The 254,811-nt window shown below is 37.4% G+C and overlaps 10 protein-coding genes and 2 long non-coding RNA genes across 26 annotated transcripts; 6 read left to right on the forward strand and 6 right to left on the reverse strand.

Moving 5' to 3' along the window:
* Nucleotides 1-4,744: 4,744 nt before the first annotated feature.
* LOC113043147 (activating transcription factor 7-interacting protein 2-like) lies at nt 4,745-13,649 on the forward strand. 6 transcript variants are annotated; one of them, XR_003275674.1, is made up of 14 exons: nt 5,509-5,656; nt 5,763-5,854; nt 6,480-6,611; nt 6,827-6,913; nt 7,062-7,141; nt 8,722-8,774; nt 8,865-8,923; nt 9,133-9,175; nt 9,271-9,317; nt 9,410-9,473; nt 9,574-9,632; nt 9,720-10,259; nt 13,021-13,142; nt 13,520-13,649. XR_003275674.1 is itself a non-coding variant. In XM_026202377.1 (12 exons), the coding sequence occupies exons 2-12, from the start codon at nt 5,765-5,767 to the stop codon at nt 10,119-10,121; spliced, it is 1,116 nt and encodes a 371-aa protein (XP_026058162.1). In that variant the 5' UTR covers nt 4,745-5,127; nt 5,763-5,764; the 3' UTR covers nt 10,122-13,458. The 6 variants fall into 6 exon arrangements, 4 of the variants coding, with proteins under 4 accessions (XP_026058162.1, XP_026058172.1, XP_026058156.1 ...); XR_003275673.1 differs by having other exon boundaries at nt 13,021-13,649; XM_026202377.1 differs by lacking the exons at nt 5,509-5,656; nt 13,520-13,649 and adding an exon at nt 4,745-5,127 and having other exon boundaries at nt 9,720-13,458.
* Nucleotides 13,650-13,753: 104 nt separating this feature from the next.
* LOC113043171 (epithelial membrane protein 2) lies at nt 13,754-28,101 on the reverse strand. 2 transcript variants are annotated; one of them, XM_026202398.1, is made up of 6 exons: nt 27,943-28,101; nt 19,093-19,255; nt 16,593-16,707; nt 16,362-16,458; nt 15,913-16,053; nt 13,754-15,033 (listed from the first exon to the last, which is right to left on the reverse strand). In XM_026202398.1, exons 3-6 carry the CDS (start codon nt 16,668-16,670, stop codon nt 14,864-14,866), a joined length of 486 nt encoding a protein of 161 aa, XP_026058183.1. In that variant the 5' UTR covers nt 16,671-16,707; nt 19,093-19,255; nt 27,943-28,101; the 3' UTR covers nt 13,754-14,863. The 2 variants fall into 2 exon arrangements, with proteins under 2 accessions (XP_026058183.1, XP_026058179.1); XM_026202394.1 differs by lacking the exon at nt 19,093-19,255 and having other exon boundaries at nt 27,943-28,100.
* A 9,445-nt stretch (nt 28,102-37,546) lies between these two features.
* Nucleotides 37,547-41,394, reverse strand: LOC113043182 (uncharacterized). The gene is made up of 4 exons (XR_003275705.1): nt 41,260-41,394; nt 40,796-40,894; nt 39,130-39,276; nt 37,547-38,966 (listed from the first exon to the last, which is right to left on the reverse strand). It is a non-coding gene; the product is annotated as an uncharacterized LOC113043182 (long non-coding RNA).
* Nucleotides 41,395-42,698: 1,304 nt separating this feature from the next.
* On the forward strand, nt 42,699-62,212 carry nubp1 (nucleotide binding protein 1 (MinD homolog, E. coli)). The gene is made up of 11 exons (XM_026202430.1): nt 42,699-42,811; nt 43,424-43,528; nt 43,791-43,924; nt 52,083-52,151; nt 52,263-52,295; nt 52,393-52,483; nt 57,834-57,988; nt 58,837-58,947; nt 59,783-59,885; nt 60,194-60,277; nt 61,528-62,212. Exons 1-11 carry the CDS (start codon nt 42,781-42,783, stop codon nt 61,575-61,577), a joined length of 966 nt encoding a protein of 321 aa, XP_026058215.1. The 5' UTR covers nt 42,699-42,780; the 3' UTR covers nt 61,578-62,212.
* A 1,659-nt stretch (nt 62,213-63,871) lies between these two features.
* LOC113043187 (MHC class II transactivator-like) lies at nt 63,872-87,776 on the forward strand. 2 transcript variants are annotated; one of them, XM_026202414.1, is made up of 20 exons: nt 63,872-64,355; nt 70,551-70,601; nt 70,710-70,763; nt 70,852-70,878; nt 71,053-71,130; nt 71,218-71,256; nt 71,595-71,729; nt 71,817-71,909; nt 72,000-72,059; nt 72,152-72,271; nt 75,060-75,131; nt 75,218-76,901; nt 77,634-77,813; nt 77,948-78,013; nt 78,117-78,197; nt 78,315-78,398; nt 78,528-78,611; nt 79,404-79,487; nt 79,693-79,776; nt 87,282-87,776. In XM_026202414.1, exons 1-20 carry the CDS (start codon nt 64,067-64,069, stop codon nt 87,355-87,357), a joined length of 3,441 nt encoding a protein of 1,146 aa, XP_026058199.1. In that variant the 5' UTR covers nt 63,872-64,066; the 3' UTR covers nt 87,358-87,776. The 2 variants fall into 2 exon arrangements, with proteins under 2 accessions (XP_026058199.1, XP_026058205.1); XM_026202420.1 differs by lacking the exon at nt 63,872-64,355 and adding an exon at nt 69,997-70,201.
* Nucleotides 87,777-90,441: 2,665 nt separating this feature from the next.
* dexi (Dexi homolog (mouse)) lies at nt 90,442-91,801 on the reverse strand. The gene is made up of 2 exons (XM_026202487.1): nt 90,958-91,801; nt 90,442-90,890 (listed from the first exon to the last, which is right to left on the reverse strand). The coding sequence occupies exon 1, from the start codon at nt 91,381-91,383 to the stop codon at nt 91,126-91,128; it is 258 nt and encodes an 85-aa protein (XP_026058272.1). The 5' UTR covers nt 91,384-91,801; the 3' UTR covers nt 90,442-90,890; nt 90,958-91,125.
* Nucleotides 91,802-91,919: 118 nt separating this feature from the next.
* LOC113043209 (protein CLEC16A-like) lies at nt 91,920-147,967 on the forward strand. 5 transcript variants are annotated; one of them, XM_026202474.1, is made up of 25 exons: nt 91,920-92,119; nt 92,688-92,816; nt 92,937-93,070; nt 93,148-93,296; nt 94,861-94,966; nt 96,424-96,429; nt 97,175-97,298; nt 97,651-97,825; nt 98,512-98,562; nt 98,686-98,799; nt 114,233-114,464; nt 116,413-116,533; nt 118,319-118,419; nt 118,761-118,880; nt 121,812-121,921; nt 124,183-124,227; nt 126,248-126,298; nt 126,979-127,107; nt 128,010-128,130; nt 133,292-133,443; nt 134,482-134,686; nt 135,053-135,187; nt 142,913-143,056; nt 145,210-145,307; nt 146,532-146,651. In XM_026202474.1, exons 1-24 carry the CDS (start codon nt 92,046-92,048, stop codon nt 145,284-145,286), a joined length of 2,805 nt encoding a protein of 934 aa, XP_026058259.1. In that variant the 5' UTR covers nt 91,920-92,045; the 3' UTR covers nt 145,287-145,307; nt 146,532-146,651. The 5 variants fall into 5 exon arrangements, with proteins under 5 accessions (XP_026058259.1, XP_026058244.1, XP_026058236.1 ...); XM_026202459.1 differs by lacking the exon at nt 145,210-145,307 and having other exon boundaries at nt 114,233-114,416; nt 146,532-147,967; XM_026202444.1 differs by lacking the exon at nt 145,210-145,307 and having other exon boundaries at nt 91,921-92,119; nt 146,532-147,967.
* On the reverse strand, nt 147,781-151,431 carry LOC113043249 (uncharacterized). Its single transcript, XR_003275709.1, has 2 exons — nt 148,365-151,431; nt 147,781-148,210 (listed from the first exon to the last, which is right to left on the reverse strand). It is a non-coding gene; the product is annotated as an uncharacterized LOC113043249 (long non-coding RNA).
* Nucleotides 151,432-151,647: 216 nt separating this feature from the next.
* LOC113043253 (suppressor of cytokine signaling 1-like) lies at nt 151,648-155,391 on the reverse strand. Of its 2 annotated transcripts, none has more exons than XM_026202511.1 (2): nt 155,307-155,391; nt 151,648-152,600 (listed from the first exon to the last, which is right to left on the reverse strand). In XM_026202511.1, the coding sequence occupies exon 2, from the start codon at nt 152,524-152,526 to the stop codon at nt 151,921-151,923; it is 606 nt and encodes a 201-aa protein (XP_026058296.1). In that variant the 5' UTR covers nt 152,527-152,600; nt 155,307-155,391; the 3' UTR covers nt 151,648-151,920. The 2 variants fall into 2 exon arrangements, with proteins under 2 accessions (XP_026058296.1, XP_026058289.1); XM_026202504.1 differs by lacking the exon at nt 155,307-155,391 and adding an exon at nt 153,029-153,455.
* Nucleotides 155,392-158,513: 3,122 nt separating this feature from the next.
* LOC113043270 (phosphatidylinositol N-acetylglucosaminyltransferase subunit Q-like) lies at nt 158,514-164,874 on the forward strand. Of its 3 annotated transcripts, none has more exons than XM_026202530.1 (11): nt 158,514-158,648; nt 159,660-160,384; nt 160,464-160,595; nt 161,286-161,406; nt 161,795-161,921; nt 162,007-162,160; nt 162,876-162,987; nt 163,066-163,146; nt 163,657-163,771; nt 163,974-164,035; nt 164,268-164,874. In XM_026202530.1, the coding sequence occupies exons 2-11, from the start codon at nt 159,702-159,704 to the stop codon at nt 164,418-164,420; spliced, it is 1,740 nt and encodes a 579-aa protein (XP_026058315.1). In that variant the 5' UTR covers nt 158,514-158,648; nt 159,660-159,701; the 3' UTR covers nt 164,421-164,874. The 3 variants fall into 3 exon arrangements, with proteins under 3 accessions (XP_026058315.1, XP_026058308.1, XP_026058320.1); XM_026202523.1 differs by lacking the exon at nt 158,514-158,648 and adding an exon at nt 159,056-159,322; XM_026202535.1 differs by lacking the exon at nt 158,514-158,648 and adding an exon at nt 159,492-159,579.
* A 1,851-nt stretch (nt 164,875-166,725) lies between these two features.
* Nucleotides 166,726-184,774, forward strand: rab40c (RAB40c, member RAS oncogene family). The gene is made up of 6 exons (XM_026202563.1): nt 166,726-167,988; nt 176,293-176,353; nt 178,440-178,500; nt 178,797-178,874; nt 180,874-181,096; nt 182,279-184,774. Exons 1-6 carry the CDS (start codon nt 167,847-167,849, stop codon nt 182,551-182,553), a joined length of 840 nt encoding a protein of 279 aa, XP_026058348.1. The 5' UTR covers nt 166,726-167,846; the 3' UTR covers nt 182,554-184,774.
* Nucleotides 184,775-185,297: 523 nt separating this feature from the next.
* On the reverse strand, nt 185,298-193,162 carry tmc5 (transmembrane channel like 5). Its single transcript, XM_026202549.1, has 18 exons — nt 193,064-193,162; nt 192,501-192,706; nt 191,720-191,822; nt 191,562-191,631; nt 191,202-191,456; nt 189,923-190,065; nt 189,444-189,591; nt 189,215-189,370; nt 188,970-189,139; nt 188,791-188,866; nt 188,604-188,701; nt 187,567-187,662; nt 187,398-187,473; nt 187,184-187,317; nt 186,396-186,569; nt 186,193-186,271; nt 185,996-186,079; nt 185,298-185,541 (listed from the first exon to the last, which is right to left on the reverse strand). The coding sequence occupies exons 2-18, from the start codon at nt 192,589-192,591 to the stop codon at nt 185,479-185,481; spliced, it is 2,016 nt and encodes a 671-aa protein (XP_026058334.1). The 5' UTR covers nt 192,592-192,706; nt 193,064-193,162; the 3' UTR covers nt 185,298-185,478.
* Nucleotides 193,163-254,811: the final 61,649 nt, after the last annotated feature.

Here is a 254,811-nt window from a genome sequence, read left to right on the forward strand (position 1 = left end):
CATCATCACTTATCTGAGGAACCATCTTCAAGTGACGTTTCGATTACGATTCACTGTCCATGGTAGGCTACTGAAGTCATCAGAGAACTTGACATCATAGAGGAGGTTTATTTGTTCAAAAAGTACATTAAAAACATTTTAAACAATATTAAATGTCAGTGTATTTTGTAAATTTGTAATGAACATTTTTCAATTATCAATTCTAACTGTAGTTAGAACAGTCTGGAGTGTTTATGAGTATGTGATGTGCATTTATGATGTCAGGAGTGTTTCATATGAGTATGTGTTTGCGCTCTCCCCTCCCAGCTCCTTGTCTTTTCCCTTCTCCCTTCTGTGCTCTCCCTCTCTTTTCTCTTGTCTTAACTCTCTCTCTAAATATATGAGTTTGAGTTTGGTCTGCCCTGTCTACGGTACAGAATGCATTTGGGAGAAGTTATACTTCTGCAAGATGCACTCCTAATATGTACAGAACTTCCTAACTATATTCCCATTTTATATAACACACATATGTAATTAAAGATCCCATTTTACGCACTTTTTTGAAGCTTTGGTTGTGTTTACAATGTGCAATATAACATGTGTTCATGTTTCGCGTGAAAAAAAAACAGTATTTTTCACACAATTCACCTATCTGTATAGAGCTGTTTTTACTGTCATAAAAACGGGCTGATGACTTCCCATAGACAGTAAAAGAAATGGACACAGCGACCCCATTGGAACTCAATTGAGACAAGTGAAGCCCATTTTTAGCGTTTTTTAGCACTTCCGTTTCTGACGCGCAGACTCAAACGAAGCTTGACGACGTCAGCAACCTGTCTGACAGATGTAAATCTTCTAGTAGCTGTGCGTGCAAACTGCCATCGTTAATCTTGCAGAGACGGCGAGCTTGAGCGGGGAGTTCTTTGTCGTGAGTGAGCAGGAGTAAGTATTCTGATTAATTATTGTGTATAGTATTTTAAAATGTAACGCCAGTACGCCATATTAAGTTAATTGCCTGCGAGCTTATCATCCTGTCTGTACGGTAATGCAACAGAGAGTCGAGTGGTTATGACGCAATCGTTAGCCTATTTTTTACAAAAACTCTTTATACGGGGCCATAATGTAACATAGAAGGTAATGGAGCCCTTTATACATTGTCGTGTATCTTTAGAAATAAATAATGGACAAACGGAGTCTTTAAACGCCTCAGATGTAAAGTTATTTGCTGTCAAAGTGACGCCAAAATGAATGGGAGTCAATGGGAATGCTAACGCAAGTGAAGTTCTGCTAAAAGATGGCAGCCCCCACCCGACTTCAACTTCCGGTCGAGTTCCTTGCCGCCTGTGACTTCCTTGGTCTATACAGCCTCTCCTTCAGAAATACGTAACAGGTTCTGATTGGGCCAGCGGTACCTGTGTTGTGATTCGACAGCAGCTGAGAGCAGGCTGCCCTCCTGGTAACGTGATTGGGCTTGAACGTACGTGTTGGAGATTTATTTATAGTCACAGGAGCGTTTTTACTGACGAGATCCGCATGAAAATCACATTCGTTTTTTTGCACAGCCCTAACATCTAGTTAACAAAGCTAAACGGCGTTGCCCTTTGTGTAATAAGTGACAGAAACTATTAAACACACGAACTTACATAATAAACTACACTTACCAGTTGTGGTCCATAAACAACGCCTTCTCCAGACAAAGAGGGAACTGCTCCATCTTTCAAGAATAATCTTTGTGCGAAACCGGCATTAAAGTTGGCATGAAATCAAATTTGACAAATCTTCTTTTTATATGTAATATTGTAGTGTTTATTATAAATTATTTATCTGTGCACTTCATAATTTTTTAAAAATTCATGTAACCTTATAATCTTTAATCAAATACATTACCCTACCATCCCCCCTCGAAACGACCTCTCTTCTCTTTCGGTCACGTGCCATGGCGAAAGGGTGCGGCCAGAGCCGATGAGGGTGCGGCTATAGGTGTCTGTCTCGTTTCTGCACCACCTCTCAGAGAAACTCTCGAGGGTGAACTTGACCAACAACTTCACTCGACTTGCGGGAGGCTCGTATAAATATGGGCTGATTCCTGCCTGAAAATTTAGCTCCTCGTTCTCGTCGCAGGGATCCTCAATAAAAAATCCTTCATGGGAGGGTAACAGTGGAGAGCCCGATGGAGAGAAATCCTCCACAACTGAATGTAAACCGAGGGGCAACCTCTCGCTCTCTCTCGTGAAGCCAATAAGGAAGTGACTAAAACTGCAATTCATCGACTTGCCGCTTGAGGCTGGCTGCTAAAGGGAGTCAGTCCCATAGACTCCCCATGTTAAAATGCCCAACTTTACAGCAGAAAAAAACATGTTTACTGCCTGGTTCAAAAAATGATTTTGGTCTATATTGCTAATTTTGCCCTGTGTTAATTTTTAACTGTGAGGGGGGTGATTTTTTTTTATAACTCATCCGTTTAAATTATATTAATCCCTAAAGTTCTGCATAATTAAGGGCGTGGCCACTTGAGTGACAGGTGGATTGCCGCTGCTGACAATGCCGTCGCGTTAGGTGGGCGTGGCTTCAGCAATCAGCTCCCGCCTTTTTGCCCATTTTCGATTATCCGGGAGAGTCGCGTGATGACCTGCTGCCAAGATGGCGACAGCCCGCTCTGCACACTTTAGGCTTCAAAACCGCTATTGAGGAGTCTATGGGTGACGTCACGGAAACTACGTCCATATTTTTTTACAGTCTATGATGTAAACTAGCATTCAAATCTGCCTCCATTTTGTTTGCAACGCCCAACCTCCAACGATCCAATCAATTCCCCGATGGACGAAACCAAGCCCCGCCCTACATTTTTTTCTAATTTCAGAAGCCATTTAACTCGGATATACGTCACAGCAAGGAAAAAATTGAAAAAGTTGTCCTCAGCAAGCTGTCCTCAGCAAAATGAGCTGCACATAGTTTTACATGTGGATTATAATTTTCGGGAAACGAGTTAAACATAAATTGTAACCATTAATCTCCAAGTACAGCGTTCCTGGGAAGCCCAAACAAAGATGATTGGACTCCAAGATAAAAAATAAAAAAAACAGCGTTTCAACGACATGGTGACAAAAACAAACAGCTCTTCCTTCTTCTCCGTCGGAGCGCAACAAGGCCACGCCCCCCTGTTTGTGAATTCATGTGGGCGGTGGTTAGTCAAAAAAACTGTTTTAGTGACGTCATTACTACAGGAACTAGAGGGCTGTAGCTAGTCCAAACGGGTCGTTTTTTGTAGGCGAATTCTGTTAAATTAAATATCTTGCTTGGCATTGAACTTTGAGCTTTAGAATTTTACAGATATTATTCATACTCTAACAACAACATTACACACTAACTAAAGTTTAAAACATGGGATCACGAAGAAGGGGACCTTTAATATATTATTGGTTGAAAGGATACACACAATAACCCCTGACTCTTCTGGCAAAACCAAATACTGTATATAAAACATATAAAACATTTCACCTGAAGTCAAAATCAAACAAGACTTTCAAATCATACACATATTAGTCAATATTATATGCAGTAAAGATCACTAATTAAAAACTACAACAAAAAAATCTGAACACATTGTCCAGTGCATGTATTTACAAAAAAATGTTTTATTGTATACAGTATATAAATATTTTTAAATAAAACACACACACTAACAAAAGATATCAAACATAAGTTTGATGAATATATCAAAAATGCATATCTATATATATATATATATATATATATATATATATATATATATATATATGCAAGAGACGAAGTGATGATAAAAAAGGAGCATTATTTATGTAGTAGTCTTAGCTGTGTATGTCTCAATGCTCAGACTTCATGAATACAGTATTCTGACTCAAGAAGGGTGTCTTTTCTTGGAATCACTGGTAAAACGATCCATACTGACAGAACAATAAGTGCACATATCATAGCTCTCACGCCACAGAGTCCAGGATGTTTCATAAGATGCCATGATCGTCTCTGTGGCTCCATTTCGCTGTCGTTGATCTGCTTACTCAAGTCCAGCTTGTGCTGCTACATGTTCAGCTCTCACTCAGTCTGTGCCTGTCTTTCCCAGGACACATTTATTTGTCAATCCTCTCGTCAAATCAAGTTTGCAAAACAATGGAAAGTTACAACAGGCCTGAGATAAGAGCCATGTTAACCTTCATATTCACATTCTTACAATAAACCAATGTTTTATTTGCTGTGTTTGCTGAGTTCACCATTTTTAGTAGAAAAAAATAAAACTTAATATGAATGTCACTATTTGTTATTGGCCAGTTTCAGCACATAATCCTTTACCAGTTAATAGATGGACAAAATCCACCCTAAGTGAGTCGTTACTGAATTAGCCACACTTCACAGCCACATTCTGTATAAGTTATTTTTAGGTTATTTAAAAATAACCACCCTGCAATGGTCTGGGAATGTTATTTTATGGTTGCAAAAAAAAATGTATATATATATCACACACACACACACACACACACACACAAACGTGAACTTTCTCTATAAGTTATATTTAGGTTATTTTAAAAATAAACAACCTGCAACATTCTGGGAGCATTATTTTATGGTTACAATTTTATTTTATTTTTTTACATACAAATAAAATTTCCCTAACGTTAGTACTATTTGGTTCCCAAAAAATAACCAAACGGGAACCAAAAACATTTAGGGGAACATTCTGTGTTTGCAGGGGAGCCCCTCACTTCAGAACACAAGATCCAGGAGGCCAAACCATAGACAGTAAAAGAAACACCCCCCCAGGATCTTGTGTTCTGCAGTGAGGACCATCTCGCTCCATCAGGGAAATCCTCGATTACTCCTTTTGTTCCCCACTATCTACTCACTTTGGTTTTCAGTTAATTACGATTGGATGACCGCTCTGACCGAATCGTTTAGACCAGATTTGTGAACCATAGCAACTAATTCACTAAAACGATTCGACTCAAAAGAACCATCCATTCACAATGCGGGCATTGATAATGTTACCCACTACCTTTCGTAGCGGGACTTATATTATTTAAAGAAACAGGAAATCCCCTGTAGGGACCATACACACTAAGCTTATCAGTAGCTAGGACGCGTTCGACACTCTGTTTAAGTTGGAAAGCAGTGCAGGTAGGTTGGTTTTGAAAATGTCTTTCGTTTTGTTGAGAGGACGCAGAGCAAACGACGTCATACATTAGAATTCGCGGGCTCCGTTTGGAATTTGTTACGCGCGTTGTATGGCAAGCCCAGAGTCAGTGGGTTTTCAAAACGCGTTATACTTAATGTTATTTGTGGTGATAGAAAACGTACCGATTTAGTAAGCAATATGGATTGTACATTTCAGTGTTTAAAGTATTAGTGGCGTCGAATGGAGATACGTTTCTGAACAAACGCCGTTTATCATAAGTGAGGCTAGAGATGTCGTAACTCTTGTACACAAGAGAGCTTGTTGTTTCCGAAAACTGTTAAAGAACGCCACTTCCGGGTTTGTCTGATTCATTGTGTATATGTGTTTATGTATAAAAAGCACAAGATTGTCATCGATGACATGATTTGAGCCAGTTGTCTGTATTAGTAAAGATAAATACAATGGCTACGAATGAATCTAGTTTTCTGTTTTATCTGAAACAAAGTACAAAATGTAATGTTTACATTGAAGGTGGTAATAGAACTAATGCTTTATTCCATCTCATATTTGTTTGGTTTTCATCATGAAATGTAATGATCATTCGAAATGAAATGAGCTTTGCATCTGTACTGCTTAGGTATGAAAAGGTCCAGATATGAAGACGACTCTGGCACAATACACTTGGTTCAGGAAAGTGGGCAGAAGGCGAACAAGCTCCCTCGATCCGAGGCAAGTTGTCTTTCAGTTCATGAGCTGTTACTGTAAAAGTGTATTTACTTTCTGAAACAAGGCGTTTTCTCAAATGATTGGACGTTCTTTTGAATTAAATTATATTCTGTCAAAACAATTAGCAACCAAAAAGATTTAAAATGCAATACAGCATCACAAAATGTGCATCACCCTTTTTCAGGCAACTAATATAAAATAAACATGGACATCTAGGGTAAAAAGCATGTACATCATGTGCATAAAATGAAAGCTTATTTATTTACAGTATGTCGTTTGATATAAGTATGGTCAGGTCTTTTACTGACTGTATTCTGTTCTAATTATTACATAGTTACTTTTGAAACTGCGTTATTGTACTGTTTTTTGAGGTTTTTACTTTTTTGTTGTTGTTGAAATATTGTACGGTCTTCAAAACAGTTCATTCAAAAAAGAACATTCTGTCATCATTTACTCACCCACAAGCTGTTCAAAACCTGTATCAGTTAATTTCTTTTCTTTATAACAAGGAAAATGGTACCCATTGACTTTAAATTCAATATTGATCATACAAACCAGCTGTACACTTGTGTGCATGTTTCCAGAACTGCGTATGATCTCACCCTATTCATAACCTGTTTATTCATAGGTTGAAAAGATGATTTCAGATAAGGTTGTGTCTGCAGTCGAGCAGTCAGACTACAAGATGAAGAATCTGATGGAGAGAATCAATGAGGTGAATGGTGAACCCAAATACGATGTCAGAATCAAGAAACTGGAAGTAAGTGACCAGCTTTCCCATTTCTGTGGACTTCAGAAGTTCATTTGCATTTTTAGCTCTCTCTGATGATTTCAATATTGAAATACATTGAAATATATGTTTGTATTAATTCACTTACTAATCCATATTACTGTAGTGCCCTGTCAGTATGGTCAGTAACCACAATACATATTGTCCATGTTATCAATTGGTGTTAATTTTTTTTTTTTTTGCAGGCCCATGTAATGAAGATAAAACGAAGGGGAGATGCCATATTTGCATATATTAGAAAGTTCAGATCCTTGGGGATTTCTCACAGTCCGGTATGAACTAGATTATTAGATTTATTTGTAGAACAAAAGTTTGAAAATAATAATAATACCAAAACATTTATGAATCTGACTTTTATTGTTGTAATTATAACTCATCACTGTTGCATTTTTTTTTCTTTCTTTTCTTTTCTTTTAACAGTCTCCTCCTTCTTTAAGTCCTCCTCCCATGCAGCCACAGCAATGCATCTCTCCAGCTGAACTAATAAACAATATATCCAGGTATTCTGGACATATAATAAACTTCATTCATAATATATCAGTGGCACCAATAAAGTAAAATATGGAGTCTGTAGGCCTTTTGGTGTGGGTCCGTACATGCTTTAATGCTGCAGACTGATGCCTTCCAACCTGAAAATGATGCAGAAGCAGCAAGTCTGCAGATTGAATGACAGTCACTAAAATATTCCATTTACTGTTTAATCAGAAGATATTCTATTAGAATGGTCAAAGGGAATCATCTCAGTTGTCCCCTGTTGTCCTTTTTCTTTTCGGTGAGTTGTTTTTAAAGTTAGTAATGATTCAAGGCTGGAGTCTTGGCACCTTTCCATTTCTTTTCTTTCTCTGAGGTGCTGTATGCCAAATAGCATTTCTTCACTTTCATATGTGAGGCTGTTGCAGTCTTATAAACTAGTGTGATTCACTGGAGAAGCATTCATTGCTGCTTAATATTTGTGTTCCAGGGCCAACAAAGCATATTCATTCAAACCACAGATTACAGCTATTTGTTTTCTTAGCGTCTGTTTAATTGTTGAATCACCACAATCACGATTCACTGTAAGAACTCCAGTGCAATGGACAGAAACCGGAGGTGCTTGGCTTTTCTGTCCCCAGATTTTTCTGTGATGTGAAAATGCTTAAAACAAGAAAATTGCCTTATAGTGATTTAAATGTAATAGTAATAACAAAGAGTTAATAAATATGGTACTAATCAAATCGGCCCAAATGCAGCTCTGTTTGATTGATCTGCTAGAGATGCTGCAATATTAAAGGAGTCCTATCAAGGTTTTTTTGTTTTTTGTTTTTTTACACATTTTAAATTTCCTTTATTGTGTGTAATGTTGTTGTTTAGACATCACAATATCCTTAATTTTAAATTTCCACCCAAGGCATACAGCAAAAGATAAGAGGGAGCAAGGCATGGTTGATTTGCGTTAGTAGTGTATCACCACCATAACCAAAAGACACTGTTTCACAGATCTATTATACTGGTACACATGCAACCTGTTCAACATGTTCACGGACGTAAGCGACTATGTTTATGTGAACTTTGTGTGTTTTTAGCTTAACCTTGAGTACATTTGACAGTTGATGTGAAGTTGACTTCTGGGGACACCTGAGATTTGTATTACTTCTTGTTAGAAGGGGCGTAATAGGACCCCTTAAAATTATGACCTATATCATTAAGCCAATATTAAAATTGAATCTTTATGAAAAAAAAAAAACTTTAGGGATCATAAAGTTATCTACATTATGAAAAAATGGATGTAATTGTATTTTTTATTAATATTATTATTGTTTTTTATTTTTTTTGCTAACGATTTCTTTTATCTGTCCTATTAAATAAGTGTTTTTAATTTTAAATGAGCATTGGGCAATCAAGTTGTGAAAAGATTGGGGATTTGTGAATGGACAATTAATGTATATTTGTGCATTATTATTAATATTATTTGATTATTAATATTATATATTACTATATAAATGTGTTGTTTGAGTGCAGAATTCAGATTTCAGGACTTATTATATATATATATATATAATTTAATATTTCTATTATTTTTTTTTATTATTTTTTTTTACAGAAGTTCAGTCAATGGAGGGTGTTTCAGTAACAGCGCGTCAGTGTCATCCGCAGGTCTTGTTGCTATTATAATTGTTTATTCTGACCTCAAAAATGTTAAACATTTATATTGCACCATTAAAATGATCGTTTTTGCACCAATAGACAATGATTGTGAGATGACCACATTGAGAAGACCAAAGATGGGGTTCTGGCAGAGTTTGGTAACTGTTTCTTTCAATGTCTTATCATTAATCATTACTTGGCTTTTGTTTTTGTTCTTGGAGGATTTGTATTTTTATAGTATTGTAATATGTGGTTCATGTGATTCATGATGACATGTTGAGAATGTGCTGGGGACTATAGATTACCGTTGTTTATCTATGCACATCAAAATGGAAAAAAAAAAAACTCCTAATTTCTTTATTTTCAGAAGTCTAAGAATCAGATTGTTGACCTTACAGAAGAAGACCAAGGTATCTGATCTTAAATAAAAATCCAATGAGGTTATAAATAATGCTCTGTTGTACTGACTGTATAGTGGGCATGATGTGTTTTTGTTCTGGTACAGCAGACAGACTGAATGAAGAGAGCCTGGTTACCCAACTATCGGATCCGGTACACCATCATTCTCTCACTCAGTGTATCTCTAATTCTAGCTGTGCATTTTCAGACTGTTCCATAGTAGTTTCCACATTTGTGCCTTGCAGATATTGGTACCTTCGAAACCAGAACAATCAAAACCCTCAAGCACACCACCTATAGCCATTAAAGGTATGTCTTTGTCATGTGTCTTCTTTCTAAAATTATGGTTAATTGAAGACACAAAAAATTATTTAGGCCTTGTTTTAATGTCATTTTCGTTAATTAACAGAAGAAAATCTAAGTGGTATGGAGGAAGACTGTGTCAGTTCTTCAGTACAGTTGGAAGAGGTATGCTAATGCTTTCTATGTGCTATTATTATCAGTAAGTTTATATCATAACATCCACAACATTCAGTTTCTACCTTTCATTCATAGGAGGACTGGCACTCAAAACTCCATCCATTCCCAGACACTCCATTTCCCAATGAGCTTCCAGTTATTGCTGCCTCTTATAACTTGCCCCAGAAGCCAGTGGTGAAACTAGCTCGGATTGGAACCGCACAAGAACTAGGCATCGCGTGGAACGTTGATCAGAAAGATCCACATGTTGCAGAGATGGATTGCTACTTCATTTATGTTTCCCATGAACAAAAAAATGGCACTTTTTCAGGATGGAAGTGCCTTGGAGAGATCAAAGCCATGCCTCTTCCTATGGCCTGCAAGTTGTCAGACTGTAAAGGAGATAAACGACTGTGCTTTATCGTGGTGGGGAAAGATATATTTGCCCGTTATGGGCCATACAGTGAAATACACACGGTTACACCAGGACAAATGTGATTCTGAAAAATATTTGGAATATTTAATGTTTCAGTTTCTTATAAGATATTGAGTTGGGTACAAATAAAGTTAAAGCTGCTGTTTTTTTTTTTTTCCACTGCAGAAAATCCAAGTTTCAAAAAAGTATCAGAGAGCCATGTAAGTCATTCTTCTTATTTGAATCTCACTAAAACAACAGCATTAAGAAAGAAGCTGCTGTCTTGTATTGTTTAACAAAGCAGACATCATCCATAATAGGCTGCAGTGAAATCTTTAGTACATAAAGCTCAAAAGGGAAATGTATGTAAATGATTAATTACAATTATTTATATAAGCTGGCACTAGTAACTGTAGCAGAATTATATTGCCAACTAATCTGTGCATCCAGCAAACATTGTCGTGGCCACAGACAATACTTTCATACAGTATTAATGCATTAGAGCATGTAGCAAAATCGGAATCGTAAAGGGTCATCGAGTTGTAATTTGTGCACAAGAGTTTTATTAACTACACACTAATGCAAACTAGTCTAACAAACAAACATACAATCACTCATACAGGGGAAAGGGCATTTGGAGATTTGATGGATGATATCATCAGGAAAACCCAAGAATGGAGCTATTGAAAAAAAGAGTCAGTTAACGCCTGAGTAAAACCATCAGTTTATAACGCGGTCTATAGCTTATACTAAACCTCTGTTTCGTTTATTTTAAAGTATGATAACGTGCATTTCCTTGGTCTGGAATGAGCGTCTGGATGAAAAGTCTTGATGGTTTGGAGGTTCAGTGGTGTAGGAGTCGTGATCATGTTTTTCCGGTTTTGAAGGGTGATGAATTCCAAAGGTGTCTTGACTCGATGGTGATTGGGAGTTTCTTCCTAGTGGAAAGTGACAAAAGCAAAAAGAGACATCAGATGAGATCCTAATATCTTTGGTGAATAGAAAGTCAAGGCACGAGGCCTGGGGCAGACTTAGGGGTCCAAGAGATTTCTAGCTCACATACTCTTAACAGGAGAAAGGAAAGCAGATCAAGAGAGGAGATGGAACTGTGTATGGGCTTTTTAAAGTATTTTTAAAGAGACAGTTCACACCTCTCAGGATGGGCTTGTTCAATGAGAAAGGCTGAAATTCCAAGCCGGAGGAAATTACAACCCTTTGTGAAAACATGGCAATTTGGAAAATGGAATTCAAGTGGGGGTTCAAAAGAAGAATCTTCAAGATTCTTAGAATATTAATGTATTGCTTATGTAACAACTTATAATATACACTCTCATTCATAGATACTAAACTTGGTAGGATTACATGTACAAGTAGTTCTATCACAAGCATGCATAAAACAGTATACAAGACAAAAGGACAATATACAAAAACAGTAACAACATACACAATGACCTGAAGTATATGTGTGTTCATTCAAAGAAAGTTTTTTTTTTTTTTGCCATTTTTATAGCAGTATGTCAGACATGTTTACATGTCTTGCTGAGGTGTCGTGGTTGCCATGGCATCCTCCATCTAGTATATTTATTGGCTGAGGGGTCTGTGATCATTTGTTGATTTACTGAATAATTGATTTGTTAAATCGAACGAAAAATGGTGTGTCTGGTCCAGATGCTACAAAACTGATTGTTATAGTTTAACGTACATGGCAGAAATCCATTTCTGAGACAAGATTTGTTTTCTGTAATGACCACATTTGAGGATTCTACTTCATTCTGCTATAGAAATCAATATAACACTATACCAGTCATTCTCAAAAATGTCGACTTCTGACTTACAGATGTTAAAGTTATGAATTCTGTTGAGTTCTATTCTCTGCCTTAAAAGGTGATGACATTATAATGCGGTCAATCGCAAAAAAAAAAAAAAAAATCCCAACTATTAAAGGAGTCATGAACTGAAAAACAAAATTTCCTTTAATCTTTTGACATATGACAGGTCAAGACTATGGCTGAGTTCGATATCGCATACTCAATGAGCAGGTACTTAATTACCTAACTTAAGTACTTAATTATCGAGTGCTAAAAGAGTATACGTACTCCAAAGCCAAATCTCGTTCAGTATGAATGCAAACTTCATCCGCCATTGTAGTGTTATTAATATTTAGGGTTGATTAAAATTGTTACATTTTAACTCTTCTAATATGACCCACAGTTTTATCCTTAAAGATATTCTATTTTATTATGAAAACCCCAATATTGTTGTTTTTTAATATGTTGTTAATTTCTTTTTTATGTGCAAACATTTTTTATATACAAGCAAAACTGGCTTATTCCCTGTTTTTCTTGTTGAATTTAAATCCCTTTGTTTCACCCCTCAGCTTATCAATAACAAAAACAACAAATGTAATTTTTCGATTCATTATGGTTATATGAATATTACGATTATGCAGTGTTGCCTTTTTTCTGTTTCCTATTATGGTTGCTCGTTGTTAAAGATAACCATCTTTCCCTGAGCTTGTATGTATTTATAAATTCTGCAGTAATAAGATAAGAGGGACTCCACAACCATATAGTATGGTTTTCCTCAGCGTTTGCAATGTCTGCACAAAAAAAGACATCGATCAGCTGCTTGAAGATTTTTTCCTTTGGAAAAGACTGTTTATATTATACTCAAAAATGCAAGAATTACTACTTAAAATAAGATTTCCCCAAAAGTGCATTGCTAGCCCATCCAACTCCTACAATAATAATGATAAATGCTGACAAATAATTAATACATTTTATATATAATGTTTGTAAAACAAGAAAAATGCCACCGCTATGAATACACAATGGACAAATGCAGCAAAGGATGCAGGACAATCTCGTTGGACGACCTGTAAAACAATTAAAAAGAGTAAAGTGTTTTACATCTCTTGATGTCAGTTTTACATTTCTTGCTAAATTTCATGCAGATTTTTGCTTCATTAATTATGTGGTGTAGAGGCTAAACCACTGAACTGGTCAGCAGAAGGATGCTGGTTCTTCACCACCGGTGTGTCCTTCAGCAAGGCTCTTTACTCCAGGTTGCTGCAGGAGGATTGAGGTCCTTGTGATAAGAGCACTGTGAGTCACTTCTGATAAAACTGTCTGCCACATGCAGAAATCTAAATGTGATTTTTGTAAATCCTTTTTTGTGTCTCAGGCACAGTCGCACAATAAAGCTGCTTATTTCTTAACATTTATTTCCTACTACTACTACAATATAAATGCTTACATATATTTCATACAATTTCTATTTTAGGGGTTTTGCCTCTTGTGGTAAAAAGTGAGTGCGTGTGTGTGTTTGAGTGAGTGTGTTTGTCATTGCTGTGTACTTTTTTCTGCATTGTGTCAGATTTGTTTTGTACAATATCATATAAAATCAGTCATTTTAACATCACATTGTCATTTGATTTCTGTATTAGAAGTTACAAAATGTTATTACTTTATTTTTGTTTCAGGTTCTCCCCTTTTTCAGGCACTTCTGCATGTTTGTTTTTACATAAGAAAACAAATGCAAAACAGTAAAGTCAAACCATTGCTTTGATGACAAAATGTTATGTATATTATGTAATAAATAGTTTGACTAGCTTTTCTTTATCATATGAAATCTTTTGCATGACAAATTTCTAGTGGCATATTTACTGCCATATTTTGTATACATTGTATACATCACAAAAGAAAGAGTCTCCATCTGGTTGTTATTGTAAAATGCATTTATTTGATTTAAAAAAAAAAAGAACAATATTGAGCCCTTGGTGGGGATCAATCTCCAGAAACAGACCTGACCTGAACAACTAAGCAGACATTTTAAAAAAAAGCTGCCATTGTGGTTTCATTCCCATTACAAAAGCCTTCACTAATATTCATTAACACCTTCTGAAAATTGAGCATTAAAAAACATGTTCACACCTGTTGATATAATACTTCATTACAAAATATATAAACAGCAACAATGCAGTTAGTCTTAATAAATACAGCTTAACACTTTTGCCTAAATAATATATAGCTAATTGCTTTTTATTCCATAGCAGATTTGAGGACGAAATGATTATATATTAGACATTAAAACTGAAACCATCGGTGTGCTTCACCAACACCATTATCTTAAAGTTATTCGCATGAATATGAATTAAATCCCAAGTGCCCTAATCAAACACAATGCCTAAAAAACTACAGATCGGTACTTATGTTAACAGTGATTTCAAATTAAATGCTGAAAAAAAAAAACATGCAATGTAATTAGTCAACACTAAAAGACTATTTTACAAAAACAAAACAACAACAAAAAAACACACACTAAATACAGGAACACATCATGCCACTAATATTGATAATTTGTTCAGCTTCAAGTATGATATAGTGCTCAGCAAACTGGCAGCCCCATATTTTCAGATTTTATGTTTAATTGCTTTTCCACAGGCACATGTAATGACCAGGAAACATCACACTAGCATGTTATTTTCTACACACTAAGTGTTACATCATGCATTATGTATGAATACATGTTGAGCCCATAGTGGTTCCATGTGTAAAATATGTCGTATTATATCCCACTCTTGTATTTTTTTCCATTCCCTATTTTATGTCTCTAAGTCACAGCACTTTTTCATTTTTAACTAAATTATGCAACAGGGGTTAAAAAAAAAGTGACATACACTATGCATAAATTTTAATTAAGTTTCCAGTATGCAGTGATTAATAAGATGATCTACTTCATTCAAACAAAAACAAGTATCATTCCAAATAAAGTCTCTTGGCTAAGACTGTAGCTGGTGGCAGCTAGTGAGGTGGTGTGTTGTGCTTTATTTGCGTTTTCTTAGCACTAGATACATAAAGCCACTCAGCAGCGTCATGGGGAATGCGACCCAGGCCACAACAAAGGAGTATCCGTAGTCTCCTTCCTTAAAAATCTCGTCTTGGAAGTTTAAGTGCTCTGCAGTGTAGATGGATGCACCGGTCATCACACAGAAAGCTGTGGGAGGGAAAAAAAGGGGCAATTTACAGTTGGTTGGTTGTATTTATGATACACAGACAATTACATGACACATAAAAAAATCAAATTCAACAATACAATATAATAAATACAAACATTTTATAAAATTAAACATTTGTATACAAAAAAAAAAAAAAAGAATAAAAAAGTTCACCCAAAAATTCTAATCTGAGACCATCCAAGATGTAGATGAGTTTGTTTCCTCATTGGAACAGATTTGGAGAAATTTGTTGTTACACTGCTTGCTCATCAATGGATTCTCTGCAGTGAATGGGTGCCGTCAGAATGAGAGTGTAAACAGCTGATAAAAACTTCACAGTAATCCACAAGTTATCCACATGACTCCTGTGCATCAGTTAACATCATTTAATCGTAATCCACTTTAACACTTCCTCAAGTAAAAAAATCCATTCCCTGTTGTCCTCTACCACCACAACATTCACTTAACAAGTGTGGATTACTTATGGATTATTGTGATGTTTTTATCAGCTGTTTGGACTCTCATTCTGATGGCACCCATTCACTGCAGAGGATCCATTAGTGAGCAAGTGATGCAAAGTTACATTTCTCCAAATTGGTTCTCAATTTGTACTTGTCACAAAAATGTAAAACGTTTTCCTGTGTCCATCTTACAAAATAAGTGTTTCAAAGCTGGGACAATTTACAGATTAAAAACATGACATGAACATTACAGTACAGATACTTCAAGGTGATTCAAGACCCCTCTTGACCTAAGATTTTGTGTAATGAATGGCTGATTGTAACTTTTCTTTGTATAGTACATAGAGAGTAACTAAGAAATCGCAATCATACTGCTAACTATGATTTGAAATATATGCTGCGTGGGCAGGAACTCACCAGACAAGAGCTGGATGATGGCTGTGAAGACAAATCTCTCTCCCTGCTTCAGACGGAAGAGCTGAAGGATGAAAACAAAGAAACCCACACAGCACAAGATCGTAGCAAGTATCATGGTGGCCTGGATAATCTGAAGATAGGCTAATAAAGAGGAAGAGAACATGACAGGTTTATTTGTCAAAATTTTGAGCAAGAAATGGCTGGATATTATATACAGTATATGGTGGAGTCCTAAATTCACTGTCAGAAAATACTTCTATTTAGCATTTTCCTGTATTGAACACATCCAAATACATTCATATACAAATGCAAACAAGGTTTAATCAATAAACAACTTTAAACAATACCATTAACACAAGCATTCATACTGTACACCATTTTGTTCAGACCAAAGTAAATAGTAGTTATATTTGATTTAGATTTTATGACAATCAAGGCTCAAGGCTTACCTGCCTTATCCGTTGCACTGTTCGGTATATCATAACAATTTGTGGAGTTGCAGTAATACCAGAGATCTAAGGTGTAACCCTTCGAAACCCACCATACCTTGAAAAGATGGAGAATATATTGTATATATGTGAATTTCTTAAATAAAACGAATACAGTTGTTATAGCAGTACATTTTACAGTTGATTAAAGCGGACTAATTAAAAAAAAAAGACTAATGAAGATCAACTTACATTTCTGATGGTTGCTATGAAGAGTAGTATTGCAGAGGTGATGTGGAAGAGGATGATGAAGGCCAAAATAATCAACATGGCTGATGGTGGAACTGAAAATCAAAAGCTGGAGTATCTGAGGGGGGAAGAAGATACAGAAATATAATAATCCTGTTAAATGAACACGAAGCTTAGACTGAGAAGTGGAACTGTTGGTTTCTGCTTCTCTAGATTCAGTGGCAAAACCTATACTCTTATTCTGCACTTTGACCTTGGAAGAATTTGTATTTGTATTTTTACACCAATGACAATAAATTAAAAGATAAATATTATTTTTTAATTATTTGGTAACACTTTACATTAAGGTTTCATTTGTTAATATTAATTATTAAGTACATTTCATAAATTAACAATGACAAATGCATCTAAAGCATGTTATAATCTTAGTTAATGTAAATGTGAAATTATTACCAATACATTATTAAAAGCAAATGTTGTAGCCTATCTGTTAATATTAAGTAATGGACCCAAGGAAACATAAATTAACAACAATCAAATGTATTTTTTAGTAATCTTAACAAAGATTAATAAATACTTATGCATTGCTCATTTTAAATAATATGATCTTATAGTGTCACCAATTAATTATATTATTAGGAACCATTTCTGATTTGCACACTTACTAGACATTGCACCAATGATACAAACTGAAATATGATCAAATAAATGTCATACATATTTAAACACGCAAAAACAATACATAGCCAAACAATTTCATTTTATTTAAGAAAATGTTTTTAGCATCGAGTTTAAGAAGCTACATTAATTTTGTTTGATTTCATCGATCATTCAAGTAGAAAGGAGCCAAATCTAAAATGCTAATTTAGCTTCCCATGATTCACTGCACTACAGCCACATACAGACAGCCTATACATCTCAGCCTGTATACACCGAGTCATTTATAAATGGCTTTTTCCCTCTTCACCTTGTATAGTATGTGTGAGTTTATACTGGAGATAAGAAACTCGTTTTTTGGACTGAATTGCTTTCATGTTCAGTTCTTGAGGATACAATAAAAAAGACACTACAAAAAAGACACTACAAAGGATGATATCACCTCAGCACTATGTCGAGTATCAAAGACAATGTTTTCCTCCTTTAAAACATGCACATCTTCCTAATTTCCTTGTTATGCCGCTTATACACAACCAGACCATCAATAACTACCTTTTAATTAAGTTAAGTATGAAGTTGTTTTGCTCCAGGTGTATGAATCTGATCTGAGGTGGTGCTACTGAGACGGTGTACAAAATAACCTGGACATCCTGCTCAACTTCTCCTTTGGTGTTGAAGACAGAAAGTCAATACAGGTTTGGAACAAAAAGTAGAAACGTACATATAATGGCTTTCATTTGTGGGTAAACTGTCTTTTTAAGAAGGGATGTGGGAAACTGGGCGTGGCATTTGGGCAATGCAGAGTTTAGGCGGGAAAATGGTTAAAGAATGGAGCTCAGCTTAAAGAAAGCAAAGAAACATTCCCAACTACAGCACACAACTGAGCCAGAACGATTCAGCCAACACAGTCATATTAAAGGAAAGCCAGGAAGCCAGCCTCAGTTCACAAGGGAGACACAATAATTTGGGAGGATACATGATGATGCTCGTCTAGTACAAGTTTCTCAGAGCAAAACACAGGTCTGAAAACCTTTTTTTTTTTTTTTTTTTACTTTCACAATTTCTTCTAAGGTCAGGGACGGTACTGGGAACAAAATTGAGCATAGGCATTAAGTGTGAGAATGTTGGTCATTTATTCAGAGCCTGTAGTGGAAATCCTCTAGAGCCCTTCCCTACATTAGCTGTCTGTCTCTGTAGAGTTTAAAGTGGGAGGCTGGTCTCATTAAATCATGTGTACCGTGTACTCGGTCCACACATGGTCTTAATTTTCTCTTCAGCTGCCTTCCTCTGTTGTACTGAGAGGCGTAGAAGAGGAGAAAGACCGTGAGACCAAAAACTCAAAACATGCTGTCCAAAAATCTGTGATCTGAACTAGGACATGTGTTGAGCAGATGATTCTATTAAAAACAAAAATAAGAAATGAATAATAATAATAAAACTTGAATATTTTAATCATGCATTTTTGGAGACTGAAGCTCTCAAGCTTGAAAAAGGATGCAAAGACAAAATAAATTAAGTAGCTAGTTATAATGAATCCAGATTACTTAACTTCCTTAATAAAGGTCTTAAAGTTAATGCTTTTTTTCATCATCTTTTTTTTTCATCTGAGATCAGTTTGGATATCTGCATTTCTAAGAGCTGTTGGGAGGCGCCTGTTAATGCTGAAATCCATGATGGCACAAATGTGGCATTTAACACAGAGAACCCGTGTTTTGTTACTAGAGGCTCTGTGAATGGTGAGAAATTGAGGATGAAAATTCCTGTCGATGGTTAAGAAGTGAGGAAAATGGAACCCTTTGACTAGACAGAGGCCCACCAAACACAGAATACACGAGGAAGAACATACTGGAAATTGTATGTTGGCTGCACAGAAGGATAATCCTCTGTACACAGTCCCCTCAGGCCTTTTCCGGAACAAAAGATCTGCTGTAGAGGTTCACCGAGGCAAACAGCAAGCGTGGAATCAGCTTCACGGGTGAACCACTTCAGCCTTCACAGGAACTGTGTACCTGTAATCATCAGAAGAGGCGATAACACAATCACAAGGGTCTTAAAGGAATACTTCCAGGTTCAGTACAATCTAAGGTCTATCGGCAGCATTTTGATTATCATACATTTTTGTAAAACGTTGATGCAATGTATGTGAAAAGTGCCAATCCATAAACTTTAAAATATTAAAGGCACAACCTGTAAGATTTTTTTTAAAGAAAGTTTGAATCCAGAGAAATAAACAATTTTACCTAGTGACACTGACAGTGTCCATAGTGTCATTGTTTCACCTGCCAATGACGTCATAAGCCCTCGATATCCGGTTTTGTATTGTAGAAAACATATGGAAACACCAAAGACGCTTTAATATGATGTGCATTTTAAAGGGGTCATATGATGCGATTTCAATGTTTCCTGTCTCTTTGGAGTGTTACAAGCTCATGGTGCATGAAGAAGATCTGTAAAGTCTCATATCCAAAGAGATATTCTTTATGAAATTTAAGACTGCCACGCCCTCCTAAAGTGGCTCATTCAAACACGCCCCCACATGTCTACATCACTATGTGGTAATATTTGTGTAATGCCGCCCAAATGTTCACGCAAAGAAAGAAGGCGTGATTTCAGTAACCACAGTTAGTGTTGAAGCAGCCATGTCAGGGAGACGCTGTGTGTATCTAGGCGAAAACAAAAGCACTTAATTTGGCCTTCCGAAAGTAGAAGCATTTAGGAATCTTTAAGATTATTAACAACAGAACAGCAACACATTTTATGGACGACCGTTTCATGACCGTCACATAGTGGAGTCAGCTGTCTAAACCATCCGTGGCATGTGTAGTGCAAACACATACAAGCTTCATAACTGTGTCTGTCATGCGACTCTGTTTCCCTTTCAGGCTTGAACTGATGGTAAAACTAAGCACATTATCAACTGCCTTTACAATTATTTTAAAAGATGAAGCTCGCGATTAAAGGGGCATTATAATTCCGACAAGTGCTTGCAGTGTTCGGCCAATAACAATGTACTGGGTCAGTTGGCCAATCAGAACAGACTGCTCTTGTCGGAAGGAGGGACTTTGTAGAAAACGACTCGTTTGAGAGAGGCAGGGCATTGAGGACCTACAATAATGTACAGTATTTGAATTATTTTTTTTTTACATTAAAGCATCAACATATTCTGTTACACCAAATACACAAAATAATGATCTTTAAAAAAGCATCATATGACCCCTTTAATAGAACGATGATGACCGCATAGAGTAGCATTATAACAGAACTTTAAAACGTATCTATTAGATAAAACAGTGCTGCTTTTTTCCCCCACAAACGCATGACTGTAAGGAATGGGAGCGGTCGACTGACGGAATTAAAAGAGCACTTCGGAGTGAAACAATCATGGCCGCCATATTGAAGGGTCGTTCCAAACCAAAGTGCTCAAAACCAGCCACTTCAAATGGCCCTTCGGAATGAAGGATTTCGAAGGGTACAACTGATAGACACTTCGGGTTCCCATGATCCTTTGCGCAGATTCTTTGCATGATGACGGCGCCTCCATGTGGGCACATGATGATGACGCAGAAGGGCACTTCAGAAACATTTGTTTGGTCACCTACACCCTTAAACCCTTGAAAAGGGTAGACCCTTTGAAGGGATAAGGGCATAGGGATGAGCCCTTCCAAATGGAACGCAGGGAAAAAAGGCTCTGCTGCTTTTGAGTCATGTGTCGTGCTCGTTCAGATGCCTCATTTCGCTCATCCTTCTTCATTCTACTACGTTAATAAAACATTGGCTTATCCATGAACATGAGTCCCATCGGATATATACACACATACACATTTATAAAAAAATACATATACAATTTATGTTTTTTACATTATAAGAGTTAAACAAATGTTACTTTTATAGCTTTTGCTGATTTATTTTGATTCATTTTGTGGCAATTTAGTTCCCCAAGTCCTCTGATGAACTGCCACTGACCACAAAAACAATTACAAAGCTCTTCACTATAGTGACTATCCTGAGTTGTGACATCAAAGGCAACAGATACTGCACAGACAACCCAACAATTAATCCCATTTTAACTGTGCGTCATTGTTTCATCTACAGCATTTAAACAGAAGCAGCATGACCTCACAGAAAGGAATGTTCCTCAGTAACATGACGCAGTCAAATATCCATAACAGATCATTGGCGGAATCCAAAAGATAAAGTGTTTTATGAATTAGGTTTTGTGCAAATGTTTTGCTCATGAACTTCAGATAATCCAACATTTAAATGAACCAATAAATGATGACAAAAACATGCAAATGGGAACTGCAGAACACATAACCACCCAGTTTGACCTAACCTGACCTTAACTATCAATGCTGAGCTAGAGGGAACACCTCAAAGTAAATGAGGGATACAAGGGGGAATGTTTTTGTGTGTACGTTTGACATGGCCTGCAGTTTCAAATGTCAGCAACAAACTATTTATGGGTTGTTTCGGAGTCCCAAGACCAACTCACACTCTGAGATCTGAGACAATGCAGATAAAAGGGAAGAAAAACATGCAAAGGATCAGAAACGTGAAGAAATTATAATGCACAGAAGTTAGTGTGGAGTCAATCCATGCACGCCTTTTATTGTAGACATCCTTCACTGCCAGGATGAAAAGAAAGGGGCTAAAAAGAACCCTTTTCTGAAACAGCTGTGAAGCTGTGAAGGTTAACAGCCATGGATAAACAACATGTTCATCTCTCAGCAAGTGCTAGGCTTTCTCATAGCTATAAACAATGATCTAATTAAGATCAATGCATTCTCACAGACTCATTTTCATTGAAGCACTCGTGTTTATCCTGTCAGGGACAAGTGTTTGTTCTAAAATACAGCCATAAATTAAATGCAGCCCTGTTCTTGCTCAATAAAGTTAAAATTAGGCATGAGCAGCTGAAATGTGCCTGCTGGGCCCCATCTAACTGATTACCTAACAGGCCTCTTAACGTTCGATGGCTGCAGTTCACACAAAGACATCACGATAAGCATTTTCACACATCCCACCATACAGCATATTTGATCTGTAATCTGGTTTAGGTTTGCAATTCACTAGAATGATTTAAAGTCAATTAAATGTGAAGACCTCCATCACATGTCTTTGGCATGTCTGCGGTGCTTCCTTCATGTGATCAGAATACTGGTCCCCCTTTTTTTTATACCCACAAATCTCCATTTTTTCCATGAATAACATCACACATTTTATAACATATACAATGTTAAATCTTAGGTGTGTTAAATAGTTCACCGAAAAAGTTAAATTCTGTCAACATTTACTTACTCTCATTCTGTTCAAACCTTTTCAGCGGAACACACACACACAAAAATAATAATAAATATAGTACATATTCTGAAGAACATATGGGTCCAATTTTTTTTAATATAATTTAATATAAGTACGAAATAATTGACTCTGGGCCATTGAATTATTAGAAAAATAATGCACACCAGAGGAGTTGACACTTGGTGATGTGCCCGTTACACCTCGGGTGTGCATTATTTTTCTAATTCAATGGCCCGGAGTCAATTATTCCACTTATACTATGGTTACCACATGGATTCGTCTGGTTTTTGTTCTTAAATGGCTATTATTTCTTCTGCATCTCATCCAATGCCATTTTTGCTAGCTCCAAAATGTCATTAAGCTGGTAACAGAGGCTTGAGCCGTTGATAGCATTCTGATGCAATTATTAATTAAGTTACACAGAGAAAATGAGAGAAAGAGAGAGAGAGAGAGAGCAGTCAATTTTAAGAAAGGGATGAAGTTTATACGGACTAAATGTTTGGAGAAATCCAGATTCCAGCATACATCATCAGAGAGAAGTCTGTAATTTCACTGGAAGAGCCAATAATTAAAATTGTATATAAAAGAATGAACAAGAATATGTCTGAATCAAATTCATTTACACCAAACTACACTTACACCAGTGAGTCATGTTTGAGTCAGTTCAGATAGAAATAGCTCTCCAAATTAACAAATTCACCTTACATTTACAGTGTCCCAGGAAATGAAATTATACAACTCTGAACACACACTGACAATCAAATCTATCATTGACATCTCTGATTATATTTTACTCACTGTTCAGCCACTCTAGTACCATTGGTGCATGTGAACTAGAATGGGAACACACAAGCTGCTAACTTTGGCTCTAGAAAACTTTGGTATACAAAGGTGTTCATGGTTGATTCAATGAAGTTTAATGTACAGGAAAAACAAAGCTTTATTTTGGGTATCATCTATAAGCCACACCCAGTAAAGCAAAAAGTAAACAAACTCCCAGCGAGAATGAAGTATACAGTGTAAGAGCTACTTCTACAAAGCCTTAAGGTCCCTTTACACAACCCTGAGGTTCTCCACAGATATTTCAACACCATACTGGACAGTTTTGGCACAAGGGACTCCTCGTTTTGTAAAAGGAGTGTATTTTGGCAAGGCACATGTGTTACTGCTGCAGCTGATCTCAGGAGGAGCCTCATTCACACACTGTAGGGTCCCGCTCGGCTCTCGGTGTGGCCTGCTGGGTTGAAAGTGTGAAATGGGTTCTTATAGGCTTTCATCTCATTGCTATGATTCTACCGCAGAGCAACTGTGCTCAGGTGCCACAAGCACTGTTTTCACATCACATTCCACTGATGACATGCCGCAAGCATGAGAAATGACGCCCACATGGATCTGTCAAAAGACACGCTGCTGAACCCCCGCAGCCACATCCAGACAACCCCTCTCTCTGAGAATCAGGACAGCTGTGTTTAATGCATTAACACACAGTCCGGATTCTCAGTAGCTCCTTTGATCTTTCAGCAGGGATGAAGAGAGAACTATTGTTACTCCAAAGGAGTTTCTTGTTGCATCCAGTGCACTTAGCAGCCAGTTTTAAATCTCAACTGTGCTAAAGCCACAGACAAGACAAGGGTTTGTTTTCTGTGTTAACTGCATTTATTTGATTAAAAATACAGTAAAAACAGTAATTTGTAAAAACATTAAACATTTATTTAATGTCATTTTTTTGTCATGTCAATGTTTTGATCAAGTTGCACTGTTGCCAAATGAAGGTTTACATTTATTTTAAAAATGGAAAGCCTCTGTTATTGTAGGAGACTCTTCTCATGCCATGTATAGTTCTTTCCAGTTACTTCCCTCTGGCAGATGGTATAAAGTGCCTTTAATATAAGAAGGCCTTTATCCCAACTGTGATTAACATTTTAAATAGGATATAAAAATATTTTTTTGGTTTTTAAGTGTTTTATGATGATTATTTATATTGGTAGTGTGTTTAGCCTTTCGTTTAAAAACTATTTTCTACCTAGAAGATAAAGGTTTTTTTTTTTTGTTATGTTTTTTTTTCTTTTTTTTTGTTCTTTTTTTTTTTTTTTTTTTTTTTTTTTTTGATTGTACACTATTTCTAGGTCGTTATTTTCACAGTTACTCCCTCCTGTTATGAGGATTTATTTTCTTTTGCATATTAGTTACATAATTTTTTATAATAATTTGCACTACACTTTTCAATACTTCAGTTCATAAAGTATAAGACTGTAAGTTTTAATATGAATTATCAGTAATAAACATCAACATGAATATGATCGCTTTAGTCAAGCACCCTCCCACTAATTCTCCAAATGACTACAAAATGCAGTTTATGTTTGAAAATTGACCATTGAAATGCCACCTTAAGGCATGACATACATTCACATGAGCACATCCCCCTCTTGCCTCTTAGTGCATGTCTGTCAAGGAGACCCTGTTGTTTTCTTCCTCTCTTATATTAGTAAGGAATGTGACTGTTTATTGCTAAACATGGTGCTGTGTTTGTGTTTGAAGCTGGTGTGGGTTTCTGGTAAGACTGGTAGCGTGAATAAGAGTGTTTTTCATAAGCTAATGGGACTTCAGCAATGTCACCCTTGTGCACACTTGGTTATCAAAATCCACAGCAACATGTGCAATTCATTGTCTCAATCTGAAAAACATGAAAACATGCAAACACCCAGACTCAAAGACTCAAATTGGTTTTACATTTCACACATTTGCCAAGCCACTGCGTCTGTGACTATAGATAGTCAACCTGTCAGTGGAGATGAATGAGTTTCAGTGTTATTCTTTGTGTAACTGGTGAAAACAAAAAAAGATTACCAAGCCTCGTATCAATGGAAATCATTTTTTAATCTTATTTGACAATTATTATGTTGCTGAGAACACTCCAATGATCTGATACTATCTTCTGAATGCTCACCTCACATTAGTAGTTCATGGCAAGATTAAAGTATCTGTAATGTTTTGTCACCATTTTGCTGAAGCAATAATAGAGTTTGGACACAGCTCCCTGTCCCTTACCATCACCCTGCAACTACAGTTCAGAATCCAGTGGTCTAAGTTTCTTTTTGAATATGAACTGACGAGTTAAAGATGAGTAGCACGTGTTTGCATGTGGACTGTGTACAACACATGTTGCCCACGTTACAAATGAGTTTGCAGTGTTTAATATGATGCAATAAAAAGACTGGGGCTGCAAAATAATGACAGAAAAAGGCTATTGATGCACAGAAAAACAATCATTCAGCTAGACCAATCTAGTTTGACTATGAATCAACAAATAACTTTTATGAGACGGTACTTTTAAGTGAATCAAAGCCATACAACGTAACCAATTTTGCATGATTCATCAATAAATGACTCCTATGAGACAGTTCTTTTCAGTAAATATAAAAAAGATTGACCAATGTACCATAATTGCCAAAAAGAATGACTCATGAGTTTCTTTCAAATAATCAAGTTATCCATTTGACTCAGTCTGAAACTTTTTTTAATATAATTTACTGCATTAGAAGAGCAACAACGTCTTTCATTCACAAGCAAGCAAAATAGAAATGATAAACTAAAATATACCTAAATGATTCAGAATCAAATCAAATGGGATCCAAACCTAATCAAATCAGAAGAGTATGTATGGAAACAGTCCAATGGTTTTATTTTGCTTTGAAATATTGTGAATATCAAGTGGATGTTTATTCACATGCTGTTCTGAGTCATTTAGTTTAGTTTACTGATTCAAACTTTTTCCTAATTTACTGACATTTCATAAAAGAGAGAGAGAGAGAGAGAGAGAGAGAGAGAGAGAGAGAGAGAGAGAGAGAGAGAGAGAGAGAGAGAGAGACATGATTTTGGAGTGCAGTCTCTTACAAACACTGAGGGGAACACAACGCCGCCTGTAGCTTAGTCACTCTGAGCTGGATGTGAGGGTTAAAAAAAGCATCCAGAGCTTTGGCTCAGCCAAAAGGAGAGGCATTTCCTGATCCAAATGTTGACAGCATAGTTTCTAATGAAACAACCCATCCGCAAACAAAACCCACCACCTATTCTCTGGAAAGCCCTGCAAGCTGCACATTTCTGAGTGGCATCAGTTCTGCTAGATCAATCAGTGACCCAAAACAAAAGAGAGAGAGAGAAACTGAGGCTGGAAACAACTTGGTCAGTAAGCAACTGGCGGTTTGGCTTTTGATAGGTCGGTTTGAATTATGGCACTCACTGTGGCTGTGTTTGTGTTGTAAAAGCAGAGCAGACGGGCCTCCGGAAATCCAGTGCAGTGAAAACGCCTGCACCTCATGAACACACTTCACACTCCCCACCCCCAAAACTGTCCCATGAGCAATACGTTGGAATGTGCCACTGAGAAATCACTGTGACTGTCTGTCTCACACACACTCAGCTGAGTGAGATAAAAAGCCACACATGCAAAATTAATCAAATATACAAAAAACAAGTTGTAGGAGCGATGCTTGGCCTTGCACAAACTATCACATCCACTATACCCATTATGCATCTTTTTTGTAACGCCTACATACATTTTTCATCTACAACTTTGAACATGATTATTTCATAAAAAAAAGAAAAAGAAAAAAAAAACATAAAATATGTACCACGTAACATTTACTTATTCACTACAGTTAGGAAAGTTAGGAATATATAAACTTTTTTTTTAAAAGTTATATTATGTTACACATTCAACATTTACACAGGGTAGTTTATATAATATATACTCATTTTTTTCTCATATACAATTATAAATCACATAAAAAAGTAAGATTTATGAAGTATATATATATATATATATATATATGAGAACTTAAAAAAAAATACTTCAGCCTATATTGACAGATGAGATGCTTTCACTAGGGGGCGATATGGGAGACAAAGTTGGTGGTACTTCATTCCTAATGATTTTAAAATGCAAAAGCGCCAAACATTTGAGATTTAAATACAGCTATATTGTGTTGTTTTCAAAACTTTTATTTTTCTATTGTAAAAAAAAAAAAAAAAACCTGAAGCCAAACTGGATTCTCCCACTAGCTTTAAAGTAGATTGAAAAATATAACAAGTAAGCAAAACGTATATTAAGAATAATAAGTCTAGTAATAAGTATACGCTAGTGATTCATCAGTGAAGCATTATCGCCAACGCCCCTTTCCTGACAAACTCTCTCCTCTTCAGTTTATGTTTTCAGGCAATAAACGCTCGAACACATTAAAAACTAACGCTTGTTAGCCAGCAATAAATCAACTGCCTTACCCCAGCCAGTCTTTTCTAGACATCAAAGATGCTGTGATCCTCTCGAAGAGTTTTATGGCTCACTTAATAACTGTCTGCATGCATGTAGAAAAAGTAACTTATGATTCACACTCACCGCTGTAGAGAAGCCTAAAGGGTCAAATATTGTAGAGTTTGGAGAGGGCAGCCAGATGTGGAGATGAAGTGATGCAAGTGTGAACGTGACTGCAGGGTAAACGTAGTAGTAGTGAAATGAGGAAAAAGTGCGCGCTCCTCCTCTCCAAAATCCTAAACAGCCCAGAACTCTGGTTGGGTGTGGTCTGGAACTCAATATGTGCTGTGCTGAGGAAGGGAGGGAGGGGAAGCTTTCTGGAAGCATGAGGTGTTATGACAAAATGCACAGAATTCATTGTGGATACATTCTTTTAAATCATGACAAGGTTTTCTTTGACTACAATAGTCAAAAACATCATGTCATGTCTCTACTTTTCCTCTTATTCTCAAGTGATTTCGAAGGAGAGTGTGAAAGATTTAGTTGGTGGTTTCTGTGTGTCTGTCTATATGTGGTTCTCTGTGGTGTTGAAGAAGACCAAGAGTGCAGAGGAAAGTCTTAGCCTGTTCCTGGCGGGAACTGAGAATGAGGCCAGCGGCAGGAAGACTGGAGCAAGAAGATTTACTCACAAAGGAAACGGCTTTGTCCCCCAAATTCAGCCTCTGAATGCTCAGCTACCCCTCTCTTATTCTTCTAAACAGCTGCTTCTGTGAAAGTCCAGATATAAAATATCTGCAATATTTGTAGTTAAGTACATACACACATAGATAGGCACTATGTATCTATGCATTTGTAACTCCACTATGCATATTTATTATGTAACAGAGCTATATTGATATACACCACTGTTTTATGCCATCTGCAAATATTTGTCTATTAATTTCCTGTGTGCTCCTCCCTTTTGCATTACATCCTCAGGATTCTGGCTCCCTGGGTTTCCTGAGTGTGTGTATGTGCGTGTGTGTGTGTGTGTGTGTGTGTGTGTGTGTGTTTATGAGATCTAAGCTAGTTGACTTTATGACTGGATTGATTGTACTTTCCTTTCAGTAAACAGCTGTTAATGTTACAGGACATGAAGAAGTTACATGACCAAATATATATATATTTATATATATAAACCTTCATTTTATAGGAAAATCAGATATCCAACACTATTAAATCCTAAAAATGTACAGTGAGATTCTACATTAAAAGTAAGTGATTTAAAGTTTGTGAAATGTTGAAAATTAAATAACCCCCATTAAAAAATAAAGATATGAAGTAGAGAGGAAATATTTAAGATTCTTCACTTTTTGTCTAAGTCGTTTACACAAATATGCAACACTAACCTTGTAAACACTTTCTAGATTTCTCTTTTTGCACTAAAAGTCCTCATTCTAACCCCTGACATGCCTTTATCATCTATGGGGGCGGGGGTCAGAAAATTCTTTGCATGCCTGTCCAAAGGACTGTATAAGGTTTGTCATAGGAAAGCAAATCTTGTCACGTTCTCAATCAATGATTGTGCTTATTTACAACTTGAAGCATCAGGCATGTATTTTATGCGATTAACCCGGTGCCAAAATTCTGTGTAAAACACCATTCTAGAAAAAAGAGTGAGTTTCCAAGCATGCAAACTCAATGCATTCTTCTTTTGTCATTCAGCTGTCATTTTGTGTATTCTGCAGTGATTACAGAGCTATGCTCATGCTATATTGCTCATGCTATATTTACATCCACAGTGGCTTTTGATGTGCCATTGTTCAATTAAAGACGGCAGAAATACAACTAATAACCTTTGGAAAGCATTGCCAAAAGAAATTCCTATGAGCCGTTTTTACCCACAGCCCACATTTTGTTGCACAATCCACACAAAAACAAACAATCCCTATGATCACATCAAGCAGATGAAAACTTTTTTTTTTTTGCCTGCCTTGCAAAAATTCAGCTGTGTATGCTTTTGTTGACAAAATTGTTCAATCACAGAAGAATGTTAAAGGTTCTGTTTTACGCGCTTTTTTGAAGCTTTGATTGTGTTTACAATGTGCAATATAACGTATTCATGTTTCGCGTGTTAAAAAACAGTATTTTTCACACAGTTCACCTATCTGTATACTGCTGTTTTCACTGTCACAAAAACGGGCTGAGGACTTCCTTGGTCTATACAGCCTCTCCTTCAGAAATACGTAACAGGTTCTGATTGGGCCAGCGGTACCTGTGTTGTGATTCGACAGCAGCTGAGAGCAGGCTGCCCTCCTGGTAACGTGATTGGGCTAGAACACACGTGCTGGAGATGTATTTATAGTCACAGGAGCGTTTTTACTGACGAGATGCGCATGAAAACCGCATTTGTTTTTTTGCACAGCCCTAACATCTAGTTAACAAAGCTAAAGAGCGTTGCCCTTTGTGTAATAAGTTACAGAAACTGTTAAACACACCAACTTAAATAATAAATACACTTACTCGTTGTGGTCCATAAACAACGCCTTCTCCAGACAAAGAGGGAACTGCTCCATCTTTCAAGAATAATCTTTGTGCAAATCCAGCATTAAACTGATTGAGACTGAGGAAGCTGTCCTCAGCAAAATGAACTGCACATAGTTTTACATGTGGATTATAATTTTCAGGAACCAAGTTAAACATAAATTTGTTAAACACAAAGGTGATTGGACTCTTAGATGAAAAAAAAAAACAGTGTTTCAACAACATGGCGACAAACACAAACACAGCTCTTCCTTCTCCGTCGGAGCGCAACAAGGCCACGCCCCCTCTGTTTGTGAAATCATGTGGGCGGTGGTTAGTCAAAAAAACTGTTTTAGTGATGTCATTACTACAGGAACTAGAGGGCTGTAGTCCAAACGGGTCGTTTTTTGTAGGCGAATTCTGTTAAATCAAATATCTCGCTTGGCATTGAACTTTGAGCTTTAGAATTTTACAGATATTATTTATACTCTAACAACAACATTACACACTAACTAAAGTTTAAAACATGGAATCACGAAGAAGGGGACCTTTAAACAATTTAATGCAGTAAAATCAGTATTTATCAGACTTTAAACAGCAAAAAATTTGGAGTAAAAGTTACAACTGCTAGGACATTGCTAGATGCCATAAATGTTATAATAAAATACTTAAATAATAAATAAAATAGTATTGCAGTGCATTAAAAGTTAAGTGTGTAATTTCTGCACAACTAGCATTGCCAAATCCAAGTAAAATCACAACACTGATTAAGCCGATGTTGCTGTTCTGGGCAGCTCATATGTTTCGCCAAATCAACCTATCAATGGCACATCAAAACGTTACAGACATCACATCTATGCCTTGTTTACATTTAAAAAAGGTTCTGGTTTGGATCAGAAATAGCAGGTTTTTGTGCTCAGACTTTGTGCTGGATGCCTGGATGCTTCAGGCTCAGTCAGTGCAGTGATGTGGAAATTCAGGAGATCCAGACAGCAGTGAAACAGCAGACTGACTGCCAAACAGTGCAGAATAAGGTTGAGCCAAAGACTGGGGAGGCCCCACCGTGGCCTCTCTACACCCTCTGCACCAGTCTAAAATTGTACTTCAGATCTCTGCCTAATGAAACAGGGAAAATGGAACAAGTATTCATGCATTTGGAATGCTGTGTGCATTTATGCAGTCTCTGAGTCAATTATGTTGAATCAATTTTGTTTAACGATCCATTGTACTTCCAGGTCACATGTTCCTCCCAGCTTATCACTATTCTCGAATATTATTTTTGATGAACTAGTGAAACTGTCTCTGAGTTAAAGCTGAAGTGTGTTATTTTTCAAATTACAAAAACAATGACATATATATTAACATACTGTCCTTCCCCCAGTGTGATACCATTGGTTAAACCAGTGTTGCTACCAGTGGGATGGTTGGAATGTTCCAACAGCAATGTTTTGATAGTACAACATGATAGTGCCACAGTGATCATTCAAACCTCTAATGAAGACCAAATCTATATGTTCTTAGGTGGTTGTTTTCTTCACTTTGAGAGTGAAAAAAAAACTTAACAGCCTGCGTTATCAGGATTCTTGAGCAGCTGGGGTGAAAAAGTGCAGAGGAGGAAGGTCAGAAGCTGCAGGCTGTTTTGGAAAGAATGCTGAGGGTGATGGCCAGATCACAGGTGGAGAAATATGGTAGTAAAAAAAGTCTTATAGCTAAATGTTGTGCAGGCATGTGCTGCCACTTATTTGAAATGGCAAAAAGAATATACACAATTCTTATATTAATTCATACTTTATTACAATAGTTACAGTTCATTTTAAAAGAGAAAATAGATGCATGTTTCCATTTTGTATTCCAGTTTTAAAAAGTAATAAAAAAATATCAAGAGAAAAAGTTGTAAAATCAAGTTTTTTAAAGCAATTAAAATGTTATATTATTATTATTATTGCTGAGAAGCTAAGTTGGTCTTAAACTCTAAGCATGGAGACACTGCCCAATTGCTCGGGGGAAATGGTGTCGGTGGGGGGGGGGTGTTTTCCATACAGTCTGCATTTCCTCTTTCGTTCATTTGTTTAAAATGTGTGACCCACAGTAGAGCATTTAAGCAGAGGAGTCAAGAGCTCTCCAGACTCATGACAGGGGCTCCTGTTCACACTGACATAAGCAGACTGAATTGCTTTCTCCCTGTTCTGATTAAGCTCAAGTGCTCTCATAGCCCTGCAGAAGTGGAAGGGAATTAAGACAAAAGTGGCCTTTGTGATGAATTTGAATGAAAGGTCTATAAAAGATCTCTAATTGTGCCCAATATTCTCGACGAAGTCTACGTAGCTTCTGTCTGTTGTTGGAGCAGTTTTCCTTGAGCCAGCCCAACTGATGATGTGGGCCTCAGGTCAATGATGCCAGACCACACCTTCTGAATCGACAGACCTCAATAACCTCAATAAATAATGAAATATACTGTGGGTCAATAATTCCACAGTGAATTGGAGTAAATTGGTCTTATCTTAAATGGATGACTACCTGGCTTGAGCAACATTCAAAATGTAAGAACTTGCTTCTCAATAGACAGGTGGAATTCACATAAAGTTGAAGTGGAATTTCATGTGGAAAGACAGAAAGAGGAATTTAATGAATTGCAATTCAAACGAACTAAATGGCCACACAATTGGTAGATTTCAATAGTCCAACACAACAACAAATTAGCCAAGAACTTCAATCCTGCTCGTTTGGCATCGCTGTTGGAAGCTGTTGCTGTTTAATATAAGAAATCCACAACGATATGCATTCAGACAAAATGTAATTATATAACAAAGTTAAATCTTCATCGTTACACTGTAATATAAATGTGAATTAACTGTTAAGCAAAATCTACATTGTTATAGTGTAGGTTCAAATGTGTTCTTTTTTGCCAGAACATATTTTCACAACTTGCATGAACAGTCTTTTTTATTTCATTTTTTTGTGTGCGTGTTTGTTTTTTGTCGCCAAGGCTAATGTGAGAACCAGCAGATTTGAATTAATATTTAAATTCCACATCCTGTTTGCTTGCTTAAATGATTTAAAATGTCATACTGTAACTGAACTGGACTTAAGAGGTAAACTGCACACACTCCTGACTGACTTACGACAGGAAGCTACAGAACCTCTTTATCTTCGTGTTGTCTCTGACGGTGGTCAGAATATTCCAGGGTTGAATTAAACTGCAAGCAATCTTCTAACACACCTTCATTTATTCAGCATTCAGCTACCACTGACTCTGTAAAGAATGTCTTTCACACTCATCAACTGTCACAATAAAAATCCATCGGCAGTGATCTTTCATTGTTGATGTGATTTGTATGATGGCAGTGTGTTTGCACAGCTGTTTGAGGTCAATCCAGGCAATTCTCCCCTGAGACGAACATCTCATACTGCCTCCTTAAAGTGACTGATGATCTAGTACCCTAGTATACACCCCGTAAGATCCTACAAGACACCCTGCCCTGCAATATTCTCAGAGGGAAAACTGGTATTGTAAGGAAATGCATTTCTAGATCTCTCCTTAGGAATGGATTAAAATTATACCAGTCAGAGTGCAGCCAAAATAGACAGCTCTCTTCCTTCCTGGAGCAACTGTGTCATAAATGGTGGTTGCAGTGTCTCAAGGCCAATTGGCTTGTTGGGAATGGTGACTGGCCATACATGGCCAGTTTGACCTCACATACCTGACCTGTAGGGTTTACTGTGTTAAATTTCATCTAACCATATGATTTACATATAAAAGAGGGACAAAAGTGTTAGGGATCACATACACAGCATTTTCCATCCTGGCACCCACACATTATTACATGCCAAATTTGGTTCAGCCTCATAAAACTGCTTGGGATTTCATGTATTTCACAATATAATACCGAGAAATGAGCTTTTCTTTTTGTAACATATTCAAAACCAAATCAAACTCCAAATGGTGAAGGCTGATGTTCCAGAGCTAAATCAAATGGATGTATTTTTCTTTCTGAAAACCAAGATTGAATTTTCACCTTGCTATTGATGGAGGTTCAGTACAGGTTCTTGGACAAGGTTCAATGGACTGCTTTCTGCTGGCACAAGAGACGTTAAACAAACTGGATGAAAACACATTTATCTTCTCCAAACAGAAACTAGCTTTACTCTCAAGTGTATTCTGGTTAACAAAACAAGCTATAACAAAGCAGTAGCAGTGTGCGATAACTTGCCGTTCCTCTGAAACAACTTTTCCACTGATGTCACTTAGGCCACGTATTAGCAAATGTTAGCCAACAGGTAAAAACAAATATTTAGACAGTGTTAATCTCAAATTGAGTCTGGCTTTACTCTTTTAAGTAACTCCCATTTCCAAGATCGAATCAATTCCAGATTAATAAAGTCCCTTAGATGTTTTTTTTTTTTTTTTCTCATTGAATTTCCATTTTCTTTTGGAAGTAGCTACGTCACAGAAATAAAAATCCTGTTCATTTTCCAATTCTGCATAAACCTTCTTACTTTATATTTTACTCACTTCCTGCCTATTTTATTGACATGAAAATGTTTTATTGACATTTTCCTTTCTATTTAATGTGACGTCTTTATTGAGCAATTCTTTTCTATGGAGAAAAAATAGAGGAAAATGCCTCAGGAGCCGACGCTGCTGGAAAAGTGGGTGGTAACAGTTGCAGTCTATCCTATTGACTTTAATCAAAGGACTAGACTCCAATCACTCATGACAACTTTGCATTGAAAGGAGTGTGAGTACACTGCAAACTGAGTGCTGTTGACTATAAATCCACCCAATAACAAAAACTGCAGCAAGGTGAAGACAGGGAACTAAATGACAAGTAATGCCTTTGATGCTCCAAAGCAGGACAAAATTTGCATGCATGAGATGTGAAATGGTTGTGAAGAGCTGGCACTCTTTAGAGGTGGTTTGCATGTCACACGTGCTGCTTTTTGCATCATTGTTTAAAAAAAAATATCACCTTCATAAGAAAACTGGCTGAGACAACCTAACAGTGGTTGAAAAAACTGATCCAGATGGACAGAGCACTTAGAAAGATTTTGCTAAGATATCCTCTCTGTAAAACTTCTATCACAATCCTGATGATGAAATGTGCAAAAATCTGAACTCTACTGAGAATTTCTTTCTTTAAAACGCTATGTGGAAAGTCAAACATCAAAACAGCCACATCATCTAAAAAGAGAATAAGACAAAATATTGTTTTGCACCAATATTGATTAGAAGGTTTGACTACTCTCGACTTGACTACCTTAGAAATTATTGTTTCATTGTATTAAAAGTTACTGTGGTAAATTTTGTGGAACTTAATACTAAATAATCTGTTAAGAAAATAAGTCACTATTAGATTGATATTACAATTGTGGTATGTTGTAGCTAGAGTTTCTAAATTTATAGGCTACTTAAAAAAAAAAAAGTCTACATTGGACCATGCATGGCAATGAGAGCCATCAGTGCTGTTACCTATGATAAAAGCTCAACGGTAACGATGCAACAGTTACAAGAACTACAGCTGATTTTCATAAGGGAAAGTACAACACAATATCAATAGCTTTAAAGTCAGGAACTACATGAATTATTGACAAAGCAATCAATTTTCCTCATGTATAAAATGTATAAGGACTGAATGGACTGATATTATGAAAACCTGGCTTTGGGTATTCAAAGAGATGACGTGAACAAGAGCCTGATGAAATTATAACAACATCTGTTATGGAGCAGGAAACAAACATTTCAATAGAAAAATTTTAAATAAAGCTAGTGAGATGGCACTTCCCAAGTAGAAAATTCTGTCAAACTGATAAGGTGCTTAAATAATACAAATAACCTCACATATTCGATGCAAACAACTAAGTAATTGTTAACTACTTAACTGCAGTTGTGTTATTAACCAGATTTGTTTGTGTGGATGATAGGTAAACTACCACAAAAGACCATTCTGTATACATAAATAAATCAAGGAAGCATGCACCAGGAAATTAAATGCTTTCCTCTTTGGGTCCCCCGATGCTCAGACCAAACCTACTGTACACCATTGCACATGCGTTTGTTGTGCTTCGAAATTTGAATGAATCTCACACCTGGCGAGGTGCACAGGGAAATCTCTAGTGCAAGCCCGTGCAGTGCTCCAGGTCTATAAACAATGAATTGTTCTCCTGCTCTAATGCGGCCTTGAAGTCGGCCAGCCAGCTGCCGCATTGTGTCACGTGCATCACCGAGGCACTGCTCCAGCATGTTCATTCTCCCGTAGATATCCCAGCCCTCAGTGCCACACACACATCATTCTATATCAGAGAGGTCTAATATTACATTCAATTGTTGTGTCACTGGCTCTACTCGTTTTATCTTAACAGACATGTCAGTTTCTCATAATGCACAAAGACAAATCTCCAAGCTGGCACAGATCTGCTGTGGGCTCCTGTCTGACAAAATAAGTGAGAACTGTAGTATTACCATGAGAGGCATGCAGGGCTCTGACACAGCCGAAAGATTTCATAACAATGAGCAGACAGCATAAACAAAGGCTGAGATATGGGCCAAGCAATAATCGACTCAAAGGAATGTGAGTCTTTAAAGATAATGACAGCTGAGTATGTGAATGAACACAGCCTGAACTGAGGGATTTGAGAGCAATACTACACAACAATGGGGTCTGTGCCTGCAGTCTTTATTATTACCAACACAATCATCTAAAATCTCATTTTAAAAACAATGCATGCTTTGAGTATAATGAACAGGTATGAAAAGACAAAAGCTGAAAAAAAAGGAGTTGTTCTAAATGTTTGGAACATCCTTCTTAAAAGTAACAGTTCCGTTTGTTTTAATTTTTTTTTAATCACCTATTTTAGTTTTTTTAGTTTGTTTTTTTTGACTCAGACCGAATTCTCTTTTTCCGACCCTCAATCGTCATTTAAAAAAAAATAATAATAAAATACGAAACTTAGGCTAGATAAAATGTTGATTAATGTTGGTTAAGATCCGAGATTGCAGTCTAAATTGAATGTGATAAAATGGGTCAAATACATGTATTTCTTACGTGTCGTCATTATTACATTTGTCCTCGAGGGGAAGGCAAGACTTATTCTATTCACAAAGAAACATGTAAGCTAAAGTTCTTTATTGTGAATCAGCAACACACCACGCCGCTCAGTTTGATTGACGAGCATGACTCTTATGAACTGGTTCTTGTAATGAATCGTTCGTTCGAAAAGATTAAACAAGAGCTCTAAAGAATCTAAAGAAGTTATCACAAATTGTTTTTAATATGTACAGTATACATACATTTTTAGATTTTATAGTGGGTTGGTTTGCAGTCCTCCTATAGTCTGCACTGCTTTCAGGGTTTTTTGTTTTGATATTTTTTTATTTATTTTTCAGCAATGGCCAGTTCCAGCTCACTGGCAGTCCTCTCAATCTAACAAATCTCCTGCAGGGTCTGCGGATGGAGCACAAGAACAAATTGTGGCAGGTACTGTATGCTGTCATATTCTGACACTGCAGTGTTTTAGTGCGACTCGGGCTCTCCAGTATGACTATGTGTGCTGATGTTTCTGTCCGACTCTCTTATTTCCTTTACAGTGCTATATGGAGACAAATTAGAAATGGCAAGATTAGCACATTTCTAGTGAGTGAATCCTATCACTGTGATGGCTTGTGATGCCAGTGAGCCTCTCCCCATGGGCAGCACGCTGGCACTCTGAGTCACTGCAGCAATGCACATTTGCATTCTCTCCTCTCTCTTTGCTTGGCCAGCACTTTATAACTCGGAGGGCTCAAGATTTGTTTGATCTTGTTGATATTTGTTTCCACAGAGCAACATTCAGCCAATCTTCTCTGGTTAATTTAGCATCTTCTTGGTTATTAATAAAATATAAATATAGTTGATAAAATACAGTGTTCTTTTTCAACCAGCGATGGCAGTTTTCACTGGATGTTCACATACATCCTTTATTGGGAGGAATGTGAGGTCAGAATAACACTACAGTGTGTATTCTATCTATACCGCTATGGTGATTACTGTAATTAACTTCCAAAGAAAAATGAGCACCCTCGCTTAATAGCCTTCTGAGCACTGAATTTGCATTAGATGAATCATAGACACAGAAAAGCCTGAGTTCTCTCAAGCATTCCTCCAAATATATTGGATTAAATGAAGGCTTGGCAGAAATCCCGGATCATCCGTGACACATCTACTGTTCCTCTTTGAATCACCAAGACACTTCATTGAACAGAAGTCGTGTTGTTCTAGTATATCAAGTGAGGGCTGTGTATGATGAAAATCCACCGCAGTCTATATCGTTCTCTGGAATAGACGGCTGAAAGTATAAGAGATCAACTCTCAATGATCCACAGGGCCGTCATAAGAGAATACTTGTTAACAAGTGTTGAACATGAGCAAGTGTCTCTGGCCCTTCAGGGTGAGGGCGTCCATGGATATTGGTTGCACATTCTCCGCTCTCCTGGAGTGCTTACTGATAAACCTTGTGTCGGTTCAAGTGCCTATGTCCAGTCGTTCCTGTATGTGGTATAGCCAAGCTTCGAAGAGCAAAATCTAATCCTGTAGACATGACTGCCCGCACTAGCCCTGCAGGCTAATCTGCGCAGGAGAGCGAACGGGCCTGAGGGAAGTGGAGCAGATTTAAGTCTTTGTCCTTAAGGCCTGGAAGAAAGACCCATCAAATGGAAGTTTAGCTCAGTTTCTCCATCATAGATTCCCCTTCTCAAAGAGTTTGGGTTGAATAAATGTGTGCTAAAATAATAATAAAAATAATAATAGTTAAATAAAATAAATAAATAAATAAAATAATAATAGTAATACTTACCTGAGAAGCAGGATAATCATATCCAAATGTGTCATTTAAACTTTTTTAATTTGGTCGGGCAGGCAGCCCTAAAGTCACTTTTTCTTCACCAACCAGTTGAACAAGCCTCATTGGCTTCTCAAAGGTTTTGGGGGAAAATATGCTCTGCTTAAAAAAAAAATATATCTATATAAAAAAAAAAAAATTACAAGAGAAAAAAAGACAGTTTACCTTATCTTACCTAACATAGGAAGCAGGGTAATCATGTCCAAATGTGTATTTTGAAGATTTTTTTTTAAAAAAGCTGAAGAAGCCTCATTGACTTCTCAAAGGATTTGGTTGAAAAGTATGCATGAATTAATTCAGGAATAAATGCATGAATAACAGGCAGCCATGATGTCACTCATTCTCAATAAGCAATTGAGATACAAGAGATACTAGACTCATTGACTTCTCAAAGGACTTGGGTTAAAAGTATGCTCTGCTTAAAAAAATCACTTTTCAATCAATCTTTTCTCAATTAACTGAGATACAAGCATCAGTCTTAAACAGACTTACGGTTGCTGTTTGTAAATGCTAATGGAATGTTGTGTTTTGAATGCAGGTGTGCTTCTTAACTAGATTAACCAGCAAATAAATGTTGTCCTATGAGAACTTAACATCAAAAACACCTTCTATATACCTCAGTTGTGTGGAAAAACTTGGCTGTGCTCAAAACAACAACAACACATATTTGACATCTCAGATCAGTTAAGATGCAAACATTCTTCATTCATTGTCATTCATCCATGAGATAAGCCTATACTGTGTATGATTCATGATAAAGGAGAATATATATATATATATATATATATATATATATATATATATATTTTTATATATATTTTTTAGTTCAAGAAAATTATTCATTCCCAACATTGCACAAGATAACGGTGATGCACATGACAAAAAGACTTGATCCATCAAATTCGGTGTTCATCTACAGTACAAGACATTATCTATACAGTATATATATACTGTGCCTTTAACGCTCAAAGCAAAAACTTAGTTCCCTGTCTTGCCTTTTTATAACATTCTAAAACCAATTTCTGCTCTCTGGCTCTAACATAAAGAAGATAACCATAAGAACTGGCTTAAACTAGCCAGGTGGAATAGTTTCCTTGGCAACAAACTGACATTTATCTGTGCACTTGCCCTGAGGTATTGAGGTTACAGAGACACATTTATGTGTAGTCAGTTACTTTCTACCATTAAGACTGATAATATACAATAATGGCGTGGTTATTCAAAATGTTGCAGTTTTGTGTTAGTATTTTTGATTAAAATATAGTTTGAGGTTATAGATATTTCTCAGTTATTATAAATTAATTAATTCAAATGATGATAAATTAAATTAAAAAAAATTAATTACATAAAAATGTTAAAATAAATTCAGATTTACCAATCCCCCTTCTCTTAAGTGATTCCTTTGTCTCCCTCTACAGAACAGAATGAAGTATTGCTCTGCTGTTTGCCTGCACTAAAATGACTTCTTATAACGCTGCACATTTGACTCTTTTTCTGTCAAAGCTAAAATGCATTTTACAAATTTACTACAGTAATATTTTGTATTGCCTTTATGAGGAAATATAGCTTCTGTACAAAGTTTTCTGATCAAATCAGCAAAATAGAAAATTCCACAGCATACCTGAGGGATTCATGAAAGAGGTTTAATATGAACGGGGGAAGAGAGCTCTCGTCCCATAATGTCTGTCCATAGGCGTGTCTCTTCATGGCTGGCTGCACTCTATAAGCATTTGTGAAGGGTGTAAAAACAGAGGACATCTCATATTACATTCCCTGTCCATGGTAAAAGATCAGGGGTGCAAAATGTACAAGTTAAAAGACTAATCAACTGGAGCTAACCATCAAGAAACAAACCAACCTCTGGACTATAGGATAATTTATTTATTTATTTTTTTCAGAAGAAATCCTAATAAAACTGTTTTCTTATGGATAAATGAACTTACAGAATGGAAAATCCATCATAACTCGTGTTTAATTAGTTTGAGGTTTAATTTGCCGCCTTTACCCCACAGCATTATGGTAAAAATTGAGTCGCGCCTCAAATGTTCAAAGAGTCAATCCCAAAGTCAGAAGTCAGCCAATCACCTTTTGCCTTTAATGTCGCTCTCACATCCGTAACTGGGTAATTCAAGCACCAAGCCATCCTGTATATAGTGACATGGCCCTAGGGAGGGTCTAGGAAACTAACTCCATTGTTACCAGAAACTAATGTCTGCTTCCTCAAAAGCCCTGCACAAACACTTGAGTTAACCCTTTGGTGGCCGAGATTTGCAATTGCATTTTAATCATTGTTGAAATAAAAACAGCTGAGTGAGTGTGAAGAACTTGTGGCTTGGGCAATATGTTTGGAATTTGTAGCCACAGAGTGACATTCCTTTTGATTTGCACAAGAGTTATTACAGCTGACCTCTCATACACTTTGCTCAAGTAAGCAAAAATTCCAAATTGTTTAGTTTTTTTTTTTTTTTTACAACTTCCAAAACCATGTTTTTGCTATTCTTCTACTTCTTCTTCTTCACTTGGAAATGAGTAATTCAGAGAGAAAGTTCTTCCTCGTAAAAGGCATTCCAGAACCACCTGTCAATAAAAGAGTTTTGAAATTCCTTAAATGAGCAATCCCGCAGTTATATTTCATTCATGAATTCCTCCAAAATACACTGACACTTTGTTCTAAACCATAAATTAACACAATGATACCTGAGACATTAGTTTTAAAGCTGCTCTATTTTTATTTTTTTATATTATAATTAAAAAAATATATAATATTCATTATTCTTCTTATTATTATTATTATATAAATATAATGTTGATGCTTGTTAAGAAACACACTTTTGATGCACTTTTTAAAAGTTGCTAAATTCATGGTTGAGGTATTACTGTATTTATGTAGAACAAAACATTAAGTTTTATTATTCATATTTTATATATATATATATATATATATATATATATATATATATATATATATATATATATATATATAGCCTATATACATACATACATACATACATACTGTTTTTAAAATCCCATTTCAACTTAAACAAATTTTGTGTGGAAATTACTGAAGTGGCCCACAGTGTTATTTGAGAACACAGTCAAAAGGTTCTTTTTTAGCATCTGAAGTTAATTTTATCATTACAAATGCATCTAAAATAGTAAAATAGTTCCAGGTTTATAGTAGTAATATAGTAATAGTTTAGGGGGAAACAAACAGACATAACAGGCACACATAGACACACATAACAAACAATAAAAGAAGAAATAAAAATATATTCAAAAAGCAATAAATAAAGATGGTTGATTAGTTTACTCAATAAGCGTTTAAATAATCAATATATTCAAATATACTCATCAATCAGATAATTGCCAGTATTAAACGAAGTGTATTAAATGTATATTTCTATATAGCCTACAGTATATATTCACATTTCACTTCTTACCGCCACAGTGTGTGTAAAAATGGATTATCATTAATTATCTATATCACCCATCCAAATTTACCGCAATGCACTTACGAGTGACCATGCGGAACCTTCGACACACAGCATTATTCGAGGAAGTTCATTGTCATTGCACCAGTGGCAGGAAGTGCGCATGTTTTGAAAGATGGCGGACGTTCCTAGTGACGCACCAGAACGTAAGTCCAATGAATGTTAATGCGGAACGTTTTCACATTAAGCCCATATAATCCTCGCTTTCTAAATATGACATCGGTTTACAGTTTAAATGAAACTTTCGCCAACTGCACACATATCAGACACGTTTCGCTGTACCTCTTTGATGTTTAATAATGTATTGGAAACTGACATCAGTTATGTCAGAGAGTCTGTCTGCCTGCGTCAGCTGCCTACAGCTTTACATTACAGTTTACATTCACATCCATAAATACAGTTACTGACATGCTGTCAAACTAAGTGTGGAAGCTGAGTTCTGGGGCCGGCTACATAAACTGCTTAGACTAGTCTTAAAAAGTCATCTAGTTTTTTCTTCTTCTTCTTATTCTTCTACTGGCCATAAGATTTTTTTTATTCCATTACTAAAAGGTAGATTGGTATACCCGAATCTCTGAAGTACGACAAATTACCAATCGTCTACTGCTAGTTGGTGAAACTAAACTAGTGCTATTTATATGCAGCTGGTGCCTGGTCTTTCTTTGAATTAAATAGTGAACGTATGTCTAAGTAAGTCTGTCATTGTGTGTATTATTAATAATGTCTGTACATCAATGTGTTGTTGTCATTCTCTCTAGACTGTCCGGGCACAAGCAGTGATCAGGCTGGTAAATCATCAGCATGTCAAGGATGCCCAAACCAAAACATATGTGCATCTGGGGCTGCCAAAGCCCCTGATCCAGGTATACATACATACATACATAAGTATAGTGCTGCTAAAACTGGTAAGCTTTGTGTGTGAGCTGTGAATGTTCATAAAGAAAGAACACATAAAAAGAAAAAAAGGTTTTGAAATTGATTAAATCAAGGTTGATGGCATTTTATACTTTGTCTTTTTAGATTTATCCTTCAGACATGTTAACTGGTGATGATCTTTTTTTATTATAATAGCTTGTTGGCTCCATCCAAATCTGAAGTGTGTGACTTTGTTTTCTCTCATTGCAGCCATAGAGGAAATCAGACAGAAATTGACCACTGTAAAGCACAAGATTCTGGTTTTGTCTGGAAAAGGGGGTGTTGGGAAGAGCACGTTCAGCGCACATTTGTCTCATGCATTAGCAAGTGATGACTCCAAAGAGGTAAGACCAAAGAATGCCTCATCTCTGTACTATGCTACAGAATTATTTATTTTTTTTACGCTGAGCAATGCTGAACTACAGAAGTTTTATACAGTTAACTGATTCAGTGACTGTATGTCTGAAATATGAAAATGGAAAATTAAAATAAAATCTACTGTTTATTTGTTTGTTTATGGGACCCAATGCCCTCATTTCTGCCTGGCCTCATGAGTTGTAGATATGGTGTATGTTATATATAATAATTAGAGAGTCGACTTGTAACATGCAGGTTGCAGGCTCAAGTGTCAGTATCAGCAGGGACTGTAGGTTGGGGGAGTGAATGAACATATTAAATTAAATTAAGTTAAATTAAATTAATTTTATGCATTTCCTATTAAATCTAATTAAATCTATGCATTATCCAAAGCGACCTACAGTGCATTCAGGCTATCAATTTTTACCCATCCTGTGTTCCCAATCAACCTTGTGCTTGAGATATATATATATATATATATATATTTATGTATGTATATATATATTTATGTATGTATATATTAGTGGTGGGCCATTATCAGCGTTAACGTGCTGTGTTAACGCTAAACTCTTATCAGGCGATAAAAAGAAATATCGCCGTTAATCTATTCTCAAAGTTGGGTTGGGAGCTGGGTCTATACTAAGCGAGCTAAGATGACTTTCACCTTGATATTTTATATAACTGACTCGCTGAGGACAGCCTAAAAAGATGCTCAGGACAGTTGATGGGCCACTGCTGCGCATCGTCATGAAAGCTGATCTTTTTCACATGTTTTTAAGCCTTACCGCTTGTCGATTTAAACATTAAAGCATCCAAACACAAGACTCAAGACACAAACCTGAACAGAATAACTGGTCACTCGCGCACTGTGTTCGGTCCGGAGAGAGAGAGAGAGACACACGTATCACGGACAGCAACACTGAACCGAGCTCTCTTCTGCAAGTTCTCCTCGATGAAGTCCATCCTGCACCGGAACGAACAAATACATATCGCAGTTTGAACAAACAAAAAGATGTGAAAGAGCCCAATTCAGTACTCGCGGTGTTCTGGTGTTCAGGGCTCGTGCAGAGAAAGGCGTCTCAAAATACTTGAACTTGAATTTGCTTATTTTTGCTCTTGTGCCAACAAATACATACAAAATATGTCAAAATATCCACCTTGGAAATTATGCTCTAAAAAACTGTCAGTTATTTCTTAAGTGAAAGTAAACAGTTGAGACAAAAAATGGGATGTGTATTATATTAGATGCATTCATCTTCTCTTAAAGTGACCATGAAAAAGTGAATTTAGATACTGGCTGCTGTAATGTTAATCCAACAAAATGAATAGGGGTGCTCTCTTCGTTAATGCGCATTTCGTCAGTAAAGCCGGTTCTCTAATCAGCGGTTAATTCCATCAGGTGCGTGATTTCACATAGAGCAGCTGTTACTACACAGAGCCGTTGTTAACTGAGAAGATTCACCAATAAACGCTGAAAATTAACGTGATTTGCGCATCTTCTCTATTAACAACGGCTCTGTGTAGTAACAGCTACTCCATGTGAAATCACGCACCTGATGGAATTAACCGCATTATATATATAGCAAAACAGTAATAATGTGAGAAATGTTGAAGGTGTCTGAATAAATGTAGGTTTGATTGTATATTTCATTTTTACATTGAAGACTATCCAGTGCTATTTTACATTTAATTATTTGGTTTCTGTACCTTGACACCTACAAACTTGAAAAAAACTTAAACATTGGTGTGAAACAGGAGTAATGTTGTTTTAATGTTGTTTTTTGTTTTTCAATGTGGAATTAGTTTTCAGCTTTTTCAAGCACTTTGTGATGCATTTTGGAAACAGGAGATGAGCCCCTTTTCTAATGCACCACCTAGCTTGATAAACCCCTTCTCAAAGACTTACTGTTTGTCAATTTTATTTGTGTAACACACATATTCTGAATGCCTTAGGCAGAATTTGAATGAGCCATTTTAATCTAGATTAATCTAGATTAATTTCAAGATCACAGTGAGATGAATCTAGATTTAAAAAATTAATCTATGCCCACCACTAATATATATAAGCTATAAGCTCACAGGAAAGTTTGAGTTCTGAAACTTAAAGGATGTTTTTATTGTACATTTAACCCTTTATATGTCATAAGATCAAGGGGATTTTGATTTCTCAGTTTAAGACCCCTTTTAAATGGTTAAACCAGAAATACAAATACGATTGGATAAATTTGTTAATATTGTCTTGTAGCAGATGAGTTTGTCATGTGTTGTTGGTTGGTTTATCCATAAATTCTTGGAAGCATATACAGGAGGAAAACATTTGTGTTGGTGCTCACTTTAAAGAGGTCCAGTAGTTTTATTTAAAGGGCTGACTGAGTACAGTACAACTGTAAGTTAATACAACTGCTACACATAGGACTGTGGCATGTCAGATGTTATGTTTACACTGTCTTTGACTAAACTGACCAAGTGATAGCATCTTAGTAGAAGCCTTGATAATTCTGGCATACCTTGATGTCTTCCTTCCTTTGTATACTGCCTGAAAATTTTGCATTGTTTGGATTTCAGATACAGCTATTTTTTGACCAATATTTGTCTCACTATTAATGTGATACCAGTCAAAAAATATATATATATCAAGACTCCATCATGACCTGCTCTTTTTGATTAAAAATGTTTGGTTTTTCTTGCACTCATTGGAATATGAAAAGCCACAACTAATTTAGATGTGCTTCAAGCTTGGCTCATATTGATTTTATTTTTTATTTTTTTCAATGTAGCTTATTGTTCAAGTGGATTGTCATGCCTTACAGCACTATGAATGTTAACTCACATTTGCGAACTCGCCAAAGAAATCAGACATTTTAAGTGTGGCGCCTTTAGTAAAACATTATCGTATTAATCAAAATAGGAAAACCAACCAACTGCTGAGGAAAGCACAACATTTCTGCTTTCAAACTTGAATGTATCATTTCGAAAGAGCAGTGAGCAGGAAAATCTTCTGTTTGCATATCGGCGTCCTAGCCAAGCACTTTACAATAATTTTTCACCATCTGAGACTGCTGGCTATTTTTAGTTCATTGTAGAGCTCTGCGGCAGAAAGAGCCGTGTTTACGGGGTTCATTGAGAAGAGCACGCCTCTGACTGGGTCTCTTTCTGAGCCAGTGCATTGGGAGCTGTATTGATCTCGTCTCAACAAACTGCGGCCACAATAGTGCAGTCAGCATGCAGACTGCGGCCGCTGTTTACCCTTTGGCAGCTCACTGACTGAAATAATCTTCAATCCCTCAAACAATTTAAATCGCACAGCTTGGGGACATTCACAATGTGCAGCGCTCCATTGTTGGCAGACATCTAAAAAGCCGTGAGCAATCGAGTCCCACGCTCTCTGCTTCCAGTATTCAGAAGTTTTTAAAAGGTCTCACTGTGGAATTATGGGTCATGTCTTTTCTCTCTTACATCTCACTCTCTATGCAGTTTGTGTGTTTTTCTCTTTATAGATTTAATACTATTTTTCAAGCACATATTGTATTCAGTAATGGGACCCTGTAGCCTGCAGAGGAAAATTGAAGTGGTCTTTTTTTGTGCTCATTTTGGGTGAGAGTGAGATTATGGTCACCCCGGCTGACGCTGTTGACAGTTGAAACCCTGTGTGTGTGTCAGTCTGATCTCTGATCTGCCTCTTCCACTCAGTCCTGTGTACTGTTAGCTCCCTCTTATCTGCTGTCAAAAGTCCCTTTTCTGATTCTCGAGGTGCCGTGAGTAAGAACATCCTGTTGAATGCCTTGTGTTGTGGACACACTTCCTGAGAACAGAAAGAGTAGTGAGGAAAGCATTGAGAGACTCCACTAGTGCAACCTTCAGCAGATAAGAGAGTCATCCACCCCAACACACACGCAGGGTCAGTCATAAGGAGTTTTTTTCACATGGAGGGAACTGGATATGGAACAGAAAGAGAAATCTTGCAGATACACTGCCTGGCCAAAAAAATTAATTAAAAATAAATCAAACAAAATATTTAAAAAATCGCCATCTGGATTTAAATAAGCAAATACCTAAGATTTTGGGACTGAATCGTTGTTGCAGTTATTCATATGTTTCAGGCATGTTGTATGCCAGGGGACTTTAACCCTAAATGATGCATTTTATTTTAGCTTTTTATCAAACACCCATGTCGGAAGATGTACCCTTTTCCATATTCCAGGATGACATGCCAAGATTCATCAGGCTCAAATTGTGAAAAACTGGCCACCACAGAGTCCTGACTTTAACCCCATAAAAAGTTTTAGGGATGTGTTGGAGTCGACTTTACTCTGCTTCTCCAAAACAGAGTCGTACAATGTTTTTTGGATTGCCTTTAGCTTTGAAAAGATTGTGCATTCGTTGTGCTATTGTTTTGACAATGTAATGCAATGTCACAACATTTTCTGTTGCAGTCATTTTTGGCCAGGATCTTGTATTGACAATGGGAGAGTCAAACCACTCTGTTAAGTTAATTCCAGCACATTCCAAAGGTTTTGAGTGGGGTTAAGGCCATGACTCTGTGGTGACCAATTCATTTGTGAAAACAATTCCTCATGCTCCCTAAATTACTCTTCGAGTCAGATGAATCTTGGAATTGTCATCCTGGAATATGTTCATGGATACGTATTCCAACAGGTTGTTTGAGGAATAAAAAGTTACACACTGTTAAAAAAAAGAAAAAAAGAACTGATTCTAAACATACAACATGGCATATTTTAGCTTTAAGCAGGAAGCAGAGAAATCAGTTATCAAGTGGCAGATCCTGACTTCCTGTGGTATGGTTCATAGAAGCATCTCTATACTCTCATGAAACTCTTATCTGTATGTAATGTTAATATGTTTTCAGTGTTCCTAGTAAATGAGGCGGCATTCTTTATTGCCTATGATTATCCTCACTGTTTTTCTAGCATGTCGTCTGGAGTGAGTTCTTCAGCAGACCCAACCACCTACTCTTGTCATTTTGGTTTTCTACAGTAATCACTAAAGGTCATAATGTTAAACTTTGTTGACTGCCATCATGAATTACAAAAATGCTTCCCAGTATTGAATATAATGGTAAACTCATTGTTTGCCCTGAGACCCATTTCTTGCTAATAAGCATCTATCTAATGAGTTTACTCAATTTACATTTTAATGTAGGTTAAATGCTTCAGGCTTGGACTGAAGGTGCAAGTGAGGTGGAAAGTAGATTAATTTACAGGTGCGGCGTTCACTCACAGTAACTGGAGCAGTTAGGGGATGAGGTCATCACTACAGCATAATGAAAAGCATCATGTAGCCGTTAATGAGAAAGTTTGTGTGCTAATGGTGATAACTGGATAAACTTGCTGTAGTGTAATCAGAAGTGTTCACACGTTTTGCTGAAATTCCCACTGTTCAGTTTTATGTTTATACTTCATGCTGAAGCTGAATTAAACTGTGATGCAACATAATTTAAATATCGAATTACTGTATGTTAGAACATGTTTGTACCAACAACAACAAAAAAGGGTGTACCTTTTATTTTATTTATTTTTTTTACAGTTGTGAGGTTTCTTGTTTCCAGTTGTAGTCGGTTTCATAGTTTTGATTACAGGGGAATACTCCACCTAACTGAAACTGGGAAGAGACTATGTTTGACTCAAGAATGTCTGTCTTGTTCTTCTGCCATTATTAAGAGCTTTAGGCTGTTGCAAACAACCTTTTTTGGTTCTCAATTCTTAGAGTAGAAGCCACACACTTTTTTCTCAGACATTTCTATTAAAATCTCTTTCTGTTGGTGGCATATTTTCCTAACTGGCCTCTAGACGTGTGAAGAAGTAAGATACAGTACAAGAAAGAATTTCCCTTTGGATGAACTCTGTCCTCCTCCTCCTCCTTGGCGGACAATAAATACCTTTTATGAGAGAGCTGTGCCTATCTTAAACCTTTTCTCCTTTTTCTTGTGTGACCCAAGCTACTTTCTAAGGAAATGCTGGTGGTTAAGTAGCTGTCTGCAGAAGAGTGATGAATATAGCAGATACTTATTTTGATGGTTGTGAATTTGGTTTAGGAATCCCTCCTTTTGGGCCTCGAACCAACAACCTTTGGTTTATCAGTCCAGTAAAAGAAAAAGTCAAATATTCAGCATTCGTTAGCTAGGTTTCCATCCAAATATTGTTTTGCAAATGTTTATCCTTTATAGGTGGGAAACGTTGTAAATTTGTAAACTGCTGTAACCATTTTTTGTTGTTTGTTTTTCTTCTGATTCCCTTGTTTTCTGCATAGTCAAGTTTTTTTTATTTATTCAGGTAAATTACGAAAATGTTGTATGTAGTATTACTTAACGTGCGAGTTAATCTGGAGAAATGTATAATAAAATGTGATATTGCCTCTAAAAACATCTGTATGGATAACATTTTGAAAATGTGCGTAAAAATTAAATGTACTCACTTAAAGTGGATAATATTTTTGGTATATTCAGTTGGAAGGCATGTATAACCTATTTCATTTTGCACCAGCTTCCTCAGAAGTGGATTTTGTTCTTTTAAACACATGGGAAGTAAACACCGTTTTAATCACAGATAAGTATTTTTTTATTTTTTACATAAATTACAGTAAATTCACAATTTGGATGAAGCAACAGCTAATACCTCTTTGCTTTTCTAGGAAGTGCATATAGGCTACAGTAGCCAAATCTGCATCTGGTCCCAAACAGGCCCTTTTGTGGACGTTCCATATTCTCTCAAGGGGTCTGTGGGATTATTAGCATTTTTGATAGGTTAAGATGTGCTTTTCCACTCCTCGCTCTTCATATATTTGATGAGCCCTGAGGGTTTCAGACATTGTTTTATAAGACACAGATGCAAGCACATTTGTGTTTCTACCCCAAGAAAGAGGGAAGTACTGGAATAGAAGAGTGGTTGCCAGAAAAAAAAGTATTCAGACTCTGGGAGGAAGTGGTGTTATTTCCCCTTTAGCTCGCTGGAAGAATCCCTGAGTTTTGCCACTATGGTCTTAGCCTCCCTTACATCCCTGTTCACTGAGCGTCCATTTCCTGAGAGAGAGCTGCACTCCTCCTCGTTTGCTGCTTTCACTCCAAAGTTTGCTTTCAGTAAATTTCCTTCAGGAAGCAAAAGAACAGGGAAGGAGAAATAAACAGCGTGACCCTTCCGAGAGTGTGTTTTAAGGGCGTGCTGCTTAATTCAGCCGTTGACAAATAACATTTAACACAAGCCCGGGGCAAGAAGGTCATGCATTTAATTAGACTCTCCCTATTTATTTTTTAACCAAATGCATTTCACATTTTAAATAAATGCTTTAAGAACTTGAAATAACTTCATCGTTCATATTTCTGATCCATTTAGGTGCACATCATGTTTTTGATGCATGAAAAGAGCTTTCATGGATCCAAAAAGTAAAATCATCAGCACTTCTGGAATTTCTATCAGTTCGTATCATGTCTACAGATCAGTCACATGCACAAACTCGAACTCTGAATCTGGTGTGATCATTAAACCCATTTAAATCCTTTGCCTGCTCCGTAGTTTTAGGGGTATTTGTTGAAGTGTTCTGGATCTGTTGTCACACACGCTGACTCACATTGAGCACTTTTCTTATGTCACAGTTCTGCTGCCACATCTGACCCAGGGTTCAAATAGAACTATTAGGTCTGGTATACACTCAGCTCACTCCTTATCAAGGCAGTAGACTCAGACATGAGGCCACACAGACCTGATCTTTTCATTCATACCGCATAGACAGTGGAAAAGGTTATGTTTTCCGGTCATGGCAGGGTAGAGGTGGCATTCAGCCTAAACGTGTGTGTTAGAGGTGGTTGTGGTCTGTGTGTACAGAGCTGGAACTGAAGTGATGGCCTTTTGTAATGAGTTAGTGCTGGTCAGACTGAAGCTGTATGTGTGTCTGTGTGAGTTGCTGACGCACCAAGCTATACCACGCTGACATCTTGTGTTAACCTCGTTGTACTGCGGTGCAGCAATGTTCATTTGTCAATGGGAAATCTGTGCTCAAACTTTTTTTTTTTTTTGCTTTGTTTAACACAGTAAATAATATGAGCATGGTGTTTAAAGGCAAGGCACAACCTCATTAATTCATATCCTTATTAAATAGTTTTTGTAAATGATTTTTTCTTCTTTCCTCTTCCAGGTTGCACTGCTAGATGTGGACATCTGTGGGCCATCTATACCAAAGATAATGGGGATAGAAGGGGAGCAGGTATGTCGTATATCTCTAGCTTCATTGTGCTTCTTAACTTGTGTCAGAATGCTGAGATATCTGACTGATTTATAGACAGGGAATCTCATTCTCTGCTTGTTTTCTCTGTAGGTTCATCAGAGCGGCTCTGGATGGTCCCCAGTGGTAAGATCTTTCAAATCTCTATTCTTTTGACTTGTGTTCTCAAGCATTTACTACATTCTCAAGCATTCTTACAAATGCATCTATTCTCTCTGTGTAGTATGTTGAGGACAACTTGGCTGTCATGTCCATTGGCTTCCTGCTCAGTAGTCCAGATGATGCTGTTATCTGGAGAGGACCCAAAAAGAATGGTTGGTATTTTCATTTAGCCCTGTCTTCGGTTATACACATCAGGAATATAAAAGTGTTCATTTTATTGAGTAGTTTAAATTGCATTCCTTAAAGACAAACAGTCTTATTTAGCTGAGAGTTTTATTGGAAGCCAAACATAGCAAAGGTGTGACAATATGTGGTATCTGACTGCAGAACAGTTCTTTTTTAATCTATGGATATGTTCACTTGCTCTATACCCCTGAAGTGCAGGTGAAAGCAACAGAGCGGCCTGCACAATACCACAAAACCACATGACCTATTTGAATTCTACCCAGAATGCTCTGCTTCAAAGTTCATGTGGTAATTCAAGCACCTAATCAATAGGCACTTGTTACATTAAACAGCCCCGATGATCTAAACCGCAGTAACATGGGCTTGGAAATAAAAAAAAGTAATGCTTAAGTGCAAACTGGAGGGGGGAGGGTCGGGGGGGGGTGTTATGCAAATAAATTAAAACAGTTATAATCCTTTTATTTTTATGTGCTTTCATAATTAAAATGAATGAATATATATGTATATATATATATATATATATATATATATATATATATATATATATATATATATATATATATATATGTATATGTCAAACATGGCAGCTAGGGTACAAGTGATGTTTTTATGTGGGCAGCAGTCATGAGATTGTTGGTTTAATGGTTAGGGTTGTCTTAGTGATGCATGTTTGGTTTCATGCAGCTGTCTTTAAGTGACATGTTTCCACTTGGTTAATCTTGGAGTTTTCATTTCAGTAAACAGGTTTTTGTGCTAATCTCTGCCAAGCCGTGTACAATAACTGGTGTTTCTTAACAATCACATTATGATTAAAGGTGCAAGTTGTAGGAAGTCATTGCCTAATGGTTAGAGAGTCGGACTCGTAACCCAAAGGTTGTGGGTTCGAGTCTCATACCGGCAGGGATTGTAGGTGGGGGGAGTGAATGTACACTGCTCTCTCCCACCTTCAATACCATGACTACGTTGCCCTTGAGCAAGGAAACCCAACCGAACCCCGACTGCTCCCCGGGTGCCACAGAAAAAAATGGCTGCCCACTGCTCGGGGAGTGTTCACACTGTGTGTGTTCACTGCTGTGTGTGTGCACTTTGGATGGGTTAAATGCAGAGCACTAATTGTGAGTATGGGTCATCATACTTGGCCACATGTCACGTCACTTTCACTTTTTCACTTGCACAATAGGTGATTGTCTTCAGAAACACAGGCAGAAGTACTCCTTGCAAAATTAAAAAAAAGGTTCTATTCTGACAAGACAACACAATACACATTTAACTATCACTGGATCTTGTATCAAATGCATTGCATGTTGAAAAGCAGATGCATTTGATATTCATCTTTCTTTCTGCACCAGACCCGTTTTATACATTGTGCTACACAGGAACAGAAAACTGGGTGTCATTTTCAAAGCTGTTTGATGAGAGCACGTGGCTCTGTTTATCTGAAGCAAAGTTAAGTTTAGGCCGGATGGGTTTCACTTCCTTGACTTCTGTATATTAACCTCTCATTGGAGTTGAGATGCAGTATTTAACAAGCTGTTGCTGTTGAGCACAGAGATTTATATGGCATATATAGCTTGCCATAGAAGTTTTCGAGCACATTTATATGATAAACTTAATAAATCAAGGGGGAGAAGCTATTGTTGTTGCTTTTGTTTTTCATTTCAGGAAGTAGCATTGTGTGATTCAGGGGAAGTTGACGTGACGTCTAACGAGTTGACGGTGATGTAAACAAGTGCAAAATAATATCGCCTATTATATAACATTTGAAGTTGAATGGTTGAATTAAGTGGAAGTAAAGGGACATTTTTAAGCACTTTTGAATGACAGTCTTTCCCTTAGACACCTCAGAAATGTCAACAAAAATGGAATTTGGCTCCAAATGTGTCAATGGATTAGAGGAAGTAAATCATTTGATATTTTCATGATTACAGCCTATTTATGTATTATGGCATTTCAGATGCAAACATATTGGATCAGATTTCAGTGTGGTGCGCATCAAGCATCAAAACACTACAGAAGGATTTTGTTTTCAGAGTTGTCTGGAGTAGCAAATCTGCATCTCACACTGTAGTACTAAACACTGCAGTTTTTGGAACATCACAAAGGTCACTCTGATAACATCTTTTTCCACACCAGCAATCAGCTTATGGCTCTGAGTTCAAAGTATTGTTTTATGTCAATGGTGGGAGCTTTCGATTTTATTTCTTTGACGCTATGCTCTTTTTGTTTATTCATAGCGTATGCCTATTTTTCTGTTTTGTGCTCTTTACTGTTGTTGTGTGTACTGTACTTGATGGTTGTTCTATGGCTCTGTCTCAAATGGAACACTTCATGTGCACTTGTGGTCTTGCGGTCACGGTGCCGAGGGCCGCAATTCTTCTGCTGTTTTTGTTTGTCATTCTTCTATATGCTTTACCAGAGAACTCCTTAACATTAAGCAACACATCCCAGGCAATATTTTTCCAGTTTTCGATTATTCAGACATTTTGTTGGACATTCTAGTCGGAGGTACAGTGGTAGTGTTCAAACGCGCAAAGCAAACAGATGCAAAAGAGGAAAGCACGCCGGTTGTGCTCCGTGATCCTGGTTTTGAACTCACTCCCAACCATTCATCTTGCAAAATTCCATTCCCCTCCTAACAAAATGGATAAACTACTACTTCTCACCCACATCAACAAGGACTTTTTTGGAATCTGCTGCACTGTGCTTCACTGAAATAAGTCAATCCATTCCGGCTAATGTGCTCCATCTGCTGTGCTTCTAGTTATTCAGAGTACATTGCGGAGTTAACGGGAAATAAAAGGTGGTGGACTATGTTTCTACATAAATGTAGGTTAGTTTTCAGATATAATAACTCTGAAAAAGATGTGTTTAATTTAGAGGCACTCTTCATAAACTGTAAACCTTTCTACTCGCTGCAGGAATTTTCAACAGATGGCTGAACAAATAACTGAAATGGAGCAACCATACCCAGACTCTCTTTTAATAATTCTGGGAGATTTTAACAAATCAAATCTCCTGTGAACTGCCAAAATACAAATAGCACAGAACATGTCCCACCAGAGACAGTTATATATTGGATCACTGTTACACCACAATAAAGGATGCATGTCACCCTGTCCCACGGGCAACTTTGGGGCTCTCTGATCACTGTTTGGTTCATCTTATACTGACCTACATGCAGAAGCTGAAATCAACTAAACCTGTACTAAGAACTGTTAAAAGATGAACTAATGAAACAGAGCGGGATTTACGAGCCTCTTTTTACAAGCAACTTCATATATCAGTTTCTGTGAGGAAATGTGGATCCCCACACCAGGACGTTCTTATCATTTAATAATGATAAACCATGGTTTACAGGGAAACTCGAAACAGTTTTGCCATGCCAAAGAGGATGCTTACTGAAGTATGGATTAAATATTGTACAACCAGGCCAGAAACAAAAACTACTCTGAAAAGCTGATAAAACAGTTTTCAGCCAATGAACCAGCATCAGTTTGGACTGGTCTGAGGAACATTACTAAGTACAAGACACCCCCCCCCCCCCCATTCTTTGGAGACTCAACAACTGGCTGACAAACTGAATGTGTTTTACAAATTCGAAAAGCCCAGTTTCTCACCCCACATCCACTTTGATCTTTACTTCACACTTCATGCAGACATGCACTGCACATGTCTACCTACCTTACATGTACTGTAAGATCCACGCACTTGGCCCAAGGAAGGTATCCAGTGCTGGCTGAAGGTTTCTTGTGTGTTCGGTCTTTTCAGTGCACAAAGTTATTCAATTTAAATAAAATTCTAATCTGACTCCAGTTTAGTATGACCTTTAATTATTACAATTATTCTGACATTTGATTATTCTAGTTACCTTTTAACTTTATACTTATTCGTTCATTAGGAATCTGTCACACAGGGTGCCTCACGTCGGCTGTTTTACATGTGCCCCACAATCACAAACTCGCCAGTTTGATCATTAGCCAGAGGTTATGACTAATACTATTTAATGGGTTGCCCATGCTTACCATTCTTTAAATAGAAGATCTGTTTAGCCCCCTACAGTTACCCATGTACAACTTAGTTAAAGCTCAAAACAATCAGCGGTTATGCTAGTACTATTTGTCTAGCCCCTGATAATTAATATAACTATGTACAACATAATTAAAGCTGAGACAATAACCAGCGGTTATGACCAGAACTATGACTAGCCCCCCATAGTTAATGCAACGGAGTACAAATTAAATAAAGTCAAGCAGTTAGTCCAGAAATCTCTGGTCACAGATTTGTGGAAACATACCTTGTACCACATGCTCAATCCAACAACAGAAGTCCTTGATCCTCTTGCAACATTTCCTTAAGTACCTCAGATCAAGACAAACATCCCCCGAGACAGGAACTAATAATTGGATAATAATAATTTGCATTGTTCGTCTAGAATCACCTCTTGTGACAAAAGGCACACCCTCTACAGTGAGCGAAATATCTCTTAACTCTTAGGATCTTTATCACCCTTTAGTCTAATTCTTGTAAAATTGAGACCATTGAGACAAGTCGCCCTGAGACAACTGTCTACAAACATGACTGTAAATATCACTTGCCTTCAAGAAGAATATTATATTCTGCCATTGACCATTCTGAGTGGGCTGGGTGAAGGGAAGGAAGGAGATGAGGAAGAACCAATGCATATGTGAACAGATGTCTGTATGTTAATGCACTGTGTGTCTATTGTATTTATCAGAAGATCAGCGGTTCTGTAATTCTTCCACGTACAATGCATGACGTCACCATTTTTAAAGATTCCCATTTTGGGTGTTTACATGTAAACAACAAATGTGCCGTTTCCAAAAATATATGCGTTTTCAGTCCCCAAAACACTGTTGTCGTGTAAACGAACAGGCAAAAACGCATAAAAAGTTTCCTGTTTTTGGCTAAAAAAGTTGTCGTGTAAACAGCCCCTGAGAAAGCTACAGGCCCAGACACTCTGCTCTGACCAACTGGCCTCATCTTTACACAGATTTTCAACCGATCACTGGAGCTGTGTGTAGTCCCCTCCCATTTCAAACCTCCACTATCATTCTGGTCCCCGGAACAACCAAACTTTGTTTAATGTTAAACACCCCTAACAAATGAAAATCAAAACTCCAAGGGATGTAACACAGATCATATTCTATATTTGTAATACAGAGCATTCATTTCCTATGAAGCTGCTTTGAATGATAAGTGTTGTCATAAGGGCTATACAAACAAATGGAAAAATAATTGAATTTAAATGTTTGTTGTGGTGCATTGTCACACTTTTAGTATTTTGCTAATGTTTAGGCATGATAAAACAGTTTCTGAGGGATGTGGACTGGGGAGAAGTGGACTATCTGATCGTAGACACGCCTCCGGGAACATCTGATGAGCATTTGTCCATTGTGCAGTATCTCAGCGGCGCTGGCATCGATGGAGCCGTCATCATCACCACCCCGCAGGTGAACAACAGTACCCATTCGTGTGAAACACTGTGTATGTTCCAGGAAATTGCTTTTGCATGTTGTGATCTAGTGTGCATTATATATAAAATGCATGCATGAAAAAAAAAGTTTTGATTGTGTATTGACGTGTGAGGAACAAGGCTTTCACGCTTAACTGAGAGTTAAAAAAATATATATATATATTTCCTGCACGCTAACAGTGTAGTGGAAATCTGTGTGAACAATATATCTTGCACACATGCCATCAGCCATTTCTCAAAACAAAGCATTTGAGTTTTGCATCTAATTATTAATCCAAGATACTGGACTACTGTTTAGAGAGGCTTTCACTGCAACTCTGTCATAGCACACAGAAATTAACTTACACTTCTTTAAATAAATAGCCAAAGGTCATTGTCTTTGGTTTTGGTAGACTGTAGTATTTTGCGACACCAAAATGTGTTGCAGCAAAACACTTTAAGTTGAGTGTTTGTTTTTGTAAGTGTTAGGTTCACCCTTGTTGTGGCACTTTGCTGCACATGAGAAGAAAAGTAGCAGCCAACAGAAACAATTTTGGGTAACACGTTATTTTAAGGTGTCCTTAATACGTTACTTGTACTTACTATTAAAATAAGGATAAACTATGCATAATTACATGCAAGTCAAACCCTAACCATATAATAAGTACATATAGTTAATTAATATTACTCAGTGCTTAAATGAATAATTACATTGTAACAAGGACACCTTAAAATAAATTTGTTGTATTTGTAACGTGTTTATAGGAATAACGTGATAATCCTTAAGTATGTTTTGATTGCTGTATATTTTTTATTTAATTTTTTTATTGTTCCCTTCTCAAATAGGAAGTATCTTTGCAGGATGTGAGAAAAGAGATCCGATTCTGTCAAAAGGTCAAGATACCGATCATTGGTGTAATTGAAAACATGAGTGGCTTTGTGTGTCCTAAATGCAAGGTATAGTATTTGTCTTTAAACGCAGTATCTTAAAACAAAACACAGCACACATCACCTTGACGTTTTCTGTATGTTAACAGTGTTGCATATCATTTTTCTGTAATGAAGTTTGATATTGTCTTCTTTTTGTTATTTATTTTTATTGGCATTATTTACTCACCCTTGTGTCATTCCAACCCGTATGGCTTCCTTTCTTACATGGAACACAATAGGCACAATTTGAAAGGATTTTTTATTTACAGGCAATTACAATTAATGGCGTCTAGATCTTTCAAGCTTCAAAGAGGATGCGAAAGCACCATTTAGTATCAGGAGAGAAGTCAATAGATGATGATTTATGACTGAATTACACTACTGTTTATTAGTTTGGAGTCAGTAAGGTATTATATTGAAAGCAATTGATACTTTAATTCATCAAGGATGCATTAAATTGATTCAAAAATGACAGTAAAGACATTTATAATCCAAATGCTGTTCGTTTGAATGAATACTGAAAAAAAATCATGGTTTCCACAAAAATATTAAGCGGCACAAAGGTTTCATAAATATAAGAAATGTTTCTTGAGCATATACTGGAGATTAGAATGATTTCTAAAGGATCATGTGACACTGAAGACTGGAATAGACTTGGGTTGTGTTGGACTACTTTGATGGTCCCTTTGCATTATTTTTGAAGCTAGTGTGTTCCATTGTTCTCGCATGGGAAAGAGCGATTAGTGTGTTGTATAGAAGAAAAAAGTCATTCATGGTTGGAACAATGCAAGAGTGAGTAATAAAATATTGCATTGTGGAATCACCTGCCACATTATATCTTGGTTTTTCTTTCTGTTGACAGAATACATCACAGATATTTCCTCCGACCACAGGAGGAGCTCAGAGAATGTGTGAAGAACTAAATCTCCCTCTTTTGGGCAGTGTACCCTTGGATCCACGAATAGGTACAAAAAACTTTTACCATTCACAAGGAGGGAGAATGTTTTAAACCAGATTAAATGCAACAGACTTGAAATATCTTTCTACAGTTGTTCCGCATTAAGTGGTAAGGATATGAGGAAGTTTAACAATTTACATAGTAGCACTGCGGTGCGAACTATTTGTGAGAGTGTTTCCTTGTTTTTAAATTTACACTGTGTAGTCAAGTGAATCGAGTACCAAAAAACTCCCTACAGTGATTATTTTAAAGTGTCTGAAGAAAAGTCAGCAGTTTCTAGTTCTCTAAATGCACTTCTGCGTTTTTGCCTTCAAGGGAGAAGCTGTGATGAAGGAAAGTCTTTCCTAACTGAAGTTCCAGACTCTCCTGCTGCAGTGGCCTATCAGAATATTGTCCAGAGTAAGTCATCCAGCCCAAGCAAGCACCTCTTTACTAACCTTCCTCAAACGTAAGATGATAAACTGCCATTACTAACCATTCTGGTAATGCTGCTTTAGTGTGTTACCTAATGACAGGTATTCATAAAAAAAGAATGGCAAGCTTTTTTTAGAAGTGAAAAGAGTGCACTAAATACAGGTTAGGTTTCACCTGACACTGAAGGAAATCAACTGCAAAGACAGTGCATCTGTTAACACTCTGATTGAGTTCATTGATTTCCCCATTCCTTTTATTCCTGCACTTGGTGTATTTCTCTTTATCCATATACACTCATCTGCAACTAAGTATACTGGCTTTTATTTTTTAATAAAAGATTAATGACATCTTCAGATATTGCTGTAGAAACTCAGTTCTTACATATAGCTGCTTAAAGCGAAAACCAGAAAGGAGATCTGTGTGATTGAGATCTGTGTGATCTCAGTGATCTGAGAGATTGTGGCTAAAGAAACGATTGGAGTATCTCTGAAACAACTGTAAAAACTGTCAGAGAATTTACAGAGAATTCAAATAAATAATTACATTTAAAAATGTGTTCTTGCATACATTTTATAATTAAATTCAATCCTACAATTTCTGTATTTGTGCTTTTCAGAAAATTGATTGTCATAATGTTAATTGTCAACCTTGGAATTCCATAACAGATTCATAACCGTTTAAAAACCCACCTGATCTGTTGTTGTTTTCTAGAATAATATTTGTTGAACATTTGGAATGCAGCAACATAAAACTTTGTGTAAACAAAACAAAAATGACAATAATTGGATTAATAATACTTCATTTTATTACACATTTTATATGAAACAAAATCTCAAAGTGCTACAAATTTGAAAAAGAAAAAAAACTACAACAACATTTAGTGTCACCAGATGTAAGTCAGATCTGATGTTGAGAAGAATCCTGCTAAATGTGTTCTGAAGAACTTGCAGATTTCTTCACAGACATATTCAGCGCATCCTTCAATTAAGCCACTAAGTGTATAGATCATAATATTAAAGAGCACAAGTTAAATCTGATCTCAAGGGAAATCAAGTTTAACTTGTGAAAATGAGGAAATATTCGCCCCTTGTTTTTGACTAACAGCAGATTACAGAAGTGAGTATTCTTTAGAATCCGGACATCTTGTTATTTTGACTCCGTGTTATTACATACAAAGGAGTGTGGCCTTCGTTTGTGCTGAGAGTAACAAAAATATATTTTTTTTATTTTCACAGAAATCCGAGATTATTGTTCTTCCCACACTACATCGGACCATCCCTTTTGACACAGAAAATGTGCATCAGATCTTTATCCAGCCAGCTGGGATGTCCTATGAAGAGGGAAAAGAAACATCATGATGAATTGTGCTTTGTTCAACACACTTGTTCACCTCTTATAAGTGAAACAATAATAGAATTATTGCTGTAATGTCAATGGGCATATTTCAGCAGGCCAGGAGAAGTTATGTTGTATTTTATTCTCAGAAATGTCAAATGTAGGCCACACAATGGCTTTCCCAGTCAATGAGATGTAATGGCTATAATGTTAATTTTGCTATTAAATTTCTTAAGATGAAAATGTCTAAATCCACTCAGCACTAAATCTCTGTATTTGTAATGTTTTATGATAAATAAGCAAAACCACCTGTTATAGTGCACACACACTCACTTTTTTTGTACAGTTTCTTGTTAAATTGTATGCCAAACCAAAGAAATGCTGCACCCTTTCAGATATACTTCAGAGTCTTAATATTATTCTTCAGATAATATTCATAGTGCTACTATTACTTAATCAAAGGTTCAGGGGAATTCCATTTTCACAAAGGCGTTGTCTGCCAGAGCAAAGATTTATTGAGTCACTGGGAAGTATTTTAGGATCTTTATACAAGAACAAATAAATGTTTCTGGGCTGCAACCGAAAGCAAAGTCTGCTGCATTAAGAACATTGTAGTAGTGTTTCAGTTTTCTCTTGGCAGCAAAACACACTTTCATTATCAGACGAGCCGTTGGCACAGCTTACCCCGAAGCATCTGAAACACTGATAACAGTTGCCATTTGGGACTAAATAATTGACATTTATGAATTAAATACTCCTTACAGCTGCTTCATCACATCACATTTCATTTATGGTATTGGTGGTAGGGGTTGGGATTTGTTCATTGTATTTATACAGGGCCGTCGCTAGTGGGCTGAAAGGTGTTGACGATTAGGGGCCCACGTCTGAGGGGGTCCCAGGTGATCTCAACCGACAGTCTGAGGGCCATCCTAAAAAGAGCTTAAGACAGTTGACAGGCCACTGCTGCGCATAGCCACAAAAGCTTATCATTTGCACGTGTTTTGACAGACTGGCCAATTTAAACCTTTAAAAGTGTTTAAAGCATTCAAACACAAGATGCATAAAAACTGAGTAACGTACACGCGCGCACAGATATATATGCACAGAAATTATGTCAAAAATACCCGTCTCGGAGATTATCCTCTAGAGAGGGGGAAAAAAACCTGTCGGTTATGTCTTAAAGAGTGGAGAAAAAAATCGCCAATGTTTCATTATATTGTGGATGCACTGTCTCTTAAAGTGACCGCGCTTGTGGATGCACTGTCTCTTAAAGTGACCGCGCTTAATTTACTAGCTGCTGTCGAAAATCACTCACTGCTCTTGACCTGAATTAATTTGTAGATTTAACAAGAATTATTCCACAGTCAAACCAAAAATTCAGACACCAGATATAATCTTTTAAGTTTTTTTTTGTTTGTTTTTTTTACTAGTGGGTGAATGGCTCTATAGTTTATGTAGTATATAAAAATAAAGTAAACTGTGACGTATATTATACCTAAAATTCTTCATAGTTGACCACCAGTAAAATTGATTACAAAATTTAATTAATAATAAAAAAAAATGGGATCAAAAATTATTCAGACACTTTGACCTCACCATGTTTTGCCTAAGTGTTTTTTCTTTAATTGCTAATGCAACCTTTTCACAACACAGACTGAACAAAATTAAGCATTGCTTGATAACTGGTCAACAAAGTGTCGATAGTTGTGTAAAGATTTTCATACTAACAGTGGTCTGAATTTTTGGTTGATTGTAATTCATTACATAACTTTCTATCAAAGTTATCTGACATTATCAAGATAAATCTGTTAACTCTTGTCATATTTTGTTACCATTATCTAAACTATAGCAAATCAACTGTGATAATGTAAAAAATGTTGAAGGTGTCTGAATACATTTTGGTTTGACTACATTTAATTTTTACAGTGAAGACTATGCAGTGCTATTTTACATTTGATTATTCAGTTTCTGTACCTGGACACCTACAAACTTGAAAAAACTTAAACATTGTGTAAATAGCACAAATACATATATAGAATTAACATACAGTTAAACAAAAAAGTTTCAAACATGGCCCACTGGTACAACTTGCACTGGGCCCCTGCAGACCCCAGCTATAGCCCTGTATTTATATCTAATCTCTTCCATATTAATTCGTAGTAACAAAGGAGAAGTGAGATGGAGATGTGGTCTCTTGATTTGTCCATGCACAGCACATTAGCGCCTTTAGTTTTCTTCTGGAAAAAGTACATGCGAAACTGTCCTCACCTGACCTGGGTCAAACTGGCTGTCCTTAAACACAGCATAGTATAAAGCAGACATAGGAATCTGAGAGGGGATTTTTTTTTCATCCAGGAACAAACGCATAGATAATTGGCTTTAGTTTGACAATGAGGAAATGAAGTATTGAAATAAGTGTCTCGCGGCTGCTGTGCAGTCATGGTTCCGTTTGAGTACGTACTGTCTCAGGTGAGAAAAGCTCTACAGGCCAGCCCTAGCCTTCTGCACGAGCTTCTGAGAGAGCTGCACGAGGCCAACGTCTTCTCCACCCAGTATTACCAGTCTCTCTACAAGGATGGTGAAGATGGAGAGTGTTTGCGTGACCTTTTTTATAATGATCCAGAAGATCTGGCCAGAAGACTCACTTTACCTATCTGGCAAAACTGGGGCATTAGTCAAGGCATCCTGGATTCAGTACTCTCCAAAGAGAAGGATATGGTTCCTTCTGGTAAGTTAAATAGTTATCTTTAAATATTTGTATCTACACTTTCTATGTCTACTCAATGTTTATTTTTTATATTTCGTCCCCGTGGAATTATAAGGTTCTATCTGACATTTCTGTCAAAATTGAGTTAGTCACATATTCTTATTCTGTGTCAGTTTATTTACATTGGGATAGATTTTTTAACGTTGTGTGCATTATGGGACTTTTTATTTAAAAACAATAAGGTTCTATCTACACAGTCGAATGGAACACAAAAACTCTCAAAACTACTCGGAATGCAGATAGAACCTTATAATTCCAAGGGGACGATTTCGCACTACATTTAAAAAAAATAATAATAAAGGTTCTTTATTGGCATTTATTGTACTGTGAAGAACCTTAGTCAGTCATTGAAGCTTTCCATTAAAAAAATATATATATAAATATATATATATATATATATATATATATATATAGTGACAAAAGCTTCTTAAGATTGTTAAATTGTTTTCACTCTAAGAAAAATGGTTCTTCTAAGAATTCTTCACTGAAAGGTTCTTTCGCTACTAAACCTCACCATAGAATGGCATAGAATGAATAAGTAATAATAATAAATTATAAAAAATAGTGGTTAAGTGACAATGTATAGTGCTGCTTTAGTGAGAAATAAATTAACATTTAGCTTTTAAAATAACAATATGAGGATATGAGTTATTTAATAGTATATATATATATTGTGTGGTCGATTTGTTTGGTTGGGCAGGCGGGGTCCTGTAGCTAATTTTACACAATGATTTGAAATTTTTCTAATTTTTAAACATTGACGTTTAATGAAAAAGCTTTATTAAATGAACTATAATTTAGGCTGTTTTCCTTCTGGGGGAATTTTGGTCAATACTGATAAATGATATTTTGCTGAATGTGTTAGTACTGGCACCTTGGCTGGTTTAAGCTTGGAATGGATAAATAAATATGACAATGTGGTGAGTGGGGCTGGGCCGAGAGCCGTGGGAACGGAGCGAGGCCGGTGGAGTGATTGGAAATGAGTGACAACTGCTTGACCCACAGTCACAGACAATAAAACACTCAGTAGGTGGCAGCAAGTCCCTGTTTTAATAAGTAACTAATTGAATCATTCAAATCAAACGATTCGTTCAAAATGTCGATGATTCAAAATGATTCAATTAGAAACAAAAGAGTCCATGGGCTGTGGTCGAAATGCAACATCATACTATTACTATTTCTGCAGTATGCAGTAGGCTATGTATTCTGTGCATAGTATGCACATTTTCTGTATGCATGGAATACCTTGATTACCTATATTTGACAGAATCTGCTAAATATAACTCTGAAACACTGAAATTAGTACAAAAACTGTGTTAGGAATGGCATACTACAACTCTTACTATGTATGCTAGGAATAGAATGTGAATTTTCTGTATGAATGGAATGCCAAGATTACCTCCTACATTTGCTGAAATTTGATGATTGCATCTGAAAACACTGCATGGAATACTGTTTCCCAGAATGCTGCGTGCTTCATGTGGTCTTGTTTATCTTCAGTGTCATCTTCAAAAGCATGAGTTACTTTAGTGGAGGCTGGGAATAGTAATTATAAATGTAACACTAGCTACATATTATATACACATACATGTAAACTACAAATTATGTATCTAAAAATAAAATCGTTTGTAGAACATAAATTCTACTTTTAATGCACGACGTCACCTTTAACTCTACAGTAGGCTACTGAATTATTTAATGATATATTAATTAATAATATTGATGTATATATATGTATATATATATATATATATATATATAGGCTATATAGGTGTATATATATATATATATATATATATATATATATATATATATATATATATATATATATATATATATATATATATAAATATTTCAATTACACAAACAGAATTCAATTTCGCTGTAAAGCAACTCTTAAAAGAAACGGAGTGTATAAGGAAGAATAGACCAGTTGGCACAGATTTTAACTCCGCCCACCGATGCCAGCCTGTGGTAAACGGCACTGCAAAGAACGCACGTGTATCTGTATCAGTGGCGCAGTAAGAAAAAGATGCATGTGAGGTGTGTGAGAACCGATCGACCCGAAACTCGTGCTTCTCCTTTTCCCATCACACACCAGATCAGAAGGGCATTTGTTTTCAATAGAAATAAAGTAAATATTTCAAAAGTGAAAGTAAAACGCCTCATTAATAATAGGCTACAGTGTTATTAGGTATAGCCTAGGCTTAGCTGGTGTAGGGGAGGAGGTTTTTGTTCCAATAAAGTGGCATGACACTCATCTGATAAAATGTATGTTTATGATAATCTACACTCAATATGATATTGCATAGGCTACTGTTTTATAATGTACTACAGTACTGAAGTATAAATATCTGCCCCCTAACTATAGACTATTTACACACCTGTTGATAAAGAAAATGCTGATATTTTTATGTAAACAGAATTTATCATTATTAGCAAATGTAACTCAAATATATCGCTTTTTCCGACAGCTTAGTGTTGATTTAGTTTTGTCCAAATGTAAGGTCTACCAATTATGAATTGAGTTAACTTGGGCGATGTAACATTGTTGTTTACTATTATGAAGCTTTATTTAAAAGACTTTAAGACTTTATTTATTAATATCTGCACATTATTCACAGCGTATCCTGAAGTGTTTGACACAATATGCCCCACAGTTGCCATTTTGGCAAAAAAATTACATGCCTTTATAAATGAAGAATTTGCCAACTTGCACTCTAAAAAAATCTGTAAAAGTAGAGCTCAATGTAGTACTGTATTAATATGAAGAAATTTTCAGTATTAATTAAACCGTATTTACTGTGTCTTTTACATTTTGATTTGGTCCTTTACAATTTGTAACTGCAATCACAAATCACAAAGCTATCGAGAGAATGTGTCACATATAAGGAACTTTCTCTGAATTACTTGTATTTATTTATTTTTACAGGTGTTTTTCCTGTATTTTTAATTTTGCTCTGTGTTGTGTTTTAGGGTTAACAGAATTGTCTGTAAAATAAATGCATAATGTCCTGACAGAAAATTATCATTTACATATTTTTTGTGTGTTTATATTACATAGTGTAACGTGGTCATCTTCTGCCATTTAAAATGTACTTAGCACAACATTTTTAGGATTAAAATTCTGATCACTTTCTCATGCATATTTCTCAGTCACAGACAGCAGCACATTATTGACATTATTCAAGATGTTCATTCTCACAGACCCCGGTCTCAGCACAGATTGCCAGTGTAAAGTAGTTAAAATTTCTTAGTTATGATAAACTGAGAAAAATGCTTGATCATTTTCAATGAATAATAATTCAGTTAAAGAAATAGGTAAACCATATGAAAGATATAACAACAACATAAATATATATATATATTTTCTCTGCTCCGGTCACTTGTCAGAGCAGAAGGAAAAATGAATGGGGCAAAATAAAGTCACATTCTTGAAGAAAATCTGCTGCCCTCTGCCAGAAAGTTGTCAATGAGAAGAAGGTTTACCCTCCAACAAGACAAAGACCCAAAGCACACAGCAAAACTGAGCACACAGTGGTTGAAGGAGAAAAAGGTGATTTGCCTTTCTTGGCCTGATCTAAACCTAGACTTTAAAAACTGTGTCCAACTTCATATCAGGCTGCAAAGCAATGAAATGTGATAATTTTAAAGAGGCTGGGGGGAGGTGATTAATTCTTTTCTATACCCACTGTAGATTAGTTTATTTCTTCATGGGAACAGATTTTGAGAAATTTAGCATTACATAATTTGTTCACCAATGGATCATATACAGTGAAGTGTGAACAGGTGACAATAAACAATAATCCACACATAGGTAATCTCCATTCCATCAATTTACTGTTCAATGAAATTGAAAAGGCATTTAACTTTTAAACGTTTACTTTTGGCCAAAATGCCAGACAATAATCCATAAAAATCCATAATAATAATCTTGAGTTCCTCCTATTGCCCTCTAACATCAAAATGTTCCTACATATTTGTTTAGGACTGATTTGAATTGTTGTAACTTGTAAACAGTGCTTGAGATGTGCATATGTCTCTCCTGAATCAGACGAGACGACTTCTTCAATGGAGATGCAATAATGTTATGGATAGAGAAGTCATAATTTAGCCTGTAACAATGTCTGTTAGTTAAGAACATCTTAATGATGGATTAATTTATTAAGATCACACGGCTATCTGCTTCATTTTTTGGCGAACTATTCATTTAACCCTTTGCACAAAGAATGAATGACATCACTGCACAGCAAGAGGGTGTGAATTAACGTTTAAAACAACCTTGCAGCTTCCTAGGCCTGATGTGAAACTCTCAAATGTAAATGTAAAAACTGTCCACATTTACTTTAAATGCTTAATATTGCTATGTGTTGCAGCTCTCAGCCCACAAGGCAGTAGCACTGCCTGACAGGATGCACCTGTAATTAGATCTCTCACAGATACTAGATTCTGAAGGTTTTTTCTTCCAAGGGGACTGTTGATCAACAAAGAGAACACTGAAAGATGTCAGGGTCAAACCCAAAAGCAGTCACTAAGACTTTTAATGGTAGACACCCTCCCCCAGTATAACATATGACTTGACTTTGAGATATTGGCAAATTACAAATCCCAAATGACACACTATACACTATAGGTTTATACATTACTTACACTACATACACTTATACATTAGTCTGCACTATGTACTCAACCATATAGGCTAGTACATTAATTATATATGGTTATTTTGTCATTCAGCATTAGAGTCTGATAGCCCCTCCCCCTTTTGTATGTAAATAAAGCTGTTGCAGTTGAGTGCATGAAGAGTCCAACATTTCACAAAGGGGGAATTTTTGTGTTTGTTTGTTTGTTTTGGCAGTGCGTCAGCCGGTTATTTAAAGAGCACTTTTTATTTTTTGAATTTTCAGTGTGAACGCACCGCGACTTGGGACACACTTATTGTATGGTAAATAAACATAAATGTGATGTCACCTGCAAACCAGGCCAGTTGGCAAGGCAATGTATTGTATGGGCAGTGTTAAAACAAAACTCAAATATTACAAAGTACTTGTCATACCATTCTAGAACAATATATATTTTTTTAATTTTAGAAGGAGGACAGCATGTTTCTGGAGCTGGGAACTTCACTGTAAATGACTTGTTTTAGGATTTGCAGATTGTTGTTTACTTTTTGGCTGGTTTGTTTTGAAAAAAGTTAGACATTACATTACAGAAGCATAACTAACGTATTACATAAAACCAGTATGTTGAAAAAAATGGACACAATAGACATGGAAAATACCTGCCACTCCGGGGCAGTGCACAGGAGTGCCAAGCTTGTAAAATATGGGTCAACATTAATTGCTTTGTTTCACCTTCTTAAAAAAAATACTACAGTAAGAGTTCCTTATATTATAATATATCAATATATATCAATATATATATATATATATATATATATATATATAATAAAATAAAAATGAATAATATATTTGCAAATAAAGGCTGAGTCATTTCATTATCTCCATCATCTCAGAAAATTCAAAATGATCAACAGGACGCAGAATGTATGTCCTGAGAGAAAGGGTTTGCCTAACGACCTCGGCTGGTTTGGTATTCACCGAGCAAACCAACTCCCTTCAATACTGAAAGTAAAAGCAAGCAGTGAAGGTCTAGCCAGTTTTGGTGATTACCAGACAGTGCCTGAGCCTGTGTAATCTGAGGACACGTCGAGCGATTATTACAGTAAAAAGCTTTTTTTTGCTTCACAACTTTATTGTAATGGAGTAATAATACTTCAGTAAACATGGACCATTTCTCTGAAACAGGTAATATACAAAGATATTTTAATTTATTCGCAAGTTTTATATTTGTTGTGCGTTTTGCGTCATAACCCAAAACTATTTTACTTTGATGGTGCAAAAAAACTAGCAATTTATATAAAATCTGCAAAATAAAAATATAATTTGAAAAGTCAGACATGCGTTTTTATATCAGAAACGGACTTTTCCCGTCGTGTTGTTTTATCTTTTCACAGAAAGAGCGCGCGCGTGCTCCACAGCATCTTGCGCGTCCACGCTATAAGCGGTTATTAATAGCCTACTACACGATTTCCCTGTGGCACATTTATGTCTTGAATAAAATTAATACAATATAATGTGTAAATGTGTTTAACAGATGCTGAAATGCAAGACATTGTCGTAGACCTGATGTCTGATCTTTTACCTGGTGAGTGTGCAGTAGCCTACTTGTTTAAACGTGGTAAACAAGTGTAGGACTGTATTTGGCATTTGAGTTTTCAAATGAGAGATTTACATTTTGTTATTATTTTCACAGACAGTGTCTTCTTTGAATGTCTCAACTCACTTGAGTCTATTGAAGAAGATTTCGGTGAGTATCATCCATTGCCCTAATTATTGCATAACAGTGTCATGTAAATGCCATGAAGGCTGTGAATAATTTCCTTGTGTCTTGGCAGATCCCAAATGCTTTGATAACTTTTCAGGTAAGACTTAGTAAAATAATATAATTTGAATAGAATCGATTCTCGAATAATGTTATGATATTAACATTTGTGAAGTTGAAGGGAAACCAGTGCATTTGCATATCACACTGTTTTTTCAAAATATAAAGTGTATTTAATTTAGTAAATCTTTCACATCTGCACTGCTAACAACAGTTGACACGGACAGAACCTCCACGCCAATACCAGAAAAGGCTTCTTTTCCAGGTGAAGTGCAAAGCAGAAAGCGAAAAGGTAATGCAGTTTTCTCTTAGATGTTCTCTAATAAAATATCTGCATTGAATTCAGTAAGTAAGAGGTGTGTTTTCTGTCTGTCAACAGTTGATGCAACTTCAGACAGTTACTGCAGCAACAAAAAAGGTAATTTAAAAATCGCAATGTAACACTGACAACATTATTGTAGGTGGTTTAGTGGTGGAAACCCTAAGTACCACGGTGTATTATTTGCTTCCCAAAAAGTAGTTTTAAACAATATCATTTTTGTTTGACTTCTCTTTGTAAGTAACTCATTTCTGAAAGAAAAAAAAATGTTTTATAGAACTCTCTACTTATTTAAAAAAGGAAAGAAACATATTTGTTATAACTGAGACTCTCAAAAAAATAAAAAAATAAAAAAAATAACTGAGACTCTCAGTCTAATAAAACTAAAACAGATCAAGTAATAAAGTAAAACAGAAAGCCAAATGTCTGTATTGCAGCAACTGCGTGGCCTGAAAGTCCCTCAAACGGAAGGCCAGCCACCATTACCCCTGAGAGTAGCTTCCATCTGAGCTCAAACCAGCTCCAGCATGTGTTACCCTTCCCTTTCAGTCCCACTCTTCTGCCCCCTAGTGGTAAGTAGCTGTTTTCATGTAGTATTTGCATTTCAAGAAACTAGGTCTTGGCTTTGAGCTCTGACTATGAGTCTCTGAATTTCTCAGGAGGTTCACCACTACAATTCATCCAGCCCATCGGCCCTTATACTGCGCCTCTAATTGGCACTGTGGTTCCATCAGGGACTACGTATGTGATTGGTGAGGTCACTGTAAAAGCATCATTAAACATTTGCATGTACCTGCATCTTCTTTTAATGTTGTGCACTGTATCTCTAATTTCACATTCAGTATCTGCAGTGTCGCCCCAGTGTGTGAGTCCAGGCACTCAAATAATTCCTCTTTCACCTGGTAAGTTAAAAAGAACATGGTCACAGATGTTATTATGCATTTTAGGATTAGCAGTATTGTAGTGTGTGTTAACTGAAATCTTCCTCTTCCAGCCGATGGTGCAGTTGCCCCGAAAGAGCTCACTGTTTCCGAACTTCCAGTTGGCTCATTTTCAGACAGTGCATGCCAGGGTTTGCCACCAGTATCTGTAGACACACTGTCCCCTACAAAAGGTGAGCTCAGGGTTTGATGACAGTAAATACGTGTCTGTGCTAGATTTGATCACAATGTACATATGTATAAAGGATACAAGGTCTACAAACTTTAGAATCTGTTTAAAAAAAAAAAAAATTATTTTCAGTGTCTAAATTGTTAGAGTATGTCATTTCTGCAGCACTAGCATTATTAGACAGAATAGTAAAGATAATGGCAGATTTGTACAGAGCCCTTAATGAGACAAAAGTATGAGATCAGAAAAATTATATTTGGAATAAATACTATTCATATTTCAATGCTTTTCAGTTTGCTTGCAAAACATTTGTGTTTTCTGGCAAAACTATTGTGTTCCTATAATATATAAATATTAAATCAGTTATGACTCTACTTAATTGAGAATAATATACTGGATCCTGTTAAGTCTGGTTTCAGATCTTAGCGTAGCTTTTAAAAGTAGTAAATTACTTTTTACTGTTTGTGGATCCTGGAAATTGTGCCATTTTGGTTTTCTTGGACTTAAGTGCAGCTTTCAGTAGAGGGGATCACTGCGTTCTTTTAAACAGTTTAAAAACTGAGGTTGGTATCTGTAATTCAGCCTTAGAGAGGTTTGTGTCCTGTTTTACTAAGAGAAGTTTCTCTGGAGATAGGTCAGTTTAATTAATTGCCTGCTTATGTTATGTGTGGTGGTGCCTCACGGCTCCATTTTGGGACAGATTTTATTCGTCTTATACATGCTCCCTCTCTGCTACATTTATGAAACTCACAAGGTTCCACATCACATCACATCACAACCGATTACTGTAATCATGCCGATAAAACCTGGGTCAAAGTCCTTATCTGATTTACTAGCTTGTGTAAATGAGATCAAAATTTCGGTGGGTGATAATTTTCTTAAGTTAAATGAAAATAAGACTGTAGTCAATTTATTTGGCTTCCCTCATTTGTTAGATGGCCTGACCTCTAATTTAGGACCGTTGCAAGGAAATATCTGCACTCATGTAACGAACTCAGGTGTTATTTTTGATTCAAACTTAAAATTCAACAAGGAAATAAGTTCTGTTGTTAGAGACAATTTTTTTATTCCAGCTTAAGGGTTCACACAAATTTAAATCTTTCTTATCTTTTCTTATCTAGAGACAATCATTCATGCCTTCATTTCAATGATGCTTTATTACTGTAAGCTTTATATGCACGTATCAAACAGTTTTCCTTCTCATGCTTGCAACTGGTTCAAAACGCTGCAGTTTGTTTTTTAATGGGGAAGAAATGAGTGAGCATATTGCCGCCATTTTAGCACATTTACACTATCTTAAATTTAGAATTGATAACAAGGTTTTAACTTTTGTATTTAAAGCACTGCACATAGGGGTGGGCGATATGACCAAAATCTTATAAAATGATGTGGGTAATTTTATTTCACAGTAACAATAATATTATTAGCCTAAATTAAAAAAAATTAAAACAAATCAAGCTCACTGAAGACAAGGAAACTAATTATAGGTAATAGGACAAGAAACTACAGTAGAACAAATAAATAAGGAACACTACATACATTGTATAAATTAATCAAATGTATGAAAACGCAGCACATTTCTCACTCTGTAAATTAAATATAAATAATTTCTTTCATATAGTGAAATGAGTTCTCTTTCGCTGCTGATTGCATTTCAATTGCTTAAAGTTACTTGTTCTTAAACCGCAATGCTTAAAATCGCTTGTAAACAATACGTTTTCCCAGCACAGCTACGTCACATGGACATGTAATAGCGATAGAGACGATCTCTAGAGACCAAAATCTCTACCGGCTGACAAATTTGTCCTCGTGTCTCGTGTCTCCCGGTATATCGCTCACCGTTACCTGCACTGTGGGCTCCAGCTTACCTTTGAGACCTTACTTATCCCTACTTCCCCCAGAGATCTCTTAGATCATCCTCTGATAAACTATTAACTGTCCAATTGTCCCGCTTGAAAACTAAGGGTGACAGAGTCTTTTCTGTATTAGCCCCAATGCTGTGGAATGTGTTGCCTCAATCTGTTAGATTAGCTGCGTCTTTATCTGTGTTCAGAACATCTCTGAAAATGTATCTCTTTTCTCAACCCTGTTTTTAACTTAGCTATGTTAGTCTCAGTGAGTTAAATTCGTAGTTTTAATTTTTATTTGGTTTCATGATTTAAAGGGATAGTTCACCCAGAAATGAAAATTCTGTCGTTTTTTACTCACCCTCACGTCGTTCCAAACCTGTATGATCATATCATAAAACCATATAAAAAAATAAAATTGCGAAACCTCTCGTCTTGTAAAGGTTTGATTTGAATTCTTTAATATTGTATGACTTTTATCGCTGCACCTTGGTCAGCATTTATTTTAAGGCGCTATATAGATAAAAATGACCTAGACCTTGTCCTTCTTATTCAGTTATTTGATCTTAATATGACACATGCGGTGACTAAAGTTTAATTATTTTGTTTTGTTTTTTAAATTCTGAATTATCTAATTATTTAAGACATTACATAAGAGAGATAACACATTATCAGTTAAGTGAGCATGATCTCAAAATGGCTGTCAGCCTAATAAGCCTTCCATGTGTACAGATTCAATCTGGGATTGTTTTACTCCAAGCCTGTTTTGTTTTTGTTTGTTTTTTTTAGGAAAATGAATATTCTTTGTAAACAGAGAAACTGTGTCATTTTACAATTTACCAAGTGTTATCATATTACATTTTTATGGTAGTTCTGTACATATATATTCAATTCTGAACACAAGTTAATCGTCACATGACTGCTTGTTTGTTTTTCAAATTACAGAAGGAAACGCACAGAAAAACTATGATTCCACACCTCCAAAAACTGAAAGGAAAATCCGCCCAGAAGCACCAGGTGAGAAACCAATTTAATCATTTAGCTTGTTAAGCTTGAATTACTTCATTAGACTATGTGAAACATGATAAATGTTTCCTTTACAGAATGTGTTAAGGAGTACATACATCACATCAAATCATACATGAGAGATGTCTGCTGCTCTATGCGTGAGGGAATGGAAATGGAGTCACACTATGTGGACGCGCATCCGGTCCAGAGGAAACTCCTTATAAAATCCGGCAAGAATGCAAATAAGTGTTTGGAGAAAGAACTGGTCGTCCTTAGTAATTCAGAGCGAAAGAAAGCGAAGCTAGACCGAAGCCAGTTGTTTCATAACAGTGATTCCAAACTAAAACAGTCAGTCGCTCTCCTGGGAAAAGCCGGAGTGGGGAAAACCACATTCATTCAGCGTTTATGCCTGGACTGGGCAAGCGGCAGCATGCCTCAATTTCAGTTTGTTTTTTTGTTGAACTGTCAACTTTTAGACCTCACGCAATCTAACTACAGCTTGAAAAGTTTACTGTTGGATTTGTCTATGTCTCCTCGCTGCGAGGACTCAGACTCTGTGTTCAAACACGTTCTGTCCTGCCCTGATGAAGTTCTCATTATCTTCGACAGCTTCGATCGCATTAAAGACTTTGAGGGGCTTCTCCAATCCCCTGCTAAATCACACACAAACACTAAATACACCATCAAACAGCTTTTTTCAGGTTTGTTCCAAAAGGAAATCCTCTCGGGCTGCACGCTCCTCATTGCCACGAGGCCTAAAGATGTTTTAAATCAGGTGCTGCGAAAAATGGACAGCCTTTTGGAGCTTTGTGGCTTCTCTCCTCAGGACATTGAGTTGTATACGTCAAAATATTTTGGGGATTCCTCCCTCCAAGAAAGTGCACTTAAACAGATTAAGAATCACAGATACATATCCAGTTTATGCTCCAACCCGTTACTTTGTTCGACTATCTGCTTCCTTCTCGAGCACCAAGACAGCTGCAATGATGATTTGCCTTCAACCCTCACAGACTTGTACCAAAGAGCGACCTCAAAGCATCTGCAACTAGCTAGCCTTGAAAATAACTCACTGTGTAAAAATAGAAGACAGCTGGACATCCCACAGTTGTGCAAAATGGCATGGGAGGGACTCGAGAATCATGATTCACGTGTAAACCCTGCCAGTTCCACAGAGCTGCTGAACTGCGCTCTTAAAAGTGGCATACTTGCATCCTACAAAACATCTGAGTGCCAGGAAAACCACTTTGTGGACCTTTTCACTCAGAACCTCCTGAGCGCTGTGCACCTGGTACAGTCTGAACAGGTGAGCGAAAAAATGGTGGTGGCAAACAGCGTAGTCCTTCAGAAAAAACGAAAGGTTCAGGGAGAGTCGCAGGACGTGCTGCACAGGTTTGTCACGGGCTTGGTCTTCCGGAAGGCTGCTGATGGAGTCAGCATTCTGGACGGCAGTGTCAACATAAAAGCCAAAAGAAAGGCTATCGAAACCCATCTGGAGAGCATGAAGCCTAATGATTTGGTTCCTGCCAGGTTACTAGAACTGTTTCATTGTGTTTACGAGACCAGCAGTGCCAAATTTGCCAAACTGCTGTTGAAGAACCTGCCTGACAATCTGTCATTCTATGGGACGCAGCTTTGCCCGTCGGACGTGTATGTTATATGCCATCTCCTTCAATATGCCAGTGCATTGAAGCGGACCTTCTCCATTAACCTGCAAGATACATGCATTCCCATCTGTGGCCTGAAAGAGCTTGTGGGACTCGAGTGTATCAAATCATTCTGGTGAGAAGTTGTCAAAAGACATTGCTCAGTGAAAAGTTGAACTAAAAATGAAAATTCTGTCATCATTTAATCACCCTAACATATTTTAAATGCAAAATGCTATAATTTAAAAAAAATTAATTCCCATGCAGTTACAGTGAATGGAAACTGAAGCTTCAAAAAGATGTAAAGGCATAAAAGTACCATGAAAGTAGTGTGATGAACGGTTAAATATTTTAAGTTATTCACTGAACAAACGATTAATTTTAAAAGATTTGACTCAAAAGACTGATTAATTAACGAACCAGATCAAATGATTCAAAATAATGATTCATTCATGAATCATACATTGATGAATGAATCATCCATTTGAATATTTTTTTCTGATTAACAAAACACACAGATTAATTGGATTCACTATTTCACTGCTTTTTTCATGAACATGTCAAGATGTCAAGAATGTCAGTGAATAACGCCAAACGAATACTGATGATTTTGTAAATTGGGCACAAGTTGTATTTACTACTTTTATGATAATTTGTGTCCTTTAGAAACCCCTTTTTGAAATATAACTGCATGGAATAAGCGTGGAAAACATTTCTGAGAAGCAGAGAAGCAAGGTAGTTTGGAACAACATGAGGATGAATAAATAACAGAATTTTCATTTTTGAATGAACTGTTGCTTTAAACATAAGGTTTTCATTTATATTTCACGATGTGTATTTACCATATTATTATTCGTTTTCCCATTAGGGCACACACAGCAGACACCATTGGCTTATGGGAGGACTTGCATCAAAACAATGATGAACTGAACCTGAAAAGTGCCATTGAGAAATTCACCTTGCACCCATTCAAGGCAACACAAGGATATCACATAGAGAGCCTGCCTGTACTTGTCCAAATTCACAGACAGAAGAAGTTACCGATGAGGTACAGCATCAATTTTGTCTTTGATTGGAAGACTGATGAATTTTAACTGAATGATGCCATTCCCATTCATGCTTTTCACTTCAAATTGTAGCATAAAATGATGCTGTTGATAAGATATATGATTGTACTTTCAGTGAATTTGTGTCTGCACTGGATGAAGGTGTACCAGCTCTCCGACATCTTCAGAGACTGGAGTTTGAGTGAGTAAATCTCACTCTTATCTTCTCCTAATTTCGTTTCCTGTTTCCGTTTCCTCTGTATGCTCGTTGTATTTATTATATGTGGTGGTGTTCTGCATTGCAGGCTCGGAGTCCAGAACGGTCCTGAACTTTTCCCTAAACTCATAGAGGTCCTGCCTTCTCTGCAGTCTCTCCAACATCTGGAGTGAGTTTTCTGTGGTGGATATCATATGTTTTCATGACTATGTTTAGACTGGGGGAAAAAAAAAACTTAAATATTTTAAGATTTACAATTGTTCTTGATTCTTTGTTTGTCTTTCAGCCTTGAGAAAAACCAAATAGGAGACTCTGGCACTGAGAAACTTGCTGGCGTTTTACATTTTTTGGAATGTCTGAAATTGCTAAAGTAAGTTTTGAAACATTTATGCGTTTAAATATCACACTTAATAGCCTCTGGAAAACTTTCCAAGGTAATTACAACTTGTAAAGGAACAACTGTGTCACAACTGAACTGTCCAATGTTCCCACTTTACAGTCTGTCTCAAAACCACATTGGAGATGTTGGAGTGGAGAAACTGGCTAAAGCTTTGGCATCAGTCCCTTCTCTACAGAGTCTCAGGTACAGACACCCCGTTATATATATATATATATATATATATATATATATATATATATATATATATATATATATATATACTAAATATATAATGAACAAAATTATAGACGCAACACTTCTGTTTTTGCCCCATTTTTCATGAGCTGAACTCAAAGATCTAATACTTTTTCTATGTACACAAAAGGGCTGTTTCTCTCAAATATTGTTCACAAATCTGTCTAAATCTGTGTTAGTGAGCACTTCTCCTTTGAGGAGATAGTCCATCCACCTCACAGGTGTGGCATCTCTGTGCATTCAAAATGTCATCAATAAAATGCACCTATGATGCCACCATGGGACACTCGATCCACAATGTTGATATCAGCAAACCGCTCACCCACACATACACGCTGCCTGTCATCTGCCCTGTACAGTGAAAACTGGGATTCATCTGTGAAGAGAACACCTCTCAAAAGTGCATTTTTCAGTGTCATTTTATTGTGGCCAGCCTAAGGCACACCTGTGCAATAATCATGCTGTCTAACCAGCATCTTGATATGCCACACCTTGGAAGGGGATGGACTATCTCCGCAAAGGAGAAGTGCTCACTAACACTGATTTAGAGTTTAGAGATTAGAGATTTGTGAACAATATTTGAGAGAAATAGGCCTTTTGTGTACATAGAAAAAGTATTAGAGTTTAGCTCATGAAAAATGGGGGCGAAAACAAAAGTATTCAGTCTATTTACCATCACTAAGAAAATGTGATTTTTGAAAGTGTTCATAAGACTTTTTTTTACAATTTCCTAACTTCTAGCCTCTATGGAAATGCAATTGCTGACAGTGGAGCTGAAAATCTGGCCTCGGTTTTACCAAACATGAACTTACTGCAGGACTTGGAGTAAGTATTTATTGTCTTGGGTAAAGTATTTATGTTCTTGTTATATACATTAAAGATGTATATAACAAGAACATTATTTTATTCCATTTTAGTATCTTAGTCATTTTGACAAAAAGTTTCTGTTCAATTCTCTTTTAATGGTTGTTTTTGTTATATTTTTTAATGTGAGAAATATATCTTTGCATTTCTTGTAATTTACTTTCAGTGTAAAGTTCAACAAGTTCACAGACATTGGAGCTACAAAGCTCAGTGCTGCTCTGAAAAACTGCACAGGAATGAAGTCTCTGGAGTGAGTATCTAATATTTAAAAAAGCATTTACCATCTGTTGCATGTTCAAAGATGTTAAACGGGATGATTGCGCAACACTTGCGTGAGTTACTGTTGCTATGAAAGCAAGCAGAAAAAACAACCAGAAAGACCAGACTTCAATAATACAAGACGTTTAATCTTTAGTGGATGCAGTTACCAGGACCAAAACAAAATATAAAAGGTGAAAATATTAATAAAGAATAGAATACAAGAGTGTCGCCAAATTAATTAAACAATCAAAACATAAATACCATAGCTAGTTTACCCAACCTCTAAACTAACTAGCAAAGTAAAATGTAGAAATAAACCCCAAAATCTTCAGCGGATTCGCCGCCTTAGATAAACTATTCTAACTAACAAACATAAATACAACAGTGGCGATCACTCTCCGCCTAGCTAACAATACCAACAAACTGCCTACCGTTGGTTCACGCTGTACATTCCACAATCGGCAGAATAAACTCGGTAGCAACACATTAAATGCACTAAACAGATTATGTTACACGCACAAGCAAATACAACGTCAGAGTTAACAAACACGAAGGAGTATTACTCACATCACAGAGACTAGGCATAACTCAAACATTAATAACGGTTCATGACTTTGGAGCGAAGGAACAGATCAATTCACATGAGCTGGCTGAAATCTGGCGAAAAAAATCTCTCGTGCTCCTTGTGAATGGGCCTTTTAAATCCGGCAGCGCGCCATCGGATTGGTCCACCAGCTTCTATGACATGTGTGATAGTAACGACACACCTGCCGACCAACCAATGAGCACCACCTGAAAGTAATGAACACACACACACACAAAGACAAAGAGACAAAAGTCCACATGGAACGTAACACTTCCCCCCTAAAAAAATAAATACATTTTTTCATCCTATAAGATGTACAAGGGCACTTTAGCCTAAGCTCTGGATAAAGCATCCGCAATTATATTATCCGAACCTTTCTTGTGTTCAATTACTAAATTGTACCCTTGTACCATCAAAGACCAACGCATCAGCCTCTGATTCTGGTTATACATGAGACCTAAAAACACTAGAGGATTGTGATCCGTGAAAACGATTACAGGCAAAATGGTTGAACTCACATATACATCAAAATACTGTAACGCCAATAGTAAGGCCAATGTTTCCTTTTCAATCGTAGAGTAGTTCAATTGATGTTTATTGAACTTACGTTAGAAGTAACATACTGGATACCCTGAGCGTCTTCTTGCACCAGCACTGCCCCCGCACCAACAGAACTTGCGTCGATTTCAAGTTTGAAAGCTCGTTCAACATCAGGAGCTGATAAAACAGGTGTGCTACATAATAAAGCTTTGACATTATCAAAGGCATTCTGACACTCATCGTTCCACAGAAAAGTGCATGAAGGGCTTAGGAGTGACGTCAGAGGATTGGCCACAGTAGAAAAATTCTTGCAGAAACTCCGGTAATAACCGGCCATCCCAAGGAATCTACGAAGTTCCTTGCGCGTAGCAGGAAAGGGAAACTCTGCAATTGCAGTCACTTTTGCCTCTATTGGTCTTACTTGTCCTTGACCCACTTCTTTGCCCAAATACGTAACTGTAGCTTGACCCAATTCACATTTGGCCAAATTTAATGTCAGTGAAGCTTTATCCAGGCGGTCAAATACCTCTCTCAACGTTGAGACATGTGCGGACTAATTAGGTGAATAAATTACAAGATCACCCAAATACGCACTACAGTTTCGGACACCCGCAAGCACAATATTAATAAGCCTTTGAAATGTGGCTGGGGCATTGCGCATGCCAAACGCCATAACGCAATATTGCAGGAAATCATCTTGGGTCACAAAAGCAGAAATTTCAGATGCACGTGACGTTAAAGGCACCTGCCAGTAACCTTTCAGTAAATCTAATTTACTGACAAATTTAGCGGACCCCAGATTGTCCACACAGTCCTCCATACGAGGTAGCGGAAAACAATCAGGAACAGTTACTGCGTTTACCTTTCAATAATCCGTGCAAAATCTAGCGGATCCATCACTCTTAGTCACAAGCAAACACGGAGAACTCCATGGGCTAAAACTCTGCTTAGCTAGACCATTTTCACACAAATACTCAACTTCAGATCTCATCACAGAACGTTTAAAAACATTCATTCTATAAGCATGTTGCTTGATAGGGGCAGCATTACCCACGTCAATGTCATGTTGCAGAATAGTAGTACGAGAAGGAACATCATGAATTAATGAAGGAAAGTCATGAATTACTTTTTTCATGTCATTTCTATGGGACTCGGACAGATGAGACAAATGAGAATCTAAATCAGCCAGCACCTCAGAGTTCTTCAACCTGGCGCACTGCTGATATGTGTGTCGTACCAAAACTCCATCCTCCTTGTCCTGCATAGCAGTGAAATTCAATGTCTTGCACGCAAGCGCAGCAGCACAAGATGTACTCGACTCATTAACTTTCAGAACATCTTGCGATGACTCTCTAACATGATATGCCTTCAGCATATTTACATGACACACGCGAGATTTCTTTCTGTGATCTGGAGTACAAATCATGTAATCAGTGTCACTCATTTTTCTAATCACTTCATACGGACCTGAAAATCGTGCCGACAAGGCAGAACCAACTACAGGCAATAAAACAAGCACCTGATCACCCTCCTTAAAATGCTGTGGAACAGTTTTACGGTCAAATTTATTCTTCATTGCCACCTGAGCTTTTAGTAATGATTCTCGTGCCATTGTACAAGCCTTGTGCAGTCGCTCACGAAATTTACTCATGTAATCCAGCACCGTGGTTGTAGCACTCGACTGGCTAGCTAGAATATCTTCTTTAAGCATCTTTAAAGGACCCCTCACAGTATGACCGAAAACAAGGTCAGCAGGACTAAATCCCAAACTATCTTGTACTGCTTCTCTAGCAGCAAACAAAACTAAAGGTATCCCCTCGTCCCAGTCTTTACTCGTATCCATACAATACCGGCGCAACACCGCTTTCATGGTCTGATGAAACCATTCCAAAGCTCCTTGGCTCTCTGGATGGTAGGCACTCGAAATTCTGTGAGAAATGTTCAAAGTCTTTAACACTTGTGTAAAAATCTTTGACAAAAAATTTCTACCTTGATCAGACTGCACAATCTTCGGTAATCCAAACATTGAAAAGAATTTTACAAGCGCGTTGCTAATCACCGGCGCCGTAATTTTCCTCAGTGGTATCGCTTCGGGAAAACGCGTCGCTGTACACATTATTGTTAACAAGTATTGATTACCAGATCTTGATTTAGGTAGGGGGCCAACACAGTCCACAATAACATGCTCAAAGGTTCTCCCATTACTGGTATAGGAACAAGCAGTGCGCGCGGAATCACCTGGTTTGGCTTACCTGAAAATTGACATGTCACACATGTTCTACAAAATTTGGCCACATCAGCCTTCATTCTGGGCCAAAAAAAAGTGTCTCAGAATTCGATGGTACGTTTTCTTAATACCTAAATGCCCAGACAAATCATTGATCATGAGCCAGCGATAGTACTAAATGTCTATAACACGTAGGAATGACGATTTGGACCACAGAAGTCCAATCCGAATCACCCCCAACATCCGCACATCACCAACGCATCAGCAACCCATTCTGCATATAGTAAGCATTTCTCCTCTTCCGTGCCGCTTCCACAGAAACGACAGAGGAAAAACACTTTTGCAGAGAAAAATCATCCTTTTGAGCTGTGATAATTTTCCCACTAGTGACTTGTAATTCTAAATCATTTGGCTTCAAAACAATGATTTTGTCATCGGGCTTACCGATCTCAGCCAACAGAACATCGTTCCCAACCATAGGTACCATGAAAGTGGAGGATAAATCGTCTGCATCAGCGAATTTACGAGCTTGTGCTCGTATCACAGCACAAACAGAAAAAACCTCATGGAAGTTCTCTAACAATTCATCAGTGTTATCCGACAAAACAGGTTTATCACAGACTTCCAGCAGAGGAAAAATTTTACCTCCTGCTATATCATTACCAAGAATGAAGTTCACTCCATGCACTGGTAAACCATCACGCACTCCAACTTTCACAAGTCCTGAAAACAAATCGGACTTCAAATAAAGTTGATGCAAAGGAACCTTCATAGTACTCATTTCGAGACCGCGTACTAGCACGTGACTTCTGCAAAAAGTAAGCTCAGAGAATGGTAATGTATCAGTCACTATAAACGACTGCATCGCCCCTGTATCCCGCAACATAGTCACCTTGACTTGATCCAGAGGTTGTTCACTATCAGACACAAATCCTTCCATCAGGAAAGGCTGATAACTAACACCCAAGTCATCACGACTCTCAAAGTCCGTGCGCTCAACAGTCTTAACAAAGGCAACACTTTTAGTACTGGCACCCTGCTCCCTGCGTTTTAAAATCAAACAGTCAGCAATAAGGTGTCCCGACTTATGACAGTAAAAACATTCCCTCCTTTCCTTAACTTTTGGAATATTTTTCGAACGCCATTGATCTTTCGAAACAGCAGGAACAGACAAAACCTTTTCAGTGCGAGCAGTAGTAAAAACACCCTTGTGAGTCAGCACAAACTCATCAGCACAAACAGACGCCTGGGACAATGATGTCACCTTTTGCTCATTAAGATATACCACAATACGCTCAGGAGTACAATTTTTAAATTCCTCTAACAAAACCAACTCACGTAAAGCATGAAAATCTGACACTTTATTCGATGTGCACCACCTATCAAACAGCATACTCTTTTCTTGTGCAAATTCAACGAACGTTTAATCTGAAACTTTCCTTTGATTCCTAAATCGCTGCCTGTATGCCTCCGGTACGAGCTCATAAGCCCTCAAAATTTCTGTTTTAATAACATCATAGTCTAAATTATCTTCCAAAGATAGTGCAGCACATACTTCTTGAGCTTTTCCCGTTAACTTACATTGGAGCAGCAACGGCCACACATCCCTAGACCAATGAAGCATGGAGGCAACTCTCTCAAATACATTAAAGTATGAGTCAACTTCAGCCTCTCGGAATTGTGGAACAAGAGAAATGTGTTTACTCAAGACAAATGTACTTGAACTCGCACCTGACGCAACAGCAGCCGACTGCACAGGTTGATCAGATGACACAGAGAGCAGACAGGGAACCGGTGTGTCTCGGGCTACTCTTAACTCCAACTCACGCAACCTGACTTGTGTGTCCGCCTCTATTTCCAGACGGTGGACTTGAAGTTGCAAATCCAACTATGCTCTACGATCTTCTGCCCTCTCGCGCTCTTCCCGTTGGGCTCTTGCCAAACGTACTCCGAGGCGCGCCTCATCTCCAGACCCAGTCAGAGTCGGAGAAAAAGGTTCGAAGGGCGGCAAGACTGCCTTGGCTTCGGCACCCTCCGCCTCCCCAGTCTCATTCTCATCCTCTTTACTTGAGGGGCAAACTTCAGAGCTCAAAGGATGCATCTCAGATCCATCAGCTAGCTTCAACACACCTAAATTCCTCAACTCCTGTACTACTACGTTTTTAATTTCACGCTTAAGCTGCTGTTTAGAAACTTTAATGTTGCTCCACCTGCACACAGCAACAGCACTCACAAAACTCATCCCAAGAGAGAGAGAAAATATCCCATTAAAGGAATATTCCACCGCTGCCACCACCAAATGTTACATGTTCAAAGATGTTAAACGGGATGATTGCGCAACACTTGCATCAATTACTGTTGCTATGAAAGCAAGCAGAAAAAACAACCAGAAAGACCAGACTTCAATAATACAAGACGTTTAATCTTTAGTGGATGAGTTACCAGGACCAAAACAAAATATAAAAGGTGAAAATATTAATAAAGAATAGAATACAAGAGTGTCGCCAAATTAATTAAACAATCAAAACATAAATACCATAGCTAGTTTACCCAACCTCTAAACTAACTAGCAAAGTAAAATGTAAAAATAAACCCCGAAATCTTCAGCGGATTCGCCGCCTTAGATAAACTATTTAACTAACAAACATAAATACAACAGTGGCGATCACTCTCCGCCTAGCTAACAATACCAACAAACTGCCTACCGTTGGTTCACGCTGTACATTCCACAATCGGCAGAATAAACTCAGTAGCAACACATTAAATGCGCTAAACAGATTATGTTACACGCACAAGCAAATACAATGTCAGAGTTAACAAACACGAAGGAGTATTACTCACATCACAGAGACTAGGCATAACTCAAACATTAACAACAGTTCATGACTTTGGAGCGGAGGAACAGATCAATTCACATGAGCTGGCTGAAATCTGGCGAAAAAACAATCTCTTGTGCTCCTTGTGAATGGGCCTTTTAAATCCGGCAGCGTGCCATCGGATTAGTCCACCAGCTTCTATGATTTGTGTGATAGTAACGACACACCTGCCGACCAACCAATGAGCACCACCTGAAAGTAATGAACACACACACACAAAGACAAATACTACGACCTAAAAGTATGTACTTTTTTTGTGAGGAAAAAGTACATACTTTTGAGTGTGTAGCAAAAGAGTATGCACAATCTGGGACATACTTCGATTACATCATGCAACGTGAACGCTTAGTACGCACCCCACAACTGTTAACGTTTCATTCATTCTTTATGTCCAATAAAATTGTATTTACTATTCCCATCTTTTTTTCTCATCGTTTTTTTTCACGATACATTTTACAATGTGTTCTTCTACCAAGTTGAGGAGTGAAGAAGCAGGGCGGCGGCGTCGTAGAACCAAACGCAGGTCGTTTGTGAGGCGGCTGGTTCTGACGTTCATGTGCAATGTGTGTAACGAAATAAAATACAACTTTAATTTGTTATTAAACCTTTAATAACATTTGAATTCTTACACTTAAAAGCTGAGGGCGCATCTCCGCTGCTGCACCCGGCTGCCATGTTTACATCACCGCAAAGCCATCGCAAAGCTCCTCCCTCCCGCACGCAATGGGTTGTGGGCAATATTAGCACTTAGAGTGTGCATTGATCTGCACTTCAAATTCTAACCGGAAATAGTAGACCATCCGGGTATCTTTGGAATACTCTTTTCAACATACTACGATTTGGAACGTACTAATTCTAGTTTTGCATACTATTTAGCTCGGATGGTATGCGAATTGGGACTCAGCACAAGAGACACAAGTCCACGTGGAACGTAACACATCCTTTTGGACTTCATGTAATGTAGTGTTCTGAGCCTAGCACATTAGCTTTTACTTGGATAACTTTTTCTTGTAATTAGGTATTAGATACTAGCATTCCAAGACTGAGACAACATTTGAGCTAGTTTAAACAGAAAATAAGAGATCTAAATCTACTGTTTGCTGATACAGATTATTAGTTAACATTATAAGTAAATTAAATTATAAGTTATGTTTATTATTAGATTATGCATTAAGTCCGTTATTATTGCTGCATTTAATATCATTAGATAATTTGTCAACTTTTCCTGATATGCAAATGTTCTTGTTTTCCTTCTTCCTCGTTAGGCTGTGGAACGACTGCATTCCATACGGAGTTTTTGAACACCTCCATCTTCAAGATCCACGGATAAGATCACTTTAATGCATTTTGACATTTAAAAACATTTGGTTTTATATATATAAAATCATATTTCATATAGTTAATCAACATTTGTCAACGAAGACACTAAACTGCTTTGAAATGTTGTTTCACTCTCATTGAAATGACTTTACATTTGAATGACATTTTGATTGACTTGCACTTTCTGACACTTTTGTGAATATTCTCTGCAGTACAAAATTTATTTTTTTACGATTTTATACTGTATTTTGCTATAAATACAAGTTCTATGAGTCTGCTTTGCAGATTGTGACAGTTTCAGATGTTAGATACATCAAAAATTTAGCTGCTTCTGTAACTCCTGTTAGTTAATACTGCTGTTTTGAGTTTCTGTTCAGTTGTGGTTTTCTGGGGCTGAATAAATACATGTATGTACAATAAAATCAAATGCATATAATATATTATATTGTAGGCTTTCTGACCCCAAGACTCAACTCATCTCTGCTGTTCTCCAGATATGATCCTTGGAGAGTCTTTGGCCACTCAAACTCTCTTCCTCAATGTGCATTAGTTAGATAAAAGACGTTTCTCAACCAGAAGGCTGCATCCTCCAGAAGTAACATTTGTAGGCTGCACACGTCATAAAGATCTTATTTTAGAATATTAACTGTTATAAATTGGACCAATGTTCTTTGTTAATCATACATTTTTGTAATATGATTATGACATGCGAATGAAATGCTCAGTGAAATAAATAAACCAGGCTTATTTATGCTGCTTTCAAATGCGACTTCCGGAGGATGTAGCCTTCCGTTTGAGGATCATCCATTAACACACATCCTCTTCCAGGCAGATTTGTCACATATTTAGGGCCCAAGCACCGGTGGAGCAAGGACCCTCTTGGAGTTGCTCCATTTATTAATTGGAACTAATAAAAATAAAACAGCGATGGTGGAAATGGGGATTTTCAATGCTTAATCTATTTTCTTATAGCCACTTACTATTTTGTGTTGCTCGACAATCTTGTTCTGCACATCAGAACTATGTTCTTCGGTTTTACTCCTTGTGATGGATGATTACGGAAATTTAACCTTTGTGTTCCTCATATTTATTATACAGTGAAACACAGGAAGTCATGGCTGGACAATCTTGTGTTCCTAGTCCTAAAAATTGTTTAAATATGAATGAGAAAATACTTTAGAGATATTTTACTCATAAGAATGTCTAGGGGTGCCAATAATTGTGGCCAACATGCATTGGAGAGAAACATTTATTTCATAATGTGATTTCCCCTCACTTTCCTTCGTTTTACTTCAAGAAAGGTTAGGAATTATGTGATTTTATTTTTTAATTATAGATAAAAAAATTAATAAAATAAAAAACAATGCACATTTATTTTCACATCTGCCTTTGAACATATTTTCCAAGGGGGCCAAAATTAGTGGAGGGCACTGTATGTATAATTCATGTGGAGTGGAGCAAATCCCAAATTCAGTAGCTCAGAAAATTAGAATATAACTTAAGACCAATACAAAGAAAGGATTTTTAGAAATCTTGGCCAACTAAAAAGTATGAACATGAAAAGTATAAGCATGTACAGCACTCAATACTTATTTGGGGCTCCTTTTTCCTGAATTACTGCAGAAATGCGGTGTGGCATGGAGTCGATCAGTCTGTGGCACTGCTCAGGTGTTATGAGAGCCCAGGTTGGTCTGATAGTGGCCTTCGGCTCTTCTGCATTCTTGGGTCTGGCATATTGGATCTTCCTCTTCACAATACCCCATTGATTTTCTATGGGGTTAAGGTCAGGCAAGTTTGCTGGCCAATTAAGAACAGGGATACCATGGTCCTTAAACCAGGAACTAGTAGCTTTGGCACTGTGCGCAGATGCCAAGTCCTGTTGGAAAATTAAATCTGCATCTCCATAAAGTTGGTCAGCAGCAGAAAGCATTAAGTGCTCTAAAACTTCTTGATATAGGGCTGCATTAGCCTTGGACCTCAGAAAACACAGTGGACCAACACCAGCAGATGACATGGCACCCCAAACCATCACTGACTGTGGAAACTTAACACTGGACCTCAAGCAACGTGGATTGTGTGCCTCTCCTCTCTTCCTCCAGACTCTGGGACCCTGATTTAGAAAGGAAATGCAAAATTGACTTTCATCAGAGAGCATAACTTTGGACCACTCTTCAGCAGTCCGGCCTTTTTGAAGCAAGACACTTCTGACACTGTCTGTTGTTCAAGAGTGGCTTGACACAATGAATGCGACGGCTGAAATTCATGTCTTGCATACGTCTGTGCGTAGTGGTTCGTGAAGCACTGACTCTAGCTATAGTCCACTCTTTGTGAATCTCCCTCACATTTTTGAATGGGTTTTGTTTCACAGTCCTCTCCAGGTTGCAGTTATCCCTATTGCATGGACACAGAGCTCTGTGAACAGCCATCCTCTTTTGCAATGATCTTTTGTGTCTTGCCCTCCTTGCGCAAAGTGTAAATGGTCATCTTTGGACAACTTTGCAGGTGTTTTGAGTTAATTAGCTGATTAGAGTGTGGCACCAGCTGTCTTCAATACTGAACCTTTTCACAATGTTCTAATTTTTAGAGATATTAAATTTGGGATTTTCCTTAGTTGTTCGTTTTAAACATCAAAATTAAAAGAAATAAACATTTGAAATATATCAGTATGTGTGTAATGAATGAATATAATATACACGTTTCACTTTTTGAATGGAGTTGAAGTTAAATAAATCAACTTTTTGATGGTATTTTAATTATATGACCAGCACCTGTATATATGCTAAAATAAGCTAGAATATATAATATGTTAATATTTGTGCATTACTTTTTATTTGATGAACACACCACACGAGTCACTAAACTGAAACCTTTCTTGAAAGTAGCATAAAAGTTTTTCAAAACCATATAAAACAAACAAATAAAAACAGCCCATTTCTTAGAAACTGACATGTGTTTAAAACTAGATCTTGTTTGATGACCTTTATCTTTTAGCAAACAATTGTATAGGATCTCATTTAGACAAGAGAAGTCAGATGTTACACACAAAGTTTCTAAAATAAGGCACCAGATTTTTGAAAGTCAAATATGACACCATGACAACACAAAGTGAAAGTAATAATTTATATTGAGTGGATAAACAAACCTCAGACAAATATATATAATTCTCAGGCTGTCACAAATATGCTGTTCCTAAGAGAGACTTTAAGAAAAAACTCAGAACACTGATTCAGACACTCTGTTGTCTCATGACATATTGCTCATTTAAATAGCATTAAAGGGAACGAAAACATGCCGTGGCTGACCACGTGTAAGGGTTCTGCCTACAAAGTAACAACAAGCCCCTGCATGAGTACTGAATGCCAAACTAAAAATAAATAGGCTTATGTAATATTTATATCCACAGTAGTGGTTCGAGTCTGAATTTGATCTCTGCAGAGATGCTGACTGGCTAAGCCATGGAAAACTACAAAGGCCATTCTGCTTATATGTTCCAGGTAAATATTCCATGTGGCACGATGGCTTGCTTGCAGGTCAGTCCTCTGAACCTGGAAGTCCTGTGGAGACACAACACTCAATGCACATATTCTTGGAGCATGAATCATCATTTAACTGACTACTTACTTATTCATGAAAGTCACTTTTTTATAGGCTGACCACTGCAGCATCCTTTTATGTCTGCAGAGATCATATGTAGTTCCCTTTGACAATGGTTGTCCAGAAACCAAATGAACCAGCCCAGTGATATCTTCCCCACAAAGGCTTCGGCTTGAAGTGTCAATCATGGTTTGTTTATTCCAGATAACCCTCAAAAACATCCAGCTCAGCGTCTGTGTCATATGGAATTGAGGCTGGGTCAGAAAGTACACCCAAATCCACCAGTGCCTGGTCCATATCCTCTGGCAAGAACACTATCCCTACATTAAGGACTATGTATTCCATTAAGAAGGTATAGTAGAGAATTAAGACATTAACAAAAAACAGGCCGAGATAAAACATATATGGAAGCGATTCCACTGAATCTAACCGAGAGTAAATTGAGTGTGTCATAGAATCCAAAACATATGTTTCAGTCTCATTGAGCAGACTGAGAGAATTAGAAACATTTACCACCCTTTATATAAAACAGGTCAGTTTGGAAGTGTGAATCCATCCATTTCACTAAAAAAACGAAGCGATGCAACTCCCTTTTCAGCAGTAACGTGATTTCCCTTCAAGCCGTTCAACGAAAGTATGTTTTCGCTACACAGCAAATAACTTAGTGAAGAAAGCCATGTTTGAATGTTCCAAGGCTATGCGCTGCTCTTTGAGATTATGACTATACCGTATCCCTCTTTAAAAAAAAACTGGCGGTGTGAAAAATGCTTTAATAAAAATCACCAGAATGCTAGACGGAGCTTTATAACGCGTGAAAAACAAAAACAAACGGCGCTTTCTCATGACTTCACCAACACCCATTGCATTCGCACGGAACTCTGGGAAATGGAGTCCGTAACGGTGGGGTGACTTGGTGCGTACTCACGTCAACAACTTCCATAATAAACTACAAATCCCATAATGACTTAGAGCTGAGGTTTGAGCCGTCATGAGTGGTAGGACGACAGGTATGTTTTCATGTGAATATCCTAGGCCTTCACTGCAGCGGATATGGGTCAATTCGCTTAGCAAATTGTGTTAAGAACATACATTTTGCGAAACAGAACACCCGAAAAATGTTCGGCCGTTCAAGGAGCTGGGTCGGAGGACAGGGGAAGTCCAAAAACATTCATTCTTTGGACCATCTGAAGTAAGCCTTTCTAGAACTTTTGCAGCTAATTCGCTAGCTAGCTCAGTTCGTGCAGTTAAATCGTTTTAAATCCAGTCGGTGTTTGTCATTAATGTGGAAAGCCACCAGTAGTCACTTTAGAAATGTAAACATTAATGCTACTCATGACGGGATATATTTGTAATGTAAAACAGAGAACGTAAGAGCAAAACTGTATATGAAGCATTGGGCTGGGTGTCAAAACCTAGTCAGGTGCCTACCAAGACAGCACTTTGTTTGTGACACTCGGACATATGATGCTCAAAAAAATTGTGCCTAGGTAGTCAGCTTACTATTTTTTGAGAATCTGCCGTAGTTAACATAGGGTTGCATGAATTGCTGGCTAAGTATCTTAAAAGTATCTTATTAAATATGTCAGTTACATTATTTTCTCATATGCAGAAAGCGTTTACTATACGTTATTAAAGGATTAAATATATATATACACCTTGTGCTCATAGTATGCATTTTATACATTTTACCAGTATAGTATTATATTATAGTATGAAATGTGTAATTTAAGTAATTTTTAATTATTTTTTAAACTAAGGTACATGTACCAAGTCCTAACAAAGAACACAACAGTGACTGATCACAACAGAAATCTGCTGGTGGAAACTATTCGCACCATTACTGAGATTCTCATCTGGGGTGATCAGAACGACAGCTCTGTCTTCGAGTGAGTTTCACCTTCAGTTTTTACGGTGTTTCCACGTGTTAGATCTGCAATAAAGTGACAGCATATCTAAAATGCCAAACCATGTTTTTAATGACCGAAAGCATTGTTCTTTCTGGGTAGCTTCTTTTTGGAGAAGAACATGCTTGCATTTTTCCTCAACATACTACGGCAGAAATCCGGACGGTATGTGTGTGTCCAGCTTCTGCAAACGCTCAACATCCTTTTTGAGAACATCAGTCATGAAACTTCTCTCTGTAAGTAAAACCATGGATAAAGTTCAAATGTTATGCTTTTTCATTTGTATGTTTATAGAGTTCCTCTCCTTTTCTAGATTATTTGCTGTCCAATAATCAAGTTAATTCCATCATTGTACATAAGTTTGACTTCTCTGATGAGGAAATTATGGCCTACTATATCTCCTTTTTGAAAACGTTGTCTCTGAAACTCAACAACCACACAGTGCACTTCTTCTACAACGAGGTAAGGTACATTTACTGGTGCAACTGTCATTTATCAAATCATGGTTTATAGACCGAAAGCAGAAGGGGGCTTTTATCTGTGGGCTCAGATGCATTCTGCATGTAACAGATCATAGAGCGCTTCCAGGAAGAGCTAACAGCTCACAGTGACTGTGTAAAACCAAGTTTCCTGTTTGTTCTTGCAAATTGAGCAGTTATGTTCTTTCATTTTGGACAAGTGCAGTCCAGCTGTAAATTTACCACTGTTTTATGAGGATTGGAAGGTGACAGAGATGTCTGGGGTCTCCTTTCTGTATAGGGGGAAGTTATTGGTGTACTGTAAATGGTTGTATTTAACCGTCATGTGTTCTTTATTCTGTGGCACCTCTGATGCTGTTAATCTTTGGTGTCAGGAATAGAGAGGGCCTGCATGGAAGGATTTGCTCTATGAGAGATCTGATGCTGCACTGATTGATGTTGTCTTAATGTAAAGTGTAAACCAGTGTATATTTAGACAAGCCATTTACAGAAATATACTAAAACTACAGTTTAATCTGTTAAAGGTTTTTGAAGCTTATGATATCAGCCTTTTCCTTTAGAATAAATGAGTTTTATTGACACAGCAACAAAGCGAGATTTGGGGAGTGACAACAGCATTGCTTGAGGAGTCACATGAACTCTGGCAAACTCATTACGGTTGTTACAGTGATAACCATAGCAACATTTTGGCATCTTGTGGTAAACAAAAAACACTGTGGGCGTTTAACGAGTATTCCTGCCCAAACGAATGTTAGCAAATGTAGACATATAATTAGTTAAAGAATGATTTTTAATCTTCTATCACAGCATAAATGATTTGAGTGAAATGCATGAAAAGTCTGGCAACAGTATTAAACATTATGTAACACTTAGGTTAAAAGCAGTAAACATTATAAAATAAAATGTAAATATATTAGTAAAAATGAAAGAAATGAAATATGAATCAAAGAACCCTAAAGAAAATGATTCATGGTTTTCACAAAAATATTAATTGATGATATTAATTAATGTTTCTTGAGCACCAAATTAGCATGGAAGAATGATTTCGGAAGGACTTTGATGACTGAAGGAATATATTTAATTTTCAAATGTATTTAAATAAATAATAGCTGTTTCAATAATGCAATAATATTACACTATTACTGTATCTTTGATCAAATACAGAGGCAGCCATGATGAGCATAAGAAACTTAAAAGTACCTACTCTAAACTTTTGAATGGTGATGAATATACAAATATGTTTGTCAATACCTACATTTTTCTATACAGGAAAAAAGAGGAGAGGATGTCTCTATTGATGTGCTGTGTTTGTATGAAAAATAACAAGAATTTTAATTTGACCCATTTTAAGCCAGTTTAATACCTGGTAGCATTGCAGTTTCAGTGTCAGTGGTGTTATGTGCCCATTTCTTCTCCTCTGTAGACAATCCTGAATAAACAAGTGAATAATCGTACAAATTGAGTTTAATGTCACCAGATGCAGCTCTCCTCTCTCTGAGCTAATCCTCCTCGCTGACGGCCTCACTCTCTGTCTCCCATGCTTCTAGCACACTAATGATTTTGCCCTGTACACGGAGGCCATTAAGTTTTTCAACCACCCAGAAAGCATGGTCAGGATCGCTGTCAGGACTATCACACTCAATGTGTACAAAGGTGAGTAGAGTCCTGACTCAGCTGCTGCTGCCGCCTGTTCCTCCTCTCTCCTGTCAATCACTCTGTCATGCCTCTGATGCATGGGCATGCTGACGCTGCTCTCTGCCATCTGTGAGTAACTCACACTTACATTTAGTGACCGCTGCTGTCTCTACACACATGCACGGGCACACTGGTGTTTCGCTTGGGTATGGTCACGTGCTCGAGACAAAGGGGCTTTTGCTGATCTGTTTCTCTGGCTTAAGCTTGTATAGAAATCCTTCTTCCCTTCTTGAATAACTGACTTAACATTTCTTACTATCTGCTTGGCACTTGCCCTTGAATTGTTGTTTGTCTTCCAGTAATCAGTTGTTTCCTATGGAGATTGTTGTAGTTTAGGTCAAACCGCCATCGGTGCATGTTTCTCATGTTAATGTGCAAACAATGGTCCAGAATAAGATTTGGAGATATAAACAACACTTAAGTGTTAAAATGTCATTGCATTGAATAAGCAACCTTATATAATAAAAGCTAGTTGGTTTAATATTTTATTGGGTTGGCTATTATTAGATATCAATCTACATTTTGTCAGACTGATTACAAAAAAAAAAGCACTCCTCTTATAAGTTCAGATCTCTGTGCTTCAGTGGGAAACTGCATCATTTCACTAATTTAAACAGAAGATACACATCCCTACAATACAACAGTACAGTACAAATTTTATTTCTGTAGCACATATTAAGTGCTTTCCAGTGTAAAGTCATTATAGATAGTTACATGCAATCACACAAACACAAATAAATCTTGATCATTTACAGCTAAATGTCTTGTATCAATTTGATTATAATGTTCCATTGATTTAAAAAAATAATAATCTTCCAAACAGTTTATTTTATATTATTTTATTTTTAATCATATGTAAGCCAAATAGAAATAGCGTGGTCAACCTTGTCTGAAAGATATTGTCTTAAATATCAGCCTTATTCTAATTTATTGGATCAATACTCATGACATACAAAATAACATCTAAGTCTGCTGATACATTTATGACTGCAGTGCACCACGTATTTGTAAGATTTTATGTAATGCAATAACATTCATAAACATTTAAGCAATACTTCAATATGTAAGGACAAGCTGTGGCTTTCTTGATATGGCAGATCACATGCATAATTACCATATAAATGCACTGAATTATCTGCAATAATGCTATTAAAATCCCAGATTGTCAGAATAAGTAGTTGGGTTGTGTGCTTTGCTTTTTAGCATGTTCTGGCAGCTTCATGGATCTGGTTGATATATTTGGTGTTTTAGGCTGTTTTTGGTTCCAGATGCTCTATTATGCAGGTTTAATACCTGCCACTAGGTGGTGTGATGGTTCCATCTTTTGGCCTCTAGCTCAGTCCCTTCATCCTGTTTAACCCTTTGTCTGTTCTTCCCCTCTCCCTCTATGGTGACTCCTGTGTGCCTTATTCCAGTGTCATGTAAGTTGATCAAATTCAGAACTCTCTTGTGCCACTTGTACTGCATGTTCACTTGAATTGTTTTATTTTTTTTTAAAAATGCAGTTGCTTCTTTTGTCTGTGTGTGCAGAGGTTTACAATTCACACACTGATAATAGTTCAAAAACACACTTGTTTGCACTGTCCCATATTGGTGCCCTTATTTAAACCCTCTTGTTTGGCTTTTATGGTGTTTCTGGCTGTGTCAGTTGTATGTGTGTGTTTAAAAAAAAAATAATAATACATTAAAAAAAAAGATGCTTCAGGTTCATTAACCATCTGATCATTATAGCATCCATAATCCTAGATAGAGATCAACCTACTTTATGATCCATCCATCAACTCCCAAATTACTCTTTACCTGAGAACCCTATTAATGTTACTATTTATTGCACAGTGAGCCTTTAAAAGTTTAGATATATTTCACAACTTCTTGTACTCTCAGCATGCTTTGACTTTTCTACTGCCTAGGATCTAGCGCAGTCTAGTTTCATTTAGTGACTCTGTTTAGGGAATGTCATTTAACATATACCTTTAACATCTGACCAATCACTTTACACATTGCTCTGTAATTAACCTCAATCGCTTTTTAACGACCAACCGTCAGTATGTGTTGTTAGGGGTATTATTTATACTAAACCTAACAGTTCCATTTCCACATCCCTGTAAATGTTTCCTGTTCCTCTGTTTGTGAGTAACCCTGTTTACGTTTGGTCCTGCCCCCCAGTGGACAACCAGCAAATGCTACACTACATCCGGGACAAAACGGCCGTGCCGTACTTCTCCAATTTGGTCTGGTTCATCGGCAGCCATGTCATCGAGTTGGACAAGTGTGTGCAGACCGATGAACAGTAAGGTTTTCATGACACCTTTTTATGTGCAGTTCACCTCCACGCCACTAGGTGTCACTACAGACCATAGTTGATCACTCTGAAATTCATTTATTAAACCAGTGCTTCCCAAACCTGTCCTGGAGGCCACCCTGCCCTGCACCTTTTGTATGTCTCCCTTATCTAACACACCCGATTCCACTCATCAGCTCGTTAGTAGAGACTGCAAGAACTAAATTGGGTGTGTCTGATTAGGGAGACATACAAAATGTGCAGGGCAGGGGGTCGTCCAGGACATGTTTGGCAACCACTGTACTAAATTATTTGATTTCACAAAATTGCATTTTTCCCCATCTCCACCCATTTTCATCAGACATAAAAACCGAGGAAAACTCAGCGATCTGGTAGCTGAGCACCTGGACCATCTTCACTATCTGAACGACATCCTCATCATCAACTGTGAGTTTCTCAATGACGTGCTGACCGACCACCTGCTCAACCGCCTCTTCCTTCCCCTATATGTGTACTCTCTGGTCAGTCAAGAGCAGGTGAGGACAACTGCACATGTCTGAAAAACAACTAGCATACATCTGGTAGGCTAGTGTTTATTCCAGGCTAGTTTTGCATAACCATAATTAATGCACATCTCATCATTAAAACGAATGTGGATTTGCGCATCTTATCAGTTAAAAAATTTAACCGTGTAGTAACAGCTGCTCTATGTGACATCACTCACCTGATGGAATTTACCGCTGATTAGAGAACCGGCTTTACTGACGACATGCGCATTAATTATCGGCAAATATTTATCATGCACCCCTAGTATTGGTATACTGATCTTTATGTGTTGTATAACTTTTTGAATGCAAAAAAAGAGAGAAAGATTACTGCAGCCTTCAGTGTCACATGATCCTTCAGAAAACCTTCTAATAAGCTGATTTGCTGCTCAAGAAACATTTCTCGTTATCATTGTTTAATAAAAAGAAAGTATCATTAATTTGAAATAGACATTTTAGTTAAAACCTAAATCTTTACTCTGACTTTCGGTTGATGTATCTTTGCTGAATAAAATATTAATTTCTTAATTTTATTTCTTAGAACAAAAAAAAGTCTTACTGACTGCACATTTTTTTAATCGAAGTGTAATGTATATAAGGCATGAGTATGATGTCATTTTCACCCCAATTAATTATCTAGTTTTCATGCCACATGATACCAATCTGTTTTTTTCCAGTCTGAAGAACGCAAGATCAACCCTCAGGTGTCTCTCTACCTGCTGTCACAGGTAAAGTAACTTGCTTCAGTTTTGTTGAGACTTGCAATGAGAAGAATAGCCACCATACATACAGGCAGTGTGAGCTGTACACATGTGGTCAAGCGCTAACATATGACGTCCTGCTGTCTCTAGGTGTTCTTGATCATCCACTACCAGCCGCTTGTCCACTCCCTTGCTGATGTCATTCTGAACGGAGACCTGTCAGTGTTTATTCTGCAGACTGAGCAGAGCGCTCACAAAACTTCAGTGAGTACATTTGCCAATTGGCATCTTCATTTGGATTTGCATTCAAGTGTTAACCAGAAGGATGCCAGATTGATCCCAATAAGGAGACATGAGACATTTAGTAGGTTTTATGGGAACAAGTGGCTCCTTGTTTAAGGCCACAAGAGGGCGCATCGAGCATAAAATAACATGACTACCTATGAAAAAAGTGCATAATGTTTAAAATAATGTTTCTAAACCAATTATAATTAAGTTGCTTAAACAACTATAAAAAAAAATCATGTATGCATTCATAGTTTAATACAAAAGGACTAAATATTTTTTTGTTTAAAGGTGCCATAGAATGCAAAAATCACTTTCATAAGGTTTTTGAACACAGTTGTGTGGCCGCAGTGTGTGAAAACAACCAGCCTATAATGGTAAAAATCCACTCACTCATTGTTTTTTTAATTCAGAAAAATCATAAACCGTCTCTCCACATAAGCAGTTCCAGACTATGACAACATTAGTGACATTAGTATCAGTATTATTAACATTAGTATTAGTGATACTCTCTGCCCTATTAGCATATTCACAGCCCTGAGTGGGAAGCAGCAGTCTGCCATTACTGCTTTCTTGCTGTAGCTGCTGGAGGTACAAGGTCAGTACCAAAGAGCCATTAAAAGTGTCGTGTGTTGGGATGCACCAACAAACATAGGAGTCTCCATAGACCGCTGAGGACACCGTGGTTGAATTTCATTTTTGAAGGAAATGTCCCGGAAAAAAACGAAAAGTCCTATACTTTGTGTTGACATTTTAGACTCGACTGCCTAACAAACGAGGGTCAGTTCAGTGCTTGAGTTGTGCAAAAATGTCTTCTGAAAAGAGGGATCGATACCAACACTTTGTGTGCAAACTTCCTGACAAAGTTAGCATCAAGCATCATATTTTGTTTTTTGAGAGCAAACTTTTTGGCTCTCTGTAAGGCTAACATTGCTAAAGCTTATATTGTCTCTGCCTGTTTTCACTGCTGCCTTCATGTGCTACCAGAATGAACATGAATAGGAATGTGGTAGTTAAAAATTCAGTTTGAAAGCAATGTGTGAGGTCAGTAACACGGTCACTGTAACACCGATCTGCCACGAGCATGAGCTCTTGAAGCTCTACACTATTCTGAGAAGGGAGCAGGGTTTTCAAAAGTCCTGTTGCGATAGTCGATAAATCATTTAATTGCATGATAAAAATAATTTAAGAATTTTTTTGCCCGCTATAATTTCTTTTTTCAATTTTTATCTAAAAACTGTAACATGTCATGATGTGGTGTTAGTCTGGAGTGCAGCCTGTGGACAGCCCGTGGCAGAAAACACCCTCTCCGATGGCACAGATGTCCCAGGAATAAAGAGATAATGTCTCGCTAGAGTGGCCAGCTTTGGGAAGCACCTTTCTTTTGCTTGTGGATGTTTGTGTCTCAAGTGATATTGCTTTTTACTTGCACAACTGCTTTATTTTAATACCGCTTAGCATATTTTGCAAGTAACTTCGTTGCCCTTTCTGTCGAAATGGGCCTAATTTTTGCTTGCTTCATTTGGCTTGCTCAGCTGTCTGTAGGCCCAGTGAGTTAACACACACTCACACACACATATATTATTATTATTATTATTATTATTATTATTACCATGCAGAAAAATAAAAAGTAGTATAAGGGGCCATTCACGTCGCGCCTAAAAACGCGTGGAAAATGCTAGGTGCTCGCTCCGTCTTTCGCTCCTGAGTCGGCTGTTATTGCTATGCATCCATCAGCTGCAATATCCATTACAACAAGGAAATTTCAGTTTGGGTGCACCCCATTTTTCAAAAACAATGAAGGATTTTACCCCGAGGGAAGCTGATTGAGTTGGTTCTTTTCACATGACCTGGTGCGCTTTCGTCTTTCTGAAAAGTTGAGATGTTTTTAACTAGATGTGTTACAAAGGGGCCTGGAAAAAATGAGCGCATCGCTTCCATAATGAGCGCGCATACCACATTTGAAAAAACAAACTTGAGCGCCCAAAAGACGCGATATGTGAACTAGGGCTGAAACGATTACTCGATTAACTGATTATAAAAGCTCCTCGAGGCAAAAACTATGCCTCGAAGCCTCGTTAAATTCCTGTGACGCACACTATACATGCAGGGATCTGATTCACACGGACCGTTGTTCAATTTTCAGGAAGCACTAATGCGTGATACATTTTGAATTTAGTTGGCACGATGGCGGAGAGTAAAGATGTCCATAAACGGCAGAGAATGTCTAAAGTTTGGGATCATTACATTCTTAAAAAAATAGAAGAGAACAAGGTGCAATGTGTCTACTGCAAAGTAGACCTGGCATTCCACAGCAGTACGATTTCTATGATTCAGCATCTGAACCGAAAACATCCACTCCATGCTGTTTCACCAAGCATCGCTGAAACAAGGCAACGTAGCCTAAGCCTATACATTTATGTTCGCTGATTTTACTCCCATACTGCATTTGTAGCGATGTCGTGATGCGGTTTGACTAGATATTATATTTAGCTTTGATGTTTTTAAGTAGTAAACGTATTCACGTTCAATTACAAGAGAGTATAGCCTAAAATAAAAGAACCCCTTCTCTCACACACACACACACACACACACACGCATGCATGCACCCTCGTCTCTCTCACGCGCTAGTTAGACCAATCGAGGCAATGCATCACATATGTTTAAACTTATGTAGCCATGCAACAATAATTTCAGCATGCATTCACTGTATACACTAGGACGTGATGTTGTGATGCGATATTTCGAACAGATGCTTCACCTAAAATGCACCACAATGCAAGTTATGCAAGCCAAATTCAGCGTTTAATTGAAAATGAATGTCTATATTTCTGCCGTACCAAACTGAAATGAAGCAACTGGTCTGACTGGGACGTCACTCTGCCTCACGCATGGCATGCGTGCACACACACACACACACACACACACACATACAGGTTGCTAGACTTAACTGTATTGTTGGCACTGCCACTTATAAACACTAAATGTGTAAAAAATGCGATAAATAGGCTTAGTTTTGGAGCCAAATGTTCAATCAATACCTCTGTTTTTAATTTATTTTTTTATATAATAAAAGCCAAATGCTTGACCATTTTACAGCCACATCATTTTCGTTATGCATTATTTGTTTTGGTTGTTTAAAAACACACAAATGTATCCTATTAATCAATCGATTAAGTGCTAGATTAATCGATTACAAAAAGAATCGATAGCTGCAGCCCTAATGTGAACGGCACTTTCATCAGTCAAAATGTTTACTTTCGGTTAACGGTTCAACGGTCAATATGAGCATTCCTAACTGGCATATAAACATAATAAAACATACAAACATACAAAACTAATACATTTTAAGCCACACAAAGTCAACGTGTTAGTATTTCTTGCTCGGAATCTGCCATAAATTAAAAGTTTATTGATCTTTGAAAAGGTGTACCCGCGTTATTATGGCATTATCATTCTATTAGTTGAAACTGGTCTTAGAACGACAATATTATCGTTTATCGTGATAATTTCTTGGACAATTTATCGTCCAGTAAAATTTTTCGTAACAGGCCTACCAAGGAGGATAATGCTTTCGTCCCATATGCAGCCTGGCAAAGAAACATCCTGCTATGGTCTCAGAGCAGATTTCTGTCGATCCGAGCGGTACACATCGCCGGACACTTGAACTTCGGAGCGGATTTGCTCTGGAGAAAGGGGAATGGAGATTGCACCCCCCAAAAAGGTCAGATATATATGGTGACCATTTGGACAGGCGGAAGTGGACTTATTCATGTTGAGCACGACTGCTCATTGCCCGCTATGTTTCTCCCTACCCCTCCCATCACCCCATCAGACTGGACGCTCTAGCCCACAAATGGCCCACAACCACTTTGTATGCTTTTTTTCCTTCGATTCGGCTAATTCCAGTTGTGTTTTTCAGAATATGGTTAGACAGAGTTTAACAACTATTGTTGGTATCTCCGTGGTGGCTCACTCAGCTGTGGTTTGCAGAATTTTTAGTCTGAATGTTTAGTCTGTTAGTGGGTTCTCCGTGGGAGATTCCCCTCAGACAAGACTTGCTGTCGCAAGCCCAAGGAAGGATCTAGCACCCAAGGCTAGATCTGTGGAAGCTGTGGGCGTGGCCTTTGAGCAGAGCGTTTACTACCTGGTGTAGACTTTGTAATGTTGATCCAATTTACTGCCCTGTCACTTCAGTACTGGAGTTTCTTTAAAACCTTTTTTTAAGGGGAGTAACACCAGCTACTCTTAAGTGTATGTGGCAGCCATATCAGCTAATCACATGTACGTAGACCGCGTCTCAGTGGTCTCTCGATTTATGCAGGGTTCTTCAACCCTGTGGCGGGGTTAGGAGATCTAAGCCTTTGTCCTGTAGGACACTGAAGATCTATGTTGATAGTACAACCCGATGGCGTGAGTCCGACCCGCTGTTATTTGTTTTGGGAGTAAAATACGTATGTAACCACAGTTTCCTGAATAGGGAACGAGATGCTGTGGTTCGGGCCGTTCCGTACGTTGATAGCCTTTACTTAGTATCATGAAATCTGAGTGAAATAGCGTGCGGCATGCATAAGACAGTGCCAAATACTATTTGGCCAGTAAGATTGGCGGGATGGTATAGGGCTTCAGACATTCATCACATCAATAGGTGTTCCCATACGAAAAAAAAAGTTATGACATTTGCCAAGTATGGTAACCCATACTCAGAATTGGTGCTCTCCATTTAACCCATCCAAGTGCACACACACAACAGTGAGAAGTGAACACACCATGGTAAACTTACACTTAGCCTCCAACTAACACACTAGCAAGTAAAAAAAAAAAGTGATTTACTCACAATTTAGAGGGTTGTTAGACCTCAGTTATAGTGAAAAAAGACAGGAAATTTAAGTTTTGACAATATGGGACCTTTAAGTTTAGTTATTGAAGTTGTAGCAGCTGCCCGTTTTTTGCAAAAACAGTTTCATGGCAAGGAAAAATATTTATGGCCGGTAAATTTTCTGAAGTCACCAGCCACTGGCAGATGTGAAAGTTAGTTTTAGGCCCTGCTTGCAAGTGTAGAAATTAGGGCAAAATTATTGCAGTTTCCCTAGAGTAAGGTAAAATTTATTATGAATATGAATATGAATATAAAATTATTATTATTATTATTGTATGCTAATTAGCTTGGCTTCCAAATTCACCAGTCAGACTGATACACTACATCACAACTAAAAAGAGGGTTGAGTCCCCTTTAAATTTCAAGAACATTTACCAGATTTTTTATTTTTAGTTTGCACACTGAACCTATGTTGGTCCTCTTCATTTTGAACTCTCAAAGTCACCAGCTTTATGAATTAACTTTAACATGTACAAAATTCTTTAAGGGGCTCTTGCTTTCAAAGCTAGCTTGCTATTGCTAGCCTTTCCGAAATCACCTACCATAAACCTTTAAAGGGCATTTATTTCTGTTTCACAATTACATGCATTTGGTAGATCTCTCTGTCTTTCTGGTTTATCGGCCTCGGTTTGATATTTACTGGGTGTCAAAGGAGTTGTCTTGGTTACATCAAGCTGGCCAAACTTTCCTGTACCTCAAGGAAAATGCAATCAATGTGTCAGTTTTACAGTGACGCATGTGTCTAATTAGCTTGTTAAATGTTATCTCTTCTGTTGGTTACCTTAAAGATGTGAGTCGAGTGCTATTGCCTCACTTGTGTCCTTTATTAATATAAGATGTCTCGGTCACAAATAAACTTCTCAGAAAACTGGTAGTTACAAAACAACACTTCTCCAGTCTGTGGATGAGATGGTTGAAGAGGAGAAGAGAATTCTTCTTTGCGGTTTTGCCTCTGCCCTTGTTATTTTCATGAGGGTATTTACACTGAGGTAAGGCAGGCAGATAAGAGCGCTGCGATATCAGTGGTGTTAATGGGCTGCTTTGATGTCTTCTCCACAGCAGACATCACTGCAGCGTGTAGGTGGATGTGAGACTGATTGTGTAGTGCAGCTTGTAGCACATAACTTGTTTTTGCTTTTTTTATTGTCTGGATATCAGAATCCGGGCCAGGCCGTGCATATGCACATATGCAAATATTTGCAGTGAAAGCGTCCCGAATGTTTGGCTGGTTGAGTCGTTAGCATGCACCAGGCAAAAACAAAATCACTTAAATGTCAGATTTGTTTCTGAGAGAGTAGAATGTCATGCTTTCTTGAACTGTAGGTTTCGATTCTTTTGAGACTGTTATCAAGTGAGTAGTGTCTCAGTACTGTTTGAATATACGTTTTTGCAATGATATTAGTTATTTAAAAATGTATATATATATATATATATATATATATATATATATATATATATATATATATATATATATATATATATATATATATAGGCAATGCTAGCGGATAGTTATACATTTTTGCCATTACTCATACTTTGATATGTAATTCAACACTCTAGCAGCCTATCAACAGACTAAAATGCACTATGAACATCTTAGCAACACCCTGGCAACAATCTATGATGTCATTTCCTGTGTAAAAATAAGCAGAGTATTTTATCATTTAATTTTGCTAGTTCTGAAAGCTAACAAATATTTAATATTGTTTGCTTTAGTTTAAATATAAGTGTGCATTCCTCTGCTTGTAAACAGGGTGCAGTGTATTTGTGTTCTGAGGGAGAGAAATTAATGACAGAATAATATTTTTTTGTTGTTGACTATCTAAACCTTTAAAAAGAAATCCAAGTTTGACTGATAATGTTGTGGTCAAAGATATATTCCTAGAATGGTTATTAAAAAGTGCTCTGGTAGACAAGCTTCAGTACACCACTCTGTATTTTTCTGATAAATGTATGCTTATCATCAGCAAAAAAAGAAAAAATAATGAAAGTGGCAGTCAGGCGGCCTCTTCAGGGAAATGGTCTCTCTTCTCATTTGTGTCAGTATTATCAAAAGCCATTTCCTCTTTCCCATTCTCTGGCTCTTTCTGTGGTCTGTTTCTGTGTCTCACCTCTCAGACTTAACCACAGCTTGCTCTACTAGACCCTTTTTTACAAGCTGACGGTAACCTGTCAAACCTGACTTCCCTAAACCAGTGCTGCATGTGTGACTGCAATTTTAAACCATTTCAAGAAAAGGGGACATTTAAGCAAACATGCTTTGCAGGATTTGTTTAATACAACAAACTGAACAAATTGTAAATGTTAAATTGCAAAGTTCTAAATGAAACGGCTGAAGATATAAACACGTACTGTAGATCATATAAACTGCACTGTGTTGAAGGTAAATAGACCACAATCGCGACATTAAGTTTGCGTTAAGTGCTGTGATATGAAGTAATTTGCTGACTGCTACATTTGTTTTGGTTTGCACGAAACTGTTGATCGCATGCATATCCGTGCTGCCATGTACTGTAAACAAAACTCTGTATGCATCTGCAAAACTCAACAAATCATTATGATTTAATATCCTGGTTTGTATTGCATTTCATATGAGAAAATGTTGTTTATAGCATATAGCAAATATAATGAGAATATGTGTGTTTATACGTGTGTGTGTGTGTGTGTGTGTGTGCGTGTGTGTGTGTGTGTGTGTAAAGGGATGCACAGAAGTTTTTGGTCTGGTTCTCATGAGCACTTGTAGATTTGGTTTTGTGCTCACAGAGCACAGTGTTACTTTTTAACTATTACTATAACAATAAAATAGTTATTAATAGTGATAAAAGTATTATTGCATTTATTTATTTTGTATTTTAATAAAATAAACAAGTTTGAATAGATAACTATAAAAAATATTAATACTGATACTAGTATTATTATTATAACAAAAATATTTAAAATAATCAGTTTGAAAATACTATTATATTTAAAAATAATTTGAGTATAGAAAAAAAATACAGTTAGTTTATAGTACACTTAAAAATGCAATGCTAATGTTAACTTTTATAAATGAATTTTCATTATTTTCAAATCTAAAATCAGCAAGCTTTTATTTTGGCGGGTTTCTAGTAAGTATATGTGCTGCCGGGTTTAGCGCTGCAGAGTGAAGAGCGTAAGTGAAAGAAATGTCTCAGTTTTGCATTTTGCTCTGAAAGTGGCAGTGCATTGCCTAGATTTATGCTTTCAGTTTGAGTGGAAATCTTTTACAATATTACAGTTAGTCGATCTAAAACAGTGATTGTGCATGGAGAGCTGTCAACAATGTTGGTACGCAAATGAGCGGTCTGAGCATATTTTTACTAGGGTTGGGCGCTGTACCAGTATGAAAGTGACTACCAGTATTATGTTTTTCCATGATATGGATTTTTCTACACCGTGGATACCGTTATATATTCATGAATTCAAATTTAGCATTTATATAGTTTTGTAGCTTCGCAAATTTTAACACAAATGACAATAAAGAGATAAGGCTTAATGTTTTTGTCCTCTGTGTGCAATGCCTACCTACACAGACATCAGATATCAAATACATAGAGCATCGAAACAGCGTGATTGTTTAATGGCGTGATTTATGAATCAGAGTTATATTGTTGGAAGTCATATAGAAATACAAATGAACAATGCATGGTTCTGCTCTTACACCAGACTGCTACATATGCATATGCAACTAAATCTTCACTCTGGCGACTGAATTATGTCTAATTCTCAGATTTTACTAGCCAGTGTGAAAGTTATAAATATAAATTTAGCACACATATATTTTCACTCGCAGAACTGCCAGGTTTTTCGGTAGTGGGCGGAGCTAATACGCAATAGACAATCTCATTGGCTGGCGCTCACCTATTATCGTCCCTGTTTTGATTTCAGCAAATCAGTTCGAGCGAACGCACACAACCTGATTAATGTTCAAGAATCCAGCAGCTCATTAATCCTTAGTGCTTATTATAGTGTTCTTATTAGTATAATTTGTATCATTATTATCGTATAGGTATTTTTGTTAGTTTTTTCCCAATTTTTTTCCCCAATAACACAGAATGACCAAAAAGCACCACCACCAGTCATTTCAGTTAAAATGTCTAATATGCATTAATACATGGTTATCAAGTTTTAATTCTAAGTTCTATCATTAAGTAATATTTGATTATCATATAATAATGCTTGACTGACTGTTAAGAGAGTACTTTCAGATATCTCTCAGTCTGGCGCGTAAACTAAAATATTTACTAGCCAATGGCGATTCAATTGCCAAGGTGTCCTTAGAGGGTTGTGCGAAGTAATTTACACTGTCAAGGTCCAGAAAAGTATGAAAGACATCATCAGAATGGTCCATCTGCCTTCAGTGGTTGACTGTAACATTAGGAAGCAACGAGAAGTATGTGAAGAAAGTGACTTTATTCTACAATTCATCTCATCTGTTTCTCTCTGCATCACTGAAGCACCATTTTGGAGAATAGGAGCTGAACACAAGCAGCTTTCACTTTTCTGTGTCAGCCGCAATACAAAGATACGTTTTCTGTGTGTATTTACGTGTAGATTTGAACAAAAACAGTGCATCCATGCAGCACAGCTGACAGAGAAGAGTGTACCCTGTTAGTAAAATAATATTTTTTGGCCATTTTTGAGACTTGAATCAGACATGCATTTTTTACTGTACAAATAAAGGCAGTCTTGCGGAGCGAAGAGAATTATATTACTGATCCCAATTTGAACACTGTGAATTTTATAATACATTTATTTATAGAGATGTTGTAGGGTAATTATTTTTACCATTTATTGTTTTGCTTTTTTTTATTTTACAGAACAACAGTAAAATTATAATACAAACATTTATGATTGTCGATGGAGTTTTCTCTGCTTTTTCTCTGCTTTTATTGTGGCATAAACCCACAGGAAGTCCTCAGTGATTCTTTTTGTTGACAATAAAATGCAGATGTCTAAATGATTCTCATTACGAATTTGGGAAGATGGTTGTCGCGCACATCACATTGTCATATGCCTTCAAAAACATTCACAAAAATGTTACTGAGCAACTGACAAGTAACAGTTCCAGCGCAGATTTTCCTTGGACTTTTAACCCTGGCGTCACAAGCTTGTGCAGCACTGTCAGAATACATGCAATTTTGTGCATGCATTAGAAAATATGACATTCTGCACTTTATTTACTTATCATTTGATGCCACTTCAGTCATCATACAGTAGCTTAACCATTGGGTTGGGCAATATGGTCATTTTTCAAATCGTCATACCGTCAGCCCGTGAGATCAACGATACACTATATTATCGTGCATGGGTGGAGCAAGAGCTATGTTCTTGTCATAGCATAACTATTTGCTGTTTTAAACCGTAAAGTTTGGAGTAAAGTTGAATTGAACTGATGCATCAGTCATACAGTGCTCCGGACCACGCGCCTCATGACGAGGTCGACGCACCGCCACAGAAACAAGAATGAGATGCATTCTAACATAACTGTGGCATTAAACTGTTAGAGAGGGCTCGTTTAAAATATTGCACACATATAATATAGGCCGTTCAGATTACTTGTTAAAGTGCAATGAAATACCTTATATAAGCAGATGATGTACGTCTGTTTGTTGGAGTCTTTGTAACGGCCAAAACTCTGTATTTAGCATGCATCACATTATAGTGCCGAGTGCATGAAAATAATAACAAGAGGCATAGTGAACTTCTCACTTCGCGGTGTGTGTGAGAGTGAGTGAAATGCGGTGCAGAAGTAAAATAGCTGGGCAGTTTGATTATAATAGGCCGCCTAATAAAGAAATAATAGCTATTATTATCTAATACATTAATAGGAGGATGAGCCAAATATAGTCTTGATTATCGACAAAGAAATCTGCTCATGTCGATATCTCTGACTATTATCAATATACGATTCTATCATCTATCGGCACAACCCTACTAACCACCAGCATCAGCCACCTCTTCTTCTCATCGGAGACATCACTAAACAGTCTCTCTCTCTGTCGGTGCTTCATGCTTTCTGCATCTTTTTCTGATAGTTTTAAATACTTCCACACTGCCGACATGTTTGCTGCATTAGTGCGTGCTTTTATTTAAACACGTTAGTCATTGTTTGGTAAATATTATTCGGCCGAGCACCGAATGTTCGAAAATTGGTGTATCACGTATACTAACTTATATATGGATATGGAAAAACATGTGGATTTAGTAGTTTGCTTCAGTTGGTTAAATGTAGGGTTATGTGTTTAAACGCATTACATTTGCTATTTTTATTGATTAATATTGTAATTTATTATTAAAGCTGAACAATAATGAATCATGGTGTTTTGTAAAAACAATGAAACCATCAGATAACAGTGGTAAAACAACTGACAAAATCTCTCCCACTGCAAAAACGGCATTGTTTAGGAAACACTGATATGCAATATCAAGATTTGAAATGTAAGCTCTTTATTGACTTTATACTGGTGTGGTTTTTGCACTCCACAACGCACATATTTCGTTATGTAAGCCGACAGCATTTTTCCCTTTATGAACGGAATGGATTGGCTACAAAATAGTTTTACGATTAATTTCAAATTATACATATTAATTTATGAAACTGCAGAAGTTTCATATTTATCTCTCCAAGTTCTGAATTTATTCCAAAACTGAGATAAACCAACATTCGGTAATTTAAAAAACCATCAACATTAACATTTTTAGTAAGCACGTGGTCTGTTGTAGGACTGTGTTGTGAAGCGCTCGGTTGAGGAAGCCGGTGGGAATCCTTATGTAAATGCAAAGTTCTGGTCTATCTTTTGTTGTGGCTCTCGTTGCTCTGATGTACATCGATTTGCCTTACCCCATCACCGCACCGCCTCTAACCTACTTTCCTTTTCCCGTAAAGCCTGTGAAATAGAAGCTAGTACCTGTGTGTTACCAGCAAGTCTTTGCCACACAAACGCACACATACACGCACATCACATGACCTTCCTTCACCACAAGCCACAGGTGGAGGATGAGCACAGAAGGGACCAGGTCGGGTGTGTAGATCAGGATTTCAAACAGGTCCTTGTGCAGATGACAGGAAGTATGAAGTTTATGTAGTGCAGAGATGAAGGGCGAAACCGCCACCGTATTAGAAGCTTCCTCTGTTTTCTCATTATACGATTTACATACTGCACAACAATCAGGGTGCATGAGTTAGCACAGGCACACCTGCTGCGTAGTTTGCTGGAAGCACACCTGTAGCCTGGTGGCATACTTAAGCGACCCCATTTCGGGAGTTTAAAAAAGCACAGTTCAGCGTTTCTGCAAATGCTGCTAGGTCATTTGGGTGGGCTGAGCTGACGGATACGTTCACATCAGTGCAACATACATCAGTCTGATGTCACAGATCTGTTGTTTTGATTAAAATGATGTCACACATATAAGAAGGCATGCAACACGTTATACGACCACGCATTAGCCTTTAGTAAACCCCTAGATGTGTTTTATATATATATTTGACTGATCTTGATAGCAGAGGCATAAAGTGTGAGGTCATCACAAAGGCTGATCAGCTGCCTTGTATCTATTCAGTCATTTCTCGTAAATAGCTAGTCTTGACGATATACTTTGCACTTTGAATAGAATTCACTCATTAAGTCTGTGACCACAAGCAGACCACAGATGGCTCTTTTTTCTTTTTTTTTTTGCAAGTGTGGTGTCCTACTGAGTGCTCCACTTCTCAGCTGCGAGCACATGTTCTTCGAACCGTCTCACTGTGACCTGTTGTGGTCCTGTTGTTTTTTTTTTCGAGAGTTGTTTTTAACTCTTGCGCTGCCAGACACCTTATGATCCTTAAAGCTGTTTTCTGAACATGAAGAGAAACTGTAGATCGAGAACATCATTTCACACATCGAAACAGTAGAGGTGGGTTCTTTGAATCCTCGCAGGCGTTCTTTGAAAAGCAGACCGAGTGGTTCAGATAGCAATAGTGCAACTGTGAGACCACGAGCAGGTGATTGTTCACAGTGTTTTCCTGCTGTTCTGAGAATGAACAGCTTATCTCTTGTGCTGTTGTCGTAAATGAGGTTGGGGGTCCTTTTGTGTTATGCCCAGCAGCACTGCCTAGTGCTTGTAATGTGTGAGTTATTGGAGCTCCTCGGAAACGTTTCTGCTGTCCATGCTGCACTTACTATGCGTGTCCTTGACTGTTTAGCAGCTGTTTCCGGTCTTAGCGGGTTCTTGTTTCTGAGAAGCCAGAGACTGTTTTCCTTTCACTGCTTCTTTAAGTTCTGCAGACGTTGTAAAAGCAGCTATTGCTGTTATGGTTTAAGTGTGTGTATGTTGTGCCAAGACCAAGCAGGAATAAGTTTATTATATGTATTTGTTTTATAGGAAAATATTAGAAAAATGTGCAGAGTTTTTATAATATGTATATATGTATAGAAAAATGTATGGGTTGTTTATATATTGAAATATCATATTTAAATATTCACATTTGCATATATAAATACCTAATAAACTTATTTATGTTTTAAGACAAAGTTTCTGTTTCCTCTAAACTGTACATTTGAAATAAATGTTTAACATAATAAAAAATAAATAAATGAATATATATATATATATATATATATATATATATATATATATATATATATATATATAATGTAATGTGTATATACACACATACAGACATATCCCTTCCTTTTTTATGTTTTGTTGTTAATGTTTGATGTTTTGTCTAATTAATTACATGATGTGGTGATTAATCTAATTAATCGCACATCAAATTTGGAGAAATTACTCATATAAAGTATATAAAGTCATTCTTGTACAAAGCATCAAACAGAGATTACAAAATGAAGGTTCAGCAAGAAATATTTTGTTTGATAAAATGTATTACATATGCTCTTTTGGACCATGTGAGTAAATGATGACAGAACTGTCATTTTTGCTTGGGTGAACTATAACTTTAATAATTTATTTTATTTTATTTTATTATTATTACTATGAAAATATTTAATAATTCCTTTAATGAAATGATACTCTAAATAATAAACTAAAACTGCCAGTAGGTGCTGGTAAATGTCTTATTGATTAAGTCATCGAGTTATTTATTCATTCATTTGATTCGTTCAAATGGCTGATTCATTCAGGAGTGAAGTAAATGGTTCTTTATGAATGGTTCATTGAATCATTAAGCTTTTTTTTTTTTTTTTTTAAATAACACAATATTAACTTCTTAATGAACTGCTGTTAAAGATGAGTATCACATTTGCACTCGTGTGATAGTGCATTTTCTTAACTATGTGATGATATGAGACAAAATTTCAAACGTGCATTTTGCCCCATATCTTGAATTTTAGGGATATTCTCTAGGCTCTATCACGCAGTAAGTTGTTGCCCTGCCTCATATTAGTCATCAGTCGACTGTATGAAATGGCAGATGATCCATACAGGTCTGGGGCGGGACAAGTGCGTTAAATGCGTTAATAATTTTAACGCATTATTTTTCTCCATAATCTAATTAACGCATTAAATCACCAGCCCTATATATATATATATATATATATATATATATATATATATATATATATATATATATATATATATATATATATATATATATATATATATCAGAGTTTCCGCTAGAAAAAAATGGTGCCGTTTCGTTTTCCGGACATTTTGATGATATGCCGGTCAAATATCGCCTCTTAGTTGAGGAAAACTGAAAGCAGTTTATGTAACTTAAAAAATGACATAATCAGGCCATATATGCAACATGTTTATTAGCCCAACTTTCAAACAGACGGAAAAAAAAACATGAACGTCCGATTGGCGTCAATCAACCAATTGTTTTTTACTATGGTTTCACATTTCATAGTTTAACAAACCAACCCCCCTTCCCCACATAAAATATCCGAATATAGCATTGTTTTTATTCAAGCAAACTTAATTATAAACTCAGTATGTCTCATTTAGCTGGTAACATTTAAATTGGGCACCGTGTGAAATGACTCGTCATTTTTGGCTACTTTTTACGCTTTTTTGCAGCGCTGAATTGTGCAGCTGCCGACTTAAAATCAAAACTTCCCAGTGTCTCTCCACAACTTGCAATGCGCATAAGCCGCGTAACCTTGTTCTCCGCAAGGCGACTTCGCTGCTTCGTCTTGATCCGATTTTGCAGCGAGAACCCCCTCTCTGCAGGAACACTCGAGACAGGGATTACACAGGCTATCTTGGCGAGCTTGGTCCACTCTGGATACATTTCGTTGAAATCACATATGAGGACCGGAGAGATTTAATTTTGTCGGACATTTAATTTTTTTCCCGGCCAATGTCCGGTAATTACCGGACAACGGAAACCCTGATATATATATATATATATATATATATATATATATATATATATATATATATATATATATATATATATATATATATATATATATATATATATATATATATCAGGGGTCCGGATTTTCATGACCATCAAACACTGTAAATATTAGTCATACGCCTCATCCATTGGTCATTTCATTTTAGAGCAATGCCGGTGTTCGTCGCTTCACCAAGCCCACGGAAAGTCTGGAGCGTTCCCTGGAAATGAGTCGTCACCGTGGGAGAAAGAGGACCCAGAAAAGACCCAACTACAAAAATGTGGGCGAGGAAGAAGAGGAAGAGCGGGGATCAGAAGAAGGGCTGGAAGAAGAGAAGGAAAAGGCTAAAGGTACAGAGGCTAGTTCAAAGGCCAGCAGGACAAGTGGGGACAAGGAAGGTGAGTAGCACTAGATGAATGTCCCAGCATTACTGATTGTCCCTCCATTCTTTGGATCACACCACACCACACTTAGGCTGTGGCTCTGCTCTCAAAACTGAATGAACTTCACGCAAATTTACGGTGAGGCTTAAATAGATACATTTTTTATCTATTTTTTTAATCTATATCAAAAAGATACATTTTATGGTGATTTACCCAAGTAGGATATAGATTGGAACAATAATCCTATCAACCGATCAGATTTTAGGTTTAAGGTCCTTGCACAGGTAATTGAGTCCAGAATTTCTGTATGAGTTGTTTCATATTTGTCATTCTAAACATTTGCCATGCACAGAAACCTCCGATGCGTATTAATTAATCCATTGTGAAAAAAAAAACACAAAACAATTTAAAATGGCATCTTCAAGCAGTGAGGATGATTTTGTTGTCCTCTCTCTTCTTAAAAAGTGAAAAAGAAACAGGAAATATTGGATCCATCCTCCAATCCAAGGAGAGTTCCATCTCCTTATCAAGGAGCTGATTCAAAGTTCACTTCACAATGTCAGAGCCACATATTAAAAAGAAGACCACCAACTTCCATGAACTCAGTGTGTACGGACATATGCAGTGTTTTGTGCAGTGAGAAGAAGTGGATCTACTTGTTTTGTTTGTTTTGCATTTGCTTGTACGGTGGCTCTGAATTGTCAAATCCCCTCTCAAAATCCTTGCATGCAAGGGCCTTTAGACTTAATTTATACTTAATGGGGTTATTGATTTGAACAATGTTCTAATTATTTCCCAATGATTTCATGGATTTGTTAGGGTTTGGTCTTTGATTGTTTCTGAGCAATGTTGTTCCAGGACCAACAATGATGACAGTGTTAATCCAGCAGTATGTCCTACTTGGCTAAATTATGTTTTGCCAGTTGCGAGAGTACTCCACCTTCTCATGTCATTTCTGTGTTTGGACACAGTCACTTTGCTCCATATTCATTTTGTGCGCCCCATTTCTCGGATTGGGCAAAACCTCACCCCCACCCTCTTCTACGTTGGTAGACATTATTGTGTCTCCTTAATCTTGTTGGGAGTTGTCAGACTTGACAGGGAAAGTGAGCTTATCCCTGTCTTCTGTCGTATTCACTCCTCTGTGTGATTCATTTCCTCAGTCGTCCTTCCCCTCGGTGGCCAACAGGTTGAATGTTTAAATTGCAGTTTCAGTTCAGCTACAAAGGACTCTACATGATCCCAACCGAGGAATAAAGGTCTTACCTTGCGAAACAATTGGTCATTTTCTTAAAAAAATAAAAATGTATGTACTGTGAGGAGTGGGACGGGCCGAGAGCCGTGGGAACGGAGCGAGGCTGAAGGAATTGAATGGTAACGCCTCTCATCGGTCTCGAGTCTCACGGAGAAGGAATTGTCATGATATATGAAGTTTTTTGTTATTAAATAGTTTAAATGTTCACCAGTTCCCACTGCCTCCTTCCTGATCTGCGAACTTTGTTACATATACCTTTTAACCACAAATGCACGTCCTGCACCAGCTCTGCGATGCGCGACCACAAATTCACGCATAAATATCTAATACATAATCTATAATCCATATATAATCTGTTCTGCGGAACTCTGCAGTTTTCCCCCTGACAATCAGTGCCAAATATGTTTAAAGAAAAATACATTACAATTACAATTCAATCTGGTGGTCACTACAATAAAATTCTAGAAAACATTCCCTTGTGGTTTGGGCTGTTAGATTCAGTTTTGAAAGTTATTAAATGCAACCAAGTGGTTTCCGTTTTTGAAATGTCTGCAGGCATATAATCTTTTCAAGGGAAATCCATTAGTGTAACTTGAGACAGCTAAGATCAGCTTTATGCGGGGATCTTCCATGACAGACATCTGACATACACAGTGCCAAAATCCATCTCTGCTGTTATACTCTCTATGTTGTGTTTGTGTTTTGCAGAAATTGAGATGGTGGTGATGGAAAAAGGTAGGATCTCTGAAGTGTCCACGTTGACGGAACAGAACATTACAGACGAGGAGAAGAGCGCGGCAGCGGCACGATCTGAGGGACAAAGGAGCAGGTACACAAGCAACCACCTCCTTAATCGCAGACCTAGAAGAAAACATAGCTCTCTTTAGACTTGGAAAACACACATATTTTAACAACTAGGGCTGTCACTTTTGTGAAAAAATCATTTTCGATTTTTAAAACATAAGTGTTCATTGAATCGATTTTAAAATCGCATTTTCCATGTCAAAAAAAAAAAGACGCTTCCCTTTTCAACGTCAAATAACGGACGAACGTAAAGAGAGCTGGAAATGCACAAGTCAGCAATATTTCTTATTTATTGGCATGAAGTTTCGTGCAGAATAATAAACAGCAACAGCAGTGCAACATTCTCGAAAAAATATATATGCAGTGGGGGCGGCTGCCATAACAAAAGAAAAACATCACTGCAGGCTTCAACCCGGCTGCATTTATGATTTAGTCAATTCAAAAATCTCCAAGATTATTTTAAATAATGATTCAATACATTTCAAACAACTGTTCAAAAAATGAAACTTTAAATGTTCCAGCAGTTGAGAAGACGTGCTCCGACCACACTGATGTCCCAGGGACACTCAGGTACAGCTGTGCAAGGTGGTGGTATTACTGCAAATTTTTCATCACAAAAGCCGGTCGCTGTCAGCTTGCAATGGTCTTTTTCATAACTCAGAATCTTCTGTAACTATATGCTCGAATGAGGCGAATTCGCGTCTACCGCACCGCGAGACCTCAACACGCGTGTAAACGTGTCTTTACATTGACTTAACATTGAAATCATTTGTGCCAGACGCTCTATTCGTGTTTGGTGTGAACGCAGCATAAGAGGTTGCTTTCGACGTCACTGGGTCTTGTAGGCGCGCATTTTCTGTCTAGCTTTTGCAACGCATTCTACACTTTCGGATTTCTTTACTTTCTTTTTCTGCTTGTTTGTGAGTTTTGTTACATTTATATTTTTTCATTGTTTAATTATTTTAAAATTAATAGTTGTACATATTTGGTTAAAATCGATTCCCTATTTTCATTTTCGAAACTTTTTTTGGTTGGTCCGATTGATTGTGCAATCGATTTTCGAACTAAAAGTGACAGCCCTATTAACAACATTATAATTTTAAGAATGTCCACAAATTTTTGTCAGATTACGCTAACCTGCTGTGACATTTTCATTAAGGATCAGATGCATTTTTTTTTGCAGCTCCGCCTTTTAGTTGAAGATAAACATGAGAAGCAGCAGTTTGGTATATCTATTAAAACTGTATTGTAGTCCAAAATTGTGCTTTATGAGTGTTAGCATTGTTAAAGGATGTTATCATTGAACCAGTGACCCTGCAACTGGCTTTTTATGCGCCGTTCATCGAATTGCAGCAAAGCTCCCCTATTTAGATTGGCGTGCTCCACAGAAAGAGGGCCAAGGACGTGTTCAGACTATTCCACCAGCCTTTCAAAAGCAATATTAATTTGTTTTCTCTATCCCAAGAAGTACATGGCATGCATGTGAAAAAGCAGGATTGTTATGAATACTCTGCATGGACATGATTTGATACTTAAGAAGAAGAGTTTACACCGCTGGGGAATATTTTTAGTTATGGAGGGAGGGAGGTAACTAGAGTTTAGTCTGGATATGAGCACTTGTTATAGCCAGTCTCAGTTTGGCCTGATTTATAGACACAAATAGCTCACCTAGTAAATGCCTTTTGCAACACTCAAAGAATACACTATGTCATCACAAACTGTGCAATGCACGTTGTACACATTGTTCTGTTTTTAATATTCCCAGCAGAGAATGAAAGAATAGCTGTGATCTTCTTACTTGTTGTTCTAGGCCCTTCTTGGACATGTTGTATAATGCACTGGACTGTGACTCAGAGGATTACCAGGCTCTGTTTGTGCTTTGTCTCCTGTATGCCATGTCTCACAGTAAAGGTATCTCATCTGTCTCTTCAGGGATAACAGTCACGAACAAAACATTCAAAAGAAATGGATAATTATGGTAATAGATATGAAAGGGTTTTTGTATCAAATATTTAACTTAATTTTTGCCATTACACAAATAAATTACTTATTTTTATAATATTTACTTACCATTTTAAAAAAAATTATCCAACCATTCAAAATGCTTACATATAAACTTGTTTGCATACTAAATACTATAATACAATGGTCATATAGTTACTTTTAAAAAGTATTAGTCCACTTTACATTGGCAACATCACATTCCAACATTCTGTTCTTTATCTCTTGTTGGTTTGTGTGTGCATGTGCAGGTATAAACCTGGAGCTCTTAGAGAGGATCCAGCTACCCGTGCCAAATCAAGAGAGGAGCTCTTACAGTCAGGTGTTGGTGGAAAGAGTGATCCGAATCATGAGCCAGGCTGCTCAGCCAGGTACACACACACACACACACACACACACACGCATGGCGTGTTCTCACTACTGTACTTTACAGACTGATTCCAAATATAATCCTTCACCTGCTTAGACACGCTAATTAAACTTTACACACTGCAAATTCCATTGGTGTGCCTGAACTTGACTGGGCAGACCAAAACACTCACTGTTTATTCAGAGTAGTCCTTTACTCGTATTTTAATGCAGTGATTGTGCAACATTTTTATGTACACAAACAGCTTAAACAAAGCTTCTTCTGTGTGTCTTGTTTGGTGAATGTCAGTTAAGGTTTCTACATCAAACTTGTTGCTTGTCAAAAACTAAAGTGGTTTCTCTTTCTAAAGCAAACCCTGTTTTTTTATACAGTTAATGATCTGTGTATGTTTAGCATGTTCTGCTCTGCAATAAAAAAATTAAATAAAAAAAACTAAAGTTGTAAATTCAAAATGGACCTGCTCTCTTTACTTGTGTACTTAAAATTATATATCTGATTTTAGTGTTTGTGATTCATCAGTGCAAATCATTCTAGACCGTTTATTTTCATACAATAACTTTCTCTGCCTTTGAACCAGTGCAATTTTTGTATTATTTATTAAATATTACAGTATTTATTCATATTTTGAATTCACTTTTGTTTTGACTTTTCATTTCAATTATAGTTTGCTTTTTTTATTTTTTTCGTAAAAAGCATACTGTTAGTAGCAGATAAGTCACATTTTATTATTTAATTCAGAAATTTTTTAAACTTTTAAAATGATAAAAAAATGTACTTATTTAAAAAGGTTTTAAAAACAGTTAGAAACAGAAAATGATTTTACATTTAAAAAACAGTGAAAATAAAGTGCAATTAGTTCGGACATTGCACAGTGCTCATTCAATAAATGCACAGCTAAACAGATGCGTTTTGAGTCTAGATTTAAATGTGACTAGTGTTTTAGCACATCTGATCTCTTCAGGAAGCTGATTCCAACTGCGGGCAGCATAGTAACTAAAGGAGGACTCCCCTTGTTTTGTGTGAACCCTTGGTATTTCTAACTGACTCGATCCTAATGATCTGAGTGCTCTGTTAGGTTTATATTCAGTGAGCATATCTGCAATATAGTTCAGTCCTAGGTCACTGAGTGATTTATAAACGAGTAAAAGTACTTTAAAATCAATCCTAAATGTAACTGGAAGCCAGTGTAAGGACCTGAGGACTGGTGTGATATGCTCAGATTTTCTGGTTCTAGTCAGAATCCTGGCAGCAGTGTTCTGGATGAGCTGCAGCTGTCTAACGGTCTTTTTGGGAAGGCCGGTGAGGAGCCCATTACAATAGTTCACCCTGCTGGTGATAAAGGCATGAACATGTTTCTCCAAGTCTTGACTGGAAACAAAACATCTAATTCTTGCCATGTTTTTTAAATGATAGCATTAACTTCCCATCAATTTTAACCATTTTTCTGAGCACATTTTACTAAAAATCAAGCTGTACAGAAATCTCCAGCTTATTTCTATGGGACATTTTGAAAAGCAACAGTTAATGTGAGCAACCATAACCAAGTGGGATAAAGCTTAGTGAAGGGTCTCTTGTTTTTTGATTTACACTTCTTTAGCTCTGTGCCCTCTACAAAAGCTTTGAGTAACAAAAGTTGCAACCAATTTCCTCTGACCTTTGATCTCTTTCACCTTTGTTAAGAGGTATTGGAGCTGAATTTTGCTTTTGGGGCTCCTGTAATTGTTGTGACATTTGAAGGTTGACTGACTTAACATACTCGCTATATTTAGGATTAAAATATAGATCTGATTGAGACCACACAATATACACGATGAGCTGTTATCCTCATGTTGTATGATTCATTCTCTTTTGACATGTCTAGCCAGTGTCCATTGTGATAAAAGCGTGACAAGAAGCAAAACTTCTCATCCACAGATTTTCCCTTTCGTTTGCTGCATTTTTGTCTGCTAACATGATTGTTTGGCTGTTGCCGTAATTACACATGACACATCTGAGCTATTTTAATACCCCACACTTAAAATACCCCCAATTGCATAATATAAACGGTCACATGTTTGGTCTGCTTTTACATAAAACCACTTTAGCCATTTTCGGACGGGACTTAGTTTCGATCCTTAACACCTGACATCTGCGATTTTCCTGTACCAATTCGGAAGGGACTAACATCTCCATGTTTATTACAGAGGTGGGAGGGCCTGTTTTGTACATCTGGGCTTTTCAGAGATCACATGCGTGCATTGCGCAGGCTATAGATTGATTACCATTAGTATAATCAGTTTTACTACAAATAGCATGGTAAAGCTAGTAGCAAAACCATGTTAATGTGTGTTTTTTTTAGTTTATTTTTTTTATTAATTTTTTTTGTAGTAAACCCATGTTTAATTTTAATAAAAGGTACATATGTAATTAAAACATTATGTAATTTAGATCAGAAATGAACGTGAGTAATCTTACTTGATGCTGATATTACAATAGCCGTTTATGTGATCTAGCTCTTGATTTTTTTTTTTTTTTTTCTTTGCTGGGAGTCAAATATATTAACCATGTTTGTGGTAATAGCATCTACTTTAATTCACGTTGGCCAAAACACACAAGGAAACGCACTGTGAAAAAAAAAAAAAGTATATATCACTGGCAATCACAGACGTTCGCATTTGGACGGGATTCTCAGAGGATCAATGAGTTTGCTGAAAAAAGTAGGTAATTTGCTCTGGAATTATCACAGAGGTTGTGTGAGAAAAACACAGACATGGCAGATTTCGGACGGGATTAAAATCACCAAGTACGTCTGTGAAACACACATTTCTCTAACGACCCCCTTTAACACTAGTCCCGTCCGAAGAGGGCTTTTGATTCAGTTTTAAAATTAGAACAGTTTCACCTAATGGGTTTGACCTACGTCATCACTAGCTTGCGTGTTTGTGTGTTTCAGAGGGAAAGGTGCGTCTTGCCACCTTGGAGTTAAGCTGTCTGCTTCTGAAACAAGCTGTACTCTCTGGCTCTCAGTGCATTATAAAGGACATTCATTTGGCCTGTTTGGAGGTAAGGGCATCAACACAGATATATATATATATATATATAAAAGAAATGAACCAAACAGGAATAAGGTGATGAAATTACGCAAATTATGATCAAAGAAATCATTTATTTGTTTAATTGAAAATATAAATGCCTTTTATATTTATATAAATATAAATACCTTTTACCATAAATGTGAATAATATTATATTATAATATTATTACAATTTCTTTCATGACATGTGAACATTCGTATATATAGTTGATATCTCATGCTTCAACCATTATATTTTAATTAATTAATTATTTTATGTATTTATTTTTTTTCCTTATTCTAAATAGATGTTGGTGACCCATTAACACAATAGATAGTTAATGGACTATCACAGAGTTTAAGTCTGTGAACACAATGACATTAAAAACACATCTTTACACAGATTTAAGTCATTCTGAATCATGTTGGTTTTATTCCCAAATACATGAAAGCATGGCATTGTGGTGACTGTATTAGCAGTGAATATACATATTGCTTACAGTGGGTATAGAAATAATCACATTTTGTTGCTTTGCAGCCTGAACTGAAAACGGACCATTTCTGTTTTATCCAGCTGTATTTTTCCGGTGCAACTTGTAGCATCCAAGTGAAAGATATTACTCCAACATATCAGAAAAAAAAAAAAATCAAATAGAATCACTGAGCTGGAAAAAATAATCACCCCCCTCCTAAAAAATGTCTTGTAAACTCAGTCATTTGTAGCTAATCACCTTCTCAATGGCACACACAGCCATTTGATTTTCATCTGTGATCAGCTGTGTTCAGTTTGATCAGCTCAGCAAAAAAAAGTGCTTTCCTGGAGTATTTCAGTCCTTGGCAGTGCAACTGAAGCAAACAATCATCTAATGATGGCAAGACACTGTCAAAAGATCTCCAGGATACAGTTGTGGACATGCACAAGTCAGGAAAAAATCTAATGTAATTTAAGTAGAAAAAAATTCCACACAGTATGCTGTATTTGTATTTTAAATACATTTTCATATATTTTATGCCCATCTCTGCATACAGTATGACACCAATATCACAAATTCTGCACAAATGTGGCTTGTATGGGAGGGTTGCAAGAAAAAAAAAAACACTCCTCAAGAAATAACACATGTAGTCACGGCTAAACTTTGCCAAAAAGCTCCTTGATTATTCTGAGGCAGATAATAAAATTGAATTATCTCAACAATATGTCTGGTGGAAATCCAATACAGCTTGCCATCCAAATAACAGCATTCTTATGGAAGTGGTAATGTCCTGTTATGTGTTTATCTGCAGCAGGGACTGGAGCACTTGACATGATACAGCAACAATTAATGGGGCAAAATACTGTCAAATTCTTGAAGAAAATCTTTTAAATCTGCCAGAAAGTTGTCAATGAGAAGAAGGTTTACCTACCAACAAGACAAAGACCCAAAGCACACAGCAAAACTGAGCACACGGTGGTTAAAGGAGAAAAAGGTGAATGTCCTTGCATGGCCTGATCTAAACCCCAATGAAAATCTGTGGAATGACTTGAAGTCTGCAGTCCACAAACAGTCACCATCAAATGTACCTGAGCTTGAGAGGTTCTGCAAAGAAGAGTGGGCTAAACCTGCAAAGGCTAGATGTGCAACGTTAGTAGAGGCATATCCCAACTGATTAAAGGCTGTAATTGAAGAAAAGGGTGGTTCTGCAAAATACTGACACAAGGTGGTGATCCTTTTTCCAACTCAGTGATTCGGTTTCTCCATTTTATTTTATTTTTTCTGACATGCTGGTGTTACATCTTTCACTTGGATGTTTTAAATTGCACTGAGTAAATAGTTTAATAAAAACAAAAAATGTGTCCATCTTAATTTCAGGCTGCAAACAAAGCAACAAAATGTAATCATTTGGGGGGGGGGGGGGGGGGGGTTCTTTTCTATACCCACTGTGTGTCCTGCTTCGTCACTTATTCAGTTACTACGTCAGTTATTTTCACAATTGAAAAGGATGGCTCTTGACATCAAGTTAAAAACACCGAAGTTGTTCATTGCAGATGAGATTATTCAAACCTAATTGCAACATATTTCTCAAAAATCTGTTTCTTAACGCATGCATGCACACTTAGGTTTTTCCTAGTAATTCTTCTCCTACATTGGGTAATGGTTCTATTCATTCTTATTTTGAAACTAGACAGGCACTTAGGAAATAAGACATTTTACTTGTTTACATTGTGCAACTCGATCATACCATTGCTATGATGATGTTTCCTTTTTTTTAGGGTGCCCGAGAAGAGAGTCTTCACCTTCTGAGGCAGTTTTATAAGGCAAGATGGTCTTTTATTTTGTATCGGATCTAATAAAAGTCACCAGTTCGTTCAGGTGCTTAGTGGAAGTTCAGGAAGCTCAACGCAACAGACCTACAAACTAATAATTCTCATAATTATCACCTAGTCATTCCACTTGTGTTCGATTTCCTTTAATGTCTGAGGAAGAATTAGGCTTAGACAGCTTATCTTAAAGACTTTGCAGTTTTGATATTTGGGAAAATCCCAACAGCTTCCTGTTGAAACTTGTTAGTACTCATTGTGGTTTATACACATTGGGACAGTTATGTGAAAGCAAACTACAATTAAACAAGACTAGATCACACTGATTCCTGCACAATAAGTGCACTAGTGGATTTTGGCCTCTCTGTTATTTGTCTCAACATTGAAGGACGTGTTTTCCAGCTTTTATTGCAGCCTATAGCAGTTATTTTCCCCAAAGTCATTTTCTTTCATGAAATTTGAGTGCTCTGCTATGACTCCATTTAACGGATGTGGGAACAACAGCCAGTTTTGCTTTCACAATTCAAAGAAAGAAATTTTTCAGAATGCGCTTTGCAGTCTTCGCATTCCGATGGATATTATCCAAATCCTCTGTTATTGCAAGTGAGGAATGTATGTAAATAATCACAGTACTGAATGTTCTGTTCTGGGGTAATGGAGGGCCCAAGGTTTGGTATCTCATCTGCATCTCGTGTGTGTGTGTGTGTGTTCATAATGGATCAGTGTGTCCCAGCTCTTCCAAGAATCTGGGCAGACACGTGAAGCAGCAGTCACGGGTTTGGACACACCTACTGTTCCTTTATCATTCCTGTTGTCTACACTATAGAATAATGGTGAAGTCAAAACTATGAAATAACAGAAGTGAAAGCATGGGAATTATGCAGTGGCCAAAAATGACTTGTACTTTATAAGTGAAAGAGTCAGACTGTTCTTAATAATTTAACTAATGCTCAGTTTCTCTTTTAATTCTCTATATTACTTTCATATTACTTTTCTCACCATGTCCCTCCCTTCATTCTTCCCATGGGGATTTTCATGGAAATGAGTGTTCAGAGTGATTCATGTTAACAGTTGATCTCTCTACACTACTGGCGTCAGATGGTAACACATATCAAATAACTTATTAATAATAATTAATTATTAAAAATGTGATATAGTATAGTAGACATTCTAGAATAAGTTGAATTGTTTAAGGAAAATGGTTATAGTTGCTTGAGAGTTTCATTAATTTTTTTTAGCTTAAAGTATTGTTTACCTTTCTCTGAGGGATTGTGGGATGTAGTTTATGTAGACTTTATATATATATATATATATATATATATATATATATATATATATATATATATATATATATATATATATATATATATATATATATATATATATATATATATATATATACATACACACACACACACACACACACACACACACATATATGGACCACATATATTATTAGCAATAGCCCAAAAATATAGATTGGGTCAAAAATATAGATTTTTCTTTATCCAAAAACCGTTCTAATGTAAATATATTAAAACGTAATTTTTGATTGGTAATATGCATTGCTAAGAACTTCATTTGGACAACTTCAAAGGCGATTTTCTCCAGTATTTAGATTTTTTCACACCCTCAGATTTCAGATTTTCAAATAGTTGTATCTCAGCCAAATATTGTCAGATCCTAATAAACCAAACAAAAAAGCTTATTTATTCAGATGTATAAATCTAAATTTTGAAAAATTGACACTTAAGACTGCTTTTGTGGTCACATATGTCTTAATATTGTTAATGTTGAAAACAGTTCAACTGCTTAATACGTTTGGTTGAATTTATTATTTTGTTTTTCAGGATTCATTGATGAATTGACAATTCTAAATTGAAATAAACTTTATATATTTATATATATATATATAACCAAATCTTACTGACTCCAACAACCTTTTCAACAGTAGTGCATCATGTATCATGTTTTCTTTTATGGTAATTCTTTCCTTGTAATGTACCTCTTTCAACAGGGGGAGGAGATTTTCCTGGACATGTTTGAGGATGAGTACAGGAGCATGATGGTAAGCTTCCTTACAAAACACATGAAAGTTATCTTTTTTGCAACCTTACTCTTACTGTGTCATAATGATGATACAGCAACACATCTTTCTGAGGTGAGAGGAAATCTGTTCTCTTTCAGACATTTACTGGATTAGGAGTGGCTAGTGCAGCCTACGTTTATACTACTTTCTCTTACAAAACATTGTTTCCTTGGAGTATAGTTTTTTCTAAATAACTATTTTAGCTAAAATGATCATGTTTACTCATCCTCCTTTCATCCTTCCATGGAACACTCATTTTTGACTCTATATTCAAAGTCTTTAGAAGTAATAAACATTTTGGAAAACAGACCACATAGAGCATAAAATAGTATGGAATATAAGCCATATAGTCCGCTTTAATTATTTTTTTACATGTTGCTGGTCTTTTAGCTTATATTGAAAGTAGTGGCAAAGATATTCTTCCAAAATTTATTTTTAGTGTTTCACAGAAAAAAAAGAAAGCCATTTGAGTTTGGAATGAAATGAAAATGAGTAAACGATTCATAGCTGTTGGATTTCAAATGTTGTGAAACATAACTGTCAAGTTCACACTGAACCAATAAATTCCAAGAGGGTTTGTGTTTGTTGGACCAGGGTCAACAAGCCCATTGAGTGATTCATATTTTTTGTTTCTTTGTTTATGTGTGCTGTGTGTATAGAGTAAGCCGCTGAATGTGGAGTATCTTATGATGGATGCATCCATTTTACTTCCTCCTACTGGCACCCCCCTTACCGGCATTGACTTTGTGAAGCGATTGCCCTGTGGAGATGTCGAGAGAACACGCAGGGTCAGTGATGAACGTACACTTATGCTAAAAGAATTCGATTGTTGGGTATTTTGGCCTTTTGTCAAATATTTTGTCTTTTTTTTTTGTGAAACGTCTACCCTGAACCTTTTCCTTTGGCCAGTGTGTGCACTCTTCGTTTTCTGGGAAACCGTCCAAAGCTTTTTAGAAATGGATTTCATGTGCTTCAGATATATAACAATGCATGGCGTTCTGCTTTATCTATAATACAGAGTATCAACTTAAATTTGGTCTGAATGAAAAGCATCTGGTTTTGAAGACTCATGTGCTTATTTGGAGATGCAGCTGTGCACATGAATGGTCAAATGCACGTCTTGGTTAAATTCAAACACATTTATTCACTTGGTTTTGTGCGCAGAGCCGATTCTCAGTATAACTTCAACAGCATTGAATCAGTACTATTAGATATATTTCAAATTCAATCAATCATTCAGACAAGACTGTAGCAGCAATTTAAATAGTTTTATTTTTAGATTTTTTATTATCATTTAACATGTACATAGAAAAGTTTATTTATCTTTCTACATTTGATAGTTTTGAAAGTGGTTCCAAGAGTTGTTAAATTTACAGTTGTCAGTACTAAAACTGATCTCAGGAAAACTCTTGATAATGTCAAAGATGAAATTAAAATCTTCATCAGACTAATGTGTTCCCTCTTTTAAGACACTCTGTTACATTGATATAATATTTTTATATTTGATATACATTTAGAATGTTTTAAAGTATATTTTAGAAGGACTTTTAGCACATGTAGGACATAAATTCCAGGAAGATTCAAATCATTTGATGCTGCATGTTTATGATTAGTTTCTTTAATTGTGTGTTTGTGTGTGTGTGTGTGTGTGTGTGTGTGTGTGTGTGTGTGTGTGTGTTTTTCCCTGCAGGCTATACGCATGTTCTTCATGCTGCGCTCGCTGTCCCTACAGCTGCAGGGAGAACCAGAAACTCAACTACCTCTCACCCGACCGGAGGATCTCATCAAGACTGATGATGTGCTTGACCTCAGTAAGGCCTTTAGAGATGCATGAAGCCGATGCTCAATGAGTTGTTTTTGCAAATTGAACATTTTGATATTGACATTTTTCCTTAAATGTTATATATATTTTTATTTGTAATAATACCTGGGAATTATAAAGCTGTAATGAAACTTGATTTTGTTTTTGGGATATACTAAAATAGTTTACCTTATTGCAGCACCTCTCTTCCCAGTCCGTCTCAAACATGCTGCTTTAGTCCCTGCTTCGATGAAACCCCTCCTTTCCGAAATCCCAAATGTGCTTTGATTGGTTGGCTGGCCCATTGCTTTGTGATTGGCTAAGAGTGTGTTCCGGAAAAGTCACTCCCCTTGTTTGTTATTTTACAGTCTCTGGTTTAGCTCAACCAGGCCATTTTTGCATATTCCGTTATTTAAATGAGTAACATTGAGACTTCACAATATCTAGAAGAAGCACACTGTAGTCCGAATGAGTCGTTTGTTGTAGTGCTCAAAGGGCACACCTCTCTTTGGAGTGGACTTTGAGCTGTGTGACCTTTTTATGTTTAAACAACAACATTTTACTTTAACTAAAGTTGAAAAAGTGTAAAAGCAGAGAAGGACCACTTTAAAATACATGTACTTGACCAATAAATGTAAGATTCAGTGACCTGGTGTCATCCAGCGTGGCCCAATAATGTTGTTGTTGAGTCCTGGTTTTCTTAGCATTTATGCTCTCTCAGATCTGCTTAACAACACTTGTTTTTAGGATTTTATAGCTGAAATCTTATGAATCCTGCCTCACTCAACATCCTGCCTTATCATCAAAAACGTCACCACTCAGTTTCATGTGAATCTTGCGATAACTTGATAACAAACGTCCACAGCTGAGTGATTCACATAAACTGAATTGTGTGCTAGTTCTTGTTTCTGTGGTATCAGATAAAGTGCAGTTAGATAAAGATGAAACTTCAGCACTTCGGCTGAGTTTTAATAGAAAAAGAACGTGGAATCGATATCTTTCTCATGAACTGCGGCCATCTCCTTGGTTTTGAGTTCCATGTTAAGACCTTGCGCGCTCTATCTCACACACAGTCGCAAAGTGTTTACCACACATGATGAAATCGCTCTCTCGTCGCCTGTGCAGCTCTTTCATGCAATCTGTGGGTTTGCACTGTTAACCGATTTTCAGCCCTGATGTGTTGCATGGAGGCTCTTGGTCTCAGCACCTCCATCTCACTTCTTCTGCCCAGGTGTCTTGGTTAACTCAGGCCCTCTCACTTTGACAGGTAAGAGGGGGTTGTGTAAAAAAAAAAGTGGACTGACTCAGACCTTCCGCTGTCACAGAGGCCTTTGCAAGAGCTGGTGCAGCTGTTGTGGGCAGCAGCCTTGAGCTCTTCCAGTATATCTAACGTCTAACAGTAAGGCTGCTTGAGAAGCACCTACAGCATCGGTCAGAGAGTGGGCAGAACGAGCTCTGGAAGTGTGAGCAGGTGGGAGGAAGCTCAGATTTTGCTGCCAAAATCAACCCACTGCAGCTTTTAGTGTCTTACAGCCGTTTGTGCATTTAAGGGTTAATGCACAAAAACTGACATCTGTTAACACTCTGGGTTTGAACTGGTTTCATGTGTGAAGAGCAATATTAGGTCATGGAATTGATGATTTAAGTCTGCCATTAAACGTGGTTTTTCAAGATTACATTATACATATGGCAGGGTCCAAATTTCTAAGATTACAATCAAAATCTGGGATTTCAGAATGTAATTTAAACCTGGAATGATTAAAGTTCTTTGTTTTGATGATGTCAGAATCCTAAAAAGTTGATTCCTAATAAATCTGATGAATTGTCCAGACGAATTTCTGGAACATTTGTTCATTGAGAACGTTTCAAAAACCTTAAAATTAATAATTTAACTGAATAATTCGGCTGAATTTGTGAACCATTTCTGTGTTTTGCAAATTTCTGTATCCAAAAAAGGAGCCATTTTGATTCTGAACAAGTCCAGTGAATCATTCAGAGAAATCTGCGAACCATTTATTTCTTTTCAACTTTTCTAAATCCTAAAACTATTACATAAAATTAATTCATGCTGGATAACATGTTCAGACTACTGTCCATAAAGCAAAATGGGGACAAACTAAGTAATACAAATAATTGTTTAAAATAAAAATGATTTTCTTAATTTAACTTTTAACCCAAATTATTGTGCTCAAAATATAATGATTAATTAAAATATATATATAATAAAAATACAAAATGTATAATTTTCTCTAAAGGTTTCAGACTTTTGGACCCCGCTCTATCTCTGCAAAGCATTTTACTACATAAAATAATCTCCGATTTTCCTATCTGGAAAATCTTTTGCACATCCCCCAGCTTCACAGTAACTGCAGTTCACAACTGGTTCATCTTGCACCATCATGATTTATGAAAACATCAGCCTTTTTATGTCCTTTTTAATCTGAATCCTAGAATGGCTCATCAGTGAGTGGATGGAACAAGCACCTTGCTCTTAAATGACGAGAGAGACGGTCAGATAGACAGACAGATCGACCTGAGAAACTGATGTGCCACCACTGTTCTGTGTTATTTTTAGACGTGCAGGAAATGATGCATGCACACAACACAGTAGACGCATCACAGTGCATTGTGTGAACTTACATGAATTCTTGCTAAATATTTTCCACTCTTTGCTGTTTTTTTTTTTTTTTTTTTTTTTTTTTTTTTTAAGATCACAAACTGAAAGAGCTGCAACTACATGTTCAAATGCGTTTTGTGCCCTTCTTGTTTCCTTTTTTGCATGCATATACATAAGTATTATTACACATGACATGTGATCACTTTCTATAGAAGTTTCTCACCTTAAACACTTAAGTCACATGGAACTTTTGGATGTAACACCCCACCCCCACTTTGGTTGAGAACTTAAATCTTTTCTATTAATTAGGGTTTGTTAAAATAGACAAGCATATTACTTTTTCTCTTGAAATTGCACAGGATGTAAGTGTGTATATTGATTTAGTTGGTGGTGTCTAGGAGGTCTGATTTAATTACACTTAGCCAGGGTTATAGTGAGCAAACTGTCCTGCTGCATCACCCATTGTCCTGTTATTCTTTAGTTAACTCTTGCTTCAGGATTGATTCGAATGGTCATGGAAGGTTTGGTTACCAACCTTCTTCAAAACATCTCTTGTATTCAACAGAAAAAAAGAAATTTGTAATATAACCACATAACTGTGGTTCCTTTATGCCCCGCCTCTCTCAAGCGAGTCGTTTTCTACAAAGTCCCTCCTTCTGACAAGCACAGTCTGCTCTGATTGGCCCAGCTGACCCAGTGCATTGTGATTGGCCGAACACCACAAGCACGCATCAGAAACGTAACGCCTCTTTCCATAATCGCGAGCTTCAGCTTTCAACATAAATGTAAAGACAGTACATAATGTTCTTAGTTTTACCATCAGTTCAAGCCCAAAAGGGGAACAGAGTGGCGTGACACACAGTGATGATGCTCATATGTATTTTCAGCACGCAAGCCGCAATTAAGAAAGCTGACCTCACTGATGTGAACCTGTGTGACTCTCTCTCTCTCTCACACACACACAGATTGTCATAGCAAAGTAACTGTAGCTCTGTAACTCTGCAGATCTTATGCATGCACACATAGCTACATAACACACTAAAGAAAAGGAAAAATAGAAATCGCATCATATGCCCCCTTTAAACTATCACCATCAAGAATGTTAATTACTTAACCTTAACCAAAATCTGCAGTATGTAGTAGACATCCCAGAACATTTTTATTTATGTTCGCTTTAATTTTGTTGGCCAGACATTGCTTTGTGGTACTGATTACTAAACAAGTTCCTTAGAGAAGATCCCTTTTAATAAACTGATCGAACTTGTTCACAGTTATGAATGATTCATTTTGTTCGTTCGAAGGATTTTTAAATAAGTCACCCAGCTTCCACATAAACACTGACATTTATAGACCCTGAACTGCGTGCTTTTTTTTTCTGTTTCCTTTTTTTAAAATTCAACTTCACCATGAATCAGCCAACATTACCGCATGTAACCACCCATGAAGTGCATCCTGATTGCCCTTAGGATACAAGATTCCACAGAGCTGGTGTGCATCAGGGTATTTGTGGCTTTAAAAAAGGAGAACCGCTCTGCTCAGCTGGCTGCTTAATGAATCAGACAGCGACTACATAGAAGTGTGTATTCCTTTGTATTAGACCAGATCATTTCCCCAGAGGCGACACAATTCTCTGTCACCACGGTTAGCTGTTAAAAGGAAGAGCAGTGCTCACATTTCTAGTTCTGAAGTAATTCCTCAAACCATCAGTGTGACTTCTAAGGAAATTCAGAGCAAAGAGAGAAACTGGTACAAGTCATAGTACCTCAGCTGTGACAATGCTGTTTCTGTTATTAGTTGTTTAGTGGGTCTACCTGAAACCAACTTCAGATGTTCATGACCTACCTCTCTTACCATCCCCTCCCCTTCTTCCCCCACCCCCTTCTCCACCCACCGGAGTAGCTGCGCTGAACTGTGTAGTGCATGACTCACTGGAGTGTTTTTGAAAACTCCCGCATGTCTGAGTACAATCTGATTTCATGCCAGGTTTACACTCACTCAGTTACTGACACTTTAATGTGATTGAATTCACCCTGCGCTGACATTTTCTTAACCCTTTATTATAGCAGTGCATGACTATATTTAGTTGTGCAAGTCCTACTAGTTCTTTGGAAACAGATTAGGTGGTTGATTTGAAATTTTAATGCTACATTTCCTGTAGCATGTAATCACAGGCTACTGATGCAGTGTTGCAGTGGTCCTGTGGCTCAGTGGAAGAGCATTGCGTTAGCAGTGCAAAAGGTTGTGGGTTCAATTCCCAGAGAACACACATACTGGTAAAAAAAAAAATAAATGTATCTCCTGAATGCACTGTAAGTCCCTTTGGATAAAAGCATCTGCTAAATGTAAATGAAATGCAGTATTGTGTTAGGGGCAGATCTGAACTTGTATATTTGAATACATTTCATGTGGGCTTGTTTTGAATGTGGTTACACAGTGTTCCCATTCATAGTCTGAACTTTGACATTTATGGCTTGTTTTTTACTGATTTGTGTAAATTTGTTAAAGGACCCTTGGAATTAACTATCAATGATTATACCTTCTTCTTCTCTTATAGATAACAGTGATCTTATTGCTTGCATGGTGGTGAGTAAAGATGGGGTTCAAGCTCAGCGTTTCCTGGCTGTGGATGTGTACCAGATGAGTCTTGTGGAACCAGATTCAAAACGTCTTGGCTGGGGTGTTGTCAAGTTTGCTGGCCTTTTACAGGTCTGCTCTATTTCTGCTCCTACACTGCAAACATGACGCTCAAAAACAAAGAAGTACACTATGGCCACATTCTTGTCAGGACTGTGATGTTCAGCTCAGAAGTGAAGTCCTCTGTCAGGTTTTCAAGTTATTGCATGTAACTAAGGGGTTTCTCTCAAAAACCAATTAATGTATATTGCTTGGTAACCCTGTGTGAGCATCCTGGCAGCTTAAGGTTCATTTATCTTAAGTGATTCAGCAATTCAACATTATGACATTAGGTACAGCTATTTGATGGCAGAAATCATTATTTGCGTGAGAAATGTTTTCTCAGAAGACATTTCCCAAAAGACACTGGGAGGGTTATAGAAAACCCCAAAGAAAAACAAATTCTTATAGTGATAGTTCAACCAAAATTTATAATACCCTAGAATTTACTCAATCCATTCTAGGTGTATATGACTTTCTTCTTTCAGACGAATACAATCAAAGTTAAATAAAAAAAAAAAAAAAATCCTGGCTCTCTCAAGCTTTATAATGGCAATAAATTGGTATTGAAGTTCTATAGAAGTCCTATAAACTTCTTACATCCATCATAAAAAGTGCTCCACACGGATCCTGGGGGATAATAAAGGCCTTTTGAAGCTAATCGATGCATTTTTCTTAGTAAAGTATCCATATTTATACCTTTTATAAACTGTAATCTTTAGCTTCCACTAACTTCCACTTCCTCTAAGGCCTTTATTAACCCCTCTGAGCTGTGTATATTATAGGATGGACAGATGCACTTTAACTCAACAGCCTTTCACTACCATTATAAAGCTTGGAAGAGCCAGGCCATTTTTTAAATAACTCTGATTGTATTTGTCTGAAAAAAAAAAAGAAGTCAGATACACCTAGGATGGCTTAAATAATGTGGTAGTTTTCCTTTTTGGGTGAACTATCCCTTGAAAAAAAATGAATGAATCCTACAAAACAAACAAGTGAATAAACAAATTATTTGAAAATAATTGTTGCACTTTAAATGTTCTGATTTTAATCCAATGCATATGTTCACAGGACATGCAGGTTTCAGGAGTAGAAGATGACAGCAGGGCTCTGAACATCATCATACACAAGCCCACGTCTAACCCTCACGCCAAGCCTGTGCCCATCCTGCAGGCCAACTTCATTTTTGCGGATCATATTCGCTCCATCATCGCCAAACAGCGACTAGCCAAGGGCCGCATCCAGGCTAGACGCATGAAAATGCAGCGGATAGCAGGTCAGGTCTTGGCTGCTTACCAGATGTAAATTGCTTTAAATCCAAAGCCATAAACTCTTTACAGCAACAGTGTCATCTGTTTATAAATTATACTTCCTCAGACTTCCCAGCTTTTGTGCCACATTGTGGAGAGGGGGTTGAATGTGGACTTTAGTTATACTTTAACTGGCCATAATATAATTTCAGAGTAATGGATGCCAGGTGCAATAAATGTAATTGTACTGATTCCCCAAAACATGGAATTTCCCTTTAGCGTCCCTCTTTAGTATGTGTAGCTGGAGAAAAATAAATTCACATTTCCATTACACATTTTTTGGCTCATGTTATCTTTCTTTTCCTTTCTTTCCATAAACGTACATTGTGCAGCTCTATTGGACCTTCCTGTTCAGCGTTCCACAGAGGTGCTGGGCTTCAGCCAACCATCTGCTTCGTCTCTGCCTTTTCGCTTCTATGACCAGTCCAGACGTGGCCCGGCCTTCGCCTCTGTAGATAAAGTTCCAGGTAAATGTATGAACCATTAAGGAGGAAATCTCAGAGGATTAAGGGGACAGCTGTTATCCACAGTTACATACGTTCATTTTTATTTTGCATGTGTATATATTTTTTAATGCTTTTAGATTTTTTTAATTAATGCTCCTCAAGTTTGCATTGAATTGATTAAATAACAGCAGTCAATGACAGTAAAAGTCATTGTTACGAAAAGTTTCTGTCAAATTAATGTTGTTCTTTTGAAGTTTCTAGAGAATTATGAAACAAAAAAAAATTTCCACAAAAATATGAAGTACCACAACTATTTTCAGCATTGATAAAGATAGAAAATGTTTCTTGAGCAGTAAATTAATATATAATTTTTTAAGGATCATGTGGCACTGAAGCCCAATGGCTGTTGAAAATTTAGCTTTGCATGACATGAATAAATTACATTTTAAAATCTATTAAAATAAAAATAAAAAACATTTATTTATTTATATGGTAATATTTAATAAGATTGCCATTTTACTGTCTTTTTGATAACATAAATGCAAACTTTATTAGCATAAGAGATAAAAAAATGAATAAAAATATCTTAAAAACCCCAAACTTTTTAACATAAGTTTATTTTATAATTAAATTTATTTTGTAACTCTAATAAATACATCATTAAAAAACGAACTTTTTAACTAACTTTTTTAAGTGAATGGAAAATAAATGTCTCTGTCTGTCTTTGGTTGCTTTTTTTTTTTTTTTTTTGAGCAAGCTGCTGCATAAAGTCTTTAGGATGATTTGGTGGTAGATGAGATCTGTTGAGATCTTTGAATTTAAAATTTCTATTTTACGTGTTTTAAGTGTTCACAAAATTAGAGGTTCCTGTTTCTGTTACAGTATAAGATATATTTAATATATGTTTTGAAATATTGCCTCTTTTGCATTTTTTATTTCCAAAAGGGACTTGCTTACTCAGTTTTCTCTGTGGAGAATTTCACAAAAATTTGAATAATTCTAAACCATTGCACATCCAAATTTAGTTTTCCCCAGAATTTATCTTGTGTTTTTCTAAGTTATGTTCTGTTTTTTTGTAAAAGGTTTCTAGGTAACGCTTCCTCTCTGCCAGCTGTGTTTCTGAGCAGTCATGGTATTCAACCATTGTGTAGACTTTTGGTTCCAGACCAGTAATTCACACAGTAATGTGACTTAATCTGTATTTAAGTGTGAGATATATATATATATATATATATATATATATATATATATATATATATATATATATATATATATATATATATATATACAGTATTGTTCAAAATAATAGCAGTACAATGTGACTAACCAGAATAATCAAGGTTTTTTGTATATTTTTTTATTGCTACGTGGCAAACAAGTTACCAGTAGGTTCAGTAGATTCTCAGAAAACAAATGAGACCCAGCATTCATGATATGCACGCTCTTAAGGCTGTGCAATTGGGCAATTAGTTGAATTAGTTGAAAGGGGTGTGTTCAAAAAAATAGCAGTGTGGCATTCAATCACTGAGGTCATCAATTTTGTGAAGAAACAGGTGTGAATCAGGTGGCCCCTATTTAAGGATGAAGCCAACACTTGTTGAACATGCATTTGAAAGCTGAGGAAAATGGGTCGTTCAAGACATTTTTCAGAAGAACAGCGTACTTTGATTAAAAAGTTGATTAGAGAGGGGAAAACCTATAAAGAGGTGCAAAAAATGATAGGCTGTTCAGCTAAAATGATCTCCAATGCCTTAAAATGGAGAGCAAAACCAGAGAGACGTGGAAGAAAACGGAAGACAACCATCAAAATGGATAGAAGAATAACCAGAATGGCAAAGGCTCAGCCAATGATCACCTCCAGGATGATCAAAGACAGTCTGGAGTTACCTGTAAGTACTGTGACAGTTAGAAGACGTCTGTGTGAAGCTAATCTATTTTCAAGAATCCCCCGCAAAGTCCCTCTGTTAAAAAAAAGGCATGTGCAGAAGAGGTTACAATTTGCCAAAGAACACATCAACTGGCCTAAAGAGAAATGGAGGAACATTTTGTGGACTGATGAGAGTAAAATTGTTCTTTTTGGGTCCAAGGGCCACAGGCAGTTTGTGAGACGACCCCCAAACTCTGAATTCAAGCCACAGTACACAGTGAAGACCGTGAAGCATGGAGGTGCAAGCATCATGATATGGGCATGTTTCTCCTACTATGGTGTTGGGCCTATTTATCGCATACCAGGGATCATGGATCAGTTTGCATATGTTAAAATACTTGAAGAGGTCATGTTGCCCTATGCTGAAGAGGACATGCCCTTGAAATGGTTGTTTCAACAAGACAATGACCCAAAACACACTAGTAAACGGGCAAAGTCTTGGTTCCAAACCAACAAAATTAATGTTATGGAGTGGCCAGCCCAATCTCCAGACCTTAATCCAATTGAGAACTTGTGGGGTGATATCAAAAATGCTGTTTCTGAAGCAAAACCAAGAAATGTGAATGAATTGTGGAATGTTGTTAAAGAATCATGGAGTGGAATAACAGCTGAGAGGTGCCACAAGTTGGTTGACTCCATGCCACACAGATGTCAAGCAGTTTTAAAAAACTGTGGTCATACAACTAAATATTAGTTTAGTGATTCACAGGATTGCTAAATCCCAGAAAAAAAAAAATGTTTGTACAAAATAGTTTTGAGTTTGTACAGTCAAAGGTAGACACTGCTATTTTTTTGAACACACCCCTTTCAACTAATTGCCCAATTGCACAGCCTTAAGAGCGTGCATATCATGAATGCTGGGTCTTGTTTGTTTTCTGACAATCTACTGAACCTACTGGTAACTTGTTTGCCACGTAGCAATAAAAAATATACTAAAAACCTTGATTATTCTGGTTAGTCACATTGTACTGCTATTATTTTGAACAATACTGTATATATATACACACATACATACATACATACATACAAAAATACATATACACACACACACAGTATATATTATTTTCTATACCCACTATATATAAAGTTCTGTCATGAAACTCTAGATGGTGCAGGCCGATATGTTCTATACATTGATCTGTATATAATTGGATCGCTCATCGCGTTCTAAACTGCCAACAGGTTCGATCCACCATCTCACTATTCCCTACCGGCAGAGAGCACTATTGAGTCACAGGCAAACCACTGACCTAAGATCACACGATTTGACGCAAATCAGTCAACGGGATTCATTTTTATGTCATATGTAAATAAATATTTACTTTGGATGTTATCTGCAGTGTTTATGGTCTTTTTGGGCAGGATAAGCGATATAATGTGACATAATTGCCGACACTGGTAACTGATCCAACACAAATTATAGCCTATTTCTTTATGTACGTAATTATTCAAGAATTATTAAACATAAACATATTAAATTAAATTAAATTAAATTAAATATACAAATTTAATTTATGCATTTAGCAGACGCTTTTATCCAAAGCGACTTACAGTGCATTCAGGCTATCAATTTTTCATGTGTTCCCAGGGAATCGAAACCCCAACCTTGTGCTCGATAAGGCTATGCTCTACCAACTGAGCTAAAGGAGCACTATTAGTATCAGAAACTGATTTGAATATACAATGATTGATACAATAGCCTCTGTTAGCATAACTTACCATCTTGAAATAAAGTTTAATTTACGTATGTACTCAATTATTTTTCTGAATAAGTTAAGAGTTAAAATGTTTAATGTCCTGATTGAGCAACATAATTTCAGACTCTCCCAGGTAGCACAGATATGTTTACTAGCATTACCGTTTCCATGTAAAAAAAATAAATAATCGTTACCTGCTTCAAAATGACTGCTGTTAACAAAATCATTGTTTAAACATTTGCAGTTAGCATCTGCTGTACAAATAAAACCGCTATAACAAAATTATATTAACAATGAATAACTGTAAAAGTTGAATAAAGGTATACGTGTATACAAAGTATAAATCTTCCTTTAGATTTCAGGATGAGCACTTTGTCATTTGTTATATATATGTTGAGGTCGTGTGCATCTGATGTTTATCATGTTTATGATGTTCGCTACTGTAAAGAGTAGATTTTTAATAAGCAGGGGAAATTTCGACATTAAAAAAATAACCGTTTACATGCCCAGGGTGTTCGCACTGTAAGAATGGACAGAGATGGTTCAGATTAAAAAAGCTGACTTGATAGGTGATGTTTTCTCATTAAATTCCTATGATTCCCTTTTAATTCAATGGAAGGTATGGGAATACTTGGGAATACCAGTATGGCGGCACGTCTGCTTCACTTTCATGACATCTTGAGCGATCCAGTTCTCTATTATAGATGAGAAGATCTGTATTACTATTGGAGAAAGCATAACAGTCAACTTTGATCATGTGTGCCTTAATAACCAATCACATTACAGCCTTGAAGTCATCGAATTTCAGTCAGAGTTGTGCAACAGTCAATCGCCATTTACGGATACCATAGGAATGAATGAGAAGTGGCATAAGCTGAATCCCACCTGGCACAAACACTCACCGACTTAAAACACTCACCGACATAAAAAGCCTCTCGTCTCCTTTCACACGTACTGCCAAAGTGGAAAAATAAAACATTAGCAGTTGTTTTTTTTTTTTTGCTAAGTGTTGCAGGCTTGCCTTGTAGTGGCTTTGGTGCAGCGCACTCTCGATTTCCTCCACCTTCCCCAGCTCCACCTGTATAGATCTGCTTCAGGGTGATTTCATGTATATTTATGGGGAGGTTGTCTCATATATTTTATATGTGCATATGTTTTTTTACTTGCTCTGCAGCAGCAGCATCATAGCAGATATGTTCCCCTGAGAAAAACACATTAACAATTCCATGTTTATTACAATGCTAAACTCTCCAAAAATTTCCAACTTCATTTCAAATTTGAAGCCACACACAAAAAAAAAAAATATATATATATATATATACATATAATGTTTTGTATATATTTAGTTTTTTTTGTCTATTTACATGTTTAAATTAAAATTAATTTAACGTGCTATAATGAGTTTGCACTGAACAGTCCAGTTGCATTTTCCAAATTTTGGGTGGCAGTTGAGAGAGTAGAGATGCCGTGACAACAAACAACATTTATGTTCCTCAGACAACAAAGAGGACCTCTTGGGCAACCACTGACTCTTGTCTCTGGCTGTTTCTCAATATAAGTTCTTGTCTGTACTTGTGAAACGTCATCAGACGTTGCCCAAGTACTGTTCAAATTCGAAGTTCACATCTAGCCAAGTACAGTTCAAATCCCCGGATGTGTTCTTTCGCCACCTTTTTTTATTGAGGATGGATCAAGAGGTTATTTGTGAGAACTTGAGGGAGCAGGTATCCCACAATGCATTTCGCACCAACAAGCGAGCGTTAATGTACTTTTAATAGTTTTTCAGGTAAGAATGTAGTTGTTTAAGACCCAAATTTGCAGTTTATTTATAAAGATAGCACCTATTTGAAAATCTGTTTTGCTGATTTTGGAGATGTGAGCTCCAGACGTTAACTAGGCGCTCAGTGCTCATGTATCCCACTGAGAGCAGCCTTACCTTGGCTAGTCATTCTGACATTTGCCGCTGGCTGTGATATCTCTACAGTGGTTAAACATGAGATATTATTAGTTTTGGGTAAATCTAACAGGCAATCTTTGGTCTCATCGAGAATCTATAATTTGTTCCTTGATATCATATTTCATGTAAATATACAGTGAGGAGTAGCCAAGGCAAGCTGAGTGACTTTATCAAGTACACTGCTGTTCCATTTGGAGGATTACCGGACGTCCATCCTTCCATCCTTGCCAAGTCCGAACTACCAAGGATACAAGTCTGAACTTTGCCTACTTGGTATTAAGAAACAGCCTCTCTCTTTCATTACTATTAAGGGAATACTAGCAAAGTCCCTTTAAGACAAGTCATTTCACTCGGCGGCCATCTTTGAAATGCCTCTCAGGCATGCAAGTGCAGCCATGAATGGGGAAACATCAAATTCTCTAAAAATGTTCACCAAGCTTACAATTAAATTTCAGGTTTAAAATTGCCAATGCCATCTGACAACAACCGTCTCTTAAATGTTGTTTATTTCACTCAAATAGCATTAAAAAGCTTATTTTCTCAGGCTAGAACAGCCAGTGCACATGCATGGTCCTAAGCGCAAGTCTCAGAACGCTTACTGTTTCTATAGCATCCGGGACTTCTAACAGCAGCTGCAGTGATGTAACGACTTTTCCAATTCACGATTGGCTCTTTTACTCAGAAGGTGGGGCTTTGTCCCCATTCAAAACTATAAGAGTCTTGGGTTATTCTATAGTCTTTGGTTTAATCACTGTTCTGTACTGCTTTAACTGATGCACGTGCACACAACATTAACGCATAAACCCTTGAGAGGTCAGAGATTGTAGATTTTGCTGTGCACACACACAAACTTATTGTTGTTGCTTAATTTTAATAAAAATGAGGCTGTTACAATTTTTACAGATGTTACTCTTTGATAATGAATAATTTTCAAATTTACATCTGCATCCTAAATCAAGCTACTATTACTGTCGACTCAAGCTACTGTCAAATGTGCATTTCTAAGAGACAAAAATACATAATATTATTAATATTGCAGCCTGCACTGCACACTGTGCAAGGCATCAAAGTCAGGGACACAACCCTGTTTCATGATTTGAAACAATATTACTCATTAAAAGATTCAGATACTAAGACATACATTTTTCTATATTGACATTTATTTTAAGGAAAAATTACTTTAAAAGTCATAAAAAACGTGAAGTGTTTGTCATGTTCTGACCATAAAGAGTGGTTTAAAACCACAATTAATGATTAAATCTTAATGATTAAAAATCTACCTTTAAACTTAAGAATTCATTTTGATAATTATCAATATCGACTGATATAAAAAATGTTATTGTGTTAGTTCTTTGGGCCATATCTCCAAGCCCTACCTTCCAACATGACAGTGACCCAAAACACAAACAGCAAAACTGAGCACACATTGGTTGAGGGGGAAAAGTAGAATGTCCTTGCATGACATTATCAGAGCCCAGACTGGAATGACTTGATGACTGCAGTCCGCAAACAGTCACTATCAAATGTACCTGAACTTGAGCAGTTCAGCAAAGAAGAGTGGGCAATACCATCAAATCTCTCAATATTTACAAAAGGTATCGATACTTTCAGATTTGGGTAGGATTGTAGTGGTTCTTAATTTCACAAAAGTGAGTTCTCTGTATAGGGAAATGGATGACTAATAGCTGTCTCTCAGTCCCTTTTGATGACGTGTCCTTGGTTCAGGTAAAAGAGATTGTGGTTCCCAGAACTCTTGGTTTGATGCCAAGTGTTTTGAAAAAACAGGTCTGTTCATTGCCTCTCATTAGATCATGTTAAAGCAATTAGCTATTAAACGTTATTTGTACCAAAATATATTAATGTGATTAATTAATGTTTAAATAATCAGAAAGTGAAGGTGTTTTGTTTTTTGTTTTTTTCTAATAGGGTGGTGGTGGGTCTTTATTGATCAGAGAGGGGTTATGGGGAGACTCAAACCTGCACTTTTGTAATAGCTAAGCCACAGTTCCAGCTCGTTTTTGTCAGTAATTAAGTTAAATACAGAAAGTACACACGTCACTTCATGACACACGTTTTTTTCCACGTGTTACTTCACTTCACATTCAGTGATGCCAGGACTGTCGGTGTCTAAGTAATTTGCATGTGCCTGTGTGTTTGCATTCCAGGTTTTGCCGTGGCTCACGTTTCCCAGAACAACCCCACATCAGCCTCCTCCTCCACCTCATCTGCCTCTAGTGACCCCACCGGCCCCTCTGACTCGGTCACAGCCAGCAACGTATCCACACACACGGTCACACACAGTCAAACAGGTAACACACACACTCCACATTTGCCTCTCCCTTCTCTACTTTGCTTAACCACTCTTTTTTACTACCAACTGCTTTCACTGAAATACCAAAACACTTCATGCCTGCTGCTACATAAGCATCCTCTTTGCATAGAAGCAGACTGCGCAATCATTTTTGTTTTTCTCACAGTAGATCAGACAACCTTTTTATTAAATCTCCTAAGCCAATTTGTACTTTCACGTAGCACTTGGCGAGTGGTCATTTTGGTTCCTGCCGATATCACAGTGTCAGTTGTATTGTCACAACCCTAGAAATGCAGATTACTGTATTTTGATTCTTGATAACTACACGCTCAGAACTTCACAGCTCGTGCAGTCTGATTCCTTTTTTAGTTCTTCAAGTGGTTGTGAAATTTCGTGAAATTTCATGTTGACTTCATCCTTTTGAGCACATGCCAGACAGCCAGTTTAGTCAAATTTGGCGAAACAAGAAAAAACGTAATTCCCTGGTAAGCTGTGATCAAGTAGATGTTTAAATGGAAATCTATTTTATGACTGTTAGCTAAATATTCCCCCAAAGGGCCTCTTAGGAATTGATGGCTGAGTAGAACAAGAGCCCCTGAGGGACTTTGTTCACCTCTAAAGGTCTGTATAGTCTATGGCTCCTCTATTTATCTCTGCCTCCTACACTGCATCTGTCAGCAATGATCAGTGGTGGTCAGTCGTGGTTTTGGAAAAACCTGAAAGCTCATAAAGTCTTCACACCACAAGAGCCCAGGAACCAATCTGGTAGCTGATTCTCTGAACAGAGGAGTGGAGTCTTGTGGCCTCTGTGAAATCTCCTACAGATTTCTATTTTGTGGCGGAGGAGTTTAACTAATACGGTCATGGGCTTTTTTCATTTCTTTCATTATGCATCTCTTTTCCTTCTATTCTCTGAATCACTATGATGATCTGTTTTGAAATACAGTGACCTTTTGGAGTTGTCTGGGGTGAAACCGTCCATATCATTTAATAATCTCTTTGATCTCATTTTTGGACAAAGAGTTTTCTAAAGTCACTGTTTGAATACGCTGTTTGAATAAGGGCACGGTCACAAACACCCGAGTGCAGCAGTGTGAGCTGACCACATTCATTGTTAGTTAATGCCTCGTGGGGCGGCACATCTTTGTAGAGAAGTTCTTAGAAACGGTGGCAGATGACGTATTGTTTTGAAGGTGTGGATTTGTGGTGAGACTTGCAACCATTTCTCCCCTCGATCTCTGTCATAACAGACATGTATCACATTGTGGTTGCACGTATTCAACCTGCATAGAGTTAAAGTCAACAGGAAATCCAACTTTCTTAAAGTTTTGGGGTTCCAGAAGTTAAAAGACAGACCTACTTAGAGTTTCAAGTTGAGAAAAGCGATGGTGTATGATTTCGTTGAAGCCATCTGTTTGCATTATATGAACTTATATTGAAAATAATCGTGTTTAACAGTTGAACTTGTGGTTTAAAAACTACATTACCCATTATGCTGTACAGAAAAGTCCACAAGTCAGAGAATCTCACTTATATTTTTGCATAGTTTTTATTTAGATATTTAGTCATCATTTGCAGTGCTTCATGGGTTTGCTTCAAATAAAAGTTTGTAATGTTGTGTGATTGGTTTGGATCATGGCTTATAACACTTGAACTAAGACTCTAAATTCCCTGTGGAAAAAAAGATGGAAACCAAACTCCAGGAATCAGTGGGTGAACACGAATTTATTCAAAGGTGCATGATCCCTGAGTTCATTTAATTCCAAATCTGAAGAATAGTGAAAATAATAAACATGCACCACTTCTCATAATTCTTGTCCCGCATTGCTTTATATCATGTCATAGAAGTAAAATGGGTTGAGGAGAGAATAGAACCAAAACATTTTGTAGTCTAGACTCAAACCAGAACTGGAGCCAGGGTGCTAACCAATGCACTTCATTGAACTATTCGGTTTTAAATCCAGCCGTCACCATAACTCTGCTTTGTTGTTTTTCTATGTAGATATACAGTAGTGTGCTTTGCATGTTAACATAATTGATAATGATTGATACTATCCTATGGCTGTAGGTTTTGCTCCGTGTACTCTTCAGATTAGATGCTAAATGCATTAGTCAGTAGGATGCGTTCTGATCTGTCCCTCTGTTCTCTAGTCAGGTCTGGCAGGGAAGGCCGAAGGTGCGTGTTTTCTCTGTCAGAAGATGACAGGCACGGTGGAGAGTGGGTTTAGAGCTCCCTGCACACATAACAGGCATGTCTGTGTGACACTGATGCAAAGTGGACCCCTTAGTTTCCAGTGACTTGCATTGTGCTATTAAATACTAAAGCTTTGTGTGTGTGTGCACTTGGTAAGCCTGATAAAATTCAACTGGTCAGGAAATGATTTAGATTAGTTGATAACCCAAAAATAGCAGATTTTTTCATTGTATGTCCGAATGAGTCTAAATGCTGCAATTAATCAATAAAGACCAATAAAATTAGCCAAGTTAGGCTTTGCAGTGTATTAATTTAAAGTTAGTGATTAATTTAAAAATAGTGAAGTGATCAGTATTTATAAATACAGCGTTTATTAAAAAAAATACAGTATTTATAAAAGTTGCGAACCCTCTCTTTAAAAGTGCATGACATTAGTAAGTGTGGCTTAGCTGATGAAATCCAAAGGCTCGGTGAATTAATGCCTCCCCAGAGTGAGAAAGCACGGTATCCTGTATTTTTTTTTTTTTGTCTTTATCCTATCACTTCCAAGGCTCTCTGCCATTCATGTTCCTCCATTTGTGTTCATATTTGTATTTTTAGCGGAGCACTTCAAACCCGTCTGACTCACTGTCTCACCATTGACATGTCTGAAGCTCCTCCCACTTCCCTCCTAGGCTTAACCCATCAGCAATTCTTAACATGTGGCATGAATTCTATTATCTGCACCTCTCACATAGTCTATGATTACTTTATCTATTCTATCTAGCCATCTATCGTCTGACCTATGTCTAATTCTAGCTGTCTCTCTGTCTTGTCTATCTATTTATCTATCCAACCATCCATTTTTCTCTGTATGTCTGTCTGGCTTTCTGTCTATATATCTACCTGTCTACCTGCCAAACTATTTAGCAATATATCAACCCATCCAACTATACATTTATCTGTCTCTCCATATATCTGTCTATCTATCTAGCCATCATTTTACCTATCTATCTGTATGTAGCTAATAGCCATCTATCAATCCATCCTCATCTGTATACCGAACATCTCAGCAAACTCACATCTATGTGTCACAGCACACACAAGCACACGCACGCATTACAAACAGCCTAACAAAGCTGACATTCTCCTCCTGAACACTGGGTGCAGTTCTCCCTTTGTGTGGTTTGTATGTTCAGTATGAATAGAGGTTTTCTGCATGTGTGTAATTCCCATCCCCTTCTCCATAAGTCAGGAGAGGCATGTGTGGAACTAACTGGTCCTGCCCTCCCTGTTTCAGGACTCACCCTGGCGCCTAGCCTCACCCCTGCACCGCAACCCACCATCTCCCTACTGTCTGACAATGATGCTGAAACACTGAGCGTGGACTCCCTGACGCTGCTGCCCCCCTCTGCCCCGCCTCGCCTGCGCTCCTTTAGCGCCCAGTCCTCTGTCCAGGAAAGGGAAGAGATGGCGGTTGCCGGTCAAGAGGAAGATGACGACACAGGAGCGACAGACTCGCAGACTCAAGAAAACAAGAAGGATATTTCAGTCATCCCAGAGGAAGATGAGCCATCCCCTGAGTCTGGGCCATTGCTTATGGTGGAAACTGAGGATTTGGCACAGGTACAGAGGGAGGAGCCTGTGACTCAGCCTGAGAGAAACTCTATAGCCGTCACTTCCGACCAAGAGAATAACCCAGACCTGGAGGAGGAGACCGCGATAGACTGAAATGTCTACTGCAACTCAAATAAAAAACTAAAATGTACTAAAGAAATTTGGGCCAGGTTGCTAAAGCAAGAAGCGCATGTTAATGTTGATTGCTCAATGTGAGCATGACCGATTCTGGTTTGCAACTAGCTAGTTTAGCTAGTTTGCACATCATTTCAGCTTTGGTGACTCAGGCCCTCAATTGTATCTTTGTCTATTTGCCGACTGTGTCAACACAGCGGTTACCAGTACTTCTCCTTACAACAAGACCATGATGCATTTCAGAGGAAGCCGGCACTCTTAGAACAGTAACATTATTGTTTTGTCACGAGTGCTGCTTTAAAGCACAGTCTTTTTTCTGTCGTGCGTTATTCTTTCTGCTCTGGTGCTGAGGTGATCGTGACTGTTTTGTGATTGTGTGCGAATGTTGGAGTGTGTGTGCGATTGGTTTTATGATACTGAGCAGATGGAGAGGAGAAGGCGTGTTTGTATAAATCTGTAGTGGGGAAAGCCCGCTTGATTTCACCAGTCTTAACACTGAGGAATGTACAAAGACTTCTGGGTCTATCCAGCGGTGCTCTTTTCTGAAGGTATATTTAGTTTCGTCTGAACCTTCATTTTCACTTCAGCGATTTGAAAAATGCCCTTTTGTGTCATTCTTCGGCGATTGTGAGGAACCGGTATGAGCTTCAAGTAACCCGTTTGAATTCATCACTGCATTTGAGATCTTTCAACCCATGAACGCTTGCTCCATCAAGCGTTTTGTATAAAAACCGCTGACTCACTTATATCAGTCACCGTTTTTCATCAGGTGAACGAACCTGATGTCATCGAGTTTCATTCCTAAGCGTTTATGTCACTGCCGCACCTCTTTCTGGAACATTTTTTAAAATCTGCCGACGCACAGGATGAATTTCTGAAATTCACTGAAGTTTGTACACAGTGTAAAGATTTTTTTTGATCTAATGTTATAAATAATTGACCAACTGGAGCTATCAAAGTCATGCAATAAATTATTCTGATGTACATTTTGTTCGCCTAACCTTGTTTTTCATCTTTTAAATGAGTTTTATAATGAAGCAGCATCTCGTCAATCATTAAAGTGCCTTAAAATCTTTCCTCTCACACTGTTTGTTTATAAATGTCCTGTTCTGGTGAAATATCAGCAAGCCTACTTCATTCCCGATAGTCATCGTTTCCCAGAATAGGTGGGTTTCTCAGTGTTTGGGTCTCTTGATGATTAAGGGGAACTCTTTCTGGAATCCAGTTCTGCTTGTGATTGGTAAAGAAAAAAAAAATTATATAAGTACCATTTTTGCAACTAATGCATGTGTATTGTAATACTGTGATGACAAAGCCACATTCCCATGTAAGGGGAAACTGCAAATATTAATTAAATTTGAGGTGATTTTTTTTTTCTTACTGTGCAAAGTTGGCTGCTTGTTGGGAAGTTATTTCTCTCAGTTGATTTTCCATGCAAGTGTATGTTAATCACTCCAAGAAAATGGAAGGGAATTTTTTTTTTTTCTCCAGAAACCAGTGATGGATCTGTGCGATGCTGAGAAAAATGCAATTTCTGTTTATTTATTTGCTCTGTGTTTTCCCAGAGACTTACCATTAATTTAACCCCCCACCCCCACCACATCCTCACTTCCCACAATTCCTTCATATGAACAGGTTTTCAAGCAAGGAAATTCACAATAAATTGACAAAATTCAACAATCTACATAATTCACGGGTCCTACTTCTGCTTGTCGCCAGATCCTCCTCGACTGAAAATAAATGCCATGCAGTAATATGTCATGAACTGCTTTCAATTCAATATCAATAAGCGTTTCTGTGAACAATTAGGCTGTGATGGCCATCTCAATGTGTGTCAGTTTGGCAAAGTTTGGAAAGCATCTGTTAAATGAACCAGCATGACCTTGATCTTCAGTGTGGTTCCTCTGGTCTGAGAAACAGGTTGATATGAAGCTTATTAAGAGCACTATATATGGATGCGCGCAGACGGTCTCATGAGAGTCTCATTGGCGTGTTCTCCAGAGGTCTCGTCTCATGCCTTCTGCGGAAAGCTGCGTCCCAGGGGTGATATTTCTGAAGAACTCTTACTAGCTTGTGTGAATTACATGGCATCTGCCTGGGACGAGCCATGTATGACCTGCCACAATACAGCACCTTGCATTTTGCCTTAAGTACATGAGATGCTGATGTTGTTGCGAGCAATGCATTGCAAAGCCTTTAAGATGATCCTTAACAATGGGTAGAGTTGTACACTTGTATATTTGACCGAATTTTAATATCGCGTGAAAAAAATGTACATTTAAATTTGGTTGACGCTGACAATTTTTAATTAATAGATATTTTGTTTACTACAAACTTTTTTTTTACACCAAAATCTGGTCGAAAACGTGTTTTTGGACCCCCTGCAGTACCTCCACCGAGACCCTAGGGGGCCGTAAGCCCTTCATATGGAACCTTACATGTGAAAATACAAAATGTATATATATTTTTTACTGATACTTATCAAACCATCTTAAACCCACCTGTCTGTATGGAAAAGGGGGGCGAGGAGATTACTGAAAGGTGGTCTTTGTGTTCTGTTAATGTGAAACAGGTTTATCTTTGTGAATCAGTGAATTGGAAGTCCTGCCCACATAGTCTTAGCGGAGAACATGGGGACCTTCTACCTTGATGTGGGATGGCAGGAGATGAGTGTTGTCATAGTAACCATGATGTGGTGTAGCCATATCACTTGCCTTCCTGGAATATAGCTTTGTGGTCTGAAACATTGTCAATTTACAAAAACCACTCCCAGGGGGCTTCAGCATCATAACCATAAATAGATTAAAAGAAAAGTTTACTCGTGGGTAACGTGTTTCCAGAGCAACGTCTAAATAGTCAACTAGTAGGTTTTGGTGTAGTGCGCAATGATAGCTACTTGCCTTTTAAATTTAGAAATCAATTAAACCGAAGAAAAGGTTGGTTAACTCTTATTTCAGTTTGTTTTACTTTATTTGAGTCTTTGAGAGTTCCCCATTTCTGCGTGGATAGGTTGAGGTCGAGCACTCCGAGCTCAAACCAGGGCTGATTCTGTGAACAGATTACCCACACAGGCTTGTGTGTGTGTATATCTGTCGGTGTCTGCGTTTTGGAGGGGAGCGTTGTGGTTCCAAAAGGAAATACACTGCTCAGGAGTGTGTACATGTGTGTACATTTGCATGTTTGTGTAAATTGAGGCCAGATGCAGTGGAGATTAGGGGCTCTTCAGGGAAACACAACTGTCTGTTTTCCTGGAAGTGACTATGCACTTTCACGTGTATTAATCGGCACAGGCGGCTGATGGAAGATCGACTGATTAACCCTTACCGCATCCACCAGTTCACGCAGTCAACCTCAGCCACCTATCGAAATAGTTTGTGTCAAATTTAAACATAGGAACTAGTTAATCAATAATCTGGATTGGGAAATTATTTGATAAATTAGCCAACCGGGCATGAATGATTTCCCCCTCATTTCCACAATATAACATAAATTCATTAGAATCAGGAAGGGTTTCTTCCCCTCTAAGATAAGCTTACTTGTAATAAAGCTTGCTTCCTTTACACGTCTGAACTTTGACATGTTTCCTCCAATGTTTTGCTAATGATTGATTCGAATCTCTCCATTTAGCCAGAAAACAGCTCATTCCCATTGTTTTATGGAGGAGGAATCATTCAGAACGGGGTCTGACAGCGACTAAAACTCAGTCTGAGTGTTTTGACATCTCGTCAGAGTCTTATCTGATGACTGCGCAGTGCAGATCACATCCTTCAGCCTCGAATGGAATTTCAAGCAGTGATCTAAAGTTTACGTGAACCCCTGATGCCAAGTATTGTTTTGTTCTTAGTCATTTTTCTGCGTAAGCCTGTCAGATGTGTCGCAGAGTTTTATTGATACCACGTACGCGCGTCTCTGGAGATCACAGGCTCCTCCCCGTCACACTCCATCAGTCCTCACAACCCACTTCATTTCTTGTAAATGTCTGTCTGGGCCATAAGCAGTTTACGGTCACCACAGCTCCGCCCCTCAACCACGCTACTACCTAGATTAATCAGCCTGGTTCACTACAGAACGTCTGGTCTGAACTTCCTGTAAGTCCGTGTCTATGTGTCATTTCAGGAATTCAGGTACACTAAGCCTGTAATCTAGTAAAATATATCATAGCTTGAACATGACTTTTCAGATTCTACGATAAAGGTGGGTTTCGTGGCCATGGATTAAGCTAAAATATGAATCTTCAGTCCTGTTAGACTAGGGTGAGGTTCAGTTTGTATGTGGGAAACATCTCGCCTATAGTGCATAAGCACTTCAAGATCGTTTGAAATGTCATCTGAGATTTATTTAGTTTAGTTTAGTGTTTTGTATGTTGTTTAGTGTAGGTTGTTTATATAAAAACTATTATCAATATCGAGAGAAAGGTTCTTGGCTACAATCTAAAAATTTGATAATGTTTCTGTTTAAAAATTTAAAAATTACATTTAAATTAAAATGTATGCATTTAGCAGACGCTTTTATCCAAAGCGACTTACAGTACATTCAGGCTATCAATTTTTACCTATCATAAAAAAAAATAATAATAAATAAAAACTATTGAAGCACTTCCATTTAGATCTATGAGTGTATGAATCCCCCAACCACAACAAAAAGTAAAGATTGAGATGTTTTAAGTTGTTTACAAATATATTTATTATTTTTATAAAAACTACTATCTTGAAATATAGCTGTCTGCATGGCAGAAATAGAATCAAAGGAACACAATATTCCCATATAGTGTAAACATTCACAAACAATGTAAACTTTCATTGTGCAGTGTTCAAGTCTAATATTCCAGAATGTGCTACAGTAGGATTCCTGCGTCCTAAAACAGAGCAGGACCACGAGGAGTCCATCAAGTATCTCCAGAATATTCCAGCAGCGCTTTAATGCAATGAGTCCGGTCTTCATAGCGGATGAGGGAAGGCATGGAGGAAGTCTTTGAGGATCGGGTGCACAGGGATGCGGTCGATGTCTTTTCCACCGCATGTTTCGATAATCCGTCTGCGGCACAGCTGCTGCAGAGACTCCACCGGTTCTTTCCTGTAGGGCCTGATGAGACTCTTCTTCGGGGAACTGATGTAGTGCTCCAGCAGTTTGAAAAGACAGTCAAAAGATTGCTTGCTGCCAGTCAGACTGAATTTGGAATTCTTGAAGATAATCCGGACGCTGACGGGACCGTTGTGTGTTGTGTAACTCAGTGTAAAGAATACGTCGCTCTGACAACTGTCCCGGATCAGGAAAGTTCCGACTGGCTCTTTTTTCAGCTTCTGATGTGCTTCCTCCACAGTCATGGGACCCCAATAGAAGCCACTCTCCTCTAGCATTGAGGTGGTCTTTGCAATGGTCTTGAAGTCTCTGGCATAGTTGAAGGGCTTGAAATGAGTCTGGATAACCACTGCCTGTGGACTGGGCCTGGACCTTTGAGACTGGGAGACCTCTGGGGAGGCTTCTGTCCTCGCTTGGGGTTCTTCTGTGCCTTGATTCCCTTCCACTGAACTGTGTGCCACCATCCTACAGGAAAGACCAACCAGTGTGGTCTTCCATACCGTACCACAGGAAGGTCATCTAGATGAGACTCATCTGTCTGTTGAAGAGCAAGTGAAGAACAGAGTTAATCAGTGGCCTTTCTGAGTCAGTCACATGGTGTGCTGAACATCACACAGGCTGTAATACACTCGCTTGTTTCACAGCAACTTCGATTCAGTCATCAGGATTTAAATCTAAAAATGACTAATCCTGTTCACTTCATCATCAAGGGGTTTAGTGTTTGAGTTTATTTGATCTCACTTTTATTTAAAAGAATGTACTAGAAGTTTATTTTTATACGTTTTTTTTTTTTTTACAAAAAGCTTTATAAATTATTTTAAAATTCTAAAGTTTACTTCATACGTGTTATTATAAGCGTTACGTGATCAAGAACAAGACGTTCTTAAATTTGGCCCTCGGTACATTTTTAAACATTTCGAGTCTGTTGAATCGTTCTTAGAATTAAAAGTTTAGCTGCGATCTTACCGTTTTAGCGAATATTCAATCCAAGAGCAGTCAGTACAACTTTGCCTCGGACAAACTCTCGTCGCCGCTTCCAAAATCAGCTTTTTTTGAACTCCCATTGATTTATTCCACCGTTATATCTCCATAGAGAGTTCCACAGCGCGAGACAGAAACTCTGTGCGCTTGCGTTCAGCTCGTTCTAATGTCAGAATGAACTGCCAGGCGCTTTGAGAGCAGCACATTTAATGCGAACAGCTCCGCCCATTTCCCCGAACCCTTTCACTTTCAGGTTTTCTCTGAAATCAATTCAGGGTTAGCCACGCCTACCTGAAGTGGTGCGTCTGTTCTTTCACTTCTCTTCTAAACATTTCTGCATGTCCAAAGAAAGGTCTATAAGAATACCAAGAATATTGCAATTTATTGGAATGAATAATACATATGATCAACTAAGGTCTAGGGCCACATAAATCTCCTAATATGTGTGTGTGTGTGTGTCTATGGTGAGCGTGATTTCACTAAGTACAACATGTTCCTTGATCAACATCCTTGTTGATCCTGGAACAACATTCCAATTGAAATATAACTTTCAGGAAATATCCGTTTTAGGCTTTAAATCAGGGTTAGGTGCTTCTACACTCTTGTTAATCAGCATCATTTCCCGGTGATTTTAGGAATAAATTACACACACACACACTGCCAAGTTTGGGATCTGTTAGATTTTTTACAAATGTTTTTTAAAGAAGTCTCTTCTGCTCATCAAGGCTTGCATTTATTTGATCAGGAATAAAGAAAAAACATAATATTGTGAAATAAAGACATATTGTAAAAAAAAAAAAAATGTAACCATATTCATCAAATAATATATATATAGCAGCACAGCTGTTTCCAACATAAATCAGCATATATTTGAATGAATTCTACATTATCATGTGACACTGAAGACTTTAGTAATGGCTGATGAAATTTCAGCTTTGCATATATAATAAAAGTCATGCATCTTGGGGTTAAACATGCTTTATTTTTGTTTTGTTGTAGGTTATATGCAAACTATTAACAATACTGAGAGAAGGGTTATTGCCTACATAATAATCCAGTTATAGTCAATAAAATAATGAATAAAAGTCCATGCATCTTGGGGTTAAACTTACTTGTCTGTTATGGTTGTTTTGAATTATGCACGTCAGTATTTGTGCTGTTAACATAACACATGTGTTAGCTGATAAATCAGTTCAGGCCCTCAGTGGGTTGGCTCTGTAAGCATTAGCCATAAATGAAACTCACTTTCATCCACTAAATCCACATCTGTGGACCAGACAAACATATATCCATGAGTTTCATTTCTTACTAATAGAGATATATTTTAAGTTACATGACAACATGCATCACGTGCATATAAACAACTCAGACAGTGCACACACAAAAGGCTCTGCTTATTGTGCCAAAATTCTTATTAAATATGAAGTCTCCAGAATGCAATTTCGGGGCAAGTCAAAAATGTATTGTCTTCAGGAGCTTTTAGTCTTCATGGCCCAGTTAATGAGACTTCATGTGTAAAAACCATATAAGCCCATTTAGCATGAAGAATGACGTCAGAGTACAATAAAATACCTTTCTGAGTAAAATGCACTCTTCTGATTCTGTGATTAGTTTAAACGATATCATTGTGAAACTGAAATTCCAGTCATGCAAATTAGGAGTATTTTCTTTACGAGTTATTTGCCTTTTAGTAGAATTGCTAGTTATGCTTTCGTTTTTCTAGTATTTCTCAGAAAGACTCATATTTACAGTATGAGGACCACTAGCGGAGAAAAACGTGCTTGCACTTCCATACACAAGAGGACTCTAAACAAACAGCCATTGGGTCAATTAACAGAGCTTTTCCCTGGAATAATCCTCTTCATCAAACTGACATGTTATGCACATCTTTATTCAATGACATTTTGTTACAGTGCTATCATCATTATTTGTCTGAGTTCATGCCTTCTCTAGATCTCTCTGCAGATATTTATAGTATGTGATGACAGGCCTATTTTTATTATTTTTATTATTATTCATCATGCACAGAAATGCATGACTCCAAATCCAGCCTGTCCGAGGACTGTTGAAAATACAGCCACCAGGAATCAATTGGATATTTGTGCATATCCTTTTAATCCACAAGGCCATACGCAGCAGATTTATAATATCTGACTGAATCCCGAGTCTTTATACAGCAAATTCTCATCACAGGGGAAATGTGTCAAGTGCATGCATCATTACAATCCGCTTACTTAATTACGTGCATGAAGATGATTCTTACCTTGTTTCGTTGACGATGAAAGGCAACGTATGCTATTCAAACATTTTATCTGTTTTATCTTTGCTGCATATTCCAGTGCTTTACGGGAAAACGAAAGTGAAAGCTAATGACATTAAATGTCCTGTAGATGGTGCTGTTTCTCCTAAACTGCAACTGCTCGAGTCACCTGGTGCTGTTCATTGAGGACAGGGAACAGTGCACTTCTTAAAATGGTGAATATTAATTAATTTAATGAATTAATTAAACACGTAGAAACTCGACTAAATGTTAAGATGACCTGAGCCTCACTTTCACATCTTTACCACATCTTTAGCTTGAATTGTATCAGTCATCCCGTCTCGGAAAGTACATAATCATACAATCAATTCTGTCGTAATTCAGACATCAGATAAAGAGAATAGTCTAGGGTCACTTTCATTTTGAGCTTTTCTTAAGTCACATGATCCAGACGCCACACAACTGACTTTCCAAACCACATAAACAGAGCCTCATCTGGTTTCCTTGAATAGTAGCCAATGTTTAGAAACACTTCTTCCCTTGTGTTTTTGAATGAAACCATTTGTTGTCAGGGCCCCATTTCTGTGTTAAGCTCTGCAGCAACATATTTTTGCAGTAGGCTATTATATTTGATGTTTTGTCCCCTTTTACACCCGATTTAAATTGAGCGACTTACAAATTAAGAACATGTATAACTGTGTTAAACAAAAATCTCAGCCACTTCTAAAGCGTCAATGCTAGTTTATGATCTAATTCATCAAAACTAATAAAACTGTATAAATAGTAATCATAATCACAATCGTTCCACGTATGTGAAGTTGTGGAGTATTCATGAAAACTAGCAAAGAAATAAAATCCCTCGCAAGTATTCCAGTCATGTCACTGGCGCCAGCTACACAACAGACCTTTACCTGAAACCAGCATGTTTTCTGTCAGTGCTGTTCATTAAAGAGGCGTGTATGTAGGCCACAGGTGTATTGTTACATAAGCAGGAGTCGTCGGATCACTCTTAACTGTAATAATAATGTATTTTTATTGAAGACTGTGAAAGCGCATTAATCAAATTTTAAACACAATTTTTATTAGGTTCCTGAATGGCACAATTGTACTAGTAATTCAATTAGTGTTTAATGATGTGATTATAGGTTTCGACTTAAAGCTTTTGTGTGTCTGTATTGAATTTCCTTTTATTTCAGTTCAGTAAACTCTTCCTGTCCTTCCTGTTATTCCCATTTAAATTTCATTTCAACATCCTGAATACTGAAGTTGAATACAAACCCAATTCCAAAAAAGTTGGGACACTGTACAAATTGTGAATAAAAACAGAATGCAATGATGGGGAAGTTTCAAATTTCAATATTTTATTCAGAATACAACATAGATGACATATCAAATGTTTAAACTGAGAAAATGTATCATTTTAAGGGAAAAATAAGTTGATTTTAAATTTCATGGCATTAACACATCTCAAAAAAGTTGGGACAAGGCCATGTTTAGCACTGTCTGGAATCCCCTCTTCTTTTTATAACAGTCTGCAAACGTCCGGGGACTGAGGAGACAAGTTGCTCAAGTTTAGGAATAGGAATGTTGTCCCATTGTTGTCTAATACAGGCTTCTATAGTTGCTCAACTGTCTTAGGTCTTCTTTGCCGCATCGTCCTCTTTATAATGTGCCAATGTGCCTTGGCCTAGAGAAAACACCTGTGCTTTTGGATTATGTTTAGATATGGCTCCTTTTTTTACCTATAGAGCCGGCAACAGCGAATGACACGGTGGATTGTGTTCACCGACAATGTTTTCTGGAAGTATTCCTGAGCCCATGTTGTGATTTCCATTACAGTAGCATTCCTGTATGTGATGCAGTACCGTCTAAGAGCCTGGAGATCATGGTTTTCCGGCCTTGACCCTTACACACAGAGATTGTTCCAGATTTTCTGAATCTTTGGATGATAATATGCAACTGTAGATGATGATAACTTTAAACTCTTTGCAATTTTTCTCTGAGAAACTCCTTTCTGATATTGCTCCACTATTTTTCTTTGCAGCATTGGGGGAATTGGTGATCCTTTGCCCATCTTGACTTCTGAGACACAGAATCTCTTTTTATACCCAATCATGTTGCCTGTTGACCTAATAAGTTGCAAATTGTTCCTCCAGCTGTTCCTTATATGTACATTTAACTTTTCCGGCCTCTTATTGCTACCTGTCCCAACTTTTTTGGAATGTGTAGCTCTCATGAAATCCAAAATGAGCCAATATTTGGCATGACATTTCAAAACGTCTCACTTTCAACATTTGATATGTTATCTATATTCTATTGTGAATAAAATATAAGTTTATGAGATTTGTAAATTATTCCATTCCTTTTTTACTCACAATTTTTACAGTGTCCCAACTTTTTTGGAATCGGGTTTGCAAATGCATGTCTAGAACAACATCACGGTTAATACATATCGACAGAATTGTCTTTTTTTTCTAATGTGAATTGTATTGAAGTTAGTTTAAATGAAAATGTCTTAACGTTTGATCTATATTACAGCTATAGGAAATAAAGGAACCGTCTTCCTGTAACTCCTTTTCTCCTCCACGGAAGTTTGTGCCTCGGGAGCCAATTAGTGTTTAATGATGTGATTATATATGTGTCGTCTTAAAGCTTTTGTGTGTCTGTATTGAATTTCCTTTTTATTGCAGTTCAGTAAACTGTTGCTGTCATTCCCGTTTAAATTTAATTTCAACTTCCTGAATATATATATATTTTTTAACTTCCTGAATATTGAAGTTGAATATTTCAGGCATATTTTCATCATTGTTAGATATCACTGCAACTCCAGCGCCATCTTGTGGAAACTGTCTATCAGTTACACGTCATTTCAAATAAACGAGAAAAGACAAAAATGTTGCTAATAATATCTAGTGACCAGTATAGACACATGGATTCGAGCTGTTTGTGTGTTTGTTTCAGACATGCTTTTCTCACTTATCGAGGAAACTTTTTAGTGCAGATTGTATTATATGAAGTTAAATACTTTTATATGTGAGTAAAATGCACACCTATGTGAAATAAATGAAAATAGAAAAAAAAAGACAGTTTACATTTGCACAGTGACTAATTAAATGCACTTTTAATAAAAGGATCATTCATCCACAGTTTTTGTTCATATCCGTTTCAGTTCCTTCAGCTCTTGAAATTCAAGTCTTATGTGTGAAGCTGTTATCAGGGAAGAAGGGATAGTTATTTAGAGGACCCTTTTGTCTTGAATGTTATGATATCTAACGTTTCATTTAAGCGAAGTCATCTTCAGACACATTCACCGGTCAGCAGTTCATGTGACTCTTCTGGCTTCAGGCAAGTTTATTTAGCACATTTCATACACAAAGAAAGGCCTAATTCAAACTGCTTTAGCCTACATAAACAATTTAAGAAATCATAAATTGATTGAAAGCAAGAATAGCTACACAAGATGATACAGTGCAGTCAGGACTCATGCGCAGCTACACAGATGAGTTTTTAATCTGGAATTATATGTGAAACCCTTGGCATTTAACTTACTGATAAAAACAAAGACGATAGCATTGTGTTTGAGTAACGTTATGTGAAAACACAACGAAAGATCAACGACAAAAAAAACACATTGTAATAATAGTAATAATAATAATATATAGTGTTTAGTTTTTGGTTATACCTGCCATTATAAAATTAGTCAAATACGCTAGGCTACTAAAAAATTATATACTCGGAACTGACAACATCCGTTGAGTTCACCCGACGGGATTTCAGTGACGGACTATCAACAACACGAACGTTATGATGATCTGTTTACTAATGTGGAAAACCAGTTTTCAGTTAGTTTAACAAGAATCAGGACTGCACTGTTATATCGAGTGTTATTTTCATATGATTTCATTTAAACATTTTATTGAGGGAGCATGCCAGCGTTGGTTTACGCACACAGAAGAGTTAACTCGGTCGTTGTCTGTTACCAGATAAGAGCCACATCTCAGAAGTCCTTGCCCTTCAAGGTAACTCTTTTGAGCACTTCACTACTAATTACAACATACAGTAGCATGTCCCTAAATTTGGTCACGGTCAAATTGCTAATTAGATCGATATGAGGTTTGCCCCGAGCGAGTGGTTTCCATAGAAACGACCCAAATTCGTGTTCAATTGATTTGAAGGGCACAAGTACAACAGAACTCGTCTCGCGAGATCTGTGGATGCTTCTAAGCAAACAACGTTACATGTTTGTGTTTGACTCGACTACTCTACATTTTGCATTGTAGGTTAATAAGATGCATATTAAAAATGTGCGTATTTCCTTGTTTTCAGCCTTTTGATCATGCTTTTTTGCCCATACAGGAGTTCATCTTTCTCTGTTGCCGTACTTTATAGCACACCGTCATGGTGCTGAAGATCTTCTTTCCCAAGTGCTGCAACACAGCCGACAGCGGCCTGCTGGTGGGGCGTTGGATCCCAGGTCACACTTCTGCTGTGGTGCTGGCCGTCGTTCACTACCCCTTCATACCGGGACAGGTGAAGAAGTACCTGAGTGAGCTGCAGAGCCAGACTCAGGTGGAGCTGACCGTCCTGGGCTCCTGGAGTATGCCCAAAGAAGGCCAAGAAGGAATGGACAGCTTCCTAAAAGACCTGAGTACCATCTTTCCTCAGAAATGTTGGCTGCAGTTGAGCCGTGAGATTGGCAAAAGAGGCTTTACTTGTCAGGTGGCCCAAAACAATGGGAGACTTCACCAGGACCGGGAGCAGAAGAACGGCGATGATAAGATCATCTTCATTCATTACGACCAGAGGAAGGTTATGCTGTCCCAGCTTCACCCGGTACAGGATGTCAGCCAGAAGTCTGATGTTGAGCCCTCAGAGCTGCGTTTGGTCTTCCAGACCGTTGCTCAAAGTCAGCCCCTCTTTTTCCTCGACAAATATGACGAGGGGCCGCTCAAGCTCAGCCACTGGCAGTCTGAAGGCAGGGAGGCTAGTATTATTGCAGAGCTTCTGAAACAAGCGTCAGTCCCGCTCTGCATCTTCCTGACATGGCTGCTGTCTCTGTGGCACTGGTTGTGCAGCTTCAGGTGAGTTCATGTGCCTCAGCTTGGACCTGTTCAGTGTACTGAAGAGTGATGATCAAATTCATATTCAAATCTTTTACAGGATTTTACATTTGAGTCCAGTGCTGTTCATCTCAAGCAAGCTGTCCACCTGTGTTCAGTCGGGATACAGAGCAGGTCATTTCAAGACTGTTTTCTCTCCCAAAAAAGCTGCTACACACATGGAATTCATGAGGTCAGTGACATACACGAGCATCACTGATAACAAAAAGAAGAAAATAAGTTTAAAATACATGTGACGGCTTCATAGAAATGTACTCTTTGTATTTGTGTTGGTTTCATTTGTTTTGTTTTTTTGAAAAATGTTATTCTGAATTCGAGAAAAGTTTTAATTTAATGACCCTTTTGGTGTTACAAGTAAAAACATTTTCTTTACCCTTCATATACTTTGGAGTGTAGACAGTACACATCATCATCCCCAAAAGGTTTTACATATATTTTGGATGGCAATAAGTAAAAAAAAAAAAAGTAATGAGTTATTAATTAATAAATATAATTATGTTTTTGAGGAGTCACTAACCATGCTGTGTCATGAAAAAAATAAAAGTTTTAATTTAGGTGTTTTGTTTAATGTGCATTCAAATTAAATTTAAATGCGTTTCCTTATCGGAGGAGTTTACATTTACGTTTTTGTTTATGCTCCAAAAAAATACCAAAATTACTTTACTTTTAATTCAGCAATTAAAAACATATATATATATATATATATATATATATATATATATATATATATATATATATATATATATATATATATATATATATATATATATATATATATATAAAGAGCATTGTGTTTTTGATGTTGCTCCTTTGTTATTTAATAAATCTCATTCTCACACCCTTCTTTTGTCACCCTCTGCAGAAAAGCAAACATTTTTGTGTCTTTTCTTGTGGACATAGCCCTTGGTTTGCTGCTTATCTCATGGCTTTACAGAGAGAATCGGATCAGCAAATTAGCAGATACTTTGGTACCTGTGGCTGATGTAAGTATGATCCCTATTATATCACATTTGTGAAAAAGTTTGGGATTTATAAGATTTTATATATATATATATATTTATTTATTTTATTTTTTTGTATGCTCAATGAGGCTGCTTTATTTGATAAAAAAAGTACAGTGAAATATTATTACAATTTAAAATAACTGTTTTCTATATTAATATAGTTTAATATCATTCTAAGCTGCTCATTTATTTAAAACTTGAATTTCTTTCAAAAATGAAATCTTACCAACCCCAAACATTTAACGGGTAGTGTGTATATATATATATATATATATATATATATATATGTGTGTGTGTGTGTGTGTATATAAATAATTAAATGTGTAGACAGATGTAGTTTTACTGAAAGTCTTGTGCTCTCTGGCAGCGTGTGGCTAAAGAGCTGCAGGAGCTGTTAGAATGGCTGATGGGGGCTCCTGCTGGACTCAAGATGAACCGAGCTCTCGACCAGGTGCTGGGGAGATTCTTTCTCTACCACATTCATCTGTGGATCAGTAAGTAGATCTTAAGTTCAAGCACTCTGATGGTGGTTCATGCTTATTAATGAATCGCATGTATGTCTTGTGATTGTGTCCGCAGGTTACATCCATCTGATGTCTCCTTTCATTGAGAGAATCCTGTGGTATGTTGGACTTTCAGCCTGCCTGGGATTGACCTTTGCTCTTTCTGTATTGTCGGACATTGTGGCCCTCCTCACTTTCCACATCTACTGTTTTTACGTGTATGGAGCAAGGTGAGGTTCGGTTTTGTTGTTACGTACTCTCATGTTTCAGCGCTTCCAGTAGAGGGTAGTGTCAACTTTTATATTTGCGCTTCTTGAAGGGATAGTTCACTCAGAAAAGAAGGTTCTGTACTCATTCAGTTTTCTCTGTCAGTGGTTCTCAATCCTGGCCAACACTGCAGGTTTTTGGTGTCTCTCTTATCTGACACACACATTTGAGGTCTTGGAGTCTTCACTGATGAGCTGATGAGTGGAATCAGGTGTGTTTGAACAGGGAGACGTCTAAAATGTGCAGTGATGGAGGTTCTCCACTATCAGGATTGGGAACCACTGCTCTGTGTCATTCCAAATCTTTACAAAATGTCCAGTGTCCAAGCTGCTGTTTAATGTGTTATAAAAGTGGATCGGAATCATGAGCCACCAAGGTCACCATTCCCTTTCATTGTGTGAAATAAAAGGGAATTTTATGTTCCATTCAAAAAAAGAAAAAAAAAGAAACCGGTTTGGAAAGACATGAGAGAACATAAACCCTGACAGAATTTTAGGTGTACTATCTCTTTAAGATTCTATCTCAGATCTGTCCGGGCAGTTACTTGCCATCTATATTTACAGTCTTGCGTCTTTTATTTTCGTATTACCCTTGACTCAACATTGCAGGGCTTCACTTCTGAGATTTGCAGCCCAGTTTCTTTGTTTGTGAAGTGTACTTTCTCATCTCTGTTGTCAGACTCTACTGTCTGAAGATCTATGGGCTCTCCTCGCTGTGGCGGCTCTTCAGGGGGAAGAAATGGAATGTGTTGAGGCAGAGGGTTGACTCGTGCTCATACGACCTGGACCAGGTACATCTCTTGCACAACCTCTAGCTAGTCAGCACATCCCTACAGAACACCGCTGACACCGTTCTGTTTCTCTTGCAGTTGTTCATTGGCACTCTGCTCTTTACGATTCTGCTGTTCCTGCTTCCCACCACTGCCCTGTATTACCTGGTCTTTACCCTGGTGAGGCACTCACCCTTATTCCAACAGCCCCACTGGACCCGTTTAATGCAGTTATTTTCACACTTTTTACAGCTCATATTTTTCAAATGTTGCATCAGTCCAGAAGTCAGCTGCACTGATTTGTCACTATATTACGATTGTTTTTATTTATTTATTTTTGGGGGGTGCAGTCAGAGTGTGGTTATTATGAATTTTATAAGTCATTAAATGGTAATTACATTTTAGCTCTTTAGCAATGGCCTATATACTACTGTTCAAAAGTTTGGTGTCGAAAGTCTTTTATACTTACCAGTGCTGCATTTATTGGATATAAAATGCAGTAAAAACAGGAATATTACCAAATTTATGCATTTAGCAGACGCCTTTATCCAAAGCAAAGAAAAAAGAAATTGTTGCTGTGGTGCTTAACACTATTCTGGAAACCATAATGAAGTTTTTTTTTATGATATAGAAAACCATAAATCTGGAATTGATATATTAATAACAAGTAATTGGCTTCTCTGTTTGTAGCTGCGGCTGGTGGTGGTGCTGTTTCAGGGAGTGATTCACCTTAGTGTCGACTTCATCAACTCTTTCCCCCTGTTTGCCATCGGCATACGTATCTGCAGACCATACAGACTGGCAGGTGAGCCTTTCTGTAACACATTGAAGACATCAATAAAAACGGTCTTAACATTTTGTAACTTTCTTTTCTTACGTAACACTTGATAGAGATGAACCTATGAATGTACCTCTAGGCCATGTACTGTAGTCATAACCTCTGTGAAAACATTAATTAAATGACTGTTTGGTTTATTAAACACTTTATCAATCTCTTTGTATTCCAGAGGGTGTTAAATTCAAGGTGCTTTGTGAGGAGCCAGGAACTCCTCTTCACCTGATGATGGAGGTTTGTTGATCGTTGCTAAAACAGCTTGTCATCCTGTAGTTTATTTATGCTTGGGTTTGACCTGTTGATTCTGTGGGATGGATATGAGGGTTTATTTAATAGCTTTGTTTGGCTCACTGTATGCAGTGCAAACACTGGACATCCTTTCCTTGTCTCTAAATATTGATAATGAATCATATATCAGATGAGCAAGCATGAATGAAAAATGTCTTTTTCTTTTCTCCACCTTCAGATCAACCCGTTAAAGGGCAGCTCTGTGCTGCAATGTTATCGGACGCCCACTTATAGCTGTTACCCTAAGGATTCCTGGGCCGCATTGTGTAAGAAGCTGTTTGTAGGAGAACTCATTTACCCCTGGAAGCAGAAGACTGACAAGACGGACTAATTTTGCGACCTCGTAGATCAACAGCAGCCAAACACGTGAACACTGGGAGAAGGTTCTCTATTGGTCAGGCTCCACTGAATTTCATGATCGTCTTAATTAGGTTTTTAACAGAAGTAGATATTTCTACATTGTAGATTTGAACCACGATCTTTCCTTTTACAAACATAAATCAGAATCTTTGATTAAAACTGTGATTTTTATTTTATTTTTTTATTTTAAAACATCTATAACTTTTTATAACACTGAAAATGTACCTTTTAAAAATCTATTAATCGTATTGTATTCTATAGTCTAGCTGACTAATGTGTACTGGCTCTGAATGTTACATTTAGAGACGTGTAAATTATTTAACCGTGAACCACTTGTATGTCAGTGTTGCCAAATTGTTGTTTTGTACCAATTATTATTATTAACATAAATGATTTAATAAAATCAAGAGTTTTATAAATGCAGATGATCAATATATTCATTTGTGCTGGTGATTTTCAAAGTTTATTTAATACCATTTTATACATTACAGTATAAAAAAAAGTGCATCTTAGATCACACTCGTATGATTTATGTTTCTAGACTATAAACAGTTGCTGTTTCAAGTTTATGCTAGTCTAACTAGTCTTGGATCTTTTGTTTGGGAGAACAGCCTGTGAAGAATGTGCTCGGACTGGACCGAGAGCACAACACAGCTATGACAGCAGTGTCTTCTGATTATGCAATTACACAAGAAAAACATCTGAGCTGGGCATTCACGATTTTCATTCACCTTCATGGTTTTGTTAAGAGACATTTTCCAAAAACATAAAAAAAAGTTTTAACTTACTGAACCGATGTAAATTAATATTAGTAGGTCTGTGTTTTACAGTGGATAGTCATTGTTTATAGTAATTTATTAGAAGCTGCCTATATATTACCATGGAAAATTCTATATAGGAGAACAAGCACTATTATGCATATCTTAGGGGTGAGCGTTTATGTTTTTCAATGGCTGGTATAGAACATGATGCAGGGTCCAGATGTCCCTTTGTCTCCCTCGAGACCCTCATGTAGCTGTAATCTGGATGAGTAGACACAAAGACTTCATACAGCAATTTGCATTTTAATCCATTCGGGGGAAGGGGGGTTATATTCTTTTGATCAGTGAAAGTGCAGAGACCTCTGGCTCGTCCCCAGCACATTAACCCTCCTGCATCTGCCACAGGACCCCAGTTAACCTGTTTTATTACTGCTGGAAACATTAGGTCAAAACAATACATTTAGATTTTTTAAAGCTAGATTTAAAGAGATAGTTTACCCAAAAAGCATTATTTACTCCCCTTATATATGTATGAAGGATATTAGAAATTAAGATTCAGTGCATGACATTTTTCCCATACAGTGAAAGTGAAGGGTGACTGATGAGGCTGTCGTTCAACCTAGCGTCTCCTTTTGTGGAACACAGAAGAAAGAAAGTCAAAATATTTAACAACAGACTGACAAAAATAAATAGAATTAGTAGTACCAACTGTCCCTCAGCTTAAACAGATACGTAATTATAAATAAAAGATGTTTGGCCATATAAATCACCTGTCTTTATATACACACTGAGACCAAATGAATCTAGATAGCCGCTAGCATGTGGCAACATTACTTGGCACATTTTAAATATAAATAAGTATAAGTATAAATGTTGATGTATGAAACATTTATACAAAATGCACACAAAGATTTTCCCCCCCGTAATGAATGTCTTGCTTAGTATATTTGAAACATTTTGTCTTAATTATATTTTTAAATAATATCCATCCATCCTCTTTAGTAGGGTTATTGGTATTTATTAATTAATAATCATTTAAATTCCTTTGTTAATTTTGTTAAAATATTTTAATTATACCAGATATTAAATCATTTATTTTCATCAATTTTCACTTTGTTTCAAAATATTTAAATTAAAGTAAGTATATAAATATAAACTTATAGTAAATATTTTCTTTCCTTAAACTTGTCATCCAATTATTAATTATAATTTTATTATAATTTATTTTACATTTATATAAATATTTGTATTATAGTATACTTATATTAACTACTTTATTAGCATCTGTTTGTGTTTCCCTGTTTGCACTTTTACTGTGTGTATTGATCCTGATGCATGTAAAAATAAACAGTAGTTTGATGGCCAAATAGACTGTTGTCTAGGTAGGGAACTGTAGTCACAGCCTGTGTGTGTGTGTGTGTGTGTGTGTGTGTGTGTGTGTGTGTGTGTGTGTGTGTGTGTGTGTGTGTGTGTGTGCGTGCATGTGTGCGCGCGCGCGTGTGTGTTTGTAGGGGGAGCTACTAGTTCAGTCAGTCAGTGCGCAGCAGAGGTGAAAGCTCAGCGTGACAGTGTGTGTGTGTGTGATCTCTCTCTCCTGCGTGAGAGAACATGGGACATATTTGGATATCCGAGAGCAATAATATCCAGCGGCTCGGATTATCGTTTAATCCCTTACCTTCCGCGCCTCGTCCCAGAACCGCCTGATAACGCCCAGAGATTACACCAAAAAATTACACCAATCTTTGCTGTTCAGAGGAAAACAGAAGAGGAGCCATGATTTGTGTCAGACGCGCTAGCATCGGCTGCTCAAGCTAACTGAAGCGCGACTGTGGGAATCTTCTTTTTGTCCGCCCAAAGTTTCTTTCTCACATTTCAACAGGAATATACTGTAACTGTGAGGAGTTTATACTGGACTAGAGAATTATGGTGTAAAGTCGACGTTATGCGCCTGTTGTTGACTCGCTTGGCTCATAGCTAACTGTTAGTAGCGCTAGCCGATTACTCCGTCTGAACAACGGCGCGTCTTTAATGTGTTTTAATTAGTTTTACAATAACAAATATACGTTCTTATTAGTAATATTGACATAATCGCGCAGGTGGTTACTAGATAACATTGTAATGAGATTATTTCTTTGTGTTGACAGCTTTGCAGGCGCATGCTAACAATGCACTAGCTCGATAGCTGAATTGCTTTTCTGTTATAGCAATAACTTGCCACGATGAAATATATGTTTTGGTAAAGAAAAATTCAGAACTTTACGTGTGTTCTTTTAATTTTTGTATCATTAACGATCATTTGAGCTTGTGTGAAGACATGTAACGTAAACAACCTAACTGTTCAGTTTGAAAGTCACTGAAGGATTTGGACATTGATATTATGTTAAGACTGGAAGAATCAATACGGCTGGGCATTTTAAATATTAAACACTTATAGATCTGGACTTGAAGGGTGGGATATAGTTTGTTTTTGGTGTGTCCGCGGATTTGGCCTTACGCCCTTTCAAACATAGACCTGACACCAGAGCCTCAGTGACCCCGTAGCTCTGGAGAAGTCAGGATCCATCTTTGGCATTAGAGAGGGACACACACAGTTGTCTCCTGTTCTTTGCTCTGACTCTGGCTCTATGTGAGCAGTTATGGGCACCCAGGGCAGCCCTGTGAAGAGCTACGACTACCTGCTCAAGTTCCTTCTGGTGGGAGACAGTGATGTGGGAAAAGGAGAGATCCTGGACAGCCTTCAAGATGGATCTGCTGAGTCTCCATATGCCTACAGCAGCGGTGAGTTAGTCAGCACTTTCCAGACATCTTCACGCAGAACACGAATAACACATCCTTCAGTCAGAATGATCTCACATCAGGGCCGTTGGTCTGTAAGCTAGGGCTGCAGGATTAATCGCATGCGATTGTAATGTGCATTTTGTTAGTAAAGCCGGTTCTGTGATCAGCAGTAAATCATCAGTAAATCACATGCTTTCAGAAGGAGCAGTATTTACTAAACAGATTCGAAGTTCCCTGACAAGTTACGCAAAAAAAAAAATCTAATTAAATAAGAGAAATCATTCGTGATAATGACAGCTGTTTGCATAGCTTCTCTGTGAACTGCGGCTCTGTAGTAAATGCTGCTCCATCTGAAAGCATGTTAAAATATCACATTTAGTAAAATATAGTGCTGTCAAACGATTAATCGCATCCAAAATAAAAGTTTTTTTATACATATGTCTGTGTATGTTATGTATATAATAAATACAAACTTATTCCGTATTTATTTCTAAAATATCTGCATGTATTTACAAGTTTTTTATATTCATATAATTTATATTATATATAAATATTTAATGTATAAACATATACATAACATAGACATAATAAATATACACAGTACACATACACATATTATGTAAACAAAAACATTTATTTTGGATGTGATTAATCGCGATTAATCATTTGACAGCACTAAATATTTTGAGTATTAAAGGGATAGTTCACCCAAAAATGATAATTATGTCATTAATGACTCACCCTCATGTCGTTCCAAACCCCTAAGACCTCCTTTTATCTTCGGAACACAGTTTAAGATATTTTAGATTTAGTCCGAGAGCTCTCAGTCCCTCCATTGAAACTGTGTGTACAGTTTACTGTTCATGTCCAGAAAGGTAAGAAAAACATCTTTAAAGTAGTCCATGTGACATCAGAGGGTCGGTTAGAATTTGTTGAAGCATCGAAAATACATTTTGGTCCAAAAATAACAAAAAGTGTCAGCCACATTAAAAAAGTTAACAGCTTAAGTCATTTGTGGATTAATGCTTATTGGAGACGAGAACCATTTTTAACGATTCAGTTCGTTTTGGTGAACTGGTTCAAAAAGATCCTGTAAAATCGAATGGTTCATTCGCAAACCAGATATCACTACACTTGAACGTGCTCACAACAAACGTACATACGTTTTCATTGGAGGGACAGAAAGCTTTCGGACTAAATCTAAAATATCTTAAACTGTGTTCCGAAGATGAACGGAGGTTCCACATGTTTGGAATGACATGAGGGTGAGTCGTTAATGACATAATTAAAAATTTTGGGTGAACTATCCTTTTAAGTGAGCATGGATGCTGTAAGCAGACGACCGCGTGCCTCCCATTTTCAGTCAGTAGGCTTCAAAAGCATCATTGGACATGCGCAGGCTGTGTGAAGAAGCCCGTTGCTACTCGAACCTGTACAATCCCTCAGTAAAACAATATAAAGACAGCTAGATGTGCAATAATTCTGGGCATTTGTTTGTTCACATGTTTGTTGCGGAGCAGAGTATCAGCGTGCGCTTTCGGTAGTATAAATACAAGTAGGCCGCGTCCGCACTGTCCATTTAAGTTTCTGGATTGCGCATTCGGAAAGTATAACACATGCTTTACACAGAATAAGGCACGCAACATATTTCATAGTATTCTACGCAGTGATAAAGCCATTGCATTATAAATATACTTTAATGAAATTTATAATAAGAACTCATAAACCATATATTGTCGTAGTCCTGTGTTTATTAGTCATGTTGAATGAATGAAAGAAGTTAAATCTTCTGTTTATCCAGCTACTGCTGGGTTTCTTCTAGGGATGGGCGTTTTCTGCAAATATCACATTTGAATACTTGAGCTCACAAAAAAACTAATATTCGAGTATTTGTTTATTTAAAATAAGTTTAAGGAGACCTTATTTTTCAGCAACATTTATTGTTCCGTCATTTTTGAACAAGCTTACACACAATAAGCTTAAAAATTTCGTGTTTAAAAAATCGTGTTTTGTAGCTGAAAACTTTGAACAATGCGTGCAAACAAACAAAAGTGCAGATTAAAAGCAAAAAAAAAAAAGTGACCAAAGAAAAACGTAAAGCAGCCTGCAGCAATTAGGCTTTTAGCTTACACTTAACTTTGAAACTGTCAGCAAATCTTTCTTGCTTTTTTTTTTCTATTGTTTTACATGTTAGCAATAAGGCCGGCAGCGTAGAAAATGTGCTCTGACGGCACAGACGTTGGCGGGACTCACAAATAACGGTGTGCTAAGCGAATAAGTTTTGTGAAGCGCTTCGTGTTTTCGTTTCACCACTGAATGGGATCCTCATCTGGTGGAATACATTGCTCAAACAAGAACTGTTCCCACTCGTCTCGGCTGGACTCTCTGTAATCATCGCTGAAGAACTGGCTCATCCTTTTCCGACGAGTGGCCATTACACTTCATCGTTGGTGGTGGTGGTGGCTTCATCCGCACCACTCGCATCAAGGAAAATGTTCTGATGATGTTAAAAAAAGTTTTTTTTTTCTTACTTCTCTCATGTTTTCATCGAGAAACCTGAGATGTTTGTGCCGAGGGTCTAGGGTGGATGCGAGAAGAGGAGTTTTCACTGCATTCTCCAAGTTAGCAGTGTTTATACATTGCTTGAGATGCCGCAACAATGTTCTTGAATTCCATCACTTTCTGTGATTCTCCACAGCATGTTTGAAGTACTGGAAAAGACTGCAGTTCTTATTCATTCATTAATCATTTTTTGCTTGCATACATTTTCAGATATGCCGTGGAGAATCACATAAAGTCACCAATTAGATTTTATTGTGGCCTATTTTTTTATGGCAAGCAAAAATATAGCGAAATATAGAGTATCATTTTTATTTATCAAATAATTAGAGCAGAACGAATATTCGAATGTTCGACTATCCGTGCACACCCTTATTTTCTTCTGCGAGGCGTATTTGGCGTTTCAACACGAGAGCGCCCTCTTTACTGCTGATCACAGAATTGGCTTCACTGAAAAAATATACGACAGTCGCATATTTTATCGAATCGCGATTTTGTTTCCATTTCAATTAATCATGCAGCCCTACTGTGAGCCATTCATACAGTTTTGATGTTAACAGGTTTACCAAATAACACGGTCAATATTATTCTATTGTATATGGTGAGTAATTCTGCAGTGCCATATTGTTGCTGTGAGTGACTTACAGGAGGTGGAAACAGCTGATAATAGTTTATTATTTGGTTAGTCTATTACAGGAGTGTGTAATGTTTCCTTTTGTCCATTTAGATCGTTATATAAAAGTTGAACTATTTCTGCGCAGTAGATGCATGAAATACACTTTGTGTGTGTTAGAAGAGATCCGATAATCGGTTTGAAAGATTTTTCACTTTTATTTATTAGTCAGGATTGTACAAGGTGTTTTGGGGGAGTGTTCCAGTGTAGCGCTCTCCCTCAGGATACAAAACTCACAAAGTAAATGTAACTAAGAAGTGTGCTTGTGTATATGTTTTCATTGAACAGGTCATTGCAGCACACCTTCAATACCGGTTTTAAGCACAAGCTTTTTTGATTTGATTTATTTCACAGCTTTCCTTTTACTGTAATGAGATCATCCATGCTCTGTCATGAGGCTGAAGCCAGTGAGGTGATAGACCAATTATAGACCGATATGCATTTCATATCCAAATGAGCCTTGTGTGTGCAAGCGTATAGGAGCTGAGTTGCTCTTATTCTGTCCCTTTTCATACATAAAGGCTGCTGTTCATCTCGTCGGTTAAAACTATTAGGGAACAGTGTGTGTTTTATGGGTGTGAGAGATCTCACAGTGATGGCTCTTCTCTGAGATCTCCTAAGGGAGCTTGCTGGTCCAGCTTCAAACGAGTTGCCTTGAACAGTCACTCAAAATCAACACAGATGGATCCACGAGCTGTCAGTAGATTCAGCGATGGTGAATTACACTGCAGGCATATATATTTCCCAGGGGGAGATGCTGTCCTGACGTGCTCAGATGGTTTAAATGTGGAAAGGCGTTTTTGAAATGAATTATACATGGGGTGTGTAGAGAAACTGGCAGTGTGCATTGTGGAATATTAAAGCCTGCTTGATAGAAAAGTGTCATTTTTTTGGTTTAAAATTCATCTCATTATATAAAACTGCTTTTAGCACATGGACATATGGTTGGTGTTAAGGGTCTAGACTGGCAAGCTAATAGGTCATGGGTTCAAATCCCATAAGGGATGATGCCCTTGAGCATGGCATTTAACCCCAGTTTGCCTCAAGGGGACTGTCCCTATAAGTGTACTGTAACTTGCTTTAGATAAACGCATCAAATAGATAACAAATTTCATTTTTGATTTCTTGAGCTCAGATAAGCTTTGATAAACTGCCTTATGCTGTTAAGTGGTTTTAGTTTTTGGGATCTGTATTCATCTAAATTGGATCTTTGGTGTTTACTCTGATTGATTTGTCTTTGTGCTGGCTGAGTGGACATCTGTTAATATTTAGTGTAAAGTTGCAGATGCAGACTTCTTGGCTGCTAGTGATCCACAGATAGATTTGGCACAAACAAGTACAGTGGTAACAACATGACCAGAGAGTGTTTTCTCTTTAGACATACTTTTCCTTTCCTTACTTATCTGTTCTGTTGTGACTGGGTCATGGAGGTGTTTGACCGTTAAAAAGGAGGAGATGTATATACTTTACCATATCCTCTTTGCTTTGTTTGGTTAAATATAGCTGGCAGGATTTTGAAACATTTTAAAGTCATTAACAAGACCATTAGAAACCAGAAATTCCATTTGTCCTTTTCACCTTATGTCATGGTTATCACTTAGTATATATTATTGGACATTTGTGGTTCATAATCATAAGGATGGGTCATGGTGGTTGACCTCAAACAAACAGTTGATAAGTAGGTGTGGCACGATACCATTTTTCAGAACCGATCCCAATCTGATACCAGAAGTTCTGAGTACCAGCTCAGTTTTTTTTTTATATTAGTGTAGAATTTCTATACCTCAGTTTGTGTTGTTGACACACAATCTACTGGGCAGAGTGAGAGAGAAATTGCAAAATTGTGGATAGGAGTGTGTTCAACCAAATTCCCTTTATGGGTTCGACTCGACCCATCGCTGTATGACATGAAAGCACTGCATGCTTTCGAATCGCTCTCGCCGTACTTTGATATCCGATTGGTCTGCACACTGCTGCTTCAAATCAAACACACCTCATCTCACAGCTGGTCTATTTTTACTAGGCAAGTTCGGAATACTACTGGCCTCTTACCTCTTATTTTATTTTCAGTCAGATATTTTTGAGCCCAGTATTGTTGATGTCGACACCGATAGCTCTAAACTAGACTAAACTAAATGTATCTTTTAAAGGGGTCATATTTTCTTAATGATATTAATTTTGTGTATTTGGTGTAATTGCGTTTGTGCATTTTAAGGTTAAAAAAAAAAAATTCCTCAATGCATCGTTTTTTACAAAGCTCATCAGTCTGAAAAGCGAGGTGTGCTCTGATTGGCTAGCTATCCAGTGCGTTGTGATTGGCCGAATGCCTCAAGCATATGACAGAAATGGTATGTTAACAGCAGTATCAAAAGTATCTATATTTATGGATCAATCCGGCCATCCCTGTATTGACGGCACACTTACGCTCCCATCCGCATGTAAACATCATTGCCGTGGAAGTTCTTCATTGTGAGTTAAACGGACACAAAGTTTGCAATTTGTAATGGAATATTGACTGGTTTTGCTCAAGTTCGCTGACAAATTTTCAATCAAAGTCACAGCAGAACTGTGTCTCTGAGCACAACAGCAGTGTTTTGATTCTGAATTAATCCGTTTTCTGAACTTATCAGGTGATCCATTTATTCAGTAACCCACTCATAAAGACAGTAGTCATTTGCCGTTTTAATAAGTGACTAATGTCACCTGTTTGACCCCTTGTGATTTTGCTGGTATGATAATATGAAAGGCTCTGATACGGAATGGGACAAAGCAGTTATTCACATCCCATGCACAGAATGATGCACTTGAATCTAGGGCTGTGTGATTTGTGGAAAATATCGAATTGCTTTTTTTTTTTTTTTTTTTGACATTTCGATTTGCTTAGCAATTTTAATTTAGCAAAATCAAGCTTCTGCTTCATAGAGACGTGTGGTGCGGAGCTGCGCGAGTATAAACAAGCATTACAAGACAGTGCCAAAAGTTCCCCCCCGCCCCATTATAGTTATAGTCACAGTTTTCAATATTTCTTTAACTAAAATGAGGCCTAAAATCAGCCTTGCAGCTAAACCTCAGACAGAGTTACTCTGAATGTTTTATTTTTAGCAAAACCTTCAAGTCCTCAAAAAGACTTCATTATGACACTGCTCTCATTGTGTTGAATTTTTAGTGGAAAGCGGATTTCCACAGTTCTTCACCCTCTGATGAATGATGAAGTGGTGATCAGATGTGGAAGTCAGAGTCATGTTGTGTGCTGTTTAAACACTAACACAAGCTCCTGTTGAAAGCAGGGTCTCAGTGAAACCAGCTTTTCTACCTTTCTCAGCCTCAGGCATGTTTGTTTCATTGCTCTCGTGTGCTCGCAGTCTTTGAATTTACTCTCAAACTCAGACGCACCCTGTTCAAGCTTCTCAGCGTAGCTGGGCATATTGCAATTCACACCATCTATACATGTTATGAATAAACCAAATGATGAGACACGAAGACATCATGCTCTGAAAGCAAAGGCCTCCTGCTATGAAAAACATTGCTACATTCTCCTGTTGAAAATATTTTTTGTTTCCTCTGTCCACTGATAATAGGCTGTTGAAATCAAATGAAACATGCCCGAACATGTCACTGTCCACTTGATCCTTCTCCCGTGTCCTCAAGTCTTGCTGGAGCTTTCACTTCCAAGCTCTTCCTCAAAACTAGCCGCTTCAGGATGTCTTTTCTCAGCATGGCTGGGAAATCTCGGCCTGAGGCCTGTGCTGGAATCTGAGATGATAATTACACCATACTGCCCTTGTCAGGCTGCGTAGCCGAGCCATCTGCCCATAAAAATACCCAGAACGAAGGAGGAGGGATGCTAGAGGAACGAAATGCGATGCGCCTTCGGCTTGATGTGCTGCCCTGCTTAAGAGCACAGCTTTTGCAGGATCGAGAGCAGCAGAGAGTCAGACCCCGTGGTTCTTTTTAGGTGTGCGTTATTTTCCCTCGTTACATTCTCTTGTAGATGTTTAATAATGGAGGACTGAAGAAACCTATGGGATCAGAAGCAGCCGACATTCGCCTGACAGGAGATCTCCCGCTGCCTGTCTAACTGAGCGCGAGAGCAGACTCTCCTTCAGACATGTTCCCTTTCAGAGTCATCAAAGCTTTACGAAGTATCTTAAAGATGAATGTCGCTTCTTTCCCCTTCCTTTACTCTCTTTAAAGCCTCTGCCGTAGAGATGCACGATTTATCAAAGTAGTGAAAAACTGATAACTGGATCTTTTTAATTTCTATTAATATTAGTTAATTTTCTGCTGTAATGCTGAGCAATGAATTGAAAAAAATAAATGAAATCGTGACTTGACCAGTTGCTGTCAACAAAAGAGGACTTTGTTTTTGCCTCTAATCACAGAGGAAGAAAGCTGATGTACCAGAGGAAGCAATGGCCAAAACCACTCTCATTATGATGAATAAACTCTCCCCGACTACTCCAGGCTGGCGACGAGTCCATGTCCATGTTGTCAGCATTATATATAATCAAATTTATCAAGTGTGCAAAAAGATGATCTACTGAGACAAGGACTCATGGCATGGTGAATATTACAGACACAGGCCTGTATGAAAAGAGACGCAGTGAGCCTTTGTTAGAGACAGAGCTGGCTATTAAATTACAAAACCATTTTGAATGCTGCAGAAATGCAGATATTGCCATTCAGTTGATGGAGACCGTACTGTGTTTAGTTTTTCACTTTATGAATGATAAATGCAGATAAGCAGTCATAGTAATCGCCTTATTGGAAGCGTCCTGGTCACATTTCAGCTATGATAGCATTAAGTAACTGCAGATTGGTTGCAGCTGTCAAGCTTTCCACTGAATGTGCTCAGTCATTATCAAGATGGGCATTTCAGCTTTAGTGCCTTCTAATGAAAGGAAGAATTGGCTGAGAATTAAATTAGCCAGTACACCAAATGCAATCATGGTGACGGCCGAAGCTTTTGGAGTTCCTGATCTTGTCTAGAGTGTTTTCTTTTCAGTAGCTATCTGATGGCAGACAGACAGGTACGGGTCTTATCTAAGTGTTCTCTGTCTCTCATTCTGCAGGAATCGACTATAAGACCACCACGATCCTGTTGGATGGGCGGAGAGTGAAACTAGAGCTTTGGTAAGTGGATCTTGTTGTTTCCCTCAACACTGTACAATGCATCACACGTTAAGTTGTGTTATAATCAGGCTCCTTTTCCACAGACAGCTCACTGTCTTCTCATCGCAATGGAAATTAACAATGAAAATCTCATGGTGAAATAAAAATAATATATATTAATATATAATATTTATAATAGTATTATTAGTAGTAGTATTGTTATTAATCAAAATATTAAAAAATATATAAATAGCTAAAATATTTAACACATTATTTGTAAAGGCTCAAATAAATGTTAGATTTATGTTCTAAATCTCTCCTAAATGTAAATCTTATTATAAAATTAAGTTTCCACAATATAATACTTTAAAGATTGGCTGTTATAAACTTTCTTGAGAGTTTTATATAAACACACATTAAGACATCACTTACTGGTTAAGCAAAATATAATGAATGTACATGCTAATAGAGTGCATATATTTAGCAAAATGCTCTTCTCTAGACTTTTCTCTCGTGAACTAGCGAGCTGTGGACACTGAATGACTTTCCTGAGGTAAATGTGACTTGGCTGAAACACTGATTGAGTGATAATGGGATGCGATACATTCCAATTAGTTCTTTCGATGTTCAGTTATGTCTTTTTTTTGTACTATAAGCAGTAGTACTCCGCTGCCAACTTAAAAAATAAATCCTGAAAAAATGGAAAGAATTTGAAAGTTTTGACACATTTCTTTTAAAATAATCAAAAAATGTTTAGTATGTACATTACACACACACATACGTATACATATTAATTTTTTTTTGTATGATTACATAAAATACACAATTGCGGCTCATAAATCATCAAAGAAAACATTCCATTAACTGAAGGAGGCTAAGAAATCTGGAGCCCACTCTGTGTTATACAGCCATAAAAGCATTTAGCCACTTCCCCAGAGAGAAAGTAAAGTTTCCTTGTCAGGAAGGCATTGGAGTATAAGACCGCAGAATTACACATTATGAAGACAAACAACAAGCTCATTAGCATTAACACACAGTGTGGTAAATGCCTGAGGAGCAATTCTCCAAACACTTGAGGAAATTACCATTGTCTACTGTAATGTGCTGGGCTATATAATGTAATGGAGCTTCTTACTGCATATTCCTTGTAGAGTATCTCCAGAGGGCTTTAATCTCAACCTACATCTATCTTTGCTAATGCATGTTTCAGATCCAAGTTATATCTGATGAGCTCTCTGATGTGATTCTGGAAGTGCACCACTAAACATCTTTCTCTTAGAGTGGGTTCAGTCCCACATCTTTAGAAATGCATCTGCCACTTTGGACTTTTTTATGCAGATTTATTAACACTTTCCACCTCATTACGACTAGCTTAACTGTGTGAGAAAGTTCTCACAGATAGAGAGTGTAGGCAGCTGGAAAGGTTATTTGGGCGCAGACGTGTCACAGTGGAAAACTCGTTTTTCTAGTCTGTGACACCAACACAAGTGCCTGAGTCATCTTGTATTTGGGTTAACGCTAAACTCTGTACTGCACTGTGTCCAAAACAGTGTCGATTTCAAGCTCCAAGTAGTGAGCCGCCTTTCTATTTACTGCCTACATAGGCAGCTGCCTTTTAAGGGATCATTGTAACTAAAATAGAACCTCTTAAGTGACCGATTTGGAACGCTTTTCATGGGCATTAACTCTCAGTGCTACACCTTTAGTGCTGAAGCATGGAGCATTAGTTTGATGTTAGCATGTTGTTAAGTTAATGCTATGCTCTTAAAAGCATAGGAAATGGATAGCACACAAATAACTATGTTTAAGATTTTCTCATAATCATCTGCCATGCTGGATGTATTTCTCACAGAGCTAGTCTCAGTGCATTCTGGTTTTGCCGCCTTTGCTAAGAAATTAATTGTGGCCAAAAGAAGGTCACTTGAAAGGCTGCAAAATTTTGATGCCCACCTTTTAGAACAGCTTTCACATTATAAATGCTCTAATGATGCCTTAAAATACCATCTATGTAGGAAGCTCACTGTTTTGGAACAGAGCTCATGTGTCAAGCTTAACTGACGTAGTGTTTACAGGCTGTTTGTCTTGACTTGTCTCTGTTTGCTTTTAGGGACACCTCGGGGCAAGGCAGGTTCTGCACCATTTTCAGGTCATACTCCAGGGGAGCGCAGGTAAAAAAAAAAAAGGCACTTTAAGTCTTCGAGCTTCACCGTTTGTTCTTGCTTGGAGGATTAATGTTGTACTAAGTGCTTTGCTTAAGGCAAAAATGAACATGCATGACATACAGTTTATATACAGTTGGGTTCAAACGTCTGAATCCAAAAAAAGACGACAAATTCACAAGTGGTCTTGGAGGGTGTTGAAATGGTTTTGCAGAGTACAGTTGATGTGCAAGTGTTGTTAACATCCCTCCTCACTGCATGAACAGGATACCGGCTAACAATGCATGTTTGTTTGTCCTTTACAGGGGATCCTGTTGGTGTATGACATCACCAACCGCTGGTCTTTTGACGGGATAGACCGCTGGATCAGGGAGATTGATGAGGTAAAATGAATCCCCTCCTTATGATAACAGGAAGTGAGATCACTAATATACCCCTAGTCATGTGTGCTTTAAGCTTGAGACGGATAGATAGAAGTCCTCGCTTACTGCACATGTGTGTATTTGTAAAAGAATATTGTTCAAAGTTACAACAATTTAAAGCCAGACTCGTAATGTACAGTGTCACAGTGACTCTCCTTTCCTTTCCTTTCCTCCTCCTCTTCCTGTTGCTGTGTTTGATATCCAGAAAGGATGTCCTCTCTTATTACAGCCACCTAGCTTTCAGGCTACTCTGTTACGCTCTCTTCCTTCCTTGTTTGAGAATATTATGTGCTTGCAGATATTTAATGTGTGGATATCTGTGCTTGGGGAGTGTGTATTTGTTGCATGGCTGAAGATTTCTTCACACAGAGAGCTGCAGAAAGCACAAACCACACATGATAGAAAGAGAGAGCGTGTTGTATTAGTTGGCACCAGAGACATAAACTTGGGGACTTTTGACCTGCTTCGGGAAATATCAGAATACTTGAGGCTCTGCTTTGACTTTGCAGAATTGACTTGAGTCAGACTTAAGCTAATGATTCACAGCGAGTCATTTCATTCCAGAATGAGCTTTGACCTTGCTGAGCTTCAGAAGGGTGCATGGTGCAGGAAGCTTCAAATCAGTAAAAGGAGGAAACTTCTAAGGTCTCTAGCAGTCAGCTGATAAACATTTTTTAATTTAAGAGTGAGGCATTTTAGTTTATAGATATGTTTGCAAATTATTTACACTACCATTTAAAAGTTTGAGGTTGGGAAGATATTTTTTTGTTTTTCAAAGTCTCTTATGTTCACCAAGACTGCATTTGTTTGATCAGAAATACAGTAATACCAATAATATTGTGAAATATGATTACATTTTAAAATGTCTGTTGCCCATTTAAATTTATTATAACATGTAATTTATCTTCATTGTGACATGATGCTTCAGAAATCATTCTAATTTGCTGCTCGAGTAACATTTCTTATCGATGTTGACAACACCTGTGCTGTTTAATGTTTTTTGTGGAAAGTGGTACATTTTCAGGAGAGATCAAAAGAACAGCATTTATATGAAATGGAAATCTTTTTTTAACATTATACATGTCTTTACTTTCACTTTTGATGCATCCTCGCTATCAAAATATATATTAATCTATAAAAAAAAAGGGTAATGTAGAAATATTTAGAAATGCTGCCAATAAAACATTAATGGTAACTTTATTATTATACATCTGTGAGACGAAATAAAAAAAATTACTGAAACCTTGTTATTTGACTCATGTCTTTTCAAAAGTACAAAAGTTTTGACTTTTTAGCATAATTTCTGGTCCACTTTGCAGCTGATTCTGCCCGAACACCTTCACTTAGACCAGATGAGACTGAACAGCATTTAATGGAGCCATTTTTATATGGCATTTAGTCTTGAGTAATGGTGAACTGATATTAAAATTCTAACTGATAGCAATAAGCTGATAACAGGCCAGTAACCATGTACTTCTAACACACACACAATACAATAATGCAGTTATTATTTTAAATGTAGTCCTAAAAAGTAAATTCAGTAATTTTGTTTTAAATGCAAAAAAGTGAATTTAGGCAACATTATAATGCACAGTATGGAAAATTATTTGATATTCCTTTCTGAGATTTAAGTGTTAGATTAAATTATTAGTATTTTTAATGATTAAAGGAAAGAGCATAATTATGAAATATCCAATATCAACTAATAACTGATATACGTCTTTTGGAGCATTTGAGATTCAAGATGCAAAGAATAAGATGCGTGCGTGCATGCTGTTTTCTCTGTGGACTGGAGAAAGGCACAGATATGACCGGCCTCATTGAATAAATAAATGAGACAGGCCATCTGTGACACTGTTTGTGACAGTGACAGGACTGTGGATCTCCCTCGTTCTCATCTCTCTGGTCCTCCCATCCCCCCTTTTTTAACCCACTTTCTCGTCTCTCTGTCTTCCCTCAGCACGCACCTGGTGTACCCCGTATTCTTGTGGGTAACCGGCTGCACCTGGCGTTCAAGCGACAGGTCCCCACAGAACAGGCACGGGCATACGCAGAAAAGAACGGCATGACGTTTTTCGAAGTGAGTCCCCTCTGCAACTTCAACGTCATCGAGTCGTTTACAGAGCTGTCGCGCATCGTGCTGATGAGGCACGGCATGGAGAAGTTCTGGAGGCCCAACAGAGGTGAGGCTTCCTCCAGCATGTGTTCAATGACAGACAAATGCACCAACATCTCTTCACTTTGAAATCTATAAAAACTAAGTGACAAAAAGGTTGATTCTTTCTGCTATTTTAGAACGTAATCGCACAAACGCAGTGATGCAGGAAGACTGGCATGATCGGCATAGCTTTCCATTAGCATAGAAAACCACACTGTATGCCGTCCAGAGCCGTGTAATTAGAGGCAGAAGGCTTTCAGCATAGCTCTTCTTTCTCTGTCTGTTTCCACTATTATGTGGAATTTTCCCATGAGACCTCACAGTGCCTCAGATGAGCGGTTTAGCAGAAGCAGCATCCTGCAGTTCTGAGAACGGGAAGCACTCTCAACATGCCTTTTAAAATGGCAGCGATTTACACTCTTTATTGCTCTCCTCGGCTGTTCATGCAGAAGCAGAATACGTTTCTATTCCATTATCATTCAGAGGCCTGCGGTTTGGAAGAATTGTATACTTTTGTTCAGCAAAGGTGCTTTAAATTGATCAAAAGTTTTAGACATTTTATAATGTTACAAAAAAAACGGTAATGTTACAGAAGATTTATCCACTAAGATATTAAGCTGCGCAACTGTTTTTATAATCGCTAATACTGTAAAATGTTGCTTGGGCACCAAATCAGCATATTATAATTTATTACATTTTAAAATTTCACTATTCAATATTCACTATTATTATTATTATTATTATATTAATCATCAGATGAATGCAGCATTGGTGAGATATTTCTTTAAATGATATTGTCGGGACTCGTCTGTCCCCAGAAGCCATGCTGTTGTTTTTTTGATAAAGGTCTCAAACATCCTTCCCAGGGGTTTTCCATGTATATCACGTTCTAACACAATTAACTAATATTCCAATGTCAGGCTTCCCATGTGATTCTCATTTGCATTCGACTCCATTTGAAAAGAAATGCAGGCAGCGTGTTAACATCTGCTGAGGCAGTGCTGAATAATTCAAAACATTCTCATCACTTTTGGAAAGAGAATAAAAAAATAATCTCAGCATGCGGATGCATCACCGCTCCTGCTGAATCCCTGGAGTATCACATGCCTTTTCTTTATGGCTTCATTATGTAACTGTCCAGGACCGTTCTGATCGAATTGGTGTTGTAACTCAAGTGTGTGTGTGTTTTATCTTTGTGTCATTGCAGTATTCAGTCTGCAGGACTTGTGCTGCCGTGCCATTGTGTCCTGCACCCCTGTGCACCTAATCGATAAGCTGCCGCTTCCTGTGGCCATCAAGAGCCATCTGAAGTCATTCTCCATGGCCAACGGCATGAACGCCGTTATGATGCACGGACGGTCCTACTCGCTAGCCAACGCCGCTGGAGGCAGCAAAGGCAACAGCCTCAAACGCTCGAAATCCATCCGGCCGCCTCAGAGTCCGCCACAGAACTGCACCAGGAACAACTGTAAGATCTCCTAGCCTCTGGGCCCAGGGGCGGGGCCACCCCTCTCCCTCGCTTATATAACACTCAGGTGCACACGGACAAACACACGAGGAAATCAACACGGGCTGGGCCGATGGCACAACAGAGGTGTGGCACCTCCCGGTGTGGGGAGAGCAGGATGTGAACAAACACTTCCTGTGGCTACAGACGGCCGTATCTCTCCCCTCACACTGCTGCAGTAACAGTTGGTTCTTCACTCACAGATCGTGAATAAAAACAAACCCTTCATCAGACTCTGATTTTGTTGCAGTGAGCACTGGCAGCATGTTTCCTACTGTGTTAGCGCCCTCTGCTGGAGAATCCATGCAGGTCAAACCCTGCATTGGCTGAGAGGCCTCGTTTTGAAGTTGTCTTATGGGCTTATATTTCGCTTTGGTTCTGTTCTCATTTGCTCATACTCATTATCCTCAGTGCTCTGCATATGATGTTCCTCTTTTTTTGCTATTTGTAGGGGCCTGTTCTTCCTGCAAAAACTGAAGTACCTCGGTCACATGGTCTTGCATGCTTACCAACAATGAGAGGGGGCTGATGCAAAATGACTTGTAGTGCTTGCGTATAAACCGATGCATTAAAAATGTGATTTGCACTGCAAATTGGTGGTCTCTGAATTTGCCGGTCATTTGCACAATGACTTAATCAACAGAGTGACTGTTATTGAATGTGGACTGTGGGACCGCTAGGCTGAGAGCGACGGCACAAACATTTCCAGACTCCGACAGATTTTGAATGGTGTTTGATGAAATATTCGTCATTGGGTCAGAACTGTCTTCTCCTTAAACACGGATTACAGGAAATCTCTCCTCAGGGGACAGTATTGGAAAAGGGTTTTTTTTTTTGTCTCCGTTTCTCCTAACTTCCTCTTTTTTTTTTTTGTCCTGCATGTCAATAGTTTAACCTTATACTGTAATACTTGCCTTTCTTCTCATGTCTAGAGTTCAATACCACAACCGGCTTGCGGCCTGATTTTCTCCCTCAAACCCTGCATTTGCCACACCTTTCAGTACTTTCCCGTTACACTTTTCCGTCTAAAATGCTCAATGATTTCAAAGTCCACGTGTTCTACCAGTTTTCAGTGTTGTAGCATGAGTTCAAAAGTCAGGTCTTTGCTCGAAGCCCTTTTAATCTGCACATACAGCATGGTTTCTCTATAGATGTATATCAGAATGAAGGATAATAAATCCATTCAAGCTTGCTTCGACATATCAAGCACAAATCAAACGGTGATGTCACAAGTGGAATCTTCCGCACCTCCTTCCGCTTCCAGGTCTGATGAGCTGTGGTTGTTGAATGATGGATGCTCTTTATTTCGTCAAACTCTCCCCCGCAGTGTTTTTCCCCTCTCTCCTCCAGCCCTTCATCTCAGGGACGAGCCCCGGCCTCCAGCAGCAGACCTGCCCAATGAAGCCTGTTTAAAGTGTGCTGAGTGACCGGCTGCTAGCAGGAGGCCTTTAAACTTCTTCAGAGGGCTGTGAGCGCTTGTGTTTGACCTATACGCTATTTGCTACAGGCCTTTGCAGTCACTATAGCTGATAGAATGAACCTGGCACACATTGGTTGTGTGTTTTAGAGCAGTTGTGCGTATTGGTGTCCATCTGTTGGGTGACGTAAAAACTAAAGGGTCCAAAGAAGGTGTTATTGCCCCCCCACCCTCACCTTAATCTTTAAATCCTGAAAGGTTGTGGTTATAGAAATACTACAAAAAAAGTGTTATTTTGTTCCTTTTTGGGCATCTTCAGAATCCGTAGGTATTAGTTTAACCCTCTCACCTGAGAGCAAAGGTCGTTGTTCTCTGTAATATGCACATCATACACTCAAAAGGAATTCTCCCTCTCATCATTTTTTTTTTTTTTTTGTATTGTAAAGTGTTTTTCCTATTTGTAACGGAAGCCTCTGATTATATTTGAAAACAAACGCTCATGGTTTTTAAGTCGGGCAGTATGATGAGACCCTCCTGGAGTGGCCAAAGGGGCGGTTTCTTCTGTGTGAACGGGATCAAGGGAAATGTGATTTGGTGGAGCAGTGGGAACCCATTTGTAAACACTATTTTCCTTTGGTTGAAGCTAAAAGCTGCTAAATAACTTGCGTAATTATTATCAGAAGTTCTTGCAACAACTTTTTAAATTATTGATGTACAGTTCTTAGTGTATGAACAGCAACAACTTTTTCACAATAAAATTGATAATGTTGTCAGTAAAACAAAGCTTTGAGGTTCTTTGATTCCAACTTGCTCATCACAGCTGACACTTATTTCCATATTCAAATATTTATTTGTTGATATTTACACTGATAGCACTTTTATCGGAATACATTATAAAGGATGTATGCGTGTAAAACATCAGAATGTGTTGTGGGAAAAAAAACAATCAAATCACTATAGGTCAAATTTTTCACCTGGTAGTGTTTTTCTTACTTGTGAGGAAATTATGGAGCCTTGCATGTGACATGATGGGTGAAGAAAAAAAATCATTATTAATATCTGTTATTTTCTTTAAGTCTGCCATTTTTTAACAATTAAAAAATAAATGAAAAATAAACTACTACTAGGCCATGACTGACCTAAAACAAGGGAACAAATGAATACGGTGTGAGAGTGACTTGACTAAAACAATGGAATCAATTAATAAAACATGGCCACAAATAAATCTTGGGAACACATTCTTAATTTTATGGCCACACAATCTATTTTTATTTTCAAACACCATGTGCGAGGCACCACAGTAAACACACTGTCACTTACTAGACAAGCACAAAATGCCATTACTGCTGATGTTCTGAATCATTCCTCTTTGCATCCAGTAGAGATGATAGTTGGAATTTTACAAATAAGTTACAGATTAATGCAATATTTACAAAAAAAAAAAAAAGACATTTACAGATTGAAAATAACTGAAGAATGTGTTTCACATATTCAAGGGCAGTGTATTCGTCCAGTTTGGGTTGAAATGTGGTGTCTGGTCAAAGTCCTACAGGACAGAAATTAAGATAAGACTGATTAAAAGTGCTTTCAAATGAGCAAAATGAATTCACAATAACTTGAGCAGAACTGATCCAATGCGCAAGTTCAGTTTCAGCTTTATTCAAGATGTAATCTATTAATAAATGCTGTCTGTGCTTTTTTTTCCAGATTTTATAGGCCATCATAACACATGAGATGCATAAATCTAGCTCCGTCTATTAAGTGGTTGTGGTGTTTGAAGACTGTTTGTGCCTGGCAGTAGAGTATCATTGGTAGTTGTGCTATTCTGGGGTTTCTCTGAAGCCAGCTAAGGATTGTAGTGCCCTGAGTTGGACCGTATTTGGCTTAAATCTCCACAATCGCGATATGTTTATCTTTCTGGTGACTACATAATTTTACTAATGATAACTAGATGTAAAGAGGAAGAAGATGAGACCAGACAGAACATGAGAAGCACGCACCTGAGGTCTGTAAGATGCTATTTCCCTTCTCTCCTTCTGTAGATTTTGCAGTTTATTCAAGAGAAATGCTTTGTCCTTTCCTTCCTGACAGGCAGATGGAAGAATGGAGTCAGTGAGGTTAAAACTATTATCCAGATATAGATGACACTGAGGTGCGGTGGATGCTAAAGTGAGGTTGGTAAGATCCCGGCACTCACATTCACGATCTGCTCTCTCAGAGTCTTGATGAGCTGTTTCCGTCCCTGAGTGATTTGCCAGAGAAAATAAGTGATGACTCTGAAAGAAGACCGAAAGGAATGAGAAAAGATCAGAAAGTCTCAGATCCGCACAGAAAAATATGGGTGTAAAAATGGACCTTTCCTATGTGAATAGTTCACAGAACATCAGCTTGTGGACTTACAGGACGATGAGACTAATCAGGTAGTAGAAGAGTTCACTTCTCAGGATGTTCTCAAATATCCACCAGACCCAGTTACTTTCAGGGAAGTTCTGGATAGAATCAGTCCAATGGAAAATGGTTTGGAAAGGGGTGTCAAGACCCTGGAAGGGCCCACACTGATCTGAGGGCTTCAGACTGCAAGATATCATACAGGAGTCAGTTCACACAACACATTTGATGACCCATTACACTGCTATTGAATTGTTTTTCTATGTAAACTATGCACTAGTCCAGCGGTTCTCAACATTTTTGATGCCAAGGCCTTCTTGCATTTTTTCCATTCCTTTGCACTGTGCCTCATGTTTTAAAAATGTCCCTCGTGTCTTGTTTAAACAATACAACCTATGTTTTAACAGGCATGTTACTTTTTAACATTGCAAAATTACTTTTTCTTTTTTTACAGTTTTTAATGTATTCTTTCCATGAAGATACCCTTTCAAAACAACAAAATGAATACATTTTACATGGTATTTTTAAAAATGTCACTTGCCTAACAAAGTGTCCATCTAGTGCATGTTTACATAGACAAATGATTAAAAAAGCAGCACCGTGGAATGCAAAAACACTTTGCATTTATTTTATTAACTGGTGACGCTTTCTAGACTGTCATCTGAAAAGCAGCTTATTAAGAGCTCAATTTGAAAGTGTTAACACAGTACACAAAACTAATTGAAGCACTGAAGATATGTAACTTGGTATAAAGACATCTGGTGAATCAGAATTGAAAATGTCAAATGAAAGGGTCGCACCTCCACACTGTGTATGCTACCATGGATAGCACGCCCACAAACGAAGGGAAGAAGAGTAGGGCGATGAAGACCGTTTGTATCTGAGCGGCTCTGCCAGTGTGTTTGGGAGGCTGACAGTTCATACTCAGACTGATCTGAAACAGGAACCGTGAGACTAACAACATGCAATATCATCTTGACTGCAAGGACAAAGTGATGCAATAATGGTGTTTACCTTCTTCAAGTAAAAGATGATAAACAATTTTAGGACTTGCATTACAGGAAGTAGGGGGGAGAAGTAAATTCCAATCCTGGGCAGACAGGAAGAGAGATAAAAGAGACAGTGCAATCAGCTGGAAGGAATATCAAAGCATGGAGCCGAAGAGATGCAGATATTGACTTACCAAGCCAGAGTCTGAGCATAGATCAGATCAAGTACATTCCTAGCAATGTCAAACTCTGGGACGCCGAGACTCTGGATGCACATGGTTCCGATTACACTGTAGCAATTTTGAAAAAGTGAAATGAAAGTGAATCTATTGATTCTGTGTCATATGTAATTATTCTTCATATGGAAGAATCCACAGTATGCGAAAAGAACTGTAATGTAAACCATTTCCTTACATTTTTTATAAGTCTGTAAAAACACAATTTATAGTATAAACTATAAGGCAAATATATTATTTACAGTGTATGCCATCACTGAAAAGTTTGGGGTCAGTATTTAATATATATATATATATATATATATATATATATATATATATATATAGATTTTACATTTTAAACTAATTAATTTTATTCAGTAAGGATGCATTAAACTCCATTAAGCTGACATAGATATTTATGTTTATTTATTTATTTTTTAAATCAGTGCAGTTCTTACAAAAGAGAATTCTGGGTGTAAATACAGAACTACTAAGATGCACAGCTGTTTTAAACATAGATAATAACAATAACTACTTTAGGAGCACCAGGTCAGCATATTAAAATGATTACTGAAAGATTATGTGATGCTGAAGATTGCCATGATTGCTGCTAAAAATTAATCTTTGCCATTACAATAAAAATAAAATTAAAAAATATAGTAAACTCTATTCTAAAAATTCTAAAAGTTATTTTAAACACTGTCTTAACACTGTACTGTCTTACTCTATTTTGGGTTCATAATAAATGCAGCCTAAGAGCATTAGAGAATTTAAATTTTACAATTTCACCAACCCCAAACTTTGGAACAGTAGTGTATTTATTATTTGGAATCTGTAAAACAACACTAAAGCTGCTAAATATTTTCTAACTTTGGCAACAGATGGATTTATACTATTGGTTCTAGGTGGGAAGAGTTGCTTTTAGCAGCTGCCATTTTCCTTTTGGGATCAACTGGTTTTTGCAGACCTACTTCAACAGCCAAAATGTACCCGACTTCCTGCATTTGACTCACTTGCGTAGGAATTCCCCAAAGAAAATGCCAAGCAGACAGAATATGAAGTCAATCATCAGCAGTCGATACACGCTCTGCCCCACAAAGGTCTCCCAACACTTGAATAAAAAGATTACAATCGAGTAAAGAGACACATAATCAAGCTTTTCTAGTAACCCATGATAAAATGAACTCTTGGTGCACCTACTGAGATATTGTCAGGAACGAAATTCAGCCAATAAAAGCAAAGGATTCCAAGAACGGACATCTTTAAAACAACATTTCTAAAAACAGATAAGAACAATAAAGGTTAGGTCACCCGACATTATTAGCAATGGAAATCTGATGCTTCTGGTAATTTAGTGTTTAACTAAACAATGATCCCACCTAATGATGCTGATGTAGATCTTTGCGCGTGGGTTGGAGTAGCTCTCTATTTTGCTGATGAGAGAGTAGAGAAGAGGCACTATCAGGTTGATGAGCGACACGACCACAGGCAGAAGCAGAGTAGATGCCTCGGCCCTTAAATCATTTGGATTGTGATTGAAACTGAAGGCCTGCAGCAAAACATAAGCACAAGAGTGTGAAATGCATGCAAAATGTGAATGATACCACACTGTGAATGAACTTACCAGATCTGGATCTGTCCCCAGGAAGTAGATGCCTGCGCAGGAACCTAGGGCAAGTCCTAAAGAGAGCAGCCAGGCCAGTAGGTGGAGAGACAGATGCTTTATTCTGTCAGACAGAGACATTTTGTTTTTCTCCTGCAACCTTTCTGATAAGGACTCCTAGAGGACATGTGCAAAATGAGCCAATGGACACAGAAAAGGGATGACGTCTAGAAGATAAACAGGTATGAACCTTCAGCTGAATGGCGAGATTGTTCTTGTTGTACTGTATGGCTTTTTCATTGACAACGCTGAAATCCCAGCTGCACAGGAGACGCCATGCTCCTCCAGAGACAGGTCCTGTCTCTAACACGAAGTTCTTCTGAAAGGATCTGGACATGCTGAGGAGGAGCAAAAAGAAATCCAGATCTTTCTGCATTCCCTTCTGCCATTGAAATGGTAGCTTGTTGTATCATTCTTTATTTTTTATGAGTCCAAATATGCAAATTTTCCAACATCCACACATTTTAAGGGAAACAATCAGCCATTGACTTGAACATTCCATATTTCAAAGCGGCTTTCAAAAGGCAAATATTCCATATGTAAATTCTGGGAAATTGTGCAAATGCTAAACAGTGAACAAGAAGTCATTTAGCTACAAAAAAAACAAGCTTTGTATTGCTTCTACACTGTAAAAGCCATAGTAACCTACCATACTGTCGAATGTGTTACCTGTAAATAAGAGACACCCAACACAGCACCAGATATGCGGCTATGGTGAAAAAATAGGCCAACTGCATGTTGTAAGCTGGTTTGGATACGATCACTTCACCATTATAGCCACCATAGAACAAGACCGTCTGGTTGAAATAACCCTGTCAACAGAGATATTGGCATATTCTCCATATTCTAAAGCTTTAAATAAGCAAAGTTTTGTATAATGAACACTTGACAATTAGGATGATTTAATTAAATGAATACTTCGCTCAAAAATTGCTCTCAAGCCATCCAAGATGAGAGGTATTTAGCATGACATCAGTTGTTCACCAGTGGGTCCTCTGCAGTGAATGGGTGCCGTCAGAATGAGAGTCCAAACAGCTGATAAAAGCATCACAATAATCCACAAGTAATCAACACGACTCCAGTCCATCAATTAACATCTTGAGAAGTGAAAGCTAGGTGTTTGTAAGAAACAAATCGATCAAGACATTTTCAACTTCAAGTGTTGTTTCCAGCTAAAATACGAGTCCTCTGTTCATAACATTCCTTTCTCCAGTGAAAAAGTCATCTAGGAGATAAATATCCACAGATCAAGCACTGTTTACAAGCAAAATGTTCCTAACAAATATGTTGGAGGATGTTGATGTGAGAGGACAACAGGGGATGGACTTTTTCACTGGAGAAAGCATTATTATGGACTATGGTATTTTTGCCAGAAGTGACGGTTTAAAGGTAAAATGCCTTAATGATGTATTTGTTTTATACAAACACACAGCTTTTCTTATTACATTAATGGTGGACTGGAGTTGTGTGAATTTTTGTTTTTATCAGCTGTTTGGATGCTCATTCTGACGACACCCATTCACTTTAAAGGATTCATTGGTGAGCTAGTTATGCAATGGTAAATTTCTCCAAATCTGTTCCCACGAAGTAACAAGTTTATCTATATCTTGGATGGCCTGAGGGTGAGTACATTTTCAGCATACATTCAGGTTTTTGGGTGAACCGTTGCTTTAAGATTAGCTAATGCATTAATTAACATGCTATTAACAATATTTTTGCAGCATTTAGTACAGATTAAATATATATTTGAACATTTAAAGCTGTATAAATTAAGATTAAACAATTATGAGCAAGCATGAAATAACAACGAAAATGTATACAGTCATTTAGATTAATAAATAAATGCTTATTGTTAGTGCATGCTACTTAATGCACGGAATAATGTAAAGGAATTAAAGCTTATTGTAAAGTGTTAATTAGTATATTTGGACTCAGTAGAAGAACTCACCACCCCAGTGAGGAGCTCGAGTCCTCTGAACCCTGTGGTGCTGCTGATATTAGGTGCATGCACAATTTGTGGGATTGTGATGAAGCAGAAGTTGATGATGAGGGAGAAGAGGTTGAACTGCAACAGCCATTTAAGGAACAAGAAGTAGGAGAGGACAGAAGTGCCAAACCTGCTGCCAATCTCCTTCAGTGTGTCCTGCCATATAATCAAATGCTGCCTAGCTGATGCCAAGCTGGCACAAAATCTGCGGAAAGACTGAATTGGGGGCCTTATTAGACTTGAAATATCATGCAGCGCTTTTAAGAACGTCCAACTTACTAATGACAAATCTGAATTTAAAAACTGCATTTAACTTTGTACCCGAGACACCTGCTGACGACAGTCTGCAGTGAGGATGGTCTTTGAGAGTTTGACAGAGTTCACTCTGTTCCTGTTTAGACAAGTGCAAGTTCAAGTTTAGATAAAAGTTAGCATTGTCGGAAATGTTGCATAAATGTATAATTACAAAAGACGTTAACCTGACTGTTTTCCTCTCATTAAATGGCATAGGTAATGATCGTATGGCTTGAAATCTGGCTCCGGCTGACAGGTTAACCAGGTCAGAAACCAGTACATTTTTACCTGGGATCACAAGTATGTCTTTAGTTAGTTCACTTACTGTAGACATTCAAAATACTTGTACCTAGTCATTTATATTTGTATACAAAGTCATTTCTATTTGTATACAACATTCTTTCTAAAGACATGAATGCATTTATTCAGCAAGGACACATTTAACTGATCAAAAGTGACAGTGAAGACATGAATTCATGAATCTGTTCAAAGGTTTATATTTTAATTAAATACTGTTCTTTTAAACCTTGTATTCATAAAATAATCCTGAAAAAAAAATTTATCGTGATTTCCACACACACACACACACACACACACACAATTAAGCAGCACGACTGTTTCCAACAGTGATCATAATAAGAAACATTTTTATGTTTAATATATTTACATTCATTTTTTAAACTCCAAATCGGCATATTAGGATGAATTCTGAAGGATCATGTGACACTGAAGACTGGAGTAATGATGCTGAAAATACAGCTTTACCATCAAAGGAACGAATTATATTTTAAAGTATATTGTAATAATATTTTACAATTGATCCTTTTTTTACATTTTAATTTTAGAACAAATAAATGCAACCCTGGTGAGCAGTCATAGACTCAATGTTTTAACTTTCAAAAGCATAAAACCTCACCAACACCACCCAGCACTACAGCTACACATATTCTGTAAAACATGACTTACTGTTTTCAGCTTCCTGTCGGATTTCGTTCGCAGTTCGTCCCAGGTTTCCCAGAGCTGTGCCATGCTGTGGGAAGACACTCATCCTTCTCATCCTGCTGTTTTGATCATAGATTTGTCTTCCTTTTCTGGGAATTTAACTCCTTTTAAATCTTACATGTGTGTGGATATATTCCAGGAATTACAGACTGCCTGGTTTGCTGACCTCACTGGAGGAACAAGGAAGTCGTGGTTTAATTGTAGGATACAAGGTACAAGTGGGCTGTATCGCATTTTATCTTTGTGTCCTGTTGTCCGGGTGACAGGTTTCACCAACCAATACCAGGCAGGAGGAACTCTGTGGCCGGGTGTTGTATTACATTTTAAAAAGGTATTCATTAGTTATTTATTAACTGTCTTCCAAAGTGTCAGCAGCAATATAATGACGATACATCCTGAACAACTACTCTTGTTTATTTTTGATAGGATGAAAAATAAAAGAAATTCCATCATTCTTGGCAGAAAGTTGTAATTGTTGGTGTAACTGCGTAAGAAAACTTGTCTAAATCTGTCACATTGGGACTTACAGCTTTACCAATGATCTGTTCTTATTCCTGCTCCTCCATTACAAGGTTGATTTGTCATCCCCTTGTTTGCTTTTTGGGAATTTTACAATTTGATTGAGTTGATCTGTTGAAGTGCACAAAGTGTAATGTAAGACCCATATATAAGGCCCGTATATTTAACAGATGAGAGGCTAGGCCTTGTTTTGTCTCGTTTGTAATTTGTTCCTTAGGCAATACATTTTTAACTAATCTTTTTTAAAAGTCATGTGACGTCCAAAATGGAACACAAAAATATAATAAGCTATATTTACATTACATCTAGTCATTTAGCAGACACTTTTATCCAAAGCCACCTACAAATGAGGACAATGGAAGCAATCAAAAACAACAAGAGAGCAAAGATGTGCAAGTGCTATGTGTCTCAGTTAACGTAGCTCAGTACACAGCAACGTTTATTATTATTATTATTATATATAATTATTATAACACACAGAATAGAAAAAAATATATAGCAAGATAGTGTTAGAGGCCTTTTTTGTTGATTTTGTTGATTGTATAAAAACAAATGTTATGATATGGTAACGTCATCGACATCCTCATTGAAGAGAAAGGCCAGTTTACTTAAATGATGTGTTAATTTCATTAATTAACACATAATAAATTGTCGAACACTCATTACCATAATATTAATAATAATAAACGTACATTTCTCTCAACGGTTTTTTACTTCAGCTGCCACCGTCAGTCTGAATTCTGAAAGCCTCTTATGTTTGTTTGAATTATATGACGTATGGACATTTTATTTAATGTGGTAAAAATAAACGTAGTAGGCATATGATAAAAATCAGGAAAACGTCATGCGTAACCTATTTTATGATAGTAGGCTAATGATGTTTTGCTGTTGGTTACGTCTTCAAAAATAGGCTTTACAATCATAATCACAAATCTGCGACTGCACACATTAGGCAGTAGATGGCAGTATTGAAATATTAATCTATTTTCTTTCTTTTTTTTCACCCAAAAGTTATTTGTCAGTCCTCTGCTGCTGCTAAAGAATTATAAAATCAGACATTTATAAAAGTGAAATACTTTTTTATTTATTATTGCTTTAAGAAGTTTAAATGTAGGCATGTAAGAGCTGAACGTGAAAAAGAGTATGAATGCTTTTAGTCGGGGTCACTCCTAATGCAGTTCCTGACACAGGCAGAGCAATTATACTGTTGAAAATGAAAATGGGATCAAAATTAAAATGTTCACTCTAGATTTCATGAAGATTTCAGCATGGCTGAACATGAAAGAAAACAAATGTCAGTACAAGTAATAATAAACATGGTTAACAATATGCCTTGCATAATTCATGCAAATGTGTGAAGGCTTCATTGAAATTGTTTTAAAATATACTTGGGATTTTGTATGGTTAATGACATATTATTATCCCAGCCATATTCTGAATGGTCTTTAAAGTGCAATGTGTATTCATTGATTTTGATTCGCAGATTGGATAGTGTTCATTACTTTTAATGCTTTTTGTTTAAATTAAACATACAAAATCCTATAATGTAACATCAGATCTGGCCTATGATTCTGAGAATCATGTTATTGTAATTGTATCATACACACTAATCAACATGCCCTGAAGGATGTGCCACTTGATGTGCCACACAGCATCATGTGTGAGGTGTATCGTATAGGTGAGATTCCCCTCAGCTAAATGTAATCTGAGTTAGTTTTGTATCACTAGGACTGAATCACACTGACCCTGCCACACACAGATGTATTTGTATAAATAGCTGCATGGGTTTGAGCCAACTCCACTGTGCTCCTTTAAGATGCTTTCAAGTCGATCATTGCGGCAAGGGGTCACGGCCATGACAAATGTCATTTGCTTCTGGGAGGCGGCTGAAATGTACCATTGCAATGACCATTCGGGGCAGGGGTGACGCTGGGGGCAGATGAGGCCACGGGCCATGTGCCACTTGGCAACCAGTCACATTTTGTTGATGAAGACGTAAGCAATGTTAGACAGCGGCAGGAACTGATAAGAATCGGAGTCGTTATGGTGACAGGATTGGAGGATGAAAACATGGGATTAATATGAGGCCTCAGTGACTCCTTTATTCTGTCAAAATGATTCATGAAATATTTATGGCAGTAATGGGGAGGATTATTCTAGTGCAGTGAAACCCGATCAGAATGGGTAATTGTATCCACTGCCTCTGTGCTGGCTAGCAGAGGGTGCGGCAAGAGAGGCAGGTCGTGCCTCTAAATCTGAACCAAATAGTACGCTGTGTCAGTCAGAATGAAGGCGAGGGAAAACACTCTGTCACTGGAATGAGATGCGAGTCAAGGAGGAAGATCTTGGCATAATTAAATGATGTGGTGGCCTCTTCCTTTGCCTTGGCAGTTGGCACTCCTCTGATTTGTTGTTTATTGTGTGTCAGTGCTGTTATTTGGCACAGCACAGAGAATCTTAAACGACCCCTGGTTAAAATGATGTGTGTCAATACATAGCAGTGTTGTTATTGTTAAATAAAACTAAAATTAAATTCACAAACTGAAGAAAAAAAAAGAAAAAAAAAGAATATATATATATATAATGACATTTTTATAAATACTATAATAGTATACAAATAATAATAAATTAATAAAATTAAAGTGAAAAAAATGATTATATATGATATTATTATTATTTTTTAATTACCCTTATATATTATTTAACATATTAGAAATAAAGAATTGCACATTTTTCTGTAATTAACTGTAATTACTTTCATATTATTTACGTTGTCATGTTTTAAATATGTGTTTAACGGCATCTTTTCACCATGTAGCCTATTATAAATGAAGTTCAGGATCATTGATACCAATACTGCTACTGATGTTTCTATTAAATGCATTTTCCCCCTGAATTTTAATTAAATATAGATTTTTATATATAGATATAGATATATGGACTTTTAACTTATTTGTCAAAAACTGAAATTTTGACATAATTTTGTGCATACAGTGTGTAATGCAGTGTATAATACAGTTTAACATTTTGTTTTTCCCCCATACATACAGAAGATACCCACTAAAATATAATTCAGTGCAACAACATTTATATGCAATTAAATCTTAAACATACTTAAAAAAAACAATAATTTGACGACAAATTAAAAGATTATATTTAAGGATCACAGTGCAACCCTCAAATACCAATTAAATTTATTTTTTAAATCTTATACTTTGCTAATGTCCTTTAAACCACTTGGTTTAACATAAGGAAGGATGTGCATGTCATTTAAAATGGAATAACATTTAGTATCATCATATATTCTTTTATGCATTTTAATAAGTACAGGGCAGAATAGGCATATTGTTATTGTTTTTGCTGAGAACAGGCTTTAAGAGTGACATCCTTGCTACTGGGTCTGCATTTACTTTATTAGATTTTACAGTGCTCTCTTTGTTTGTGGGCATCTAAAATTAACCAATGCCACAAAATAAACAATACAAAAATGCATTAAAATAATCAGATTTATTTAGTTTAACACATATTTGTCAGTGCTAAATTTTCCTCATGTATTTGTAATATAAATAAGATCCTAAAATTGTTACTTATAAAGTCATTCAGTGTAATGGATGGCACTGTGGTGTAACAAATAATTTGCATTACACCAAACCAAATTTCAAAAACATTACCCTGAATGATGAAACTTCTATGTCAGCTTATATTGCAGGCAATCAACTGGTACCTTATTTCAAACGCTGAGCTTGACCAGTAAAGTTAATCACAATTATTCACAACATTTATTAATAAAAAAAAATGTTTTTTAGCATTTCACTGAATGACACATGTTTTTGTAACTTAGGTTACCACACCATGAGAGGTGAAATGATCAAATATTTAAGAGCAATAAACTCTTTTTTCCTTCAGCACCCTGCAGAGACTGCCTGACTCCACCCCTTACCTGGACTCCGCCCCTTACTTGGACTCCTCCTTTCTGAACACTGCCACTTTATCATTTATTTTCTGTTAAAGAAAAGCATCTCAGAGGCCTGACACAACACCCACTGTTTCTGTCACTTGCTCCTCCCACCACACTGTGTGTGTATGTGTGTGTGTGTGTGTGTGTGTGTGTGTGTGTGTGTGTGTGTGTGTGTGTGTGTGTGTGTGTGTGTGTGTGTGTGTGAGTGTGTATGTGTTTAGAAATTGTAGGGTCAGTACTATTCTTCTGTTATTGTTTGATTAATTAGTAAGAATATATCAATAAGAATATTTACTTTACTGCAATATAGTGTGTACCCTTTTTCTTTGTAAATGTCTTGTCCTTGATTTTTTTTAGGACTGTAGAGTAGATGGGGTGAATGGGATCCGAACATGATGGAGGCCAATTTGAACCTGCATCCTTGTAAGTCAACAGCTTTTATGTCACAAACATGCGTACTACCCACTGCGCCATGGCTCTGACACAAAATTAGTAGATCTGTGTGGTTAGAGTAATTGAGATGCAGAATCAGCAGTGTGTGGCAGACATCGTACAACTGGCTGAGGGCGTAAATATGCTAATATGGGACAGTGCATCAGTGGTTGTGGGAGGGGCCTCAGAAAATCAAAACCGCTTGATAACAGAGACTTTTTAGGCAATATGTTCATCACAGAAGCACAGCAGTGGTCTTGAACTTTGGTGACCAACTTTTTCTTTTAAAAACTCCCAGGTATGTGTGAAACTATCAGTTAAAGCAGAGCTTTGTATTTCCCTTCAGCCTATCACCATGAAGGAAGAGTAGATAGCAAGCCTGCCAGAATGTCCAATAGCTTCTGCTGGCTACAAAACCACTGCTTGTGCTTTAAAGAAAAATCATTTCCGGTCTCTGCCTTTAAAAGTAGAATATTTTACATTTATCAGTGCAGACAATATTTCAGTGAGATAATTTATTTGCTTATAAACCTTCTGTACGAACATGTGGCGAGGTGAGGTCCGTACATCTGTGTTCACATGAATTTGCATTTGTTCTGCATTGCAGAACATTAACTCCATGTCTAAGCATAGGGAGTTTCGGACTGCCTTCCAGCTGCACGTTCTCACCATAAATATGTGTTTTCAGGGAAAGCTTATAAGCGTCAGATGCATCAGCGAGATGTGCCAGTTTTCTTAGCCATGAGTCTGTTTTTTTCTCAGAGTGGAGGAACCTCTTTGGCTCCCCTGGTCCTCCACATTGCATAATCGTTGAAGCCACGATTTTGCAAGGTAATGACATGGTTCATGGGGGGGGGGGGTGTCTTTCTCGCTCAGCCAACATCTGTCCTAGAAAAGGCATCGAAAATGTGTAATGTGAAATTCTTGGGTGACATAATTTGTCAGGCTGGGTTCTCTGTCATTACTCACTGTGTCAGGTCAGGCAAATATTTATTGGGTGCCTTCAATAATAAATGGAACATTGGAGCATCTGTCACTTTGGGTTTGGGAGATGAGTAATAAGTTCATGTTAAAGGGGCCGTACGGAAGATGTCCTCAGCGCTCGGTAAAGCTCCACTGATACAAGACCTCCAACAGTCCGGCAGTTAACTGCCGCCATGGGGCATTAGTCATGAATGAGCTCCAAAATAATATCAAAGCTCGTAATGAGGTGAATTAATAAGGTTACAGTATAAGGAATGTGCCTCTGTATTTAAAATGGATCAGTGTTCAATGTACCCTGAATTCCCTCATCCCATCTTTGCACATTTATATTTGCCTGGTTTTTCAAGAGGAACTAATGGCTGCAAACACAAAGTCCGGAAATTCGCACAATTTACGGCAGCCAAATCTTCCGGTTTCTAATCTCAGTAATATGGCAAGATGGGTCGTTATGATAATATTTTTGCCAGCAGTACAACAGTCGGTTTTGCTTTAAGACCCGTCTGTCACTCCAGCCCCACAAGTGTTTGTTTGCCTGCCCAGGCTGCTGAGAGAAATAATACAAAATATATCTGGCACCTCCTCCGCAGTTTTAAATTTCAGGCTTTTTCCCAGGACTGCCAAAACACCAAATGTTCAGATTCATGCACACTGTGTGAATAAGTGCATAAATGTCAAATAGATTGTAAACAGCCTCCTGTATTATTATAGGGTGGGAGTTCAACCTAGATATGGTTCATTTAATTCTGACCAGGTGGTACCTGACTCTACAGGGCTTCAAAACAAACATTCATCATCTGAGCGAGAGCGTTCAACCATTCAACCGCTGACTTAATATCTGTCCCGCCATGCACACACGACCACAAGCAAAGCCTGGGGTTGCTCTCCTGAGTGAAGAGTCCCCAGGACAATCACATTTCAGCTTCATCATATTTATCTTTTTTCTTCATCCGTTGAAGCAGAGCACCTTTGAAAAACCATCCCCGCTGGTACAGTTGCGGTTTTATGCCACCAATGCCCAATTTGTCATACACATCAGGAAATATTTCCCTCCCACTAATACAAATACCAGCATTATGCATTTGCAAGATAATTCATGTTCATCCAATTCTCAACAAGCACTGTTGCCTGCAGAAAGTAAAGCCTTGCCCTGCAGTTTCATGCAGTTTCCCTTTTGGTGAGAATTGCTCAAATGCTGTGGAAGGATGCATGTTTTTTCAAGCAGTCACCTCATTATTATCTGCGCAGGGCATGTAATGTTCACAGCGAGTGGGTTGAGTACAAAGTAGCAGATGGAGGGATAGTTAGAACCGCTTGATTAGATCAGTGTCTAAGATCATTTCATGATCTTGAGTGTGGTTGGGTTGTTAAAGTCAAAGCCTGTTGAGGATAGAATTGGTGACATTGATCACACAACAGTAAAAAACAAAGCAAGTTGTTGTTCCTGCTTTGTGTTGACTATTGCTTTAATTGAATCCAGCTAATTTACACCATGCAGATGGTGCCTAGCGATGGCATAACCTTAATTGCACTGGCAATTTTATGCCTAATTTGTATTTATATTGTTCTCCAGAAACAACTAGATGTGGTGTTGATGTTCCATGGGATTGGAAGCTCATTTAGCAGGCAGAATTGATCTTCTCGGCAGCGGGGAGACGGAAGGGGCTTCTCCTGGGAAGGGGTGAAGAGGAGCCAGAGGCGTTTCACTTAATTGAGGCTTAAACTTGGCTGCCTCTTTTGCCCTGCTCGTACAATAAAGGCCCCTCTGAGCATTGCTGGGAAAATGTAGGCTATTTGTTTGGGGGGATATTCAGATTCTTCCAGGCCATTAATCTAATTTCTTTTCCAATCCAGATCCCTATTAACGATAACCTTCTTGGCACATGGCTGAATCAAATTTGCACATCATTTGCAAAATTTGAAGATTAAATAAAGCAGGAGTCACCCTCTTGACACATAGATACACACTGCACTTTTGCGCGTTACAGCTCTTGGTCAGCAGTGTGTGATATTGGTTGAGCCATGCATTATTCATTCATCTAATTATAGAGGTTTGCACATCTGATTCTGTCTGTTTTATGTCTCGTGGCACCAAGACAAACCTTGCTCATGTACAGTATGTATGCTATAATATATGAAGACCCTCTTGCCTTTTCTCCAGCTAATATCACGCCTTTTGACAGATAACATGCAGGTTGCTAAGGTTGTGATAGGAGGGGCTCCCGGCTTTTGCTGTAAAACATTGTCTGCGTTTATTTACATGAATATCGCATGTTAGAAGTGTGATATGTTTGGGATGTTTCTTAGATGGATGGATACATACAGTAGGTGAATAGATAGACAGATAGATGAATGAATAGATAGACACTTGGACAGACTGATGTATAGAAACTGCAGATGAACTGATGATGGATGAATAGATAGATATACTGAAAGATGGGTTAATAGTCAAATGGATGGGACAACCGATAGATAGATGGATAGACAGACAGATATAGGAGACAGATGATTGATAGGTTGATGGCATCCCTAATAAACAGATATAAAGACTGATAGATGGATAGACTGATTGAAGGATAAATAGATAGATACATAAGCTGATTACTTGATTAATAGATATGCAGGTAGACATATAGTTGATTTTCATTGCATGTCCTTTAATAAAAAAGCACATTCTGTGTTCTCAGCCAATCAGATAAAAAGTAACGATTAGCAGTGGAAGCCTGCACTGACCTGACCTTTAGCCTTATCTTTTCTTAAATTTCCTTTATAATAGTGTGTTTTGGTTTCCTCCGGGAACATTTGATATCTTTTTTTCTTTCCTCTTACAGAAAACAACTTCTGCTTTAAAAACTAAAGCTCCTGCTGTGCTCTTGTATTTGTGAGAGAGCATGCAGGCTGTAATGGATGATAAACTTTATACTAGCTGTTGCTAATGTGTGTGCAGCTCCCATTGTTCACCATTATGTGAATATCAGTGTAGGAGTTTGTTCAGAGCTTCGCAACATGCCACATCGTGCGTGCATTACACTAAGCAAACCTGATCTCCAGCAGCACTGAACTCAGTTAATATGAGCTGCTAAACTGGGGAAATTTGTCAATACTCACATGCTTGATCTGTCTCCATGTCCCATTTGTGAGAAATGTTTGCCTCAATGAGCATAATGGCTGCTGATTTATCCATATCAAACAGTAATGGAAGGTTTTCCTTTTAGCTAATGGAAACGTAAACATCATCCATTTGAGTTTATATAAATACACACAGTTAAATTGTAAGAAACTCAAATTGAATTTTCCGCTATTAATAGTTATTTATTTAAAGGTACACAAAAAAAAATCAAATTTCCTGTGAATATGTGTGTGTGTTGCAGATTTTGCATTCATTTTTGGGAACAAATGTCCCCATAAGGATGGTAAAACCTACAATCATTAACATTGTAAGAGGAAAATGTCTCTCCAAAGCTGCCCACAGTGATTTGACAATATTAAAGTCAGCTGATTTGTCTGGCCAGGGCAGATGTTGAAGTTCATCTTGGTGCTTCAACTGTCCAGGTTTTATGATCATGGCACCGAATTATAATTTTTTTTAATAAGTTGCAGCTCTTTCATGGATGTTGGCTTTATGAAGTTCTCTCTGGTCAGATTTTGTTGAAGCAGAGTCTGCCAGGTGTATATTGAGGTTTGTTGTCACTTTGCTACAGTAGTTCTGTGTTGCTTGGACACAATCCATCTTAGTGTTCGACGGTCCCTATTATTCACCAATGTTGTTTTTCATTGATTAAGTTTTGCCATGCTCTGTGCATGCAATAATAATTGTGAAGACTGATGTTCTTAAAACACTGAAAAATAGGGCTGTCGAGATTGCAAAAGATCCTGCAAAATAGGCTTCCATGATTTGCCCTTTTTGAAAGTATGACAAGTGACAGACCACTTGCTGAACACAGCTTAAACTATGCAATATGTGTGTGTACAGTACATGCATGAATGCATGGGATAATCTATGTTTCCATTCGTCTGAATGTCATATGTCTATTTCTTTTCATTTTCATATATATTTACAGTATGCATGTGTTCACAGTGAGCAGGGGGCTATCTGACAGCCGTTCAATAAGGCCTGATGTGATGGCCTGCCAGTGTCACATTTATCTTTTTCCCACATCTTATCTGCAGTGTCTCAGCACTGAGAAAGTGTCAGCCATTAATCAGTTTCATCAGTAGTTAATGCTGCCCTCTGCACCCCCTCCAAACACACACACACACACACACACAAACACACACACACACTCAACACTGCTCACCTGGCCTTGTGTTCTTCCTGTGTCTGGCAGTCTGCAAAGAGGTGGGAGTTTTCATTAGCTCCTTGTCAAGGTTTAGTCTAATCCAGGCAGTGGGTTTGAAGCTGTTTGAAGCTGTCACAATTTTTGGGGGAATATAAATGTTTAAGTCTTGGAGTTGTAAATAAAGCATCTCTTTTTAACTGATCATGCAGTCTAGTGCTGCCCTAGAGAATTAATCAATACTTATACATTTCCATTAAACATCATTTTAATAATGCAATGATGTGTCCTTTCTGCTTTTACTCAGATCGTAAATAATTAATTAATTGAGAAGCGAATTGCAGATTTTCTCAGTATCAGTGCATTTGAAAGCTAGAAATGTTTAGAATGCTTATTTTAGTTCATCTGTCAAATGCCTTTTATAAATTTCAGATGTAGCTCAAAGGGCTAAGTTTGCATACTAAGGCTGCAGACACTTCTAGCTATGTAAAATCAATTTCGTGTGTCACTGAATTACGAAATATGTCAGATCGGAATTCATAATGCAGTGCAAGTGCAGGTTGCATTCTTAGTGCTCTTGATGGTGTCGAGCAACAGTTTAAAGAGAATTTTGCCATTGAAGTTAGCAAAAGCAAATATTTACGCAACTTACCTGAATAACAAATTTAACTTAATGACAGATTTTTAAACTCTCTCACGCTCTAGATTATGTGCAAATTTTGCTTACTGGCATCGTGAACAATTCTGCCTGCCTTGAATCAGGCCTCTGTTTAGTTAGACGTTTCTCATACTCACCAAAAGCTGCATTTATTTGATTTAAATAAGTAATATCGTTACAATTTACAAATAACTGTTTTCTATTTGAATATATGTTGTTAAGTAATTTATTCCTATGATGGCCAAGTTGAATTTTCAGCACAATTACTGCAGTCTTCATTCTAATATACTGATTTGAGGCTTAAAAGAAACCTTTCTTTTCATTATTAATGTTAAAAACATTGCTGCTTCATATTTTTGTGGAAATACATAAAACTACCATATTTTTTTCCATTTTCTTTGCTGAGTAGAAAGGTTAAAAACAACAGAATTTATTTGAATTGTATTAGCTTAGCACATAGCCAATTAGCCTACACCCAAATGTACAGTAATATGTTTTATATGTTTTTGTATGATCAGGCATTACAAACAGCTTCACCATGGGGTCCTAGGGAGACTCAGAATTGTTAGTAACACGGACTGATCGGTGCAAGAGCATTGTGTTGGCTGTGTGCATACTGTGTGAATATGTTTCTGGGCTAAAGCACTGAAACACTCTTGGGATTTTACAGATTCATATCAATTCTTTTCAGAAACAGCAACTACCTTTCACCTAACTTGGATTATTGTTGAGTTGATCTTTTAATTTCGTTCCTCTCTTGATTTTAATCACAGATACAATTGTAGAATTTTACTGCACCATTTTGATCTCCGCTGCATTATATTGTGACATGACATGAAAGCTTAAAATGTTTTAAACAGGGTGGAAGGCCTCCAGTGCAGCTCAGATTAATTTTGCCACCCGGCTATAAAAAATATTTGCCTGAATAATTCATCGCACTTCCTTCCTTCCTCCTCATCATTCATTTATTCCTTCATTTTATTCTGGAGCAATTACTGCAGCCCATGTCCTGTTCATCAGCCCAGAGACTATTATTAAATCCTCTCCTCTTGTTTTTCCCCTTTTGTAGCACAGGTACAGAGACGGCCAGAGGTTGCACCCACCTGCTTGATTTACGAGTTCTCTGAACAATTAATGACCGTGTCACATTATCACAAACAGGGAGAATAGAAGCTGGAGGATTTGTTGAGTGTTTTTTCAGCATTCGAAAATGGGCACCGCAGAATAAATGAGCTCAGTATTGACTTGGATCATGCTATTTCCTGCCAAATGCTAGAAAACATAAACCCCTCCCTGCAGTTAAACAGGCTCAGATCCAGGGAGAAAAAGCCGCCCTGGAGGGACTGGTTTCCTAATGCTTCATGCGCTTACAGCGTGCATGTTTAAAAAGACAGTCAGTGCCACAGGTAGCAAATATGAGCTTTTTGGCTATTTTTGGATGCACACCAAAGATGTGGTATGAGCTTTAAGACTTAAAGAATAGGTTTATGCCTTGTGACTAACCACAGTAGATGATTTAGGACAAATATAGAGTTGGGATTTACATTGGAAGGCTTGTACGGCATATGTGTCTTTGCTTCATAATTTTTGATTTGGCCCGGCTGGATATTTCTGCCTCTTTCATGTTTGTGAATTAATTTGAAGTGCTAGGCAACTGAAGCATTTCAGAGAAAGGAGAAACAGTGTTAATCCTCAGTGACTTTAAAGCAGTGTGCTGTTCCATCTTTATAAATTGAGCCGCTCACCTATGCTTTCTTTTAAAATGCTGTGTGCTACAATTTGTGCAGCCTTTCACACATGTTGATCATTTATCTTGAGCTCAGTACGACAGCAACAATGATTGGTCAGAAAGCACAGCTGTTATTAAGTTTTTATTGAGATGATTTTCTTGTTATAGAGAAGGTATTTGTTATTTTTTGCTCCGATCACCTGTTTGTATCAAAGCAGTGTGCCTGAGGATAAAAATATAAAGGGAAACTGAGAAATGTATAAACTTTCTGTCAAATGAAGGGGGTTGCCAGGGTGTTGTTATATACTGGGTATTTGGAATGGATTTTAGTGCATTGGGCTTTAAAAGTGTCTAGCGAGACGTTAGGGTGTTCAGGGTCCAAAGAGACTGTCGTCAAGCTTTTATCATCTAATTTTTCTTATGGCTTGGGTCCTTTCATCAGTGTTAGTATGTTTTTCCTTCTATCTCAGCCAAACTCGTAAGTCTGATTGCTTACAGAAGTAATTGTTCACTCCGTGTTGTCAAACTGCACAGTCTAATTCATTCATGTCTGTAACGTAACTGGTGCATGAGTTGTGCTCTGAAGTGTCATTCCCAATAAGTTACTGGTCAATAAAATAGTGCTGTCACTTGCACTACATATAGAATGTCAATGTATTATTGTGAGATAAATGGAAATTTACCATCCGAATAATACTGTTATGAGCATAATGTTATGAGCATTATGTTATGTTATGAGCATAATGATTGCATGTGTTCCATTTTTTTGGAATGATGCACAAGTACTTGAAATACAGAAGTGACACGCTCAAATCACTAATGAAATGTAAGGATGGTGTTTTGAAAATTGTTAACAGTCACATTCTGCTTGTTTTAATGAAAATCTAAAAATATTAACCAAGGCTCATTGGAAAATCTTTTATTTGTTTTTTTTTTTTTTACACTTTTGAGGTGAAATGTCCAGCGATGAATCTGGCAACATTTTAACACACTGTATACACTTGAATACTGTATTTACTACTGCATATCAGAAAAGCCATGCATATGGAGCTGCTAATGTGATGCCATGTCAAAATGAGCTGTTTTACTTTTACTTTTATTTTTAAATTATCAATAATCTGCCCCAGTATCCATCACTGTGTTGAAATGAAAAGAAGATGTTGGTGCTTTGCAGCTACTAGTGTACATTTCAGCATGAAGACACATTTTTCCAGTGAGTCTAGCTTAGGCAAAATATTAGGTCAAAATATTGCTCCGAAATATAAGTAATCCTGTCATAAAAAACACCTCCCACTATTATTATTATTATTTTTTTGTTATGAATATTTTTTGCTCCATTGAGCACTAAAAAGATATTATGGTGTCCATTATTGTTTCATCTGCTGAAAGCTGATATGGGTTTCAAAGGAGTGAGTTATACAATTACTGTTCAGAGAGAATGATTAGTCAAGTAACACCCGTTATAATTTAGAGAAAGTAATTGAAGCAACTTCTGACTCTTAAACGTATCAATTAAATACGATTCAAATACGGATTTTAATTGCTTAGTTGTGAAGTGATAGGAACTGAAACTTTCTAGGCAAAAACTTTTTTTGTCACCTCTTAGATTACCAACACGCACAAAAGACATAAACACTTGGCTTCTTACTGACGTCTGACACATCTTCTCACCTTCAGTGTGAGAAAGTGTTTCGGGACTGTGTTCCATCTGGTGCCATGCTTCTCACTCTCTGGTTCTGTTAAAGAGCAGCAAGCCCGTCACCCTCTTATTTGTCTGACATTGTTGTTCATGTTGGCTTAATGGTTGGAAACAGCACGGCTCTTCTTTGGCATGCTTGTCATTGTGTCAATTAATGAGGTTCTGTAATTAACAGCATGGAACTAGACAAGCTCTGGGGAACATGGTCCCCAGAGGTTAAAGCCACAATGCTCACCTCGCAAAAAATCTGGACAATCCTTGAGTTTAAGGTGGGCCTGTCTCGACCTGCTGGCTCCAATATGTGTTATGATTCAGGATGCCAGTATTTTTAATGAAGTCTGTGCAAATTATTTTCTCGTTTGCACTGCTTTCGAGGAGAGCAGATGTCACCATCGATTAACACTTTAAATATATATATTCTTCATCTACCTGGATATTATCCAGCCTGGGTTCAAGCTAAGTCAAAGCATTGATGATATTGGACCAGAAACCAGACAACGAGGACAGGAAGTGTTTCGGCTATTCTTAGTCAATGGAGATAGGTGGCAGCGTTTGAGACACATTTGGTCTGAAACTAAGAAGTATGCATTTGTGTATAGCATATTGTCCTGTCTAGATGAGACATGGCTTGTTCATTTTCTTGTTTAGGAACGTTGCCCGTGGCTGGCGAGAGGCTCCCGTCTCTGACAATCCGTGGTGAGGTCATTTCCTGTGGCCCCTGGCTGGACTCATTATGATGGGCGCTGAATCTAAACAGCTCTGCCTGTTAGCCAAACTGTTTATCTCTCTGTTTCTTTCTCTCTCTCTCTCCACCTTCAATTTGTCAGTTGTCTCCCCAGCCATTCAGCCTGTGTTTGCAGTTACCAAACGAAACCTTTTTGTTCCCCTCTGGTTAGAATTCACGTCACTCGGTTAATTGGCTATATTAACTGTGTCTGATTGAAGCACATGCTGAGGCAAAAAGAGAGAAAAATGCACAAATAGCCTACTCCGGGGACAATTATCTTTTAAAATTGAAGGGACGTCTCTATTACCAGCCAGATCCTTTGTAGTTTAAATGCTTTGCTGAAACACAGGGATCTGTGGTGTTTTTATTTTATTTTATTTTATTTAAATAACACAATGAATTCCACTACCATGTGTTCAGCGAGCTAGTAAAGCTTTATGCAGCACAGCCCTCCCTAATTTTATTTTATTTTATTTTAATTAGAAGCTCATTCAAACATTAATGAGAATATTGTTTTGAACTCTGGGACCTGGACTCTATGTGTTGACTCTTTGTTTGGAATGCACTTTTTATATATATATGAAACCAAGACAAATAAGCAAAATCACAACTAAATAAGACATAATTTTGACACATTTTTCATAATTAATAATAAGATTGGAGTAATGGCTGCTGAGAATTAAGCTTTGCCATCACAGGAATACATTTTTAAGTATATTCAAATAGTGAATCGCTATTTTAAATGAAATAATATTTCACAGTATTTTTTTTTTCAAAATAAATAAATAAATAAAATAAAACCCCAACCCCAAACCTTTGAACGATTGTGTAAAACAAAACATTGTGCAGCACAGTCATTAAATTTCATGTACTGCTGGTTGCTATAGCACCTACTGTCAAAGTGTGACACAGTGTGAAACAGAGAGGCTTAAAGAACTTATTTAATATTAAAGTCAAAATTCTATTCTATTTTATAGAAAAGAGTAGACAAGAAGATATTCTTTAAAAACTCACCTTCTGTGTAAAAAACAAAACAAAAAAACATACACTGATTGGAATGACATTAGTGTGTGTGTGTGTGTGTGTGTGTGTGTGTGTATCAATGATGATAACTCTCTGAAGATTTTAGCATGGTAATGGATATGACAATGTTAATGTATTTGGTCTTGGTGCAATAGATCTGCTACGCTGCTGCTGCTGCTGCAGGTTACTGCTGTATTTGTAGATAATTGCTGGTACAGGAACTTGCTACTGCCAATGCATATGGCAATATGGTATTTAAGATATACTGGTGCTGCACAAAAAGCATATAAAATAGCCCATATTTGATCTATACAGGTGGAGCTGGGGAAGGTGAAGGATGTGAGAGAAATTCTAAAAGCGCACTGCAGGAATCTGTAGAGAATGCTAGACAGCTATATAAATGAAAGGTAGTAAGCTCATTGGCTGCATATGCAGCATGAACCAATCAGCTTGTGCCAAGTCTTTTAACTCTCTGAATAGCATCGGTTAAATTAACAACCCATCAGCCTGCGCCATCTAGAGTTTCATGGCTGAACTATATATTTATATTGATAATTTGAGAATTTTCACTCCCATTTATTTCCTACAAATTAGACTAAATTAATGCAAACCATTGTTTCACCAGAAAGATATACCGTATTTTCCATTCAATAAGTCACACTTTTTTCATAGTTTGGCTGGTCCTGCGACTTATAGTCAGGTGCGACATATTTATCAAAATAAATTTGACATGAACCAAGAGAAAACATTACCGTCTCCAGCCGCAAGAGGGCGCTCTATGCTGCTCAGTGCTCCTGTAGTCTACACTGAAAACATAGAGCACCCTCTTACAGCTGTAGACGGTAATGTTTTCTCTTGGTTCTTGGTTCTAAATAAATGCGACTTATAGTCCAGTGCGACTTATATATGTTTTTTTCCTCATCAGGACGTATTTTTGGACTGATGCGACTTATAGTCCATAAAATACGGTACTTTGTTTTTGCATGATTAACCAGACTGACTTATGTTTTAGAACGTGTGTGTGTGTGTGTGTGTGTCAGTCAGGCGTGATGCACCATCAGAGTTTTCCATGTCTTGCTGCATGAAGGAAGAGTTGTTGGAGCGTCAGTGCATTGGGAGCTTTCAGGCCTGCTGCTGTAACTGTAGGGGTTATAGCACTCGTCATTGTTTAATTGCTTCCAGCTCTGTGGTGCCAAACTCCTGCTAACTTTTCTTAATTAGGATCACTGCCAGCTCTGACGAGCACACAGGAGCTGGAGACGCAGGAGAGGATGAGCGAAGGACCTCGTTTTTAAGACCATGAATGTCTTCTAAAGATGAAAAACACAACGGTGACAGCTAATGCATGAAAGATCAGTCAATGACAAGTATTTGATAACATCGATTAATACATTTAATTAACTGGTTATATGGTGAAGTACAGGAAATGGCAAGGTGATATATGTATTAAATGACAGATGTCTCATCAGCAAAAGAGCAGAGCCAAAAATGTGAAACATTAGGGAGGAATTCAGTAAGAATGATTAGTGCCTGCTGATAGCATTGATGTTCAAATGTTGTCTGTGTTCACTAAAGCAATTATGCAAAGCAGTTAATTATCACAGAAAATTATTGTTCTTACTGAAAATCATTTGAATTCACTCTGGACAGATAAAAAAATAGGACGTGTTGTTCTAAAAAAAAAAAGGGATCGCTGGAATATAGTTTGAAAGTAATGTCTGAAAAAAACAACTCTTTTTCAAAGTCTAGACAAGCATGAAACATGACAGATTTTCATAGAAAATCTATATGGCCGTGATTTTTTTTTCTTTTTTTTCTCTCTTGCCCCAAGACCATTGTGATACCGCTAAGTCATGAGCAGAACACACGACGCAAAGCCCATACAACCGCAAATCAGCAAGAATTTACTGTGTGTAATATTCTATTAGCTGTTGTAATGAAGATAAATTAATTTGTGGAATGTTATTGGAGAGTACAAAATGTTTATATAAATTAATAATGGATGGCATGTGAGTCGGGTAGTGACCAGCTTTGTTGTGGAATCTGAAAAGACAATCGTTTCTGTGAAAAGAAACACAGTCTAAAGGTTGGTAATCAGTGTCTTTATTATTTTTTGTATACGGTTATAGTAATATCTTTAATCATTTATTTAAGATTTTCAGTTGTTTTCTTAATTTTAGTTCATGGTTTTATAATTTTATGTTCTTTTGTCATTTTTATTCATTTTTTAAGTTTTTCATTTAATATTTATATTTTATTTCGGCTTTATTTCAATTCATGAAAATAGTTTTATTTTTTATTTTATAGTTTTAGTTAACAGGATTGTTGATAATACTGCACTTCGACACTGATCCAGAACAGCACTTATTGCTACTAAAGCAGAATGAAATCTTGATCATCATGGTACAAAAAACAAAAAATAATCTGACACTGATAATTCAACAGCAGTCACATTATTTTGCACTTGCTGTAGCTAATGCCTTTTGCAAAAATACTTGTAAAATAAAGACTGAAGTTCTTTCATTAACCGCCGCTCAGTAGTGTGGGGAGCTGTAAACATGATACACTGCTGTTGTCATGACAACTAATTTAGCAGAAAGCAAAGGTTTTTGTTTTGTGCTCTTCGGCAACCTGCTTTTGTGACATAAACTGCTAGTCATTTGTGACTGGTAAGCATGGAAACAATAGTCAGAAGATACGATTGTCACTGGGGGTTGATAGTGTGTGTAGTGACCTATATACAAACTACCAGGACAAAGTTCAAATCCTTATATTGTGACCAATAAGCCTGTGTCTGATTCTAAATTGGCATAATATGATACAAATTCTTAATTCACTGACACCACCATGTTTATGAAGTAAAAAATTAATGTTAAGGCAAAGCAGGAATGGAATCACTCTCGGATGTTCATTGCATTTATCCACTGAGCTTAATAAATCCAAGGACCAACAGTGGCAGATGCATTTGAGGACTTTATGGAAAGTATGAATTTTGAGATAAAAGGTCACAATTTTTTTTTTAAAAATTCAGTGGAGGAAACAAGTTTCCATACGGTGATTATTGAAGTTTAAATGTTTTCTAGTTTTTTAGTAAATTTCAAACCTTAATATTGTCATTTACATTTCGGATTTGAATTGGAAATGAGCAGATATTCATCTACAGGCCTGATAATTTGATCAACAATAAAAGAAAAGGCTAAATTATTTGTTCACATCACAGGAAGTTTGTGCACCTAAACACTGTATAATAAAATGATCCCCATGTTAGGTGTCAGTATGATCTAAAGTGTGATTTCTTTTTAATCCCATGACTGGCACGAGAGCCGCCACCATCTGTGATGCATTCACTTGCCGTTCACATGCTTTTCCCAGCTCTCATCAGCTCATCAGACCTACGTTGTTCCTTCATGTCACCTCTGTCTGTATGCAGAAGCGGGAAGCGAGGAGGAGGAGAGTCTGATGTGTTTTGGCTAAATCCCAGGAGGCAGAACGGGTGATTGGGGGGATGCAAGCAGATGCCCAGCACTCTGAGAGTGGGTGGGTGTATCGCATAATTGGATTTGTCAGACATGAGCTGTGTGGTGTGGAAAGTGACAGAACGAAACCTTTGATTAAGCTTGTCGCCCTCTCTTCCCTATAATGCTTATGGGCAGAGCTGATATCCCAAATGCCATCACACAGAGCCAGTGCCCAGCTCATTTTCGACAGGGTAATTTTTTACACTATTTCTCCTGAGGTTAAAACACACACACTCCTCTAGAAAACACAAATATATGAAGAGATTCTTTGTGTGGCGAACAGTTTGGTTAATAATAATAATGGAATATCAGTCTGAGCCACATACAGTTGCCCCAAACAAATTTGGATGGTAAAACCACACTTAAAATTTATGAATGCGATTGAATTTGATAAAATTAGACCTTTAGACCTTTTATATAATCTATTACACATTTTATCAGAACTTATTTCAATTTTCTTTGTCATTTTTGCCCAAATAATTTTTATCCTGTCCAAATGTTCCTACGTCTCTGATATATAGAATGTGAATTATTGTCCAAATAATTTATCTTATTTTTGAACAATATATTCACTTTATATCAATCTTTGTTCTGCAAATAATATTTAATATTTTAAATAAATATCACACACACACACACACACACACGTACACACATATATATATATATATATATATATATATATATATATATATATATATATATATATATATATATATATATATATATACATATATATATATATATATATATATATATATATATATACATACATACATACATACATACACAGTACTGTACAAAAGTCTTAGGCCATTACTATTTTCACCAACAAAAAAATGGTTTTAAGGCAGTTATTTTTATATTTTTTGCTGTAGTGTAGTAGGAAATATCAGTTTACATTTCCAATCATTCCTTTTGCCATTAATTGAATTTTAATTGAATTTAATTTCAATGAATTGTAATAATCAAATGACATTTTTTTGTCTGCTCAAGAAGTATAAATATACTAAATTTACTAATGTAGCAATGCATTTATAAACTTTGTATTATACTGTAAATATATAAATACTCATGTGTGCACGTGTGTGTTTATGTAGTTGTTTATTTATAATAATCCAGTGAAATTATGTTTTATATGTCCAAATACTTTTTGGAAGTGAGAGTACTGCTCTACTTGTATACACACAGGAAGTGAAAACCACCTCATCTTTTATCAGCTTGATTAAAGCTTAGCTAAGTTAGATCTTAGCTAAGACCTTTATTTCCTCATTAAAACTGCATTATTAGTGCCAATATTCTGACAAATGCTGACTAATTAATGTCCTGTGCCCACAGAATGACAATGACTGAATGAAGTTTCGGCTTCAGGGATTGTGAAGCTGTAACAAAGCAGTGTAGCAGACAGCAGGCTGGGTGGGGAAGTGTCCCCAACAATTAAACCACATTGCCCCTGTAATGATTTTGTCTCAAAATTGCCCTTGATCTTGTGACGTTTTTTTTTTTAAATGATGTTATGGACAGTGACTGCCAGCCATGCAGGGTTAATGCGGCCCATCTGTTCGAATCTGTGGAAAGCGGGTTAGTCTAATGGCAGGGGACACATACAATTGGTCAGTGCCCTGCCTTAATTGCCTTCAATAAAGAGCTCACCGCTGCACCTTGATGGGGGTATTTCATAGGAACGACATCTCTTTTGTGTGTTAGGGCTGTTCTACTTCTCTACTCTAATATACCCTTGATTGTCAAAGTGAAATGCCTTTGTGTGTATAGAGAGACTCATCCATAGAAGTAAACTACATCAGAAGCACCGGAGGAATTTGGTGCCTGTTTGACAAACAGCACATGAACATTTATATGGGGCCTGTAGGCATTTGCATAAAGATGCAAATCAATACAGCTATGTGTAAAGTTCAGTCTAGACTGGGGTGCACAATTCAACGTAGCTCTGCTCGTGTATAAATTAAACTCTCTGTAGCTCCTCTGGTAAATTAAAGACAGGAACGGTGAAGGGGAATCCTGAGCTGTGCATACCACTGACTCTAGGAGACAATAGAGGAAAGAGAGATAAAATTGTGGCCTGTGAATGGAGGGGATTTGAGGTGGAGGTCATTTGTGGGATGTGAGGTGAAGCCTATGCAAAAAAAACCAACCTGATTAAACGGCATTTCTATAAGTTCAACCGTGCATGATGTCTTTATGCATAAAAAACAGAGTTCTCAAGTCTTCCGTTTTCTCACATTGCACTTTATGAACAGTGTCTCATTTTCATTCCTGTCAAAAATAAAATATGGTACGACCCTGATTAAGATATGCACTGCTGTTGTTTGCTGATGGGATGTCAAAAAGTTTACTGACTTTACTGTCAACACAAATCAAGTTTTAGTTTAGATTCAGTTTCAACTGTGAACAAGCATCTAGGTAATAAGATAAAAGCAACATTTTGTATCTGACAACCGTTTCAAGATAGAAATGTTAAATGGCCAACAGTAATATCCAGTAACTGCTTGACCTCCCCTGCCCCCCCCTGAAATTTAGCTGTTTGGAATCAAAAATATCTCATTTACATGATTCATGTAATTCATAATTGAATGTGATGAGACGATAAACATTAACAAATCAGTTTATTGGCATATTAGGCATACAATTGAGTGAAAGTGTGTGCACGCACACACACACACAAACACATATATTATATTATATATATACATATACTGTTACTGAATTGTAAGGCAGAATCAGAAACTCATGTAATCTGTGGACAAGATTTTTATTAACTAAATACTAACGCAAGCTAGTCTAATGAACAAACACACAAACAAACATACAATCACTCATACAGGGGAAAGGGCAAATGAGATTTGATGGATGATACCATCAGGAAAACCCAAGAATGAAGCTATGAAAAAAAAGAGTCAGTTAACGCCTGAGTAAAACCATCAGCGCTGTTTATAACGGGGCCTATAGCTTATACTAAACCTCTGTTTCGTTTATTTTAAAGTATGATACGTGCATTTTCTTGGTCTGGAATGAGCGTCTGGATGCAAACTCTTGATGGTTTGGAGGTTCAGTGGTGTAGGACTCGTGATCATGTTTGAGGGGTGATGAATTCCAAAGGTGTCTTGACTCGATGGTGATTGGGATTTTCTTCCCAGTGGAAAGTGACAAGAGCAAAAAGAGACATCAGATGAGATCCTAATATCTTTGGTGAATGGAAAGTCAAGGCACGAGGCCTGGTGCTGGCTTAGGGGTCCAAGATATTTCTAGCTTATCCTACTCATCCCCTTAGGATCTAAAATCAAGGTTTTTCTATTCATTAAATATAGAGAATAGTACATTTTTATACAGGTAGCAGTTGCTATGTTCCAGAGAGAACTCTCCACATAATTTAAGGTCATAAAAGTTATCATGTCTGGCTGAGGTGTCATAGTTGCAACCAGGGGTCTGGAGTCATTCGCAGACATCCTGGCACCTAGAATGTTTATTGGCTGAGGGGTCTGTGATCATTTGTTGCTTTAAGGGAATAATTGGTATAAATAATTTAGCACATGGACTTCTTCACAATATTCAAGTTCTTTAGTAGTTTTCTTTTTACTTTAAGTCCCTTAAAAACTCTTTAAAACCTGTAAATATTAAAGCAACTCTATGTACTTTATAAAACGTCTTTTCTGGGAGTGTGAAAGTTTGGTGAGCGGACGAAATTCTGCCAAAAAAATAATAATAATAATTATCCCCCCCAAATTACATGTTTCAGACCTTCTGCTTGTGTTCAGGTGTCTGACCACAAACAGGATTTATTGCTGGTAAAAGTAAGATGTCAATCTACACTGAAAATTAGTTTTCTTCCAATTCTATTGGCTGAGACCACTTTTCAGGTACCCTTGAAAAATCTCTGAATAGTCTAAAATATGCAAAGTTGTAAATTAAAAATTATATTACTGAAGCTAAAATGGAAAAATAGAACAATTATCTTCTTTCCTTCTTTTTCTTTAAGCTACCATTCTTAACATAGCAAAACCTGGTCAAGAAAGCTTTTTTTATTACCTCGAACAAAATGAAACGCTACACTTTTGATCTTTTAGGATTCTGCAAGCAATCTTGGTGAATGTCCCTCAAGATGGTCTTTTTATCAGTGCAGCATGATTGCATTTGTGTGTCAGAGCCATGTGATTGCCTAAAACCACAATTCTTCTCTAAAAGTGCAGTTTTCCCTTAAATCAGTTCCGGCTGCACTAGGCATATGTGGATATAAATTTGTGGCAGGAGCACATTACCATTCACGCTTGTATTTCTCCTCAGTGCTGAACTCACCTCAGGATCCCATCATTGATATTGATGCCTGCTTTGTGTGCTTCCCTCCCTGAGCTGTTTGTTTCTAAAGCCTCTTTATCTTCATCTGGCTCATCCACACACACAAGCTGTCTGCTCATCTGAACGTCCTTTAGATACACACCACCTAACACAGCATCTATCAGGGGCTGTAATGTGTGCTGTAATGTTTGAGATATATTCTGAACTACAGGTGTGTGTGACTGTTAGACGTAGGAGTTATAAATGCTATGAGACTAAATGTTGATTTGATTACATTAGCATTTGAGAAGGGCATATTTGAAGCTCTGTAGTGGTTCGCTAGCTTTCATGCACATTTCAGTCTTGAACTTGTGTTTAATTAACAGTGTTCAGCTCAGTTCTTTAACAGCAGCCTTGTGGTCAGCATCTCAGTCCGATCTTTTATTCTGACAGTCATGTAGCCTAGTTGTCAGTGGCAAAGCATATAGTCTGAAGCAAAGATATAATTGGCTAAAACAAGTCTCTTGCTGTTGTCCGTAGCAACCAGTCTTTTTTTTACTTCTTAAAGGGATAGTTCATACAAAAATGAAATCGCTGTCATTTACTCACCCTTCACATTAGCCACTGACTTTCCATAGTATGGAAACTAATACTATAGAAGTCAGCTCTATAGTACCGGCAACTCTTTGATTACCCACATTCTTCAGAATATCTTCTTTTGTGTTCAACAGAAGAAAGTAACTCACTGCAATTCACTGCCTAGTCTTTCAGTGGCGGGTACTTGTGAGTTTGTGAACGCCATGCACACTTCCTCTGAATCTCTTAAGACTGATGTGTAGTGCACACAGTGGGACACTGCAATTTCAGAGGCCATGAAAACTTAAAGCAAATCTATAAAATCTTTAAAATGGAAACGACTTCCCTTGTGTGCCAAATTCATGTTCAGTGGAGGGCTGAGTTATTTCAAGAACTGAGGTCTACTCTGGGTGGATTTACTTGAACATTCTTTTAAATGTTCTTCATGGTTTGGATGTGATTAAAGAAGGCTAGAAAAGCTAGGCAGATCACTGAAAACAAAGCTGTGAGCATTAAAGATTGGGGGTGTGAAATATAAATTTGGAATTGAGCGGTGGAGAAGATGTTAAAATGTTTTTGCCACATTTTCTATGAATTAAAATGGTTTCCACCTCAGAGTAGAATTGACCTATCAGTAAGCCCCTCCCCTCAAACTCAGATTAGCCAATGGCAGTTGACTGCTGCACGGGGACCTGAACTTGGACATCTTTAGTTTTCAGCTTCATAGAGAAATATTGGAAGATCCTTAACTTTCATCATTTTCATGATGTTTATGCTACAAAAATGGAAAAACGATGTGCGTGGGGTACTTGTAACACTGATTTCATGAATCCTGAGAGGATGGTCATTTCCTAAACCCAAACAAAATGGAGCAAAATGTTCCAAAGCATTCAACCCCAATCCAGATGAAGATGAAAGCGTTAATTTTCCTGGTTTGCTCAAGCAGGAGATTAATGTCATTTAGTGCTTCAGTAAAGTGTCTCTGGCTGAAGCCAACGTTAAAGTTAGTGAGTGCTAATTTACAAACCAGTTTGACAGTTTGACATTGATATTCCAAAACAAAAGTAGTTATTATAATGCTTATTTTATTGACAAAAAATTTATTAGAATAATGTCACTTTCACTTACCAGATATTTTCTGAATACCATCAATGAATTGCTAGGAGACTTGTCCTTCAATGGACTTTCAGTAGCTACAGCCACATCATTCTCATGCTACTATATTAAGTCATCAGCAACCGTTCCAGGTCTTTAGAGGCATTTCGTTTGAATCAGGGCTAAATCGTGATTCTGATTATTCAATACTATGAAGATGTGGCAATTATTATAACTGCCTGCACTTTCAGAAATTTCATTTTAACCCATTTGGGGGGTGGTAATCAAAACTTTAAACAAATTTGATTTGCTATGATGTTAAGAATAACAACGACTTTAAGAGCAAGCAAGTTTCTGTCACCTGATTGCATCAACCGAAGGCTGCAACAAATGTGTAAGCGGTAAAATCTAATCCTAATATAGTTTACGTCAACTTACCTGTCTCTCAGCAAAACAGATGGACAAATATTGGCAGCTAATTAATATTCATAAGCCAAACAGATAAGGTTATGATATATCTGCCCACTTTCAGATGATTCCTACTATCCTCGCTATCATGAACCATGTCTGAATATTGGTGGATTAGATCACATTTCAATTTATCTGTTCAGTTAATTAAAAAAGTATTTACAAAGTGTGTTTGAGTGGAAAATTATTAATAACTGTAATTCCACTACTACTTTCTTGAGACCGCTATTGGTGTCACTTTATTTGTAACAAAACTTTTTTTCATTTCGTCTGTCATGTCCTTGACAGAAACATAGGCCTCTTTTCTCACATCCAGTGATTACTTTTCTGTTTAGCTTTTTCTCTGAATGGTAAGAGTCACGTGGCTGTCCTTTCATCCTGTGCTGGTGATAAACTCTTATATTTTTACAGACATCATGTCTTTTGTAGCGAGGTATGCCTGGGAAGAAGAACTCAGACGGCTGAATCTGGAGGAACATGGAAAGGGTGCTTCAAAGACTATAGTGTCTAGGCTTTTATTCTTGTTTAAGTTTTTTTTTTTTTATCAGTGACTTTTGGAGACTGTAATTGATCTCTGAGATGAAATTGGCAAACTGAAGAGGAATAAACGTAGAGAATACTCACTTCTATTCTTGACATCACTCACTCACCGCATACATTTTAAAGCTAATTTGTTTTTCAAGATTGGACTGCGATTTTCATGTTTCCTTTTCCCTCTCGTCCCCTCACCTCATCCTCTTACATTTAGCCTGTAAACTGAGAACATTTCACCAGCTGTCATGCAAACACTTTTTGAATTACTTTTGATTTATTTTATTTCCTGCAGTATGGCATCTTAATTGTGGGGCCAAATGTCCTTCCAAGACATGTATGTCCGTGTATGTCTTTGCAATATCACTTAGATGTTCCATCTTTTTGCTTCTGAGAAATTCTTCAAAAGAAAATCAGATTTGAGCATTAAACCATACAGACAGAAGGCATTTTAAAGCACGTTCTATTCAGGCAGTTAACTGAAGTGCATTATAATGTGTAAAGACTTTGTACAGTGCATTCTTTCTCTCGCAAGGATCATGAATTTCTATATGCATTTGAAGTACCTTCCACTTTTCCATTAAAAATCCTGTTTTCTCATTATTCTCTTTGGCTCAGGCAGACCATGGTATTTTTTTTAGCCTGGCAATCACATTTTAATGCCATGCCATTAATCCACTCCCAATTCTCACCTATTTCAGTGCTATGTGTCTTCAGTACGAAATAAAATGACCCAAAAATTATCCTAGTTACAGCCAGTGGTGCGGGCTTTGTAAAAGCTGTGTTTGTCCTGATTGCAGACTCTTTGGAGAGCGACAGCCTTTGTTTCTGCAGCAGCACAGCAGGTCAAGGGGCTGACGGATGCTGACAGGTCTCTGAAGCTCAGGTGATTGCTGAATCTTACGGCGCCTTTCATCGCTGGCACAGAGCAAATGATATGAGAGCCGCAAGCTTTGCTGCTGACTCAGAATACTGGTGAGTCTGATTGATACGTAGTTGATGGAAAGATTATAAACGTAGCTTTTACTCTTAGACTCACAAATATAGTCCTATGCATTCAAAACACACTCCTCTGCTTTTTAAGTGGACTGGCTGGCTGGGATTTCATCCGTCAGTCTGTCAGTGTAATTGTGGCAACAGCCTTCAATCCTCGTCTCAGAAATGACACAGTTTGTGCGGTCATAATTAAGGTGGTACTGATTTCCATGAATAATGTCTAATTCCGATTGCAGTTATGGGGCTCATCTTAACCGTGTGGTTGCAAATAGCTTCATGTTAATTAGAGCATGTGAGCCTAGCATAGGCAGAGGAGGAATGTGTTTCTGCACTTTGATTGTCGGTTGGCTTGATTGTTGATGCTTTTGCTAAATTTAGTGGCGCTTTTTTTCTTTAAACAGCGACATGCAAAATTAGCCTCACCACCTACACTTCACGGTGAAGATTGTTCCAAGTGCAGAAGTTTCTCTCAGTAATATTGGCAGGTATTAGTGTCTGTGTCATAGGCACTCCGATACTATCTCTTGGGCTGAACTTAACTGTTAAAATTAAATTAAGTGTAGACTCAGAGAGACCTTGTGAAGTGGGCACAGAACTGAACCAAATCAAAGTAAAATCACACCTCGTGCATGCTGGATGTTTATTTGGACAAAATGACATTAAGAAACAGCCCTGTGAAGTGTATAGTGTTAAGTGCAGAGAATAAGAATAAGTTACAGTCAACATTTCAGTTGCTGCTAAGTTAAGCGTCTCTTAGTTACTGTTGCTGACTGAGACAAGATTTACAGAACATCCTATTGATGGGTCTTTAATGAACATTTGTTCATTGCATCTGTTATGTGAAAAAGGAATGAAAGTAAACTTCTCATAATTGATCTTTTGCTACGTTACATTGATTTCCTAATTCAGAATATTATTAAAGATTGCATCGGTAGATGTGTTCAGGGAACTGGGCTATTGAATAAAAAGCATCTTGTTAACACTTTACAATAAGGTCTCATTTGTCAAAATTAGTTTGTGCATTAACTAACATGAACTAACGCAAAACAATACATTAACCTTTGTTAATGTTAGTTAATCAAAATGTCCATGTTCATTTCAATTTACGGTGAATTAACTCATATTAACAGCTACAATTTTTGAAGTGCTAAGATTAACATTAAATGAGATTAATACCTGCTGTATAAATATAAGACATTCATTTAAATGCTTTTCAAACTGGTTTGATAATTTTGCTGAAAACAAAACCGAACGAGTCCGATAGAAATAAGTTAGAAATTTTCTGTGAAATTTGCTCTTAAAGTGTTAAAAATTCGTAAGAGAGCTGGAATGACACATGGTAGAGCAAAGCAGTTTAATTTGCTGTATTTCTGTAATGCAATGGTTAAAATATGCAGTAATGTGATTTCAAAACTGTGAAGACACTGTGAAGAATCAAGACAAAAACTGTGAAACAAATTTAAGACAAACACATAGTCAGTTAACGACTTAGAAAAGCTTAATTTGAAACAGATTCCAAATGGAAATGTTTCTACAACAATTGCACAATGGTACTTTAATGGTAATTACTTATTTAATTAACTTTGTAAGATATTGTTTACTATTGACTCAACAATGACCTGAATCATTAGGTGAAGTGAATCACTAAATGAAGTGAAATTACCCTTCATGCAGTTCCAAAGCAAACTCATAAAGTATTTGCGTTTTATTATTTAAAGATTATTGCATGTGACAAAAATCACAAAATTGTGTTGCATTACCTCATTTTAATTAATTAAACTGAGCAGAAATCAAGTTTTGAAAGCATGCTCATAGAGTATTTTAATCTATTTGCAGTAGTTCCAGGTTGGATTGTCCCGCGGTCCTCTGTGCAGCAAGCGATTTGTTATTTGCTATTACCGTAAGGGTCATCCGGTCAGACACCCAGAGGTCACTGGTGACAACCAGGTTCCCTGGCAGTGATTGAGTCAGTACTGGGGCACTCCAGCTCCCTAACCACTCTCAGACACGTCTGGCCATGGGCTCCACTCGTTTATGATGGATGAATGTTTATGGGCTAGTTTGGCTCTGATATCTTAATGGATGTGCTCCTCTTGGGGTAGCTGGAGTGCTTTCTGTTGGACAAGTGGATGGATTCATCATCCGTCACGCTGGAGAGGCTGCAGCATGCTGCGTACCGTGCTCACGCTGCCTTGCTGTAACACACTATGATAGAAGATAGAAAGCCAAATACTATTAGATCTGTCAGAGACATTTATGTAAGAGCAGCAGTGTAATGCCATTACAAATGTCAAGAAATTCAAAGGAGACAGCCAGAACAGCTGCTCTGATTTCTTAAATGAAAGTTTAATGGGTGGTCGGACAGGGAGGGGCATGTTTGACTCATGTCCCGATGGCAGACCACCTTCAGGAGTACATTCTGCCACACGTCAAGTTTTTGTGTCCTCAGCTGCTTGCGTGCAGGGACATCTGTTCCACCGATGCTTCAAGGTGCCTCCGACATTCCCCAAAGGCCTGAAATGGAGAACCCGGCACTCTGGAAACAAATGAGTTCTTGGATCCATGTTGTCCCCGCTGACCTTCCTGTCGCTGTAACTGACGTTCGCCTGGGAAAGATAGGACCGCTAGCACAAGACGCAGTCAAATCACAACAGGATGAAAACAGGACAAACTGTTTGAAATGTGGTTACTGTGTAACACAAGCTCTGATGGTTTTGACATGTTTTGTTGTTTACAATGGTTTTGTCATCTATTAAATGGTCTTGGGTGAAATGCCATACATTATGGCGAGAAATATGAAAATCTGATATTGTTTACTCACCCTCATGCCATTCCAAACCTTTATGACTTACACTGCTTTCTTCCGTGGAACATAAAATATTTTGAAAATTGCTGGTCTTTAAAACTTTCTACTTTCAAAGAAAATTAAAAAGAATAGAAAAAGAAATGTGTCACTGTTTCCACAGAAATATTAAGCAGCACAACTGTTTAAACAATGATAATATTATGAAATGTTTCTTAGGCACCAAATCATAAGCATATTAGAATAATTTCTGAAGAATCATGTGACACTGAAGACCGGAGAAATGATGCTGAAAATTCAGCTCTTGCATCATGGGAATACATTACATTTTGAATATAATAAAATAGAAAGCAGATATTTTAAATTGTTTTTAATTGTAATATTTCACAATATTACTGTTTTGACTATATTTTTTAATCAAATAAATGCAGCCTTGTTGAGTATAACAGACTTTTTTTCAAAATCATAAAGTACCCAAATATTTGAACCATAGTGATCAATGACTTTCATCATATAACAAAAATAGGTTTATCGTAGTTTACTAAAACTGAAACTAAAACCATAAAAAAAGTTTTTTTACTTGAAGAAAAACCTGCAACTAAAATAAAATACAATAACTTAAAATGTAATTTTTTTTTAATATTCCAGCTATTTCCCAAGTCAACATCTCATTTTGATTTAGCTTAACCTGATGCAGTAAAATAACCAAAACAAAAACTGAAATGTAGTTAATAAAAAAAATATATATATATATATAAATAATATCCCCCCACCCCACAAAAAAACTATGACTATATCTTTAACCAAATTTAAAATGAAAACAAAGTATAAAAATAAAAATTTTCAAATTAGTTTAAAATATGATCACACCTCAATGATGCCAATAATACTGAAACAAATTTCAAACATTTTCCACAATATTTTCTAAAAAAAGTCATTTGTAACAATATGAGGATGTGTAAACAATGACGGAATTTTAATTTTTGGCTGAACTATCTCTTTTAAGTGTCCACCGATGCTTATCTAGCCACAGTGAGGCTGTTGATGTGCTGAGTTATGGATTTCTCTTATATTTTACACTCTCTCAGGCAGTATATGAGTGCTGTGTCGACACGGTCCCACTGCATCAATTAAAAATGTGTTGCTTGAGGTTAGGCTAGATATGAGCAAGCAAGTACTTATTAATACTAGCCGCATAAAGCTTGCACTCTTTGTAATTAACCATGACCCTGGCTGCCTTATATATACCGTTCTCAAGAAGTGGCTGTTTTTTTGCAAAGACTCTGTGGTAAAGTTTCACCTTATGCTTATATGTTCAGAGATAAACTGATTTAAACGTAATGAAGTGGGGGAAAACACAGGGAGGAAACGGGAGCTGTTGCTGCTCTGCGTGAAGGTCATGAATGACAGTGGCATCATTGAGCTATACATATGCATATTAACATGTGAATGATCATTTCAGGAGAGAAGAGCGCCGGTGCAGTGCTTTGTGAAGAATGACATTAAGGGCTTGATTTATTGTACGTGAAGGAGCCTCTCAGCAGCTGTTAGTCAATGGAGAATTCATAATGATGCCCTGCACTTCATCACTACTTTAACTGAGTGAGAGGAAGGCTGGAACTAAAAAGATATGCTCTTGTTTCATCTAGAGAGCTGTACAATGGCCTGTTGTGCATGCTTTACATGATGGAGAACTTCTTTAGACATTCATTTAATTATTTATGATGTGTGATTTATTTTTAATCAACACGAAATAAAAAATTTACCCTGTTTATCTGTACTCATTAATGCATGTGGCTTTTTACATGATTTATTGTTCTAAGTGTAAAAAGAAATGTGGGGATATTTTCTGGCATGTAGTGTATGTTATTTTAAGGGGAGACACTACAGGCAAAACCACTGTTTTTTCATGCACCTGTCAATTTTTAGATATTATGGCTTTTCATAGTGGCAGGTATTTTTTCAGACTAATGGAAAAGTGTTTCTTTTGTAGCACTTTATCTATTTGTGTCAATAGATTTCAATTTCAAATATTTTTAAAGGCCGTTTTCTCAAAATGAGCTTTTTCTCCAACACCGAGCCATTAATCTCCACTTCAGTACCACTTACGCACACCAAACTTTACATTTTTATTCCGGCCTATATTCTGAGGGTTTTTAAAGAGGGATTTTTTCATACATGTGTCCCTGTACCTCAAGTGGTAGAGCATTGTTTTCTGGTTGTTCAATGCTGTGGCGCGTGGGGCGGGGCCGAGAGGCGTGGGAACAGTGTTGGGTATAGTTACTTTGGAAAGTAGTTAGTTAGGTTACAACGTTACCATCAATTAAAAGTAATCAGTTATGATACAGCGTTACCTATTCATAAAAGTAACGCGTTAGAGTACTCATGCGTTACCAAAAATTAAAAGCAGTTCGCAGCGGCTCACACATGACAGACACAGCCCCCGGCCCCTTTAAATGCACCTAGAAGTCGTGACTCCCGACAATGAATAACGTCAGTCATCCGACTAAATGAACACTGCAGAATAACAATAACAGGAAAGACAGTCAGCAATAGGCTATTCCACATGGCGTTTTATTTATTTATTATCACAGAACATATTATTAATCAAAATTCGCACCTACCCAGCCTGGGTAGCTACTGTATATTATGAGCACCACAAGATAACTCCTGATTTTTCTTTAACTTTAAATAATGCAGTTATCAAAGTACAAGTATGCTTACTTGTAAACACAACCTTAAACAGGCTTGCAGATTTAAATCCATTTAGAAATGATGAACAACCAGCCAGCCAATGATCTAACAGAAATTAACAGCTGCCTGTCAGACAAAAATGATAACAAACCGAATTAAATCCTTCACTGTCACACAGGCAAATGACAAATCGCTTAATAGCCGAACTAATTATTATTAAAGTGTCACTCACAGTCACAAGCCTAAATTCGCTTGAACACAGTCCTCTTACATTTACTCTTCAAAGTAGTGATTAAAACGTAGCGTTAAATTTGAGGTAGAATTTTTGGCGGTCGACAGAAGCTTTTCACCAAAGCAGAGTGTGCATTTTACCGTTATGTTCTTTTCTTTTTCGTTGACAAATTGAAAATAATGTGCGTACTTCCATAAACCAAACGCTGTCCTCTCTGCTATCTTGCCGGGAGTTCGAAACTCTTAATGCCTTATTCGTATATTTAAACATAACATTTTAGAAAACTTGCAATGCAATTTGTTTTTGCAATTATCAATGTAATCAATCCCTATTCACCTGCACTGTCTTGCCTTAAAACTGTTCACAGTAGTACTGTTTTTACTGTATTTCTGCTCAAATAAATGCAGCCTTGAAACGCATGAGAAATTTATTTTAAAAACATTAAAAGATCTTGAACAGTAGTAGTTGATTCGTTGTCAATGATGTAATTTTTTTAATTGCTTTATAAATAATGCTGACTTAAATTTTATTTTTACTTGTGCATTTAAAATGCATTTTTCTAAATATTGTTTTATAAATTAGAATTATTTAGATTGAGTGTGTTTAGATATAGGCCTAGTGGATAAGACACATGCCTTTGGTGTGAGAGACCCAGGTTTGAATCCACTGTGAGACACAAATGTGTCCCTGAGCAAGACACTTAACCCCCTAGTTTCTCCAGAGGTGTGTGACATATGTAGCAATTGTAAGTCGCTTTGGATAAAAGCGTCAGCTAAATTAATAAATGTAAATGTATATCTGGACATTTAAAGTGAATGGAGGGAAAGAAGAATGAGGTGAGCAAAATCTTTCCTCATTTTGCATGTTCCTTGAGAACATCATCCTCACAGCTGCTCTTTCACCTCAGACTCATGCTGTCCCTCTGCACTCGCTCTTCTTCAGGACCAGACAGATGATCATGGAGGCTTCAGTGTTCTGTCCTGGGATCAGCCCAGTGGTGTGTGTTATTGATACCAGGGGCAGAGTCCCTACACCTACACACTCCTTCACACTGAGATATCTACTTGCACATACACAAAGAACTGTGTGAAAATGCATTGATAAAACATCTTGACGTCTGTGTACATATGTACATACGCCCATAAGCTCTTATAGGGACATAACTGTACAGCGAGCAATATTTACTCATACATTCTTGTTACTTTAAGTGTCAGATTGCAGAAGACAGGAAGATCAGGAGAGGTAAATAAGCATGCAGACTGGATATTAATTCAGTTTGTGGGAGATGTTTGAGTGAACAAGTGGAGAGAAAGACAGTGCTTAACAAGATTTAGCCAAGTAGGATATTCTTGTTGGTCCTGGAACAACGTTTGCATCAACCAATCCAATTTTCAAGATAAGATTAGAGTTATGGGTATGATTAAGCTCACATCTTGTTTACTACATTCTTATCAACCACATACAGTTTATCTGATTTTGGGGGTGGTTTAGGCTTAAAGACATAGTTTACACACAAATTAAAATGTTATCATTTACTCACCCTCAAGTTGTTCCAATCCTGTATGAGTTTTTTTTTTCTTTTTTTCTTCTATTGAACATAAATAAGATATTTTGAAGAACGTTTATAGCCAAACACTTGAGCCGTTGACTTCCATGGTATTTCATAAATGATGACAGATTTTTAATTTTTGGGTGAAGTATCCATTTAAAGTGCAATCACAGCTTTCTGTTCAAAGTGAATAATGTGATGTGTAGCCAAGTATGGTGTCCCATTAAATTACCATCCAAGTGCAAACACACACAGCAGTGAGTAGTGAAAACACACACACACAGAGCAATTGGGGGGTTCAAGTGCCTTGCTCAACATTCTGTGCTGTACATTCACTCCCCCCACCTACAATCCCTGTCGATACCGAGACTCGAACCTGTGACCATTAGGTTACAAGTACGACTTAAGACTGCCCCATCTTACTATTGCATGACCAACTTGAATTTTTTTCGTCCACATGCAAAACACCAGATCACACAGATTGAAATTTTGTAATTTTGTAGTGTTATGTGATCACACCTTTAGGGATAGTTAACCTCAAAATAACAATTCTTCTGAAAAATACAAAAGATATTATGAAGAATTTTTTTAATATATATATTTTATCATATTTCATATTTAGTTTTTTTTAATAATATTACATTTTTAAGCTCTAAAAAGAATATAAACTAAAGTAGCGTGACCCTGATCTATATGGTTTGACTGCTGTAGCTACTGTAAGCCAGACAGTCACTTTTTGTGATAAACAAGTAGAAATGTAAGCATTCAGACACTCCTAAATCATTTTTATTCACAACAACCAAGTTTGGTGTTGGCATTAGAAGAGATATAACCTCTTCTAATGCCTCTTCTAAAACCAAGTCTGCAATTTGTTGATCAAAAATACAGTAAAAACAGTTTTCAATTTGAATATATTTTAAGATGTAATTAATTACTGTGATGCCAAAGCTGAATTTTCAGCATCAATACTGACCCTTCAGAAATCATTCTAATATGACACCAAATCGTTCAATGGTAGTGTATATACAGTCCATCCTTGGGCTTATGGGTAGAATTAGGTATATGATTATTTCAGGACAAACAAAGGATATCGATACAGGATCATTTTCTAATTTAAAACACATAATGAGTGAAAGAGTTTGGGAGGAGGAAAAGCAATATGTGACAGTGAGGATGTAGAGAATAGGATATAAAATAGTAAAAACTGCAGCAGCAGAGACTTGGGTCAGCATTGTTTCACCTGTACTCTTTGTTTGGCTCTGTGTGATACTCCCTCACATTTCTGTACCTCGAGGGCTCCAGTGGCCCACTAATTAAACTGACATTGGCTTCAGTCTCTTGCCCAAGGGCCGTCATGTTGAAAAGGCCATTATGGAAGAGGGTGTTTGTGATATGTGGTGGCCATGGTCCTCCTCCCAGCATCAGATGTTCAGAGATCAGAGTGTGAGCGTCTGCAGCGCCTGTTCCCAGAACAGAAGGGTTCACCAAGCTCTACTGCCCCAGTAGTACTGAGATAACAGCAGACAGATGCACCCCAATGCGCCTGACACTGTTGAAAATGAACACGCACACGCTGGCCTAACACTGTGCAAGCAACAAGCAATTTGTCTGTAGACAGGGAACTTGAAACTGCTGTGCAATGTGACAGTTAAAACTGGGGTTTTGTGTTCCCCCTTGGTGGTTATGGTGTAGGAATCACAGTCTAGAGAAGGGATACCCCCTTTTTTAATAAAAAAATATATCCGATGAGGTGGGGAATGGCGGGGGATTATAAATCACATCAAGGGGAGGGGGTCCACCTCAGTAGAAATCGCAGTCCCCTCTACACAGTCCCCTTTCTATTTATTTCGAGTTTTTAAAAAAAATAGCTAATGCTAATGGCACTGTTACATTTAGTTGACTACATCTTTGAATTTTTTACTTGATTTTTTTCCTGAGACAGTTCAGCTATGTAAAAATACAAGAAGTGTCTATGCCTTAATTTTAGGACACTTAGACATGTCATACATGCAGGCAGCATACTTTAAATATTACATATCTGATTGCATCAAATAAATCACAGAATTATTGATAACTTGGGCTGTTTTTTATACCCTAATTATGACAATTTACCCTGGGAGATACAACTCATAAAATCCAAAATATAACAAATATTCATTAGAATATGTTTTATGTAAATCAAGATTAAATAAAAAATGCCAATAATTTTTCCCTCTTGCCTTTTTAGGGTTAAATTATTCTATTCCAGCTAGTTGCGGCACCATTTCTCATTTTATTTTAGTTTAACTTGAAGAACAAAAATGACTAAAACTGATAAAAGTGATGTCCTAAGTGATGTCAGCAGAAAAGGAAAGTCATTTCAGAGGAAGAGCAAGTTCAAACAGTATTGAATGAATCAATCACTATAAGACTATAGGAACAAGTATTAAGGAAAGTAAATATGGTTAGTTGTGATTTTATGTTGATTTATATACTGCAGATTATAGACCAGTGAAGTTTTACTGTGGGCAGGGGTCCCAAGCAATACTAAAAATGTCATGGCTGGTTAGGACACTGTTAGAACTCGGATTTAACTGGAAGCAAATCACTTGTTTTATCATGCCATGTCTGGTGTAAGAAGAACAGCTCCTGTAACAGCTATGCTTACAATTCACTCATAGTGAGATCAAAACAACGTTAAGGTTTTCAAAAGAGCATTTTTCGGGGAGGTGCGCACACACATACACTCCCACACATGTTCAGACAGCATCAAACCAGCCAGACGAGGCCAGAAGGGAGCGAGTGATGAGAGGACACCCGCTGTCTTCAGCTCTCGTGTGAGAAAGCTGTCAGGTTGTGTTTGTAAGATGTCAATTAAAACAGGCTCCATGAATATCAGCCACCACTGCTGTTGTTCTAGCACTTTGGCCTCCATGGAAAAACACTACAGAGGACCAGCCAAATGTTTTGCCACTGCCAATCAATAGATCCCCCTCCTGAGCAGTAAAGGTCACTTCAGGATGAAGAAGATAAATCCCTGCTCCCCTATTCTGTACAACAGTGGTGTGTGTTTAGCTTCTGAAATGAGGAGGCAAAGTGTGTAAGTACATTGCCATTAGGGATACACTGATAATTCAGGGACAATTTACCCAAAAAATGAAAATTCTGTCATTATTTGCTCACCATCATGTTGTTACAAACCTGCTTCTTCTGTTGAGCACAAAATAAGATATTTTAAATAATGTTGGTAACCAAATATTTGACACTAGGTAGACATTGACTTCCAAATTAATTTTATCCCCCATATTTTGGAAGTCAATGGCTACCATCAAACAGTAAATTTTCATACTATCCCTTTAAAGTTGAGATATAAGTGAAGTAACAACAGGTCTTTACTTCCATGTTGTCATATATATCTGAGTGAAATGGATTAGCAAAAGGAAAGAAAAAAGTAGGACAGGGGCTTCCCTACAGGCTCTGGCTGTCGGTTGTTGATTGGATGGAGGCTGATCAGAATGTGAACTTGCTGCCAATTGTAAGAAAGGAGAGAGAAAATAGAAAAAAATGGTAACCTATGCATGAATTAATTTTTCACAAGAAGATCAAAAACATGCATTTAGAAAATAGATATAGTGGATTCCACATCAATCAGTCTTTTATTATTTATAAGTTATAATATTTACTATTTTTCATTTAATATTCAGTATTTAAAACAACATGATTGATACCAATAATACATTTTATGGCTGATAACCCAAAAATAGCAGATATAATGTCAGAGTAATTTTATAATTTATTTAGTAGAAACATAATAATTTCAATATTTCATAATTAATACATTATTAACTTACAATCAATTATAAAAATAAGAATAAAACTATAAAAATGTATGCAATTACTATCAACATTTTGAATTTACCAGCTTCAATTCCATAACATTTAAAATTAAATGGTGAAAATTACTATGGTGAATTTTCTTTTTCTTTTTTTGGAATAGAATTGCACATCTTTGTTTGGAATTTTTTACATTTATTACTGAAGATTAGTGAATCAAAACATTATGATTGAGATTTAGAAATTAAATTATATTTTTAATAACTTTTCATTTTGAATGAGCGTGTAATGCCATCATAAGTTGTCATCTAAATGTAAAAATAGGTGAAAATAAATAGAAAAACAAAAATAGGTGGATATTGGATCATTAAATATCAAATATTGGTTAATTTATTCTGTATATAATATGATAATTTAAAAAAAGGCTAATATTGGCTGATGACAAATATCAATCAAAAATGTTGTGCATCTCTAGTTTCTGTTGGCTGTCAGTTCGATGTGAATTTATAACAAAGCATCAATAATTCCCTCTCTGTGCACCTCTGCTCGAACACGGACGGAAAACTGCAAACACAGGATCCAACATTCCTTCACCTTCTCTCCACTAATACATGATAGATGAGCTGTGGGTTGATCTGCTTATTAGCTTCTACGTGTCTCTGCTAGCCAGTTGGTGGAGGACGTTAGTACACTGGCTTTTGTTGTTTCTTGCCAGGGTCCCAGATGGGAGGCGGTAATTTTACGCCCCATATCCATTAGTGATATGCCACGAGAAAGACAGAATTCAAACTGGGTTAGATGATACCACGTTGTCAACATGAGAGTTTGACTGCAGCCTGAGGCAATCCGATCCCTGACTGACCTCCCCCTGTTTACTCTACAAGGCCAGGAAGAGTGTGTGTGTGTGTGTGTGTGTGTCATGCTTAATGTGAGGTTGAGCATTGAATTCACACAGATACTACAACCCCAACGGCCTCAGATGTGGTCAGACTTGAATGTATAATTCTAAAACCCTCAGGTGTGAATGTTACTAAGGAAGAGATGAGTAGAATTGGTAGTGTGGTAGGATATTGCATCCCATACAAACAAGAAAGCTAAAACATACATATATCTCTGGCTATCTTCGACCAAGATTACTTTAAGTGCATCAAAAGCAGGTGCTAAAGTCCCTAAATTCATTATATTGATAGCCTGAAGCCATCATGAGCTATGTTTTATAATCCCACAAAACTCTCACGCCTCAGAAGGTTCCCCTGTGTGAAAGCTCTAGTTCAATAGAGCTAATTCATATATTTAAAATCACTGATAAAATGAAAAGTAATTTCTAGGGAGTTTTTTTATTCCTCATTCGCTCAATTCCAAACTCATTGAGATGCTCTTGAGCTCTCACTGTTTTTCTCGCTGGGTTTGGAAGTATTGAATAGAAGCTGTTAGAGGCAGGAGACGCCATCTCCCACTGCGGGACAATTTGAGTATATATGCTACTGTAATATCTGAAGATAGTGGGGCTCCATGGAAACTGACATGATAGTCTTTGCTTCTGAAGTTGTGGATTTTAATGGCACTTCATGCCAGTCTTTGATGGAAATGGCAGTGGTGGAATTTACATTTTAACGTTTAGGGAAAAAATAATTCTATACTAAGGATAATTTTGCTTGCATTTTATACAGTATATCCTATAAATACGCTATATTAAATAAAAACACCTTCACAGTTTTCAAATTTTAAATATTTCAAATTACTTTATGCAACTGTTTTCTGTTTTGTGATGGTTGTTGATGAGTCCGATGTTTATTCCGGACAGTTAAACCGAGTACTGTTCTTCAGAAAAAAATCCTCCAGGTACTATAGATTCTTCAGTTTTCCAGCTTCTTCTGCATATTTGAGCCCTTTCCAGCAGTGACTGTATGATTTTGAGATCCGTCTTTTCACACTGAGGACAATTGAGAGACTCAAACACAACTATTTAAAAAGGTTCAAACGTTCACTGGTCCTCCTGAAGGAAATATGATGCATTAAGAGCCAGGGTGAAAACTTTCTGAATATGAAGATAAAGGTAAATTGTACTTAATTTGTGTTCCGGGAAACATGCAGGTATCTTCTGTTGCTTCCAAAGGCTAGTACTAAATAATAGTTTAAAAAACAACAACTTCAAAATAACAAAAATGTGGACATATCTTCTGTTCAAAAGTTTTACGCTCTTAGTCCATCATATTTCCTTCAAGAGGATCAGAATGTTTGAGAATGTTTGAATGTTTTTAATAGTTGTTTTTGAGTCTCTCAATTGTCCTCAGTGTGAAAAGATGGATCTCATAATCATAAAGTCACTGCTGGAAAGGATTCAAATATGCAAAAGAGGCTGGAAAACTGAATAATCTGTAGTACCTGGAGGATTTTCTGAAAACAGTGCTCAGTTTAACTGTTCAGAACAAACAAGGGACTCATCAACAACAATCACAAAACAGAAAACCCAAAGTTGAAGAAATATATACGAAGAATTTTTGCAATGGATTAAGTCACTTTTTCAATATCTTCAATTCATATTGCAACATCACATTCACATTTTGCCTTTATTTTTTCTATAGAAAATTATTCTTAATTATGACCAGATTTGTTGATGGCAAAGTTTTCAACTGGTCATTTCATGGAGTATTTTAACAATTCAGCACTTTCGCCTTGTCACACAATTCCAGGATGTAACCAAGGGCTCTTGCTAAATTGGTTTTAATCAGATATTTGAAACAACAGCTGATTGAATTACATCGTAAATTAATTTAAGTTACTGATGGGCTCATAAAATCCATCTTCTTTAATCAAACTGATTTAAAGCAGAGAAAGGACTGGAACGAGGATAGTGCCTTAATTCACGGCTGTATTTCATGCTCTGATAAGCTAACCCAACCATCTCTGGCTGCAATTCTGCATACTAAAATATCCTTTAGGTATACTTTAATGTGGTATATTTGGACTTAATCACAACATTAGCATGATACTTTAATATGATGTAGGTGTCATCAAAGCATTATATCCACACTTTCTCCATGAGGTACAGCTAATAAAGTGATATTTTTCATTTTAATCCCACTTTTAAAGGCCACCAGCATCACACGGATAGGAATTTGTTGTGAGATGGGCTGTCAGCGTGCAAGAAAGGTGTCTGGGCTGAGAATCATTTTTTGCATTCTTTACAAGCTTCTCCTTCTTTCTGTGTTTGAATGGGGAAAATGGGATTGCTTGCTAGGTTGATGCGACCCCAAATGGCTGTCGTTTCTCCTGGAATCAGATGAAAGCGGCCAGGTTGGCTGCAGAGTAGCCCAGGGTAGCGATCAGCACTCACAATTTTCCTCTTGTCCTCTCTGCTGTTATTGTGTGACTCTCTGGAGGGCCTCTCATCTTATCTGCAGCTCCGACCGCAGGGCTGTGCAGGGAGGCAACGCCATCTCCTATAGCTCCTCATCTGGGCTGAGTGATGGAGCGCCGGGTGGTGAGGAGGTTAGCACAGATGCTGCAGTAGATCATCCACTAGACTTTACAGTTCAGCACTCAGGCCTATACATCAGCATGAGTGTGTGTTTGTGAGTATGTGGGTGGATGATGTATCTGCTTTCATGTGCATGTGCTGTAATTGAAGTCACGCATGTTTGTAGTCACATTTTAGAATAACTCTATAATTCTGTTTGTCTCAGTCTCATGCCTTTTATCTCATCCAGAAATTCTCCTCCACACGTTCCTTAATCTTTGCCTGCAGTCTCCTACGAAAATGCAAGATGGTAACCATGGCAATGCTGCACCTGAGCAGGAAATAGCCACACAAACCCACTGAAAGCAAATCTAGCCTTGTATCCACGTGCTGATGTCTGTTAACCTTTCTTAATATAGGGTTGCTGTTTCTCATCTCATTTCAGAAGTCAGAAAATGCTTTATTGACAATTATGTTTACACACACACAAGAAATTTGTCTTGGGGACAGTAGCTTCCAGTGCAGAAGAAAGTACAGACATAATGCAAACATACATGATAGTGCAGACATACATAGGAATTACACCGTAGAGAAGAAATATGGCACTAATATAAGAAAAACTGAAAATTAAATAGTGTAATATAATACAGAAGTAGAAACATATTGAAAAAAAACCCATATAATTATTTAAATGAATGTACAGATATATTTATGTAGTTTACAAATGTACAGTTTTGAGATGCTACAAATAAATGTGTCCATTATATGGACAGTGTATAGTTAAGAAAGCTGTAATTGTTCAGGCTGAATATAGCCTGCAGGGGGAAAACTGTTCTTGAACCTGGCTGTTCTGTGGTTGGTGCTCTCTAGCGCTGACCAGAAAGAAACAGTTGAAAGAGAGAGTGGGCTAGATGTCAGGGGCCCAAAGTGATTTTCGTAGCCCTTTTACTCACACTGGAGGTGTAATGATTGAGGTGTAATGAGGAGCTTGGGCAAGGGACCAAACCAGAGAGTTATGGATGAACACAGGACAGACTCGATGATGGCCGAGCATGACTGTTTCAGCAGCTCCTGTGGCAGGTTGAATGTCCTCAGTTGGTGAAGCAGGTACAACCTCTGCTGGGCCTTTTAGCAATGGAGTCTATGTGAGTGTCCCTCACATAGAGTCAGGTCCAGAGAGATTCTACTGCAGCCACAGTGCTAAGTGTTTAGGTTTAGGTTTGGGGGGATAATAGTGTGTATATTTGAAATTGTAGAAATTGTGGTTCAGTGTTGTACTGAAAATATTATTAACTTTTCACTAATAAAACCAAAAGATTATGTTTTGCTCATATTTTTTAAGGAAAATTAAGCAGTTTTGAGGCTTGAATTGAGGAACTGCTTGAAATGGAAAAATTTTTTTTAAGATAATTATTTATTTTAAGAGAATTAGCACAATTTTATAGTTTGTATTAGCAATATTAGCGGCGTGTGCCAGCCCAGGCTGGAGCTCCAGCAGTGGCTAAATGGCTTCACAGGGGCCTGCTGGCCTCCCGACGGGCTCGCAGATGGCCTGAAGTTTGTTTTTTCTCTCTGTCTTCCTGATGGGGCTGAGTCAGAGCACCGATGGCAGCTCACACACTGGTGGCGTGCTGCCAGCTGAAGAATCTGTGACGGTGGTGCTCACTGACGCTGCACGAGCAGACACGAGTGCATGCACACCCACACATTCACAAAATGCTTCGCTCATATTCATACATCACGTATCCTCATTTTCCAAACCAGACTGTCTAAGTAGGACTGTAAAAGTCATCCATCTAACTCTGGCACTATTGGAGTATGAAATGTGCAAGCTTTTGTTTTGCTTGTGTTTGCCGTTGTGCAGTTTGCGGGAAGAAAAAAGGGCCATTAGGCCTAGATAAGTCACAAAGACAAACACAGGACAAAATTCCTGGTAGCCCTTCAAGTAGGCATTTCTTCAGATTTTGGTAGCCCAAAATGAATTTAACTAGCCTGAATAAAAAAGACATCGGCTGAACTTAACATGGACAAATCAGCACAATAAAAAGCTGTAGTGATTGTATTTTCTTTCTTCAAATAACAAGAGAGTAGCCTAGGTGTGCAACAAATCACAAAACTCAAGCCTCGGATCACATTACAGATTTTGAGTGACAGATCAGATAATTTTTCGGATGAGCAAAATAAAAAAAGTTTTTTATTATTATTTAAATAACATTATTTAAAGAACACCTTACTTCGATACCACAGCAAAAATGTCTCAGTTACATATGGTAACCCTTGTCCAGGAACCAGACATGGAGTTTCCAAAGGTCTGGATGCGGGTGCCAAATGGTACCCCATTTCTGAGTCAGTAAATCCTTCCTCAGAGGAATTGGCCAAGGAGGGGCTGTTGCGAGGAGCACTAGTTCGGGGAACCAGGTTTGAGTGGGCTAATACGGCACCACTAGCAAGACTTGCTCCTCGTTCTCCCGGACTTTTCACAGTGTCTGTGCGAGAAGGCTCACTGGGGGAAATGCATACTTGAGTAGGCCCCACGGCCAGCTGTTTGCCAGTGCATCCGTGCCAATAATTCCTTCAGTAAGGGATTAGGACAAATGGCAGTGAGAGGTCTCTGGAGAAGCAATCAGGTCTACCTGAGCGGCTCTGAATCGTCTCCAAATCAGCTGGACCGCCAGGGGATGGAGTCGCCATTCTCCCGGGAGTATTGCTCAAGACAGCCGACGCTGTATAGTTGAACAGGCCTGGAATATGAAGGCACGAAGTGACCTCAGAACCTTCTGACTCCAAAGGAGGAGGTGGCGGGCGAGTTGACATGCGACGGGAGTGCAGACCACCTTGTCAGCTGATGTACGCAACAGTCGCCGTGTTGTCCGTTCGGACCAGCACATGCTTACCTCGTAAGAGACCTTTGAGACGGTTCAAGGCAAGGTGCTAACAACTCTAGGCAATTGATGTGCCACTGCAGCTGCGGACCCATCCAAACCCCCTGAGACAGCATACCTGTCGTACGTGGCCCCCCAGCCAGTGGTGGAGGCATCCGTGTAAACCACAGCATGCCTAGAGATCTGATCTGGGGCACCCCTGCCCGGAGAAATGCAAAATCTGACCACAGGATGAGGGTTTGGTGACAGGCCGATGTAACTTGGACCTGGTGAGTGCTGCGCTTCCACACCCACCTTGGGACTCAGCCATATAACTGAATAAAAAACTCTGCCAGTGCTGGAGCGGTCTCATATGTAACAGACCGAGTGGTGTAAGTGCTGCCATATGGCCCAAAAGCCTCTGAAAAAGTTTCATTGGGACCGCTGTCCTGCCCTTGAACGTATTCAAGCAGGCTAGCACCGACAGTGCATGTTCCTCTGTGAGGCGTGCTGTCTGTTCGACCGAATCCAACTCCATACCGAGAAAAGAGATCCTCTGCCTCGGCAAGAGGACCCGAAGGCCCAACTGGCTCAGGTGCCGGAGCACCAAATCGCTGTGCTCGCATGACTGATCTCTCAGGGGAACAAGAGCTGCCTCCGTCACTTTCGTTACGACAAGGGGAGACAGGGACAGCGCGAAGAGCAGAACCTTGTACTGACAGGCCATTCCTTCGAACGCAGACCACAGAAGAGGTGTGTGGCACAGAAGGATGGATACATGAAAGTACGCGTCCTTCAGGTCGATCGCTGCACACCAATCTTGGGGACGGACGGACCCAAAAATGCGTTTCTGTGTCAACATCTTGAACAGTAGCCAGTGAAGGGCCTGATTCAAAACTCACAGACCCAAGATTCGGTCGTAACCCACCGTCTTTCTTGGGTAAAATGAAGTAAGGGCTGTTAAACCCCATCCTCATTTAGGCTGGAGGGACCGGCTCTGGTGTCCTTTGCCAGTAGGACTGCGATCTTTTCCCGCAAAACAGGGGCACCGGATGCTTTCACTGTAGTGAAGTGGATACCGCTGAACTTGGGGGACACCGGGCGAACTGAATTGGAGTTCGCTTAAAAACCGTACAAGCGGGACCAGTGGAACCACAGCTGTACCCGCAGTGGGGCAGCGAGGTGGAACACAGGAACCCAAGTCGGGCGGCTTGTGAGCAGGCCGGAGTGTGGTGCGAGTGTGGGGTGCAGGGTTGGCAGAGGGTGCGGGAGTAGGCCCTTTGTTGACGCTCTCGAACCACCTGCTGTTGCCATCTGGCAAAGGAGGAGGATGATTGAGGCCCGGTGCTTGGCCGTCCGCAGCTCTCCGTGCCCTCCTGGGACCCAGAAAGGAAGCAAACTGCTCCCTCGTCGAGATTTCCAGATTCTCCATCTGGCCCTCCTCCAAGGGAGGGAGAGGTGCCTTCACCATCCCCCAGAAAGCAACTACGTCTCTCTGGGTCACCCGTCCCGGGGGCCTCATTCGCTCACCGCCAGGTGTGATGGGGGCCAGGACGGGAGAGGCAGCCTGCCTGCCCCAGCTCTACGGCACCACTTGGAGGCTGTTGCAGATGCGGCGCGGGGAGCGGGGGCGGATGCAGGAGGCAGCCCTCTGCAACGAGCAGGCTGGGGCACTGTGGTCGGCGGACGTGTGGAGGCAGCAGTTGCCCGCCGGGGCAGGATGTGTCAGATCGCCTCAGTCTGCTTCTGGGCAGCCAAGAACTGCTGGGCAAAGCTCTCAACTGCATCACCGAAGAGGCCGGTCTGGGACACTTGGGCATTGAGGAACTGGACCTTGTCGGTGTCCCTCATGTCTGCCAGACACAGCCAGATTTGGCGCTCCTGGACCACAAGCAAGGCAGCGCAAGACCCAGGGAACGTGCATCACCCATCATGCACTTCTGGAAAGAAAGGCAAAAAAATCTCTTTCCTGATTTGACTGATTCATTAAAAAGAACTGATTCAAAAGTCAATAGTTCCAAATTAACATTATGTTTTTTTTTTCCACTCGTATTTGACTGATTCATTGAAAAAGAAAAAAAACTGGTTCAGAAGAGTCTTTTAATACAAATTTGTTCATTTGTTATGTTATAAACAGCAATGGAGAACAATGTAATAATCTTTTATTGCTGAAATACTAAATTAAATAAAATTTCATCAACAACATTTCTCATTTTAAAGAGGCTAATGCCCCTCACTGCATTTAGACATTAGATGAGCTCATGCTAGCAGAGATGGTGCTGCCTTTTCCAGCAGGGCTCCCTGTGTTCTACCTGTTCTTCTGACATTCCTGGCATGACTAACTGTACAAACAGGCTAATACCAAAGGGAATGTATTGTCAGAGAGCATTAATGTGACCTCTAAACCGAGAGTCCATAGCTGCTGTGACTACAGCTCTGGTCTGGAGCATCCACACCCATCTCACTCTCTATTCTGCTGCGCTCTGGGCGATGACTCCATCCCGTTTATTTGACTTTCCCCTGCAGTTATCTGTGCTGCGTCAGTGCCCTGGCAACTGGTGTGCAACGTGCCACCTTCACCTCTTATTAGGCACATATTTCACATCTCTTCTTCTCTCACTTGTTCAGGCCAGCTCTCTGTGCAGGATTTTGGGTTTCAGCCCCATTATTTTAGAAAGGCATTGGAGGCAATTCCCATAAAGGCACATAAATCTTTCATTTGTTTTTTTTACTGACAAAGATTTTTGATGATCAGTTTTGATAAGGAAATTTTGATTAATATTTCTTTGGACACAAGGCTTTTCTTTTTAGAAGTGTTAAATATGTTTTAACAGCCTTTAGTCTGTTGGGATATGCCTCTGACTCTACAAACTTGCACATCCAGCCTTAGCCAACTCTTCTTTGCAGAACTGCTCAAGCTCAGGTAAATTTGATGGTGAGAGTTTGTGGACTACAGTCTTTAATTAATTCCACAGATTTTCAGTGGAGTTTAAGTCTGAACTCTGACCAGGCCATGCAAGGACATTCACCAAGGACTTTTTTCCTTTAACCACTTTTCACAGTTTTGCTGTGCACTTTGGGTCTTTGTCTTGTTGGAAGGGAAACCTTTTCCCATTGACAATTTTTTGGCAGAGGGCAACAGATTTTCCTCAAGAATTTGACTGTATTTTGCCCCGTTCATTTTTCCTTCTATCCTGACAAATGCTCCAGTCCCTGCTGCTCATTTGGATGGTGAGCTGTATTGGATTTCTGCCAGACATATTGTTTGATGTTGAGGCCAAATAATTAAATTTTAGTCTCATCTGCCTCAGACTCTTCAAGGTGCTTTTTGGGAAAGCTCAGTCTGACTGCATGTGGCCTTTCTTGAGGAGTGGCTTTTTTTCTTGCAACCCTCCCATACAAGCCACATGTGCAGAATTTGTGATATTGTTGTCCCTAGTGATGTTCGATTCTTGAACAAATTTTTATTTTGAGCCGGTTCTCAGGAAATAACTGGTCGAGCCAGTTCACAAAGTTGAACTAACCTGATGTGTAAAATTTTATAACAAACAAAACAGGCGACTGGAGATATGCGTATGAATAATTTCATTAGAAATCCTACAATTTTAGGCAGATCATATTTTAAAGTTGCTTAAGCGAAATCAAGGAGTTTATAAGACTGGTTTATTCTTTCTTTATGACATGTAGAACATATCTGCTTTGTGTATCAGTGTCTGTAATGTGTGCTGTAGGTGTGAAACTTGTTAATGATCTAAAGTCTTGTTAATGAATAAAGGATCCACGAATGATGTGTGACCACAAACACCACTAACTTAAGTGAATGAAAGACAATAATCAGCTATATGCATTCATACAAATAACCTTTTATTTAAATGTTTCAATATGTGTTGACATGCACAAATACCTTTATTTAAATGTTTCTTTGATACAACATGGCACTGAGTTGATAGAAAAGAAATGCTTAGTGACATCATTGCTTGATGATGTAAGGAAATGATGAATCAGCTTTTTGAACTGGCTCAAAGAGCCAAACTGTCCAAAAAGTACCAATTCGCAGAAATGAATAGGACTTTGCATCACTAGTAGTCACTTGCACACAATGACCACACTGTCATAAATTCCTGCAACTGAGTTGCTGTAGGCCTCTTGGTCACCTCTCTGACCAGTTTCCTCTTGGTTCTTTAATCCAGTTTAGAGTAACACCATGATCCTGTGTTTTACCAAAAACTTTCCACTTCTTAATCATGGACTTCACTGTGATTCTAAGCATTGATAAATCCTTGGAATTGTTTTTTTTTATCCATCTCCTGACTTGTGCCTGTCCATGACTTTATCCTGGAGATCTTTTGACAGCGCCTTGTCATCGTTAGTTGATTGTTTGCTTCAGTTGCGGTGACGAGGACTGAAATACTCCAGGAAAGCTCTTTTCCACAGCTGATCACAGTTGAAGTCAAATGGCTTTGTGTGCCATTTAGAAGGTGATTAGCTACAAATGACTGAGTTTACAAGTCTTTTTTTCTAACATGTTGGTGTTATATCTTTCACTTCGATGATATACGAGTAAATGGACAAAACAAAAACTGTGTCCATCTTAATTACAGGCTGCAAAGCAACAAAATGTAATTGGTATTATTTATTTTTTTCTTAACAGATTTTTTGAACAATATATTTATTTATTTTTTCAGTTTGCATATTACAGAAGATTACACAGTGCGTAACAATCATGTAAATACAGCAAACATTCCCAAACAAAGGAATTAAATATAAACTAAATAAAATTTGAAAGATACCTAAATAAAGTAAAGAGTGTTTCCCAAGTCTGTAGAATAAGATCATGATATACTCATTGTAGCTGGCTACCAACATTAACATGTGCCTTAAGAAATTAGTAAAAGGTCTCCAGACAATCTACAAAAACGTTTTGTTTCTTTTTTACAATATACTTGATATTTTCCGTTGACATGTCTGACGCCATTTCTTTGATCCACTTTCCAATTCTTGGCTCATTAATATTTTTCCAAATAAGGGCAATTATTAGTTTAGCTTTTAAAATACATATTTCAATGAATCTGACCTCTTTGCTCCAGTGGTAATTTCTTTGCTAGAATTTGGTCAATCATATCAATTATACCTTGCCAAAAAGGCTTCACTTTCTCACATTCCCATACCTCTTGCCTGATTACACTTAAGTATCAGGAATATTATCATTAAACTTGTGCAACATGAAAGGAGTTATATATGATCACATCAGCCATTTATATTGTATGCGTTTCAAGCTACTGTTGACTGTCTGTATCTTAGCCTTGTTGTATGCCTCATTCCAATCCTATAGAGATATTTAATCATTTACATCTTCTTTCCATAATCTTGTTAAGATTCTGAGGATTCATTAGACCCAGATACAAACAATTCATACAAAGAGGAAATTGAATCTTTATCATAACAGTGACCTATAATTGCTGCCTCTATTGGGGAGATGACAGGGATATCTAATTTATGATTTTGTGAGGAGGATATAAAGCTTCTAAGCTGTAGATATTTGGGAAAAAATGGGCCTTTGGAATGCCATATTTGGTTGATATTTCTGCCAAGGAAAAGTACAAGACTTGCACTTTCCTTAACCCTTTTTCAGTCCATATCTGAAATCCTGCAGCACATTTCCCTAGTTTAATATTAACATCACCCTTAGTAGGACTGAAACATGACCAGGAGAGGTTTATATTCAAATATTTACGAGAATCAAGCCAAATATTAATCATGTTCAATACAATGGGGTTGTCTGTATTTTTTCTTAGGTATTTGTGATCTGCCAAATACAGGTAATACAATGGAAATCTTGGTGTAATAGAACATGATTCCAAACCCATCCAAGCAGGAGGGCTTTCAGATGAAAAATAAAACATGGCTGCCCAGTAATACCACTGAATGTTTGGACATTTAAGTCCTCCTTCATCAAATGGTAGGTATAATAAAATTTGTGTCATATCCTTGGATGTTTATTTTGTTATTTTAGTAAACAATTTCTAAATTCTAGTAAACAAAGATGAGGGAGGGGGTAGTGGAATATTTTGCAACAAATAGTGAAATTGTAGGAGTATATTCATTTTTAGAATATTTATATTACCAATCATTGAGTTAGGTAAAGATGTCCATCGTTCTACTGATGAGGTAGCATAATTTACCTTAACTATTTTTATACCCAGATATATAAAATTATCTGTTGAATCAAAGATAGAAGCATAATATTGGTTATTTTTCCTCTCTGATTCATTTTGAAACGTAGATGATTTGAAGTGATTACCTGTATATCCAGATTTTTTTCCAAAAGTTTCAATGAGATCCAGGAGTGCGGGACGGAGCTACTTAGATTTTTCAGGAACAAAATAATGTTGTCTGCAAATAATTCCAATTTATGTTCCAGATGACTCTCTCAGATTCTATAAATATCATTATGCACCCTCACCCTTATGGCGAATGGTCCTATTTCAAGGATAAATAATAAAAGTTAAAGAGAACTCCTAGAGATAATAAAATATTTAGAAACCATAATATTGGTCAAAACTTCTGCGGTGAGCCCAGTACAAATTAATCTAACCCATTTACAAAATGTATCGCCAAAGCCAAAGTGTGTGAGCACCTCAAATAGTTAGTGCCATTCGATGCGACCAAAGGCCTTCTCTGCATCATGAGAGGGTAAAGCAGTGTCTTTCGCCTCTCTCTGGCTATGTAAAATATTGAGCACTCGTCTGACATTACGAAAGGCTAACTGGGCGAATGTTTTCACATTTCGTATTTGGATTTCTTGGTTTTGGAAGTAAAGCTATTAGGGCACTCCTCATGGATGTAGGGAGAAGACCATTCCTGAAAGACTCCAAAAGGGATAAAATTAATATGAACTATTAATAAATATCTATAGGTATGCCATCTGGCCCAGCCATTTTCCAGCTTGAATACAGTTAATTGCTTCTGTGATTTGTATTTTAATTATTTTTAATTCTCAATCTATCGCTTTACTTTCATTTTCTGAAATTTTGGGAATATTAAGGTTATTTAGAAATTGTGTCTGCTTTTCAAGTCAGGGAGTACCCTGGATGTGATTATTTGCATGTATGTGTGTATATGTTTTATGTTGCAGAAAAAAAAGAATAAAAAAAGAAAGGCCAGTTCCACTACTACTTAAAATATGTGTAGCTCCGGGTAAAACAGGGCTATGTTCAATTTTTTCTTCATAAATTTGGGTTTAGAGTTAAATATTTAGCTTTACACCACTTAATGTGACTTATTTAAATATACATTGTTCTCTGTTCACATTACTAATGCATTTCTTCCACTCAGGAAAAATATCAAGAAAAAATGTACGAAGACAACCAAGTTAAATTCAAGAACCCTGGCCCAGCATCAAAGTACAAGGTAACATTACTTCTGATTGGGCAGACTGATGATTATAATAATGTCCACAAAATTGAAGTAACCTGGGACTAAATGCTTTGCTAAAGTTAATGGATCACCCCTACTGTGATTCAGGCCTGCTGTGGGACAATGGATCGTTTCTATCATGGAGGTCAAAAATAGCCATTTGTTAGCATTCCCATTAATCTTAATTGCAGTTGTTTGACTGACACAGAACCTTTGAGATGATGTAGTTACAGCATCTACCAGGGGCTAACGGGGTCATACTAACCTGCCAAACTCACTGGCTTCTGGTGCTAGACATCAGGCATGTTTGGGTGTGATATTGTCATGTTGGCAGTAAAAGAAGAACCCAACCCTCGTCTCAGCGATGGCCTCTTATTGGTCCCAGACAGTCTTTTCATAGCCCAATGAGATCACAATGTTTATTTTGGCTTTTATCTGTTATGAAATGCCCTCTTCTCATTCCAGCTCCGTTAAAGGAGGAGGACATTGGCCTTGTTTTCTGTGAACTCAGTGAGGACACTTATCCACGGTTTCTTTCTCTTTCTCTCTCCCTCGCTTTCTGTATGTATGATTTTATAATGCTCTATAAATTCAGCCGCAGAGGCCGTATTGAAAGACAAGGTCGACAATAAACCAGCTGAGGGTGTGTGTAAATTGGAGCCTGTAGAGCCAATACTGCACAAATATGAGATATATACTTTCAAAGCTATACTCACCTTTTCAACTCATCTCTGAGGGCCTGTTTTGAAAAAATATAATGGAAGACCAAAATAATCCTTCCCAGCACATAATCATTTTAAAACATTCTGATTTTGAGATACTATAGACTTGAATCGACCACTTCAGAGACAACACTCCTTGAAAACTAAGGGATCCATAATATAAACTAGAGTTTCAATTCTTTGGTGAGCCATGTCGAAGCTGAATTAAATACTAAGGGAATTTACTTCAAAGAGGTTATTATTTGTACTTGAATATGGGAAAGTGAAGTGATGGTGATGTAAGCATGGGTCCTGAAGTACAATCCAATCAGTGGCTGTATTGCTTTAGACTTGAGAAAGCCATTTTAAATTTCAATTTAATTCTTGGTGTTTAATTTGAGGTAACAAACAGGATGCAGAATTGCAATTCAAATGGTAATAAAAGGAATTTTAAAGAAATTCATAGGCAGACATAGACAGAAAGAAGAATGGATAGATAGATAGATAGATAGATAGATAGATAGATAGATCACATCCTACATTTATCCCACATTTAAATAGTTTCACACGAGATCAACCATCTAGAAATGACTGCGTGAACCTCAGAGGTGTTTTTGCTTACCTTACTACTTTGTTGCTAGTTCCAGGTGTTTCCGATTAACCCGTCGTGTTTGTTCAGGGATGCCGACATGTGCATGGAGTACTCACATCTGATAAAGAGGTGCGATTCATGCAACAGCTGCAATAAACTCATCCAAAGGAACGTTATTCTGCTTGACTTGCTTTATTAAAAGAAATCAAAGGTTTCTTGTTCAATAAGGGGCAGCGGTTTAATGAATTTTTCCAGATATCTGTAAATGTCACTGATTTCAGCTTTTTTACATTTTCAGCTTATTTTAAGGTTCCTCTCTGGTGCCTGTCAAAGCCCAAATTGGTACCATCCCTGTTGATTGATGGTAGGTTTTTTTTTGAGAAAACCCTCAAGGGTTTCTACTTTGATCCACCAAGCCGAGGTTCTCATTATGCCTCCCTTATGAACTGAATCTTTCTGGTCAGTATAGTGGATAAAGAGGGAGCAATCGAGAATAAATGATTTTTCACAGTTTATTTTTAGACGTTTTGGCTTCTTATTATATAGAAGCGGTCAGAGATATACGCCCTCATGGCCTTTCAGCAAAGTATATGATGGCAGACTGTCACCTGTGTGAGGCAAAACCAAGGCTGGTGTCACATTAAATGAGTGAATTTGAATGTAATGATTAGAGAGAACGAATAGATGGGGAGTGTCAAAAAAGAGAAGAGATCAAAAGAGACAAAGAGGGTGAGAGAAAAAGTAAGTTCATTTTTACAGAAAGAGCTGTTCAATTTCTCCCCCAACTCACTCTGACCTTCAAGTCTGATAAGACTTTGGAGAAGCAACTAATCTAATCTTTTTTCTCAGCCCATAACTCTTCAAACCCCTTAGTGTATGGATATATATATGTGTGTGTGTGTGTGTGTGTATGCTATTCCCAAACTTAGGTTCTCGCTGCTTCTCATTTAAAGTTGGTAAAGACAAACAGGAAAAAGCAGTGGTCCATAGACTGCACAAATAGACCCCTGGAAAACAGAAGCAACAAGAAAGTTGGAGGTGTGAGGATGGTAAACATTGGTTTGTTTTTCTGCTCTAATGCTCTACCCCGCTGATATGCCTTGGTTATTTTGATCCTCTGGGACATAAACACCCCATTTCATAAATACCCCGTGCCTCTCGCTCACCTTCAGGACCGCAGTCCTAGTAGTGATGTGGAAGCTATACTCAAGCTTATCAAGTTTAAAGCTATTCATATTTTACATTTGTAAGACTAAAACTGATCTATTTTAAGGTTGTTAACTACTCTACAAGCTATTAGCAAAACTACACTGATTTTTTTAGCAGTTTTTACAATCTGGTCAGTATTTATCACATACCCAGAGAGGATCTAGATCTTTGCATTTTACTGGTCAAAAGTTTGGGATGATTAAGATTTTTTGAATGTTTTTGAAAGAAGTCTCTTATGCTAACCAAAGCTGCATTTATTGGATCAAAATACAGCCAAAACACTAATAATGTGAAATGATATTACAGTTTAAAATAAGTTTTTTACTTTTGTATTATAAACTGTAATTTATTCTTATGATTTTAAAACATATTTTTTATTAATCCACCCTTTAGTGTCACATGATCCTTCAGAAATTATTCTAATAATAAAATAATGCTAAATAATGCTGATTTTACAGTGAACATTTCATATTATTATCCATATTGAAAATCATTTTTGCTTCTTATTTCTGTAATGTATACAACCATTCAAAAGAAAAAGTAATCTATGCTTATATTTAGCAAAGATGTATAAAATGACAGTAAATTTACAAAATTGACAATTAATGCATTTATAATGTTATAAAAGATTTTGATTTCAAATAAATGTTTATGAACTTTTTGCAAAACTCTAAACACAGTCCCCTACATTAGACACATGATTCAAAACTAACAGCTCTTGTGTTTCTTTGGGAAAACAGCTTACTCATTTACTGATTACACCAAGTGCTTACATGTGGAAACACTTATAGCTAATTTGTTCACTTAGAAATCAAAGCCTGAGTACTATAAATAGGCTTCAGGGTGGCTTTCTTGGCCATCGATGGAAACCATTTTTGAGAAAGTAAACCTGCTCTCCATAACAGCGGTTGTCGATTCCAGTCCTCACGCCCCCTGTTATGGTCCCATATTCAGATTTATGGAACTAGTTGCTGCTGCAGAGTGTCATGATTTCTGTTGATGAGGTCAGCTTTAACTTATGCAAAAGATGTAGAAGAAGAAAACTTATAGGGCATTAGGCCATTGTCAATATGCCTGGACACTGACAGCATGGTGGAAACATCACAATGCTTGCATCCAGTAGTCACAATGACTTCCTTCATCATGCCAGTCTTGGTCCTTACAATATTTCCTATATAATTGCTTTTCTTGATACCCTGCAAAATATCCTTGTCCCTAATGACCAGATGAATGGCCCAGAGCAGTCAAAGTTTGTTGTCATCTGGGACAACGTAAGTTTACACCAGAAAGCTCTGGTTTACTTAATCTTCAAATGTATTTGTTTTGTCTGTTGATCCCTTAGACAAATGCAAGGAAAATACAATTTTTTGAGAATAAAATATTTACCCACCCCCTGCATTTCTGTTTAAAGTGAACATATACGTATACTGAATATGCGTACATATTGTGTACACAAATGTACGTGTGAGTGCTATGACAAACTCCTGTGCACTCTACCGCATTTGGAACAAGCAAAAGACCCAGAATTGTTTCACATTTTTCACATCTGTGTGTAGTTTGGTGTGCATGTGGCTAATTATGTTATGTTTGTGTGTAGATTTACTATGCAAAAACACCAGAGAGTTAAATTTTAAAAGAAGGGTTTGCTATTGCAAGATATGTGTGATGTTTTGCATTCTGTGTGTAGAGATTTGAGAAATGAAGCCATAGTTTCAAAAACAGTATAAGCGTCAAAAACAGTATATGCTACCTATTGTGAAGTGGGGTTACAGGATATTCTGTTTCATTTATACCCAAATACATTTTCCGATCCGAAAGCGAAAGCCAGCAGTGTGGTTAAAATGTGATTCTGTTCTATATTCTCAGTTCTCAGTGAGACACTTGTAGTCTTTGAGGCATCGCTGAGTAACTCACCATCTTTGTGAGCTCAAGGGAGGCTTACATTGATGTGTGTAAATGTCTGCCTCCAGCTGTCTTAATATCACACAAGAACACACAAATGCACACAAGACACAGACACTGTTAGGCCGGGCTTGATTAAACATTCTTGAGGTGTTAGCTGGTAATCTGTCACTGAACTTCTAAGGAGCCATTTAAGTTTGGCCTCCATGTGTCACCCGGGGCGGCAGTGATAGGCCGTTCCTCACAAACACAATTTGTTCTACTCTTAATGTGACTGCAGAATCTACAGCTCTGTGAAGACCTTTTAGGCAACTTTACGGCCGCGTTCATTAAATCTAAGTGAAAGCTCTATCTTCTGCACACAAAATAAAGGTTAGATATACTGTATAATGTTCAAAGATTGTCTTTCATAGATCAGGAGACATAATGGGGCTCTCAGATATCTTTTCAAATCTATGATGGAAAGGTTTCTTAATAAATATCATCATCATCAATATCATTAAGTTTTTGACAAGATACTCTACAGCAGGTTTTCTTTTTAAATAAATAATTAATAATAGTGAAATAACCAAAAGTGACAAAAACTCTCAATACAACTTAATTGAAAACAAAGTATACAAATAAAAATATATTAGCGTATCACAATGATACAAAAAAATCACTGGTCTGTTTTTTTAAATATGAAAATGATATAATAATTATAATTTATATATGTCAGAATGTTGTGTATTTAAATTTGAATTGTCTTTGATAAACAACTGATCTCACTGGAGATTTTTCTGTCCTGTGGGCTCACATCTGGACATGTCTGAATTGTATAAAATCATGCATCTCAGTGTGGATCATGTTAGGTGAAAGTGGCAGTGTTGATTGAATACCATCTTGGGGCCATTCTGAATTCAATTAAACATCTGAAAGGCTGGAGACCTCATGTGTGTCAAATGAATTTGAGGTTACTAGTGTGTCTGCCTCTGTATGCTACTGTCAGGAGTCAGTTGCCATGACAGCCAATCGCAAGCCTGCTGCTCCTCAGTGGTAGGGTAGTGAAACCATGCTCGACTTGAGCTAGACCTTTGTTTCTGCACTTAGCCACACTGTTTGTGATCGTGTTAAAAGCCACAGTTTTTGTCTTTGTAATCAGAAGATTTTGTGTGGGCAGAAAGGAGAATGACCACCTGCTTTTCACACCTCTGCATAAATGTGGCAAATGATGTCAATACAAAGGTATAATAAAGAGATTTCAGTGTTCCATTTTGCAATTTATTGTGACCCTGGTACCATAACTTGCTACACTAGAATAGTTTCTTTTTCATGAGAAGTATAAAAGGTTTTTGTGTCAAAATGGGTTTTGATGAGCCTCATAGGTGGTTTCTGTTTCGCTTTCATTCTGTACAGTACCTCCACTGCCTGTGGTCATTTAGACTATTGATCCCAATCTAAGGGGCTCCTAAACCGTTTTAACACCTCCTATAATTGGATTGATTTCAGTTTTATTTCTTAATAAAAACCTATCAAACAAATTAATCCCCCAAAAATTCTGCTCCTTAAGAAAATGTCTGTTTTTTTAAAAGTGTTATAAAAGTTGTATGAGTTTGGATTTTGATGATACTGGACAAACTAGAACTAAAAAGCCATCAGCTATGAGCTATGGTAATTTTGCTTTATGAAACCAAATCAAGTGAAAATAAGTCAGACTAACTGAAATAAGCCTGGCTTATTTGGTAAACTTGTTTTATGAAACTGTGAGGCTAAGCTTAGTTCCTCCAACATTGACCAATAGGAACACATTGATATTACGGCTAGTAATTAGGGCTGTATTAGCCATTTCAAACATTTGATTTACACTTTCTGCTATCATAAAAATACACTTATATGTAGGATTAAAATTCTACATGTGTCACATTTAATGTTCAAAAACAAATAATTCAGCAGAATAAAATACAAACCCGATTCCAAAAAAGTTGGGACACTGTACAAATTGTGAATAAAAACAGAATGCAATGATGGGGATTTCAATATTTTATTCAGAATACAACATAGATGACATATCAAATGCTTAAACTGAGAAAATGTATCATTTTAAGGGAACAAATAAGTTGATTTTAAATTTCATGGCATCAACACATCTAAAAAAAGTTGGGACAAGGCCATGTTTACCTTTGTGTGGCATCCCCTCTTCTTTTTATAACAGTCTGCAAACGTCTAGGGACTGAGGAGACAAGCTGCTCAAGTTTAGGAATATGAATGTTGTCCCATTCTTGTCTAATACAGGCTTCTATAGTTGCTCAACTGTCTTAGGTCTTCTTTGTCGCATCTTCCTCTTTATATAGCGCCAAATGTTTTATATGCGTGAAAGATCTGGACTGCAAGCTGTCCATTTCAGTACCTGGATCCTTCTTCTACGCAGCCATGATGTTGTAATTGATGCAGTATGTGGTTTGGCATTGTCATGTTGAAAAATGCAAGGTCTTCCCTGAAAGAGACAACGTCTGGATGGGAGCATATGTTGTTCTAGAACTTGGATATACCTTTCTGCATTGATGGTGCCTTTCCAGATGTGTAAGCTGCCCAAGCCACACGTACTCATGCAACCCCATACCATCAGAGATCCAGGCTTCTGAACTGAGTGCTGATAACAGCTTGGGTTGTCCTTGTCCTTTTTAGTCTGGAAGACATGGCATCACAGTATTCCAAAAAGAACTTCAAGTTTTGATTCGTCTGACCACAAAACAGTTTTCCACTTTGCCACAGTCCATTTTCAATGAGCCTTGGCCCAGAGAAAACGAAACAGCTTCTGGATCATGTTTAGATATGGTTTCTTTTTTGACCTATAGAGTTTTAGCCGGCAATGGCTAATGGCACGATGGATTGTGTTCACCGACAATGTTTTCTGGAAGTATTCCTGAGCCCATGTTGTGATTTTCATTACAATAGCATTCCTGTATGTGATGCAGTACCGTCTAAGAGCCTGAAGATCACAGGCATCCAGTATGGTTTTCTGGCCTTGACCCTTACATCTTTGGATGAAATTATGCAATGTAGATGATAATAACTTCAAACTCTTTGTATTTTTTCTCTGAGAAACTCCTTTCTGATATTGCTCCACTATTTTTCACTGCAGCTTTGGGGGAATTGGTGATCCTCTGCCCATCTTGACTTCTGAGAGACACTGCCACTCTGAAAGGCTCTTTTTATACCCAATTATGTTGCCAATTGACCTAATAAGTTGCCAATTGTTCCTCCAGCTGATCCTTATATGTACATTTAACTTTTCTGGCCGTTTCCTGCGTCAATCACCGGTCTCGAGTCCCACGGAGGAGCTCCGGAAGGAGAAAAGGAGGAGAACTACATTCGTCTTCTGTTTATTTATTTGATTATTACAGTTTTGTTTAAATGTTCACCGGTTCCTGCCAGCTCCTTCCCAATCTATTATTTTGGATGAAATAAATTCAGTCTGCTTTCTTCTTACAAAAACCTAAAAAATCTTACCAACCCCAAACTTTTAATTGTAGAGTATCATGTAAATAACATATATTTATTTTTATATTGGTGAAATGTTTGGATGGCATAATTAAATATATAAAAACAAACTTAAGAATCACCACACTGGGAAACGCTGATTTTGAGGACAAACAAAAATTAGCAGTCTTCAAAAAACTTCTTAAAATTGCTCAGCTGGTCCACAACATAAACCCAAATTATTGTATGAGACTTGCCAATATTTATGCATGGGTTGTTTGTGACTGATTTCTTATGCCATTTGTATAATAAAAACCCCTTTGTTTATATGGATTAACAAACAATGGACATATTACATGTCTATTTATGAAAATTGTCCCCAGCTTTCCTGGGTATCCAGTGTGTCCACTCACTAGTGGATTCAAAGTGGTCCAGACAGACCTTCCACTGATCTCCTTCAGTGAAGACAGCACTTGGACAAAAATCATGGCCAGAGGAGGTGATGGAGCTGGAATCATAACTTTCTCTATTAAATGGTAATTTCAAAACAATAGGGAGACATCGCTCTTTAACATGGCCCATGCTAGGCTGCTCTCTCCTTTGCTGGATATAATTCAATGATCTGATCAGTACAATAACAATGATGTGCTCTACTATTGCTGCTGCCTTTGCCAGTCTGTGGGGGCCAGTTTGTGGGACCCCCTCTTCTACTCTCACTTTAATTAACACTCATTCTGTGTCTTTCCTCCATAACAAAAGCTTTAACATCTGTTAAACAGATTGAGTGGATGGGATGGGATGTGAGAACGATCCACGATGCCTGTATATTTATAAACTCCTGCAATGAAACTATTCTGCTTTTCTGTCATACCAGCACCTGAAAACACTTTACTGTATCCTGTTATTATGGTTCCTGTAAAAAAAGAAAGTCAGATATGGAACTTTACTGTAAAAAATATGGTAGCAACATTTTATGTTTCACAGATTTAGCCTGTAATACACTGACAACCACCAAAAACAGGTGATGAGAAAGACAAGTGATGAATCAAAGTTCATTAGAAACAGCTTTTCCACAACCTGAGGAGGTAAATACTAATAGATTAAATGTCATTTACACAAATACTGAACACCATGGTGGTAACACACATGTCGCTTAAGTAATGCAATAAACATTTAACAACATAAGATGCATAATAAAACCTTTATGTGCATAACTGATAATAAATGAATGTGCAGGTCCTGTTGTGATGTTGGAAGTGCTGACCTGTCACAGGTCAAAGTTCAATCCATGGAACTGCAGAATTACTGGATTACCTAATTACCATTGGGCCCATGACCTCCAGTTGCTCTAGGAAATTGATCCTGTTTGTAAATTAACTAAGCATTGCTTAGAAATTGGATAAGAAATAATCTGCCGACTGACTAATAACCAAGTCAAGCACAAAGTTAGCCTGCTTGTGATGTTTGTATTTTTTATTTAGTCTATTTGTGTCTTTTCCCTTGCTACTTCTCCTTTTGTCTTCCTTGTGTCTCTGAGGACACTTGTTTTGCCCAGGTGCCACGGTCTATAATGGAATGCTGCTTTTGTCTTTAACTCAACACACCTCTTAAACTGAAAATAACCAGCCAAGACACATTCTCACTAAAACCTCATCAGGTCTTACTAGGACAATGACGTGATACCTCGGCCCTGAACGGAGGATTAGATTGTAGGAGCGTCTGTGGCAGGAGCTGCCTAGCTGCTTTGAACTCTTCTGCTGAACACGGTGTGTAGTCATGGACTAGCTGGAGGAAATCTGTACAGATAACAATATTAATCTGTTCAGACAGCTGGGCTGGGGGATATCTAGTGGCATTAGACTAAGGACACGGGGACCTTGGTAGACCCAAATATATATCAGGACTGCAATGAATTTTATCTTAGTTGAGCTCACAGGATCTCTGCCACATACCTTGTACTCTAATGGTTGTAGTGACAGTCAAATGAGTTCATAAGCTGTACTGAGTGCATGAACACCTGACCCTGTCACAAAATACGATAAGCAGAGGTATAAATCTGTGTCATTGGGTATCACATGCAAGCATTTACATGGAACACTGTTCCAAC

The sequence above is a fragment of the Carassius auratus genome, chromosome 3 (genome assembly GCF_003368295.1).
Source record: "Carassius auratus strain Wakin chromosome 3, ASM336829v1, whole genome shotgun sequence".
Lineage (NCBI taxonomy): Eukaryota > Metazoa > Chordata > Actinopteri > Cypriniformes > Cyprinidae > Carassius > Carassius auratus.

Bases quoted from the DNA above. Each gene is read 5' to 3' on its own strand.
- dexi (XM_026202487.1), bottom strand. From the start codon at position 91,383: ATGACACACTCAATTTACTCTCGGTTAGATTCAGTGGAATCGCTTCCA.
- LOC113043253 (XM_026202511.1), bottom strand. From the start codon at position 152,526: ATGGTGGCACACAGTTCAGTGGAAGGGAATCAAGGCACAGAAGAACCC.
- LOC113043209 (XM_026202444.1), top strand. From the start codon at position 92,046: ATGTTCGGCCGTTCAAGGAGCTGGGTCGGAGGACAGGGGAAGTCCAAA. The intron at 93,297-94,860 runs GTAAGGTACATT...CCATGCTTCTAG, and splicing joins TGCACTTCTTCTACAACGAG to CACACTAATGATTTTGCCCT. The intron at 127,108-128,009 runs GTCAGTGATGAA...TTTTCCCTGCAG, and splicing joins ATGTCGAGAGAACACGCAGG to GCTATACGCATGTTCTTCAT.
- tmc5 (XM_026202549.1), bottom strand. From the start codon at position 192,591: ATGAGAAGGATGAGTGTCTTCCCACAGCATGGCACAGCTCTGGGAAAC. The intron at 186,570-187,183 runs GTGCGACCCTTT...GATATCTTGCAG, and splicing joins GTAGCATACACAGTGTGGAG to TCTGAAGCCCTCAGATCAGT. The intron at 186,272-186,395 runs GTAAGTCCACAA...GTCTTCTTTCAG, and splicing joins CTGATTAGTCTCATCGTCCT to AGTCATCACTTATTTTCTCT.
- LOC113043171 (XM_026202398.1), bottom strand. From the start codon at position 16,670: ATGTTGATTATTTTGGCCTTCATCATCCTCTTCCACATCACCTCTGCA. The intron at 16,459-16,592 runs GTAAGTTGATCT...CATCTTTTCAAG, and splicing joins TCATAGCAACCATCAGAAAT to GTATGGTGGGTTTCGAAGGG. The intron at 16,054-16,361 runs GTAAGCCTTGAG...CCTCTTTATTAG, and splicing joins CAGTGCAACGGATAAGGCAG to CCTATCTTCAGATTATCCAG.
- LOC113043187 (XM_026202414.1), top strand. From the start codon at position 64,067: ATGGTTCCGTTTGAGTACGTACTGTCTCAGGTGAGAAAAGCTCTACAG. The intron at 72,060-72,151 runs GTAAGTTAAAAA...TTCCTCTTCCAG, and splicing joins AATAATTCCTCTTTCACCTG to CCGATGGTGCAGTTGCCCCG. The intron at 79,488-79,692 runs GTAAGTATTTAT...ATTTACTTTCAG, and splicing joins AACTTACTGCAGGACTTGGA to TGTAAAGTTCAACAAGTTCA.
- LOC113043147 (XM_026202356.1), top strand. From the start codon at position 5,587: ATGGCTACGAATGAATCTAGTTTTCTGTTTTATCTGAAACAAAGTACA. The intron at 5,855-6,479 runs GCAAGTTGTCTT...GTTTATTCATAG, and splicing joins ACAAGCTCCCTCGATCCGAG to GTTGAAAAGATGATTTCAGA. The intron at 7,142-8,721 runs GTATTCTGGACA...TTTTTTTTACAG, and splicing joins CTAATAAACAATATATCCAG to AAGTTCAGTCAATGGAGGGT.
- LOC113043270 (XM_026202530.1), top strand. From the start codon at position 159,702: ATGGTGCTGAAGATCTTCTTTCCCAAGTGCTGCAACACAGCCGACAGC. The intron at 160,385-160,463 runs GTGAGTTCATGT...AATCTTTTACAG, and splicing joins CACTGGTTGTGCAGCTTCAG to GATTTTACATTTGAGTCCAG. The intron at 161,922-162,006 runs GTAAGTAGATCT...TTGTGTCCGCAG, and splicing joins CCACATTCATCTGTGGATCA to GTTACATCCATCTGATGTCT.
- nubp1 (XM_026202430.1), top strand. From the start codon at position 42,781: ATGGCGGACGTTCCTAGTGACGCACCAGAAC. The intron at 43,925-52,082 runs GTAAGACCAAAG...TTCCTCTTCCAG, and splicing joins CAAGTGATGACTCCAAAGAG to GTTGCACTGCTAGATGTGGA. The intron at 57,989-58,836 runs GTGAACAACAGT...CTTCTCAAATAG, and splicing joins TCATCATCACCACCCCGCAG to GAAGTATCTTTGCAGGATGT.
- rab40c (XM_026202563.1), top strand. From the start codon at position 167,847: ATGGGCACCCAGGGCAGCCCTGTGAAGAGCTACGACTACCTGCTCAAG. The intron at 178,501-178,796 runs GTAAAAAAAAAA...TGTCCTTTACAG, and splicing joins CATACTCCAGGGGAGCGCAG to GGGATCCTGTTGGTGTATGA. The intron at 181,097-182,278 runs GTGAGGCTTCCT...GTGTCATTGCAG, and splicing joins GTTCTGGAGGCCCAACAGAG to TATTCAGTCTGCAGGACTTG.